A 257,403-nucleotide genomic window follows, 5' to 3' on the forward strand; every position below is an offset into this window, starting at 1 on the left:
AAAGTAACCAGTGCTCTACTCGTGGCATAGAGGCCAGGGGCAGGGGTGGGCCTCTGTGCTAAAGGAGAACAGTCACTTACTGCCACACCCCTCCTGTCACTCATTTAGTGATTCATTCCCTCCATTCATTGCCCATTCATTCAGGCATTCATTTGCTTCTTGACTTTGTTCGGCTATCAGTTTGGTCATCCACGTACTGATTCACTCATTCATTCAGTTAGACATTCATTCGTCTATCCATCAACCATCGATACCCCCCCACCCCACACGCCTATGCATCCATCCCTTTATTTGGTGGGTCAGCAATTAAATTAGACCGGCAACCAGCAGACACATACATACTCCTGTGTCCCAGGCACCGCCACTTGGCAGCAAGGAGGGCAGGGCACTAACATCCATCGCCAGGAGACTATGTGCCGGGCACGGTGCCAGCCTCTTAACATGCTTGATCTTCACATTAATTGCAGAGGCAAGTTCTAAGCTCCACACCCACGGAAGAGGAGAGTAGGTCTAGAGAGACCGGGTGACCCGTCTAGAGATAGTCAGCCCGTTGGCGTCAGAGCCAGGGTCCCACCCACGTCTTCCATGCTCTGCAGACTGGGCCTTTTCCATGCCTTTTTGTTCAATGTCACCATCACCCTTTACAGAGTGCGTTTACATTCCCTGGACACTCACCACAGCCCTGGCAGGTGCGTCACATTGCCCTATTGTGCGAATGAGCAACGTGTGGGTCAGAGAGTTTGAGTGGGATGCTGAAGACCACAAGTTGCTAAGGATGGAATCTGAACGTGAACTTGGGTCTTCCGATTGCAAAGGTTTTGTTCTTTCCACAGCACTGTGTGCTCCGGGAACTTGCCACGTAGGGCAGCAAGTCCTGAGTGGCTCTGGCCATTGTGCGAGTGGGTAAGCACCCTGGCTTCTGGGAGGGGAGCAGTGAACATGTCCTAGGGGCCAAGAAGGGTTTCTGGAGCAGGGAGAACCAAGCCAGGCCTTGAAGGACAGGTGCTTCCGTGGGGCAGAGGTACAGAGAGTCCGTTTAGGGGTTTGGCTAGAGCAGGAGACCTGTGCTGGGCGAGGGAAGGAGATGATGCTGGAACATAGTTAGGGCTTCTCTTGGGGAAAGACTCATCCGAGAGTCCAGAAAGCCTTTTCTAATCCACAGACCCGATCACGCCCCTTTCTTATTTAAAACCCTTTAATGCCCCCTCTTTTCCCTCAGGATAGAGCCTGTATCTGTGCCCTCTGCACCCATCCCTCTGTCTCTGCACCCGCCCTGCCCCCCAGCAGCCCTGCCCACGGGGCGGCCTACCGCTGACATGTTTGTATAGGTGCTCGGATGTGCTGGCTTCTCCCAGCAATGAGTCAGGGAGCAACTTTTGTTGTAAGGAACCGCATGGGCAGGCCCGCCACTCCCTGGCTGGCCTCCTGCATCCAAAACAAACAGTCTGGCGGGTGGCATGTGGGCACCAGAATGCAGCGGAGGAGGGCATTTCAGGATAACCAGGAGCGCTTCCAGAGGCAAGCCTGCGTGTCGCCCGGAAGTAAAGATGACGAGTCCACGCAGGAGGCTGGGGAGAGGAGGAGGCATGCGCCTCCTCTGCTGGCGGGGTGGACGCTGCCATGACAGCACCTACTATGCGCTAAGCCCCATCCTCACAGCCTCTGTGCAGAAGAGGGAGCCACTGGCCAATGGGGAAACCGAAGCTCAGAACACGGGAGTGAGGGGCTCACGGGCACGCGGCCCGCAAGCGGTGGGGTGGAGCCCAGGTCTGCGTGGCACCCGTATTATCCCCGCACAGCAGCGTCGCAGGTCAAAGCGTAGGTCTTGGCGATGTCATCGGTTCGTCCTTTGCAAAAACACCTTTCCTGAACCATGCCGATCATCTCTCTGTGGCAAGCAGCACGAACTGAGGAAGAGCAGTGGATCCGGAGATGGGGCTCTCTGCGCACTGCTGCCGGGTTGCCATACTGGATTGAGAGCCGTATTGAGGGCCCTATTTAATTAAATGACTTACGTGCAGGACAAGAGAGAGATCAGGCAAAAGGACCGTGCAGCAGGAAACGCAATGAACCCCACTAGCCCCCTCTGGCCAGTGCCCCATGCAGCTGCAAACGCCCCACTGGAAGGGCGGCAGTAATCAGGAGGAACCATGGCCATGGGACGGTGCTGCAGACGGAGCTCCGGACTCGGCCAGGACTCGGCGGCCCCCAGTCCCTCACGGCTGAGCCCATGGATGCCTGCCCGAGGGCTCCATTCTCCCGGGCAGCTGAGCTTGTCTCCTCAGGTGCGTGGGGCCGTGCATCCCGAGGGAGGCCTGGGGGCTTGGAATTAAGTCACCTGTAGCTGCCGCCAGCTGCACACCACGCTCAGGCCCAGTGTGCTCCACTGGACCACCTACTCTGCTGCCTTCGGGGCCTAGGCCCGTCCTAGCCCTGCAGCTGACCTAGTTTCTGCCAACCTCCCTTCCCAAAGCCAGGTCTGCCCCAAGAGTACCCCTCTCCCAGGCAGGGGTCCTACCTCCCAGAGAGAGGCTACTCTTCCTAGACTTTTCCTGTCTCCTGGGCACTGTGCTAGGGGCTGAAGCTGCAGAGAGAATTCCGATGCCCTTGAGGGAATCGTGGTCCCTGGGCAGGACACCCCTATCATTTCAAAATGGGGAGCAGTGGGGTCACAGAGGGGAAAGAACCATTTCTATCTGAAAGGTCAGAAAGATTGTCAGAGAGAATGAGTCTTGACTGGGGTCTCAATGCTTGCCTCTCAGCTGGGCAAGTTTTATTTCGGAGCGACTGGGAGTGGAAAGGAGCTGGAGGAGAAAGCCATTTTTTCTTGTTGCTGGGGAAGCAACAAGAAAAAAGAAACAGGGGAAATACCCAACACATCCATCAACAGAATAGATAAAGTGTGCTTTATTCATAAAATGAAATATTACACGGCAATAGAAAAGAACAGACTTACTACAACATGCAATGATAGATAAATCTCACGGATACAGGGTTGAACAAAAGCACTTAGACCCCACGGAGAACATAGCATGGTGTGCAATCATATATGTTCATGAGGTTCAAGAACAGGCAAGACTAACCTATGGTGATAGAAATCCGAATAGTGCTTACCGGAAGCTGGCATAGGAAGGCTTAGGGAGGCGTTAGAAATGTATCTTGAGCTGGGTGGTGGTGGTTACACGCTTTATCAAGCTTCATACTTAAGAGCTGTAGACTTTATGTCTTCGTCAGCTTGGGCTGCTGTAACAAAACACCACACAGTGGGTAGCTTAAGCAGAAACGCATTGCTCACAGTTCTGCAGGCTGGGAAGTCCGAGATCAAGCTGACTCAGTTCCTGGGAACTGTTTCTTGGTTTGCTGACAGCTGCCTCCTGGCCAAGTCTTCACCTCGTTTTGTGGGGGAGGGAGGAGAGTGAGCTCTCTGGTGTCTCTTGCAAGGACACTAATCCTACGGGATCAGGGACCCACCCTTCTGACCTCATTTAATCTTAATCACCTCCTTGAAGGCCCTTTCTCCAAACACAGTTACTTACATTGGTGGCGAGAGCTTCGACCAATATGAATTTCAGGAGGGACACAAACATTCGGTCCACGAGACTGTATTTCAGTTATACTTCAAAACAGAAAGAAAAATATATCGCTGCCACTTCCTCATTGCCAGAGATTCGAACTTAGTTGGTCTGGGGTGGGGTCTTGTCCTGATCATTTTTTTTTTGTTAAGTACTGCCAACGATTCCAACAGGCAGCGGGGCAACCTCCAGGGGCGCTCGAGACCCGGGGCTTGGAGCATTCCTTCTTAAGAAACGTTCCTCCCTGAGGTTCTAGGACTTGAACCTGGCGGGAGAAGCCGGCCGCCAGGCTTATCCTGGAATGCGCAGGCGGCGGTACCCGAGAAGGAAGTCAGCGCAAAGCTCCCTTTTATCTGAAGGAAGTCTTGCATGAAGTGCCGAGGCAGTAGGACTGTGCGGGCTTCCCGGGACCAGCGCCCCCCCACCCCCACCCCAGCCCGACACACCCCACGGCACACCTGCACTTGGCAGGGGGCCAGGCTTGGCATCCCTTTCAGCCTCTTGAAAGCCCCGCTGTGGAGGCAGGAAAGCTGTGATTCGCATAAGCCCGAGGTGGAGCTCAGGGAATAATTGTGAATGGAATCCATGCTGGAGACTTCTGGTTCTCACAGCTGCGGCAGGGGGTGGGGGTCACCACGGACTTCTGAGTATTGTTCAGGGCTGCCTGCCGCTTCCATTGTTGGACTCTGATTACAGCTTTTGTTTCAGCATAAAGTACCCAGTTATTAAATGCCAGCCAGGAACAAAGATGTATTTACATGCCAGGGGGGGCCAGTGAAGGCAAGCTATTTTTAGAACTGCCCCTGCTATTAGTCTGCTGGATGGGGGGTGGGGGGAGGGGTTTGTGTGTGGGGGGGGACACCCCTCCAGCTTTTAGGTGAAAGTGAATTTTTTCTAAAGGAGCCAGGGATGATTGAAAATAAAAAGCAATCGCAATCCTGTTCTGGTCTACCTAAGTCCATGTATTGATATTGATTTATTTGTACGGCCAAGAGAAGGCGGGGTTGGGTGTGTTACAGAACAGAAAGGGTCCGCCTACCCCACACTGGCAAAGCCAAACCCTGGACAGGAAGAACTGCGGTGGAGAAGCACGGGCTACTTTATCACCAATGGTGCCGCCCAGGGGAACGGGAGGCTGATGTCCAAACGCCTGAACTCCCCCTTGACGTGTAGGTTACAGAGACCCTGGGGCAAAACTGCAAGGCACTGTGGGTCTGAGGCTCGGGTCCGTTCTGGGGGCTCCTTGGTCAGAGGTGAGGTAAGGGTAATACATCATTTTAGGTCTCGAGGACAGTTCTGAGGTCTTTTCCAGAGCCCCTCCGTCCGGTCTCACGGGAAAGTCGCCAGGAGGGTCCTTTAGGGCTCAAGAGCTGAAACCTAACTTGGGTCGAGATGTTATCTTTAGCCTGCCAGAGGTCTGGACCGCGTGACCAGTAGTCAGGTCCGGGCTGTGGACTCCTGCTGCCTCGGGGGCTGCGGATCATCCAGGGGAAAGGCTAGGTCTCTGAGAGGTGAGAGAGACGACCCGTAGCACTAGGATTTAAAGTTAAATGTAACTGAAATGCTAAGGACCCTCGTTTTTTCCCAGTGCACTTGGGAAGATGAACTGCAGCTGCCCTGTATTAGTCAGGGATCTCCAGGGAAAAGGCTAGAGGAACATCTGTACAATACATAGATAGATACAGATAGATACGGGAGACTTATTACGGGAATTGTCTCATGCAGTTATGGAGACCCAGAGGTCCTTCCAGCTGCAGGTTGGAGCCCCAGGAAAGCTGGTGGTGAAACTCAGGCCGAGTCTCAAGGCCCGAGGAGCAGGCGTTCCAAAGCCCGAGGGCAGGAGAAGGTCTCCCAGCTCCAGCACAGAAGGATCCTCCCTGCCTCCTCCTTTGTGCTCTATTCAGGCCCTAAAAGGAGCAGAGGGTGCCCACCCACAGGGGGGAGGGGGATCTTCTTTTCGCAGTCTACCGATTCAAATGTTAATCTCGTCCAGAGACACCCTCACAGACACACACAGAAATGTTTTTCTGAGCTCTCTGGGCACCCCCTAGCCCATTAAGGGGACACATCAGAGGAGCCACCAGGTCCCCCTGATGCCGACATCTGGTCCTTCCTAGTCAGGCCCTCCTCCCCTCCTCGCCCAGCACCACGCCCTCATGGTCCTGCTCTCTCCTCCACAGTGAGTACTTCCATCCCACTCGCCCCGGATTGTGCATGGTGAGGGTTACGGCGGCCCGAGCGATTCTAGAACCTGCCCACTGCCCAGGTGAGGGACTCTCCGTGTGTCATCCACATTGGGCAGGTGAGCTCAGGAGCTGGGCTAAAGACTGGAATCGCTGCCATGGATGGAGCCATTAACGGGTGCCAGGCACTTGGCTGAGAGGTTTGCATGCACTGTTTCCTCCAAGACTCACGATAAGGCTATGAAGTAGGAATTATTATCAACTCCATTCTATAGAGAAGGAAACATGGAGGCTCAGAGAAAAGAGATAAAGAGTCCAAGGTCATGGCTCGTCAGAGCAGATGGACTTGGGCCCAGGCTCCTTGCTTTCCTTTTCTGGGCTGGGGCCCGCGGTGTCCACGGGCGCTGCTAGTGGAAGCGGTGACTTCTGTCTGTCTTCCTCTGGAGGCGGGGCACCGCAGCCCTGCCAAACACTCGAGGCGCTGGTTCTTGCTGTTGACTGTAAACAACCTCTTCTGACAAACAGCAAGATGGATGGGAGAAAACAGTGGCCTTTGACTCAAGGAGGCGCTTGGCTGGCATCACGCGGGCGAGCAGCTGGGGTCCGAGGAGGAATTCCCACAGACGGAGGAGCTCGTAAAGCCCCAGATGGACTCATTCCCAGGTCCCCTCCCAGCTTTGTCTGCAAAGAGCCCTTCATCCTCTAGAATGCTCCCCGCTTTGGTGTGGCAATTAGCAAACCAGCTGTGGGCCTGGACAAGCAACTTGGCTTCAGAAAAAATCTTCCTTTTCAAGTTTTCGGGCCGCACTGAAGCACCAGGCCACGGGGTGGACGGCAGCAGGCATTCCGTGCCCCACAACGTTAGGGTTTGCCGGCATCGCGGGTCTGCCTCGTGTGGTCAGGAGAGTTGCAGGGTGACCTCCGAGGGGTGTCTGCTGGGGCTGGAACCTCACTAGACCCCGGGGGTCACCGGGGTTGCTGTGGCCCCATAGGGGCTCCTGGGGCATCAGGCGACACGCAGCGTTAGGGCTGTTTCCTTGTTGCCTGATGGTCCTCTGCGGGAGATCCCTGGCTCTGCTCCCTAAAATTTTGGGGGGCAACCATGACCCCTGACCCCCATTATTTTTTTTTCCTCTGTGAGCCTGGAATTTGGGTCGGTTGCTGACCTGTTCGGAAACCCCGTGCTTGCCCCTCACTCGCTAAACCTGACAGGTGGACACTCCCTCATAGCTCCTCCCTGAAGGACTGGGCTCCAGCCTTGGGGCACAAGAACTGGTTCTAGAAGGACAGCCCAGTCACCTGATCTGTGTCTCGGGCGGTCACTCAATTGCAACCCACCTTCGGTCGGTCGTTACCAAGAATCATCCCGAGAATCATCCCTTTTCTCCTCGGCTGAGGGTGGGAGGGTGGGGGCGGGGTGGGGGGGCTGCCTTCTGACTGCTCAGCTATCAAACTAGCCCCACCCCCCCACTCCCTTCCCAGGTTTCGTTTGGACACCAAAAACTAGAAAAGGGCTGTTTTTAACAACCTGCCACCCAGTTTCTGGAGGGGACATAACAGGAAAAAAAGCTGAGTTCAGAGAGGACTCGGTTCACGTTTAATTCTTGCTCTATCTTGGTTCTGATTTCTAGTGAGCAGGGAAGGTGGGCCACCTGCAAGGCCGCCTTTTACTTAGAATTCATAACCTCGCTCAGATTGACCTGTGAACCCACTGAGTTCAGTTGTTATAAGGTGGGCTGACCACATCCTGTGATTTGCTAAGAGTTAACAGAAGGGCTGAGAGTTAAACTACCCCTCCCACCCCCTAGTCCCTAACTTTGACAATTGCCAGATCTGCCTTTCAGGGAGACCACGGGGATGAGCAGTGCAACCCCCGGGGGCTCACCTGCCTCAAGCTGCCCAGGGCTGGTCTAAGTGACCTGGAGGACCCTCTATGGACCTCCTCACGAACTTTTCTCATTATACCCTCATTATAATACTAAAATCTGCTCCCAGGGGCAGAGATTTTTCACCATTTCTGAATATGTGATGTACGACGTCTAGGCACGTTTGCTAACTTCGCAGGCGCAGGAATGGCTGCACTCACACACGCCGCGCTGAAGCTCACCTTGATGTGTCTGCATGGGTTTCCCCGAGTCAAGACCCATCCAGTCCTCTGCTCAGGGACCCAATGCTGAGTCATCCTCAGTGGGTTCCTTGCTTGCTGGCTCGCAATAAAGTTCCTTCCTATAAAATCATCTCAGAGTTGTATTTTGGCTGAGTGATTGCACCCGGTGTGTCCCAGGAGCGGGAATGGGGGTTACCTCTGGACTTGCTCCTTTCGTTGGTTTCCGATTCTGACCCTGTCCCTACAGGGGGCTGGTTGCATCCGCCCGTGAACAGGTATTTATTTCTGTTGTAGGCACTGAGAATAAAGTGACACGCAAAACAAATGAAATCCCCGTCCGTGTGGAGATTACACTTCAGTGAGGCACGCAGAAGATAAATAAGATAAGCATGTAATGTGCAAGACAGTGGTCACTGCTAAGGACAGAAAAATAAAGCAGGGAAGGGAGAGATGAAGTGTCTCTTCTGAGGGGAGGGGTGCTCAAATACTAAGAGGGGCAGCGAGGGCTCGATAACTTTCTGTGTGACTTTGGACTGGTCACATGACCTCTCCACATTTCACGTAGAAGGGGCTCAATACATATTTTTGAACGGAACTTCCAAAGTGCTTTACACACTCAAGGCATGACGATGGGATGGCAGTGATGTTTTAAAGGTAAGTGGCAGATTCTGGAATTCACATTCCTACTCTCCCTTTTCTTCAGAGGACGAGTATCCGTGGGGTGTTTCGGCATTCTTCAGTGCCGTCTGTGGGTCCTGAATGTTCTTGGTTGGCTCCCAGACTGTAATTTCAACAAGGGAATATTCCACATACTTAAAAAAAAAAAAACACTGAAAGCACTGTTATGTAATAAGCCTCTCCATCCAAAAAAGGCTGGAAGAAAGACAGAAAGAATATTATTGTTATTATTTTTGTCACTGCCTTTATTGGCTGATCCTGAGTCTTCCTCACAGAAGGGCGTTAATAGGTTCTGCTTCTGGTGCAACCTCCACGTAGCCCCGGGCTTACTTTGCTGTGCCTCTTTGGCAACTTGAGTCAAATCTCTGGCTTTCCTCATTGTCTGTAAATGTGGCTCTCAAAGTCAAACAACCTTTGGGGCTTGTTAGGCAAAGAGAGCAAAGGAATAATTTAAAAGCACTCAGTCACTAATGTCAAACGGTAATAACGATGAGGACTGAGCTTCCCAAGGGAATGAGAGGCTCTCAGCCTCTGGGGGCTGATCCCGAAGGGAGGGTTTTCAGATCAAATACAAGACACTATATTTGAATTTGAATTTCAGATAAGCGAAGATATTTTTTTTGTCAGTTTAAAGTATGTCCCAAATATCCTATCTAGAATTTTCTAGAATTCCTGAATTGGAGACCCCGTCCAGACCTTCAAGCTAGGGAAGGCAAGCTGAAATGTTTAGAGGGATCAGGCAAGTGACATCTGGATTTCTGGGGGAAGTTTTCCTACTTTTAAATGTTTTCCACACATTCAGTTAAAAAAAAAAAAACCCCGAAACCCACTGTGGACCAGAGAAAAGAGAGTCCTGGCCAGTTCATAAACTGCGATGAAGCCAAACACTTCCAGCCACGGGACAGAGGAGGGCGGGAGGCCTTGAGAAAAGGTTGTCGGCAAGGCTGCGCAGCTGAGATTTCTGAGATGAACAGAACAGCCATCTTGGAAATGCTGAAGATAAGCATTCTGAAAAAGCCAGGACAGGAGTCCCTGAAGCTTACAAGGTGTTTGCGCCTCCATCAGTTTACGAGACGCAGAACATTCTGTAAGGTGAGCGGTTGTGCTCGCTGAGGGCCAGTATAGCCACGTGTCACATGCTGCCTAAGGTCACACAGGTAAGTCTCCACAGGTGAGTCTAAGGCTGTCTTTCGCTTCAAATTGATTCCGATGAGATAATATCTAAGCTTCCTTTAGAATCCTAATACAGACAAACTCCAAGTCCGTTTTTCTGCCTCATAAACAGAATGGAGTCAGCAGGCCAGGCTGAGGGTTCAGACTTTAAACCCGGTTCGCAAATAAAGAAGGGGTTAAGTAGTGAGGAGTCCTGCCTTGTTACCAGGCTCATTGGCATTTAAACCGTTTTCTGTCCTAGCAGCTGTACAGTTTGTCCTACTACTGGACATTGGTTTGTCTCCTGTACAACTTCATATAGGAAGGATGTTCTGACGAGTGTTGATATAGATTTTGAAGAGGGAAGGATGTGACCTAAGGCGGTGCAGGAGAAGGAAAGGAAGGACACAAACAGAATAGTTACGGAGAGCCTGGTGCGTGCCATGAATTGTGAAAGGTATGGCATGTAATTCCCAGCTCTTTGCGCGTCTGAATAATTCTCATTTTTCAGGTTTCAGGCCAAATATCACTTCCTCGGAGTCTTCCCTGACTACAGTCACTTAAGAGCCCCTCCTCCCCATTATGTCTTTAACTCGCTCAGTTTCTTCACCGTATTAAAATCTGTAACTACCTTGCATAAAGACTAGCTCCCCCGACAGATCGCAGGCTCATGAAAGCATGACGATGTCTGGTCTTACTTTCAGATGGACGCCTAGTGCCCAGCACGGGACTTGGCACAGAGTAGTAGGTGCTCAACAGATATGTTAAATCTGAATAAATATTTATGCTCCATCCTTCTTGAAAGAATTCCAACTGACCCTCAAAGTTTATCTCATAGGCTCCTGTCCTATTGGGTAGGAGGTGGAGCTACAGTTCTAGGGAGAAATGATTAAGAGGGAAGAGTTGGCGCGCAGAGCTGTAAAAGCGTTTTTCTCCAGGCCACACCGCAGCCATTGAACTTATGCTTCCTGGACCGATCATGGGACAGCTTGCAAACAGATTATCTGCAAACGAACCAAGCCTATTTTTAAAGATCCCTGTGCCCCGAAGCTCTGAACGATGATGTCAGACAACCCTGAGTCCCACCCATTAGTTAAGCCGCGCGTCCTCGGAAACTACGAATCCCAGAATGCTCCGCATCGCAGGGGCCCAGAGCTCCGTGCGCGACCCGCCCGACGCGTCCGAAGCCTCCTCCCCGGGAACCAGGAAGACCTCGGATACCCGGCCCGCCACGCCGCCCGGGCCCGCGCGGTGCCTGCCGGGCCTTGTAGTCTCGCGAACTGGGAGCGGCGCCCGCTCCGGAATCTCGGCGGCCGTCTTGGGGCAGAGGCGGCGCGGGCACGCGTGCGCAGTGCGCAGGACAGCCGTCGTGGGCGCCGCACCGCCAGTTGGACGCCGGTGGGAGCCACGGTCGAGGTGGTGCGGTGGTTCCGGGCCGAGGGCCGTGGCGAAGTTCTGCGTGAGGAGCGCCGCCGCGCCGGGCGAGGTGGGCGGGGCCGGGCTCGGGGAGCGCCGCGCCGGCTGTGGCGAGCTGGGAGGCGGCCGCGCGTCCGCCGAGGGGCCGGCGGGCGCAGGTGAGTGCGGGGCGGCGGGCGGAGAGCGGCCGTCGGCGCGGGGTCCGGGGCTGTGCTCTCGAGGCCCCCTTCCACACGTGTGCGCCCCGCGCCGCCGCACCTGGGCGAGGCCGCGGGCCGGCTCACCTGCGCGCGCGGGCTCGGGGAACGGCGGGAGGGGGCGGTGTCCCCTTCCCGCGACTGCTTTATTGTTTTCCTGACCTCGGCCCGGCGTCCGGCCGAGGAGGGCGGGGAGGCCAGTGGCCGTGGCGGTCGCCGACGAGCCACTCGGTGGCTCTGCTGAAAAGTACAGGCGCGCCCTCCTCCCGGACTCCCAGCGCCGGCCAGCTGTCCGGGGATTCCCGGCGGGCGACGCCTGTCGGAGTGGCTCGCCTCCAGGGCTGTGCCCACGGGGGCTCTACTGCCTTGGGCAGGCGCCTGGTAACATTTTAACGCGCTTTCCCGGTCGGACTCGCCCTGAGTCGTAGAGTCGCCGTGTTAGTGGTTCCGCTTCGCACCTTGATGGTGCCGATGACCCGTGCGGCAGTAGAAAGTGACTTGCCCAAGGTCACGCAGGTAGCACCGGGGAGGCGCTCGGGACCCAGGGCTTCGGGCTGCGAGGCCAGCCGGTAGCCGCACGGCTTCGGGGCCGTGCTGGGTGGTTTGTGGTTGAGTTCCTGCGCTTTCGATGGACTGTCCTGGACAGAGCGCCAGGGGGGACGCGTTGTCACAACGAAAGCGTTGTCTCGGTGCCTGCAGCGTGTACAGCCTCGGGGGGAGGTCGAGGTGCGCTGCGCCCCGCAGCGGAGCGGAGCGGCCGCCGTCGGCTGCAGCAGGGGAGCCGTGGACCTCGACCGCGGGGTCCGAGGAGGGGCGAGGCCGGCGGCGCGCGCGCCCTCGTCCTCTGCGGGCTCCCCGCCCAGCCCTGCTTGGCCGGCCGGCTTCCTCCTCTCTGTGCGGCGCCTGGTCGCTGTCTGTTTTAACAAGATGTTCTTGGCCCTAATGAAGTCATTGCCCTTTGTGAATTCGTTTTCTAAGTAGAAAATCTTATTTCCTGTGTGTGTAATGAGTGGAACGAGCGGCGCTGTATGAGGTTTAAACCATTGTCTTTTATCTTCGAACTACTGCTGATCGGTCTGCTTCGTTCCCCGCCCCCCCCCCAGCTTACCTACTTTGTTAGTTGGTGCCCTTGAAACACTTCACAGCAACTTGGGGTAAGCTTCATGTGATTCAGGAAAAAAGTTTAAGGAGTCATTTTGTAAAACTGTTTTTCTTCACCACCTGAAGAACGTGAGCTGTTGTCTCAAAAATAGTAGGATTCTTTCGGATTAAAATGCATATTAACATTGCATACTCAAATTTTCATATTTACACATTCGTGGCAAAAATATTTCCCCAGACAGAATTTAATATTCCTTATCTTGGCGAAATCTTCCCCAGGGAAATTGCATTTTAGAATACTCACGTATTTAAACAAGTATATTTAAGCTGAGCAGAATGCGAGTTAATAGTTAATTTATTTTATAATGCTGTAAACCCTGCAGTGCCCGCATCAAGGGAGATGGCTGTGAGTTTGTCCTTTTCGGTAAGCAGTGGGTAGCACTTGAGGTTAAGATGTGATACATGTGTTGAAACTGCTTCATATCTCATTTATGTCTTGTTAATTAGTGTTTTTATTGTTGCTTTGAGAGGGAAGTAGGAGGTTTGCATCTTTTTATTTCCCAGCTTTAGCAATGTAGCAGAAAGGAAAGGCAGTGTGTGAGTGTGAGTTGGTCATAGACCAGGAGTGACAGTAAAACAGGATAAGTGTACAATTGTTAGGAAACGGCCGCGAGTCCGAAAGCCGGAAGGACCTCTTTGGAAGTGTTTAAGGACATTAAGAATAGCATTGGGTTATTTTGTTTGAGAGTCACCGTGGGCGGTACTCGTGTTGTTCATGTATGGGATATGATGATATGGAGGGGTTCTAGGAGAATACTTGGGAGAGAGAGAAACATTTCTATTTTTGCAGGGGCTTTTTCTCTAGAAACATTTAGTGCAGCTTTAAAAGGGTGACTTTTCCTTAAGCCTGAAAGTTCTTAAGAGTCACACTGCAAAACCCGCAGTTATTTTGTCTCCGTGGTAATTTGTAACCCAGAATGAAGTCTATGAAGTAATTTATTAGAATAATTGAAGACAGGCACTGCCATTGAAATATCGCTCGATGTTAAATAGTTATTCTTGTTCTTGTTTAAATAACTCTGTCATTCAAGAATGGGGAAGATAAATAGAGTTCTGAATAGAATGTGGTAATTATTCAAAGGTAACAATAGTTACACTCTGCTTTTATTAGATAGAAAATTTCAAGTGGTACAGCAGAACCGCCTCAGCTATGAGCTGAGGTAATACAAAAATGCTACTTTTTCCACATGTTGGAGCATTTTGCGATATTAAAATTTAATGTTACATTTCATGGTGATTCTCTCACTTCAGATCTGCAATGATACAGTAAAATGGCTTCAGTAGGAGATAAATACTAAAATTTAGTTTTAAATCTTTTGACCATTTGTAAGTACATAGCATTTGGAAATTATCGATCGGTATCAGAAATGAGTTCTTCAAGTAGAAACTTTGGTAGTTTTAGATGCTTGCCTGTAATGCTTAATTATTTTTAGAAACATAAAAATAGGGGGTGTTTTTATTTAAAACTCAAAATTCCTGTTGATAGTTGGTACAGCAATAGGACTCTTAATGCATAGCAAGTAATGTTAAACCATTTGAACTCTCAGTAATACTTTTTCCCTAGTAGCTCCTTTGTGGTAAAGAGTAGGTGAGCTTGTAACTCCTAGAAGATATTTCAGCAAACATGTTTGCCGTTTATTTGGGTAAACCTTTGATTAGTTGAATTGCTTTGGTTCAGGAAGATAGTATTTTGGGGATTTTATAGCGTAAGCTTTTTTTGAACTGGAATGTTTGTTGAATGTAAAAGAATATTAGTCATTTGGGATATTTTAAAATATTTAAATAAGCCTGAGAATCCTAAATATTTTAAAATTTCTAAGTCTTAATTTTTTTTTTCTACATGGAATCCTTATCAGACTTGTCAGTCTGATGGTTTTATTATCCAAAAGTTGTGGTTTTATCCCTTTATGTAACTTAGACTTTTATGAGTTTAACCATTGAACTCTGGATTCTGATTTCAGTTCACCCTCTTCTGGTGGAAAGGACACTCACAGGCACTTAGTGTTGGAAGCGACCTCAGAGACCTTCTAAAGTGGCGTCTCACCCGGGACAGTAAATCCCCCCGGGAATTCCCAGGTCAGGTGTTCCCTCGCCTTAGGAAGGGCGGTGATGCTGTTCCGTGTGCCATCAGGGTACTGAGCAGTCTGAGCTCGTTGGGAACAAACATAAAACAGTCTCTTCTTCAACATTCACCGCTTTTAAGTATGATTTGTAGGATGTTTCTCTTCCCCCTCTCTCTCTACCTCATGACATCATGGGTAAATGATAGCTTTTCTGCATTTACAGCTATTAAAAGCTCCAGTCTATTCTATTTCAGTTTAAACCTTCAATCTCCTCTTCAATTTGAAGCTCTTCTCCTCCCTCACCCCGTGTCAGGCCGCTGGCTGCTGGAAGCACTTGGAGTGGGGAGGGGTGCTGGCATGCCCCCAGGGGGCCTCTTTCTCTCCCTCTCCTGGGGTCTGCTTGGACGGGGACTGCCCAGAAGACAAAGTGAAAGGACAAGGGTTTCTCGGCCGGCAGCATTAAAGCTGTCTTTCGGTTTGCAGCGGCAAGCCACTGGTGGCCACCGATGGGCGTCCAGACTGGAGTCTGGGTGAGATTTGTGCAGGGAGGCCCCTTGCACAGAGCTCCTGGATGTGAAATTTGCTACCTGCACTCGCACCTCCTCGTCCCTGTCCTGTCATCTGCCCCCTGGGTCTCCTGTGAGTGTGGGGGCGAGGTGGGTTAGGGATCTTTTCTTTTGCAGCCCGATTTTATGGCACCAGCGGGATAGCTCAAGTCCAGCTACCTTCTGCAGCTTCTGCTTAACCCACTGGAAACTCATTTCCTTGTGACGCCGAATACCGGCCTGCAGGCCACCGAAGGTGGCCCCCTTTCTGTGCCCTGCCGCTTCGCAGGCAGGCATTGCACTGGAGACTGCGGTGCCTGTCTCCTTCTAGGCCCTTCTTCTCCTAGTGAGTGGTTCGCTTAGGTGTCCCCTGCCACTGTTTTCGGGTGACTACCCCTTCCTTTCCCTGTGCTCTCCCCGAAGACTTGGAAGACTTCTAATTTTCCCCTCTCTTTGTCAACTGCTTGTGTAGTGTGGAATGATGGGAAGGTGTTGGTTAGGGTGCCAGAGCCCTGAGGTGTCGGGGGTCCATGCTGGACTCCACGGATGTTCGAGCCTTGATGGCCGTACGTGCTCAGTGAGCTCTGTGTGTGCCAGCAGCTTGGGACGGTAAGGGTGGTCTCACTGGGCATTCGGTTAACGAGGAATAGTGAAGTCCCACGGGCCTCATGCAGTCTCACTGTGCAGACTTGAATTTTTCTTTTTTTTCTGTCTCTGATTTTTATTTTGTTTTTATTTCTTGGCTTACTTCCTGGTTCCTGACTGATGAAGTATTAACTGTGAACTGATTACTGATTGTGTTATCTAACTAGACCCATAGAGCATAAGTAATACGGAGGGATAAATATTGGGGAGGTTTTAATAATACAATTTTATCTATTCTTGCCTCATACTGACTTTATTGAATATATAAATCTAAACACTAGTAGAGTGAATGTTTTTTCCTTCTATCATCTAAACAAACTGGTCAGATAAATCTGCTAAATGATTTCTTGTCTGATGAAGAAAAACCAACTTTGCATTTGGGAAATTAAACATTCAGATTGGTTACAGTAATTATGGATTTCTTAATACTTCATTCAACAAATATTAGTTACTGAGTGACTCCCACTGTTTGAGCCACTGGAGAAACAACAGTAAATAGGAGGAAAAAAACAAAACCCTGCTCTCACGGAGTCTGCGTTCCGGTGTGAGGCGACATCAGACAGGTCAGTAAGTGAACGGTGCTGTTTGTTAGCGGTACGTGCACGGAGAACATGCTGGAGGAGATGCTGGGGGGGGTGGGGCGGCAGGACACTCGGGAGCACGTGCGATTTTAGAGGAGGCGTCAAGGGAAGGCTCTACTGAGAAGAGGACATTCGGGTTAAAAGGCCTTGAGTGGGGAGCTTGTGCGATGTGGCAAGGTGTCCACTGGCCAGAGGGCGAGGAAGGGGAGTGATTCGGGAAGGATGGGATGGGCGGGGGTCGGTGGGGTGGGGGTGGGAGGGGGTGAGGGGAGGCCTGTAGGTCTTTGGTGGTTACCCCGAGTGAGAAGGATTGTGTTGAAGCCGTGGTTTTAGCCTGGGCTGAGCACTGGAGTTGTCTGGGGAGTTTTAACAATGTGCTGATGCCTAGGGCTCATCTCCACAGTTTCTGATGCTCAGGGGGTTTGCGGGGGGAGTCCAGCCTAGGCTCCACGGTGTTCAGAAACTCCTAGGGAGTTCTAACAAGCAGCCAAAGTGGAGGTTTTGAGTGGAGTGACCTACATGCCAATACGGAAGACTCCCCTCGTCGGAATACTGGCGCTGCCACCTGCTAACTGTGTGACCCTGGACAAGACACTTATGACATCTTATGTATTTTCGTTTTCTCATCTGTCAAATTGTTGTTATAAGGATTAAACAGACTAATGTTTAGAATAGTGCTTGGCAAGTAATAATACGTGCAAGTAGTAAATGAAGTGATATTTAGAATAGTGCTTGGAAAGTAGTAATCTGGGTAAGTAATATGCACAGTCGTAATGTGAATCACCAGCTGAGTGCATATTTTAGTGGGGGTGCTCTGACTGCTGAGGACAGAATGAATTACGCAAGGGCAGAGGCGAGGAAGCCTGTGTGGTATTCCAGCCGAGAGTGGATGGTGGCTTGAACCAGAGTGGCGTCGGTGAGGTGGTGAGAGGTGGTGGGACTGTGGCTATGTTTTGGAAGCGGAGTCCACAGGATTTGCTAAAGGATCGGACGTGGAGTGGGAGAGAAAGGCTCAGTAAAGGTGACTCCCAGGATCTTTTGCCTGAACAGCTGGAAGAAGGGAGTGGCTATTGGCTGAGACGGGGAAGGCAGAAACAGGTCTCTGAGGGGTCTCTGGAGCTCAGTTTGTTAGTAAGAGAGGCCGGTTAGACCTGTAGGGAGATCTGTGGAACAGGTGGTTGTATCCAGGTCTGGAGTAGGCACCTGCCCCTTCAGTTCAGCAGAGCGTCCCGGTCTGGGGATAGCAGTTGGGAAGTCATTAGTATTTAGACTGTTGGAGTTAGCGAGCTCACCAAGACTGCGGATCTATAGATGGAAGAGGTCTGTGGACCCTTCCTTGGGATCCCCCAACATTCGGAGGTCTGGGAGGTGAACTGTTTCTGAGGGCGTCCTGTGTGCTCTAGAATAAAAGATGGTTGTAATTCTTTTATTTTTTTAACAGCGTAATTGGGATATAATTCATCCATTTAAAGTGTACAATTCAAAGTCTTTTAGTGTATTCAGAGTTGTGCAACTATTCCAACAATCAATTTTAGAATATTTTTGTCACTCTAAAAAGAAACCCTCCCATCTCTAGGCAACTCCTCATTCCTGAGCATGCCCTGAGCAACTACTAATCTGTTTTCTCTCTTTATGGGTTTGCCCGTTCTGGGTATTTCATATCAGTGGGGTCATGTCACATGTGGTCTATTTAGAGGGTAGTGGTATTCATTAGTACCCACCTCCCAGATTCGTTAGGTACTGAATCATTTGATAAATGTGGGAGCTATGAGTTCTCCATTGTAAAGATACATTTTCCTCTTTGTAATTAATTTAAAAATTGTGTGGGGTGATATTTGAGACTATGAATATTTTGTACTCTAATAGCCTGTTAGCTAGTGTTTCTTTTGTGTTCATTAAAGAGTCTTGCCCTGGCTGGTGTGGCTCAGTGGATTGAGAGCCAGGTTGAGGACTGAAAGGTCACCGGTTCGATTCCCAGTCATGGCACATGCCTGGGTCATGGGCCCGGTCCCAAGTCAGGTCCCAAGTTGGGAGCGCATGAGAGGCAACCACACATTGATGTTTTTCTCCCTCTGTTTTTCCTTTGCCCTCTAAAAATAAATAAAAAAATATTTTCAAAAATTGACACAGTAATTGAGGACAATCAATATTATACCACATGGGAGATAGCTGACACACTCAAAATATCCAAATCAATGAAGTTATTGGTTAAAATGAAAAATGTGTCTTTCATTTTATGGAAAAAACCATGTGGACTTTCTGGCCAACCCAATACCATTTTGTATTCTTACCAGAAATGTAAGAGTCCCCATTTCCTTTTCTTTCTTTTTCTTAAAGATTTTATTTATTTTTAGACAGAGGGGAGGGGAGAGAGGGAGAAACATCAATGTGTGGTTGCCTCTCACACGTCCCTCACTTGGGACCTGGCCCAGGACCCAGGCATGTGCCCTGAAGGGGAATCGAACCGGCGTTCCTTTGGTTTGCGGGCTGGCGCTCAATCCACTGAGCCACACCAGCAGGGGCAGAGTGCCCATTTTCTTATATTCTCACTGTTGTGGTCTGTTGTCAAACTTTAGAATTTTTATCAATCCGATAGGTGAGAAATACTATCTCTGTGTGGTACAGGTTTTTTTAAACTTTTCCATTATGAAGAATTGTGAACATCCACAAAAATAGAATTATATAACTACTGCACCTATCAGTCTGAACAACTATCAATCAACCCAGGCTGTGCCTGCTTCATCCATTACATCCTTCCAAATTATTCAGATATTTTATCTGTGTCTCAATAAATATCTCTAGTTTTTTATTGCTACTGGATCTTTAGTTTAAAAAAAATTTTAAAGATTTTATTTATTTTTTAGAGAGGGGAAGGGAGGGAGAAAGAGAGGGAGAGAAACATCAATGTGTGGTTGCCTCTCGAGTATCCCCCACTGGGGACCCAGCCCACAACCCAGGCGTGTGCCCTGACTGGGAATCGAACTGATGACCCTTTGGTTTGCAGGTTGTTGCTCAGTTCACTGAGCTACACCAGCCAGGGCTGCTACTGGATTTTTAAATGAACTTTTTGAAGTTGTTACATATAGTATGCTATATCCATTGAAAGCTTTCAGTTGAATTTTGACCATATTGTTGCATGTAGCACAAGTTCCTTTATACTATAGAGTGCTGTTCCATTGTCCAGACACACCACATTTTATTTGTGTACCTATTGATAAACATTTGGGTTGTTTGTAGTTTGGGGCCATTATGAATAAGACTGCTATAAGTATTTGTGAATTAGTCTTTGCATGCATGGATGCCTCCATTTCTCTTGAGTGAGCGCTGGAAATGGAATGGCTACATCATAGGGTGGCTGTAAGTTTGCTTTCACTGCCAGGACTTTCCCATAGTGGTTGTGCCACTTTACATTTCCAGCAGCAGCACATAAACTCTGGATGCACCCCATCTTTGGTAACGTTTAGTGTTGTCAGTCTGGTTAATTTTAGCCATTCTGATGAGTGTGTGTGGTATCTTTAAAAAAAATCAGGATTATTGAGGTATAATTGACATATAGTACATTTTACGTGTTTTAGTATACAGTTTGATAAGGTTTGACACACGCATTTAATTGTGTAAGCTCCACCACAATCAAGATATACAATCGTTAACATTACCAAAAAACTTCCCTCGTGTTCCTTATTTTTAAAAAAGATTGCATTTATTTATTTTTAGAGGAAGGGGAAGGGAGAGAGAAAGAGAGAGAGAGAAACATCAGTGAGAGAGAAACTCGATGTTTTCCCTGGTATGTGCCCCGACAGGGGCCGAACCTGAAGCCCAGGCGTGTGCCCTGACCGAGGATCGAACCTGCAGCCTTTCTCTTTGGTTCGCGCAGCAGCGCCCAGCTGAGCCACGAAGTTCAGGGCCCTTGTGTTCCCTGGTACTCAGCCCTTCTCCCTGTTCTAAGCCCTAGCCCTAGCAACTCTAACCTCTTTCATCGCTGACTTAAAAAAAATTGTATGCAGTGCAGTTTTCTCCCTTTTGCGTATGGGCCTGTGAGTTTTGATAAATGCACAGTCACGGATCCCACCACGGTCAAGATACAGAACACATGCATCACTCCAAAAATCACCCTTGGAAGTCAGCCCTTCCTCCCCCTGCTGATCTGTTTGTTATCTGTCCCGTTAGCCCTTGCGGGTCTGACTTCCTTCAGTTAGCAAAATACATGTGAGGTTTACCCACGCTGTGTGTATCAGTAGCGTGTTCCTTTACACTGCGAAGTAGTACTCCATTGTTGTGGGTGTACCGCAGTATTCATTTACCAGACGGAGAGACATTTGGGTTGTTTCTGCTTTGCCAGCTTTGAACAGTGGTGCCGTAAACATTTCCATACAGGTTTTTTGTCTGAACATCAGCTTTCCAGTCACGTGGATAAATACCTAGGAGTGGGTTGCTGGGTCACATCGTGAGGGTATGTTTAACTTGATAAGGGTCTGCCAAACTGTGTTCCTGAGTTGTGATACCATTTTGCATTCCCACCAGCCGTGTATGTGCGAGCGTTCATTTGTTCCACAGCCTTGTCAGCCTTTGGTATTTTCAGATTTCTGTTTTGTTCTGTTTTATTTTTGGTATTTTTTGTGCGTTTGTTTTAGCCATTCTAGGAGGTATGTAGTAGCATCTCATGGTTTTTCTTTGTGATACCTTCGTGAGTAATGGTGATCATCTTTTTATGTGCTTATTTACTGTATATATATTCTTCTTTGGAGGCTTGTCTTCATATTTTTGACCATTTTTCTATTTGGTTGGTTGTCTGATTATTGAATTAGAATAATTTTTTGCCTGTTCTTGGACATGAGTTATTCGATATATGTGTGCTGAATATTTTTCTCCCGTTCCGTGGCTTGTCTTTTGATTTCTTGATGGTTTCTTTCAAAGAGCAGTTCCTAATTTTAGTTAAGCCCAACATATATTAACCATTATATGGTTCAGGTTTTTTGTGTAGGATCTAAGAAATCCTTGTCTACTCCCCAAGGTCACAAAGACCTCCTTCTATATATATATATATATATATATATGGTAAATTTTTTACTATACTTTATCCTCTCTCTATATATATAGTAAAGCTTTGCTATTGTAGTTTTATATTAGGTTTCTGATCCGTTTTGAGTCACTTTATTTCCACATGGATAGCTAATTGTTCCAGCACCATTTGTCGAATGATTGTCCTTCTCCTGTGGGATTGCTTTGGCATCTTTGCTGAAAATCGGTTGACAGTATGTGTATGGTCTGTTTCTGGGTGCTGTTCTGTTCTGTGTTTCCACCAGCCTCACACTGTCTTTGGTCATGTAGCTTCAAGTTTTGAAACCAAGTAGTGCGAGTTTGTTCTTTGGGGAACAGAGTTGGCTTTTTTATGTCATTTTCATTTCCATACATATAATAGAATCACCTTGTCATTTTTCAAATAAAATATCCTGTTGGAGTTTTGATTGGTTGGATTGTAGGTTTACTTTATTCCTTTCCGCGTCTGGAAAATACTTCCTTGTGCGGATACACCACGTTTTTGTTCACCCATTCACCTATTCTTGGACATGCGGGCTGTTCTCACTTTTCGGCTGTTGTGAATAGTGCTGCTGTGTGCATTCACGTGGAAGTGTTTCGAGTTTCTGTTTTCAGTTCTTTCGGGTGTGTACCTACCAGTAGAAATTCTGAGTTGCATAATAATTCTGTGTTTAACTTTTGAAGAACTGCCGAACTGCTGTTCCACAGCTGTTGTGCCATTGCGCATTCCCGGCAGCGTTAGGGGGGTCCAGTCTCTCCACGTTGTTGCCAAAACTTATTTTCCTCTCTTTTAATTATCCTAGTGGGTGTGAAGGGGTCTCATTGTGGTGTTGATTTACATTTCCCTAATGACAAATCATATTGAGCATCTTTTTATGTTCTGGTTGGTCATTTGTATATCTTCTTTGGGAAAAATGTCTGCTTATTTTTTAACTTTTTTTGTTGTTCAGTTGTAACAGTTACATATCAGATACTAGACCTTTGTCAGATATATATTTTGCAATGTTTTCTACTATTTTATAGATTGTTGTTTTATTTTTTGATGACCTTTGATGCAAAATTTCAAATTTTTATGAAGTCCAATGTATCTTATTTTTTTGGTGGTTGGTTGTGCTTTTGCTCAGCCAACCACCAAATCTAAGAATTCATCTCCAAATCCAAGGTCATGAAGATAAACCCGTATATTTTCTTAAAGTCTCGTACTTTTAGCTCTTATACTGTTAACCCATTTTTAGTTACGTTTTGTATATGGTGCGAGGTAGGGACCCAGTTCCGTTCTTGAGCGTGTGGATATCCAGTTGTCCCGTCACCATTTGTGGACGGGGCTATTTTCCCATTGCATGATGTGGGCACTTAACTGAAAGTCAGTTGGCTCTAGATGTATAAGTTTATCTCTGGATTCTCAGTTCTGTTCCTTCGGTTTATGCCTTTAGTGTCATGCAGGTTGATAGTTTTTACCTGTAGATGTGTTGGTATCGTGTATTACTTTTTCTAGTTTTGGTAGTACTTTAGAAATTTTATAAAAGTTCGGGTTCTTTAAAGAAATTAACTTCTCTAAATGCTAGATTTATAACTCACACATACAAACTTAGTGGATAGTTTTGTTTAAAACTTTCTGTTAGGTTTCAGCGTTTCGCTGGCTGCATACAGAATGGTGATTTTTATATGTAGTATGTCAGGGTGTATGCTAATTGAACTTTCACTGCAGGTTCAACTTTCCTTGATCTTTTACATGAAGAGCTAGTTATATAAATGCAACCTGTCAAAAGGTGTTGCTGCTGGTCACACAAGCACAAGAATAGGGCAGTCTGAGCATTGGCACATTGACATCACATCAGGGAGGAACCATATATCTAATTTCCAGAGAAAAAATGACTTATAAGCACTGCTTTTTTACCCAGGTCATGGCTTTCAACTTTAATTAGTGCAATAAAATTTTCAGTACTTCTGAATCAGAATGTGATGTGCTTCTAAAGTCTCTTAATCCGTAACCCCTCTCTTTTCTTTTCCTTGTAGTAATTGACTTGCTGAAGAAACTGGGCTCTTTGTCCTGTTGTTTCCCACAGCTTGGCTTTTGCCCATTCAGTCACTCTGGTTCAGTTTAGTACGTTCCTCTGTGTTCTTTGTTTTCTGTAAATTGGTAGTTGAACATGGGGCGATCTAGATACTTGAGCAGACTCAGATGAAAACTTGTTTTTTGGTTATAATGTGTTCACTTCATTGGTGATGTTTGTATTTTCCATCAGGAGGCACATAGTACCTGCTTATCTCTTTTCATGCTGTTAGCTCACTTTGTTTTGATTCATTTTAGTTTTGAAGTTGAAAAGGTTTTAAAGGGGCAAGATGGTGTAGAGATGGAGATACAAACCTCAGAGTCCAAGCATCGGGCTCATACTTTGATTCATTACCTACGAGTTCTCTGATCTTGGAGAGTCACTGCCCCTCTCAGTGCTGAGATTCCTGTGTGGGAGAAGGGGGAGGGGGCCTGCTCATGGGGCCGTTCTTGAGAAAGTGCACGGAAAAGAGTCGCACAGAAGCCTAGCAGATGGAAAGGTAGCCAGTGAAAGTTGGCTACTGCTGTTGTCTTGTGAATTTAAAAAATATTCCAAAACACCTTGACAGGTAGATCATCTCAGTTTTTAAGTGAGGAAATCAAAGTTTGGATAGCTAATTTTTTGTTTCACTTGGGTTTGTTTAGGGAAAAAGTAAATTCTTCAAGCAAGGTAAATAGCTCTCTCTTTTCATCAATGCAAGCAGTTGCACTTAGTGACCGCTCATCAGCTTAATTTTCAAAGTGGTTTTACCCCCCCCCCCCGCCCCAGTGTGGACAAGCGGGCCCCTTGTTGAACAAGTCATACCGTAGCACATTTTATTCTTGAAGTCCACTAGGAATAATGACTGTTAATGTTTTTGTTTTACAGTGTAATGTTCAAGCTCAGAAATGCCTTATGTAGATCGTCAGAATCGCATTTGTGGTTTCCTAGACATTGAAGAAAATGAAAATAGTGGGAAATTTCTTCGAAGGTACTTCATCCTGGATACCAGAGAAGACAGTTTTGTGTGGTACATGGATAATCCACAGGTTTGTAAAATCCAGAGGGCTGCCTTCCTTCAAGAGCATACGCGGGTTTTAGTTGTTAAAGCAGTTGACACACTGCTGACGTTAGGAATTGTCTTCTGGGACTGTACGCATTTAGGTTTGTTCTGCTGGCGGCGCTTGCCCTGCCCCGCACCCCCACCTCCTGGTGTCCTGTTTGAATTCCATCGGATGAAACTAAATTTACTTGATAGAAATTTATGCATCGTGTATGCTTTTCCTCCCTTGGGAGAGAAGCACTGTCTCTGGCAGACAAATTTTAAATCGTTTAGATTTAAGATGGCATCTCTGAGATGGAGACTACTATTTTTTGGAAATAAGCTGCTTAAACTAGTTGACACCCTTCCACGAATGCAGTCCTTTTCATTTTGTAGTGTGAGACTTGGATGTCAGCCATTGTAATGCCACTCATGAGTCGAATCCACTGCGTTTCGTTGCCTTGCAAATCATGAGGGGTAATGTGGTAAACTAGAAGTGAGAGTCTTAGTTTTAAGATCTGTGAGAGACCTTGCGTTAGAGATAGTCTGTGGAGCAGTCTTGAATTCACCTGTGACTCTCCGCAAATTGAGATGGATCCTGTGAGGACGCATGCGCACAGCCCGGGATGCGTCCTTAGCAGACTTCTAGGTCGATCCGTCTAGTGGGCTTCTTGTGCAGGTGAGGCGCCTAAAGGCTGGGAAGAGCAGGGACTGGTAGTAGGTTACATTCTGTTGCACGGAGTGGGAACTGGGTCCCCTGACAACTAGTCTAGTGTTCTTTACTACCCTCTACTGATTTGATTTGATTTTTTAAAGGTTTTATTTATTTATTTTTAGACAGAGGGGAAGAGAGGGAGAAAGAGAAGGAGAGAAATATCAATATGTGGTTGCCTCTCGTGCGCCCCCAACTGGGAACCTGGTCTGCAACCCAGGCACGTGCCCTGATTGGGAATCGAACCGGCAACCCTTTGGTTCGCAGGCCGGCGCTCAGTCCACTGAGCCACACCAGCTAGGGCCCTATACCAATTTTAGATTAGCATGTAGAATGTAGAATGAACAAATATTCATATTCATGTAGAATGTGAGTTGTAGGAGACCTTGGTATCATATTATTTGAATGCTGACTTTGTATGAAACTATCATTTTTTTTGGCTGGAACTCTCTTTGTCCTTATTCTTGAGAGCTTACTGATAACCAGTTTCACCCTCTTATCTCTGGGTATAACCAGCTTTCTTGGGTGGTAGTAACCTGGCTATGCCGCTACATGATTGATATCTTTATTTGCTTGACCAGAGTCAGTGGGAGAAGGAACAGGTCAGCGGAAATCAAATGTTCATCCTTATCCACCCACCGCTTGTTTTAAATCAGATTTCTCCCTTTTCTAACCCCATCTTAATCTGTGGCACAAGCCCTTCCCAAACTCCTTTCCCAAAGGTGGAAAATAACTTAATACCCCTTGACTCCTTCTAATTACTGTTTACTACATTCCATACCTGGTCCTCCTCGCCCATGCAAGCCATTAGACTGTTCTGCCTGTTAACTTACAATATGGTTTCTCCTGAATTTTATTTAAAAATCCTTTATTGTTTTTCTGTCTTCATATATAACAAGTTCTCCTCCTCAGAATTCCTCCATTTATTAGTACTTTCCATTAGACGGAGCTAAAAGATGACAAGTGCAGATGGAATACGCTTGTTGCATGGAAGCAAACACACTTGGAGTGCAGGGGAAGGGTGTGATTGTAGCTAGCAGGGGGACTTCAGGTCTTCGTGGAGGTGGTAACTCCCGAGACTGACCTACAGCTGTGGATACAGTTTTGGTCAGGAGGTGGAGAAGTGGGTATTCCCGTGCTCAGAGAGCGGCGTGGGCGGGGAAGCCGAAGCAGGGAAGCCTGGGCCTGTCTGGGGAGTCACTTGGCCTTGGCTCTAGCGGGCGGGCGTCTGTCCAGTGTGCGCCAGCTCACCTGTCTTCCCGTGCGCTCCCTGGGAGCCGGGGTTCCGTGCTGTGCTGCTTAGCAGCGAGCTGGGTTTTTGGAATGGAGTGCAGAATTTTAAAACTGTCCTTTTACCCAGTTCGTTCTCAGTACTTTTATCTCTTCATTCCAACTGATAAGAATCTCACAATCTCAGTTCTGCCAACCATTGTATTAGCCCTCAATTACCAGCTTTGTGTCACTTTTAATGTATTAATAAAGACTTACATCTTTCATGAAGACTTTAGTAAAATGTCTTACTGAATGTTACATTGGATAGAACCTCATGAAATTGCCAGTGCACCAGTATTTTCATGTACTAAAATTGGCAATTGCATATGATTCAATCTAGTTGTTTATGTTTACAAAGCTGTAACATGGTATATTGATCAGCATAACCTTGATAATGAAAGTAAACCAGTTTGGCTCACCTGTCCTTAGGGAGCCATTCTTCCTGCTTTGTCTTCTTCATCGCTAACCATTGATTTAAAAAATCCATTCTGGTGTATTACTAGGGTTCAAGCAACATGTCTAGTCTGTTGACATTTCTTACAATTGTTTTATGTCTCTAAGTATTTTTCCCAGTGCTTTGAGGAACAAAATCTGGTCTTATTTATGGCTTTTTAAGCTCATGAAAAAGGAAATAAGTTTAGCTACAATGATAAAAATAGCTTTTTAGTTGTACAATCTGTTAAGGTGGAACAGAGTAGACTTCAGTTTTGTTAACCACGTTGTCACCTTGGCTTCAGACCGGTAAACACGCCAACTGAAACAGCTGGTTTGTAAAATGTGGTATTAAAAAATCTGATTCATCGACTTTTTGAATGTGTAGAAAATTATAAAATAAATTCATAATGTTGATATTAACTATATAATAATAACTTGTTTCTAGAACCTCCCTTCTGGATCATCTCGTGTTGGAGCCATTAAACTCACCTACATTTCAAAGGTAGTCTGTCTATATGTTGAATTATGTTTGTGTTTGAATTAAAATCTCTTAGAGCAGCAGGGCCAATAGAAGGAGCAAGTTTCCTTTCTGTGTCCTTTAATGATGATGATGGTCAGGTGCGTATCCTACTGAAAATAGTGCCTGATTACTATGTTGAGGATGTTCTTTGATAGAATTAGGAAGAATATGGAATTAACTTGCAGGATGTAACCCTGCAGGCGTTAAAATAGACTTTTGTGGTCAGGTATACAAACAGCAGGGGGGAGAAGTCTGTTCACTGTTGAGCTCTGTCCCTGGGAAGCGGAAGATATTTTTCTAAGTTTGTGTTATATTTATTTAAACTGTTTCCAGTTTTTAAGTCCATTACCTTAACTTTTTGTTTCTTTATGTCTTATTTTGAGGAAAATATGAACCATCTTTATGATGAATGATTTTCCCTCATTTCACTTTCGCTCAACTAATGTTTTTTTTGTTTGTTGACTTTTCTAGCATTTTTGCAGCACCATTTTCTTCTTAAAAATTTAGATTTGATATTTCAGGTAGTTCTTATCCTATGGGTTTTTTATGTTTCACACAAAGTAAAATGTTTGTTGATGACTTAGAATATGAGATGTGAAAAGTAGCAACATAGTATGATTAAGAAATACACATGTGCACAAATTGGAATATGTTCGCAAAGGTCTTCAACAGACCAATTTACAGTTATGTCTCTGTTTAAAAGATTTTTATAAATAAAATACTTTGTTATCAGTATAACAATAGAGCTGTTCATTCTCATTGATTTAAAAAAAGCCCTTGAACAATAACGATTAAAGGGAAACAATTTATGTTAAAGCCATACACTGTAAATTGATGAGACAAATATTGCTTAAGTTTACCTCAAGTGTTCCTGTAAGTTAAAACATTTAACAAACTCTTCGGGGTAGCTCGCAGCTTGAATTCTGCAGAGACCAGTATGGGGAAGCATGGGATTCCACGGTTAAGCCAGGTCCCGGCCCCCGTCTGCCTGACTGCCTGTGCTGTGCACGCACGGTGGCGCCCCGTGCCGCCAGCGTGTCCCCTCGGTGGAGCGGCATGGGAGGGTCTGTTGTTCCATTGAAACAGGCCGTTGACGGAGAGATTGCCCGTCTGCTTGTGTCTTTTTAAAAGTGGGAGCTCTTTACATTTATTTATTTTTTTTCAAGGCAAAGCGTGCTTTTATTTTTATTTTTTCATTTGTGTTGGCACTTAATTTATACTTGATTTTAATCAAAGATTGCTTTATGTTTTTTAATTTTAATTTTTTTTCCAGTCACAGTTCCCATTCAATGTTATGTTGTATTGGTTTCAGATGGAAAAATGGGAGCTCTTTTTAAAAATAAACTATTAACGAAGCAAGCAGGCTGGCTGGCCAGCTGCTGTCCCTTTCTCCATGGCTTCCCTTTTAGAATGTGACCTCTGCGTCGTTCTGTTAACTTTCATCTCTGTCCACAGCTCACGGAAGTTTGAATGGTACAGTTTGTACTCACTTTAGACATGCCACTTTTTCCCCCGGAATTTATTCCTGGAACAAATTTTAGGATGACTCAGAGCTGTGAATTTATAGTTGGGATCAGTCAGGAACCCTAGGCTTAGAATTCTTTTTGGAAGTACAAACAGATGCTACAGTTACGAGTTCTAACACTGGTCAGCAGCGTGGCCACAGTCGTGGATGGGCTTCCGAGAGAGCTGCTCTGCTTAAAGGGGCAGCAGCAAGCAGGTCAGTTCGTCGCGTCACCTTCTCAGAGGAACTGTGTGCTACATCTAGTAAACTGACCCGTTTGCCCAGGTGGTTCTAATGTTCAGGGGAGGGTCCGGTTGCGCTCTGACTTCCTCACTGCAGACCAGTGCCCTCTGGGTTACGCACTCTCTCCTTTGCCCACCGTCGTTTTCTCTCAAGTTCACAGCTAACTTACAAATACATAATTCAGGAAGAATGCATAGTTTTGTGGAGTATTCATTGAAGGTATTTTGAAAAATATGTGAAGCTAAAAATATTTATATGTGTGACATAAAACTTAATAGTTTACTTTCAACTTTTTCACGTGTCCTTTGGAAATAAACAAGATTGCTCAAAGAGAACATAGCAGTAGCAGTTGTTACAAACAGCTTACCGTCAGGACCCATACCCTGCATTTAATCTGCAGTTCTTCAGCTGCCTTTCGAGTTGAACTCTAGATCTGTGCGCTAGATGGGCATGTTGATTGGGAAAGCACAATGGGGAAGTTCGCACAGTGTTGCAGGCTGTCATGGTGGCGTATGAAGAAGTGAGTGATTCCTATCTCTCTCTTCTTAGGTTAGCGATGCAACTAAGCTGAGACCAAAGGCTGAGTTCTGTTTTGGTAAGTAGCCGTATTTCATATGTTAGTGATTTTAAGTTAGACTTACCTAATTACATATGTTGTAAAAGAGAGCAGTCGTCAGAAACCACACAGCACAACCTGAGGGCGAATGAATTTATTCTGAGGCAAAGTCCCTTGAAGCCTCCATCCAGGCGAGGAAATAAAACTCCCGCTCCCTCACCCACGAAGCCTTTTTCCTTGTCTTGTCCCGGTCGGAACCTCTGCCCTCTGCCATCGTGTAGTCATTGCCTAGGTTTTTACAGTGGTCACATCCAGCAAGGCTTGAGGACATTCCTTACTTTCCACCTTGTGTTATTCCATATTAGATACATAAATAATGAGAAGGACTCTGTTTTCAGCCTGTGGGTAGTGAGAAGTTTACAGTGTGGGGTAATTGAGCGACTATTGGATACATGTGCACTCTGCTTGGCACTAGGGCTGTGACAGTAATAAGAAGCAGTTCCTGCCCTTAAGACTGTCACAGGCTGGTTGTCTCACAGGCAGATACAATGCCAGGTGATTATTGCATTTATTATAGTCACACAAAGGGGAGCACAGTCTATGTAAGAAGTCCAGAGGGAGAGCCTCAAACCCTTACTGGGCATCTTGGGAGCCAGGGGAGCCTGCCTGAGGAGGAAACCCTCGAGCTGGCGGCCACCTTACCCTGGTCACCCTTTGCCATTGGGCAGAAAAGGGAGGTGGGACCCCAGGGACAGAGCTGTGCCGGGGACGGAGCAGGGTGTGCGGGGACCGAGCGCTCAGTGAGGCTGGAGGGACTGCTGGGGCACTAAGACGTAAACACGCCGGCAGAAGACAAGGCGCAGTATGTTGCTGACTAGAGGTTTTCTGTTTCTTCATGAAAGGTAGGAAATTAGAGAGCATCTAGAAAGTACACATCAGGTGAAAGAGGGCTTTTGGGTTTTTGTATGCATAGGAGGGTTTTGATGCAGGTTGATTAGTTAAGTGGCTTTCAGACGCCACCCTTAGGTACGGGCCTGAATTCGGGGGGTGGCCGTGAGGGAAAGAGGAAGGGAGAAAAGCGCAGGGAGGAAAAGCGTGGGGACTGGGTGGCGGGTATGTGGGAGTTGAGGGGACGAGAGAGACATTCAGGTGGGTTTGCTTCAAGTGAAGAACGGACTCCAGAAGAGTGATTGGTCGATAGGGCGAAATGTTTGTTAAGGGGTTTGGTGGTGGGAAGCAGCCGGATAGAAATGTTCTGGGGACCGTAATCAAGGACTGGGTGGGGCCTAAAGATGAAGAATGGAGAAATTTGGAATGTGTCAGAATTGTGGGTGATAGTGGAAGCTGGGAGAATTGATGCGCTCTCAGAGAGTATGTTAGTGGACATTAGTGATGGAAGGGACAGAAATTAGGAGTTGCCCACTGACGTCAAAAGGGAGTATGTTACATTAAAAGCACAGCTGCTTTCTGGGGTAGGGTTGATGTTAAAGATCTCTGTTCTCTTCTGCGTGAGAAGGGCAAGTTTGTCAGCAGACGGCATGTCAGGGACAGCGTCCACTAGGGTCTCATACACCGGCAATAAAACAGGGTACGGACGGGGTGTGTGTGATACAGCTGTGCAGAGAACCACTGTAGTGCTGTTGTCACTACTGCGGAACTAAAAAATGCCGTGTGTTTATTACAGGTGTGTAATTCAGTTACTAAATAGGAAAATACGCCAGAGCCTTGTGAATGCAGGCTACTGGGGGCAAGTCACGTCACAGAACTTTGTATTTTAGAATGTGTAATACACATGCTTTTGACAAGTTTTTTAAATGTGAAATCTGGGACTTACAGTTTGAAGGAATAGGAATCTACAGTAGTAGACTTGACATCAGTTATTGGGGTATTTAAAAGGAGTGATTTTACTTGGTATCAAAGATTAGTTATTTATTGGTCTGCCGGTGGTTTGTTAGTCTTTTGCTGCTAAGGAGGGGTAGAGATGATCATGAATTGCTTGCCTTTGGAGAGGGAGCACTGGCTTCTGAAATGGAACCACAGCTGCTATTCAAATGGGCAACACAAAGACTTGTCCATCACCGTTTCCTCTCAAATCCCCTAAAATAGTGGGAACAAGAAACACTCAGACTGTCTTCAGCGAAACTCGCGGACATCGATAACCCGCAGTGCATGAAGATGGACAGCGAAGGGTAGAAGAGGGCAGTGAAAAGCTAGCCTTGTTCAGTGTGCTGCGCCTCTCCGGTTCTAGGTGGACTTGGGTACTGGTTAATGTCTAGGGGAGCAGCAGCAAGGAGGGACCGAAAAAAGGGACTTAACCTCTGGTCCCCTACCTCCACCTGACTCAGGCTGGCAGCCGCCCTTCCCCCATCCCAGCAAGAAATGGCATCTGTATTGTCTCCAGAAATGGGACCATTGAGGCTCTGTGCTTGGGGCTCCTAGGCCCAGAGAAGGGGAGAGATGAGGCATGAAACTGAAAATAGGATTACACAGACGTCCACGCACTGCCCAGCTCCAGAGCGCTGGGCCGCCAGGTGTGGGTGGGACACCCTGGAGGAGAGAGCCACGGGCGCTGCCCCTGGACGTTCCCGCTGGGAGAGCTCGTTGTCCAGTGCAGCCCGCCAGTCAGCAGCACCGCACCTGTTCACGACCGCTTCCCGTGCCTTGTTTGTACATACGAACAGGTAGCCCGGGGTCGTGTGCCATCGGAGGAGGGAGAACCAGCCATCAAATAGAAAAGGAACGTGAGATGATGGAAAACTCGGGGAAAGTCAGGAAAACCTAAAAGTAGAACAAAGACAAATAGATGATAGGAGGGAAATAAAAAAAAATTAGAAGTTCAATTAAGGAAGTCCACTCTCTGACTACTAGGAAAAGAACAGAGGGAGCAGAGAATATGGACAAAGAAATGATGCAGTGAAATGCCTCGTAACCACGGGACCCAGACCTGACCACAGCAGCCGGTCCTAGGTTTTGAGGTGGCGGTGGTGTGCAGTCAAGCTAATACTTAGGCTTCAGGTTTCATCCTGACGATGTTCTCACTCGGATGGTAAAGACTTGAAATGGAATAAAGACGTGCTCGGTGAGAAGGTGGTGGAAGCACAAGCCTCTGGGATCATTGCACACGAAACCCTCACTTTAAAAGTGAAACAACTTCGAGGTCTCGTACAGTTGTTTCAGTTATTGTTCAGAGGTTTATTTCTTCCTTTCCCTGTGTCCTTCCCCTAACATGGCTAATATGACACTTTTTAGTAATTTGCTTTACATTTCTCATGATGCTTTCTTACTTGGAAATCTCTAGGTGATGATGGTGATGATGAAGATGATTTACTTTGTCCCAGGCACTGTACTAGTTTCTTTACATACATTACCTCCATTCCTCAAGGAAGGGATGGAGGCATTCCATTTCGTAGAGGAGAAAACAGGGGCTCGGGGAGATTAGATGATTGTACGAGATGATCCTGTTAGCAGGTGCGTGTGCTGGCCTGGTCTGACGGACTCTGGGCTCTGGTTTTCTGACCCCCATCGTACCACTGTGTTCCTTCCTGCCCTGGAATGATGTTCAGGGCACAGGAGTGTTTACTCAGACTGCAGGGTGGGCTGAGAGTGCTTTTAGAGGTGTATTTGCCTCTCTTCCCTTAAAAGAAGTTCTTATATGATGTTATTTATTCAAAAAGGTATGTATTAAGCACTTACTTTGTAGCAGGTATAGTACTTAGAGTTTCAAATTCTTTAGGTGTTCTCTGGAGATGCCCAAAACATTTTTTAAGAAATATTTTTAAAAAGATTGTATTTATTATTATTTTAGAGAGAGGGGAAGGGAGGGAGAAAAAAAGAGAGACACATCGGCTGGTTGCCTCTTGTGTGCTGGCCCGCCACCCAGGCACGTGCCCTGGCCTGGAATGGGGCCAGCACTCTGTCTACAGAGACGCCCCAGCCAGGGTGCAAACAGTTTTGAGAGGAGGACACTATCATGAGGAGAGCTCAACTTCAGCCTAAATTCGAAAAAGATCATGAAATGGTACTTCACTGATTGTTAGAGATTAAAAACACAAGCTAAATGCTGACATTGTCCTAGTGAGTTACTAATTTATTTTCATTTATATTTATGGCATTTATATTCCTCCCGTCTCTAGTAAGACATAAAAGACCTGATTTACAGTGTTTTAAATATTTTTAGTTTGGCCCTGACTGGTGTGGCTCAGTGGATTGAGCTCCGCTGGACTGTGAAGCAAAAGATCACCGGTTTGATTCCTAGTCAGGGCGCACGCCTGGGTTGCGGGCCAGGACCACAGGAGGGGGTGGGTGCTCGAGTAGCAACCACACATTGGTGCTTCTCTCCCTCTCTCTATCTCTCCCTCCCCCTCTCTAAAATAAATAAATCTTTAAAAACTTTTTTTTTTCAGTTTCTAAACCACTTGTTTTATAGCATTTCACAAGAAATGATTTGATTTCCTAAAACCCTCATCTTAATTCAAGTAAGCTCTGGTTTCGTGTCTTAATCTCAGTTCCAGTTTCAAAATCTTGTGCATTTGAGAAACAGCTTTTTCTTCGAGGGCTCTCATTGCCCCCTTCCTTTAGTCGTATCGAGCTGAGTGCTAGGGCACCATTTAAACTTCCGATGCAGACTTCCGAAAGTTATTCTTATATTTCAAATACTCTAGCCATAGCAATTCAGATGCCTTCGCTCCTAGAATAACGTTTGTTTTTTAAAAAATGCACATGACACATAATTAATGTAGACAACTCTATAGACAGGTGGTCTTTGTGTTAGTCACTAAAGGGGCATATATAAATTTAGTTGCATAAAAGTTCCAACTGTATTAAGATTTTAAATATAAAGCAAATATACAAGTGCTAGAGAGATACAGATGTTTATTTTTATAATTTTGGGGAGATTTTAAAAATGTGATACAAAAGCTAGAGTCATTAAAAGAAAAGGAAAAGGTTGATAGGAAATTACTGTTTGATAAAAGATACCACGAACAGTGAAAAGAAAAATGACACTCGATAAAGTACTTGGAATGAAACAGGAAAAGTTCGTATGAAAGCTCTTGCAAATTACTCAACAATAAATGACAACTCAGGAGAAATATTGGTGAGAAGAATACACAAAGCTCACAAGACAAATATATATGGCCAATAAGCATATAAAACTAACTTGTGTCAATCATCAATGAAATTTGAATTCATTTATTTTTTAAATTTAAAATGTTCATTTTAATTGAATTTACTGGGGTATAGAAATACACACCGTCTGTATATTGTAGTGCGTTCACCAGCCCAAGTCACGTCTTTGTTCATCACCGTTCATCCCCCTTTACCCTCGCCTGCCTTCCCGCCACACGGACTTCAAATTTAAATGAGGTTTAGTTATTCACTAATGAGGTAGTCAGAGAGTGCCCCAGGATCAAGGTCCTGGCAGGAGAACCCACCTCGCCAGGTATTGCAGACCCTGGGGGTTTGTTACAGGGTGTTGGTTACTCAACTGTGGGAAGACAGAAGGAGCACCGAAGGAATGCTGGAGTGAGTCCAGAGGAATCCACAAATTAGAAGTTGCTGGAAGCAGCTACCACCCCCAGGGTTGGAGAGAAGTAATGGGAGAGAAGTAGTTTCACTAGAACCTTTGGAGGAGTGGCCACTGTGGAGCCAGCGACTTGATGTCTGCTGGGCCTGCACGGCCGCTGTAGGGAGCAGCCTGTCCAGTTGTGGGCTGCTGCTGCTGCTGCTGCTGCTGCTCCTCCTCCTCCTTCTCCTCCTCCTCCTCTTCCTTGAGGGAGGTTGGCTGGAGCAGCAGTCTGCATAACTGGTAGGAGTGTAAAATAATTTCCTAATATCTGTGAAAATTTTTAATGTGAATTCTGTCTGATGCAAGTCTATATTAAGAAATTTATCCTATAGAAATGCTAGCCTAAGTATGGAGAAGTGTATGCATATGATATTTCATTGGGCCGTTTTATATAATTTCAAAAACTGGAAGTAGTCACTTAAGTGTCCATCGTTAGGGGATGGGCTGAATGTATTGTGGTATTTCTGTTTAATGAAAAATGTGGCCATTACAAAGGAGAGTTTACCTATGTTATTGGTAATAGCAGTATTATTATATATGGTTCTACATTTTGTCATATCTGAGAAATTTACAGTATTGGTTACAGTGGTTTTTCAACTGCTGTAAACATAAACTTAGAGGTAACAAGCGCAAAATTTTGTGTATTGTAGTTTATTTTTTTTCTCTCAACAGTTATGAACGCAGGGATGAGGAAATACTTCCTACAGGCTAATGATCAGCAAGACCTAGTGGAATGGGTCAATGTGTTGAACAAAGCTATAAAAATTACAGTAAGTATTTGTATTTTAACAATTTTAATGTCGATGTAACGTTTACATTTTGAAATACACGTACTGAAGAATAACTGAATTACTAATAGGTGCATATTCAAAGTTTATTTGAGAGAGAGGTGTTTATAATGTGAATAAATGCCTTTTTAAACCCATTCCGAATTACCATAGACTTTAGCCCCGGCTTCTAATAATGTTTCTAGGGGAGATGGCATGCGTGAGTTCTTCCACCTGGAGGATGTTTTCTCCTCCCGGAGGGAGGGGCTTCCTGCCGCCCACCCAGGGGGCGGGGGCAGCTTTCATTCCAGCCTTCGCCCGACTGGGGCTGCTGTTCGACTGGGGCTGCTGTTCGACTGGGGCTGCTGTTCGGCAGGCCAGGGCTGCTGTTCGGCAGGCCAGGGCTGGGCGTGAGGTGCGGGGTTAGGAGCGGACTGAAGAGCTGAGGCTCCCGGAGGCTTCTGCCCACGCGGCCCTTGGGGAGTCCGCCTGTCGGGGCTCTGAGCTTCCCGGCCCGCCCACCTTCTCCGCGCGCCTTCCAGAGCCGGCTGCTCTCCTGCTCCTTTTCTGGGCTGCAGCGTCCGCTCAGGCCTGGGCTTCCTGCTCTGGTTTTCTGATGGACAGTAATCCGGATTGATCATTTACAGTGCGCCGGCCTGGCGCTGAGGTTTTACCTGAATTAGGTGGAAACAGGCTCAGAAGGATTGGATAACTGTCACAGGCTTCGCAGCTGCCTGGTTGTGGGGCTGCGACCCAAACCCAGTCTGTGTGACCGCAGGTCCCACTGGGAAGCACGCCTCTCACTCTTTCCGAGGTAGCACCCTTCCCTTGCTCCTCCCTAAAGCGAAACCAGACTTCCAACGCAAGTTTACGGGAGTGTACGGCTGACGGTGAGCAAGGAAACAGGTTCTGACCCCTGGTTCTGCTTACTGGTGTTTCCCTCTTTACACACGGGCAGAGAAGCACACAGTAGGCCAACGTGGAAAGGGTGAGGGAGGAATTCCCGTGTGAGCCTGTGTGCTTTTACTGAAGTGCAGTTACTGGACTGACCCCAAACAACTTACTCTCAAGAAACATATGCTCGGAAAGTCAGCATATGTTGGATTCCATATTTACATCACAACACAGTGAAGAGTTAATGTAACTAAAGCTGTTGTCAGAGTTAAGCCGAAGTTTTTTGTCGTGCATGAGAACAGCTTGTTACCACATGACAGAAGACACCCACGCACCGCATCGGATCTGTACATGAAGCAGAAGTTATTTTAGGTTTGTGCACTTTCGAGAAAGCAATTTTTTAACTGATTCAGAGTACAGATTCTTAAAAAGTTTTCACTGACTTGAAAAAAATTTAAAATATCTTATTTATTTTTAGAGAGGGGGAGGGAGGGGGGAGGAGGAGAGAAACGTGCATGAGCGAGAGAAGCGCAGGTTGGCTTCTCGCCCGTGCCCCTGCCCCAGCCCCAGCCCCAGCGGGGGGCCCAGCTCCCCCGCCCAGGCCTGTGCCCTGGCCAGGAATCGAACCGGCAGCCTTCCGCTTTGCAGGATGATGCCCCACCAGCACAGGTTGTTTTTAACTCTTCTAATAAATATCCCCTACTTGGGAAATTTCCTTAGAAGGACTACATCTACTAAGTTTCCTGAATTAATTAACTTTTTACAGTTTGCAGTAATAAGCACAGGTTTCTTAGTGCTTTAAGAGAAAAAGTGGTGAATGGTTTCAGGCTTTTCATCTTTTGAGGTAACAGTAGTATAAGGCAGTGAAACCACGCCTGCGCCTGCCTTTGATATGTGCCCTCTGCCTAGAGAGTCACTTTTCTGATTCTCATTAATTAGTCAGCTGGTTCCCCCCCACCCTGTCCTAAAAATGTTTAATGGCTGAATTTAAACTAATTTTTATTAGAATGTTTAAGAAAGTTGCTACATTTGTGGGTATTTTGCTTATGTTTTTCTTAGGGGAAAAGATGATTATAATTTAGCTGATTTTTAATTATAAAATGCAATTCTGAGTTAATTCTTGGATTCTGAGGTTGGAATTATGCTACATTTAGCATTTTACTTTAAGGACACATTACAAGCAGTGGGCTTAACAGTATAGGCAAGGATGTTTAATATACTGTCATTTCTAGAAGGAAAAGGGAAAACCAGTATACATTTCAGGATACTTTTAGGAGGATAGGAAAGGTTTTTCTTAGAAAATTCTCATGATGGTTAAGCTCGCAGCTCCTTGAAGGAGGGAATGGCTTCTGGGGCCACCTTGAGGCAGCACCTGCCAGTGAGGCAGGCTCTCTCTGGGCGCACGTTCTCGCAGCGCTTGCTGTTTTCTGGTTTTGCCGGGATAACTTGGCCACGTTTTCTCAGTCGCAATACTTTGAATCGATGGTGCTGCTCATCAGAAAGCACTGTGGGCTTCCCTAGGGAATTGTTTCTGGGGGTGGAGTCCTTGCAGCCCTTCACGCTAAAGCATTTCTGTGACTCTCGTTAAGTAAAATCTGTCCGCGGTTGTGCTGCCTTTCAACAGCACTCCAGAGCGTGCAGCCTCTTAGAGACTCTTAGAGGGACTCGGGAGGCATCCCCCCTCAGGGTGCATTTCTCCTCCTTTCCTTTCCTTTCTCTCTTTTGTTTCTGCCAGTGACTGGCATTGTCCTGTAAATGCGGATGGGGGGGGCGGGCCGGGCTTGAGTGGGGGGTGGAGTTTCAGCATCACCCGAGAGACAAGTTCCTTGGGTCCATACATTACATGTATGTGGATTGGAATCCACTAGAGTCCCCCCAGACCAGGTGTGCCCCGTATTTTGCAGAAAGCTTCTTTGTAGAGCCTTGTCCCCAAACACCACTGTGTGCCTGGTTTCCCGGACCTGGTGGGAGCAGCATGGTACAAGAGAACAGTTTGGAGCAGTGTTTCTCAGAGTGTGGAAACACCGGCCTCAAAAATACCTGGTGTTTTTGCTTCAAGTGCACTTCTGTGGACTGCACTGTAGATTTACTGAATCAGAATTTCTGGGTGTGGAGCCGAGAACCTGAAGTTTTTCGTGATGTTCCTGGGTGATACGCCACACAGCGTAAAGCTGGAGAAACCGCAGGGCTTTGCCATCAGTGAACGGTTTGTGCGGGTCTTCGGATGCGGAGTGAACGGGCCCCCTGCCGCTGTGCCGGGACCTTGTGAGCAGAGCTGACTGTGTGGCAGGCAAGCGACTTGACTTTAAATTACGCGTGTTTCCACCTTCACTCCCGTGCTGGTCGGTAGTGCTTGGCACAGGGTTTCCGACAGACTGCGAGGTCCTCCGATGCCCTTTAAGTCATTGGCGAGAGATGAAGTGCCGTGCTCGGCATCATGATTGGTGCTGGGCACACTTTATTACGTTTTATTCAATCCTTAAACATTCATGGTTCAGAGGCGGACTACGTGAAACAGTCTACTGATAGAAATCGTAGTTAACCAAGGGCCTCACTCCCCGGTTAGGCCGTGTAAGAAAAATGTGTGTTAAACACTTGTGAGGCCTTGGGTTCCACTTCAGTGAGGTGTTTGTAGAGGAAATTCATGCACTAACAGTCACCGTTTCTTCTTGTGAGTGGTTTGTTACTGATGCAGGTGTTGGAATTCTTTTTGAAATTCCTGATACATTTTAGGTTGTTTTGAACATTTTGACTTTTAGTTTATAAGTATTCTATTCCTTTCTTCCTCCTTTTGGATTTATCTGTTGAGTCAGTCTTTTGACTACCAAGTATGTTTTCAGTAATAGACACTGCCATGAAGCTAGTGCGGCCCGTGTGCTGCCGTCCGTGTCCGCAGGGCCATGGCCGGGGCGTGAGCGGGACGGAGGGGAGGAAGGGTGACAGCACAGAGCTGCAGCGTGGCACCGAGGGCGCGACCCAGCAGGCGCCGGGGAGCGCTTGAGCGTGGAGGACAGCTCAGCCTAGCTTGCGTGCCAGGCGTTCCCTGCTGCCTTTGAACCTGTCGTTTTATCGCTGCAGCGAAGGTCTGTCCCTTGCATAGGGCTGGGTAGGAGGATGGAATGAGAAAATGCATGAAGTGGTACCTGCCCAAGTAAGCTCTGCTCTGTAAATTGCGCTGTATTATAAACACTATTGTAACTGAAAGTGGAGTATGAGAACTTCAATGGTTACATATACACTCTATCAATAATTTTTATATATGTTAGGCTTATGTAAATAGGCTTTTTAAACTGGAAATTCTGTGACACAAGAGGGTATCCTATGTACTACTGGTTGCAAAACCATTCATTTGACTGACTGTTTCAGGTACCAAAGCAGTCAGACTCGCAGCCTCATCCTGACAACCTGAGTCGCCAAGGAGAATGCGGGAAGAAGCAGGTGTCCTACAGGACTGACATCGTCGGCGGTGTGCCCATCATCACTCCAACTCAGGTAGCAGGCCCGCCCTCCCCTGCGCCGTGCTCTCGTTACTGCGGGGTGACTTCAGCGTTGCTGTCAAAATTAAAACAGGACGTCCTCTGAATGAATGCAGTACAGTAACACGAAAAACTTACATGTGTGTTTATTTCAAAAGTGTGTTGTAAAAAATTTAGAAATCACAGATAAACAACACTTTGTGTTTCGTGGTTTTCTCTGAGGCTTTCTTCTGTGTACTTTTACCCTCAGAAATGGAGATATCATTGAACCTTAAACAACACAGGTTTGAACTGCATGGGCCCGTCTGTACACCGATTTGTTTTCGGTAAATACCTGTACTGGCTTCCATCCCTGGTCGGGGGTCCTCCGACGCAGAGGGCTGCCTGCCTGCGCTGACTGCACCATTTCACGCAGGGCCTGAGCACCTGTGGGTGCTGGCACAGGCCGGGGAACCAGTGCCCTGCGGATATGAGGGACAACTAAGTTTTGGGGTGTCCCTAACCTCCATCTTGTTCAAAGGTCAGCTGTATTTTGTAAGCAGCTTTTTTCACTTACATCTCAAACATTTTTCAAGTCATCAAAAATTATTCTTCACCTTTTCCTTTTTAGAGAGTGGGGAAGGGAGGGAGAAAGAGAGGGAGAGAAACATCGATGTGAGAGAGAAGCACGTATCTGTTGCCTGCCATGCATGCGCAGCTCAGCTGGGAGCTAGACCTGCACCCCTGGCGTGTGCTGGGCCTGAATGGGGCTGGTGACCCTTCTCTTCGCTGAAGGATGCGACTGAGCCTCACCAGTCAGTGCTCCAGTGTCCGTTTTGATAATGTATTGTAGTTACAGAGTATCCCTGTTTGGGGGCACCGGTTTGAAGGGTGAAATAACTTTCTGTGAATCTATATAATTATTTCAAGATGCAAAGTTAAACCTCTACCCCCACCACCACACACATGCACACACACACACACACACACACACACACACACACCCCCCCGCAGGTGGCAGGGCTTCTGCAGAACAAGAGAAATACAAATCTGTGGTTTAATCAGTGATGGGAAGGTTAGGATCAAGTATCTCAAATTAATTAGAGGACTTTTTACTTGCAAATCTGTGCTCCTAACTTAAGTCAAGTTTAAGGTTTTTACTAGGAAACAACATGGCCTACAAGGATGACTTTTCTTCTTTAAATTTAAAAACTTTTTTCAGTTACGGTTTGCACTCAGCGCTATTTTCTGTTGGTTTCGGGTGCACAGCACAGCGGTCCGACAGCCACACACTCTGCAGAGTGCTCCCCGGAGGTGTCCGGTGCCCGCCTGGCCCCGAGCACGGCTGCCGCAGTCTCACCGACCCGTTTCCTGTGCCGCGCTACGAGTGTGCTTTGAAGCTAAACACACAGGAAAAGAATGCAGTTCTTTTTTGCTTCGTTGTAGAAAGAAGAAGTAAATGACTGTGGCGAAGGCATTGACAGAAACCATCTGAAGCGGTCGCAAAGCCATCTTCCTTACTTCACCCCGAAGCCCCCTGCAGATAGCGCAGTTATCAAAGCCGGCTACTGTGTGAAGCAAGGAGCCGTGGTGAGTAGCTCACCACAACATGTGCACGGAAGAAAGCGAGTTGCATCAGCAGACTCGGCATACGGATTGTTCACCTCGTGAGAGACCCAGAGGGAGAGGTCAGCACGCCGAGGAGGCAGGAGGCGGAATAAGGGTTATTCTGTGTTCTCACCTCAGGGCTGTTATTTTCTTGGTCTGTGAGCAGCTGGGTAAATGAAGGCTTATTACCACTGACCTTCAATTTTAAATGAGCTCTCCTAACAGTTTTATTTCTTTCCAAACACTTTTCTATTGATCTCCACACCCGCCTTGGGAGTGGCCGAAGGAAAGAGCAGGAAAGGGAGGGGCGAGGAGTGGGGTGTGGAGGTCAGCCCAGCACTCGATTTGACGTTGGGCTGACTTCAGTTGAAAGCTCTGTGACCTTGGGCTACTTAACCTCTCAGCCTCTCAGTTTCTTTTGAAGGAAAGCCATATTCTAAACCGTGCCGTCCAGAAGGGTTTCTGAACGGGGTAAACACTCGGCACAGCACCTGGTCCTCAGCGGGCGCTGTTACGGGTCAGCCAGACATTTTCACACGGCCGGGTCCAGGGTGGGAGCCATAGGAAGAGCCAAGTGCTTCTACCAGTATTCCTGAGGTGCCAAGGTGCCTTTTTAAAATGCGAGTCATTCTTTCTGGGTCAGCTACATCTTTAGAATTTTGTAAGGAAATAAACGTTCAAGTGTTCAAATAAACGAAGAGAATTCTGTAAGGGAAGAAATACTGCAAGCTTACCAACAGTTTCTTTTTTCTTCTCTCCCTCCTTCCTTCCCTCCCTCCTCCTCTTTTTCTTTATTTTTTTTTAAGATTTTATCTATATTTATTAGAGGGGAATGGAGGGAGAAAGAGAGGGAGAGAAACATTGACCAGGTTGCCTCTGGCACGCCCCCAGCTGGGGACCTGGCCCACAACCCAGGCATGGGTCCCAGCTGGAATCAAACCGAATCAAACCTGCGACCTTTTGGTCCATGGGGCCATTCCCAGTGCACTGACCCACACCAGCCAGGGCTACTGGCAGTCTCTTTGTTTTCACATCTCTTCTGATTAGCTTAGGTCAGCCAGGGGAAGGTTCTTTCAGTCCTCATGGTTTGACCTCCTGTTTTTGAGGGTTCTTTAGGTTGAGGGAGATGAAGGTGAGGGCTGAGGGTCTCTCACTGTCCCGTGTCTGCAGGTCGGTCAGCGTCCTCCAGCTGGGACTGGCTTGTGTGTTGGGGCTTTTAAGGAGGTGCTCCTTTCTTTCTTTCATTTTCTAAAAAGTTAATGTCAGAAAGACACGCCGATTTGTTGTTTCATTTATTTGTGCATTCACTGGTTGACTCTTGCGTGCACCCCAACTGGGGACGGAACCCTCAACCTTGGTGTGTTGGGAAGATGCTCGAACCAACCGAGTGCCCAGCCAGGGCCAGGAGATGCTCCTTTCTTTGAGTTTTACTCGTAAGTCCAGAACACCAGCCCTGCAGGGTACTGAAGTGCTTTCACAGAAGCTCACAATGAATAAATATTGTTTGCTCATTGACAAACAATATTTGTACAAAGTAGGCTCACTTTTTAAAATATTTATTGTTTTGCCACTAAGGATCAAGTGCTTATAGAAAGACTTGTGCGTTTTATGAGTACAGATGGAGAAACTTGATGTGGTTTAATAGCATTTCCTGTTCTTGCTCTTGAACTCTTGAGAACATTTATTTTATGGGGTTTAGGGGTGGAGAGAATGGGGAAGTGCTTTGCTTAAACTTTCAGAGCATTAAAAATGTGCCACCGTATTATAAAACCATATGGTAAAAGCTGAAAGCCAGCCACCAAGGTCGAATTAGCAGTTCAAGGCCCGAGTAGCAAGAGGAATGACGTTTCACATGTCTTCTCGTTATGGGAGGGTAGCGTGAGTTTCTCAGTGTTTGACATTTCCAGTTGTGGGTTCATTTCAGAATAATTAAATGGTTATTAACATTTGACATTCTTAGAAACAGAAGTCTTATGTCTGTGTTCATCTCTGGTAGATGAAAAACTGGAAGAGAAGATATTTTCAATTGGATGAAAACACAATAGGCTACTTCAAATCTGAACTGGTATGTTGCACAGTCATAAATGTTGCTTTTATATGCTTTTATATGTTACACTGTGGTGATTTTTATATACATATATATGATTTATTTCTCTGATTTTCTGTTTTTAAAGTAATTAAAATCTGGTTTTGAGAGGTACATATAATTCATTTTTTGTTGTGATGCTTTGGTTAATGGTATTTTTGTTAAATATACCTTAAATAAAAAGATCGTATTTTCCAAGACATTCCACCTTGAAAGAATTAAAAATATCTGAACCCCCTCCCCAACCCCACCCACAAATTTCCTTAAAGGGATGCTGGTGGAGGTGGAAAGAATTAAGTCCCTGAGAGCCCACATGTAGCCCTCTTTATTTCTGCCTTTCTTCTGTAGCCTCTCCTCACACTTTCCTTCCCTATCCGAGTCACTTTTAAGTTCCTTCATATGAGACATTTTGTTCTCTCTAAAGGTAGACATAGACTGACATTCCTTTTTCATTGGCTTGAGTAACATCCTTATTTAAAACATTCTTGTCCTGTCACCTGAGTTTTGCAATAGATTGTTGGATAAATTTTATGCAATTCTATATTTACACATCTGGCCTACCCCTTACTGTTTCACGGGACCTTTGGAGGGGAACGGCGTGTTTTATTTAAATGAAGGCCCAGGAACAGCGCTGTGGAACTGTCTGCACCCATGGCGGTGTCCTGCGTGAGCAGTGGCCAGGTGGCATTCTGGCTACGTGTGGTTGTTGGGAGCTGGAAATTTGGCTAGTGTGACGGAGGAACCTCACTTTATCTAATTTCAAAATCAAAACTGATTATATTTAATACTTATAAATTTACATTTATAGCTAGTGGTTGCTGTATTGGACAACAGAGCACTAGAGAGTAAGAAGAGACTGTTTTCAGATTCATTGCAGGTGTCTGTTCTTCTGGGAAGCTTCTGACTTTCATTAAGTGCTTCTCTTTACCCATTATGGTGCCTGATTCCCATGTCTGCCATCCTACTTCTCCCTCTGTTTTGTAGTTGGGTGCATGCTTGTCCTTACCAGGTAACGACGTGAGGTTCTTCAGGGCCGATTTTCTTTGTGCCCTTTTATGAACGCAGCTCCCAGCACTTGGGAGATAGTCAATCAGTAGGTGTTTTTGAATGGATGGAAGATGATGGAGCATAACAAGAATAGCCATTTTAGCACGGGAGCCTTTCTCACACTTCAGGTGCTAAGAGCCTCAGCTGGAAGTACTGGTTACTCGGTGCAGAAAACAGCGGCCTTGGTGTCTCGGAAGGCTGCAGATGTGCTTGGTTGACAGGTGGTTCATTGCTTTTTTTTTTAAGGTTTTATTTATGTAATTTTAGAGAGAAGGAGGGGAAGGAGGAAGAGAGGGAGAGAAACATTGATGCGTGAGAGATACATCAACTGGTTGTGTCTCACACGCCCCCAGCGGGGGGCCTGGCCCGCAGCCCAGGCAGGTGTCCTGACTGGGAATGAAGCCGGCGACCCTTAGGCTCACAGGCCGGCGCTCGGTCCACTGGGCCCCACCAGCCAGCGCTGATTCATGGCTTTTCATTAATGCCAGTGCCGTTGGGAAGAGTCACCCACGCAGCACACGTCCGTGGAGCTCTCGTGGCCCTGGTGCGCTGTCCAGGGAACTGGGAATCAAAAACACTCAGTGATAGATATTCTGGCCTTCACCAGTTCCGTCTTGCCAGAGAAAATGACATGTACCCCTGTCACAGTAATTTTAATGAGACAAGAACTATTAAATATATGCTAGATTTTGAAAACCTGAATATGGACATTATGCTATAAAATCTGAGACAAAGAATGCTGAACTGTCGTAGGATCTAGGGAAGTATGTGTATTTAGGAATATGTTAATTAGAAAGCACAGATAAAGCTGAAAACACTGTATATTTATAATGGTTGATCCTTATCAGTTACTAAGATGCACATTTCAACTTCTCTGAAACCCGAGGGTGTCTTAGAGTTGCAGGTGCGGGGCGTCGGGAAGCAGCGTGCTCCAGTTGCCATTGTCGGCATGTGCCCAGCACCCTGGGGGAGACCCAGAGGCACCAGCACTGCACCTCCAAAGGGGGGCCGGCAGCTGGGAGGAAAACCGCAGGGGCCCAGCGAGGTAGTCTTAAGAAGTGCTGCGTCATCAGCACTCCCTTCGGCCCAGAGATGGTACGGAGTGGACAGCGGTGATGCTGATGGCCCCTGGTCAAGAAGTGATTCAGAGGAGCTAGAATTCGGATGTGAGGTTTTAAAAAGCCTTAACCAGTTTATTTTGCTTATATATTTTTGAATATGCTAAAGAAGGATGATCTGTGATAAAAATTGATGTTTTAAAGTACAAAAGGGCTCTTTTCTAAAACCTTTTGAGATGGAAGAGCTGAAACACTAAGTGGATTGGATCGTTTCTCAGAGTTCATGATTATCAGCCCAGGGCTGGTTTTGTTTCTTCCCCTCCACCCACTCCTCCCTCCTGCTTTGAACAAATCCTGGACATTATCATTTCATCTGTAAATATTTTAATACGTATCTCTAAAGGATAAGGATTTAAGTTTCCTTTCAGTAAGTTTAAAAGATTTAAGTATACAACTGAAAACTGGAGAAAATATTTGTAGCATGTGTCAGAGATAAGACATCAATAACCCTAATGTACAAGGTCTGTCCGGAAAAAGTCCAGCCATTGTTAATGCAGTGAGAACGGTTTGTGGGGGACGTTGATGCGAGCTGGCAGCCAAGGAGGGTGGACTGGAGGGCGCATGTGTGAACAAGGATGCCTTCGCGGTACTGGTCAGTGGGGGCGGTAGATGCCACTGAGTGAGCATGAGTACTGTGTGTGGCTGTCGCATTCAAAATGACTGAGTGAGTAGGGCAATGAATCTGCATCAAGTTTTGTGTTAAGTTTGAACATTCCTCCGCGGAAACTATTCGGATGATTTAGAAGGATTTTGGGGATGTTGCAACGAGTGCAGCGCAAATAAAAGTGTGGCACAAACGCTTCAAAGATGGTCTAGGATGTGTTGAAAGTGATCCACATTCTGGAAGGCCTGCAAGAAGCAGAACCCCTGAGAATGTTGAACGTGCACGGGCTGCAGTCAGCAAAGATCAACAACTGACGGTGCAAGAACTGGAAGCTGATGTGGGGATTCCAGACACTACTGTGTCTGAGATTTTGACGCGGGATGTTTTCGTGAAATGTTTCGTGGCAAAATTCATTCTGCAGCTTCTGCTACCAGAGCAGAAGGAACGTCGTGCTGCAGTTGCTAATGGCTTGATTCAAGCCACTACCAGTGAACCAGATGTCCTCAAGAAGGTCATAACCAGAGATGAACGGTGGGTCTGTGGCTACGATCTGGCAATGAAGGCCCAGCCATCCCAGTGGAAGTTGCCTGGCTCTCCATACCTGAAGATGGCGTGACAGAGTCGCAGCAAGATCAGGGCTGCGTTAGCTGGTTTTGATTGGGAAGGCACTGTTCGTCGTAAGTGCACCCCTTCAGGCCAGACAGTTACTCAGGAGCACCACCGCCTCAGTGTTGTCTGTCAGCTGAGAGATGCGGTGTGTCGAAAACGGCCTTAGCTTTGTGCAGCCGGTGACTGGCAGGTCATCACGACAGCACGCCTGCTCATGCATCACATCTCACGCAGAGTATTTTGGCAAAACAGCGAATCACCCAGGTGACTCAGTCCCTCTATAGCCCAGATTTGGCGCCCTATAACTTCTGGCTTTTCCCAAAACTAAAATCACTTTTGAAAGGGAAAAGATTTCAGACCATCAATAAGATTCAAGAAAATACGATGTGGCAGTTGATGGCAAGTCCAACAAAGGACTTCGCAGAGTGTTTTGAACAGTGGAGGAGACGCTGGGGGAACTGTGTGAGGTCCCCAGGTGCCTTCTTTGAAGGGAGTGAGGCATCGTTGTCCTGCATACAATGTTCCCTGCATCTTGCAACTTCTTTAATAAATGTCTCTTTCTCATATTACATGGCTGGATACCTTCTGGATAGTCCTCAAATAAAGAATCTTAAAAATTGAGGACAGGGGTCCCTTCTTATCTTGTCCCCCCACCAAACCTAAACAATCCAGACCTACATTTTTTAGGCGAGGAGAACCAGTGTAGGCATCCGTGATAGCGGTGCGGGAGCAGAAGGGCCAGAGTAGCCAGTGTGTGTGGGCAGAACACACGGCGGCCGTGTGTTCTCGGCGGGTTAGCTCAGCCTGGAGTGGAGAGAGGAGGCATCCACTTTGGAGAGAGTGGTGGCAGAGATGGTAGAGTAGTTACATCTGCTTGCTGATGAAATAAGGAAATTAGTAAGGGTAATAGTGGTCAGTGTGTTCACTATTGAATGAGGGAGTGATAAATATAAAAAGGGAAAATTTTTATGTTAGATTGGAATTGGAAATGCTGATGGGAACTTCAGACATACAGATAGATGTGGAAATAAATACAGGAATAAATGTTTTTATGTGTTTACATGTATCTGTGTATTTAAGATATAGTCCCCAGCTCTGTGCACTGAAAAAACTACCTTCTTCACCTGAAGGAAACCTAGGCTCCCTGGAGGAATGGCAAGATTTCAGACCTGGGACGTGAGAAACAAGAATAAAGTAACCCTGGAATTTCTTACATCAGGAAGCAAGGAAGTGCTTGCAGAATTACAGGGACATGTTACAGGACCCAACATCCAACTGGAAAATACCCCCCTCACCAAATGTGGGGCCGTTTCAGCATTAAAATTAGTAATTATGGTATTAAACTGTTGCCCATTGAATAAAATAGGAATCCGTGTACACTCACGCGCCATGAATGAGTGAGTGACGGGACATACGTATGTCCGGTGATGGAGGAGAGATGGCGTAGTTTCAAAGTGCCTGAGTGCAAAGGGGCAGGTACCTTTATTTACAGTGAAGAAGCCTGGCGGACACCAGCCTAATCAGATGATCAAGTGAGGGACGTGAGCTTCATCCGTGATGAGAGGAGTTGGATTCTTTCGCCGCCCACCTGACAGCAAGGCTTGAGAAGAATGCAGCGTCACCTCTGCGGTATTCCTGAGTCTAATCGGGAGGGCGCATCAGGCACACCTACCCGCACAGGGGCAGGCGTTGTACCGAATGCCTGTCCTGCAATCTTCAGTGGGGTCCAGACTCCTGGAGCCAAGGACAGAATGGCCGAAGGAAAGAAGACGTAAGACAAGTAAATGCAGTCTGTGATTCTGGATTGTTTAGCCTTATTAAAAGACATTTGGTGACACTTCCTGGTTGTGGTGGTTGTATTGTGATAATGTAAGGGGATTTCTTTGTAGGAGACACACACTAAAATATTAGGGTAGTAGGAGCCAGGCCAGCAGCTCTGAAATGGTTTGGGGAACTGGGTTCTGTGTGCTGAGGTTTCGACCTTTGTCTAGGTTACGTTTATGGTTGGTTCAAAATTTAAAAAGAAAGTTTAGGGGAAAATATCTGGTCAAAAAATGAGCAAAAGAAACAGACAATTTATTTACAAAGAAATTGGTCCTTAAACATACAAAAAGATACTCTAACCACTTGTAATTAGAGAAGCATAAATTAAAAAAAAAACTTAACAGATACTTCACTTCTCATCTGTCACGAGAAAAGCATTGCTGAGCGAACAGACGGGCACATCCTCTCCCCGTTTGCGCAGAAGGGCCCCGTGGGGGAACAGCTGGTTTCGGAGCTGGGCAGGGAGCCCGCGAGCTGCGCCCGTTCTGAACGTCTGGTCCGGACAGACAGTAAGGAAGCGGCTCGGAGAAGTGACGGGGACGTGTCGAAAGGACACAGAAGCCCCCAGAAACTCAGTTTGAGCAAGAAAGTAGGTGGTGACAATGGATTACAGCTCATAGAGTTCAGCAAGTCATTAATAAATGGGGAAGGAAAAGCATTTTCTTAGAGTAAAATTCCAGCTGATACATGTAGATGAATTGATGGTGCTAGAAAAGTCCCTGTCTGGTAGCCACTGTGGTAATGGTGGTTTTAGGCAAGAATCCTCTGTATTCAGTAAATCTGGAGGGCGAAATTGTGGTGGGAAGCTGGGTACTACCGAGGCCCAAGTACTTCCGCACAAGGTGTTTAGTAATGGCCAGGGGAAAAGAGTAATGTTACAGTTGCTGGCCAGCATGACCTTAGCGAGGGAGCAGGGCTGACACCCTCGGGACGGGACAGACCACTGCCGCGCACCCTGCGAGTGGTGCTGCGCGCCGAGAAGAACACCCCGCACGTCGGCGGTTTCCTGCACAGACAGACGCGCAGCCTGGGTCTGAGCAGCGTTAACGTCGGAACCGGATGCCGGCCTGGCTTCTTAAACTGGCAAGGTCAAGGAGGACTGAAGAGCCATTCCACGGGAAAGGAGACGAAGACGTGGCGGCTGTTAATAAACAGGAGGTGTGATACCGGCCCGAAGCCCAGGCCAGAAAACACACGGGACATGTTTCTTTCGCTGTAAAGGACGCGGTGGGGGCGGCGCATGGGGTCTGAGCGCGGCGTGTGTTAGATAACAGCACGGCGTCGGCGGGGGGGCATCTGCTCTCCCGAGTGCACCGTGGTTGTGTAAGAGAACAACCCTTTTTTCGGGAAATACGTGCTGAAGTCTTCCAGCAGTAAAGGTGCGTCATATCTCCAGCGTGCCCTCAGACATTTCAGGAAAACCCGTGCGTGCCACATTCACGTGTGCACACACACACAACACGGTTTAGGGAATGTGAAATACTGACGTCTTGGCAAACGGTGCAAAGAACACGGACATTTTTACAGTTTGAACTTACTTAAAATGAACTGTTCTGTAAAACTTGAAAGAATTATGGTTTCAAAAAAGTGTTCAGCTGTGATTTACTGTTTTTCTTAGTGCTCATGAAATAATGGCGTGTCGATCTTACGGTGCGATATTCAGGGGGACACGGGGTGTAGTGTTTTAGGGACCGCACAGCGTAAACACGGCTCATCCCCGGTTTCCTCAGGGGATGTGTTGTAGGGCTTGGGAGGTTCAAGTGAGATGACACTTAAAATCCAGCAGATGCCCTGGCACCTAGTAAATGTTCGATAACTTGTGCTTGCTAAAATAACGTATTCATATGAACGTGTCATTCTTAAAATGACGCATTTAGCTCAGAGTAGCTGGGTATTCACCACTCTGGTGCCTTCTGTAGCAGAACAGCATTCCAAGGAGGAAGTGCCCCACTGCACAAGGTGCACAGGGCTGGTCGGCTCTGATGGCTCACGGCCGGGAGCAGGCTGCCTTGGTTCAGTCCGCAGTGTATATAAATAAGGTGGTAGTGATTGAGCTGTTCTGATGCTGGACGGTTCGAGAAGTACAATTTATGTCTTAGATTTGCTTTAGGAAAGAAGCGTGATTTTCACATAGCTCTCCAAGTAAGGCAGCTGACTCTGAGGACTAAACTGCATGTATCTGTTTGCTTCTTCCCCTCCAGGAAAAGGAACCTCTTCGTGTAATACCACTTAAAGAGGTTCACAAAGTTCAGGAATGTAAGCAAAGGTAAGCACTAGTCTGACTTGTGTATTCCTTGTGTGTTGCTAATACACAGTAGTGCTTTAGTTTGATCGATGTGTTTACTGATGGTATTTTTTTGCATTCTAGTGTTATTTTTAACTTATTATAGTTGGGATATGCTAGACCTTTTAAAACACTTGGATTGAAGTATTGAGACTTTTTTGTTTGAAAACTAAAAATTAGGAGACAATCCTTAAGCGTATTAATGGAAAGGAAAAGGCTATCAAATTAAACAAATCGGTATATTTGTGTTTTATAGTATTTCCAGGTTGGTGCAGAATAGAGTTTTGTAAGAAAACAGTAACTTGGTAGCATTTGAGCGAACTGATTTCTTCATGTTTAAAACTTTGGATTTTAAAGTAGTTTTATGAACCTTTTCTAAAATATATCTGTAACTATATAAAATAAGTAAAATTTAATGTAAAAATAAGTTGAAAAGGTGATAATTTGGTTTTCTCAAATCAGTATTTTATCTCTAATATTTACTTTCTGTTGATACACACTTGGTGTTGGGTAAAGGAGTGAAAGAGAAACTGTCAGACAGCTGCTATTGAAGTGTACTTGGGGATTCTTTTTTGTAACAGTGACATCATGATGAGGGACAACCTCTTTGAAATTGTAACGTCGTCCCGAACTTTCTACGTGCAGGTAAGATACTTCTTTGAAGATTATAGATCCTCTTAAGCAGTGAATAGTTTTAGAGGTAAAGTAAACTTGTAGCTTACGAGAATAAGCAAAATATATGGCAAATTCACCAAAAAATGTTATGTAAGATTAGTGGTAAGGTCCTGTGTTCAGCAAATAAGAGTTTTCTTTGCTGTGAGTTGGTCAAATAGAATTACGTAGTGTTTGGAGGAAGGGAAGTGCTACTTTAACCTAGAGGCTAAGTGTGTACTTTCAACTTGGGTTATTTGTGCACGTAGTTTGGAATTTTGATTATATCATTTTTGGTAATTTTATAAAAGGGGGGGCTCAAAATAATACCCATAATAAAAGTAGACAGTAGATCTTGGAGTTTCGTTAATGGTAGGTAAACATCCTGTACATACTTTTTACTTACCACATTAATTAGATTGGAAATTAAAAAAAAAATTTGTTTTTATTTTATAAGACTTAACATATGCTTACTGCACAAAATTTAGAAAACAAAGAAAAATATGGCCCTGGCTAGTGTGGCTCAGTGGATTGAACAACGGCCTGCAAACCAAAGGGTCGCTGGTTCGATTCCCAGTCAAAGCACATGCCTGGGTTGCTGGCCAGGTCCCCAGTAGGGGGTGTGGGAGAGGCAACCACACATTGATATGTTTCTCCCTTTCTTTCTCGAGTACTATTTCTAGAAAAATAGCATGTAAAATAATGTCATAATCATTTTTAACTGCACAATTACATAAATATTCTTGTGGCAAATTTAGATAATATAGCAGCAAATATAGATAGAAGAAAAGTGATTTCTATAATTTTTTTGAATCCATTGCCTTAGAATGACTTTGTTGTTAACAGTTTATGACCAAAATGCATCCGTTGGGTTTGTAGGTAAAGAGCTGATTTTGAGTCAACAGTGACTAAATGAGTCCTTTCTTTTGCCCAGGCCGACAGCCCCGAGGAGATGCACAGCTGGATTAAAGCTGTCTCTGGTGCCATTGTCGCGCAGCGGGGACCCGGCCGGTCGGCGTCTTCTGTACGTCTCCTGCGCTCTGGGGTGGCACTCCCTGGGGTTTCCCCGTCCTGTCCAGTTATTTTCCTTCCTCTCCCCCCGATCCTCCCGGTTTCTTTCTGTATGGAGATTTACTTGCATGGTAACTTTCATACCGACTGGACTTGCAAAAAAATAATGCATTTCTAATTTAATGCTTCCTTGTAGTGTTATGTATACATAACTTTCTGTGCATTGTATTGTCTTCAATGCACAAGCAGGGCAGCTAAAGAATGACCGTTTCCTTGCTTTGTTTTAGGAGTTCTTAACTTGTCAGGAGGCCTAGGTTTGGTGCAACTTGACCAGTTCTTTGCACAGTACGTGGCCTGTTCGTGCAAGACACCTTTAGGGGCAGCGTTGCACTCTTGTGAACGTCCCAGTTTCCTCTGCTTCCTGTAATTTCAGTCGAGGTGTTTTTTTGTTTGTTTGTTTTGTTTTATTTTTTTCTTTTTTGGCTTAATAGTGCCGTAAGACATTGAGCAGCTGGAACCTTAAATACATTTGACTGCTCTCAGTCAATAAATATTTTCCATTTCACGTTTCATTCTCATTTCCTAGTAGGTTAATTTTAAAGGCTGCTTTTGTTTGTAATCTTTTTAAAAAATATTTTATGTATTTATTTTTAGAGAAAGGGAGAAAGAGAGGGAGAGAAACATGGATGTACGAGAGATTCCTCCATCAGTTGCCTCTTGAACGCTCTCATGTGGGGACCTGGCCTGCAACCCAGGCACGTGCCCTGACTGGAATCAAACCAGCGACCTTTCAGTCTGCAGGCTGGCACTCAGTCCACTGAGCCACACCAGCCAGGGCTGTTTATAATCTTAATTATCATTGTAGTATGGCATAAAATTGAAACAGCTAAATATTTTGAGAAGTAGTAAGAAAAATGTTTTTAATTTTTAGTTGACCACGTTTGAGGACATTATAAGAATAAGATACGCCTTTAGAATACTTTGGTCACTGGTCTCTGATGTGCAAATACACGTTCTGCTGAGGGATGAAAAATGTGTAAGTGTCTGGAAGTGTAGCCCTTTGGCCTGCAGAACGGGGCCTGGTATGGAGCATGGTGGCCTTAACTATCCAGATTCCCTGGGAATGCTACATAATCTGTGCTTTCAGGGTTTTCCTGGTAATAATACTGTCTTTTAATAGTTTCCTACCGTTAGTAACTACAGATCAGTAAATACAGATCCATCTTTCTCGTTTCCAATGAAGTCACTCTCCTTATATTCTTTTCGGAGTGTCAAAGTCCATGTCCTAGGTGTTACTTCAGTAACTACCTGTGTTTTGTGTGACTTTTCAGCGGTCAGGTGTGAGACTCTCTGCAAAAACAGTGTCTGTTGGGAAGAGGACAAGCCGGAGAAGGGCGTCTGTGTTTCGTGCTTGTGGTGGGGGCCGGTCGGACTCTCTCGCTGTGACTGTCAGCACGCCTTTCTCTCTCCTCCCTCTCCCCAGGACAGGTCAACTCTAATCGTAGCTTTGCACTGTGTTCCAGATGCGGCAGGCCAGAAGGCTGTCGAACCCTTGTATACAGAGGTATACATCGAGAACTGGTGAATGCGGCACGTATGTGGGCTCTCACGCAAACGTGCCTTCTTACTAGAGGGCCCGGACTCACTCACTACTTACCACTCATCCTAGAAAGTTGAGTTAATCAAACTGCCTTCTGCAGTTACTGTAACCATGTCCACACTAACGCCAACTGTTGCACTGTAGTCATCAGGATGGAGACGTATTTCCAAAAAATAAGTGAATGATGAAAAATAGAACTTTACTAACTGAGAAAGTCATATTAAGCTATTCTCTAAAAGTTACTTTACTAATTGCCACAAGAGTTTCAACTTCTGTATTTTATGTATTTTGAAATTTTTTAATACTACACCGCTTGAAACACATCCTTGTTCTAATCTGTGCACACTGGTGCATGTAAGTGCATTGGATAAACTGCTGCAGTTTGCATGGCGTTTTAAATTGCAGTTGAAATTCAGCCGCCTAAATTTGTCACATTGGTAATTTGTAGCACTTTGTTTTCAAAACCACTGGTCTCATAAATGAACACAGTATACTGGGAACTATACAGGGATGCATTTGGAATGGTCATATTTAAAGTTATCCTCAGATTTGATAGTTAGAAGCATGTTGAAATTAATATTCAGAACTGGTAATTATTTCACCGTAGTAATGATAGCTGATTAAATTTGTGCCCTGTGTTCCCTTTACAGCCTTAAGCCGTATGAATGCATGGCATTCGAAACTAAACAAATACAGTGAAATGAAAAGCGAAGAGACTGTACTAGTGGTTGCAGAATTCAGGGAATGTATGCCATTTAAAATATGTGGGATAATTCCTAGTGTTGATTTAAATCAGCTTTTAAAGAAAACAAGAGCTAGTTGGCCCCTTGTAAGCACAGTGCAGCTGCAGTCCGGCCACTGTATTCCCTTTCAGGCTGACTGCGTCTCCAGAGTGTCAGAGCTGATTTCTCGGTGGGAATGGCTGTTGGCCATCGTCGCTTTAAACTCGCTCCTAGAAGTGCTTCGCTTTGGGAAGGGACTTGCACGCGTGTGCTGCATGGCTCGTGCTTCCGCTCCGTGTGTGTGCTCCGTTCCGTCTGTTTTTCAGAGAATAGAGTCTCGCGCTGAGTTACTAACCTTGTCGGCGTGCCCGGCCGAGCCTGACCGCCACCCCTCTTTGCAGGAGCATTCCGCCGGCCCCGAGTCCAGGCACGCCTGCCGCCCCGCCGGGGCCGGGGCCGCGGCCGCCCCCTCACATTCCGCAGCCTCTCGCAGCCACTCTCTGGTCTCAAGCTTTGCCGTGGAGAAGCGAGGATTTCACGAATCTCTTGCCAAGGTCAAGCCAGGGAACTTCAAGGTCCAGACTGTCTCTCCAAGAGAACCAGCTTCCAAAGTGACCGAACAAGCGCTGCCGACACCTCAAAGTGCAAACGGCCCTCAGGAAAAAGACGGCGGCCCGGTGGACTTGGATGACGCCAGCCTCCCCGTCAGCGACGTGTGAGGCGGGGGGGCGCGGGGAGCCCGGCCTGCCTCGTCCCCTCAGTGTCCTTTCCTGAGGTCTCGAGCCAAAGATGACAAAGGGGGACGCGCGTGCAGTGCGTTCGCTGCACCCCCCGGAGACGGAGACGGAGACGGAGACGCGCTCTTCCCAAGCTGGGAACCACGGATTTAGGCAGTGGCCAAACGAAAAGTAAGCAGCCTCTTCGGGAAAGAAAGGAGAGAAATCTAAGTGTCTTAGTATCAATTGTCTGAAGTGTGTGTTCTCATTTGGGTGATAAAAATGTTTGTGTGATGTTTTTTCCTAATCAATTTGACAATTTAAATGTTTATCAATTTAAAACATTAAAAGTGCTTATTATCTTGTCATTTTTAAAATGCTACTATGACTCCTATTAGATGGTTGATATTTACACATTCTTACTGGTTAATATTATTGAATGAAATATTACCAGTCTAAGACCCCTGAACTCATGATGTCTGTGGTGCTGTAAAATTTATACTACAGTGTGGACTATTTTATCCAAAAACCATTTTCGATGCCCCGGATCGCAGGGTGAGCGAGCGGTAAGCTTTGTGTGGAGGATATTATTGGACGTTGGTGAGGACTGTGGGTTGTACTGAGGTGGAGAAAAAGGGGAAATCAAGTTTTAAACAACTGTATTTTGGACATTTGTTTGAAAAAGCTTAAATATTGAAGACTTGCAGTGGTTATTGCTTTATTCAGTGAAAATTATTTGGTGTGAAGTTTCTGGGAAATCTGATTTTCTTACGGAAGTTTTGTACATAGTTCTTATTTCTATATTTGGATCGGTGAGGGACCTCAAGTTTGTATGTAAAGGCACACTTCCCTTCCTCCCTCGACTGTGGCCTCTACTTCTTGTCACTCACAGCCTGCATTCAAGTGCCTGTGTTCTTCCTTCTGTTAGATGTGCTCAGAAGTCCGCCAGGATGCATGGGTTTCAGCCTTGGGGTGGAGTTCATTTTCAGCAGGGGAGTTGAATGTGGGAGAGAAGGCCTCACTTGACGTTAGAATGCTGGCATTTCACTGCCTGTGCACATTTATGGTTTAAAACACAAATTTGAGTGCAGACTTAATCACAGGGAATCGTCAGTATAAGCACCCCTCTGAAAAAATCCTTCGTTTGAGATGTTGAGTGATCGACCAGTCTGAGCACTCGCCGTTGCTGTGGTGCGGTCTGAAACATTGGCTTTAAGAAAGTAGTCTTGGGTTCCATGTGCTGCTGTTTCTATGATGCTGTGCCATTGTTCTGTCCCGTGTTGTTTTGAATTCACGCATGTCATGTGTCTCCTTTCCCTTGCTGAGACGAGTTCCCGTCTGGAGCGAGAGAGAGCGGGTTTCCCGCGGCAGCGGTGGGGGGCCCCCCCCCCGCCCCCCCCGGAGGCCGCCCTCTCCACGCCGGGGCCTCCCGGCACCCGCGGCAGCCCTGGCGCGCGAGGGGCCCGCCGCTCCGCTCCTTCATTCGTAAGCTGGTGTGTCCGAAAGTTGTGCTTAGGGTTTCCTTCCTCGCAGCTGCATTTGAAAATGATAGGATGAAGAGATTTTAAGTAATTATCACTTTTTATTCATTATGATGGCTCTTGACGGTTCCTTTTTCATGCGCACGCCTGAGAAACCCTGTGCGGACGGTGCACGGCGTTCAGGAGCCCCCGCCGTTCTCCGGGGCACGGCTCCCCGGTGCGCGCCTGTGCCCGCGGCTCCCGGCCTTGGCGGGCCGCCGTACTTCATAGCGGCGAAGTACTGTCTCTCTTTGGGGACTCTTTATGGGACTACCCTTGTGTTCACTAGCATAGGAAAATATTCTTGTGATGTTGGGGGTCTTCTGATATTTATCTCAATACTTTTGTAATTCTACGAAAATTATTTAATTATTTTAAAATGTATGCTTTTCTTGTAAATATGTCACATCTGAATTGTCAAAAATTACTTTGAATACCTTAACGTTTGCTGCATTTTCCCCCCTGTACATATAACATGTTTTCTCTCAGATGGAAATACGTGTGTGCTTCCCATTGTTTACTTCTACATCTGTCGTCTTTACATGTCCGACTGGTTGAACACTGTAATGACTTGAGAATAAACTGCTCAAAATTAATTCTGCCGTATTTCTCATTTGCTTTGGTTGTGCTCTCGTGTGAACAGGTAAATAGAACTAGCACACATGTGTTTGGTTGATCGACTTGAATTTATCTACTTCAGGACAGACTATCTGGTTACCTTTGAAAGACACAGCTCGCCATGAAATCGCACATGGAAACAACAAATTTCCTGGCTGGCGTAGCTCAGTGGATTGAGTGTGGGCTTCGAACCAAAGTGTTGCAGGTTCTATTCCCAGTCAGGGCACATGCCTGGGTTGCAGGCCATGACCCCCAGCAACCGCACATTGATGTTTCTCTCTCTCTCTCTCTATCTTCCTCCCTTCCCTTTCTAAAAATATAAATAAAAAAAAGAAAGAAAAGCATATAATAAAACCTAAACTTCTGATTTTTGTTTTTAAAAAAAAGAAAACAACAAATCTCTTTGGCGAAAAAGAGCTTGTTTATTTTGCTTAATTAAAACGTGTGCTCAAAAGCGCCCTTAAACATGCTGCTGCGGAGCTAGTTGGAGTCACCCAGCTGCTCGCAGGGCCTGGTTGCGGGTGAGACTGGGCGCGGCGTGAGGCGGGCGTCGCGATGCCCGGGCGCTGCTGACGTGCGCGCGCGCAGGACGCCCCGTCCGGGGCCCCGGGCCGCTTCTCGCAAACCCGCGTCGGCCACAGGCGGCTCGTGTCTGCTGCGTACTCACGGCACCGGGTAGCGGCGGGCGTCTGTCTCGGTGATGTCTACCCACGGGTGCGGCTCAAGTTCCTTCCCCTGAAAAGTGTTCTAAGTGTTCTTACGCACACAAAAAGAGAGCGTCCTGAACTTCGTTGCTGGTGTGAAAAAGCAACACGGCTTTCCTTTTCTCAGCTTTCCTTTTCCTTCTAGTCGCTGTTCAGGAATTTCCCTTCAGTGGTGCTCCGACCCCTCATCCGAGTTCCGTCAGCAGTGGGCGAGGCAGGACGGCACAGCCCGTCTTCGGGAGGGTTTGCCCGGCCCCGCGGGGCGTGATGGAAGGGTCTGTGTTTTCTGGTGTGAACTCGCTGTGGTACACCGCTCCCAGATTATCGGTGGTTTTTTAATGTCTTTTGAAAACCGTATTTTTGCCAAGCCTCACCCAGGACGAGTACTGGGAGTACTGCTGAACTGGGGCCAGCATTTAAGTTTGGTGGGGAAAAGCCTCGTGTTCCCTGATGAGGACCTTTCGAGTGAACCGTCCCTTGCTGTGGCCCGGCCGTGGGGCAGCGGCGCCACCTTCTGGTGATGTCGCTGCTGAATGGAAAGTGAAGCCGTTTGGAGTCCAGTCCGTTTCACTTTGTGGTACTGAGACAATTAGAGAAGACATGCAAGTGACTTCTTCAATTAAGCTTTTTTTGGGGGGAGGTGAGTGCAGACTCAGTTCAGTGGTTTGAAGGGGAGCACGGGGCGCTCGTGCGCCCTGCGGTCGCTGACTCCTGACGAGGACCCCGAGGCCCCGGGAGGAGGTAACCGGGCCGTGGGCGCCGTCGCCAGCCCCAGCCCCAGACGTGTCGCGGGGCAGGATGGCTCTGTCATCTCAAGGGCCCCTCGCTGCTGTCCCGGCACAGCCCCATCCGCCTCCCGTCCCACAGGTTTGGAAGTAAACGGAGTCCCTGGCCCAGAATCTCACTCGGTTTAAACCCTTTTTGCTGCCGGAGTTCAGGCTCTTCACCAGCACGGTATCGCTGCCCCAGGGGAAGTCCTGCAAACTACTCTTTGTTTATACTGTCTCCAGGTTATTGAGTGGGATTTTCACTCAATCTGTTTTCAGCATTTTTCAGAATAATATTTCAAATGGTAGATTTCCTTACACATACACTTAAATTTAATGTCTGAAAATAGGTAATAGATGTTGTGAGCATAACCTCCCCAGGGGATTCTCAAGCTCTGACATTGGACGTTACGTAAATTAACAAGGCTGCCGACATAAGGGTTGTAAGCTGAAACAGCTTTAGGGTGCCCGGTGCTTGCAACGGAAATAGCGGTGACACTGGGTACAGTCGGCTGGCGTAGGGGAAGAGTGGGGTGTTTTTCCGCGTAAAGAAGCTTTTGACCTCTGGAAGCCTTGGGTCACCTCGGTGTCTTCAGCGCCATACACCAGGCAGTGCACGGGAAACCCGAGAAGGTGATGCAGACGCTGATGGGGAATTTGCAGAAGGAAATGCAGAGTGCGATCTGGGATGGAATCGAGCGTGGGAAACTCCACACCCGGGGGCTGAGACCTCGGTGCCTGATGGAGTGACTCAGCAGCACCTCGGTGGGGAGGGGGTGGCCCTTAGGAGGGAGGTCCCAGGAGACAGACAGACACAAGTAAAAACTAGGACACGACAGTACATTCGCAAAATGTCAATTTGGCATTTGAAGGGTCCAAATGGTCACACAGAAATTGAAATCGTTCCTTTGAAGGTCCATTGCTTCTTTCTCCCTCCCAGACTGGTGCTCACAGCAGCCACACTGGTTCTCTTCAGCAGTGTGGGGTTTGGGGGGTGGGGCGGGGGGAGTAGGCAGGGGCTGTATTTCCCTGATTTGGGAGTTTCCCACAGCAGAGCCGGTGTTGGCCTGGCGTGGGTGCCTTCATGCTGTGAACTGACTGAGTCTGTCCCTGTGGGGCCTTGTTTACTGGTATTAACAAAGAGGGGCCCTGGGCTCCCGTGACATCGGTGCTTTTGTGGCTCTCCATACACGTCACGCCCGTGGCATGGGTCTGTGTTCCCACTCATGTCATCCTTTCTGCTCTCCTGTTGCCCGTCTGTGTTTTGAAGGCGGACGCCTTCCTGCTGGACTAGGGACGGCCAGTGAGAGGAAGCGAAGTGTTGAGGACCACGGCACGTCTGCTGGCCTGGACGTGACCAGAGGGGGCGCCAACGGGGGTGGGGGGCTGCAGAGGCTGCAGGTAGGGCAGGGTGCGGGGGGAAGCCTGTGGTTGCAGCACGGAATGGGGTGCTTTGAGATGACGGACACCTAGGTAGAAGCGTCAGGTACTGAGAGGGGTCTGTGCTGGGGAGTTGCCGACACGAGAGATGCTGTTTGGAGCCGGGAGACTGGATGGGCACGATGAAGAAGGAAGGCCACAGCCCTGGCTGGCGTAGCTCAGTGGATTGAGCGCGGGCTTGCGAACCAAAGTATCGCAGGTTCGATTCCCAGCCAGGGCACATGCCTAGGTTGCAGGCCACAGTTCCCAGCAACCACACATTGATGTTTCCTTCTTTCCCTCTCTCTCTCTCTCTCCCTCCCTCCCTCCCTCTAAAAATAAATAAATAAAAAAAAAGAAAAAAGAAAAGAAAAGCAGTGGGGAAAACTTATTAAAAAAAAGTAGTTTTCAAGTACTTGTATTTTTACCGAGTGGTTTTTTTTTCTTAATGAAAAATGGTGGCTGAATTTTGTCAAATGGTTGCAGTATCTATGAGATCATCTTTTTCCCTCCGTAGGTTAGTTCATTTGGTGAACACAAATCCATTTTCTCATATTTAACTATCATCCCATTTCTGGAATAAGTGCCATTTGCTCAGGTCGCATTGCTTTTCAAATGTGCTACTCGATTCTGTTTGCCATTGTTTCATTTTTGCATAAAGGTGATGTGGGCCTGTATTTTTCTTTTCCGTGGGTCCTCGTTTTTGTATATGTTGTGGCCTTCTATTGTACCAGCTTCGCTGAAAGAACTGGGGAGGTACTTTTTTCTTTTCAGCTCTTCAGGAACACCTGGAAGAGAATTGAGGTTACTGCTCTTCAAGAGTTGGAGGGTTTTGCCTGGGACCCCATCTGGACATCTTTGGAAGGGGGTGCATCTGAGCAGTTCCTCCTCTGCTCTGTGAAAACCAACGTGCTTAGGTTGTCTATCTTCTCCGGAATCCGTTTGGATAAATTACATTCCTAGAAAAGGATCCATTCTGAGTTTTACCTGGAACGGGGCAGAGCAGAGCAAGAACGCACTTTGTCTCGAACACAGTATGGGAACGGAAGTGAGGACTTTGTTTCTATGCTGTGTTGTGGCCGCATTAGGTTTTGCCCGTGGCTCCAGACCCAACCGCGGACACCAGAATGGCGTGGTGGTGTTCAGCCACAGGGAGACCGTCCAAAGCATAAGGGTTTTAGACATTGCAGCTCGAGTGTGCAGCGTGTCCTTTATTTCTCAGAAACAACGTGTGATCCCTGGAGAGCAAGTCTGGGTTCCCCTTCCGAGAAACACCCGCTGTGAGCAGCGTGGAAACGTTGTAGCTTATCTTCGGGGCCCTGGCCTTTCCGGCTTCTCCCTCGGCACGGCTTGTGTACCCTACGCTCCGGCCCAGATGGACCATTCTCTGGTCCCGGCGTTCCCACTGCCTGTGTTCCCGCTGGCCCCTCTGCCCAAACGCCACTTGCCGGGGCGTCTTTGCTGTTTAATTTCACCCACCTGTCCAGTTCTCACCTAGGGGAAGTTTTCTCCTTGGGGTGTTGGAATTGCTTTCTCTCTTTCTCTCAGAACATGGTAGATGTTTTTAATGTATTGCTTTTAGAGAGAGAGAAACACTGATTTGTTGTTCCACTTACTCGTGCAATCATTGGTTGATCCTTGCACGTGCCCTGACCGGGGATCAAACCCGCAACCTCGGCGTATTGGGACGACGCTCTCACCAACCAGGCAGCCCGGCCTGGACTGAAATTGCTTTCTTAGCTTCCCCACAAGACAAGCCACGGTGACCCCCAAATACCTGGCTTCCTCTCCCTCTCGCGCCAACATTCAATTCAGTTCATTGGAACGGGGATCCAGTTGAAGCTTTTGCTTTTGAACCATAGGCTGACCAAATAGCTTTTCTTTCTCCACCGCGGTCCCTTTAAAAGCCAGCGACTTCCCAACTTGGAAAATGTCAGAGGATGGAAGCGGCCCAACCTAGCTCTCTGTTGATGAGATGGGCCGACGAGACATAAATAAGACAGGAAGCACAGTTCAAACGTCCTGGTGGTAGCGGCCACTCCGGGAAAGCGGGACACGGCGCCGTGGTCTCCGCAGTTGCTCACGGCTGTCCCCTGGGCCTCGGCCCCTTCCGTACCCGTGGGCGGGGTCCACGTGCAGCCCGAGCGGGGCCACGTACCAAACCTGTCGCGTCAGGGGCGGCCTGCGTGGCAGCCTCACAAACCCAGACCAGTAGCCACATAGGGTGACCGTGTAAATTCCCGCTAAAAGCCGGCCCGGCCCGAGGTCTGGCCCTCCCTGCACAGAGGTCAGTGTTTTCCTGCCTGAGCCTGTTTTCTTTGGTGCGTCTGAGAACATACCTCTGACAGGTCAGAGCGGTCTCCCCCGGACCCCTGCGGCACAGCCAGAACTCCTTGCCTTGTTCCCGAATACCAGCTCTCTGTGCTGTAAGTGTTGTTACCCATCCCCTGCCCACCCGTGTCGAGGAAGCGTGTTTCTCATGGTCTTACCTTTTTTTAAAAAATACATTTTTAAAGATTTTTAAAATTTATTTTTAGAGAAGGAAGGGAGGGAGAAAGAGAAACATCAGTGTGCAGTTGCTGGGGGCCTGGCCTGCAACCCAGGCATGTGCCCTGACTGGGAATCGAACCTGTGACCCTCTGGTTTGCAGGCCAGCGCTCAATCTGCTGAGCCACACCAGCCAGGGTTGGTTTTGCCTTGTTGTATCCAGTCCCAGAATTCTCCCTGCTTGGCTGTCCTTCTCCTGCCCCCGTGTCTAGCACCCACAGAGGTCCTGTAACCCGCCCCCTTACATGTCCCACTCTGATTCCAATGTATGAGACACTGCAAAACCGCCATTCTCCAGGGCTGCTTCCTGGCAGTTGTCAGTTTGGCTCAAAAAAACCTCAAACTCACCTTATTTTTATACATGACAGTCAAAAGAGGAGGCACCAGTCGGTTACATGAAATCCATTGGGAAAAGATTAGGGAGGCGGGAGGACGCAGAGTGGGGGCGGCGCAGTGGGGGGACCTCCGGGACTGGACAGAAGGTGGAATGGTGGACTCCTACTTCCTTTACACGGGTGGGTGCAGGCAGCAGCGCCGGCCGTCCCAGGTCAACAGTAACGAGGAGGGGCTGGGTGGGGGGGGGGGGCTCTGTGGGCACCTGTGCTTCCAGGGGCCTGGAGAAAGGAGACCTGACATTCCACCGGAATGTCATCCAGGTGCCGGAAGACAAGGCGCAGGCCAGCTAACGTAAACACTGACCTTTGTGAGCAGACATACATACCGGCCTGGGACAGGACTGCCTGCCGTGACCTGCTTTTCATTTCGGTCAGGAGCTTTTAATTTCGGACCATGAGGGTGTCAGGAGGGTTCGTGCCTGGCCCCTGCCCTCCACGCTCGGGTGGAAGGAAGCCCGCCACCTTTTTCAGCAAGAGGAGCTTCTCGGTATGAAACGTTCAGAGGCTTTTATCCTGTGGGTTGGGCCACAAGGGACACTGGGTAACCTTGGGACTGATGTCCTTAACAGCAGTTTTTGTAGAAAGTGGAAAATTCTTTTTTAAAAAAATTTTTAAAGATTTATTTTTAGAGAGAGAGAGGAAGGGAGGGAGAAAGGGAGAGGGCAGCAACGATGGGCTGCCTCTCCTACGTGCCTTGGCCAGCACCAAACCGGAAGCCCGGGCATGGGCCCTGACCGGGAATCGAACCGGGGACCCTTCGCTTTACAGAGTGATGTCCAACCCACTGAGCTGCACTGGTCAGGGGTGAAAATGAAAAATTCTTTACGTGGCTTTCTGTGTTCACCCTGAGAGCCCGGAACAGTCCGTTTAGGGTACTCCGGTGGGAGCGAGCGCTTCACACACCCTTTGCCTCTCTCTATTTGGTTTGGAAATTCCTCGTTGCCCTCTGTGACTCGGTATGACCTGTCGCCGCCTCCTGGAAGCCCTCCCTGACTTCCCCTACCAGCACTTTGGTCTCTACACTCCCAGGAAAGTTTTGTGTGTGTGTTTTTTTTTGTCAATATTGGTAATTTATAATTTTTGAGAAAATTTCTGCTCCTTCCCTGTTTCTCCTATCTCTTTACAGTCCTCACATTTAAAATTCCTGATTGTGACTCCCCCGAGGGAAGCCCCTGGCGGTTTTGTGCTGTCCTGAGAACAGGGGCTGCCCCCCCACCCCGGGGTCTCCGAAGGCCGGCCCTCCGCAGTCTGGCCCTAGGCTGCTGCCACTCGGGCCTCCCTGGGTTGGGGTCCACGCCAGCGGTGGCGTCTCGTCCTCCTGCTCAGGGTGACAGGCGGGCCCCCCCCCCCCACAAGAGGAGCTCGCACATGCTGGAAACCAGGTTCTGATTCTCGAACCGGCTGCATCCCAGCTCTAACGGAGCCTCTGTTGCTCCGGGACGGGCGCTGACCTACAGCAGAGCGTGGCTTGTGGTGGGTTCTTGCCCTGCGGAGTGAGGGTAGAGCAGGGGTTAATAAATGCCACACAGCGTGTTCGGTTGTGCTCGGCTGGGTCCCCCCCCCTCCCCCCCAAGTAGGAGACAGACTGTGCTTAGTTAAATTCAATCAACAGTTTTCAAGGGCCTCCCATGGACAAGCCATTTTGCTGGCCTTGTAGCTGCATAGAAACTTCGTTTCTTTATGACGACCTTTTCTTCTTTCTTTTGATTCAACCAGGCCTCACCCAGCACCCTGCCTCCCGCACCTCCCTCTCCCTTGCACGCCCACCTCCTGAAGCATCAAGCCCTCCGGACAGTGAGGTTCTGATCGGCATCAGACAGTCTCTGGAGCGCAGCCTCTGGCCTGGTGGCTGCAGAGAGAGCTCCCTCCAACCAGAGATAACAGCCCGGCCTCCGCTGCGTTTCAGCTCCAGGCCCCGCAAAGCTGCAAAACCAGATGCAGTGACCACCGCCTCTCCCCGACCCCCAGCCCCGACCTCTCAGTGGAGACCGTGACCCTGACCTCAAGGCTGACCCCCTTCGTCGTCATGATGGATGGCTTCCCCCCTGTGGAGCCCCTACCCTAGAAGCCACTGCTCGAGCATTAGCCCACCTGAGTCTCCGGGCGCGGGCCACTTCCTAAAAAATCAGCCCTTTTTCGGCTGCAAACTGCTGTGTGTGTTTCCCTGGGCTTTGATGCACACAGGCGGACGGACCCTTTGGTCCGGCGACACTCTCGGGGGTGGGGGAAACGAGGGAGGCGGACACGCCAAGGCTGCCTCTGTTGCAGGCAGACACGAGCCCGTGTGATGACACTGGCTGAGCTGTGGCGCGGTAACACAGCCTCGGCGGTTCACACCCAGGAGGCCCGTTGGCCAGTGACGCCCCGAGTCCGTGTGCGCCGGCCTCGGCCGTGCGCCTCTCCCTGGAACGTGCAGCCTCCACGTGACAACGGGGGACACACCTCACATTGCCGCTTCTCCAGCCCGAGTGGCGCCCTCGTCAAAGCTCAGCACATATCTCCGGTGTGAAAGGTTTTCTTGTGGGTTCAGAGGAGGACACACAGGAAATGTTAATTCAGAAATCCTGCGTTGCGCTTGAGATAGACACATGCCCTCCCCCCCCCCCACACACACACACACACTTCCTTTGGTGTCTCCTTGCTGTCAGACGTGCCGTGTTCGTGCGGCGTGCCCAGCCCTGCACCGGGGCCTGGGCTAGGTTGGCAAGGTGGGCACCAGCCCTCAGGGAGTGGACCTTCGGGGTCCTGTTCCTCCTCGGGGCACCAGGACTCGCAGGTGGGGGGCGAAGGGGTGGTGGGAGGTTCGGGGAGCTCAGGCTTTGTCCGTCCAGGTGTGAGTCTGACGCTCACCTCCCGAAGCAGTCAGGAGCAGACAGCACAGTGTCACACGCTGTGTTTCCTGCTTCGTGTTTAAGCATCCCCCCGGGTCCTCCAATCGCAAACCCGGGCAGCTGGGCACCAGTGAAGGCTGCCCCAACTCCTTTCCAACGGTCACAGGGGTTGGGCTCCGCCCCGAAGCTGAGCACTCCGGCCCCTTCTCCCTCCCTCCTGTCCAGCCGCAGGTCCTGGTGACGGGAAGGCCGGTACCAGTGCAAGAGCCCAGCTTTCAGGCTGATCTGGAAAAGTGATGGTTATTCTTTTTTTTAAGGACTGGCAAGTTCCTTTGACTACTGGGTGCCAGTCACTGGCCTAGGCTTGTGTGCCCAGAAACTGCACCCAAGAAGTGTAGGGGCGTGGGCAGAGAGAGACAGTGTCTGCAGTGCGAGGTGACAGGGCCCTGTCCAATGGAGGATGGGGAAGCGGCCGTGGCCGCGGGCCCAGTGGAAAAGTACCTGGGCGTGTGATTCATCGGGGATAATGCTCAGCTGGTGCCTCGCCATTGTCGCCCTGGAGCACCGACCGCCGGAGGCCTCATCCAACGTGGAACCGGTTTAAGGGGAGAAAGTAAATGAAAATCAAGATAAAAGTACATTCACTTCGGTGCTGCCCCTGGCTTCTGCGGCCAGCTTCTGCCCCACTCAGCCCCCGGGAGACCCGTGCCCGCGTGTGGCTGGCGGGGTCCGCTGGGGTCCGGCGCCACAGGCAAGTCAGGCTCCGGCTTGCAGGCAGCGCCCAGCCCCTGGGCCGGCAGAGGGGAGGCCCCTCTGAGCACGGGTCGGCTGGTGAAGCCGGGGCTGTGAGTGAGACGGACGGAGTTCCCAGTGCCCCTGAACCCCGGCTCTCCTAGGGGTCACCCTGGCGGTAGGAGAACTGATGGTTTCCGCTGCGGTCCCGCGCAGTGGCCCGTCTGGGGGGCTCCGCCCTGCTGCTCCTCGGAGCCGCGGGGCCCTCTGACCCCAGGGAGGCTCACTCACAGCTCCTAGAGGGTTTCTTTTTCCCCTTAAAGCAGCCTTTTGGGGCTATAACCAAATGTCATGCCGTTCCCTCTGTAAAAGTGCACCATTGGATGGTTTTTCGTGTACTCACTGAAAGGAGTGAGGGGCCACCATCGGCACGACCCACTTCAAGATGCTTTCCTCACCTCCAAAAGAACCCCCACCCTTTGGGGGTGCCCTCTCCACTCCCTCCCCTCCCGGCGCTCAGCAGCCACAGCCTGCCGTCTCCCCGTCCCCCTCCCCCCATCCTTGACGCGTCACGGGGATGGAACCATGTCACACGTGTGCGGTCTTCGTGTCCAGCGTCTTCCACCGAGGGAGGTGTTCCCCAGGGCCCCCCGCCGCTGCTGAGGCACGTGTCGGTATTTCCCCCTTTTGATGGCTGGACGGTAGATACTCCCTGGTACCGACACAGCGCGTCGGCCGCCCTCCCTTTGGGGTTATTTCTGCCTTTGGCTACAATGAATAACGCTGCTTGGGACCCGGGAGCAAGTTCCCGTGTGGGTATATGCTTCTGTGTCTCTCGGGTGTATACATAGGGGTGGAATTGCTGGGTCACGGGGTCACTGTTGGATTATTTGAGAAATGGCCAGTGTGTTTTTCAGAGCAGGAGGGTCCCCCTTTCCTCGGCACCCTTGCCATCTCTGCTCATCACCCAATCTTGTGCTTCCAGCCGGTCGGGTGGGCGTGAAGGGGCATCTCGCTGTGGTTTGATCTGTTGATGACTGACCGACTGATGAACGACACTGAGCATCTCTTCGTGTCCTTGCTGGCTCCTCTGAGTTGGTAGCATATTTACTTTTTCCTTTTAAGAAAGTTTCTTTTTTTCCGAATTTCAAAATCATTGTAGGTTTAGAGGAGGGTGGCAAAGCCAGTACAACTCACTCACTCACCTTCACCCAGACACCCCAGATGCCAGCCGCGCTTGCTCACTCTCCTCCGTCTCTGAAACGTTTCACGGGAAGTTGAGACTCGAAGGCCTTTTACTTCTAAATACGTTTTGTATTTTCTTTAAAAAAAAAGAGAGAGAAAAAGCACCAACATTCTCTTAGGCGACCACAGAACATGGTCAAAATCGGAAAATCAGCATGGACTCAATACTATAATTTAGTGAATTTAACCAAGTCTTGCCAAATCTCTGGGCATCAGCATTTTAAAAATGCTCACAGATTATTATGGTCTGCAGGCAAATAGAGGCAGACTCAGAGAGAGGGCAGGGGAGAAAGAGAGAGAGAGAGAGAGCAGGCTGACAGCTCTGGGGCGGGGCAGGGGGGTTGAGCAGAAAAGAAAACCGAGGAACTCAGGGACCCAGAACAGCAGTGGGGTGATTCCGGGGAGGGACGGAGGGAGGGGGCAGGCGGAAGAAGGTGAAAGGGGATAAGTGGCGATGGGGGGAAAAAGCTCACAGGTGGTTCTAATGGACATTCGGTATCTCTGTCGCCTCTTCGGGCAGAGGAGGACAGTGACAAGAGAATGCCTTCCCTGAGGTCATTGGCAAAGAGAGCAGTTTCCGGAGGGCCCCCACCCCTGGGGCACCTTGGTGGGCAGAACTTAAGACTCCTCTGGGTGCCTGGACCAGGTGGCAGCCACCTTGGCAAGGGGACAGCACCTTCGTCATCGCATCAGGCCCCCTGCACATGAGCACGTGGCACATTGTCCATCCAGGAAGGACCACGGCTGAGGAGGAGGAGGAGGGGAAAGGCCAGGCTCCCGGTTGCCTGGGACCCCGGAGTCCGTCCTGCTTAGTGGGACACGTGCCGTTCCTCTCTGCCCAAGGAGAGCCTGCGCTTGGCACCGGAGTGGGGAGGAGAGGGAGCTGGTTCCAGGCAGAAGGACACACTGTTTCTTTGTTACACTCCCTGCTGGCAGCTGCCAAAATCCGCGCTGAACTCCATCCAGCGGGCCCTCTCTCTCCCGCCGGCTAGCACCTGCCTCCAGACTCCGCTGCCTTCTGCAGGCCCGTCCCTCCCACCAGCTTCCCCTCCGTCCTGGCGGTCTTTCCAGCCCGCAGATCTGACCTCTCCACCTCTCTCTCCTGGTGGAAACCCTAGCGGACTGCACGCACGCCCCTCCCCAGTCAGTAAATCCCAGCAGTGGTGTTCCCGCCCTTGCCGGCCACGGCCCCCAGCCCCCACGCCCCCCAAGGGGGACTCGCTCTGGGACTCACTCTGCAGAAGTCTCTGCTGAGTCTCGCCCCGCCCCCACGATACCTCCCAGAGTGTGTTTATGGAATTATCTGGGTGAGCAATGCAGGAATGGGACGAGAAGGGGGACCCACACAGACTTAGTGCCTTGGTACGCAAAGTGGGGTCGCCAGACCAGCAGCAGCCTCGGCACCTGAAACCTGTTAGAACTGTGAGTGCACGGGCCCTGCCTCGGGCCTATTGCATCGGAGAGTGGGGAGTGGAGCTCTGCCAGCCCTCCTGGTGCTTGGGCTGCACGGTCAGGTTCAAGACACACCGGCCTCGGAGCTCCAGCCAGAGGGAGGTCCCTGCAGGACCCGGGGGAACTCAGCCCCACTCTGGTTCAAGAAATTCAAGGCAGATACTCTCTGTAGCCAGTGAGTCAAGAATGCCAACACGTATCTCCAATGTGCCGGGGATGTGCCAGACAAAGAAAGCGGGGACGTGCCCGGGCGGGAGGTGGGACTGGGTGAGGGGACCCCAAAGGTCCTGTGGAAGGCCATCAGGGTGGCCCCTAGAGCTCTGGGCTGGGTTTGGGGTTCCACAGAACGGAAGCGGGCTCCTCAGCCGTCGGTGACTCTGGGTCCAGGCCTGAGGAAACGCGTACCATTCAGCTGTATCAGGACATTCTCACAGATTTGCATTTCACAGTGTTCCCATCAGTCCAGGGGTTAGCAAAGTAACACTTGGCAGCACGTGTAAGAAAGTAACAGTGCAAGTCTGTAGAGGAAGGATCTGGACCTTCTCGGTCAAGTTGGTTTAAAACGTTGATATCCAAGCACCTTAGAGATCCCGTGGCCCAATAGCCTGAGCAAAAGCCTTTTCCTCCTTGTAGAACTTCGGTCCTTCCTGCGTGCTTTAGCGCCCGTATAATTAGACAATGGGATGACTCAAAGGTTTAAAATCCTCCCTGTCTGTTATAAAACATGTCTTTTATACGCATATTTAAAATCCCGAGCCCTGGCTGGCAGAGCTCAGTGGATTGAGCGTGGGCTGCGAACCAAAACATCGCAGGTTCGATTCCCAGTCAGGGTACATGCCTGGGTTGCAGGCCACGGCCCCCAGCAACCGCACATTCATGTTTCTCTCTCTTTCTCTCTTTTTGTCCCCTCCTTCCCTCTCTAAAAATAAATAAATAAAATCTTAAAAAAAAAATCCTGGCTCATCATTTCGAAGTCAGATGATCCTGCCACCAGGCAGCGTGTTCTGACTGTGACCTTGTGTGGCCTCCCTGCTCCTACCCCTGCCCTCCCACTCCCGGGCTGCCACCCTCCCCCCCCCCACGATGTTCCCTGCTGTCGCAGAACATCGATACGCTGTCATTCCGTCCTTGTCGGTGGCTGCCTGCGGCTCTGTTCGAGCTGTGTCTCATATTTGGTCTTGAGAGCAGAAAGGTTTGCTCACGTGGCAGGCAATTCTGATTTCCTAAAGCAAATGTCTCGGAAGGAGCCAGTGAAAGCACACATAGACCACTGGCTTTCTGCAGCTGACCGGAGGGGCAGGTCGGCCTGAACGACCGGAAGGCTGGAGGCACAGCTCCCGGAAGATGGAAGGGAAATAGCAGCAGGCCTGGGACCGGTCTTTAGGGGTCCCTCTCTAATGAATGGACGTGCACGTTTTGTGATTTTGATGTTAGAAATGCTAGTGTTTCTAAAGTGCTTCAGAAGATCTCCAAAATATTCAACCCCCTTGCCATTTGCACTATTTTTGGAGGAGGGGTTTGCATGGAAGGGGTCACGCTGGAATGAGTCAACTGTGACCAAGCTGTTGGAATTTCTTTTTTTTTGTTACTTCTTATCCTATGGGGTTACATGAACTGCATCTTCAGTCAATTCAAAGTGCTCCTCACGCTAAAATCTAATAAGGTACCTCTACTTAAAAATGGGTATGTCACTGAATGCAGTTTTCCCCCCAAACCACCATCCCTCTGCACATTATGATTCTGTCAAAGCACTTCCCCATCGGAAGCCGGCCGGTGCGTCTCGTCAGCACCAAAGCCCAGCGTCCTCAGGGGGACAGCCAGAGCCCTTCCCCACCTGGCTGCCCCCTCCAGCGGCCTCTCCTGCGGCCACCGAGGGCAGCTTAAATTCCCCCAGCGGGTGGACACTGGGGGCCAGGTTAGGGAGTGCAGATGTCACTTCACTGCAGCTGAGCGGTCCTGACAATCACTGGGTAGAGGGGTGACACGTGGTAGAGACAGTTCACACCCTCACTAGGCTGGTCCTGTGGATCAGGCAAGGCCGTGGGTGCCCCCACCCATTCTGGGTCCTTCGAGCATCTGGGAGGACCTTTCTCCTCCTGGGCGGTGAGTGTGGTCGTGGTTGCTCTGTTCCAGCTCAGGAGCCTCCTCGCTTAATCAAGGCAGCCATAGGGTGTCATTGTTCACTATTCACGAACAGACTTGACCTTGTTCAGAATCAAAGCTTCAATGCTGGCTACCGGGGCCGCAGAGAGGAGGGCAGGGAACTCGCTGGTGTGGTTTCTGAACCGCCCCGTTTTCTCCAGAAAAATCCTCTCTAGGAATCGGTGCCAAGACCTGGTGAGCGAAAAATGAGTTTTCACGAAGGATCAAAAAATTGCATCTTTTAGAAAGAAACCATCTTTATAAATGGCATCAGAAGGGGAAGACGGGGAGAGAGAGGGAACACCCCTTTCAGATCAAAGGCACCGCTTGTAGACGTGGGGATGTTGGGAGCGGAAGATCAATGACAGGCTGCGACACCAGGTTCCTGCTGGCGTGTTCTGTGCGTGCGCTCGCACGGACACAGGCAGGCGCACACGCAACACTCTCTGGTGCGGGCCGGTCAGGGCCCTGGCCACTCTTCTAGTGGGACTCCAACGTCTCTGACTCGGAGTCAAAGGACTTGTTGGGTCCCCTCTGTCAGGTCGCTCCTCTCGGTGGCCTGTGTTGCTGTCAGAGCGGCGGGGTGAGTGGCCCTTGAGCCTGGGAGAGGGTCAGGAGGTGACCCTGGTCTCTCTAGGACCTTGGCATTGAGGATGCTGTTTCTCCGGCCTGCGGGGCCTTCACTCCACCTTCCACTGGCTCCTGCTGACGACACCGCCGGTGTCCTCCCCTTCCCTGGGCGAAGAGCCACGTGGCCGCCGTGGTTGGCACGTACGGGCCACGCCCGTTACACACACCACCCCTGGGATGTGAATGAACTGTCTCTGGATGGTTCCAGCGCCTCGAACGCCCTTCTGAGGGCTGGTCCTCGCTCCCGGCAGACTTGCTGTCGCGCCGTTTTCTGGGGGAAGGCCCCTGAGGTTCTTAAACGACGTGCCCAAGGTCACGGAATTAAGGGCCGGAAGTTAGATTTGGAATCCAAGCCCACCAGACGGACGACGTGGCTCCTGCCTGCCTCGCTGGGGCACGCCAACCCAGCCTGGAGCGGGGGAAGGACTGTTTGGGAGGAGGGCGGAGCTTGGGCAGGGCATGGGGACTTCAAACCGGGGCTGTGTGTCAGCAAATGCAAGTTATTCCACGCGGGTGGAGTCCCGTGTGCAAGATGAGAGGGCGGGGTGAGGGGGCGTTGGGGGCTCAGTGGGACCCTCAGGGACTCAGTCACAGACTAGGAGCTTGGAGACCCACCCAGCAGCCAGTGGGGAAGCTTCGGTCACGCTTTGCTTTTAACTAGCAGGATCGCTGCGCAGGCTGGGGGTGGAGGAGGGGGACACGCAGGCAGAGAACTTTTGGGAGGTGTCCTGGCTCCATCCTCCCTAGTGCGTGGGGCTGGGGAAGTCACTTGTCCTTCCTGCCCTCGGTCTCCTCACCTGTAAGAGTGCAGGACAAAAAGAATTTTTCACCAATTCTTTCACCGCCACACTTCCGCTTATTTTATCTGTCTCGGCTGGACTGCCCACCCCGCCCCGCCCCACCCCACCCGGCCACCCTCTGTTGAGTCATCACAGCTAGCCAGCTTATCGGCAGAGGAGTCCAGCCCCCTCTCCCTGTCCAGCCCTGAGTAACTTCTGGGGCAAGGCCTCCCTTCCCGCCAGCCGGAGGTCTGGCTTTGGGAAATACTGCCCTGGGGGCTGGGGGCCGCAGCATCTTTCTCCCGCCCCAGGTCGCTGGACCTCCAGCCTTCCAGCTCTTGGTCCCAGAGCCCCTGGGCACTCGTGTGGGTCACATTTGGGAGGTGCATTGAGGGGGCGGTTATAAGTACTTGAAATTATACTTGAAATTGAAAGCGACTGAATCTTTGTTGGGAAGGGCGTGCCCAAGGGGAGGACGGGGGAAGAACAGTGCAAAATTCCCTAAGCCTTTCTCGCCGCCGCCCACCGCCCCCCCCGGCCTACTGTACCCCAAGGTCCACACTCCCTGGCCCTCTGCCCCTGGGCACCTCTGTGTGCTGGCCCCTGCCCGGCAGGGTGTGTGCGAGCCGCCCTCCTCCGGGGGCCGAGGGACCCAGCTCGGCCCCTCTGCTCCAGGACGCCCGGAGGCTGCACCCTTGGGCCTGGCGAAGCCTGGGGACCCACCTCCGGGCCGCCCACCCCTGCCCCACTCTGTGACTCCCGTCTGTCCCAAAGGATGCACCCAATACGCAAGTGGAAGAGCAAAGGAGGGCCGTTTTATTTGAAACCAAGAATGTGTAGGGAGAACCGTGCACGTGGTGAAGAGGGTACAGTGCCAGCCCCTCTCCCACCCGAGTCTCCCACTCCCCTGGGCCCTCACGGGCTTCTCCCAGGTCCCTCCCCAGCGAGTCTGTGCGGTGCAAGCATGCATCCCACCCGCAGCTTTAAAAGGCATCGGGCGCACGTTATTATACTCCAATCACTTCGTTTTTTGTCACCTGAGTGGGTCTGGACACAGGCACTCTGCCAGCCCCACGGGCGTCGTATTCTTTGTGTGGCTGCCCAGGGCCCACGGTCACAGTCGCGAGATCTGGGCCAGTGGGTGAGTTCCAGAGGTGCTCGCCAGCGGTGCCTCCCCCGCGCAGCGCCCCCTCCGCTCCCCACCACTCCACCCCTCTCCCCGCAGCCAGAGCAGGTCCCCAGCTCAGCAATCTGCGGGAACTTTTTCAGGGGACTCTTGCACAAGGCAGAGTCTCCTTTTAGTTTTAAGGTGGCAAGCCGTGCTGAGCAACCCCACAAGAGGCGAATTAGTGGTACCCGTAGACTGGGAAACGGAGCCCCGCGGAAGTGGCCCCGCCCCGCCCCGCCCCGGCCCACGAGCCCAGGCGTGCCTGCCTGGCCCCTGCCGCAGGCAGTCTCAGGTCCAGCTGCCCGCCCTCCTGCCCGCCCTCCGGCCGGCCCCCCTCCCGGGCGCGGTGCCCGTCCCCAAAGCGGCTCGTCACCGCTGCGAGGCCAATGGGCTGGGCTGCACGGCCGCGCGCACTCGCACCGCGTCCCCAGTCCCTCCCGCGCTCTCCCCGGAGCAGCTCTCCATATCTGCAGCCGCCTCCCGGCCCGCTGCCGCCGCCGCCGCCGCTACCGCCGTCCGAGCCACCATGCAGCCCGCGCATGCCTCGTCCCTCCCGCGGCAGCGGCTGCTGTGGCTGCTGCTGTTCGCGGCACACGTCTCCGCGCAGCAGCTCCGGTCCAGCCGCGCCTCGCCAGCAGTCCCCGCCGGCTGCCCGGAGCGCTGTGACCCGGCTCGCTGCCCAGCGCCGCCAGGACCCTGCGAGGGTGGCCGCGTCCGCGACGCGTGCGGCTGCTGCGAGGTGTGCGGTGCGCCCGAGGGCGCCGAGTGCGGCCTGCAGGAGGGCCCCTGCGGAGAGGGGCTACAGTGCGTGGTGCCCTTCGGGGTTCCCGCCTCGGCCACCGTGCGGCGGCGCGCGCAGGCCGGGCTCTGCGTGTGCGCCAGCAGCGAGCCGGTGTGTGGCAGCGACTCCAACACTTACGCCAACCTGTGCCAGCTGCGCGCCGCCAGCCGCCGCTCCGAGAGTCTGCGCCAGCCGCCGGTCATCGTCCTGCAGCGAGGCGCCTGCGGCCAAGGTACCTGCGGGCGGTGCTCCCCACCCTGCCCCCGGGGGAGCCCAGCTCCGGGCAACTTCCAGGTCTCCCCATCCAGGCCCCAAACTGCCCCTCGCGGGACAGACGGGCAAACCGAGGGGCAGGAAAATGTTGCGGGTGTTCAGGCACCCACTCGCGGGGGGAGAACGGCCCGGACCCGGGGCCGTGTGCTGCGGACTCCCCGGAGCCAAGCTTTGCACCTAGCCTGGGGTCGGTTCGCACCCGGTGGGCGCCCAGCCCGCTGTCCTGCAGTCAGGGAGACAGGGCGTCCCACCTGGTGGCGGGCTGCTGGGTGCCCTGAGGGGAACCCCACAACACTGGAGTTGGGGGACAGATATAGGAATGGGAGCATACGGGAGGAGGGAAGTTCGGGACTGGGGATGGATGGTAAGTGCCTTGTGCCAAGCAAGCTGGAGTCGTGGGGACCACAGGGACTCATTTCTGTCGCTTTCCGTTCTGCAATAGTTCTCTGCACCCGACTCCCCGCACCCCTCTAAAATGACCCACACCATTCACTTTATTATGGGCCCCGCCGGGGACAACTTGGTTTAACTTTCTTTCTGAAAGGAACCGTGCTGCCCGCCCGGCACCCAAGCCTCCCCAGACGCCCTCCAGGGCCAGGCACGGGCTTCTCACTGCAGACGCCGCCGCCGCCGCCGCGCGGCTGCCAGCCTTGCTTCTCCGTGTTTTGAGCCAATCCTACAAAAATGAAAGTGGCTCTTTTTGAATAAGCTGAACGGGCTTTTGGGTCCCAGCTGAAGAGGTGGCGGTGTGAGAGGGATTCGGGATGAGGAAGGATTGTATCCCTTCTCTCTTTTCTGCATCAACAAGCCGAGGCTCTGGTGGTGGGGGTGCGGAGGGCGGAGAAACCTTCAGAGACCTTCCAGAAGGACGCCTCTCCGCTCCAGGCGGAGGGGCCATGTGGGTAAACAATGTAGAGTTCATCCGCGGCCAGTCCAGCCTCGCAGGGACGGGCCAGCGGGGCTTGGCAGTGGCCCTGGCCGCAGCCACCCTCTGTCTCCCCACCGTGGGCAGTGTGCATGGGGGTGGGGGGGAGGGCAGCCCAGCAGAGGGGCTGGTCTGGATTTTCTTTGTGGGAATGCGACTAACGGGGACCTGGCACAGTTTGGTTCACAGCGAAGGGAAGGTGCCAGGGAGTGCAGGAAAACTTGGAGAGTGTGGGAGCCTGGTGCCCCCCCCCCCCAACTCGGGGAAACCGCCCGGGGCGGGGAGGAGAGCTCCCCGCAGAGGAGTGCGTGACCGTGACCGCAGAGCCTGGTCTGCGATGAGAACGAGAACGCACCCCTATTGGTGCCCGCTCCGTGCTCCAGCCCTAGTGCCGGAGGCGCCCCTCGCGAGACCTCACTCCGTCTCCGCAGCTGCACGAGGAGGGAGCCTCTGCTGACATTCCCATTTTGCAGGCAGAGGAACTGAGGTTGCATTCGGTGCTCAAGGCCACGAGCCAGAGTCTGAACCCAGACAGCCTGCTCCCAGCGCAGTACTCAGCCCCAGAGCTGGGGGGAGAGGTCAGGCGGGATGAAGGACGTTTCCAGAAGGCCAGAGTGGGGTGCATCCTGAGGGGAACCTTGTTTGGGAAGCGGTGAATTGACCGGTGCCTCCGGGACAGGCGGGGAGGGAGTCAGGGGCGAAGCAGCTGCCGCCTGGGGTCCTGAGTGACTGGCACCTGATGTACTGCCGGTGAGGTGAGTCCCTTCGCGACGCTGGAGTTGGCAGCCGGTCACGGTCACTGTGTGGAGGGACACGGGTCCTCTGCCTGGGTCAGGCCCTCAGCAGGCTCCCAGGAGAGCCGGCCAGCGGACTGCCCCGGAAGGATGCGTGTGGCCGTGAGAGGAGGGGGAGACCGAGAGGGTGCAGTGCTCGTCCTTCCCCCTTTCTTTCTGCAAATATTTGTTGAGTTCCGCAGTGTGTCTGGTGCTTTTTGTCTGTCTGTCTGTCCGCCTGCCCGCCCGCCCGGAGGAGGCACCAGATGGGCATGTGGATGGATGATGAATGGGTGAATGGATGAAGAAACAAGAAGGGCCTGAACTACGAGGCAGCTATCGGCTCTTCCTTTAATGGGAGGCTTTGCTTTCTCCACCCCCCTCTCGCCCTCCCCCGCTCTAGCCCTGTGCCCTTGACCCTGCGGAGGGGCCTCTGAGGATAGGAGCCTGGGAGCCAAGACTTCATTCAGTTGCAGCCCTGCCCACCTGCAGGTCACTTGATGTCATTGTTGAATGAGGTGACTTGGCCGCCTGCTCTGGCTGAGAGGGTTGGCAGGCACAGCGCAGTTTTAGCGGGGAGTTGGGGGGGGGTGGCGGTGGGGCAGAGGGGGCCTGTGGGAGGCCTGGAGCTGGAGGAGCCCTGCCAGGAAGTGAGGGAGGAGCCTCGGGCCAGGCGGCAGGCCCACGGTTTCCAAGATGCTAAGGAGAAGCAGAGAGGAAGGACAAGGGAGGGAGGAAGTGTCCCGGGGCCAGAGGTCCCCGGGCCAGCGAGCAGCGTCTTGGAGGCAGGGTGGGTCTTTGGAGGGTGGAGTGTGGCGTCCTTCCAAAAAAAGGAGCTCGTTGGTCTGTGAGCTGTTTAACAGAGACTCCAGGGGACATCCCTGATCACGGTCCTGGAGTCGAAGGCGAGTCACCTGTTTCAGAAACCCACACTGCCGCCGCCCGGGTTTGGACGGGAAAGTGTCCTGCTGTACTAGAGGACAAAGGTCTGTCCGCGTCCGCCGTCGGCAGTGTGGGTCAGTTTAAAGCGAAAGCTCTGCACGGGTCAGGGGATTACAGAAAAGGAAGGAATTGTAATGAACAATAGTATAATAAAATAATACGGGCTAACATAGGTGTGGTGCCCGTTCTGTGTCCGGGACCTCTGAGCCCATCTGACCCTCCTGGCCGTCCTGTGAGGGGCAGGGTAGCCCCCCTGTGTCACCGCTGGGAGACAGAGGCCGGGGAGGCACCTCATCCAGGACTTGAACCCGCACATCTGGTCCAGAGCCCATTCATTACCAACCCCATGCCATACACTGATGCACAGACGGAGGTTCTAAGCCAACCCCAGCTAAGCCTCAGCTAACAGCTGGAATAGACTGCTCCAGGCAGCCATGGCCTTGAGATGAAACAGGAGACACATACCAGCTCTTGGGCCGCAGGCACGGGAACTGGAGGACAGGCCAGCTCCCCGCCCCCCCCGCCCCCGCCACCCCCCTGGGTTGCCCTCAGCTAGCGCTTGCTGAAGAAACGCAAGAGAACAAGGGGCTGTAATAAAGACGCATCTGAAGCAGAGCCCCGGGCCCTGGGCTGCTGGCGGGGAGATCATTCCCGGACCTCGCCGAAGCCAGCCTGGGTGTGCAGCGTTGCGCACTCTGCCGCGAACGGACATGAAGCCGGGAAAGAGGCCCGAAAAAGACTCCCAAACGCCAGGCGCCAAGTCCATCTGTCCCCCTGGTGCACGCTCCAGGAGAACCGCCCCCGACCACAAACAGCAGCCCACATGAGCCCAAGGGTCTCCACGCACGGGGCACCCCCGGGCTGGCCTCACTGGCGCCGATGAGGGGAGGCCTCCGCAGGCGGAGGCTGGCCGGGCGCTGCAGGGGAAGAACCACAAGCTTCGATGTGTCTAAGGCATAGCTCACCTGGGCTGGTTATCTTCTTTTTTTTTTTTCAGTCCCCAGCTGAGGATATGTTTATTATTGGTTTGAGAGAGAGAGAGAGAGAAAGGGAGAGAGAGAGAAACATCAATCGGTTGCCTCCCGTTTGCGCCCCGACCAGGGATCGAACTCACAACCCTGTGGTGCCCAGGGTTGACTCTCCAACCAACTGAGCCACCTGGCTAGGGCGGTTGGTTATCTCCTTTTACTCTGTGTTGGTTTTGCTAGAGAGTTAAAATGTCAAGGTTTTATAACATGAGCAAGTTAACAGCGAAAGCCAAGCATTTGAGTAACTTCATTCCATCCGGAGAGCTGTAAATGGGTTGCATCAGAACCTAAAATAGCTGCTTTCGGTAAGCGGCGGTGGCGGGGACCGGGAGCGGACTGTGGTCGGAGGCCCGGCAGCCCCGGGACTGCGGGGCCGGGTCCTGAGTCCACGTGGGGCGGCGCGGCCCTGGACGCGGCACCGTGCCTTGGAGCGAGCGATCAGAGTTTCCATGAGCTTACGTTTGAAGTGAATAAATAGCTCTGCTCAGGCTTCATGTGAAGGAGAGATCAAACTTGGCAGCGGTTGCGGGTTCCTTGGAAGGCCAGCTGGGGTGGAGGGACCGGCGGGCGGGCGGGCAGCTGGCTCGGGCCCTTCCTCGGCCGTTACCTGACCAGGTGACCGGCCGCCGACCTCTCGGGGCCTCCGCTGTGTTGGGGTTGGACCAGATGATCTCCGAGGGCCCTTCTGGCCGGACTGGGCTGTGATTCATGTAAGGAAACCGGTCTCTGGAGAATTGTGGTCACCTCATCCCTGTTTTAAAGGCCAGGCTGGCTTCTTTGGGAGCTCATTTCTTTTTTTAAAATTATTGATGGTTAAAGCCAAGGTTGCCCTTGATTGCATGTGGCCCGTCTTGGGCCTGGTGGCCCTGTGCTTTGTTCAGCTTTGTGCCGGCTGCTGCGAGGCTCTGGGTGGCCACAGCGGGGACAAGCCCACCCCCAGGAGATGAGCTCCAGGGGAGCCCGGAGCCCCTTGCGGCTTCCTAGGGCCCAGGAGGCTGGGCTGCGGGGGTCCGTGGGAAGAGGTCCCTCCCCATCCATGACATGTCTCCTCCCCACCCTCCCTGCCATTAAGAAAGAAAACCAAAGAGAAAGAGAGACGCATAGCCATTCCAATCGCTTGTCCAAAAGGCCGCCTGCGGTGGCAGAGAGCGGATGCTGCCGGCTGACGTGTGTCTGACAGGCACCGGCCAGGACAGCGCGCAGCAGAACAGACGTGAGCGGCAGCGAAGAGGCCCGTCTGTGGCTGCCGAGGGGCGCCGAGTTCGGCTGTGGGGATCAGTGACGTGAGGTGCCTCTAGAGCACTTATTGAACACCTGCTGTGTACTCAGACGTGTCCGGGTCTGGGGAATCAGTCAGGGGTGAGGAAGGCTGGGCGGCCCTCACTCGAGTCTGTAGTCGGTCATGCAACAGCCAAGGGCTGGGCTCCTGGCGCCGGAGCAGCCCTTCCTGACTGTGTGGCCCGATCTCCCCGAGTCTCGGTGTCCTCATCGGTAGGAGAGCGATACAATGAATAGCACGTCCCATCCACACCCCGGAGGGTCGCTGGAGGAAGGAAGCACCTGATCCCACGACGGGCAGAGAACTGTGCCGGGACGCAGCCAGCAGACTTGGCAGGGCATCCTTACCCTCCTCATCCTCGAGCAGTCGTTCCCACCGGGAGGCTCTCCGTGGAGGAAGAGCTGTGATGGGTTTGTCTCCCTGGGGATAAGGCGGGCAGGCCGGTTATGGGGGGCGGGGAGGAGGCAGGGGGTGTGCCCTGGAGCCTGGCTTGCAATTTGTCACTGAGTAAGTTAGAAAAGGTTCTCCGGGCAGGGGATCCCGAGATGACCCTGCTGTCACCTTTGGGACCCCGCAGGCGTTGCCTGTCTCAGGTGGGAAGTGTGTGCCTTCTCCTGGACGAAGACTTCTTGCGTGTCTAGGATGCCTGGGACGGTACAAATGTCACCTCACGAACCCTCCCTGGACTTGGCCATGCTCAAGAGATGGCAGTTGCTCGGAAGCCCCGAGACCCGAGTGAATGGTGCTGGGTTTGGTTTCCACGCTTCGGAAATTCCTCGCGGGGAAAGATGGGTCACGTGTCCGGGAAACCGAAAATGGTGCGGGAGTCCCGGCTGCTCAATTAGCATGGGTTCCCAGGACAGAGCGTCAGATACGCCTGTTTCATCACGATAACTTCGCATTCTGCGACCGCCGCTGGTCCCTCACCAGCAGACAGCCCTGGCTCCCGAGGGACCTGCTGCTGTCGGACGGCCCAGTGTTGTGGCTGGCGTTCCGATCGTTTGCAAATTCGAAGAAGCTCCGTCTTCGTGAGTCAGAGCCTTGTGCAATGTTTTCAGGCCTCGGGAAACTTTTAACAGTTCATTGTGCAATCAGATCTTGAGAAGAACGTAGGCCCGCCTTGCGCGGTGAGCTGTTCTGTTTTGTTTTCTTCTCCTTTCCAGACAGATTTGGGTGCATCGTCCAGCAGTCGAGTCAGCATGTACCCCGCGCCCAGGAGAGCCCTCTCTTTGGTGCCAGCATTCCGAGTGGCGGTCACCGCCTGGTGGGGATGGCTGGAGCGGGGGGTGTTCTAGCAGTTGAGGTTGCCCAGGCAGATGGCTGCCAACTGGATACAGAGGAGGGAGGACTCAGCGTTTAGCAGTCACAGCTGCCTCTCTCTGGCACAGGCTGAGCTAGCCCAGGGTGGGGGCGGGTGCAGGGGACAGCCTTGGACGGAACAGTGCCTGAAGGGCTGGGTGCTGACCCCGTAACAACACTGCCTTGCTCTTCCCTCACCGTGACTCCGGGAGGCGGGGCATTATCCCGGTCTCCCAGCGGGGGACAGGGAAGACGTGAATGAATCCTCCAAGGCGCCCAGCGAGAGGAGGCAGAGCCAGGACTGAACCCAAGTCTGTCCTCCTCTCCACCTGCTCCCGAGGCTGCTTGGACTCCAGTGTTACTTGGAGGCATGCGGTTTAATCTCCAAATAGTTGGGGGCTTTCCAGCTACCTCTCTGTGGCTGATTTCGAGGGCAGTCCCCTTGTGGTCTGAGAGCATTCTTTGTAGGGTGCCTGTCCTTCGGCATTTGTTAGGGCGTGTTCTGTGGTGCGGAGGGTGGTCGCTCTTGGAGAATGTTCCCCGTGAACAGCCGAACCTTCTGCCGTTGTTGGGTGGAGTGTTCTGTTACATCTCTTAGGTCCGGTGCGCTCACAGCGCTGTTCGAGTCAACGGCAGCCTCCCTGGTTTTCTGCCGGTGTGTCTGTCATTTCCCGGGGGGTGGGGGGGCAGTGTTGGGGTCTCCCGAGTCCATAAAGAAGCCCCGAACTGCTGGCTCCATTCAAGTCCATGGTGTTAGGAAACCTGGGTCCTGCCCCGATTGGACCTTTGGATGAGTGACGGACTCCCTCCAGCCTTCGTTTCCTCGTCTGCGACATGGGAGAGCAATGGTGCTGCCCCGGAGGCCTCAGAAGGACCCTGTGAGCGTCAGCTGGGTCAGCCGGGGGCATTGCTGTCGTGAGGAGTGGGACCTCCAGCCGGCAATCCCAGACTCCTCCAGGACTCCTGGCGGAACCCGCACCACCAATCAGTGGAGCCAAGGATGGAAAAGCAGGAGGCTTCCTGGGCACCAGGACGTGGGTCTCTTCTGGGCGTGTTCCCTGGTCCCACTGAGACATGGTAGCTTGGCCAAGGTGACGGAATTGTCCTCGAGCACTGACCCTCTGTTTTAGGGACGCCGAAGGCAGAGGTCGCCACCCCGAGCTCCCAGAGCAGACGCTGTGGTTTGAAACGGCAGAACCCCCACCGTCGTATCGTAGAGCTCGCACAGCTGTCTGCGCGTGCCGCCTGCTGGGGGCCTGGGGCTGGGGGCCGGGGGCCTGCCTTCTGAGTTTCTCCGCTGTGTCTCGATGGAACATTTGCTGGTCAAGAAAGGGCCTGAGTTGAGGTTGCTTGGAGCCTAGCTTGACGTTTCTCCATCAGTTTGACCCCGAGAAGAGCAGCCCGGTGCGGTTGGTTCACTGGAGCAGCCCAGGCGAAGTCTGATAGCAGCACAGAAGGCGGGGCGGAAGGGCGGCCCTTGAGACCATGCGGAAAGGGCCCTCTCTGTGCGGCTGCGTGAGACCCTCATCTGTCATCTGTCCCCGCGGGGTCCCTCACCGGCCAGCCACACAGCCCTCCGTCCTCTGGAACCTCTCCCTGCGCTCTCGCCTTCCACAGCCGCCTCTGACCACACTGACTCTCCGTTTTCAGGTCTTCCGGCATCGTCTGGGCAGGGACACCACCTTCCCTGCGGGGACACTGGTGGCTGGCCAAAGCCACCAACTAACTGGCTTGTGGAAAGCACAGAGTCCTGGAGGGTGGGACCTGGGTGTGGAAGGTCCTTGCAGGTGCTACAGCCCAACCTGTCACTTTGCAGATGGAGAAACTGGGGCGCTCAAAGGCCGAGGCCAGGGCCCGCCCACAGGACTTTCCCATGAAGCCGAGAAACAGTGGGTGCTTTTACTTAGTCTCCTGCTCTAAAATGATGCTCAAGAAAACTCCCCCCGCCCCCGCCCCCCCGGTGATCTCCATGGGCTGGAAAAGACCTGAAAGCTGTCCATATAAAGACTGATTTCTCCTCTCAAGAACGCTAAGCACATATTAATGCCCTTGAGCCGTAATTGCAGGGCTGTTGCCGAGGGGAAAATCAAGTCATCATACATCAGGGCTCAGATGCCTCAGTGTCTTTCCGGCTGCGGTTAGAGTCTCTCTGGGCGGAGTGCACTGTTTTTCCTCTTGGCATACATGCTCTTGTAAGTCATTTCTCTCACCCTCGCTTAGACACCCGGGGGAAATGCATCAGCACATTCGCTCACACATTGTCCTGCATCAGCTCTTTCAGGTTATAAACAGAGTCTAATTATGGCATCAAAAATAAAGAGAAGCCCTGGCCGGTGTGGTTCGGTGGATTGAGTGCTGGCCTGCGAAACAAAAGGTCGCCGGTTCAGTTCCCAGTCGGACCACGTGCCTGGGTTGCAGGCCAGGTCCCCAGCTGGAGGCAGGTGAGAGTCAACCAATTGATGTATTTCTTGCACATCAATGGTTCTCTCCCTAAAAATAGATAAATAAAATACTTTTAAAAAGTAGAGAGAGGAAGAAAGGTCTGCGATCCCACCGACCGCCAGGCAGCCGCATCCTTTCTGTCCTCAGCGTCACACCAGCATCCGGCGGACTCTCGCCCTCTTCCCGGCCGCCTGCGCCCCGGCCGCCGCCGCAGGCGATGCTGGGAGGAACGTGCTCGCGTCCGTGGTCGGCTCTGTGTCTACGCTTATTCCCTCGGCTCAGGTGCAAGCGCAACGACCGGTGGAAGGACACGGATTTTTTACGGCTCTTGGCGTAGTTTGCCAAATTGCTTTCCGTGAGTTTTGTATCCATGCTCATCACCATCAGCTATGGAATGATCACCTTCTTGAGTCACCAAAAGCTGGAGAGGCCAAAGAGAACTCCCCCCACCCCCACAAAGAAATCCTTCCGGATAGGCAGAGCAGGGTGGTAGCAGACCAGTCCTCCCGCTGGGTCGGTGAACTGCCTGGTCTGTCTGTACGTGGACCTTCATTCTCAGGGTGATCTTGGGGGATGAGCAGCCTGGGGCTGGAAAGAGTACTTCTGCATTTTGGTTTTCCCTGGGGATGGAGCGGTGGTCACAGGCTGTCTCACCTGGAAGGGGTCGTGTGGCTGGTGAGGAGCTGGACAAGCGAGGGGCTGTGAGGGCCCGAGGTCACAGGTGAGGGGGGGACAGAGAACGGAGTTTCTGGACGCCCGGCCCAGGGCTCTCTGCCTCCCGGACGCCAGCTCTGTCCTGGGTGCAGGCGGGGGCGTGACTGTTTCTGTTTGTTTGGAAAAGCGAAGCATGTGTTTACTCATGTTTTGTACACACGGGCAGAAAGATAGCACACGCCACACATAGCAAATCCAGTTTCCTAATAACCGCATGACAAAAGTGAAGAGAAACAAGGGACATTAATGTTTTCTCTTTTTGGTTCGGTATTATTGAGCTATAATTCACATACTGTAAAATGCACCCTTTTCAAGAAACCTACCATACCTCCTCCTCCCCGCCCAGCCCCTGCCCAGCCCTGGGCAACCGTTAATCTGCTGTTGTCCCAGCTGGATTTCCCTGTCTCCAGACATTCCAGGTAAAGGGCGTCACGTGGTGCGTGGCCCTGTGTCACTGCCTCGCTCACTGGGCACGGTGTCTTTAAGGCGCATCCGTGCTCTAGCCACGCCGGTACTTCAGCCCCTGCCTGACCGAGGAGCATTATGCTCTGTGATACAAGGAGGCCGGACTTGTGTCCGATCTCCTCTCCCGGGTGGGGGATGCTGACCCCAGCCCCAAAGTCACGTTGAAACTCTCCACTGCTGGAGGCGGCTGTGGCTCATTCTAGGGGGCGACAGTGGCGCAGGGGACTCGGGAAGCCTGCCTCGAAAACTGGAATCCTCTGTCCTGATGGGAGCCACGTGCGGTGAGGGGAAGATCGGGAAGTCACGTCTCAGATTCATGAGGCCACACGGCCTTTCGGGGGGCTGGGAAGGATGTTGGAAGTGGTCTGGCCGACCCCCGTCTTACCGATGAGGTGACTGAGGCCCACAGAGGGGAAGAAGGGGCCTGTCTCGAGTCTCAGGGCCCCCTTCTTCTTCCTTCTTCCTCGAGACAGACGCTGTCTGGCTCGTCTTGTTTTACCAGGGTGGCGCATTCTCCTCCGCACCGCTCCGCCCAGTGCTCATCAGCAGGTGGGTGCAGGGTTCTTCTGGATGTGAAGCGGCTGGCGTCACCGTCGCATCACTCCATACCACACCCCTCCACCGCTTCGTCCCTTCCCCCACGCCCCAGGCTGTCCCTCTGCCCCCAGGGGGCCGCGGGAGGGTGACGGATGCCGGCTGCCGGCTGAGGAGTGTGTTCCAGGCCCCTTAATAAGCCCACCCTTCGCTCCCCAGCCCGCTGCTCGTGGCTGAAACACTCGGGAGCCGGGACTGCCTTGGCCTCTCCAGACACAACAGCCAGGAGCCGTCGCGCGCAGCGGGAGGAGAACCCAGCTGAGCAGTCTGGGGAGGTCAAGACTGGAGCCAGACGCTTATCGAGAAGAAAGTTAGTAACGGAGCAGTCAGCCGTTTCCCTGAAGATAATAATAGACACATGCTGGGCATTCAGGAGACTTCTGAAAACAAACAAACAAACAAAAAAAAACCCCAAACTCCCCAAAACCATGGGGTGTAATTGATTGGAAACTTCTCTCTCTGGGCCACAAACTAGGTCGGCAAAGACGGTCACAGGCAACCATACCGACCAAACCCGAGCCCTCAGCTCTGGCCGGGGACACTGAGACGTGATGATCAGCGACAGGCACCTTGAAGCCCAGACACGCGGCTCTGGAAAAAGCACCTGGGCCCGTGGAGTGGGAGCTGCTGTAGGACTGGTCCTTGCTCGTGACCGGCTGGTGGTGCCTCCAGGGCTTGGCCGCCGCCAGCTGGCCCGGCGCCCCCAAATGCTTGTTGCTCATCGGGTGAGATTGTCTTGGGCTTGTTTGGGTCTGTCTTTCTGCCTCTTCACGTCACCTGCCCCGGCCTCTTTCAGCGCCATCTGCTGCAGCCTTGGCCCCGGCCCGCGCAAGCAGTTCCTCGCTTGCTTTGGACCCAGCGAGGTGGGGACCGCTGTGCCGGCTGCGGTCTGGCGTTGGGAGAGCTTTTCCCACTCCGAGCGTCTGGGAGACTGCGCCGGAAAGAGAGGGGCTGCCAGCGTGGGCAAGTGCCAGTGTGGGCTGGAAATCCAGGCCAGGCTCCCGGCTCCACCTCCTCTTCCTCCTCTATTCATGAGGAGGAAACAAACAGGTCACACGTGACGCCCCTGAATTGTCTGTCTTTGTTTCTGTGCAAGAGGCAGGGAGTATTGTCGTCCCATTCAATTCGGAGCGTTAAAAAAAAATAGTAACAGTTGCAACTTGTGAATTCAGTTTAGTCGAACAAACAAGAATTGACCCGGGAGTCCTTGGCTGTGGGAAGTTCGACACCAAAACTGTGTCTTCTCTGCTTCTTCCTGAGATGTGCCCTGGACCCTCAGGTTCCCTTTAGACCTCGTCTGCTGCCAGGGCCCCGGGCAGGGGGATGCCTCTGTCCTTCCTGTGCCTTTTCTCGGCAGGGTTCCGAGAGCCCTAGTGGCACAGACCCCTCTGTGCCCGGGCCCCCGATGGCCTAGCATTTGCAGCCGCGTCACTGATTAGAATGGGGGTCTGGGTTTCTGGAATGGGCAAAGTCTCGCTTCTGGGTCTGTGGCCTCCACGCGCCAGACCAGCCCTGGGCCAGCCTCTGGGCTGGAGCCGTGGCTGACAAGTGTCCTTGGAATTGGATGGAGTGGTACAGACAGAATGCAGTCAGTCACTCGAACTGCAAACATGGGGAAAGTGAGTCTGGCAGGAAGTCCTTGCTGCATTCGGGGGTGGGGGCGGTTATGCTCCCCCCACAACTGCTCTTGCAAACAGGAGGCCCCACCTCCTTTGCACTTCAGGCCTTATCTCCCACTAGGAACCTGTTTACATTGACTGCTCTCCTGACGCCCAGAGAGAAAGTTGACCGAGTTCCCCCCCGGACGGACGAGGGGGAAGCCGAGTCTCTGCCCTTCTGGCTCCTGTAAATGCGGCCTGTCTGCTCCTCTTCTCCCCGCTCGGCTGCTCCAGCCCTCTCCCCCCCGCCTTCCTCTCACGGCCACTCTCAAGTTCATCCTTCAGCCTCACAAAGAGACCTTTTCTTCGTGAACAATCATCCCCCTTGCCCTCCCTGAATGCGGACCAGCACCGCTCCGGCTGCACGGTGTCAAGTTAGTTAACCGCCTGCCTCCTGGTCCGTTCTCGACAACGCTCCTGCACCCCTGGGACAGTCGTCCCCTCGGGCCTCAGGTGCTGGCGCTTGGCCGGAGTTTCGGAGCCCGGACCCCAGCTCTGGCATCAGAAGCTCTGATGTGGCGGCGGCGTGGTGGGGCTCCATCCTTCACCCGAAGCTCAGGATTCCAGGTGGTCCCTGTGCGCTATCCCAGTGGCTGGTCAGGGCGGGCTCTCCGTGGCCTTGGCCTTGGCCTTGGCCTAGCCTTAAGCATCTCCTGCTCTCTGCTGCGCTTTGTCTCCCTGTTGCTGCACCCCCACCCCATCAGGAGTGTGGGGACCTTTCGTTTAGGGCAGGACGGTGCTGGGAAGTGTGGGGGGGTGCACTGGAGGGGTGAGCCCTGGATCCGGCCCTGACGGCGGCCACTTGCCGGGCCCCTCTGCAAAGGTGTCGCACTGTGAGTGGAACAGACGAGTGAGGCCGCGCCCCCAGGTGCGTGCAGGGGAGGTGCGTGGAGGGTAACTTCCTCCTGGGGTCCCCTCCCAGTTTGGACTTGGATCTGCTTACCCAGCAAGCCGCCTCTTTGGAGCTACTTTGATCTAGCCATGCCAGGGACAGCGAGGTGACCGCCAGACGCGGCCCCCAGACCATGTGAAGGTGGTGAAGAGGGCAGCCTCCAGCATACACCCCCACGGCCACAAATGCTGGGATGTCTCCGAGTTGGGGGCCTGAGTCTAGACGGATACTTGGGGGCTGAGGCTCTGAAGACTGGATCCCCCTGTGGGGGATTGCTGCTTGGGGTGCTGGGGCTGTGGGAGGGTGATGACGACAGCTGAGGAGTGGGTGCCAGACCCCTTGAACAACTGGGCCATCCCCAAGGACTGTTTAACATTTTTATGACACCCCACTGGGAGTTGCTTCCTTATTCATAGCTTCGGGGCCAGTGGGGAGCCTGGTTGGCTGGGTGTCTGCTGGTGGCCAGGGGAAGCGTCCCAGGGCCTTGGGGTGGGGCTTTGAGGCCAGAGCGGGGTGGATCCAAGCTGGTATCTCAGGGGTAAGTACTTCTCTGGGTCCTTCATGGCCAGGAGGGGTCTCCTGACCCTTCAAGGGAAAAGGGGCCTGTGTTTCCAGCCTCTGTACAATGGACATCTTATGTGCCCATGCCTCTGAGAGAACTTCATTTCTTTTGTCGCCTGTGCCCAGGCCAGGCCAGGCCACCTCAGGAGGAGCAGGGCTGGACTGGACGTGCCAGGGAGACTAAGGACAGTGTGGGGTGGGAGCTGTCCCTTCCGGAGCTGCCACCGTCCCTTGGCGAGCAGACTCTGGCCGCATCCAGCGGTCTCGTTGGCCGAGGTCCTCCCGTTTTCCCCTTCCGCAGAGTGCTTCCAGTTGTCGGAACTGGGTTGCGCTCTGGTGTATAATTCTTAAAGTACCTATACCTTTGCTGGCATTGACAGTTGGAGAAATGGGGTGGAAAGTCTCAGGTGACTTTCTCCTTTTCTCCGTGAGAGTGGGGAGGGACCTCGGTTGAGCCTCCACGTTGCGAAGTCGAGGAGTCTGCGGCACGAGGAGCTGGCCTCCCCGTGTGCGCCTCGCCCCGTGTCACGGAAGGTGGGCGCCTGCCTCCCTGTGCAGGGGACGCTCTGCTAGCCCCTGGGGGCTGCCGTGTGCTCCCGGGCTCGGCCAGATTCTGGCGGCTTTGCCATCAGCTCCTGACCAGGTGTGATGCTTCTCCATACTTCTCTTGTACTTTGGGTTTTAGATCGAACGCAGTTGGAATGCAGGCAGGGCCGGTGTCTTGGGTGTGCCACCCATGGGCGATCCCGCTGGGGCCCTACGCTTGGTTCTCTGCTAGGACCATCTTGGAATTCTTAGTTGCTTTGAAATGAGGGGTTGCCACATTCTCGTCTTGCGCTGGGCTGTGCAGATTCCCCAGCCGGTCCTGAATGTGGGACAGTGCATTAGAATGCCACTGATTCCATCGGTCTGCTCTGGGAGCTGATTTGAATTTTGGGAACATGCTGTTCCCTGCGAATAAAGGAGGATTCATTTCTTTTCCCTCGAATACACAGCGTTCTGTTTTCCAAACGAGCTCTGCTCCTCAGCTCTGGTGAGAAACTGGATTGTGTGATTGTTGTTGCTGGAAGCGAGGGCTGGGTTGTCAGTCCTGGGTCCTGGCCCTGCGTTCTCCGGCCCGGAAGTGGGGAGCTGTTCACAACCTCGGGGGCTGCTGGGGGCTGGAGGTCGGGGGGTAGAGGGCTGGGACCTGGAAGGGGGGGCCACAGATGCAGGGCAGAGAGCCCCAGCTGGGCAGCCAGAGGGATGGGGCCGGCCCCCCGCTGCCACCTCTGCCTCTCGCCGGCATGAAGGCTGTCTTTCTGTCCACGGGGGCCGCGGGGCGGGGGGGACGGTGGGGGGTGGGGGACGGGGACGACCCCACCCTGGGGGCTTGCGGGAATCATTAGAGATAACGTTCATTCAGTGCCTTGCCTGCTGCAGGACACTTGGCAGCTGCTCCGCAAATGAGAATTCTTATTCTTCCTGCTGGTGCGATAACAGGCCGGAAGAAAGCGGCTGTGCGACTGCCAGGGGTGGCGGAGCGGGGCATTTTGGGGTGTTTTGGAGGCCTGGTGAGAGGGTGGTCAGTGTGGAGAGTGTGGGCTGAGTCCTGGGAGGGACAGGTGGGGAATCAGAGCCCCGAGGTGCACTTACCAAGTAATCAGATCCCCACCACTTAGCATTTGTGTCCCCACAACACAGTTCACAACAGTCATTTGAAAAATAGGCCCTGGCTGGCGTAGCTCAGTGGATTGAGCACGGGCTGCGAACCAAAGTGTCGCAGGTTCGATTCCCAGTCAGGGCACATGCCTGGGTTGCAGGCCATGGCCCCCAGCAACCACACATTGATGTTTCTCTCTCTCTCTTTCTCCCTCCCTTCCCTCTCTGAAAATAAATAATCTTAAAAAAATAATTGTTAATATATTTTAACTTCACTATTTGATGGCCGCAGTGACTTACAAACGGGACATGTGCTGTCAGTGCCGCCCAGCCCCTTGGGTCTTGGGGTCGCATTGGACACAGTCCCCCCCACCCCCACTTCAACACTGGTGTCGGGCCGCACTTGCTCTGTTTCGCAGTGGCCACCAGAAATCCAAGTTCACAAAGATGCGGAATCCTCGAAAGGACCGAAAAGAGATCTGACTTTGAAACTGAGCCGGTTCTCAAGGCGTCTGAGATGTCAAGTATCACCCCCTGTATCTCCCCAGGGCATCTGAAACATCCTGCAAGCTTGCTGGGGCACCCTGGGGTGCCTCGAGGCCGAGTTTGAGGACCAAGGCATCGGGACCACCAAGACAGGCTTCTCTCTGCTTGCCGCCTCTCGTCTGATCTGCACCTGATGTTTTTGCCCCAGAGGCGGGAGAAGCAAGCACACGCTCTGATGTGTGTGAAGCATACACCCCATGTTGTGCTAAATCTTCGATTCACGTCGGTTCCTTGTGATTTTCCGTGTTCACGTTTCTTCAATGAGGCCACGTGTGTCCAGCACTTACCGTAGGGCCTGGCGCTCTTCAGCAAACCCTTGCGAATGGAAGTGTCCATGGATCTGATTTTGATAATAATTGTGGGAACTTATCAACACTGTGTGTGTGTGTGTGTGTGTGTGTGTGTGTGTGTTTCTTTCCTCCTGTAAGGACGTTGCTGAGCATCGTTAAGAAGTATCTTCTGTGCAACTCCAGGGACGCTGGGTTCCAAGGAAGCTCGTGGCGTTGTGTGCTGGGCTAGTGGTTTATTAAGAGGAAAAGCGAATCATTTATTATCTTTGGATGGAATCCTGCCAACTTAAAAACTCATAAAATTATAGGACATGTTGGCTACTCTTAATGGGTCATTTGTTGTGTTTAAAACCAGCAATGATAAATATTTATTAGGTAAGTGGAAAGCTCTGTCGAAATACCGTGACTCATTATTTTATTAATCCTAGTTATTCAGACTTTCTCTGTTTAAAATAAAAATCACGTAGTATGTTATTCGGTTTTCTCTTTCTGAGAATTGTTTTGGATATCATAGGGTCTTTGCTTTCCACGTACATTTTAGAAATACCTAATTGATTTCTGTAAAAACTGCTGGCGTTTTCATTGGGAGTATATTGAATCTGTAGATCAGTTTTGGAAGAATTGGTAACTTCACAAGAGGGAGGCTCCTGACCCATGAGTGTGGTATCTCTCCCATTATTGAGGTCTTCCTTAGTTTATTTCAGCAGTGTTTTGTAGGTTTCAGTGTTCCAGATCTTGCACATATTTTGACAACTATTTCCCTAAATAGTTAATATTCTTGATGCTATTATAACTATTTTTAAAACTTCAGTTTTCAACCTTTTTATTGCTAATACATAGAAGAGCAGTTGATCGTGTATATTGACCTGTTTTCCTGTGGCATTGATAAACCCGTTTATCCTAGGTAGCACATTTATATGATGCTTCGAAGCTTTTTCTGTAGGGGCCCTTATGCTAGTGGCAAATAAAGCCAGTTTTATATTCTTCTTTCTAATTTCTATGCCTTTATTTTTTTTGTAGCCTAATTATCCCGTCTAAGACTTATAAGAATGTTCAATAGAAGCGGTAGGAGTGGACGTGCTTGCTGGGTTTCTGTTTCTAGGGGGGAAGTGATCAGTCTGTCACCGTGCAGCACGACATTAGTGTTAGGTCTTTACTGGTCTCTGTTATCCAGCTGAGAAAATTTCCTTTTATTTCTAGTCTGCAGACTGTTTATTAATCATGCATGGGTGCCCAATTTTGTCAGATTTTTTTTGCATCTACTGAGATGATTGTTTGGATTTTCTTTTTTAGTACAGGATGGGACAAAAGTAGGTTTGTAGTTGTTCATATGGAAAATAACATAATTAATAAATAGTAATACAAAAATAAATGGTGTTTTGTGTACTCACAACTGTAAACCTATGTTTGCCGTAACCTGTATGTTAATATTGTGAATTACATTGTTTGGTTTTCAAATATTAAACCAACTTTATTTATCTTTTCCTGAGATAAACCCTACCTGGTCATGATTATTTGTTTTTATTATATTGCTGAGTTCTGTTTGCTAAAACACTTAAGGATATTTGGTTTATGTTTATGGTGGACATTAGTCCACAGTTTTCTGATGCCTTTTGTCTGGTTTTGTATTAGGGTAATGCTGAATTCCTCTGAGTTGGGCAGTGTCCCCCCCCTTCTATTTCTGGGAAGAGTTTGTGAACTGTTAGCATTGTTTTTTCTTAAACGTTTGGTAGAATTCACCGATGAAGCCATACGGGCCTGACATTTTCTTTGTGGGAAGTTTTTTAACTGCAAATACAATTTATTTGATAGATACCGGATCGTTCGGGATAAACGTGTCTTCTTGAGCGAGCCGTGGTAAATTATGTCTGTGAAAGACGTCTGTCCATTTCGTCCCAGCGGTGGAATTTGTGCGCACACGGTTGTTCATGACACCCCCTCATCTGACTGCCAGTGTCTGCGGGATCTGTAGGGGCGCTCCCTCTTTGAGTCCCAACGTGGGTCTTTGTTTTCTTTTCTTTCTTTTTTTTCATTAGTCAGGAATGTAGCAAATACCTTCCTTGTATGTCTCTGAATTCTGAGTTGCCAGCTTTCTGTCAACGGCAGGCCACTCCTGACCGCCAGCCGACCCCAGCCTTCTGCACACTCACGGAGCTGCAGGGAGGGCCCGGCCTGGGCCCTGCTCGAGGCTCCCCGTCCGCGTCACCTCTGCCACATCCGTTCTGGCCTCCGTGAACCATCCCCTCACTCCCTCGAGGGAGTTCCAGTTGCCTTCTTCTGGGGCAGGCAGGTTGCCCCCTGGGAGTCTCAAAATGCACTTGAGCTTCAGTCCAGACTGCTCTGCTGAGCCGCCTCCGTGTCTTCCTTCGGCAGGGGCTGCGGGGTGCTCCTGTAAGCTGGGGAGCAGAGGTACCTGTCCAACCAGGAAAACCGCTACCACCCGCTTCCCCTTGGTCCCTGCCTCTGTGTGGCTGGCCGCGATGGCCCTGGTGGCAGGAGCCTGCAGGGTCTGCATGCATTTGCCAAGGTGGGGGGTGGATTCTCTAGACACCTTTACCTCTCCCTCGCTTTACCTCTCGCGTCTCTGCTGCACCACGGAGGCATGTGGTGCTCACACCTGTCCACAGCTGCCTACGGAGCAGCACTTTGACCCACTCTTTAAAACAAGATTTTTTTTTTAAACTGCATGGCATGACTTGGCCAAACTCTTCATAGAAAGTAGCTCATAAAATCAGCCTCCAAGATACACTGAGGGAGGTGTTATCATCCCGTTTTATGTGGAGCATTAGGTGACCTACCTAAGGTCACACAGCAGGTAAGGACTGTGTTCTGAGACCAGAGCTTGTGCTCTGACCCGCTCTCCCTGGGCTGAGTGGCCCGGATGCCCCAGCCCTCCATCCTCCTGCGTCACACAGAGCCAGCCTTGGGACCGTCCCTGGGAATTCTTCCCCTCGGCTGACCCCTCTGGAGGGAGGACGGTGGACCGGCAGGAGAGAGCAGGGCCGTGGGGTCAGCCAGGGTTTCTGAAGACCCTGAGACAGCAGCGGCTTCCTCCCTAGTGTGAGGGACGGGCGGGCGTTCAAGGTCCCGGGGCAGCACTCCCACGCCGATCCGGGCCGCTCTCCGAGACACTTGCCTTCCTCATTCTGAAGTGGCACCGGGAGAAGAAAAGCGCTTCCTCTCTGGTTTGACGGGCTGCCCATCTGCGAACCATTAGCTGGTGCTCCCTGCGTCCGGCCGCTTCTGTTCCGCTTGGCGTTCCCATTGACACCAGCTCGCCGCGTGACGGAACGGAGGTCACGGGTCGCTTTTCCGTCTGAGCTGCACGACTGAGGCTTGTCAGGCAGCTTTTCTGGGTGGTCCGGGCTCCCACGGCCACGCCTGTTTGTTCATCTGCACAACCTGGAGGGTCCTGTGCCCAGTGCCCGACTCCTCGAGCTGTTGCCTTGCTGCGGCACGTTGGGGCAGGAGGGAGGGGGCGGGCCCGGATCCCAGAGTGTTGCAGCTGCAGTAGGCCGCCCGGCTCCTTCTGGGGGCACTTGGCCCCATTTCACAGATGGGCAAGTGGAGGCCACCCAGCAGACGGAGGGTGGAACCCGGGCCTCCTAGGGTCCAGGCTGCTGCCCTCTCTGCTCTCCCAAGCGACAGACCCTGGGGCCACTTTCTCTCGTCTGTGTGAGAAAGCAGCTAGTTCTCATTTGGGCTGGAAAAACCCATGTGTAGGCTCGCTCCCGATGTGGGCAAATTCCCCCGTGCTTATTCGGAAGTCAGACAGAGGAAGTGACTCCATGGCCCCGAGTGGCAGGGTTCTCACGACTGTCCTTCCCACGAGGGTCTCAGGTCTGCGCTTCCCCAGGGGTCGCTGGTCTGGCTGGATTGCTCCTGCCTTGGCCTGTCCTGGGAAGCGGAGCTGAGGAAACCCAGAGGGCTTGCCTGTAGCTGTGTCTGGAACGTTCCCCAGGTCCTGGGGTGGGAAGGAGTGTTTCCCTCCCTCGTTTGTGTCCCCCACTGGAGAGGTCGGGGAGACGCACCAGTTAGCCACAGCTGCCTGGGGAGCTGGGGGGATGACAGAGACACGGGAGCCAGCACTGAATTTAAAACTGGTGCATTTGCTCAGGTCCTCCCATTCTTGATACCCTCTTCTAAGAAAGCTGAGTGTCTGTGGAGAAGTCATGAAAGTCTGTGAGCCTCAGTTTCCCTAAATATAACATGGGAGCGACGTCCGATTTTCCAGTTCCGCAGGAAGAAGGGAAAAATTAGAATAAGGTAGCGTGTGAAAGGGCTGGAAACAAAACCGATAAAATCGTGCTGCCGTGACTTCGTTGAATCGGTTGATCCTGCCCAGCAGGGGCAGAGATTTCTCTGCACCCTGGAAGAGCACGCTCTGCAGGAAAAGCAGATGGCGGCCCTCCCAGAAAGCAGCCCCGAGCCCAGTGGCCAGGCCAGAGAGCGGCCCTTCGTGCACCGGGGTCTCCCTCTGCTGTGGGACGCTCGGGAGGGGCAGGCTGGTCCGCGGGAGGTCCCCGGGCCGGTGCTACTGAGTTGGGTCAGTGAGGCCCCTGGTGGGGACGCACAGCCACGGCAGGGACTGAGGAAGCCATCTCCGCGGACGGGGAGCCCGTGGCAATGCAGTCCTGGGAGCCACGGAGCATGTGAAAATGTCCCCGTTGTCACTGACGGCCTGGGTCGGGGGTGGCTGCACCCTGGAGGGTAGGCAGGCAGGCATGTGTGTGGGTACATGAGTGTGCATACATGGCTGTAGGTGTGGGAATGTGTGTGTTTATTAGTGCGTGTGAGTATAGGTGTGTGTGCACGAGTGTGTGAGCATAACAGTATGTATGTGCGGGTGAGTGCGTCTGTATGTTCGAGTAGGTATATACATGTGTGCATGTGTTTCTATGTGTGTGCGAGTGTGTGGGGGTGTGCCGGGGACACACAGGCCCTTTGCTAAGTGAGGGGCAGTTTTGCAGGCCAGCGGTGTGGCTTTGGCCTCCAGGCTCGCGCTGCGCGAGCTGCGTGCGACGGCGGGTGGGGGGTGAGGGGCAGAGACGGCTGCTTCTCAGGCCATCCCGTCTCTTTTCCTTCTACCTCCTACCCCTCCCGAGTCAAGGCACAATGTGCTAAAACTGAATTACTCCCCAAATGGAACAAAGAGACGAAAATACAAGTCCCAGTGTAAAGTTCTCAGTGGTGACAAGCCCGGCGTTCCTCTGAAATTGCTGTAAAGGTTTCCGGAAGCTTCCTGCCGGGTTCTGTGCGGGGCCACGCGGGGTTGAGAGCGGCGGCGGAGTCCCGGGTCCCAGGGGCGAGCTCTGTGCAGTGTGGGGTGGGGCGGGGCGGGCCGTGCTGGGCGGGCTGAGGGGACAGGAGGGAAAGCCCGTGGCTCTCAGCCTCTCTCACCAGCCTCGAACCCCTCCAGCCCGTTGGAGCAGAGAGACTGGCTGAGGAACACCAGCAGGGGGCAGGGGTTTGGGGCCAGAGTGAGGTGCTCAGGTTGCGCTTCCAGGGCCACACCGCCTCCGCCACCCCCCCCCCCCCCAGCCAGCAAGACGGGTGTCCTGGGACCCTGTGTCTCCCTCCGGGAGCTCGTTTCTGCATCAGATGCCCTGGGCGTGTGCATCTGCGGGTCGGCCTTGCTGGGAGCCCCGCCCTTCAGCGTGTGTTGGCTTCGTCTGGAAGTAGCTTCACGCGTGCCCACCGCGTGCAGGTGCCGCACTCTGGTGCACATTTCTGTACAGAAACGTGTGCTCCCTCGGCGTCTCTCTGTCTTCCCTCCCCAGCGGTTTCAAGGCCCCTGCCCCTGTGCCCTTTGGCCCGGGAAGTCCGGGGTCGGGACGAGTGGTTAAGGTGCTCAGAACACCGCTCTGGGGACGCACCGTGGCCTCCCCTGGCCTTGTGGTCGCGGTGGGAGCTGTGCCTTTGAATACTTTTTCATGTTGTCTTTGAAACCTGTGACATCCGGTGGCTATTGCGTCCGGAACAGCCTCCGCTGCTGGGGGAGCCGGGGGGGGGGGGGCGACACTTGGCGAAGGGGGTGCCATGGCGAGGCGGCCCTGGGGTGGCCCGCGTGGAATAACTGGTGGAGGGTCCAGGTATCTGCCGGCGCCTCCGGCCCAACGCCGTCCCGGCGCAGCTGCCGGAGGAAGCACTCCAGGCCAAGCGGCCATCCCCGACGGACACTGCTGTCCTCTCGGGGTGGGCGTGTCCTCCCCAGCCGGCAGGACTCGAGCCACGGAGCCCGGGTCTGGGGTCTTGTCCTCACTCCCCTCCAGGTTCTCCCAAAAACCTCGGACACCCCCCCCCCCCACCCCGGCCCACCCCGTCCGTCCTCCAGGCGGCTAAGGGTCTTCTCTGTGCTTCCGTTCCCAGGGCAGGACGACCCCCACAGCTTGCGCCATAAGTACAACTTCATCGCCGACGTGGTGGAGAAGATCGCGCCCGCCGTGGTTCACATCGAATTGTTCCGCAAGTAAAGACCGGGGTGGGGGTTTCTTCCTTTTTCTGCCGCGTCGGAAGCTTCCAGCAATACGTGCTGCCCGGGGCAAGCCGTCGGGGCTCCTTCTGGGCCCCTTCACAGGGTCAGAGTCACTGAATGTACCCCCAGCGGGGGGGGAGAGGGTTTCTCCTGGAAGATGTGCTCCCGTTTGACTGTGGAAATCTGCATTCCTGACCCAGAGGTTTGGAGCGCCTCTGGCCCTGAAGAGGTTCCCGTAGCGTATTCTCTAAGTGGAATTCCCTTCGATGCGTATAAAAGTCGGCCTAACGTTCCCTCTTAGAACGTTAAAAGGAGCCCCAGATGTATCGCGACGACGGCTGGGCGTGGGTCTCCGCTGGGGACCCCCTTCCGCAGCGCGGGGAAGAGTGCGTTTCCAGGTGCTTCGGGTTTGACCGGCTGCCCTTCTGCTTCCAGGCTTCCTTTCACCAAGAGGGAGGTGCCGGTGGCCAGCGGGTCCGGGTTCATCGTGTCTGAAGATGGGCTGATTGTGACCAACGCCCACGTGGTGACCAACAAGCACCGGGTCAAAGTCGAGCTGAGGAACGGCGCCACTTACGAGGCCAAAATCAAGGACGTGGACGAGAAGGCGGACATCGCCCTCATCAAAATTGACCACGAGGTACGTGTGTTTGTCCGCCACCTGCGGAACTGAGTTCTCGGGCCCGCAGGCTGAAGCTTGCAAAGCCCGGAGAGGCCTCCTCTCCTCTGGGGACAGCAGTGACCCTGGACTGAACCAGGCAGATCTGGGCCAAAGGACGGCAAGAGGAGATGCTGGCTGTTGCCTGGGGTGGGGGAGGGGCAGGGGCTCCTGGAGGCTCCTATAACAAATAAGCAAGCTGTGAGACCAGAGAGTTTTGGAAATAGTGTTGTGCATATTTATAAAGCAAAACCACGGTGTACAGAGGAATTGTAGCTAAGCAGTGGAAATTGAGTCTCCCTTCCATTCTGAGGCAACCGTTGTTGCAAATTCGTGCGTTCTAGGTTTGAGGACAAACCGGGTCTCCCAAATTAGGTTTTTGCAGGGTACTTTCCTCTGTTTTTAAAACAACACTCCATACTTAGGAAAGTTTGGGGAACCTTGAATTCGAACAAAGCAAGTGGGTTTCTTCCTTATAGAACTTCCCGGAGCTTTTGGTATGCTAATGTGCATATGACTGTTTTGCAAAAGGCATACCCACCAAATTGGAATGATCTGAATATGGGATCTTTTGGTTTCCCTCCCTTCCCACAACTGAAGCACGGTGAGCTCCATTTGGGAAATGCTGTGTTCAGACATGGTTTGCTCTCTACTCAAATATCATCCTTGAAGTCCCTTTTGCTCTGTGGGTTTGTTTAGCGAAATCTTCGTGCCTGACATGAAACCCGGCTCTTCCTAGGCACCAGAAATTCCCGCTCGTCGGAGGGTTGGTTGATTGCGGAGGTCTGGCGTGCTGTGTGGCATGCGCCCAGTGAGATGCGCTTTCTGGTTTCTTCCCACCCTCGGCCTTTTCCCGACTTGGTCAGGAAGGAGGAGCCCAGGGGGCGGCTGGAATCTCGCTGCTGGCCAGGGGAAGATGGCAGATGGAGAGCCCGGAGGGTCTTCTTTTCCAGCTCTTGGCGTAGCTACCTGGATGTGGGTGGGCGGTGAAGCCCCGCCAGGGTGGTCCCGCACAGGCCGTGTCTGACGGCTCTCTTCCTCGGGGCAGAAACGGCTCTGCCCCCCGGTGTAGCGAACTGGCCCCTAGCAAGGTGGCGATCGTCTGTTATTTCTGTTGGGTCACTGTGGACTTGCCGGTAACAACGAACCTCTCAAAGCGTGCTTATTGGTCACCGTATAATCCTGGTAACGTCTATTGGATAAGCTCTAATGCCCTTGTTTGTAACTTCCACCTCACCTCCTCCGCCAGGCAGGCCTATTCTCCCCATTTGGCAGAGGAAGAAACCGAGGCTCAGGAAGCTGCCCGAGGCCACGCCGCCGGGCTGTGGTGGAGCCACACAGCCTTCTAGGTCAGCCAGGCTGCCGCTCCGCAGTCGCCCAAGGCCACAGCCGCCCGTGCGATGGCTACGGCCGGACTTTAAACCAACCACAAGACGGCTGGTCGTCCCCATTTAGGGACACTGCTAGGAAGGTGTCCAGGATGTGGTAGTCTCACCGGATGGAGGCGGGCCAGAATAGCACATCCTGGGGCCCCACACCAGGACCAGGACGCGTCAGCTCCACCGAGCCCTTGGGAGGCAGCCAGCCATCGGGGAGGGCTGGGCCGGGCCTGGCGCTGGCCTGGGTGCTGCGTGAGCTGCCCTCACTGAGGGGTTGCGCACAGGTGGAGTGTGTGGGTGTGGCCCGCAAGGCTGCTCTGGTGGGGGCAGGGTGGGGCTTCTTCTCAGATTTGGAGCCCAGGTGTAGTGCGAGCAGGTGTCACCCCTGGCAGGCCCCGGCAGGGTAGGAGCAGTCTCAGCCGTCCGCTTTGCGTAGTGGCTCCTCCGACCCGGCTCCCGCTGGCTGCCCTGGGGGTCTTGCTCTTCCGCCCCCAGCCTGCGACTTGAGATGTGTTTCCAGCCGGAGAAAAAGGGGCTTGACAGTTGAAAGGTGAACGAAGGTGGCTTTTTGAGATGGAATCGAAATGAAAGGGTATGAAATTGCAGACACCCACACTAGAGACTGGCTTCCACGAACTGAACAGCCTTTTTTTTTTCCCCGCTGGTAGTAGTCGGAAGTGGGGAGAAGGCAGACGCCTCTTCCAGCTCCTGCCTTCGCCTTCCGTGGCTGATGGGATGATTTAAGAAGGAGGGCGTGTGCAGACTGGCCTGGAATGAGGCCTCCCTCCCCTTGGCGCGTACTCGGGGTAACAGTGTGCGGGTCGTGGACGGGGCGGGGGCCTGCCTGGCGTGAGTCGCTCTCGGGAGTGACAGGAGAGAGGAAACGGGGCAGGAAAACCCAGAGGAGGCAGCACAGAACCAACCAAAGTTGGGCTTGAGGGTTGAACGTGATTCCAACCGGTGCTTGCCAGGTGGGGCCACGGCCCAGCCTCCCAGAGCCATTGCTAAGGGCCCAGGGAAGCGGCGAGACCACAGCCCTGCCCCCGACAGGGCCCAAGGGCTACGTTGTTGGCTCCTCATCTGGGCATGTTTCTTCCCTCCAGCATCGTGATTTCGCTTGAAGGGATCCCCGTTACTAGAAGGGGCGTTCGCCCCACGTTCAGTGACTGGAAAGGACCGTGGGCATCTGTTGTCATTGACACTTGGCCAGCGGCTGCCCTTCGGGAGCAGTGGCCAGCATTTCCTTTGGGGTCTGCTTCTCCCCTCACTGGCGGGACCATCAGTCACGGTGCCCATGAGCAGCCAGCTGACCAGGCAGACCCTCCCCGGCGGGTGGCCGCTGGTTGTCACCCACACGAACACCACGTGGGTGCAAGCCGGTGCAGCTCCCGCGGCCGAGATCCCCGGCACTGTCTGAGTGCCGGCCCTTTCTGCACCCGACTTGCCTCGTTTTTCTTCCATTCTTGGAGTTCCCTTCGCATCTCCAGTAAACCCCCCTGGGCTCGAGGCTGCCAGAGACATTCTGGGCCTGTGACCAAACAGCGCTTCTCCTGGCTTCTCCTTGCCGGGGAGACACATGCGCGCCGGCTCTCCCCGCTGAGCCTTCAGCGGGGAGAACTTCTGGACGCAGCCAGCGGGCCCCTCTTGCCTGGCCAGCCTCCCGCTGCGGAGTCAGGGGAGGGGGTGGCCCCCGGAGGCTTCCCCGGAGGAGCCATCCTAGGGTCTGGAAGGGTTTGGGACTCTGTTTCCTCAGCCCCCTGGAAGGGTTTGGGACTCTGTTTCCTCAGCCCCGGCGGTGGGAAAGCCTGCTGCAGGGGGGTGGCGGGGGGAGGGGCGCACTGTGCACACAAACATTTTAATGGGAAGCAGCTTTGAGGGCAAACTAGTTCAGCTTCAGATACAAACTGTTTCCAAATGTGCTCAGCATGACACTGGCCGCGTCTGCAGAACATTTTCACTCCGTTTCCAAAGGCAAGCATTTTGTCTGTGCGGTTCCCCCGCCCCCGTGTAGTTGAGAGAGAGATACAGGCGGGGTGGGGGTGGGCGGGGGGAGGAGACCTCTTGGCTCGCTTGAGGGCAGAGTATGAGGCAGAAACACTGGGAACGTCCCGAAGAAGAAGGTGAGAGGGGAAAGGGGCTCGTGTCGCAGCTGTGTCCCCAGCTGTGCTGATCGGCAAACACACAGGAGAAGAGCACCCCCTCCCCCACCAACCAGTGATTGCAACACTGAGGTCCTGTCCTGTCTGTCTGTACACAACCTTCGACACATTCCCCACAGCTCTCACAGAGGGCGCTTGACCCCTCCCTACAGGTCTGGCCTCACAGGGTGCCCCCCTTGGCCCCCTCCCTCCACGCCTCACCCACCCTGCTTAGCCGCCCCCTCCTCTGTCGCCTCCCCACCTCCCCGTCACTCTGGGGACGTATAACCCCTGAGACACTCGCCTGTCACTGTTTAATCCCTCCTCACCTCCTTATCATAATTACAGTTGACTTATTTATGTGTTGATTTAAGTTCGTCTCCGCTGCTAGAGCGAGGGACACGCTTGTCAGGTGGTAGGTGGCCCCAGGAGGTACTGTCCCAAGTGTGAATGCCAGCGCCCTCTGCTCGGAAGGAAGCAAGCCCCCCTCCCCAACCCAGTGCTCCACTCTGTGGGTGCAGGGGGCAGGGGGGCTGCAGGGAGAAGGCGCCTGGCTGGTGAGTGAGGGAGCTGCTCTCTGATTGATTTTCAGATGAGATGATGGGGCACCAGCCAGGTTGCAGAAGGGCCCCCCACACCACCCCCACCCCACCTCCCGCCTCCCACCCCTCTCTCCCTCCTGACTCCAGCCAGCCCTCCTCGCTCCCCAGGGCTGCCTGGGGTTTGGACGACAGCCGGCAGAGCCGGGGCTCCAGCAGCTTGTGGTCTTCGCTAACTCAGGGAGCTGGCGAGGTGCTGAGGCTTCCTGTGGGCGCTTTTCCCTGACGCCAGCAGCTGGGGGAATATTTGGAAGCAGCCTTGTTGAGGCTTAGGAGGGGGGGTGTTTTTTTTCCCTCAACCCCAGACTGGTGTCTGTCCCTGGCCCCCTTTTGGGCCAGGTACCACCTACAGACCTGTTTGAAGTGGCTGAAAAGTGAGACCTGGGGGGGCCGGGGCGGCTTTGTTTCCAGAGGGTCCTTTTACTGCTGAGCTGGCTGCGGGGGCGGCTCTGTGTGCCCGGTGCCTTTCACCTAAAACACCCCTCACCCCCCCACCCCCAGGGGCAGAGGAGCAGGCTCTGGTCTCCTCTGGGCCTCTCAGAATGTGGCTCTTTGTGGGGGGGCGGGATTTGCCCTGAGTTCTCTGAGCGGGGAGGGTCCAGGCGTCCCCCAGGCGTGTCCTGGGGGGACGGTGCTGAGACAGAGAGTGGCCTGACTCAGGCCAGCCCTGCAGCCGGCTCCCCTCAGACAACCTGGTTGTGAGAAGGCGCTGACTAAGCGCCAGCTCATCCAGAAGCGCATCAGGTAACAGAGGGCCTGCTCGGGACTGGCTGCCCGTCTCCCGGCCCGGCTCCCCTCGGGAAGAGCGTACGAGCCCCACCCGCCGGCCCCAGCCACCCTCTCGTCGTGTTTTTCCACCTTGTTCCCACTCCTCCCCCCTCCCTCTGTGCTGATCTCGGGGTGTCTCTCTGTCCTTTCTCTCCCCAGACTTACAGAGCTGCCGTTGCATTGGCTAAAGGTGCCACAGACCCTGTGGCTGCCCCCAGGCTCCCATTACCGTATTGATTTTTACCATTTGTAGGGGGCGGGAATCTATAATTCATCAGGCAGCGGGGACCCAGCTGGGGGAGGGGAGGCTGCTCCGCTCCGGTCCAGGGGCAGAGCAGGACGCCCCGGCTTCCCGCTGTCCCGATGGCATTCCCTGTGGAATGCGAAAACGCGTCGGTTCCCCAGACCGGCCAGGCCAGGCCCTTGTGTGTGTTCTCTGGCCCTGGTTCAGGAACTCGGTTGATTGAAGGAAATTCTTTGGCGCTGTTTTTCTCTTAATATGGTAATGCCTTTTTTCACTCGGGCACTCTCTCTTCAGGAATTGCATTAACGCTGTTATTTATGGTCCTGGTAAAAGCAGTGGCCAGGTTGGTGGCTCTGCATTTATAGGTGGCCCATGGGGAATGTGCGTTCTGTCCTCTTCACGGAGGGGGACGTGCACTGGTGCCGCTGGACAGTTTGGTGAGTGGGGAACGGTGTGTTAAGAGTCCAGGGCTGGCCATCTGCGGCTTGCAGCCCAAATCCTGTCCTCTATCCGTTTGTGTTAATAAAGTTTTATTGAAACACAGGCACATCCATTCCTTTAGGTAGAGTCTATGGCTGCTCTCACCCTGTAACAGGGAAGGTGAATAGTTGGGATGGAGACCACATTTATTTATTTTTTTGGCCTTTCACAGAACAATTTGCCAGCCCCCCTGGGAGACCCTTAACACCCTGTCCCGGAGCTGCTGAGGGTGCCGAGATGTAAATATGCTCCCGAGACCCAAGTGAGGCGACGCCTTAGGTGACCAGAGAGGCTAGTGCCATTTGCCCTGTCTCTCGGGGGCATGGCGCACCTCGGCTGCGGCTGCTGCGTTGGTTTTGCTGGGTTACGCAGAGAGAGGCCTTCGTCTTGCCCGTGTGCGTCTGTAACAACATAAATTTAAAGATGCCCTGCAAATTATTGTCCAATTTTATTTTAATTTTGTTTTATTCTTATGGATTCTATTACAGTTGTCCCAGTTTTTCTCCCTTCGCCCTCCTCCATTCTGCACCACCCCCGCTCCCACGGCCCACCCCACCCCGTTGTCCAGGTCCCTGGGCCACTCGTACACGTTCTCTGTCTGGTCCCTTCCCCTTCTTTCCACCCTCCCCCCCACCCCCTTCCTCCGGCAGCTGTCAGTCCGTCCCCCGCACCCATGTTTCCGGTTCCGTTTCGCTCCTTAGCTTCTTTTGTGGATTATATTCCTCCGGTTTTAAATCATAATGATCTTCTGAGGTCTGGTCTGCTCATTCTTTCCCTTGCCCTTTATTCATTCACAGATTCTGTCAGTATTAATCGAACCTCTCTTTTGGCTGAACAGGGCGTTAAGCGCTGAGGATGTATCAGCCACAGGGACGCGCCGTTCAGATCACCGTCTGGGGTGGGAAGCAGGCGAGTTGGAATACACGCGATGAGTGCAGAGAAGGAGGGAACAGGACGAGAGGTCGGAGGCACGGGGTGGGGGGCTGGGAAGAGACCCCTGACAGCTAGGGTAGGTGGTGACAGTGCGCTGACTGGAAGGAAGAGAGAGCAAGCCCGGCGAGGGGAAGAGTGGGGGATGTACATCCTTAGCCGGCCTTTTCTGCCCGGCCTGGAAGACCCGGACCTTGACCGAGGGCAAACCTGTTTCCCAGCGAGCCCGTGGGAGCCTTCCAGAGCACAAGCCGTGTGCCCGTGCGGCTGGTCCGAGTGCTGTCTGCCCTCCTCACTGGTCCTGCGTCTTCGGGGTTCCCGGTCACAGCCCGGGGAGCTCCCGGGTCTTACCCAGTCTGTCTCCGGAGAGTCCACAGTGCCGAGGGTTCCTCACGAACCGACCGTCCACCTTTGTTCACGGCAGGGTAGATCCCGGTTCCCAGAACCGTGGCAAGGAAGAAATAAGACTTTCAGGTGAACTGAGGACTGAGTTTCCTAGTGAAAGCGCTCGTTAACAAGTTACTTTTGTTAATTGAGGCTCCAGAATCTGATCAGGAGAGCACATGACTCATAGTGTTTTCCTCTTTGCTTTGGCTACCAGGCTGCTCATAGAAACCTTCGGCCCTGTGGTGAGAATGTTCTCTATGGCCCCATTTTATGTCATGAATGTATATCAATTAACTTCTTTTACTATGCCCCGTGCCGTGGACCATTCAAATTATTTTTATCTAGCGGAGGTTGTATGTATGTGTAAGATTTTTAGAAATAAAGTAGAAAGGAGCTAGATATCCTGGTGAGCCTCTTGGCGTGCGGCCCAAGCTCCAAGTGGCCACAGGCAGCGAGGAGCCAGTGCGCCTCCAGCCCAGCAGACTCGGCGCAGCTGGGGCATGGCGGGCGCTGAGCCAAACAGAGAGAGACCGCAGCCCTTCCTGGCGGGGCTCTGGTCGGTGTAAGCCATCCCCCTTTGCTCCCCTGAATGCTGGGCCAGCAACCTTGTGGACAGCTGGAAACCAGCCTGCCCCCAGAGCATACCCAGGCTGAAACCCCCGGTGCGGCTGGCCCCCGATTCTTGGCTCACCCCACGTTTAAAATCCTGATGGAGCTTTCAAGACCTGATTTGTTGACTCTTTCATTATTCACGTTCGTTGACTCTTATAAATATTTATTGGCCGAACACGGTTGTAGCAGCAGCAGCAGCCAGGATGACGTCAGAGGGTGGAAGTGGGCATCACAGGGGCTGACGTAGGGGGGAGACAGACGTTAGACTTGATGGAGACAATGTTTTGTCGCCTGTGGGTGCCCCAGAACATGCACACGCACTGGCCATGGTGCTCTGACCTTCAGCTGTTGACATTTGGCGGTTTGAGGAGCAGGACTCAGGGAGCGTCAGCGAGGCCCACACGCCTTGCTGCGGCTCAGAGGAGACTGAATGTCGTGGCGTCCGTACACAGGAGGGGACGGCTGTTTCGATTTTTTCACTTGCTCTTTCTCTCCTCCTTTTTCATTTTTGCATAACCCTCCTCTGTTCTTTTTCTCTTCCTTTCTCCAGCCAGCTCCCTAGTCCTCCGTTCTCTCCCACCTGAACCCCTCCCACACCTGTCACTGTCCCCTTCTCCTACCTCTGGTCTGCCACCGTAACATGTCAACTGAGAAGACGGATGGTGGTGATTTGGTCCCTCCCCCCATCCGGTCTCTGCGTGGCCACAGTGCAGGTCCTTCCTGCCTTGTCCTCTCGGCTCCCTGGTCTCGCCCACGGCTCACCTGCTCCGTGGAGCCCCCCTCCCTGGGTCGTGACCTTGCCCTTGTTATCACTGATGACTTCCACCCTCTCTCATCTGGATCCCAAGCATCGAACTCTTGGCCCACAACCTCCTCCCCTGGCAAGGAGGCTTTGTGGATATGTGACGCGGGTACCCCCGGGCCCTGTGCTCAGAAGGGCCCCCTGGTTGAATGTTCTGGGGTCACTGTCTTAATTTGTGCCTTGTCACTGAAGTCTCGTGAGACCATGGAGTGTGTGCTGGGGGACGGAAGCCTCGGCTCATGCCTTTCTCCTCCTGCCTCCTTCCCACCTCCCCGGGGTGGGTTCTTGGCCTCCAGCTCCCTGGCCGCTGAGAGCCCCTGGCCCCAAACAGCAATCACTGTTAGTGCGTCCTGGTGAGGAAGGAAGTTGTAATGCCCTCGAGGTTGTCTGTCCCTTGTGGGTTGGGGCCTTTGGGCTGGGGAGATGTCCGGCTTGTCCTCCCCACCCCCGGCCGGCCGTGCAGGGGTCTGTGCAATAGCTGTGGGTCAGAGCCCTGGGTCCTGGGCCCCTCGGTCTGCACCCACTCTGTGAGCATCTGTGCCCCAGGGAGTGCGACGCGACATAGCAAATAAAAAAAAAATCAGGACAGCTTAAGAGAGAGAGAGGCGTGGAAGGAAAGGAAAAAACTTTGTATTTTAGTGCCTCTGCTGGCACTTCAGTGCCTTTATTGGCATCTGTGTTTTTATTTTGCCCTGAGCCCTGCAAATTCTGTAGCTGCTCCTGCCCTCAGTAGCTCAGCGCCAGCAAACCTCCGCCTCGCCTGGGTCCACAGTCCACGGCTCTGCTCACCCTGCCAGCCCTCCCGGGCTCGCTTCCTCCCTTACCGGGCTGGTCACTGGCTCGCAGACCAGTCCTAGGTGCCGACACCCGCCTTGACTCCTCTGCGGCCTAGTGTGCTTCTCCTTAGCAGACTGGCAAGTTCAACGGCAGTGCCCCTTGCTGGGCATGGGGGACGTGCTATTTTCCCCATCGCATATTTTTTCAAGAAAATGAAAGGTTACCATAACTGTTTCCAGAAGGCGCATTGAATCACTCTGTTGAGTCACAGCCAGTTGCTGCACCATTAGCCTTTGAAGCAGACCCTCAACACCCAGGACCAGCTTGGAAGCGAGCGTGCTGGGCAGCTGGCGGCGGAGGCTGTGGCTTCTGCAGATTCAGCAACAAAAATATTTTTGTAATGGGAGCGCTTTCTACTTTTCAAAGAAGAGAAAGAGGCGGTGGACTTGCCTCGTTAGGTTAAAAAGAAAGTTGCCAATTTTTCCTTTAGCTCCAGTGGTTTGTTTTATTGCTCTTGTCTTGGGGCCTGAGGGGCGCAAGGTCGCAATGAAATGAGCACTCAGGAGCTGGCAGGCCAAGCCCCGAGTGGCCAGAAGCTGGAACGGGGGCGGGCCCCGCTGAGGCAGCATCTGGAGTGTTCCAGGAAGCTGTAGGCGTCCTCAGGGGTCATCTGACCCTGTGCGGGAGTCGTGCGAAAGATTTACTAGGGACTCCCGTGCCTGTTTTGATCTTGCCCGTTGAACTGCTGTCTGCTAATAGGCTTTTTGGGAAGTCAACCAGGTCTTCCGGAGAGAACCCTAACTGTCAGAGTGGGGGGTGGCCTTTGGCACCCCCGGGCTCCACTCCCGTATTCCAGAAGCGGTGACACCAAGACCCACAGAAGTCCACGAGGCCCAAGGTCACGGGGTGAGTGAGTGTAGGACTGAGACCCAATCCAGATGCCTGCTGCCTGGGATGGCGTGCTCCCGGGACACGCGTGTCCCGGTGCCGTCATGCGTGTGTGTGCCCTCGTTTCCTGTCTCCATTCTGCACCACCCTCGGTGGTTCCCAAGAGGAAGCGGAAGCAAGCCATGGGCCTGGGGGCTGTGACTCAGCTGAGCCCAGCTTTCCTTCCCGGGGCGGGGGGTGGTTCCAGCCGCTGCGATTCAAGGCAGCAGGAGCCGCGGCCACACATAGAGCCCCGGAGGCAGGGCTGCGTGCCGGCTTGCCTCCACGCCCAGGCCCGGGCTTGTCAGAGGGCACCTGAGGCTCCCGCCGGCGGAAGAAGAGCATGGCCCCGGGGCTGCAGGAGCTCAGCTTCCTGTGGCAGGCCTTGCCTCAAGTCCCCCATCGCCCTACCGTGTGACGTCTCTGCTCCCCGTCCCCTGCCCCTGTGGCCCAGGCCCGGCACAGAGCAGCTCTTTCTTGCTGGCCAGCTGTGCTCTGAGTGTCTGGGCCAGTGGGCAGAGTGGGCCGGAGACAAGAACACCCGGAACGGGAGCACAGAGGACTCCAGTCCTGGTAATGCCACCGCCCAGCTGTGGGGCCCTCAGTCCCCTGGGGAGGGGGATGGGCACGGGGCTTGTCCCATCTGTCTCCTTGTGAAGGCCGAGGGAATGACAGAGCCCGGGGCACGCAGAGTGTGCGTGCGTGGCCTGGGTTCGCCTGTGGCTCTGCTGGGACCGCTTGTGCCCTGCTGACCGCCACTGGAAATCGGAGGCCACCACTTTCTTTGGAAGCAGACTTCTCCTCTTGCCCCCAGCCCCCCAAAAACCCGCATGAAAGCATACTTACTAGAGCCCTTTCTACACATCGTTAGGTGTTAGGGTCATCCCTCTACAAAGAACCAGTTCCCCCCAAGTTTGTTTTAGGTTCACTCCTGTCCCACCCATTTCTAAAGCAGGCAGACCCTGAGCCAGCTATGGCCGCCACGGGGCCAGGTCCCCTTGCCAGTGGGCGGATGGGGGCAGCCTCGTGCCTTGTGGCTGGCCAGTGACCCACGGGGAGGAAGGTGCTGGGCCCTCCTGGACCCTCTGCCCTTCTGAAGAGACACACAAGGTGAAGAGATCTTTCCTTCCCCTGGGCATTGCCACGTCTTTCCGTGATGCCTGGCATGGTGATGGCCGTCTCGTGACCATGAGAGCAGGCCAGTCAGACAGAAGGAAGGAGCCTTCTCTTCTGTTGTCCTTGAGCCTTTGGAGTGACTGGCCCTGGCACCACCCTGCCCTTGAAACTCCCTCGTGGTTACCCCCAAGTCATTTTGGTTGTTGATCTCTAGTTAGCCCTTTTGGAAGATTCTGGGCTGAGCTGACCTTGGAAATGGAGACTTGGACGTTGTCTCTTTCTACTGCCGTGCACCCTGGTGGCTTGCGCGGCTCTCTGCCCAGGAGACAGCGAGCCTGGGAGGCACGGGCCGGTTTCTCTGGTCTTGGTGTTCACCGAGCCAGGTGCTTCGGGGACGCTGGGTGAGAAAGTTCCCTTTGGGGTTGGCAGTGCCCCCAGGAAGACCACCACCGGCCGGGTCCTCGTTTGTTGTAATCTCAGTGAACGCCAAGAGCCTTCTTTAGTCTGACCAGCCACCAGCCTCCTCCAAGTTTTAGCATTACATCGGCCACACAGTTCTCATCCTGCCTGCAGCTAGTGTTCAGGGGTTTAACACCGACCCGGTGAGTCTGGAGTCCGCGCCCGGGACTTCTGACACCCTCCCCAGGCTCTTTCTCCATCAGCGGGGGCGGCAGTCGGCTGACAACTCAGGTACGAGGAGGGGGGGCTCGTGTTTTCTTAGTAAGCCTCGTTGGCTCTGTCGTGAGGGTGTCGTTCAGCAGCAGCGAGGACTCCCAGAGTGCAGGGTGCAGGGGGTGGGGGTGTGCACTTCAGCCCAGAGGACCCTCTCCTCTGCTGCCTCCCAGGCTCCCCGCTCTCACGGGCACGAGGGTGGCCTGGAGGACTGGGCTGTCCCTCGTCCTAGAAGGACTTGGGCCAGTCCCGAGCTGCGGGCTTTCTGGGTGGGGCCTGGGGGCTCCAACGTAGCTCTGACGCAGAGCCCGGAAGCTTGGCCTTGGCCACGTCGTCGGAGCTTTCCCAGCTCCCTGCTCTGATGGGCTTGGGCTTGCGTTTTCATCCCCCCAGGGGCTGGAGCAGTGGGCGTGGGGAGAGGGGCCCGGGGCCTCCTTCTCCCAGCGCCCCCTGCTCTTTTCAGCTGTTGGGTGGAGTAGGACGGTCTGCCTTCCGCTTCAGAGGCTTGCGGCGAGGCTCCGGAGAGATGGCAGCGAGGCTTGGGAAGCGGCTGTCGGGAGGGGGACTGGCACCTCCAAGGGGGCTGGTGGCCAGGGCTGCGCCAGAAGAGCTCAGGCGGCGCCTGCAGCCGGGAGCCTGGGGGCGCTTTGATGCGGGCGGTGCAGGCACCTGCCTGCAGACCGCCTGCAGACGGTCTCACCGGGAATGAGTGGCAGCGTTTCACGTGGGCAGGTCAAGGCCCGGCGTGGCTTTGTGCTTCTGGCGGTACCTGCATTTCATCTGCCCGCGTTCCCCCGTGGAGCGTGTGTCTGTCTAGACAGCTGGGGAGTCAAATGCTCAATTGCTGCGCAGGAACTCGGCCAGCCGACCTACAGCTGCATTGAGCAGACAGGCCCGAGGTGAGGATGGGGGCGCAGAGTGAGCCCCGCTTGGCTCTGGGACAGGTGGGGATCCCCAGAGCTGGCCCCCAGAAGGCACTCCGGCTGCACGCAGAGCCATGAACCTGGCCAGGACACGTCTCTGTCCTGTGTCACTCCTTCTCGAAGGCTCCTACTTTGAACCCTTAGAACTCTGGGTCGGCACATCCTAGGAGAGCAGGCCTCAGAGCTGGGGAGCCTGCCTGCTCGTTCAGCCAACCGCTCATTGGCTGCGAGAAGTCGCTCCTCCGAGCCTCAGTTTACACGTCTGTGAAATGGGGGGAAGTGTGCTCCATGCCCCCAGGTGGTCATGGGAGTGCTTTGTCATCTGGGCGGCCAACGGTTCGTTCCCTCATCTCGACTCAGGCTTCCTGTCACGCGCCTTCCCTTGTTCCGTGTCTACTTGCTTTTTCTCGCGATTGTCCTTCGTCGTGGGTGAAACGTTTAGGTGAATAAGAACTCGCACGAGGTGAGGCCTGGCGCTGCCCACTGGCACAGCTTCGGCTGACCGGCCCTTGCGACCTGACTTCCTCCTCTGCGCTCAGTGGAGATGGGTTTTCAGGAGTCTCTGGGCTGCGTGGCTGATGTCCACTCGTCCACCTCCGCGTGGTGGCCTGAGTATGGGTGACTTCGCTGCACTGGGGCCACGCTCGTCCACGGGGTTCCCTGGGCACCCCCGGAGGCCTGGCCCTGCCCGGCCCGCGTGGCCGAGCAGCATGCGGGCCCTCGCTGCTCTGCCCAGGCGGGGGTCTCTCCCTGTGTCCTCACTGGGCACACGCTCCGCCTCAAGCGTTTGCCTCCTCTCCCGTCTCTGGGCCTGAGCTCAGACTTGCAGAAGGAGAGTTCCAGAGGGCCCTGGCTCTGGCTGCTCTGCCTTCTAAACACCCTGAGACCTGGGGGCCCGGGTCTGGCTGCCTGCCCAGGGCGTGGGGGTGGGGGGCGGTGTGGAGGGGAGTGGCAAGTAACTTTCTGATGTGGTTCCCAGCTTGTGGCTGAGCTGATGTGGGCCAAGCCCACCGTTCTGTATTTGAACTTGATCGCGTGCACCGAAGTAGGTGAAAAGCCACGGTTATCTCGGGCAGCCAGGCAGACCGAGGTCCAGGGGCCTTCATCGTGGTGTCCCCTCGCTTAGCCCTCAAGCCCAGCCCTGAAGGCTGTTCCCAGGCCCTGAAGGAGCAGTAGTGTGTCCCCAGGGGGCCCCCCCATGGCTGACGCCGACTCCTTCCCGCCCACCCTCTGCCCAGCGACTGTTGGATGAGGTCATTCCTGGCAGGGGCGGCTGGCGCGGGCCCAGGGTAAACAGGCTGTGCTGAGCTCGCTGGTGTGCCTGGATGCCGGCGAGCTGGGGGGGTTGGGTGTGGGGCTGCAGGCCTGCCCCCCTCCAGAGCAGCACCGTGCTCCCTGGCCTCAGGCGACCCCGAGGTCAAAGAGTCACTGTCAGCGCAGACCCGTGGCACCAGCCTTCTCCTGTGGGGAGTGCTGGGTGACCCGGACTAGCTTACAGGACCTCGGTGGGTGAGGTTTCTGCCACTTCGCCTACACAGACCCTGATGCTAATGACGACAACCGACATTTGCGGGACGCTTACGGGGCCACTTATGTGCCGCTTAGAGCGAGCCAGGCATTACTCAGAGAGCCGTTCGGATCTTAAGTCGCCGAATTCTCACGACTAACCGATGAGATGGTTGTGCGACATGATCCCCATTTTCCAGATGGGGACACTGAGGACCCAGGGTCAGAAGTGCAGGCCGGGGTCTGGTCGGGTAGCCCAGCCAGGGGGCCTCTCAGGGTGTGCCGACGGAGGGGCATCCCTGCTCCCGCCTCTCTCTCATAAAGGCACCTTCAGGGGCTAGATCCTTCCTTCAGCGTTCCTTTCTCCTCCATGACCTTGCTGGTCCGGCAGCCTCCTGAGCAGCCCCTCCCTCGTTGGGGTGGGGAGGGCGTCTTGGTGGCAGGGTGCTGCTGTGTGTGGTGGCTGAGAGTCTGGGGCCAGGGTCACAGCCCTGGGTTTAAGTCCCTTCGCTATCTCAAGTCGTCCAGTTGCTTGGAGCCTCAGTCTCTTCATCTGTTAAATGGGCCCGCTGTCGCCCCACCTCGTCACCTGGTGTCTTCTCCATCCCTGGCGGAGGACATGCTGGAGCTTCTCCGGTTTCCTCCCACCCAACCTCCGACCCTCCTGACCCCCTCACCCCTTTCTATTTGGAGGTGGACAAATAGGGGGCCCTTGCATTGCAGTTCGCGTGAGGCCCGGGCCAGAGCGCTACCTCCCGGGCCTGGTCCACACTGTGGAGGGCAGCTGCTTGTTTTGACTCAGAGAACAAAGGCAAAAAGAGCTGCCTGGCTCTAGGGAGGCAGGGAGGCAGGGAGGAAGGGAGGAAGGGAGGGCCTCAGGCCGCCCCAATGGAGGCCGGGCTGTCTTCAGCCTGGTGACTCGAGCTGCCTCTACTTTGTCCCACTTTGGTTTGAACTCCACCTTGTCGGGGGCTCCGACTCTGCCCGGCCTTCACGGGGCATCCAGGGTCGGGCTCGCTGGGCTGATCTACCTGCCGGAGCCAGGAGCAGAGCTGGTTTGGAGGCACTTCTCAGACCAGGAGAGCGCCCACCTCGTGGGTCCTGGCGTCTGGGGTCCTGGATGCCCTGCTGCCCCACCCCCATCTCTGCCGCTCGCCGGGAGGGCCACGGACTCGGCACAGGATGCACCAGTCTGAGTCGGCGCAGCCCTGGCCCTCGGTGCTCTGACTGCCCAGGACTCGGGAGGCCACGCCTGTGGTAAGGGCGGCCAGCTCCAGCCTGCCCCTTCCTCCCAGCGGCCCGTGGGCTCAGCATCCTCCCTGGGCCTTGGGCCCCAGGGTGACCCCAGGCAGCCTTGACCCAAATCTACAGCGTGCCTCCCTCTGTCTCCTGGTCTCAGGGGGTCAGAGTAAGACTGACCCCCTGTGCTTGCTGGTAGCTTCGAGACCTGCCGAGCTCCTAAGGTGGCCCTCGGTAACCTTCCCATGTTTTCCGGGGCGCGTGGCTCCAGAGCTCCTATGGCTCACGGCGATGGGTGGGTGGTTGCGGGTGGGCAGGGCTGTAGGACCGACCCAGGTGGCCGCAAGGCCTGGCGTGCCCGAGTGCCACCATGGCTCAGCGTGCACGGCCCCGGTGCGAGCACCCGTCCTGCTGACCACGCACCGTGACGCCGACCTTATGGTTCCAGGGGAAGCTGCCCGTGCTGCTGCTCGGCCGCTCCTCGGAGCTGCGGCCGGGGGAGTTCGTGGTCGCCATTGGGAGCCCGTTCTCCCTTCAGAACACGGTCACCACCGGCATCGTCAGCACCACCCAGCGCGGCGGCAAGGAGCTGGGGCTCCGGAACTCGGACATGGACTACATCCAGACGGACGCCATCATCAACGTGAGCCCGGCCGCGGCTGCCTGCTGGGGTCCCTCGGGTGTCGGGAAAGTCGGGCTTGGGGACTGGGGCTGGGGTCCGACCCTCAGGGTGCTGCTGGGAGTTCCCTTCGAGGCCCTAGGCAGGTGGGGCTGCGGGCTGGTCCTCCGCCCCTCCGCCATGCCCGGGGACCGCTGTGAAGGCGACTTCGGATTTGCCAGGGTCTGCAGCCTGCGGGAGCTCCCCTCCCCTGGGGGCCGCGGGCCCTCGGGGGCGCCGCTGTGGCAACTGGGTGGCCGGAGGGATGCTCACCCTGGCAGGGACCCTGCAGTGCCAGCAGGGGGTTGCTGCACCTTGGGGCGCCCCCTGAGCCCACTACCCGATGCCTGACCAGGCCAGGGGTTGCTTGCTCCACACGATCTCAGAGGCGGAATCTGTTTTTTTTAAATTTGTTTATTTTTAGAGAGGGAAGGGATAGGGGAGAGAGAGAGAGGGAGAGAGAAACATCAATGTGCGGTTGCTGGGGGTCATGGCCTGCAACCCAGGCATGTGCCCTGGCTGGGAATAGAACCTGCGACGCTTTGGTTCACAGCCCGCGCTCAATCCATGAGCTACGCCAGCCAGGGCGGAATCTCTTTAAAATCGCACTTTCCCACTTCAGTTATCTCCCAGTAGGGTTGACGTCCGTGAAAAGCAATGTTTTCTCTCCCCCCCCCCACCCCCCATCCGTCTGAAATAAATAAGAAACACAGCGTTCCGTGCACTCGCTGCCTCTGGTAGGTTTTGTTCCCAGGCTTTCTGGTGGTCCGCATGGAGTAATGGAAAGACGACAAGCCACGCGGACTCCCAGCCCCCGCAGCAACGCAGGGGTCGCCCAGATGAGGGGGGCTGGGCCGGCTGAAGTGCCGGCGCGCGGCCGCGGTGGGCCGCCGGGCTGCTTCCGAGAGAAAGTTGTGTTGGGCATTTTAGGGAGTTCATAGTTGGCCTCTGAGCTTTGGAGGGAAAAAAAAAATCCACGTACGGCATATCTAAAACCTTCTGAAAATGGTTAAGGTCCCTTTTCTCCCAGCACCATGTTCGGGTGATGGGCACAAACCACAGGAAAGAGCGGGCACCCAGGAACCTGCCCGGCGGGGTAGGAGACTGGAGTGTGGGAGGGTTCAAACTCTAACCTTTGCATTTTTGCTTAATTTCAGTATGGAAACTCGGGAGGCCCACTCGTAAACCTGGTAAGGCCCTTTCTAAAAATCTGTGCATATGCTATTTTGGGGGGGCTTTTTTATTTGCTTGCTTTTCAGACATGAATTTGCCCAGCATATTCATTCTTTTCAAGTGAAACCTGTGAATGTCCTGTGTCCTTGTGAATGACCCTCCCTATCCTTCTGGGCAGAGCAAGGGACGCTGGAGCCGGGGGTTGTAAGTTATGCCAGGGGACACGCTTGTGTTTCCAAGCCGTGAGTCAACGTGGTGGAATGCGGGTCCCCCGCCGGAGAATCCGAAGGAGCAGGCCTTCATTTTGGAGGTGTCAGCAGTTCTGGGCCGTCCCAGAAAGATGTCTCCTTCTGACGAGGCCCCGGGCCAGCGGAGGAGCCGTCTTGGCTTGCCCGCGGTCTTTGTCTTGGCCGGGAGCCCTCCCTTCAGGCCTGGCTGGGATGAGGCGTCACCCCACTGTCACAGATGTCACTGAAGCCTCAGGAGCAGACTGTCAGGGCCAGGGCACAGCGAAAAGTCTCAGTTCTCATCTACGAGGGGTGCGACCGAGGCCACCTTTAGCAAGGCCCGGGGTGGCCACGCCCCCTCCGGAGTCCCTTGGGGCTGGGGACGCCTTCTCGGTGCTACAGGAAGTGTGCAAGGAGTGGTTTACACTCTCTTGGCCGGCTTCCCTTTCAAGCTCGCGTCGAACAAACCGTTTACTGAGCGAGTTCGGAATAATGGTGGCATGGCGTGAGGTGGGGCGAGCCTGCTCTTCCCGGAGTGTTTCCGACTGAGTAGCGTTGACTAAACTGGGTTTATCTGGAAGCAAAGCACGCCCCTGCAGACTGGCTTCTCCCAGGACTGCAAGGCCGTCCCAGACAAGCAGAGGAAATGAGGCCATCGTGCACCCCCGGTGCCCGCCCGCCTGCCTGCCTCTGCCCCTGGGCTGCCGTCTGGAACTGCCTCTCTGGGAATGGAGCAGGCCATCCTGGTCCTCCCCAGAGCCGCAGACGGATCCTGAGGTCAGGGAAAGGGGAAAGGCAGGAGGTGTGGAGGGCTCCGAGGTTTTTGGGGACCCTTCCCCGTGAAAAATCAGACAGACGCGTGTCGTGAAACTCTCTGGCCGAGGCAGTTTTTGCTGCACGGTGGCCCCTGAGGACAAGCCCCGAGAGGGTGTGGGTGTGCCCTTGCTGAGCGTGACATACGCTGCCTCAGTGATACCCGTCCCCTGGGGCCCCGCGACCCCTCCCGCCCCCCCCCCCCCACTGCACCACTCAAAGACTTCCTCGTCCATACAAACCCTCCGTCCTCGCTCCGTGGGCATCTGCAGGTGAACCCCTGTGGGCTCAGGAGGCCGCTTCTGTCTTGCCTTGCAGGACGGGGAGGTGATCGGCATCAACACTCTGAAAGTGACGGCCGGGATCTCCTTCGCCATCCCGTCGGATAAGATCAAAAAGTTCCTCACGGAGTCACACGACCGACAGGCCAAAGGTAAGGGGAGGCCCCCACGGCCGGTGGGAGGGGCAGCGGAGGCTTGGCCGCTCCTCCGGGGCGTGGGGTGGGGGAAGGACGCGCCTGAAGACCCCCCGAGACTTTCCGCCAGGAAGGGCAAGGGCTGCACCTGGCGGAGCCCTGGCGTCAGGACGCAGAGATTTTCCATCTTTGGCCTGAGATCGTGGGCGTTTCACATGGGTCCTGGGTCCCAGGCGCACTCCCGGGCGGTCCCTAAACCTCGATTCCCCATCCACTGGTGTCCTTCCGTTCCCACACCCTCTCGGGAGGGGTCCCCAGTCCCGTGTGACTGAGGAGAAAGCTGAGATGTGGGGAGGTCATTCCACGAGGGTTTATGGGCCCATCTGCTCGGGTCAGGCTGGGGGTCCCTTGCAGGGGTGGTGTTTACCTTCTACCTGGGGGGGCGGTGGGGAGGCTGCCAGTGAACAAACAGGTAAGAGGGGTTCAGAGAGCAGCAGGTGCTTCCCAGAACACGGAGCAGGGTGGCAGCTAGGGAGCCGGGGGAGGGACAGCCAGTGCAGACCGTGTGGCTGCAAACCCCTTCTAAGCTGAGGCCTGAAGGCGAGGGGGCCGGCGGGTAGGGATGTGGGGGGAGAGCGTCCCGACGGGGACCGGGGCTTCCGCCCTGGGCGCTGTGCAGTGAGCCCAGGGCCCGAGAGCAGGCCTGGCGGCTGGATGCGGTGAATGCGGGGGTGTGGAGTGAGGTCAGCCCCTGCCACTGCTGGCCGGGCCGAGGGGCACGTTAGTGGCAGGACGGACAGCGACGCTGTCCTCAGCAGATCTGCTCGATGTCTTTGAGGGGTCGCTCTCAGGGCTGGGAGGTGACTCGGCTGGAGGGGCGGGTGGCATTGGGAGACCAGGCAAGAGGCTGACCCAGTCCCCCAGGCCAGGGCGGAGGGGCGGGGCCACGCCTGGGTTTGTAGGAAGGCGGGAGCCCCTCTCGGGTGTCAGGGTGGCGCCGGGAGGAATCGGGGACCACGCCTAGGTTTTCAGCCATTAACTGAAGGGACAGGACTTTCCAAGGTCCCACAGCCACATCTGAACTGCAGTCTCAGTCTGTTTGCCCATGACCCTGACCTTCTCCACTGCAAACTGGGGGTTGGACCTCATGGGTCCTGGTGTCCCCAGCACAGCCACCAACCGGGCCACCCTCGGTTGTCCTTTCGTTGTCCCACCAGGCAAAGCCATCACTAAGAAGAAGTATATCGGCATCCGAATGATGTCGCTCTCATCCAGGTGGGTAGCAGGATGTGTGTGTGTCTGTGTCTGAAGTGTAAGTGAACCTGAACTTCAGAAGGTGCTGGCTGGTACCCCTGAAGGAGAAACTCTGTGCTGCCTTACCATCTCTCTGTTTTTGGATAAAACTGTGTCACAGTGGGAAAGAGAGGAGGGGTCGTTACCCTTGACCTCTTGCTTTGCCTTTGAGTTTGTTTTTATGTTCTGAAAAGGTCTTTCCTTGCAGAACATTCTGCCCCCGTCTTTGAAGGCCGGTCCAAACAGCAGGTGGTGTTGGTCCCCCTCCCTCAGGCCTTGCTTTTGCCACTCGCTGTGTTGAAACCCACATTCCGGGAGTGCCCCGGGCACCGCCCTCCGCGCCAGCGCACCCCACCCCACCCCGCCGGTCGTGGCTCTGCCGCCTGTGGGCCGAGGCTGCAGGAATGCCGGGCCTGGCCGGCAGGTTGATGGGCTTGTTTTTCTGAGCTGGTGGAGGTTGCGGCATGTGGCTGCCAGGCCCAGAACACGCTGGTGTTTTTCACCCTTGATGAGGAAATCTGATGTAATCACACGAGTGCTGGTAACTAAGGGCGCGGTCAAAATTGTTGTAGGTAAACTCAGCAAAGGGCAGAGCTTGTTCATATAGACATTACTGCATTATTAGTGTAACTAATTAACTATGAATTAATTGTGAACCCGTATGAGAGGCTAGATGCATATTACGAATGCTGGTACCTTTCCCAGCCAAGACTAAAACGGACCGCAGTTCTGGCCTTGAACTATGGGAGACAGAGGTGTCAGCCTGGGGTCCGGCCTCCGGGGCTGTCGTCGGAGCCCGGCCAGGTCCTGGTTTGTGACCTTGAGACTGACGTGGCCTCGGAATGCCTCTGTTCCCTGCTGTCCAGGGTGGGGATCACATTGTAGTGGAGCATTTGGGTGTGTGACGGGGACCTGGTGGTTTATTGTGTGTCCGGGCTGGGGTCAGTGGGTGGTGACAGTGAGCACAGCCACAGTGACACTAGCCGCCGCTCATCACCTGCTTGCTCTGCGCCAGGCCCTGGTGCTGCAGGTGGATGATTCCATCGAATCCTCCCAACACCCCGCGTCATAGAGCCAGGCCAGGATCCCTTCTTTGCATTTGGGAAAACTAAGGCACAGAGAGGTCAAGCTACTGCCCAAGGTCACACAGAAAGTGGCAGAGCTGAGGCTCCAGACCAGCCAACTGCTATCCAGTGCTGACTCCTTGAGTGGTAGCTACCATCCGTTAAAGAACAAAATTAATAATAATAATGGTGAAACACTTCTCTCGCTGTTACCGGATACATCTCTGAGTCTCATGGACAGGCAGTTTAAAGCAGAGTCAGGACCCCCGGAGGAGTTCTGCCTCAGACTCAGGGACAGGAGGAGAAGCCAGTGGGAGCCGGGCCCCCGCCTCGGAAGGCCTGTTGGTGCTTAACGTTAACACGGGGGCTCTTTCTCCTGAGCAGCAAAGCCAAGGAGCTGAAGGACCGCCACCGAGACTTCCCGGACGTGCTTTCGGGGGCATATATCATCGAAGTGATTCCCGACACCCCTGCCGAAGCGTGAGTTGGAGTTCCTTTCCCTCTTCCGAATACCTTGTAGTCCCTGGGGGTTGTGGGAGGGCTCATGCTCTTTTCGCGTCAGCTCAGGGGACTGTGAGGATCCGGGACAAAAACGGTTGGATGCCCTTGGTCAGTCCTGCCGGTTGGGCCTTCCCACCTGGTTCCGCGTAGGACTCCCCAGCAAAAGGGAGCTTCCAAAGTCCTCAGTTCACGTGGGGTCATCCAGGTGGAAGGGGCTATGGACGCGCAATGAGTCTGCCCGACTGGCCTGGCTGGGGAAGAGGGTCTGAGGAGCAGGGCCCCCGAGACCCCCGGCAGCGTCCTGCTCCGGGCTTCGGGATGCACCTCCTCCTCCTCTAGCCGCGTCTGATACAGGTCCGGCCATGCCTGTCCGTAGCTCTGGGAGAATAGCCAAGTGCCGGCAGCGAAGTAAGATGGGAAGAAGGAGCGCAGCCTACAGTCAGGGTCTGTCGCCCGCCCTGACCTAACGCCCGGAGGAGAGCGGCCGGCCGGGGCCAGCGCGCTTCCCTGGGGGCCGGGGTGGGCGGGCTGCCCGCTTTCGTCCCGCCCGTAGCTTAAGGATAGGTTTTGCACTTTAAATGCTTGAAAACGCTTTAAATAAGAGTAGTATTTTATGACGCATGAGCATTATGTGAAACTCCAACCTCAGTGTCCGCATGTGAAGATTCATTGGAACACGGCCCTACCCAATACAGGAACTGGGGTCGACGGCGGCTCTGGGGTATGACAGCAGAAGTGAGTGGTCGTGACAGAAGACAGTCAGGCCCGCAGAGACTAGGATGTTCCTGCCTGGCCCTGTGCAGAACTAGTTAGCCGGCCCCTGTGTAAGACCATTAAGGACCGAGACAGCTTATTTGATGCTGTCATACATAAGGGCCACAGTTACAGCAGCAATAAGGCAAAAGAAGTGTCCCACGAGAGAACCATTCCCCCCACCCCTGTAGGAACGGCTCTGTGGGTTGTGACACCCATTACAAGAGAGTTGGCCTGGGCCGTGGCACCTGGCAGGTGGCATATGGCGCACCTGTGCCTCCTTTGCGGCCAGGCTGCCATGGGTCACATGCGTGCTGGCAGCATTTCTGCAGTGGACGTGACAGACAGTTTGGCCTAAAGATCTCAAGAGGAAATGACGCAGCCCTTCAGGGGTTTACGTCAGATACGTTCACCACCCCCCCACCCTCCCCGTTCGTCCTGGGCTTCTCGGTCCTAGACTGCGCCTCTGCCAACGCCGAGTTGGTCACCTTTGGTGGCAGGCTCGACGGGAGGAAGGGAAACGTTACCGTGGTTTTCCCCTTGTGTTGCAGCGGCGGGCTCAAGGAAAACGATGTCATCATCAGCATCAACGGACAGTCGGTGGTCTCCGCCAACGACGTCAGCGACGTGATCAGAAAGGAAAGCACGCTGAACATGGTGGTCCGCCGGGGCAACGAAGACGTGATACTCACGGTGACCCCTGAGGAAATCGACCCATAGGCCGAGGCATGAGCTGGACTTCATGTTTCCTTCAGAGGCTCTTCCGTGGACGACGCGCGGGGCCTCTGGGCTGGTGGCGCGGGACACCCAAGACTCCGACCGCCACGTTGCTCGTTCCGCAGCAACACCCCGGCCAACAGACTTCTCCCTGATACTGTGCAGGCAAAACCCATGTCCCTTGTAGGTCCGCAGGCAGAGACTCGCCCTCCTGTATCCATGTACGCAGTGTGCTTTTTCTTGCCAGCTCGGACTGTTCCTGCTTAGACAGCCAACATCCGTCTCCTTTATAACTGAGTCATCATCCCAGCCCCAGGAAGGCCATTGATGGAACGCATAGATAAGAGGAAAGCCCCGTGGGAGCCGCGGCGGCCCTGGGCTCAGGCGTGCTTTCCGCTGAGTCAGCACCCGGAGGAGCAGACGCCGAGACCGCAGGAGGGCGGACGCTGGCTTCCACGGGAGCCAAAGTTGCCTCTCTGGGCCACTCTGCAGAACGGGGAGCACAATGACTTTGAGTTTGAGCTATTAAACTACTTCTTCATACTTGTCTTTCTGGTGTGTTTCCTTTCCTTTCCTTTCCTCCGAACAGCTGGCTGCAGTTCCCGGGAGGCGCCGGTCGGGTCAGTGGGCTCCTCGTGAAACCGCGTTGTCCACACAGCGTTGAGCTTGGAGTCTTCTTAGCCGTTACTTCAGAGTCACCCTTGGGGCTTTCTGGTGTCACGAACATCCACGCCCGGCTGCCCTGGCTTTGGGAACCTGGACTTGAGGGCAGCCGCACTTGCGTCGGGAGCTTTTCAAACTAAGAGGAGGCAGTCAACCTCATACATGGTCCCGTCAGTCATCACAGGGTTTCTGGGCCCCTCCTCTGCGCCGTGCTCGGGACTCAGAGTACAGGCGAGAACGCAGAGCAGGACGGACCCAGCCCCTCTCTCCCCAGAGTTCAGTCAAGAAGCCAGGTCATTTTTTTTTTGAAAGGGAGACACTGCAGGAGACTGGGGTGCGACGTGAAACTGTCGTAAGGCCCCAGAAAGCACAGGCTGAAGCCGAGGCCACCTGTCCTGGGCTCTGGAATAAAAACTAGACCGTAAGCCTCGGGGGGGTGGAGAGCACGGCGGCCCTGGAAGTGGCCCGGAGCAAGCACAGCCTCGGGCAGCTGCAGGCACCTCTGTCTCTGCGGAGGCTTCCAGGGGCTTGGGGAGCTGGGCCCGAGAAGGCTGTTGCAAAACGTTAGCTTGGAAGTCTGCACAGGCCTGAGCCCCGTGGGAGCGCTCACCAGAGAGGCAGGGGCGTGTTTACACCAAGAGCAGAGGGTCAACGGCCCTTTTGGGGGGCTTGGACTGGATGGGGGTTCAGTTCTCCAGACGGAGAGCTCAGGCCTTCCTGGACCGAGAGAACACTAGGCCCGCTGAAATCAGCTCAGAACAGGAGAGGCCGTGGCAGGCCCACGGCCCAAGTGAAACGCAGGAACAGTCCAGTTCAGCACCGGCCTCGTCGGTGTTGACGCGAGGCCGCTGAGCAGCTGTGTCCGGCGCGTCCCTCTTCCGTCCGCCCCGATGACCTCACAGGGGCCGGAAGGAGCTGGTAAGTCCTCTCCCTGCCGGCGTTCCCGCCCTGTGCATTGAAAGGGGTGATGACTCAGAGGGCTCAGCGCGGGGCCTGTGGCTCCAGACCCTCCCGCTCAGCCGCGTGGCCCGTGGGCCTCTCCCCTGGGTGGTCCCCGGGGCTGAGGTGCAGCCGCCGGCGGGGAGGACGCGCTGGGTGGCGCTGGGGTCAGAGCCAGCCCCGGCCTGCACCCATCTCTCCCCAGCCTGTCACACCAGGGAGGTCACAGATGGTCCCTCTGGAAGAAATCGGCCTGGCCTGAGGCCTCTGTCAACACTCAGCAGCCTGTCCCTGAGCCCCAGCCGTGCTGGGTGGGGTCAGGGACGCGCCCGCATGTGCAGTGACATCCGAGGCCACAGACGTGGCAGCCTGGCACACTCCTGGTTTGGTCCCAAGGCCACCCCACCCCTCGGGGTCCAGGGCCCGGTGGGGGCTGTACCACCCTGCGGGGCTGCTCCCCCAGCACCCCCCACTCATCCTTGCGGTTTCGCCGACCTCCCAGGACGTACGTTTCTTCTTCGTCTTCCGCTTTTTGAAAAACAGGTTTTAGAGAGAGGAGCAGGGAGGGAGAAAAGAAGGAGGGACCGGTTGGTGAGTTGGCACCCATTCGCACCCCGCCCAAGGACCGAGCCTGCAGCCCAGGCGCGCGCCCTGACTGGGAGTAACACCAGCGACCTTTGGCTTTGTGGGACGACACCCAACCCACTGAGCCCCACGGGCAGGCCCGCTTCTTCTTGCTTTGGGCTGTGGCGGAGGTTTTTGTGACATGGATAAGCCCTGAACCTGGGAGGCAGAGCTGATTGGAAAGAGCATGGACTTCAGCGCTACTACCTGTATCTTCCTGGCTGTGCGACCTTTGAGCCAGTTACTCAACCTCTCTTTGCTTGTTTTCCATCTGCAAAATGGGGATAATCATCGCACCTACGTCCCGTGGCTGTTGTGGGGATTGAATGAATCAATACGTGGCACCTGGTACGCGCTCACATAACTGGCCGTGTATGTGCTAGGAACCAATGTCTTTGAGCCTCCGTTTCCCCTGGTGTGAAACGGGGACACTAACCATGTCCGCCTGCCCTGGAGTGGTGAGTGTTCACCACGATGGCACCGGGCCACTAGGTACATACAGCTGCTGCTGTTTTGGTGATTAGCCTGCCATTGTTCTGGTCTGTAATGACAATCACAGAAGCTAACGTCTGCTGGTTGTTAGCTTGCTATGTGACAGACGTCAGCCTGAACATGTTGCTTTTGTTAGCGGGTTCAATTCTTCAGCTCCGCCCTTAGGTGGATGCTAAATTTATCCCTACCACAGGCGAGGAAAAGGATGCTCAGAAATTCAGCATCTTGCTCAAGTCCCGGAGCTAATAAGCCGGGGGCTGCATCTTGAGCCCGGGGCTGTGACGTGAGCCCGGGAGGTCTGAGCCCATGGCCTCCGTGTGGTGCCACCCACACACCTTTACCTTCACGGGACCCAGACTCTGCCGGGCCCGTCCATCTCTGCACTAGCCTGGGTCCACCTCCCCTTCTGGGAGGTGGTCAGGAGGCCCCAGCTCAGTGTACGGTTCTTCCTGGTCCTTTCGGGGCCCCAAACAGCCCCACTGCCTGGTGGCTCAGCAGCTGCCCCTCCCCCCCCCCCGTCTCCTTCCCGCTCACCCTTGCCTCTCCCAATCTCCGTTCTTTCGGCTCCGGGCCTCTGTGTCCAGCTTTTGCAAAACTTCCAGGGTTGTCAGTCTCAGGGGTTGGGTTTCCCCAGCACATTTGTGTTACCCCATCTGCGGGTCCCCATCTGGCCCTGCGGGCTGCTGGTCCGGATGCCCTGGCCGGGAGGGAGGCCCCGCATCCGGTGTGAGCCCCGGGCTCCCTGGGCCTGGCAGCTCTGCACAGGGTCCTCCTCTCTCCTGGCTCCACGTCTCCCTCTGAGAATCTGGAAGAATGCCCGAGTCTGGGGGCGACGAAGAGCATGTGTGTTTATCAGGACTTGCATGGTGCTTCCCCCCCGCCGGGCTAATACTTCAGTGAGCCCTGAGCCTCGGGCAGTGGTGAGGAGGGGGCCAGGCCCATTTTGGCAAATGCCACAGAAGCTGGGGCCAGCCTCGCTGAGGTTGTGTGGAAGGGAACTATGTCTGGGCACACGGACCAGCCCAGCCAGGTTCAAGGTTACTGTGGAGGCTGCCGTCTCCCCTGAAGGCAGTGATCGGTGAGGTCAGAAGCATGACAGCATCGGAGTGGCTTTGCGCCAGGACGGCAAATAGGTTTCTCCCGTGGCCTGCCAGTGCTGATCGATTGGCAGGGACTGGGCTGAGCGGGTTGTGTGACCTCACTCGCAGCCGTGTGGGGGATGAGACTGGCAACCAGGCAGGCTGGAGGGAGTGGACCTGTCCTTCCCTCTGGGCCGCCTCCCCCTCTCCCCACCGACTGCCTGGACTGTGTGGGGATCTCCTGCATGCCGTGGTGCCTTCTTCGGCCCTCTCCTGCAGCCATCATGCCACAGGCCACTCCCCAGCTCTCCTCCTGCAGGGACCCCGTGTACCTCTAAAGAACTGTCACTAGAATCAGCTCATGACATGTGACTGTTGGCCGCCTGGATCTGAGCGGACCATCAGGATGCTCATCGGAGAGCCGTCCCTGGTTGGAAACAAGTGTCGTGGGTTATATTTCTGAGCACCCACGCAGCCTCAGCCCCCGGGTGCGCTTAGCCACAGCTCACAGAGGGGACCCTGACAGCCAGGCAGGAAGCCAGTGTTGGGGTCAAACACGGCCCGCATGTCGGAAGCACACACCGGAAGGGCCTCGGCTTTTGCGCGGTGCCGACGGGGCCCCGGCCACATCGGTGTCCTGGGGCCCAGCCGCACTGACTCACCGCTGTCTGAGCTGGCTCCCGCCCGGAGGGGGGCCGCGGCCCCCTGGGGCTCCCATCAACTTCAGGGTGGAGCACACACCCTGCAGAGGCCTTCCTGCCACCAGGCGGTGGTTTCATTTAGAACTTCAAACAGCAACGGCCTAGTGTCATGCCTGCCAAGAATCAGCCAAGATCAAAATGAAGCGAACACTGACAAAATGCATTTTTCAGTTAAAAGAGTGCAAAGTGGTTCAGATCCTTTACAGAGGAGCTTTCTGTGAAATGCATCTCGGTGGGCCAGGCGAGTTTTGTCTTTCGCCGCAGCTCTGCCTCCTCAGCCACCCGCACGGGAGGACCCCCATTCTACAGACGAGACTATGGAGGCACAGCCTGAGTCACCCAGTGGGGCGGGGCAGGTGGTGGGGCAGGTGTCGCCGGTGCATTGGGACCCAGGTGTCCGGCTTCAGAGTCCTCTCTCTTGGCTGCTGGGCCGCCATCCCCTTCAGCTGGTGGTTCCAGAGACAGTTGTCCCTGGAGACCCCCATCTCCACCTTGGTATCGCTTCCCGCTGGCCCACCTGTGAAGCAGTGAAGAAGAGCTGGCCCCGCACACATTTGGTGGCTGGTGTGTGAGGATGACTTTGCAGGACGGGAGCGCTCACCCTCTGCTTCATGAGTGTCACCCGCCCTGCCCCCACGGAGGGTCATTAACTCGGTGGGCAGGGACCCAGGGCTGGAGGGACGCCCGTCTCGGATTCATCACAGAGCGCCCCGCTCCGCTCCCTGCCAGGTGCCTGTCTGTCTTTGTGCCCTTCCTGCCGCACGCTGTCTGCTGAGTCATTGAACTGGAATGCAGAGTCTGAAGCGACACCCAGGGTAAAAAATGTGCTTCATCTGGAAGGCCCTGCCTCCATACGGGGCAGAAAAAACGCACCCTGGAAACCTGGGATCACTCCCATGGGATTCCAGCTTCACCAGAAACCCCAGCGGCCGAGAACGCTAGGCTGGCTTTCCAAACCATTTCCTGGTTTATTCCCCCGTTGGACCCCTCCTCAATCCGCTGCACCGACGTTTAGTGACCGTGTGCGGACGGCTCTGCGGTGTCCACGCAAGTCAATCAAAGAGAACGCGGGGGCGGGGGGGGGGGTGTCTCGGGAGAGTGTTCCCTCCAGAAACGGCCGCTGAGCTCGGGGGCTGGTCAGATCAGTGTCTGCCGTTCATCTTGCCCACATGCTGTGCCCGTGACCTTTTATCCGGCGCTGGTGTTGTGTCCACACTGTGTGGACACAAGTGAGACACAGACCCACTCCAAGCAGGGCCCGGGAGCCCGCACGCCGTCGGGCACGCCCACTGAGCACCCCGCCCGGGAGATGAGATCTGCTTCCCTCCCATTGGGGGCCGTCTCCCGCCCAGCAGGGAATTCTGGGAACTGACGTAGCGAGTCCGTCTTGTCCCAGGTGGCAACTTGCCGGGATGTTTATTTACAGCCATTACTCCCCTCCCCCTGCCCCCCTGTGCCCCCAGCCCCTGTGCTCCGGGACCCTCGAGTCACTGTCTCAGGTTCCGATGGGAGTCACTCACTCCTTCCAGGGACACGGAGCAAGCGATTCACCTGCCCTGGACCTCGTGAGCCCTTCAGAATAACACCTTGGGAGCAATGCCCAAGTTCAGGTCGTGAAGAGAAGCCCCTTTTTGTTGCCATCTAGAGCGCGTATTGTAAGTAACGCCAGGGCGGAGTTCATCGGGAAACGCGCTTCTCTGCTGCCATCTAGTGTGCGTCTTTGGAACAACACCTGAGGGGAGGTCGGGGGTGCACGCTCCTCTCTGAGGCCACAGAGCGTGCAACCCGTGAACGAGTATTACCTTAGTGCGTGCCGTCGTGCAAACAGTCTGCGGCCGCTTAGGTGCACCTTGGAAGTAACGCTTGAGTGTGGGTCACAAGAAAACGTTTCTCTGCTGCCATCCCAGGTGCTACCAACCGGTAAACAACGATGGATTCTGTGGCTATGGCGCACCCCCATCCCCCACCGAGGCTGCAGGGGCCGACCCTTGGGGGTCCTGGTCTAAAACAGTGGATTCGGAATACGTACTCATCGAACCCACTGAGGAGAATTCGGGGCCGCCCCTCCCTGCTCACACCGCCCACTCGTGGAGAGCACCCTCGGGCTCCCGTGTCCACCTGCAGACACGCGTGTGCGGTTTCACCAGATCGTCCCCGCACTGCTCACCCCAGCCTGACTTCCCCACCGACACCGCCCCACAACCTCTTACCCTACTACACGTTTCTGTCTCTGAAATGAGACCACAGAGTATTCTGTAAGGGTGGCAGGCTAAGACCGTACCAGAACTCCCTGCTGTTCGACTTGGATTTTGAAATATGTCCAGCTCATTGCTATGGTGTATACAGCTGGCATCAACATCTCTGTAACCAAGTCTGAATTATTCCCGTGGGGTGGAAGGGGAATCGCTGGCCAGAGGGACGCATATGGTCATGTCCTTCTGAGTGGCTGTGTCCGTGTTCTGCCCCGAGGTGTCCAGAGAGCTGGCCTTTCCCCCACACGGCTGCGCACCACAACCGTCGAGGGCACCTTCGGAAGCAGTGACGCCCAGGCCCGGGCTCAGAACCTCTGAGGTTCTGGTTCGGAGGCTCTGGGGTGTGACCAGGTTCTGCAGTTCTGAAAGGCTCCCCACGAGATTTCGATATGCAGCCAGTGTGAAAGGGGAACGTGGTGTTGCATTGTTGTCATTGTAACGCTCCTCTGAAACTGTCCCAGACAGCCTGGGGATGGACTGGGGTGGGGGAGGAGGGAGGGAACGGGCAGAGGGAGCTCTGGCTGGGGTTCGAGCTGCTGAGCAGTTGTCTGAGTGAGCGAGAAGCAGAGCCGCTCTGAGATTGGCCTCAGCTGGCTGGGAGGCGGCCAGGCACCCGGTCTGAGGGACATGCTCCGCCCGTTGCTGTGGCCGATGGTCCGGACGAGGCTCAAGGCAGCGGCTTTGAAGCAGATGGGCGCTTCCCCTCTCGTTTCTTCCCTGTGCCCCAGTGCCTGGTCCTGTGGAAGGGAGAGACACCCACCCCTGCTGGTGGTCCCCACCCCTGGCCGCCTCAAAATCACCTCTAGTGCATTCACTCTTTATGTCAACTTTCGTGATTAATAACACCGCCAGGAAAACACCCCCCTGAGAGCTGTCACTGCACAGAGTGGCACAGTGCGTTGGCCTCTGTGATGTTACTTGTGACAAGTTCTCACAGGGGCTCTAAAGCACAGCAAAGCCCGGGAACCACGCGTCTGGCCTGAGGGTTTCATTTACAGACCTGCGGAGGGTCACACCCGGGCCTTGAGTGTGTAGGACCTTAGGCTGGTTTGCTCCGGCTTTTCCCTGCTGCACTTTCCTACCCACGCTGCTCGAAAAATCCGACGCTTGCTCCATGTGTGATGAGAACAATGACATCTCTGGTTTCATTCTGGCAAAACTCAGCAACCCAAGTGTCACATGAGAAGAGTTTTTTCTTCAGTGTGTCTCTCCCCAAAGGCCTTCTGTTCCTGCAACAAGTCACCAGCCCCTGGTCCTCGTGCAGCCACGCCACCTGAGAACCCGCCGGGCGCCTGTGCAGGCAGGAGGCAGGCAGCCAGTGGCCGGCGGGGGAGCCAGGCCTCGTGTCCTGGTGCTCGGGTTACCGCCACACCTGGCCCCGGCCTCCTCGTGTGCCGGGCCCAGGTGCTCCCCGTATGCCTTCCCCACGGTGCTTCCTCGTGGGAGAAAGGAATGGGGGGAGTCCTGAGAGCAGCAGGCCTTTCTTTAGGTTGTTGATTTATTTAACACTTAAAGTGCATTAATTGTATGTGGTATGAAAATCGGAAGAGGCCAAGGCCAAGACAGAGAAGTGGATGGAGCCTTTGGCAGGCGTGGGGCTGTTGGGAGCCGCCAGTGTTGGTAAGAGTCCGTATGGTGATGGGCGATACGTGAGGAGCTGAACAAATGCTGTACTTTGCTGTGTGTACCGAGCACCCACATTTTTAGTGCAATCTTTCAGAAAAAAATCTTTCGGTTTAATTTAATTCCACTTTTCATTTATTTATATTTCGTATTATCGTATTCCAGGGTAATATATTTTTTCAAGATTTTATTTATTTATTTCCAGACAGAGGGAAGGGTGGGAGAGAGGGAGAGAAACACCAAGATGTGGTTGCCTCTCATGCGCCCCCTACTGGGGACCTAGCCTGCAACCCAGGTATGTGCCCTGACTGGGAATCGAACCGGCGACCCTTTGGTTTGCAGGTTGGTACTCGATTCACTAAGTCACACCAGCCAGGGCCCTAGGATAATATTTTGCATATAGATATCATTATTGCTTTGTAGAGTTACACTTTTAATGCATAAGCATAAATAAAAGAATTAAAAACATTTATGTAGACACGGAATTAGTACTACCCACGTATAATGCCCATCCTTAATTTTCCCTAAAATATTTGGGCAAAAAAATGTGCGCATTGTACACAGCAAAACCTGGTAAGTGCAGAATTACCATAATCTCTAATAAACACACAAAAACTTAAACCCATATCATTGGCCTCAGACTTGCCAAACGGCTTAGCTGTGGCCGTAGCACCGTGTGCCTGGTGATAACTCCCCGTTTCCTTCCAACCTTCTCCAGTTATTTGTGAAGAGGGAAGAACGGGAACAGGAACATCAGAGTGACTCCGTGACCGTGCCCCCTGTAGGGCACGCCGGGCGACAGAGCGAGGGAGCCCACTGCTGGCCCTGGTGCGGGGTGGGGGTGGGGTGGGGTGGGGAGAGCGGCTGCTCACCGGGCCGAGGGCTCGGTGCTGCCGGAGCACGCAGGCTTCTCGGGGAGAGGGGGCAGGTAGACTTCTGCAGGGGGCCCTGGTTCCTGCCTTCCTTCCTCCCGAACGCCCCACGTGACTCCCGTGTTTGCCTCTGGGCGGTGGGACTCACGTGTGTCTTGCTCTCGGGTGGCCCAGGGGTCCTGTGTCCTGCTGCGTTCAGGCGGCCGCCCCCCACCGCCGGAGCTCCCTCCTGCCCCTGCCCTGGCCCTGCCCCCACCCACGGTGGGCACTTCCGTCTTCATTTCCCTGCTCAGGGGAGAGGAGCAGGACATGCCCGCGCTGCTGGGACGAGAGACTCACCAGGTCCAGGAGCTCGGCCTGTAGGACGCCCTGCAGATCGGCGGTGACCGTGTGAGGAAAGGGGGCTCCTCAGGCTCCCAGCGACCCGCCCTGGGGCTTCCTTGGGAAGCTGCAGGCCGTCAGCTCCAAGGTGGAGGCTCGGAGCACCACCGCCACTGTGGTGCTGGACCGGCCCCCGGATGCCCGGCCTGCAGAGAAGGAGAGCCAGGTGGAGGAGGACTGGGGCCCATCTGCTGGGACTCAGCTGATGATGTCTCCGCAGACATCTACTCCTCGGAGCTGCCCAGCCCCGACGCGCCCGTGAACCCCTTGGGCCTCCTGTGTGTGTCGCCGCCTTCCTGGGACGCCTTCCTGCAGCAAGAAACCGCACCGAGGACGCCTCTCTGCCAGTTCTTGCTCCCGCTTGTTCTGCCCGAATCGGAGGGCCTCTCCCACACCCACGCCTCCCTGCCGTGGGCCATGCGGGGCATCCTGTGGGCGTGGCCGGCATAGTCCGAGGGGCGCAGGCAGCCTGTGGGGGGACAGCATGGTCCTGCCCCAGGTGCCCGCCTCTGCTCTCCTGCGCATGGGGGTCAGAGGCGACTCCAGGTTCCGGCTGCTCAGTAAGACCCAGGAAGAAACGGAGGATGAGGAGATAAACCTCATCAATGCCCTGAGCCCAGGGGACTCAGGGTTGGCGACAGAAGGACCCGCCGCATCACCACCCATTCCTCTAGCTACTCCTGGAACAGATCCGGAGATGCCACAGCCTGTTTGACAAGCGACGGGCCTCCACCCCCCCACCCCCCGGGAAGAAGACCCGCCCGGGGCACCCACTTTGGCCAGGAAGCCTCCCCATCCCGAATGAGGCGGCTCCCCGTGAGAGGCAGTCTCCGTAGGCGGAGCAAAGTCAGGGAGGCCCACCCACCGGCTGTCATTGGGCCCCAACTCCATTCTCCACGTCAGCCCTACTGACTTGGAAGCATCCCAACCCCTCGAATGGGGGGGATACTCAGAGACCGGCAGGCTTATGGCCTCCCTTCTAGCCGCTCTCCCTCCAAACTGGGGGGATGTGCAGCTTCTCCTTCACATCTCGTCCACTGCAGACGAGAGGCGGCTGGTGAGGAGCGGGGCTCATGAAAGGGCCCGGCGGCCCCACCAAGAGAATTCCAGTGGGACCCTCAGCCCAGCTGGGGCAACTCCCTTGATGGAGCCGAACGGGAACATCACGGAAAGTGCGTCCTGGAAGGCCTTAGGAAAGGGGTGCCCCCCTGGAAAGGGGTGCCCCCCACAAAGAGTCTGATTATGATGCTGGCTATTCAACCAAGACCAGACGAGGACCCTCCTGAACTTTGGGAGAGGATCTCCTGGGCCCAGAGGAAGCAGAGAAGGTGCAGACAGCGAACGTGGCTTTTGTTGGCGGAGTGCTCCCCACCCCCCTCCCATGACACTCCAGGGTCCGGCAGAAGCCACGCCTGCTGGAGTGTGGTTGGTAGGGTAATAACATGGGTGCAATAACTTAGCTTTAATTAGAACATTTAATGTCACCTAAAATGCCACAGGGGTGTTCAAGTGTGATATTGTTATTTTACAGAACCACATGCTTAGGAGATGGTACTTGTGCCGGACCCTGTCCAAGGAAATGGCAAGAGGTCAGATGGGGCACTGCGGAATGGGGACCATGTTAATAATGTGTTTTTACTAGGACATCACCCACTTCCTCTAGTTTTGTACTTTGAGGCAATAGGTTTTTCTTACTGGACTCTTAATTTCTCTCTGTTGTTTGAACAGAATCGTTATGATTAATAAGCAAATGCCGGTACGTTCTTGTTAACTGCAGTCTCTGTTTCCTTCCGTTTCTCACCCTTGAGGCTCAGTCCCAGTGCTGACACCGCTGTGTGTCAGAGCCCCAGCTGGCCTTCCGGGCAGGGAGGCCAACGTTGACCTCGGGGGTTCCTGGTGCCTGGACTGGGCGGTCTGGTCCAGAATAAAGCCAGGAGAAGAAAGTGGGGCCCGATACAGTCTCCACACCGTCCGGCTGAGAGGCAGACACACTGTTCTCCAGGCTGGGGTGGGGGAAGCTCCTGGTAGGCCTCGTGCAGGGGAGGTGACAGGGTTAGGCCCCTAATGTTGAAAGATCACTCGAGGTCATGGTGTGGCGGTTGGACTGGACGAATCGGGGACAGGAAGCAGAGAGAGCCGTGAGAAGACTGGTGGGGGGCAGTGCCGGCCAGAGCTGGGGGGGACTCTGAGTTTGCAGAGGAGCAGGGGTGTGGGGAGCAGAGAGAGGCTGTGGTCAGGGCTGCCCCAAGGAGGAAGCCAGACAGGCGCAGGTGTGAGTGCCCAGGGGAGTGTGGCTGGTCGGACACCGAGAGGAGAGAGGGCTCATCTGCCGAAAGGGGGCTATTGCTAAACTCGTGGTTTATTCAGCCTGTGGAAGGCGAGAAAGGGCAAAGAAGGGAGGAGGGAGGGAGAGTGAGGCCGATCACACGTTGCGCAGGAGCTAAAAGCCCCACCTCAGCGAACCCTCACAGGCGCCCCGAGAGGGAGCCGGTTATCTGCATTGGACAGAAGGGGAAACTGAGCTTCCATTTATTTGCCTGAAATCGCTCAGTGGGTGGGTGGTGGAGCCAGAAGCGCTACTCTGCTGCCATCTAGTGTGCAACTAGTGAATAACATCTGTCTTGAAAAGTTAACTCTGCTGTTACCTAGTCTGCACACCTGTTTGTCACAAGGAAGGAAGGAGGGCGGGAAGGAAGGAAGGAAGGAAGGAACGAACGAAGGAAGGAACAGAGGGAGGGAGGGAGGAAGGAAGGAAGGAAGGGAGGGAGGGAGGAAGGAAGGAAGGAAGGAAAGAAGGAAGGAACAGAGGGAGGGAGGGAGGGAGGATGGAAGGAAGGAAGGAAGGAAAGAAGGAAGGAAGGAAGGGAGGGAGGGAGGAAGGAAGGAGGGAAGGAAGGAAGGAAGGAACAGAGGGAGGGAGGGAGGGAAGGAGAAAGGGAGGGAGGAAGGAAACCTCTGCTGCCGTGCAATGTTCACCTTGGGAATAACATTCAAGTGCAGGCCATGAAGGTAACCTTTTTGGTTACCACCTAGTGTGGTCATTATAAACAATGCCACGGTGAAGCTCATCAGCAAACACACTTCCCCGCTGCCGTCTAATCCGCATCATTCACGAAAGGTCTCCTCTGACGCCCTACCCTGTGCAACCAGTGAGCACCGCCTCACGCTCAGGGTACGAGCACGTCACCAGACGGCCACTCGCTGATGCAGCCTGGTGTCCCTCACTGAAACAACACTCCAGCGCACCTCACGATGGAAGTTTCTCACTCCCATCGCCAGTGCAACCACTGAGTAAAAACGGATTCTGCTACCACCTAGCATGCATCTTGAAAATCCCCCTCCCTACCGGGGGGGGCAGGGGTCCCCCTGTGGCTGGCCAGGGGCCAACCCTCGTTGGGTCCGCACCTGCTCCCTACATGTGGGTCCCCCCGTGTCTTACATGGGGCCAACAGCTGGGGGGTCTGAACCTCCATGCAGGGGACCGCTTGCTCCGATAACCCTAGCTGGGTTTCCTTGTCAGCTGGATAACTGGCTACACGTGGAACCCTGGGCCCCGCCTCAACTTCCCAACCTGCTGGTCAACCACGGCTCCTAGGCAACCGTCACCATGTCCACTGGAGACCCCTCCCTACCATGGGGTGAGGGTCCCCCCGAGGCTTGCCAGGGACTAATCCTTGGGGGAGGTACACACCCCATCCCTACAGACAGGGCTGCTGTCTCCCCGAGGCTTACCTCTATTTCCATGGCCCCTGCCACCCGCCCTCCCCCACGCTCCGGTCACCCCCTGCTGTCTCAGGCTCCTCTGTGAGCCACTCACCCTTTCCAGAGATTCACCTGCCCCGGACCTGGGGAGGCCTTATGACTTGAGGGGGTGTGGCGTGCAGGGCAGTCCCTCTGGCACGCATTGGCGGCTCCGTGTCACAGTGGCCCCGTTCGTGTTACCTTTATAGTCCTTTGTTGGGGGCTGGGTTTGGAAGGCCTTTCGGATTTTAAAGGTGGGGGCTCCAACTCGGCTCCAAACTCCTGGTCCAGAAGGAGAAGGGGATGGCTGAACTGCTCCCTCCGAGAAGACGAGAGGAGCTGGCCAGTCGCTGGGCACCCCCGAGAGGCAGGGCAACAAGCCCGGGAAAGCTGAGGTGCGTAGCATCACAGGAAGCTGGCGGGAAATCCCTGATGGTGGGAAGAGCCGAGGGAGGGGCCTATACTTGAAGCTCTTGCTCTTGGTGGCCCCCAAACTTGAGTAAAGATTTGCTGGTGAAACTTCAGGCCAATGCTTGACCGAGAGGAGCAAGCGGGTGAGGTGGTCAGGCCATGGTGAGTCCAGCGCAGCTCGGTGGGCGCAGGAAGTGGGAGTTACAAGCATGGGGGTGGGGGGGGGGACTGCGCCGATGCCCTCGTAGGTGGGGCGGGGGTCTTTTATATTTAAATACTGGACACCTGGGCCACTATGAAGCTGGAGGAGCTGAGGATGCACAGGCTCCCGACACCTGGTTTCTCGGCTCCGGTCACCCCTGCTTTCCGATTTTCCCCTGGTGTCCCGACGTCACCTCTGTGGCGCCTCCGGAGGACGCTGGGTGTGTCTCCATGGCCTTGTTGTGCTTGTGGTCCGACTCCCTCCCCGAGCTGGGGTTCCGCACGCAGAGAGGGAGGATGCGGCTTCCCACACTCTTCCTGGTTGGGGCCCAACGCCAGCCTTGCCGGCCCTGCACATCTAGGGGGCAGCTGCCAAGCCCGGCCGAGTCTGCAGCCCACCTCTGGGGTCAGCAGCGACAGCCCTCTCAGACTTGTTTTGCTCACACACCCAGGCCGGCGCTCCAGAAGCAAACCTCGTCTGAGGAAACCCGAGGAGGGAGCGTTTCCCTGGCCCTGGACGAGGACAATAGCCAGCCCCTGGGGCACAGCCCTCGCGGGTGGCTGCTGCCCAGCTGCTGGGTTGCCATGGACACGGTTTCCTGATTGGAGCCAAGGGCATTTCCTTTGGCTTGACCACAGCCACCTTTTCTTTTGATTCTGGATGGATATAGTCAAGCCACTTGGCAGGAGACTGTGGCCACTGGAGGTGGAACTTGTAACTTCTGGGAAGGATAAGGGCACCATAAGATGTTTTCTTGGCCACACTTAGGATGCCACACTTTTTTTCACTGACTGTTTCTCTTCTGTGGCAGCCTTGCAGCCTGGAGGGGCATGGTCTGTAAAGAGCAGTTAAGGTGGACGCTGTCTCTGATGGTTCCAAAGTCCTCTGTCCATGTCCTTCATACTGTCATAGGGCATGCTCACCGCGCGCCAGGCACTTTATGTGCGTTATCTTACTGACCCCTCCTATAACCCTGTGCAACAAATATGAGTTATATTAATCTACAGAGAAGGACGCTGAGGCTTCTGGTTTGCGTGACTCTAAAACTTAAGCTCGTACTAACTTGGCCTATCCTTCCTGCCTCTGCTGGAAAGACTTTTCTTCTAGAAAGCCAACCCCTACCACTCCCACGTGAGGGGCTCCCCCTCCCCCAACCGTGTTTCCGTGTTTCTGAGATTCCCAGACGTGTGCTTGCCTGAGGTAGGCTGAACACTCCTAACTCTCCTCCCCCACCCAGGGCCCATCCTCACCCCGATCCCCAGATAGGTCACGTTCTGCAGGTGTGGTCAAATTCAGCCTGTTGCGGTGTGGAGATTATTCTGGGCTATTCGGGTGGGCCAGTGTAATCACAGGGGTCCTCGAGAGAGAGGGGCAGGAGGGTCAGGAGGAGAGAAAGGAGACATGACTTCAGGAGCCAAGGTTGGACCGATGCAGGAAGGGCCTTGGGCCAAGGTTATGGCAGCCTCAAGCAACTAGGAGAGAGAAGGAAGCAGATGCTCTCTCAGAGCCTTCAGGAGGAACATAGCTGTGCCCACACCTCCTTGGTTTTAGTCTTTAAGACCCATGTTGTACTTCTGTCCAGGAGAACTGGAAGGTAACAAATTTGTTGTTATTTGAAACTACTCCGTTTGTGGGCATTTGGAACAGGAGCGATACGAAACGAACGCACCCTGGGTTGCGGGCTCTTCCCAGCACTGCACCCACCTGCCCAGCTGGGCTCGCTGACGTCGTCCTGGTGCTGCATTCCGAGCGCTCTCTCCATTTCTGAGTGTGCTGCCCCGTGGGAAGCAGGGCCGAGAGGAATAAAACAGATCTCTGCCCTCGAGAAAGCTACAGCTAAGATATTTGTGTTTTCAGGGGTCCCAGCTCAAAGTCCTGCCCCAAAGTGCTGCGTAGTAATTAGGTAGCGAGGAGAGTCCCTGTCCTACAAAGAAAAAAATACGATAATCCAGAGGAAAATGCAAATACACTTAGTAAGGTTTCATAAAGGAAACTAGAAATAGGGGTCCTCAGATTTTTAAGTGAACGACAGTAAAGATGAACATTTCTCGAAGTGATCTAGCTCTCCATGAGGAAGGAGGAGAAGTGGAGGCAGCTGGGCCGGGGAGGCGGAAGGGGAGAGGAGGCTGGAGGGAGGGAGGGAGGGAGGAGGCGTAGACTGGAGAGGCCGAGGGGCTGGGCGGGTCTGGACTGAAAAGGGGCTCCGGGAAGTCTCTCTGACCACACCTGCTCTCTGACTTCTCACCGACTATCCCCGCCTTTTAATCGCTAACTAAACAAATTAGCCCCTTTTCCCAGGGTTAAAAAAGGACCTTTATCTGAGCCCTCCCCTCTGCAAAGAACTGTGAGCAATTCTGTCCCCTACGGGGGGCGGGGGGGGGGGGTCAGCCGCAGGACATTGCTGATTGGCATCCTGCCCGCGGAGGGGATGGCCTGGTACCCAGATACGTCAGTTGCGTTTCTTTAACGTGCGAGTTTCGAAGGTCACCTGTGTCAGAATTCCCCAAGCACGTATTAGCGCTCCTGAACCCCTCCCAGACCCCCTGACTGTGATGCTACCTCACATTTGAGGCCATTGGCAAGTTTTCTGTTTATTGGACAAAAGTTTTTCAAAATATGAACAGTCTTAGTCGCTTTATGAACTACATAGCATGAAGCGTGGGTCCTTGGAACACCTGAGTTGGACAGACAGATTCTTGGGATTGAGTTTCCCTTCAGATTTCTGCAGAGTAGCAGTTACGTGAGTATTTTATGGTACCTCTAGCATGTGTCAGTTTTGCTAAATAAAAATATATCATTCCACCTGTTCAATAACCCACATCAGGTCAGTGTACGACTCGATGGTACAGTATGTGTCTCCTAGGAGGCTGATGGTTAAAAAACAGAGGATGGTGGACTTCGCCTGGAAAGCTGCTGGGAATCAGAGTTGTCGATAGTAATGAAGCCACTCTTAACACAAGCCATTTTCCCATAACCCAAGCTCTTGATAACCCGAAGTGAAGGTCAGTGATTGTGTTGTTTTGTAACATAATGGAGCAATGAACATTAATCTTTCTGGCAGATTTATTTTTTGTGCTGGAGGTTACTGGCATTTTCTGAGCTGTACAGAAATACTGCAAATGATTAACCACAGTGTAAAGATGGACACGCCGGATCTGCTCCCGCATCGGATGCTAGGAGGCTGCTACTGCTTCTCACGTTCATTTTCACGCAAAGGAAACCAGCGCATCCTCTGGGTCAGGCAGCTCCGGGGGAGCGGGGCTCCTGGAGCACTTAGCCACGGGCTTGTGGTGAAGATCTGAGTTGTTCATGAGAAAGCGGATGGAAGACAGTGTGTGGTTGATGTCTTCAAACTGACCTTGGAAGGGAAGCCTGAGTTTCGGTGTTATGTCTTCCGAGATCTCAGAGCCATGCTCTGAGTGGTGCTCAAGACTACAACTCCACTCTATTTTCAAAATCAGTGTTTCGAATACACTTCTTGGAAGACCGAGTCTATAAAACGGATAATGAGAGAGGGCATTCACATTATGGCCGAGGGTTGGCAGCAGGTGCCAGGGGGAGGTAGACAGGGCTCTGGGGGCAGAGAGTGGCTCACTCAGCCACTTGGCGACTAGCTCTGTGCCAAGGGGCAGTTTTCTTGACTTGACTTCATCTCCAAAACAGGACAATACATTCTACCTCCTGGAATCGTTGTGGGTTCTGAGAACCTGCATACAACATGCCTGTCCTGGTGGTGTCAGTCCTCATGAAACGGCGGCGACAGGGGTGATCTGCGTCACTGTTCCTCTTTCATCTGACCCTTTAAAACAAGGAGTTGTGCCCATTTTTTAGCATTGATTACATAAAATGTATCCTGTGTCTTTATTTTTTTTTTCCAGGAAGGATCTGTGAAACGTTTCCGTCGTCATTGTGGCCACCTCCCCTTCCACAGCTGCCTGGGGCTGTTACCTTGTAAGTGGTAAGTGCTACCCTACATTATGCTTGACTTGAGTTGAATTATAAGCTTTGGCAGAGCCATTTGACAGAGGGTGGGAACTTGTGTTTTTCACCCTTGAGTGGACCATAATTAAACAGCTAAACCTGAAAAAAGTCAACAGAGACTATTATGTTCATCTGTTTACCTGTAATTAAGTGCACAATGCCTCTTTTGACGTGCGCACTGGGGCATCAGAGCTCCTCGCTGTGTGAGACCTTGGGAATCTGTCTGGGTTTCCTTTTTTTATTTTTTAAGTATGTTTTACTGATTATGCTATTCCAGTTGTCCCATTTTGTCCCCTCTCCTTTCTCCCTCTCTGCCCTGTACCTCCTTCCCTCCAGCATTCCCCACACACCCTTAGTTCATGTCCATGGGTCGTGCATGTAAGTTCTTCGGCTTCTTCATTTCCGATACTGTTCTTAACCTCCTCCTGTCTATTGTGTGTCTGCCCATTATGTTTCTTATTCCCTGTAACTTCCCCCCCATTCTCCATACCCCCCACTCCCCGCTGATAACCCTCCATGTGATCTCCATTTCTGTGACTCTGTTCCTGTTCTCGTTGTTTGCTTAGTTTTTGTGTTTTAGGTTCAGTTATTGATAGTTGTGAGTTTGCTGTCATTTTATTGTTCATATTTTTGATCTTCTTTTTCTTGGATAAGTCTCTTCAACATTCCATATAATAAGGGCTTGGTGAGGATGAGCTCCATTAACTTGATCTTATCTGGGAAGCACTTTATCTGCCCTTCCATTCCAAATGATAACTTTGCTGGATAGAGTAAACTTGGATGTAGGTCCTTACCTTTCATGACTTCAAATACTTCTTTCCAGCCCCTTCTAGCCTGCAAAGTTTTTTCTGAGAAATCAGCTGATAGTCTTATGGGGACTCCTCTGTAGGTAACTGTCTCCTTTTCTCTTGCTGCTTTTCAGATTCTCTCCTTTAATCTTGGGTACTGTAGTTATGATGTGCCTTGGTATGTGCTTCCTCGGGTCCACCTTCTTTGGGACTCTGAGCTTCCTGGTCTTCCTGGAAGTCTATTTCCTTTGCCAGATTGGGGAAGTTCTCCATTATTTTTTCTAATAAGTTTTCCATTTCTTTCTCTTCCTCTTCTCTCTCTGGCACCCTTATCATTCAGATGTTAGAATGTTTAGAGTTGTCCTAGAGGTTCCTCATACTCTCCTTATTTTTTTGAATTCTTGTTTCTTCCTTCTGTTCTGGTTGAATGTTTATTTCTTACTTCTGCTCTGAATTGTTGATTTGAGTCCCAGTTTCCTTCCCTTCACTATTGGTCCCTTCCCTTCACTGTTTTATTTCACTTTGTATAGCCTTCACTTCTTCATTTATTTTGTATCCGTACTCAGTCATTTCTGTGAGCATCTTGATTACCAGTGTTTTGAACTCAGTATCTGATTGGCTATCTTTTCATTGCTTAATTGTTTTTCTGGAGCTTTGATCTGTTCTTTCATTTGGGCCATATTTCTTTGTCTTGGCATACCTGTTACATTATAAGGGGTGGAGCCTTAGGTATTCCCCAGGGTGGGGCAACCCACTTGACTACGTTATGGTGCTGTCTGTGGGGGAAGAGTCTGAGAGAGAACAATGCTGGTTGCTTGGCTCTCGCCCTGCTTTCGGTTACTTCCCTTGCTAACCACAAGCAAATTGGGCCCTTTCAGGTGTCGATTCTGGGTTGGGTGGGTTTATGTATGTTCTATGACCCCCTGGGTCCCTCTAACAGACTCTCCTATGAGGCTAGGAGTTTCTCCCATTGCCACAACCCCCACAGGTTTTTACAGCCATAGGTTTTGCAGCTTTATTTTCCCACACTGGAACCCTGGGTTGCGTGGTCTCTCTAGCCCCCTAGTTATTGCTCCTAGTTTATCCGCACACAAATGTGGGACCACCTGGTCCATGAGCTGCCTCCTGGCTGTGAGTCCTCTCCTCTCCAGCTGCCCATCTCCACCCCTCCTACTGGTCTTGATGAGTGTTTCTTCTATAACTCCTTGGTTTTCAGACTTCCATACAGTTTGATTTTCTGGCAGTTCTGTTTTGTTTTTTTCTTAATTTGTTGTAGTCCTTCTTCGGGTTGTGCAAGGAAGCAAAGTTTTTCTACCTATGCCTCCATCTTGGCCATAAGTCCACTCCTTTTTTTCTTTTTTGCAATTGGATTTTTCCATAGACATCATTGGGGGCTTCTGGTACCAGGCTCTAGACTTGATTTTAACAGCAAAGAGGACGATAGTTCAAGGCTCTCTATAACCATAGTGCTCTTTGGTTCCCATAGGTGATGGCAAGTGTTCCTGACCATGGGGAGAGCAGAGAGAAGGTAGTGGTCAAGCATGCAGGCCTGAAACCCCTTAGAATAGGGATAGTATCCAACGCTCACACTTATTATTTGTGATAATAGGCTACTTACTTAACATTCCCAGCCTGTTTCCTCATCTGTAAAGTGGGTAGTATTAGTTCTAGTGTTAAAACCAGTGGGAAGGCAGATGAGACCCTACAGCTGAGGTGCTTGGCACAATGCATGGATCCTAATAACGCTTATTGTCACCTGGACTCCTGAGCAGGTGGGCACCCTCATGTGGGTGCCCATGGTGGTGGAGCATAAACTCACGGCTCTGCTTCCTGCGCTTGGGCCTCTGCTCATACTGGCTGGCTGGGTGAGGACATCAGCCTCTAAAGCTTGATTCTTCTGTGAGCTGCATGAAAATCATGAACTCTATACCTAGGAAAATGCATGCCTGCCCTTCATGTTAAGAGTTCATGGGGCCTGTAAGCCCTCTGTCCATGGGACCAGGATTAGGATCAGCTGTCTGAAAGGAGGTTAATATTGTGCTAAAGGGATTCTGGAGCACTTGCAGTGCACCATGGCTGACGTTTGGCAGGATGCACAATGGCACTGGCAGTTACTACTTCTCACCAGCCCTTTACTCTTTCGAATTGGAGTTTCCAGTGGGCCGACCCCAGTCTTGTCCCCTGAATCACAAATCTGGCCACGGTCAGAATGTGGATCATCAGTGGAGGGGAGCATCTCTTGGCTGTCTCCTTCAGGGAAACGTCAGGATGCTCAGATGAGAATACCCATCATAATGAGAATCGTCTTTATGCCCTTTAACTCAAGTGAGATTTTCGGTTGTCAAGTGCACACAAGCTAGCTCAGCAAACCCCTTAAAGGGAAGGATGTGGCAAATCCTGAATCATTTCCATTGTCATTTTCTGGTGGTGGTTGGTTACATCCAAATAAGTGAGTTCGGTGATGTAAGTGCACGAAGAGTGAATCAGGGGAGAAACGTGGGTTCAGTTCCCCTTTACTTGTATGTTTGCTTTTTAATCATCTCTTCTCTAGTCTGCAGGCCCCAAAAGGCCAGGGCTTTTGATCCTTGCTCAGCACACAGTGCCTGGAACACAGTAGGTGCAATAAGTATTTGTGGACTAAATGATGGCCACTGATTCTGCTGTTTCATGGCGGAAACTCTACCATCAACTGGTGGGAATGCTTCCATGGGCCTGTTTGCAGGACCTAAGGCCCATGAAATGATTTCAACATCTCTATTTTGCTGTAGAAAAATGTGTTGAGGGAAAACCTGTAAGTTGATATAGAGCATCAAGCCATCCAGTGTGTCTTCCCCAAAGTCCTTCCCCAAAAGTTAAACTAGCAAGGCTGATGCAGTTAATGCTGACAAAACATTTTCTTTATGGTCACATGGTCAACTTTGCCTCACGAGCATTTGCTGAACCCATGATTAATTTGTTGGTGATTTCTTGGCCAAGAGCACAATGTCTAACTGTAGGATTGTTTTTTTAAGCTTCTTGGTCATTTTTCATGAAAACTTTGATAGTTATTTTGATTATGAATATATTTTTATATGTGCAAGAGATTCAACATGATGCCGAGGTCCATCCAGTCAAAGGGAAAGTCCCATCATAGATTTCTGTTGTCACTCTCCCAGGCGAAACCTCTTTGTGTCTTGCTGTTAAGTGAGTCAGACTTTTATGGGGGTGATGACTTGCAGATATGGCTGCTAGGTGGGGAGATGACCCACATGGCAGTGCTCCAGCCAGTGTGAAACTGTCTGAATCTCAGAGTGAGAAGGATGACTCTCATCTGTCCTCTTGCACTTCCTCTGCTCAGTCAGGGCATCTCAGTTTGGTGCTAAGTTCCAAGGTTCATCCTTTTAACAAGGGTAGAGCTCTGCTCAGGTTCTGATGCATGTTAACCCAATCGAGGTTGTGAAAAGTGGAGAGTGTTGTTATGAGCACATACCCCGCCTCCAGGAGCTCACAGTTTAGCTGAGGAGATAAGAGGTGAACATGTAACAAAGGGATGATGTCAGGAGGTGTGTCTGAAGCAGCAGATTAGTGGGCAGATCTTTTCTCATGCTCCACCAAAGGTGACAGTTGGAGGTGGGTCTTGGTGGACAGAGCAGGCTGCAGAGGGAGAGCTGGGCTGGTGCATGAAAGTGAGAAGAGCTGAAGAAGGTTAAGGCCATGGTGGGGACATGGGTTGGCTGGGAGAAGAATGTTTTGCACAGGTAGGTAGATAGGATGGGGATGGTGGAAGGCCTTCAGTGTCAAACTTGGAAGTCAGTCCTGTAGACAATGGGCATTGAAGGCTTCTAGAACATTTGCCTGATGGCAGCTGGAAACAGATCCAAAGGCTAAAGCATCGCTTCAAAGCCCAAAGAAGATAAAGCAAAGAGGTGGATATCACAGGCCTCTACATTCATGAGGAATGGCTGCAGAGACAAGCAGAGCCCCTTCTACACCCTCAACAGCACTGGCTCTCCTTCGTCAGGTGCTCACATGTGCAGCCCAGCCCCTGGCTCCTGCTTGCTTCTGATGCCCCAATGGCTCACACTTGCCTCTCCCACTTGCTGCTTCATTTGCAGTTCTCAAGTGTGTCTGTGCTTCTTCGCATCCTTGCACCTTCACGGCCCTGCGTGTGTTCATCCCCCTGCACCAAGAGCCCTCCCCAAGCGCCATCCCCACCCTGCTCCCTTCCTACCTGCTCCTCTTTCATGACTTGGTTCAAGTGTCACCTCTGTGACTGATGCTGTTGCTCTGTGCCACTCCCTCCAGCACTGGCCTCTCCCAGTGCCCACAGAGCCTCCTTGGTTACCTTGTCACACAGTAGGATTATGACCTGATTGGTCAGTCTCCTCAGTGTTTCTTAAGCTCTTCGAGGGCAGGACTTCATTTCACTCAGTTTGAATCCAAATCAATGCCTAACCCAGGACCTGACATGGGGCATGCAGATTAACTATCCATGTTTTTCCATGCAGAAACTGAGTGAAGCTAAAGCACAATGTTATGAAGGAAACTCCCAGGGTGAAAGGACAGTGAGACCCTAGAACCGTGGTTCTCTAGCATGAGTCTGAGGAACCTCGATGTGTTATGAACTCTTTTCAAAGGGGGTCGGTTGAGTTGATAAACACAACACATCTTTGTTAGTATAAGAAACATATGTGTTGCTATGGAGGTGCTGATCCTAGGCACAATGAAGTAAGCAGGGCCTTTGGAGTGAGGTCCTTTTTTTCTTCCTCTTACTTCAAGGAAGCGTTAAGAGGTTTCGTGTCCAGTGGAGTGAGAACACAGGAGTGGATGTGAGTGTGGAAGGGAATACAGTCAGGGCAAAAAAAATCCTGATCAGACAGCAGTGTGGGATAAAAGACAGTTAAGTGACTATCACAGCAACTGTGGATGCTTTTACGGGCAGCACGACAATTCTGTTGTCAAGTTCAGTGTTGTTTGGAGTCTTTTATTCTTCAAGTTCTTGCCAAAATTCTGGATGTAGACTGCTATCCCAGGGGGGGTTCCTGCGTGGTGACTAGGTCGCCAGGCTATAACCACTAGGCAGTAGGTCTTAGGGCAGAGACCATGGGAAGTAGTAGTGGCCTTCCTGTTCCCTAAGCTTGATGCCACTTAATTTTTTTTTTTTATCCTGGCTGGTGTGGCTCAGTGGATTGAGCACCGGCCTGTGAACCTAAGGATCACTGGTTCTACTCCAAGTCAGGTCACGTACCTGGATTGCAGACCAGGTTCCCAGTAGGGGACGAGCAAGAGGCAACCACACTTGATGTTTCTCTTTCTCTCTTTCCTCCTCCTTTCCCCTCTCTCTAAAAATAAATAAATAAAATATTTGAAATAGAATAAAATAAAGCCTCATTCTTAAAAAACAAAAACATTTATACCCTGGCTGGGTAGCTCAGTTGGTTAGAGCGTCATCCTGATTTGCCAAAGTTGTGGGTTCAACCTGGGGTCAGGCCACATAAAAGACTCAAGCAATGAGTGCATAACTAAGTGGAACAACAAATCTGTTTCTCTCTCTCTCTCCCCACCCCTCTCTTTCTTCCCCTTCGTCTGTCTCTCTAAAATCAATAAAGAAAAATTTTAAGCCCATTTACATTATGAAAAATCAAGGGCTGCTGTGCTCTTGTTTTGATGAGATTATCATCTTTGGCAAGTGTCATAGATGTGTACTTTGTCCTTGGTTATTTCATCATTTCCCAGCATGCTCTTCATGGGTAAATGATTTTCAGGCTAAGAGAAAATACAGTGGGAATCAGGGCCTCTTCTGGTTTTCCCTGAAATTGCACTAGTGGTTGGATTGTAATCGGGGTTTGGCAACCAACAGCTCCCTTTCGTGCCCAGTGCTTCTGCGTTTCTAACAGTCAGTGCCTGCTGGATCGGGTTCTGAGAAAGACCTGCCAGAATCCCTCCCAGTTGCAGTTTTATTACTTTCTCCCTACAATGGTAGCAGATTTTGCTTGCCATGCTTCAACATTATTTTGGTATTACAGATATAACCCAATTTTGGTGGAGTGTTTGTATTGTTATTATGAAGTCTTCCTCTCCACCCCTGCTAATGATTTTTAGTGTAAGTTATATTTTACTATAAATGAATATCACCATACAAATTCTGATTGGATACTTACACGACTTTTATAGATAAGACATAGCTTGATTCTTAAAAAATACAAATGGATCATCTGTTTCTTTTACAAAGTGAGCATTAACATACTTACATTTATTGTGATTTCATATACATTTGAACTCATTTTATTTTATTTTGTCTAATGATTTTTAAAAGATTTTTATTTATTTATTTTTATTTTTAGAGAGGGAAGGGAGGGAGAAAGAGAGAGAGACAGAGAGAGAGAGAAACATCAATGTGTGGTTGCTGGGGGCCGTGGCCTGCAACCCAGGCATGTGCCCTGGCTGGGAATCAAACCTGCGACACTTTGGTTCGCAGCCCGCACTCAATCCACTGAGCTATGCCAGCCAAGGCTGAACTCATTTTAAACATTTCTTGTATTTTGTGCTCACCATCCTTTTAGTTTGCATTTTTCTTCTCCCATCCTGATGACATTTCCTTTTCCTCCTTTGCTGACATGAAAGCTAGAAATTGTACATTTCTTATTTTAATTCTTACCCTTAAATTTCTAAGCTTTGTACTTTAAGTTTTTATAGAAAAATACAGTTATTTAGTATTTAGAGTCTACCATCTTAGTATAACAGCTATTAGCATTTGCATAACTTTTATTCAGTGTAACATGTGTTCAGGCAGTTACATTATCATAGCTTTCTCCACCCACACCAACCTACTAATAGTTTATTGTGAGTGTCTATTGTTTTGAGTATTTTGTCTTCAATTCTTTTGATAATAGGTTTCTGTTTGCTTCTGGAAACTGCTTCATCCATTTGAATGGGGTTTGCCATGTTCTTAGAGGCCCCAGCAACTAGTCGTAGCTGATTGGCTCACGTGTGAGCACTGGACCTAAGTTAGGCCAATCAGAGTCCTTCCCTGATATTTTTGAATAGAAAAAGTAGGGCTTGTCCTGTCTAGTCACAGATGTTGTGATGGCTTGTGTGTGGCACCATCAGTGTCAGCACTAACTCTGCAACCCACAGTGGATGAGAAAGAAGGGACAAAAAACTCTCCAAAAGGCAAATAGTGGAAAGGGACCTGGCTGTTCGGAAGGTGGGGACAAGAATCAGTGCAAGAGTGTGAGCAAGCAGAAGGGCCGGCCCTCATGGTCAGGTGGAACATGTTGCATTTAGGGAGGAAACTTCCTTTATGTGTGAAGTATGAGTGGTTTCCACTTTTCTGTGAAGATCTTTTAAAAAGAGAACTTCCTGAATTGTAATCATTATCTTCCAAGGAATAGTGGTGTTAGCAGTGCAAAGGCACCAGATGTTGGACCTGGGTTCAATGACCTTAGTCATCAACCTCAGTTCTTGAGTTGGGCTGAGGAAGAATTCAGAGCTAAGAAATGTGGGTACAAACTGAAGTTTCTTTAGAAGGCTACAAAGGTGGAAGAAGTGTACAGGGGCAAAAGAAGGGCCCTTGGAGTTTAGGAGAAAGAGAGGCAAAGAAAATGCAGCTGGGGAAGGTGAGGGGGCAGGCACAGGTGTGCTCCAGAGAGAAAGCCACTGTGTCCTTCACCTTTAGGGCTTTTATCTGGAGGTCTCAGGGGAGAATCTCAATGGAATATGCATCAGCTTTCCAGGTGTGTCCTTTCACAGTCATGAGTGATCTCCAATGAGAGGTCAGCACCAGGCTAGGGGGTCATTCATCATCACAGCTGGTCCTGAAGTCAGCCATGGCTCACCCTACCTGATCTTGCTGCTTTTCTGGGCCTGGAATACAAACACAACTGAGGCCTAGATGTTATCTCTAGTTCTACCAAGACTCTGCCTCCAATAGACCCCAAGGCTTTGTTCTTGAGATGATCTGATGCAGGTCACAACTTCATGGTCTGAGGGCTGAATGCTTAAGGGAGTGATCATGCCAGGGCTTGTCTGGGAGACTTTGAGGCTATTCTCCAGCCCCCATTTCTCCTCTAAGGGGGTCTACTGCATGACTAGTGACATGCCACGGGAGGAAAGGTCACATGCCAGGGGGCAAGGTGCTACAGTACTTGTTTCCCAGTTCTGTCTGTTGTTAGCTCTCAGGGCTTTTTGTCCTGGTGACCTTCTGTATCTGGCCTGTCATCCCCACTCTGCTCATGCCTTTCTAACTGCCCACTCTATCAGTGGGACTCAGTGTGGTCAAGAAAAGTGTGTACACACAGCGATATGCCACCATGTGGAGAAATACAGAGGAAGAATCTTCGGGACAGAGAGATAAAGCCAGAGGGAGATAGGACAAAAGTTTATGAAATCAGGAAGAGGTGAAAAGAGCAGACAGTTATCCTTTGAAGCTCCTGGATGAGGTCCATTTAGAACAAGGAAAGAACCATGAAATATGTTAGGTGGTAGGAGGTAAGTTCATATAACATGTCAACCTGAGCAATGATGCTGTCTACAATATCATATTGAAAATTAATTTTGAAAGGTACTGAATGACAACCTGATTGAATATCTGGTTTCCACCTGAACCTCTTGCCATCGGCTGTGTGTATTTGTGCACACACACGTGCACATGAACACATGCACATGTGTTTATTTCATGCAGGGGGTGCACCCCAGCCAGGTGAAAGGTGGTGAAGCAAGACCCTGGGCCAGTCCAGGCCCTTCCTGTTCTGCTGCCTCGAGGAAAACATAGTGAGCGTCGACCCAGCAGTGCAGGGACAAAGGGACAGGGATGTTTTTCTTTCCTTATTTTGCACAGTGTTGATCAACTGCGATTCTCACTTCCCAGGAGAAAGGGTGACTAAGACTAGTGGAACCTGATTTTTGACTGTGCTTCAAGATGGTCCTCCACCAGCTGGGGGTGGTTCAGAGACATTCTAATCCAAACACTGAGGGGTGGGTCAGTTGGCTTCTTGGTGAGTCCCTTCTTTTCCAAAAATCCCCAGATGTTACACCCACATTGTTCTGTGATGAACACGGTGTGGCTGGCCAGCCCCCGCCAAATGCCCTAACAGAGGGCACCTATGTGCACACCCTGAACCTATGAGTGTCAGCTCACAAGCTCATGATGACAGGTGACTGCAGCACTCAGAACTTTGTCCTGAGGCAAAGGAAAGCAGAGTGGGGTGTAGGAGTCTATGAAAGGGACGCCTGTGGAAGGATTCCTGCCCCAGGGACATGCCAACAGGAGAGTCATCAGGATGGGGACAGGCAGGTACCAGTGGAGCAGGCACATCCCAGGTCTGGCAGCCAGGCCAGGGAGTAGAAGCCCAAGGGTCCTCATCTGACTGCTGAGATGGGGCTGCCCAGACCTGGAGTGACCTGGTGAGAGGGCCTGGGGCAAGCCAGGGGAGCAGGAGGCTAGGGGCCCTGCTGCTTTGGCTCCGGAGAGCATGCAGAAAAGAAAGAGGGAGGCCAGCCAATCAGGGAGGGGCTGGAAGAGATGGAGGACCTGCAGCAAAGAAATACAGGCTGTGGGTGCCGACTTGGCAAGGTGACAGCTGAGGTGATGGTGGGACATGGGCAATCTCTGTTGGCAGCAAGAACAGGAAGCTGCCCCCTGATTCCTCAGTGACCTCTGCCACAGTCACTGCCACACAAAGAACATAAAGATAGTCTGCCCCTTGTGTCTGGGCTTCTGGGGCGACAGCTGGGGGAGTGTGGTGGGTACTCATTAATAGAGAGTTTGCTCAGTCCTTCTTCTGGAACACTCACTCATGTGCCCCTGCCCTACAGTGCACTGTGTGTCCTCACCTCCATGTCACACATGTCCTCCAGGGAACCGGCAGGGGGACAAGCACCTTTCAGCCCCCTGGCCAGCAGAGTGACCAGTGGGAGGCAGGAGGGGCTGGACCTACTCCTTTGAATTTGAGCCAGTGGTGTGACCTCCCTGAAGCTCTCCTTCCTCATCTGTGAGAAGGGGGAAGGGGAAGGCTGGGGGGTGTGGCTGTTCGTTGAGGGCCTTGCTAGACCTGGGGTCCCGTGACTTAAGGGAACCTTAATGCAGGTGCAGCACCTTCCTTGCAGGGTGGTGCAGGGGCCATGCCTTCCACTGGGCCCGAGACTGGGTGCCCCTGCTCTCCCCTTCTAGCCCAACCAGTGTGCCTCTCTTGCTTCCACTTCCAGGCTAAAATGGAAAGGAAAGTTTAAAGAAACTAGAAAATTAAAAAAAAGGAAACTAAACCTCTGAGCATCTCAGTGTTTAAGAAGCCTGCTTTACCCTGAAATCACCAGGAAATGATTTTGCAGTATACAAGAGGTGTTTTGATGGATTCCTTTAAACGGCCAGTCCCCCCAGTTGCTGTACAGATACGGTCCCAGTCACACAAGTTTACTCATGAAGTTTCAAGAGCAGTTGTGTTGTGCAAAGAAAAGCAGTGTATGAAGATTCCTGCTGGCACCACGTCCTTTGGGAAGAGGTGCGAACAAGTGAAGGATGGGAAACCATTCATGTCGTTATTTTGTGAATTACTGGAAGTTGTATTTGTCCTGTAAAAGTTTGCTTGTATAATCGATCCATTGAACAAACACAGTCCATGGTGTGATGAAAACACAAATGGATTTTTTTCTTTGCTCCTTAAAAATGTAGTCACTTGGGTTGCCAGGAAGAGTGCTTGGGCTGGACCTTGTTCAGAAATAGTGTTATGGTCACTTCAGATTCCAAACCAGAGTTTGGGAGCTGCCTGCCTGGGGCCAGTGAAGGCCTGGGCACCCGGCTTGGGGGCTTGGACTCTCGGGTCACCCATGACTGTGGAAGTCAGCTCACCTGGGCAGGGAGCAGGTCAAGCCAGATCTGCGTCTACAGAGCTACAGCGATGGGTGGGTGGGGAGGACCAGGGTTAACACAGTGTCAGCCAAGCACGGGGAGGATGAGGAGTACGGAACTTGCGTGGGCTGAGGGGGGACTTGAGACCACCTAGGGAGGGCCTGGGACCAGGTACCATCCTCGGAGGCCGGAGACTCTCTCAGGAATGGTGGTGTTGACCTTCTCAACGTTGGTGAATGAGAGTGGCCATGGCAGCGTTGAACTGGATTAGGACAAACGAAGGTGGAGGTTCTCCCATCCGAATGTCCTGGGGCTTGTGTTACTACTGCATGCGATGAAGATACAAAAGGAGTATCCTTAAAAACATTAATTTGAAAAGGATATTTTACCAAAAAATGAAATAAAAGGCAGTTTATCCTGTTGTATTTGGCCCTTTTTAGTATAATATTTCCATGATAAAATAAAAAGAACCTGGAAGTTAAATTTCGATCATTCGTAGCAGCAATCTGCTAAGACTGTTTCAGGTCAAAGCACAAATGAAGCGCAAATGATAGCTCATAACCCGGATTAGAGCTTTTTGTTTGTTTGTTTGTTTTAAGATTTTATTTATTTATTTTTAGAGAGGGAAGGGAGAGAGAAAGAGAGAGAGAGAGACATCAGTGTGTGGTTGCTAGGGGCTGTAGCCTGCAACCCAGGCATGTGCCCTGACTGGGAATCGAACCTGCGACACTTTGGTTCGCAGCCCGCGCTCAATCCACTGAGCTAAGCCAGTCAGGGCGCTTTTTTGGCTTTAACTCACTGTGGCTGCTGTTCTGTCCGTACATTAGAGTTTTCTAAATGGCTGTGATTGGACACTGACCAGACCTGGGGACTTCACTCCCAGAAACACCACAGGCCCCGCCGAAGCCACACAGGGGTCTCAGCAAGGCGAGTCCGGGCACAGGCTGGGCATTGCTCTCCTTTCGTTTTTACCTTTTAAATGCAGGTAGTTACGCACACAGAACTGAAAACGACCAGTGGTTTTCTAGTTATAAAAATGCATGTGCTGTGCAGGGAGGTTTGAACTCGGACGTATCTGGGCACTGCCCAGAACCACTTCATCAGGCTTTCCCTGTTATCGACCTAGCTCTTATCTGTTCCCCAGAACCGGGCTTATAAAGGTCGTTGGTTTCACTATTTCACCAAGGTCTCTTTTCTTAACTGTCTGCCAGGGGCCCCGGTGCCTGTCTCTGGCGTCACTGCTGATACAGAGGTCCTCAAGGGGCCAGGTGTTCCCTTCGGCTATCTTCCGACACGTGACATCTTTCTGTCTAGCCGGACTGTCAGTTGCTTTGGGCAGGAATCACTTTAGTCTTCCAAGCAGCTTTCCAGACCTCTGGGCAGTTGAAGCAGATGCATTGCCAGGCCTACCTTGGAGAAAGCAGTTTCTTGCCTCTCCAGTCTCTCGCAGAGCCCTCCTTACCCTGGTGGGGGTGGGGGGGTGGGGGGGGTACGGCACAGGGCCAGGGAAGCAAGGCGGCTTCTGGTTCAACCAGGAAGCCAACTTGGAAAAAACTGGCTCTCTTATCTACCCTTATCTGGTACCAGGTTTTACAGCTTGCTACTGAGAAGGCGGTGGTTCCCAAGGTGTTGCAGGTGCCGAACCAATGGAAATCCATCAGGAATGGGTGGGAAGGCTTTTGGGAGGTCAGGAGACTGGGGTCCACATGTGGGAAGCTTGGGGAAGATTTATAACTTTTAGGGGCTCAATTTTCTTCCCTGGGAAAAAGGGGGCATCAGTTAGGTGAGCTCTAGGTTCCCTTTCTCCATTGGGAAGATCTGCTAGAAAGCAATCCTTTCTAATAAATCTGTTCGGTTGATTCTAACGTGCATGTTTTTCGGTTCCCTTTCTGAGGTGGGAATCGCCTCCCAGTGGAGGCCCCCTGGAGTGGACGGTTTCTTCCCTCCTCCCCTCTCCACGTGGTCACAGGTTCCGTGGCGAGACTTGCGCGTAACTCATGGCACGCGGCGACCAGGGACATTCTGGGTGGTTGGCGTCGGGGATGCAGCCTTTCTCCCCCTGTTGGGTGTGATGCCTCCCCCTTCTCCCTGCTTTCTGAGGGGAGAAGAGACAGAAGCTGTACAGAGGAATTCTCGAGAGAATTTTTAGCCCGGGCAGGGCTTAGAAAACACCGCCCAGGGCTGCCGGCAGTGAGGAGGAGGGGGAGGAGGGGGAGGAGGAGGAGAGGGAGGAAGGGGCAGGGGCTCCCGATGCGGGGCTTCCTGTAGGTGACTGAGGTTCTTGCCCGTGTGTGTACGTAGAAGAGTGAAAAGCTCCTGGGAATTTGGGGTGCTAGAAAACAGGATAGGGTGGGTGGTATTTAGTAAGTCAAAGTCAAAATTCCTGCCAGCCACACAGACCACCAGAGGATGTTAGGTGCCACCAGAAAAGAGGGGCTGATGTTGGCAGGGAGGAGGAGGATGCAGGAGCAGAGCCAACCCCCTTACCCTCCTCTTCCTCATGCCCATGGCACCTCAGGGATGTGGGAATGTGCCGTGAAGGCCACTGTCTGTCACCCCGATAATCCCTCCAGGAGGTTGTTGGGGAGACTTTTTTTTCAGGCCTTGGGAGCAAAAAAAAAAGTAAAGCCTCTAAGAACAGCAGGTGGGTTAACCCTTATACGAACCTTGTTTCACTTTTTGCTTTGGCTGCTAGGAAGCTTGGAGCCACAGTTCGACTGGATCACTGGTAACTAAGTCCTCTCATGGGGAAACTCACGGTGTTCCTCAGTGCTGTGCTGTCATTTACCCTGGCTTTGTGTGCCCAGCCTTAGCTTTCCAGTTACACGGCCTCACTTAGCGTTTCTTTCTTGGCTGTGTTGCATCGCGTGGGGTTTTCAAAACTGCACCCAATTGCTTTGGAGAAGACAGGATGTAAACAAAGGATGAGATAAACATCACACCTCAACAGAGAATCTCAGCGAGGATGAGCGGTGAGCATCATCGGGGGCTTTTACAGGGTCTGAGTCGTGGGCTTGTGCACAGCCCTCCCCGCTCTCCTCACTTACTCACTGTGATCTTGGACGGAAGCCCCTCCCCTCCAAGAGCCTCAGTTGTCTCTTCACCTGTGAAGCAGGGGTAGCAATGGCTGTTTGCCACAGCCAAACCTCACCTGGGGTGTGTGTGTGTCACTCCGTTGTCAGGTAGACACAGGGAGAGAGCGTGCGAAGCTGAGAGTGAGAGTTTTTGTGTTATGTCCTCACGTGTGGGTTGCAACCTGGCCGGGTGTGCAGGGCTGGGGGGTAGAAGCTGTGGTCCCTGATTTCACAAGGAGGACGCATGACGGTCATGCACAAAATACCTCGAACTCACACCAGTCTGGCACTCGAGCTCGAAGGAGACCTGGGGGCGGGGCGGGATGGTGAGTGGGGTAACACCCGAGCAGCACCGGCCATCATCAGAGAGGAGTGGCTTCATGGAGGGAGGGTAGACAGAGAAGGGAAGAACTTGGAATAAGTCTCTTCGGGTTAAAGGAGTTAGGGGTTAGGGGTCAAGTCCTCCTGTGCCCCGGCACTTTGGCAGGAGGAAATGAGTGGAGGCTGGCACGTTTCCCAGTCTGGGGCCCCTTTGCAGGGCCCAAGCCTCTGAGGTCTCCGGAGTGACCCCAAGGAGGCGAGGTGGGCATGGCTGCTCCACCCTGACCTTGGGTAGGAGAGGCTCCTCCAGGGGCTGGCTCTCCCAGCCTGGGGCCCCCTCTCCCTGCTGAGCCGGACCCCTGGGTGCTTATCTCTCAGCCTGATGACAAGCACCCTGCAAAGCTGTGAAAATAATGTTCATGCCATTCCAGGCACCCAAATGGTCGGTCGGGAATCTCCTAGGGGGCCCATGTGCACGCACAAGTGCACGCACACGCTGGCTCCCTGGGCCTCATGTTGTAACAAGGAAGGAGGAAGTGTGAAGAAAGTGTTTCTCACTGAAGGAACTGGTGTGAGTGTCAGTGGCAGCTCTGTGAGGCCACAGTGGTTTCCTCCTCCTCAGGTCCTGCATAAGGAGCTCATTATGGCCACACTGTTCCTGAGCCCCGGTGACCCTGGGAACACCTTGTTGTCTTTGGTTTGGCTGAGGCTGTAGGCTTGTCACTGCTCTGTATGCATTTAAGACCCTTCCTGTGTTCCGGTTTCCTTGGACTGAGAGTGTTTGTTGTGGTTTTCAACATCACCTGTCAAGGCCACGGCAAAGACTCACTAGGGGGTTGTTGAGGAACAAAGCAGAGGATTTGAATCACTTCAGGAAACCCAGTGTGAACCAGGTCTCCAGACTGGGAGGGTCACGGTGACAGCTTCCAGCTCCCTAGGGCCACACCTGCCACCTGAGCTCGCTTTGGACTCCAGCAGGCTCTTCAGTAGCTGGGCAACACGATCCTCCATTTTGTCTTTCTTTTTTTTTTTAAGAAAAGCTTTCCTTAAAGGGTGATGCGTTTCTCCAAGTGGGTTTCTCCACTTGGCCCATGTTGCCTGTAGCTCTGAGCCACCGCTCCCATCCTCAGAGTCAAAATGCAGCCTGGGCAGAGTTGGCCTCTCCAAGGTGGCACAGGAGGTGGCTTGGACCTGGAGACCCGATGGGGACCTTCCTGGGCTTCTGCTAGAAGCTGAGTTCTCCTCATGCTTTTCCTCCAGTTTGGGGCACAGTGGAGAGTGAAGGTCCTCAGCACTGGGGGTGCTTGTACTGGGTCAGAACTGGGTCATCTATCACTGGTTTCCACACGGGGCCCATGCTGCTTCCTCTGTGCTCAGGTTTTCTCTCCTGCTCTTCTGTTGTTTCAGGGCCTTGAAAGACCCATGGTCTGTGTTGAAGGAAGAAGAGCAAGGTTGGTGGTCAGACTTCCAGACCCCGAGGAAAAAGGGGCTGTGATGCCCCTGAGCACAAGCAGTGAGGCCAGGCAGGCCAGCCAGGGTGGAGGCTGGAGGGCAGGGGTAATGGCCTTCAGGGAAGGTGACCCATGACACCATCCCACCAGAACCCCGGGGAAGGGGAAGGATGTGTCAGAGTCAAGCCCAGGGGTAAGAAGTAAGACACAGGACTGTCCCAGGACAACTGGACACGTGGTCCCTCCTCAGCGGATCTGCTGCAGAGCTTGGTCTTTGCATGGAGCGCAGGAGGCTTGCCCCTGGAGGCTCTTGGTAGGTAGAGAGTGGATCCACTTTGTGTTTTTTAAAGCTCGCTCCAGCTCTGTGTGGACTGAAGATTGAGGGGGGCAAAGGAGTCATGAGACCAGGCTGGCATGGGTGGGGGGCTGGCCCTGGGCCCGCGCAGTGAGGGAAGAAGGGCCTCCCATGGGCTGAGGCCCCAGCCCGGCTTTGCTGGACGTTCATTCTCACATTGGTGTCAGCCGCTGGCCCCCAGTCACTGGCCACGGACAGCACACGAGGGTGGAAGTGCGTCTGTCTGTGGCAAAAAGAGACAAAGGACCCCTGCTCGGGAAGGACTGTCCTTGAATCTTATCTTCTGTCACCCCACCTCTTGTGGTTGACGTGGCCATTAGTTCATGAAGTGAAGGTGATGAAAACTGGACTTTAAAAACATCTTTATTTTCACCAAATTAAAGATGGCAGCCTGTGTTAGTGCCCCACATAGAACTGGTTTGAAAAACCAGTGGGTCTGTAAAATCAGATGTTTGGAAACAACAGGTCCTCCTCCTGCCCGAAGGACAGTGCCCAGCATGCAGCTCAGGATACCCTTTGGGGAGACACTGACCTATCGTCTTGTTACAGAACAACAAGGGGGACCTAGAGGCGATATGCTATTACCAGAAAGGAATCCCCCAGGTTCGTTATGTCCACTGCCAGAGGAAAGACATCTCTCAATGCCAGAGATTCGTGAAAAGGAAAGGAAATGTTTATTTAATGTATACAAACTTAAAGGAGTGACCTAATGTCTTCATCAAAATCCCAGAGTCCCTTAAAACACCCACAAACACACACGGTCCTTCTGATAGGGGACTCAAATCTTGGAAAATTTTAGCTTAAGGTAAATAGCCATAAATCTAGCAAATAATGTGTAGGTTAAGCTTTTTGTTTCAGAAACTACAGATAAGGCCCATCTGGTGCCTGAGGGGAAAAAAAAACCTGGCCTTCCGGGGTGCTGGCTAAAGATACCGCCTGGAGACATCCCTACCAGGCGACTACCCCTCCCCTTGGAATTTCAAAGGCTTTCGCTGACACCTTGTTTGACCTCCCCCAACCCCTTTATAAAAGATCTGGCTGGGAAAGAAAGAGCAAGATGGTTTGTTAGGGTATGAACCCGCCATCTTCTTGGATCGCCGGCCATCTGAATAAAGCGCCTATAAAAGATTCAATCACTGTCATTGCTTATTGGATTTGGTAGTGACAGGCAGCCCGAACGCCAGTGTCTTTTCCGGTTACACTTCCTTCCCCACTTTGTCCAGTCCGGGGTACTGTATCTCAGGGAAAGAAATAGAAGTCCGTGGTTCAGGCAGTCCCCACTTCTTCCCAGTAATCTGTCTCAGCTGGTAGGCCTCCCTTGGTTGCCATGTGGTTCTCCTTCCTCAATGGCTGCAAGGGGCCGGGGAGTCGCCACTCTGCCAAAGCCCAGTGGCGGTTCTCTGCTAAAGCTGCATGGTGATTCTCTCTTGCAGGGCTGCGGATCTCCACTCAGCTAAAGACCGAGTGGTTCTCTCTCCCTGCACAATGGCTGTGGTCCTCTCTGCATTGCCACAGGAGTCTCCACTCTGCCAGCACTCTCAAAGACTTCCAGCTTCACTGGGCTGGCATCATGAGTCAGGGCAGGCATGGCCCCATGTCATGGAGCCAATCTTCTTCAAGCTCTCACATAGGCGCTGTAACTAGGGGGACCTGCCTCCCAGTTACATCTTGGGGAGAAGTTACTTCCATCCACCTGGCTCAGAGCATGGCCATAGCTATTTAACATATCTATGCAACCAGGTAAAGGTTGTAGATATGTTAAATGACCACGCCAGAGGTTAGCTGCAAAGCTGCTGCTGTACAAAACAGCTCTCAATGGCCCTGCTGCTTGTGTCCCTTCCCCCAACCCACACCTGTGGTTGGGGTGGTGGTGAGGACATTCTAATATGTCCTGAACACCTTGAGCTCTGGACCCCATTCCAAATCCCTATTTGGGGTCCCCCCTCTTGGCTGCACCCTGTTACAGTCTGCCCTTTGGACCCTGAGACTTCTGACGTAACTCAGCCCCAGTCTCTTGCTTTAGCAAGAAGACCACCAAAGGCCGCCCTTTTGACCCAACGTGAATCAACCCTGAATGACTATGAGATGAACCGGCCTGGCTCTGGCCCAAGTCCCGCCATGCTCTGGTTTGGAGGTGGCCTGTTTAACAGTCTCCTGTGTCTCTTACCTGCCAGAGGCCCCAGGTCTGGGATTTGGGAGGGCACTTGTGACGACAAGCACTCGGAGGTGTCCAGGACAGCTCTTTATGAAGAGACTTCCCAAGAAAGGACAAGGACACGCTTCAAAATCCTGATACGTTGCTTTTGGACACCACTCAGCTTCCCTGTTCTCATTCTCTGCTCCCCAAACAAACTATTGGTATACAATTTGATCTCTCAAGCAGACCAATTCTAGGGCCAAAGTATACTCCTATTGTAAATGAATAAACCTCCTGGCTTACCAATTGGTGTCCGGTGAGTATAAACGGTGTCACTGGATTTCTTAAAGCTGACCCCTCCGAGTGAATTGAACTTGAAAAGGCTAACACTCCATCATGCTGCCATCCCTGGCAAGGCCCTGCAGGAAACACATGTGGCCACCCTGCCCCAGGCCCCCAGCCTCAGGTTTCCTTCACTTTGTCCGGGGCCTCCCCTCTCAGGGGTTTCCTGCTCAGCCACACCAACCTCCTGGGAGAGGCGGTGCGCTGGGCTTCCCCAACCTTGTGTGCCTTACTGGGAAAGAGCTGTAACTGCACTGGGGAGGATGGTGGTTTTTGTTGAAGGAGAAGCAGCTCCCGGGCATCTGAGGGTGAGGAGCAGGGGGCCTGCAGAGCATCACCTTTAGCATGTGGTCCGCACCCAAAAATGTGGGAGTTGGCTCTGGGTGGACAGGCCGGGTCCTCTTCCTCCAGATCTGTTCACACCTATTCTGTCAAATAAATATTTCCTGAGCACCTACTATGTGCTGAGCATTGTTCTAGGTTCTGGGGATACAGCAGAGAGCAAACAGATGCAAACCCCTGCCTCTTGGAGCTTGCGTTTTAGTGGGAGCAGACAGGCAAAAGAACGAGGAAGTCGGAGGTGCGAGGCCAGATGGGGAGATGTGCTGTGGAGAATGTGGGCCAGGAAGGGCCCATGGGTGCGGGGGAGGCGTGGTCAGGAAAGGCTGCACAGAGGACAGGATGTGTCAGAAAAATCTAAGGAGGGGAGGGAGTGAGCCTGCAGATTTCTGGGGGAAAATTCTTCTGGGCAGAAAAAACCCCAGCAAGTGCAAAGGCCCCGAGGGTGGACTGTTGCTAGAGTGAGCTCAGGGGGAGACAGCCCATGGGGGGCGGTGGTGGGGGGCCTGGTAAGCCTCAGTGAGGCCCTCAGCACTAGTGTGAGCAAGAGGAGAGGTGGTCGGGCTTCTGGCTCTCCAGGGTCGTGACAGGACTCTGCCTCTGATAGGTCTGTGCCGTTGGCATCTGCCGTTGGCTGAGTCCTGATGAAGGGCAGCTCTCTGCGCCCTCCTGCTCTCTCCTCTTCTGATGGCAGGCAGTGTCTGCTGGGAATGCTGCCTGGACACAGGCCAGCTCTGCATGTCCCTTCCCCTCTCTGGACATGAGGGTCCCCAGCCCAAGGCCACATGTTAGAGACCCTGGGACACAGGGCTGGAGCTTGCTCTCCACACCCACCTTCAACTGCCAAGAGCACCGGCTCTGCTGGTGACTCTGTGATCACCAGGGAGCAGGGGGACAAGGATGTGACTCCGCTTTGGCCTTAAATCATAGAGGGGGTGGGGGTCCTTATGATGTTGTTTTTCAAATTAATTAATTGTATTTTTAAAGTATATTTATTATGCTATTATGGTTGTCCCATTTTTTCCTCCCCTTTTTTCCCCTCCACCCTGCACCCCCTCCACAAGCATTTCTCCCCTCTTACTTCATGTCCATGGGCCGTACTTCTAAGTTCTTTGGCTTCTCCATTTCCCTTACTATTCTTAACCCCTCCCTGTCTATTTTGTACCTACAAATTGTGCTTCTTATTCCCTGAACGTTTTCCCCATTTCCCCCCTCCCCCTTCCTGCTGATATCCCTCCATGTGATCTCCATTTCTGTGACTCCGTTCCTGTTCTAGTTGTTTGCTTAGTTTGTTTTTGTTTTTGTGTTTTAGGTTCAGTTATTGATAGTTGTGAGTTTGTTGTCACTTTACTGTTCAGATTTTTTATCTTCTTTTTCTTTTTCTTATTTTAATTGTTGTTCAAGTACAGTTTTCTGCCCTTTACCCCCATCCCAGCCCACCCCCCAGCCCTCCCCACCTCCCTCCCATCTCCAACCCCGCCCTTGTTATTGTCCATGTGTCCTTTATACTAGTTCCTTCAAACCCCCTCTTCCCCTGAAATTTCCTCCCCTCTACCCCCGGGTCACTGTCAGCCTGTTCTCAATTTCAGTGTCTTTGGTTATATTTTGCTTGTTTGTCTGATCTTCCTTTTCTTAGATAGGTCCCTTTAATATTTCATATAAGGGCTTGGTGATAATGAACTCCTTTAACTTGACCTTATCTGGGAAGCACTTTTTCCACTCTTCCATTCTAAATGATAGCTTTGCTGGATAGAGGAATCTTGGATGTAGGTCCCTGCCTTTCATGATTTCAAATACTTCTTTCTAGCCCCTTCTTGCCTGTAACGTTTCTTCTGAGAAATCAGCAGATAGTCTTAATGGGAACTCCTTTGTACTTAATGGTCTCCTTTTCTCTTGCTGCTTTTAAGATCCTCCTCTTATCTTTAATCTTGGATAATGTAATTATGACATGTCTTGGTGTGTGCTTCCTTGGGTCCAACTTCTTTGGGACTCTCTGGGCTTTTGGAAGTCTATTTCCTTTGCCAGATTGGGGAAGTTCTCCTTCATTATTTGTTCAAATAAGTTTTCAATTGCTTGCTCTTCCTCTTCTCCTTCTAGTACTCCTATAATTTGGAAGTTGTAACATTAAAATTGTCTGGATGTTCCTAAGCCTCTCTTTATTTTCTTGAATTCTTGTCTCTTCTTTCTGTTCTGGTTGAATATTTATTTCTTCCTTTTACTCCAAATTGTTGATTTAAGTCCTGGTTTCCTTCCCTTCACTGTCGATTCCCTGTATATTTTTCTATATTTCACTTTGCATAGCCTACACTTTTCCTCTACTTTGTGAGCATACTCAACCATTTTTATGATTGAGCATCTTGATTACCAGTGTTTTGAACTCTGCATCTGATCGGTTGGCTCTTTCTTAGTCACTTAATTATTTTTCTGGAGCTTTACTCTGTTCTTTCATTTGGGCCATATTTTTTTTTATCTTTGTGCACCTGTTACATAGTAAGGATCAGAACCTTAGGTATTCACTAGAGCAGGGCAACCCATGTTGCTGCGTTGTGGCACTTGATGTAGAGGATCAGTCCGAGGGGGAACAATGCCACCTGCTCAATTCTTGACAGGCTTTCAGCCACTTCCTCCACTACCCAGGAGCAAATTGCTCCCCTCTGGTGCTGATACTCGAGTGGGTGGGTTTATGTACCTTCTAGGACCCTGTGGCTCCCTCCAACAAACTCTTCTGTGAGGCTGGGAGTTTCTTCTGCCGCTGCAACCCCCACAGATTTTTGCCACCAGAGGTTTTGAGGTTTTGCTTTCCTATGCTGGAACCCTGGGTTGCGTGGTCTGTCTCACTCCCCAGTTATTCCTCCCAGTTTATCTGCACGCAAATGTGGGACCACCTGGCCTGCCAGCCACCAACTTGCTGCACTGCTCTCAACCCCGGCTGCCCATCTCCAACCCTCCTACCAGTCTAGATGAATATTTCTTCTTTAGCTCCTTGGTTGCTGGACTTCCATGCAGTTCAATTTTCTAGCAGTTCTGGCTGATTTTTATTTTTAAAATTGTTGTTGTCCTTCTTTTGGTTGTGTGAAGAGACAAAGTGTATCTACCCACAGCTTCATCTTGGCCAGGACTCAAATTTATTTCTTCATAATGGACACAACTTCAAAGTCCAGACCCCATGTGAGAACTCAGCTTTTCAGCTTTTGGTGAGTCAGGAGGCTTCCAGCCCCTCTGGTGGTTGTTTCCTGTTGTTGCTAATGGCAGTTTCTGTTGTCAATGGAGCCCAGTCGCTCTGTTCTTCCACCTAGACATGCTGTTGACACAGATGCTTCTAGCCCAAGGCAGGGAAGAGGTGGGCCTTCTGGGAGGGAGCTGATGCTGCTAGAGGGGTGGGTCCCCCCAGAACTCCCATCTCCACACCAGAGGAAGACCTCTTTCGTAAACCACCTTGGGACAGGTTGGGCTCAGGTGGCCCGTGGCCCCATCGTGTTCTTCCTTCACATCTAAGACGTCCCTGCTCCAGTGACATCACCTGTTTCCCACCTGGAGCACATCCCTAGGCAGCTTTGAAATGACAGGTGGATTCCCTCCACTTCCTTCTCTTTGGTGTCTTCTGAAAAAAATCTCAAAGGCCCTTGTTGTCTTAGAATCTGTACTGCTAACCACAGGGAGAAGGTCAGGCTGACCAAAAAGACAAAAATGAGGAAGTCATGCAGGTGGGGGAATGGCACATAACTCTTCAGCCAGGATGTTCCTGGTCTGAGCTGAGCTATCAAAGGGGCTGCCTCCATGGTCCCCTGGCAGAGTCCCTCTGTGCCTCTGTTCTCACTGTCCTGGAGAGTCATTCCTGTTTCTCATCCAGTCTTCCCATGCTTGGTTGCAAATGACTCCTGTTTACGTTCCAGGACTCGGCGTAAGGAGTTGCCTTCTCTGAAGTATTGACCCTGCCATCAGATTTGGGTGTTTTTCTGTCTGTTCCCACAGTAACTTGTATTAATACTTACTACCCCCTGTTATAGTTGTCACCATGCAGGTCTGTCTCTCAGCCCAGGCAGTGGTTTCTGTAGGGGAGAGGACACAGTGTACCCTTCTCCACCACACAGATATTTAGTATTCCTATAGCACTTCTCTATGTTGTGCTCAAGGCAGACATGACTAATCTATCACAGCTCTCTGTTTCTGATGATCCCAGACCTGGCTCCATAATCACTCTCAGGCCGGCATTCCAGGAACCAATCATCGCCCAGGAGGAATGCATCACATTGTCTGGTCTGGGGCATTCCCTGGCACATGTGTATCTTGTCACCTGACACTTACCAACTGTTGGACTGACAGGAGAAGAGTGAAAAACAATGAGCCCATCCTGGAAAAGTGCCCATTCTCATCAAGGGGGGAGGGGGAATTGGGAACTAGAGGAAGAGCTGTAGGATTAGAAAAGAAATCCAAGGGTGAATGCATTTCATCTGGATGAAACCAAATGTAGGTGTTCTGTCCTAAACCTGATTGGGGCCTGATTGAAGCCTGGGCTCATGGTATCCTTCCAGAAAGAAGCACTAGGAGACTGAATTCTCAGCTCATGGTAAGGAAGCCCAGGTGGCACCTGATAGCCTCAGGACCTCACAACATCGCTCATCCAGGCTAGCACAGCAGAAGCAGGTCCTGCAGAGCCATATGCTCCTAACCAAGAGTCACCAACCACCGAAGGCATTTTGATAAAAATAAATGACAGGCAACCTTCTTGGTAGATGGTAGGGGCTTCACTAGAGTCCAGTGGTCAAGACTGGGGTCTCAAAGGGCAAAGTGATAAGTACAAAACAAAACCAAAGAGAGGGATTGTGTGCAAGGCAGGGAGAGATCAGGGCTGGTGTTGTGGGTCTGCCATGCTCCAAGCCTTCTGCAGTGTGAATGCCAAGAGCAAGATATTAAACCCTGTGAAGTGGGTGGAGGTGGTTGAGTCTGAGGCCCCATGTGTCTCAGCTCCTGGGCTATGGAATTAGGGTGGCATCCAGGAGTTGTGGCTCAGGGTAGCATGGGCCCACAGACTCCATGGTCTCATCCCACTGCCTTCTACTCAGTAGCTGTGTCTGCACGAAGGCCACCTTTCTTTATCCAAGGCTGGGGGCCAAGGAGAGGGTGCTCTGCCAGGACAACTGAGCCCAAAGAGAGGCTTCCCCCTTGGCACCAGGTCCTGTATTTGCCCAGCAGCCCACATCCTGCTCTGACCCAACCCTTGGGGCCAACTTCCCACCAGTGAATTCAGATTCTCCAGGAGTAAAATGAAACCTATATTCAGGGAGCATTTGAGAACCTTGGAGGCTCACCTAGAAGGAAGTTGGAAATTGTCTAAAGAATGTCAGTGCTTTTGCAGTTGGAGAGTTGCCAGGTTATTCATACAGCAAATCAATAACACACCTAAATTGTTCCCACAGATTAGCTGTTGACTGTTAGCAAGGTCCCTCTCTTCCTTACTATTGATTTATGGCAGCGATAGGAATAGGAGACACACCTCCTTTCAGCTAGGAATCTATAAATACCAAGGGGTTTTTATTCAAAGTGAGAAGAACCCAGCAAAATGGGGATCTCCAGAGTCATCCTTCAAATGTGCCTATTTGGTCAAGTTCTATCTTCAGGTATTATATGTAATTGCTATATTTTTTAATTTCACTCCTGCCACTCCAAGTCATGGCAAATTATATCTGCTTCTTTCTGGGTGCTAGACTTTCGTTTTTGAGGGGATTTTTATATCAAGGAGGAGGCAGTTCTTTGCTGATAGTTGTCGTTGCAAGTATGTAAAAGAATGGCTCTTTCCGCTCTGTTTCGGGCTGCAAAGTGCAATGGCTGTGGTGGGACAAGGCCATCACTAAGTCAGTGTTTTCAGTGAGTCACTCAGTTCAACAATCCACCCACCGACTGGTCTTAGAAAATTCCTGAGGTGAATGTGTAGTATTAGGAGGCCCTGAAAGTTTGCCATAAGTTTGGGTCCTGTGGAAACAAACAGGCAGGAAAGACGGACCCTGTCAATATTCGTTATGTGACTTCTTTCTGCAGGAGATTCTGGCTTCATAATTTTCTGAGCAAAAGTGGATCCAGAGCACAGACAAGATCACCAAAGTTCTGAGTGTGTCTGTTGCTCCCTGCTGTGGATAAGTGACTTGAACTTGGTAGCTCAGCATATCTTTGTGTTCTTAGAGTGTCAAGGTGTAAAATGTACGTGAAAGAGTCATGGGCAAATCATGGGGACCGTTAGTGTCATTTTGTGGAGAAACTCAGTGAACTGGGCGATTAGCCATCTTACCTGTTATCTCTCTCCCTGCCTCTCGGTCTCAGTTACTCTCTCATCTACTTGGCATCCTTGTCTCTCCCTCCTTCCTTTCCTCTCTTTTTCTCTCTTTCCCTCTGTTTCTTCCTTCTGTTTTCCTTTGCTTTCCTCCTTCTTTCTGTCCTCCCTCCCTCCCTCCCTTCATTCATTTTTACCAACTTTCTTCTCTTCCACTATCCACACTTCTTGATATCCCTTTTTGCTATATTCATGAATTTCAGAAAACAGGGCAAAGCTTCCTAGTTTTCAGATAACTTCTGGAACTCTCCCTCCCACCCTAGTTTTCTGAAGGTGATGCTCTGAAGATGAAGGTTCATTGGGGGAATTGCCTTCATGAAAGCAGGACCCAAACCCAGTCCTTGGGGGCCCTGGTGATGGGGAGCCGGCTGCACGGTGTGATGTGTGTGCAGCACATGGTGACACCAGCAGGCCGGCTGGAGGACGTCACCTTCCCTCTTGTCCAGGGGACCTTAGTGGGTGCTGGCTCTGGGCAGTCTGGGGCTGGAGGTGGTGTTTCCATGAAAATATTTGAAACCGGAGGCAGTGTTCTTAGCTCTACATTTATTAGTACCAAGTTCATCCCTGGATTTGCACTGAGTCTGGGAAGGGACACGGGATGTATGTCAGGCCCTAAAGGACAGGGAGAGGGTTGCCCCGTCCTCATCCACGAAGGGGCGTAAGGCAGCAGTGCTCTTGAATGGAGGCAGCCTGTGGTTTTACCGTGAAGTTTTGTGTGCTGTGCACACAGACACGCACTCATGTGCACACGCGTGTTTGTGTTTGCAGTCCAGAGGTGGACTTAACCCTCTGCAGTGCACTCACCTTGCACCAGGCACCCAGATAGACAATACACCCATATTCTCTTGTCTAAAGTCTGCTAACAACCCCAAACTTAGGTCTCTTTATTTCCACATCGCAGAAGAGGAAACTGAGGCTCAGAAGGGCTATGTGGCTTGTCCCAGGTCAGTAGCTGGTGAGCAGCCGGGCCAGCATTCCAACCTGGAGAAGGTCCACTGGCATTTGGGTAGCAGTTTCAGCCCATTAACTCTTGCTGTTCTTTGCAGAGAGCCTCAGAGATGAACTGTAGCCATTAGCTCAGCACTGGGCCCTGGGCAGGGTGGGGCGGGGGGCCCTGGGCTAGACGGCCCACAGCACAGGCCCTGCACTGTGGTCTCTGCTCAGACTCTAGAGAACAGTGAGTGCATCAGATGTGGGCCGGGCGGAGGGGCCCCGGGAGCCCCACTGCTCCTCGCCATGCCTTTGCTCTGCCGTTCACCAGCTGCGGGGCCTCAGCAAGCCTCAGTGTGCTCATCTGTAAACGGTGTTGTGTCCCAACCTCACAGGGACAGGAGGTCACCCCTGCAGTGCAGTGTCCGGCTCACTGACACTGCCTAGGAACCGTCCAGTGTTAGCCTCCTGGGCATTTCCCGAAGTTTTATCTTCACACAACTCCCCACTTGCAAGGTGGCATCTTGGACTGGACTCTAGGACAGAAAGAGAAAATACTGGTGAAATAGAAATGAAACCCTGGAGTTTAGTTGACCGGAAGGTGCCAACGTTGGTGCGGTCGTCGGGGCGAAGGCATCACGGCCAGGCGAGACGCTGACACTAGGGATGCTGGGGAAGCTGAGGGGGTGTGGGGGTGCCACATTGGCTCTGCACCCTTTCCCTAGCTCTGTGGAGCTGCCCCCAAAACACTTTTAGCTTCCACCAGTCCCATTTCGTCAAGGTCAATGTTTTGCAAAATGAGAAAGTAGTAATTGCTCACCAACGAATTCCTATCAAATTGTTAATCCTGCACGTCCCCTCACCACATTTTTTCAAGGGTTTAGGGTTTGGAGTTTGGTGGTCACTGATGCCTTCAAGAGAAGGGGAAAGTCTAACGCAGGGGCACTGTGAGGATGTCTTTAATGTGCATGACGTCAGGTCGCAGGAGGCACTTCTTCACCTGCCGGGAGACGGCAGAGAAGCTTCCTTTAGTGTCTGCAGTCTTCTCCTTACGAGGCTGTTTTCAAGGGGCAGCTTATTCACAGTGTCTCTCCTTCCCCCGGGCTCCTGTCAGCCCACCCATGTCTTCCCTCCTGCCGGCTCGCCCTGCTTGGCCTTCCTGGCACAGGCCAGGAAAGCACGTGTGCCTCTGCTAGACTCCGGGGTTCTTCTCCCTCAGAGCCTCTAGCGCCCTGACCTCTGACCGCTTCCCTGGGCCCCTGAGCACAGGAGCAAATTTCCGAAGGTGGCATCGCGCTGGAGTCTAGCATCCAGGAGGTGCTCGGTGAGCGGTTGCTGGATGAATTGTTCCTTACTGCTCCTCTGAAATCGCTGGTCCGTGTCCTTACATTTGCTTCAGGGCAGCAGTTTCCAAACGCTAGTGCGCATCTCCCCCCCCGCCCACCCCCCGTATCTGGGGTGTGATTGAAGTGCACGTGGTTGGGCACTGCCTCCAGCCGCGGGGTGAGGGGGGTGGCTGAGAACTTACGTTTTTGACAAGTTCCGGGGCCTGGCTGATGCTACTGCTTCATGGAACCCACTTCGAGAACCATTGCCCTAATATCTCTTTTCTTTTTTTTTTTTTTTAAGATTTTATTTATTTATTTTTAGAGAGGGAAGGGAGGGAGAAAGAGAGAGAGAGAGAAACATGAATGTGCGGTTGCTGGGGGTCATGGCCTGCAACGCAGGCATGTGCCCTGACTGGGAATCGAACCTGCGACACTTTGGTTTGCAGCCCGCGCTCAGTCCACTGAGCTACGCCAGCCAGGGCAGAACTCTTTTCTAATGGGACTGGGACAGCCAGTGGGTTGGTTACTCAAAAAATGTTGTCTCAGATAGGATACATACACATTTTAAATATTTCGTTTTAGCTGAAAACACACAAATGTGCTTGGATTCGCCCACTCCTGGCTGGAGGGGCCTCCCCTGCAGGGTCCGCACTGGATTCCCAGTCTGGCTGCCGGAGTCTCCGAGCTCCAGAGCACGCAGCCTTACTCGCCCTGGCCGGTCCCTCCTTTCCCCCCAACCTTCAGCCGGGCGCCTCGTGTGTGCAGTCAGAGATCAGCCCCTAGTCGCTGAGGGAATTAACAATGTGATAGGCCCAGCCTTGGGTTGCAGGTTCGATCCCTGGTCAGGGCGTGTACAGGAAGACGCTGATTGATATATCTCTCACACATCGATCTCTCTCTCTCTAAAATCAATAAACACATCCTTGGGTGAGGATTAGAATAAATAATCAAACATAACATGACAGGCCCCACTAACGATCCAAGGGTCCCCCCACCCCTGCACCGACCAGCCAGGGGTCAGATTTAATGCTTGCTTTTAGAGGCGTTCTCATGTGCCCTCCTTTGCTTTGTAGTTTTTGTAACACCGACAAGAGAAGACAGCTCGGAAACCACTTTTGGAAAGACACACGTGTCAACTGGTAACTCTACACTCGGGGCCTGTGTGGTTGTGGGAGCCAGGGCCACCCACCGGGACTCGGGGTGGGGGACTGCTGCAGAGAGTCCTGCCGGGTCTGAGACGTAGGACAGGATGGACGTCCTCTGACGGGGTCCACCTGGGCCTGCAGCCTCGTCCTCTAGGCGTCCCACGCTGACCGGAGCACAGCCCGGGTCTCCGTGCTAGCTAGCCTCTGCCTAGCTACACCTTTTCCCCCTCCGATCTCTGCCCCCCTCCCCACCACACTGCCCCACGGGGTGTCCAGCAGGGGTTCTAGCTGGTCAACGGGGAAGCAGAGGCAGGTGGGGACAGTCGCACCCATCTAGGGCTCTCTGGTATAATCACTTATTTTTTCTCTTCCTTTCTAGTTTTCTTTACACGTCTTTGGGAAGCGTCGAATGCCTCTGCTTCAGCCGATGCGTCAAGTGGTAACTTCTCAACAGTTCCTCTCTGGTTATACCCCTGCCAGCCTGTGCAGAAGTGCAGGCCACAATTTGGACCACATCGTCCACATGTTACAAAAATAGGTCGCAGGAGGCAGAACAGTGGAATGGTTAAGAGAAGCTGCCTCTCCCTGTCACTTAGCAATCAGGTGGCCTTGGTTCACCTCCCTGAGCTGCAGTGTCCCCACAGGCCTGTTTTGGGGATAAGCTGAGGTCATACACATAAAACTCTTGCACATGATATGAGGTTCCCATGTTAGGGGAACCTCAAAATCACCTGCCATGATTAAGCTTTAAAAATCAACACCCTTGGCTGTGTGTGAGGGAGAAGAGAGGCTGCAGTGAGGAATTTTGAGGGGCAGGGACATAGGCATCTTAGAAGCTCCCACGTTGGCCCCGGAATATCGCTCTGATTGCCAAGTGGGGAGCAGTCCCGCCACGGTGCCCACGCTGGGCACGCCCCCCGGACGGGGGCAGGGGTGTGCCACGGGCACAGCTAGCTGTTCAGGATCGGAACTGGACTTGAGAGCTTAGGCCAGAGGCGTCAATGGGTCCCGAAAGTGACTTTGCTACAAAGGTGCCCCCCAAACACAAGGCTGGCCAAACTCCACTGAAGACGCAGGAAAGTTTAGCTTGTTACGTCGAGACCCTAAAACATGCTGAGGAATCGGGTTTCATTGCTCTGTCTTTTCTGAATCCCCAGTCACTGCAAAGGGCTCTCCACCTCACACGGGGGCCTGACACCTTGTCCCTCGGAACGGACAGACAGGGCCGTCTCTGTGCCTCCCTCTGGACTGGGCCTGGAGACTGGTGGAAGGAGGTGGCCATTGTCAGGGCGCAGGGGTGGCTGTGCCAGGTTGCACATTGCTTAATGCTGTCATGCCCGGTGCCCCAGGGACCTGGGGACAGGGGGCTCTAGATGTCGGTGTTCTTCAAGGCAGCGTTAAAATTTCTCGGGGTATGACGAGACGGACCAGGATATCTGAAATCAAGACACTTACCGTTTGAGGGGGCCTCTGAGGGGCTGTTCCCACTGCTGACTCGACTGCATTTCAGACTGGAAGGTGCAGTCCGCTGCCTGGGGACCCTGGAACCCTGAACCCCAGTGTGTTCTGCCTCCTCCTGCCCAGCCCTGCTCTCTGAGCGCAGATAACCTCCCGAGCCTGTCAACTGTAGCATTAGGGGGCCTGGCAGAGAGACATGTCCTTTATTACATCCAACATAACTGCACATCCCATATCCAACACATTGTCATTTAGTATTGCAGACCCCCAAACACTTGAGCACGAACACGGGACACACAAACCCAAGGTTGAAACCACAGCGCCCCCTGGTGGAACTGGAGGTGAAGCTCAAGCCAATGTCTGTAGATCATCTATAAAAGGCAGAACCTCCTTTCTAAGAAGCAATTGGTTTCTTTCTAGGTCAGTGGACCGCCCGGACTACAGACTATGGTAAGACCCTTTTCTAAATAAACCTTGTATTCCCAGGGTATTGCTCACTGCCTGGGTCCGCCAGTTCCGCTGCTGCGGCCGGTGGCTAGTTGAGGCTGATGTCGTCTTAGACACAGCCAGTGCCTGCCAGCCCTTTAGAATGTGGGGGTGGGGAGGGAGAGGTCACGGAGTGCCCGAGACCTTAGGCGTGTCCCACCTGTCATTTTTCCTCCTTCACTCTGCCTCTCGGTCACTCATTGCAGGAGATTGCCTTTAGTTTGATGTCGGCAGAGATGGGGGTGGGGGTCAGTGTCTGCTGTCGCAGTTAATGAAGCTATCTTGAAGACAGCTAACAGGTACCAGGAGCTTGCTGTGTACTCTGCACAAAATTGTCTTCATACACCCTCTCAGGTACTATATAGAAAAGCATTTGGAATACTGCCTGGCACATAGTACGTGCCCAAGTAATACACACAGTAAGTCCTGTTATCACGAAAGCATTCTAACAACACTTGAGGGGGTATGTAGTACCATTACCTCCACTTTGCAGATGGGTAAAACAGGGTGTCATTAGGTAACTTGTCCATAGTTACATGTTTAAGGTCATGGGGTGGGTAAGTGGCTAGGCAGAGGTTTGAGTCCAGGACAGACGCCTTTGCTTCTGCCCATGATTCTTACTAAATGCGTCCTTCTCTCTTCATTCTCTTCAGTGAGCATGTGTACCCTTTGCATCAAATCTGATGGGTCAGGGTCCATGCTGCGCTCGTTTGGGACAGCTGACCCTGCCATTGAGTTCCTGGCTCTGTTGAGGCCAGTCCCCACCCTTTTGGAGCATGCCCCGATGGTCTGGAAGTGGCCGGGGTGGGGGGACTGCTTGAGGGGCCGTTTCCTGGTGACTGATGCCCAGCAAGGGGCTAGCTGAGGCTGGGAGACTGACAGCTCCTTTGCAGGAACCCTTCAAAGGAGTGACCAGAAAGGGGCAGCAAGAAGGGTGGGGAGGCCCACGGTGCACCCTGGGAATTCCCTAGACACAGCCTCGTTGGCCTCTCCTTATCCCTTCCCTGACCCCTCCCCTTAACAGCAACCACAGCAACCACCTGCCCCTACCTTCCACCCCGTTCCAACCTCTCTGGTCACTCCCGGACCACAAAACTCTCCTAGCCTCGCACTAAGCATTGACAAGCCACACCCAGCACTAGGCTCCTGCAGTTGGGATGCTGGGCTGGATCTCTTGGGACTCGTGCCTGCTTCCCTTGTACAGTCTGTGTCAGGGTTAGCAGGTCCATGTCAGGCAGGAACGGGGCACCTACAAACTCCCACCCAACCTCATCTTTATGGTGAGATTCATCTTTACGGTGTGAATCTCTAAGGCCCTCACAGAAGGCTTGAAAGGTATCTGGAGGCCCACTCTTGGACAGATGCCACTTTGGACTTGACCCACATGGGAGTAGAATACACTGAGGAATTCTGAGCAGTGACCTGAACCTGGCTGTACATTGTCGGGATAAGACCTGAGGCAGCCTGGGTGAGTCAGATGACTCTCATTAGCACAGGGGTGAGCACAGAGTGGGCACCCCGTAAATCCCAGTTGAATTGATGAATGTGCATGGCTTGGAGAAAGGAGGGGAGCTGCAGGGAGGTCCACTGGGGGTCTGCTGGAGGAGGCCAGGCTCCCCAGAAGGAAGATCTAACCTAGCACAAAGGTGGGGGGGTTAACAGAAAAAATGACCTTGGCCATGAGTTGAATATAAGAGGTGAAGAAAGGGAGGAGTCAAGTATGACACCCACACTTCCAGCACAGTTGTTGTGGAGCATGGCGACCCCTTCGACTCAGGTGGAGGAGGGACACTGTGTTGAGTCTGGGGGTGCGGTGGGGTACCCAGGAGGCCACTGAAATGTCGGCAGGGGTGTCCAACCCACAGCCACAGTCCATACGTGGCCAAGGATGGCTATAAATGCAGCCCAACACAAAATTGTAAATTTACTTAAAGCCGTATTTTGCTCATCAGTTTTTGTTAGTGTCTGTGTATTTAATGTGCGGCCCAAGACAACTCCTCTTCTTCCAGTGTGGCCCAGAGACGCTGAAAGGTTGGACACCCATGGTAGAGTCTGGGGCTGGGGTCATCAGGTGGATCAGCGCTGGGGAGCTGGATTTGGGGCTCTCACTGCAAAGCTCCTCAGGGGTTTGAGACCGAACTTGGGGGAGCAGCACTGTCAGGTTCCCAAAGAGGAGAAGAATCGATGAAGGAGAAGGGGCCGTGCTCCGTGAAGGAGAGAGAGGAGGACACGGAGGGCTGGGTGGTGACAGCCAGTGAGGCTGAGAGTGAGCGCAGTTGTTCCCCATTGTGTCCACGCAGGTTTGCCTGTGCGACTGGTGAATGGAAGTGACCGGTGTCAGGGCCGGGTGGAGCTCCTGTACCAAGGCTCCTGGGGGACCGTGTGTGACGACAACTGGGACATCCAGGACGCGGAGGTCGTCTGTCGGCAGCTTGGCTGTGGCCAAGCGGTGTCGGCCCCAGGGGAGGCCTTCTTTGGCCAGGGCTCCGGGAACATCCTCTTGGGCACGGTGGACTGCTCAGGACGGGAGTCCTCCCTGTCCAGCTGCCCCAACGGTGGCTGGAACCGCCACGAATGTAGACACAGGGAAGACGCGGGAGTCGTGTGCTCAGGTAGTGCAGACATCGCCTTGCACTGTCACCTGTGCTAGTGTGGGGACAGCGGCTCCTGTGGTCCCCAGCATCATGGTGCATACTGGGATGCTTTCCCGCTTACCTGCTCTACTCTAAGTCATGTCTTCTCTGATGTTAGAGGGCAGGTATTGGGTTCCCTTTTCACAGCTAAAGAAATGGGGGCTCAGAGAGGGCAAGTGACTTGGCTGAAGTCCTAAAGCTGGGAGGTGGTGGGGGTGGGTTTCAATCTCAGCCCCTCCAGAGCTGGCTGATGCAATCACCCCATGGGCTCATTCCGATGGGCAGCGTCATGACTGTCTCTGTCCCACAATGAGCAAACACCTTCTCAAGTGGCCTTTTCTCCTCCCTTTCAAGGTGGGGGACAAGGAATCAAACCGAGGAGTCAGTAATCTGTTCTCTTTACTGAGGATTAAGTGACAAGCAAAGACATTTACACCTTCAGTGGAAAAGGAAAGCTGTCTCTTGTCTGAGCTAGCAAACACCAGTCACCTGCTCACAGAGTGCTGGGAACTGTTAACCCCAAAGAGCCCTCTTTGGAGACTGCCCACCATGTGTCCCCCAGAGGCGAGCTTCTAGTAAACTGTCATCTTTAGAGCAACCTCTGGCATTTGCTATGTGGCCTGGTGTGTGCACATGCCACCACACACAGGATGTGACCCCGATGATCCGACCACATCATGAGAATGGCTTCCCCGGGAGAGTGTGGTCCCTGGAGTGGTCACTCTGGGGAGGGTTTTTTCACCATGTGGGGATGCATCATGAGAAATGGCCTTTCTTCCAGTTGGGGCCACCTTCTGAGGAATCTCTCAGTGATGGTGGATATTTGTCATTTGAGGGTGTGTGGGAGCTGCAGAAACAGGCAGTTGGTGTTTGATGTCCAGCCTTGTGGCCATGGGGATGTTAATCAACTGGGGGATTTTGTGGTTGCAGACTGTGGGAGCTCAGGAGGGGAGGGATGGTGACCGGGGCAAGGGATGTCCCTAGTGGATTCCCAGCATTGAAAGGAGGCTGGAAAAGGGGCAGAGAGAAGAGTTCTGCTTCACAAGGAGGAATCACAGCCATTTAGCAGTGGGCAGGCTTCTTGATCTCTGCCTCCAGCACCTGTTTCAGGGCTGAGGCAGTGGAAGGCCAGCCCTCCTCAAATGAGGGCTAGCATCAAATGACCTCTTGTTCTCTCCACTCTGTAGCTTCTGTGCTTTCCACTGAGGGACCCCAGACGACGACTGTAGAAGGTAATGTTTGTTACATGGGATCCCTATGGGTTCTTTACCCCACTGCACCCTGATCCAGGGGAGGGACAGAAGGTGTGAGAGATGGGGGTGTTCAGCTCCCAAGGGGATCCTCTGAATAAGGCCTCAGGCCTGAATGGGTATCCTTTGAGTGGACCATATGCATGAGATGCAGGAGGAATCAACCTGCCAGGTGTCCCCAAGGAGCTCCAAGGTGGAGCTAGGTGTCCTGTCTTCAGGGGTCCTGTTGTCCACGCTCAGTGCCCACTCCTGTGGTCCTTGCCAAGCTTGCTGCCTCCTGGCCAGGCTGACGTGCTGGGTTTCTGGCTGCAGGGTCTGGAGAGGCAGCTTGCTGAGCAGCGTCCTTGCCTGTGCCCTCTCCTGAGCCCATACCAGGGCACCTCGGTTCATCTCAGTATAGAAGGAGCATGGTCCTTTACCCTGTGGACAGCAGAGGTCCCATGCATCCCTCTGCAGGGCCTCTAGGGGGAGCGCTGGGAGGTGCACTCCATGGAGCCTGAGGTCCTGGCAGCCTGGGCCTTGAGAAGGAAAGTCACTGCCCGTTTTCCATGGGAAACTTTGACCCTAGAAACTCTGACCGAAGCCCCAGTCAGGACCCAGCATGGATCAGCTGGGAATCCTACTGGCACATGCATCAGGCATTTCTGTCCCTAAGGCCCGTGGAGCGAGGTCTGACTTTTCCTTCTCTTTCTGTTCCCTCTGATTAAGGACATAGACATCACTAGAGCTGAGGATGAGACTGGCTGTGTCCTAAGTTAGCCACAACTCTGCCCAAAATTCTTATATGCAGCAGCTGTAACAGAAGAGCCCCTTCACTCTATAATGATTTCTCCTGAGAATGCTGCAGTGTATTAGGAATACCAGCCAAGACTGACAAGCCCTTTGGTACCACATGCCTAGCCAGGAGGGCCTATGAGGGGCTGGAGGGGTTTGGCCATCTGCCTATGTCACAGGACAGTGGACAGGACTCATCTAGAGCTGTCAGAGCCTGCAGAGAGGGTGGGGCTGGGGGTGGGGGAGTCACACTTCTTCTACCTCCAAAAAGACCGCACGTAGCAGCCCCACAGATGACAATTCAGACAAAAAACAAGGGCTCTGGTGGCAGTGGGTTAACAGCAGCTCTCAGGTCACCTTCTCTCCAGGTCCCAGCACCAAGTAGGCTCTTGCTGGGGCCTTGCACAAGCACCAGGGCTCCTAGAAACAATTTGAAAATCAAAGGCTTAAAGCTAGAATCTTACTTAATGGATGAACATTAGAAGCATTTATTTTAAAGTACAAACCAAACAAGTATACCCTTCAACACCCTGCAATGATTCAACATTGTATTAAAGAAGCTAGCCAATGCAACAAGATAAGCAGGCACCCAAGAGGTTATGTCACCTGCTCTGGGTGAAAAAAGGAGCTTGTTCCATACAGGACCCCGGCGTTCTATCAGAATTGTCCCCAGGGTGTTGGAAGGGATCGGGGCACCATGTTCTTACTCAGAGTCCACCTCCATGATGGCAGTCCGGTCCTCCTGGGGCGAAGCCCTGAGGCGAACCCCTTTGACAGATGTGGGGGTGCATAGGAAGCTCTGTTCTCTGCTTAGCACGGTGCTTGTGGCTCTGCCAGAACGTGACGCTGCGGAACGGACCCGGGAGCACAGAGCTCCTTGTGAACTCCACAACGGGTGGGACGGGGCAGGCTCAGGTGTAAGATAGCAGGAGGCCAATGAATAAACGCTGGTGAGCTAGAAAGGCCCTTGGGGAGAGCTTTGGGGACAGTGGCACCAGCAAGGAGAAAGTATGGAACCTGCTACCGAGATCTGCCGTCATCACATCTCCGGGCGAGATCACTGGCTTCTCCAGTAACCCAGTCCTTAGGGTCCTCCTCTGCTAATTCCAGGGCTGTCTGTGAAGGCTGTGGTGCCCTGTCTCAGCCATGACACTGGTCCTGACAAACAGAAGGTGACCCCTATTGGTGACCCCTAACTGTGACCTTTCTCTCTGTTGTCACTTGTAGACACATGGTCAACCACTTCCACACCCTGGGCACCAGGAAGCACAGACTCAGGTACGTATTCCTGTCACCCCTGCCCCAGGGGCTCTGCCTCTGCTCGTGATTCAAGGGTGGGATGGACTGTGATGGAAAGAGGTTGCAAGTGGGAGGTTGATATCTTTGTCTCTGTGGAGGGGCTGCAAAGAAACAGTGTGTGTGGACAGGTCCTACGTGTGACATAGTGACATGGAATTCCAACTCTAGCGAGATCCTGGGCAGAGTTGCAGCAGAGACCCCCTTCCATGAATGGGTGTGCATGTTCTAGGCCCGGCTAGTCATTCCCGCTGACACAGGACTGCGAGGCCAGGCCAGCAGCTGCTGTCCTGAGAAGAGGGGGTGAAAGTGCAGGGGCTCCCCCCATCAGGAACCCTTTCCATCATTTCTGGGCCTCTGCCTGTGGTTCCCTGGGAGTGTCGGGGAGCCCGAGGGTGCCAACCACAGAGAACAGCCCCCAGAACCGTGGAGCTCTGCTCGGGAGGCCCCATGTGGGGTCCTCGAGGCAGTCTTGTCACCTCCCTCGGTGCCCTCAAGGAGGCTCCTGCACCTGTGCACAGCCTTTCCCAGGTGCTGAGGGCGTGGAAGCCTGTACCTGAGATGGGCTGTCTGTGCCCCTCTCCTGTGCTGAAGGGGAACCTGTGCACGTGTCCAAAGCCGACTGTGTCCCTGGGTCGGTGGGCCATGAGGGTGTCCCAAGGATCTGGGACCGGCCTCAGGCCTGGTGACTCAACAGTGTGATGAAAGAGGCGTTCTTGTGTCTTGCCTAGGGTTCCGGACAGAAGGCGGTTTGGACGTGAGGCTGGTGAACGGCGGTGAACGGTGTCAGGGCCGGGTGGAGGTTCTCTACCGAGGCTCCTGGGGGACCGTGTGTGATGACGACTGGGACATCAATGACGCCAACGTCGTGTGCAGGCAGCTGGGCTGTGGCTGGGCTATGTCTGCTCCGGGAAGTGCCCGGTTCGGTCAGGGCTCGGGGCCCATTGTCCTGGACAATGTGCGCTGCTCAGGGCACGAGTCCTACCTGTGGAGCTGCCCGCACCAAGGCTGGAACTCCCACAACTGCAACCATGGGGAGGACGCTGGTGTCATCTGCTCAGGTGGGTCTTACTCGGGGTGGGTCTCCCTTTCATCTGGTGATATTGCTCAGAGCTGATGAGATTCCCACTCCAGTGACCCTGCCTGAGCCTCGGAGTGTCCTCCCTGTTCCTGGACCTTATTTTAGGACAGCAGGCACCCAAGGGGTTATGTCACCTGCCCTGAGTGAGAAAGGACCTTGGTCCAAATGGGACCCCGGCATTGGCTGGGGATCGCCCTCAGGTTGTTGCAGGGGACTGTGGCACCGAGTTCTTGCTCAGGGTCCAGCTTTCTGATGGCAGAGCAGGGCGCCTTTTCCTCCTTCCTCCATAACACGATCTCATGTCCCGAGTCTGGTCCTCCTGGGGCAAAACTCTTAGGCAGAGCTCTTTGTCAGTCATGGGGGTGGGTAGCAGGCACCCTGTTCTCTGGTTAGCACAGTGCTTGGGTCTCTGCCCAGAATGTGATGCTGAGAACAAAACACTCCAGCACAGAGCTTCTTGTGAGCAACAGAACAGGTGGCAGAGGGTGGGGTGAGGTGTGAGATACCAGGAGGCCACAGAATCATTGGGGTGAGCTAGGGAAGGCCTTGGGGACGGTAACACAATGCAAGAAGAAAGATTGGACATTGTTATAGAGGGCCGCCTTCATCACATCTCGAGACGAGGTAATTGGGCTCTCCACTAACTCAGTCCTTAGCGCCCTTCTCTGCTAATTCCCTGGGTGTCCCAAGGCTATGGTGGCCTGCTTCAGCCCTCTCACTGGCTCTGACAAACAAAAAGGTCATTCCTCAGGCAAGTGAGACAGGTGGTGGGCAAGAGAGAGTTTCAGGCAGCTAGCTGTAGTGTCCTCAGCCGGGGCACGTGTGAGAGGCCTCTGCTCAGTGGGTACAAGAAGAGGTTCACGAACCCCAGGTCTGGGTGGGCGAATTGTGCGTTTTGAGTCTAACATTTGCCTTCTCGTGTTCACAGCCACTCAGTCCCATTCGACGGCATGGCCTGGTGAGTTGTCAGCAACCTTCCTCATTCAGGTCTTCTCTTTCTGCACCTCCATGCTTCTCCTCCACTCTGTGGGCCAACCAGTGCCCTGTCAACATGCCCATGTTCACAGCCTCTCTCTGTCCTCCATCACTGAGATCCCTACAGTGTTACAGCAGGATTGGTGGCATTTGCAGGACTGCGTGTATTTTCGATGCATTGGTATTCTCTCCGAACACTTGGTTGCTGTCCCTAAAGATGGCCGCCAGTGTTCAGAGACATGGCCTCCAGTGGCATGACATTGACCCTGTCACGTCCCGGCTGATGCACTTTTTGTGGGCACTGGACCGTCCAGACCACTGGGGGCCTCCTGTGGGCACATTAGACTTTGGTCTTCTCTCCTGTCTTCACACTTTGAACACACTGGGATTCAGAATGGTCACACCTGCCTCCCTATGGGGCAGGCCCGGTGGCCACGGGGTGGGGGAGAATTATGGGACCCTGATTTGCCATGTACTTGGACACTTGTTTGGCTCTTGCTTATAAATGTATGTCTCTGACCCCTGGGATCCAAACTATAGAGCCAGGTTGGCCCCTAAGAAATACCAATGAGCACATGACTCAGGGCTGGGAGAGGGCAAAGCTTCTTCAGTTTACAAGAGAACAGGGCAGGCTTAGGGATTTAGAGGAATCAGTGGGAATTCTAACAGGGCCTCGGATCCAAGAAACCATGCTGAAAAATAGCCCTGAGCACATGAAGTTAGGCAGGGGCAGTTTACACATGGGGAATTGTCATATGGCCCCACACAATTTTGAAAGGGTCAGTATTAGTGAGCCCTAACTGTGACCTTTCCCTCTGTTGTCACTTGTAGACACATGGCCAAGCACTGCCACACCCTGGGCACCAGGAAGCACAGACTCAGGTATCTATTCCTGTCACCCCCTGCCCCAGGGGCTCTGCCTCTGCTCGTGATTCAAGGGTGGGATGGACTGTGATGGAAAGAGGTTGCATGTGGGTGGCTGATCTCTTTGTCTCAGTGGAGGGGCTAGCAAAGAAATAGTGTGTGTGGATAGCTTTCACAAGTGACCTAGTGGCACAGAATCCGACCTCTAGCGAGATCCCGGGTAGGGGCATAGCAGAGACCCACTTCCATGAATGAGTGTGCATGCTGTGGCCTACCTGGTGTGTCCCGCTGACACAGGGGTGTCAACTCAAGCCTCCAGTTGCTGCCCCGAGCAGAGGTGGTGAAAGTGCAGGAGCACCCCCCGACAGGAACACATCCCATCACTCCTGGGGCTGTGCCTGTGGTCAGTGATGAGAAACCTGAGGGTGCCGACCATGGAGAACATCCCCCAGAACCGTGGAGCTCTGCTCGGGTAGCCCCAGTGGGGTCCTGTAGGTAGCCCTGTCACAGCCTCAGTGCCCTCGTGGAGGCCTGTGTACATGGGAAGATTCTTTACCTGGCATAATAGGCTCTCTGTTCCTTTCCTGTGCTGAAGGTGATTCTGTGCATGTGTCCAAAGCTGACTGTGTCCCTGGGTCGTTATGCATTGAGGGTGTCCCAAGGGTCTGGGACCTGCCTCAGGCCTGGTAGCTCCAGAGAGTGATGGAGGAGGTGTTCCTGTGCTTTCCCTAGGGTTGGGAACAGAAGGTGGTTTGGACCTGAGGCTGGTGAACGGCGGTGACCGGTGTCAAGGCCGGGTGGAGGTTCTCTACCGAGGCTCCTGGGGGACCGTGTGTGACGACGACTGGGACCTCAATGATGCCAACGTGGTGTGCAGGCAGCTGGGCTGTGGCTGGGCCAGGTCAGCTCCGGGAAGTGCCCGGTTTGGTCAGGGCTCGGGACCCATTGTCCTGGACGATGTGCGCTGCTCAGGCCACGAGTCCTACCTGTGGAGCTGCCCGCACCGAGGCTGGAACTCGCACAACTGCAACCACGGGGAGGACGCTGGTGTGATCTGCTCAGGTGGGCCTCACACAGGATGGTTCATCCTTTCATCAGGTGATATTGCTCAGAGCTGATGAGATTCCCACTCCAGGGCCCCTGCCTGAGCCTGAGAGCCTCAGGGATTCAGGCACCCAAGAGGTTATGTCACCTGCCCTGAGTGAGAAAGGACCTTGGTCTGAATGGGACCCAGGCATTGGCTGGGGATTGCCCTCAGGTTGTTGCAGGGGACTATGGCACCGAGTTCTTGCTCGGGGTCCAGCTTTCTGATGGGAGAGCAGGGAGCCTTTTCCTCCTTCCTCCATAACACGATCTCACGTCCCGAGTCCGGTCCTCCTGGGGTAACGCTCTTAGACAGATGTCTGTGTCGGAGGTGAGGGTTGGTAGCAAGCACCCTGTTCTCTGCTTAGCACAGTGCCTGGGTCTCTGCCCAGAATGTGATGCTGAGGAAAAAACACACCAGCACAGAGCTTCTTGTGAGCAACAGAACAGGTGGCAGAGGGTGGGGTGAGGTGTGAGATATCAGGAGGCCACATAATCATTGGGGTGAGCTAGGGAAGGCCTTGGGGACGGTAACACAATGCAAGGAGAAAGATTGGACATTGTTATAGAGGGCCGCCTTCATCACGTTGTGAGATGAGGTAATTGGCCTCTGCACTAACCCAGTCCTTAACGCCCTCCTCTGCTAATTCCCTGGGTGTCCCAAGGCTATGGTGGCCTGCTTCAGCCCTGACACTGGCTCTGAGAAACAGAAAGGTCATTCCTCAGGCAAGTGAGGCAGGGAGTGGGAAAGACAGAGAGTTTCGGGCAGGTAGTGGTAGTGTCCATAACCAGGGCACAGGTGGGGGCATCTGCTCAGCGGGTGCAAGAAGAGGTTCACGAACCCCAGGTCTGGGTGGGCGGGATTGTGCGTTCCGCGTCTAATATCTTCCTTCCCGTGTTCACAGCCGCTCAGTCCCATTCGACGGCATGGCCTGGTGAGTTGTCAGCAACCTTCCTCATTTAGGTCTTCTCTTTCTGCAAATCCACGTCTCTCCTCCACTCTGTGGGCCAACCCGTGCCCTGTCAACATGCCCAAGTGCACAGCCTCTCTCTGTGATCCATCACCTAGATCCCTGCAGTGCTACAGCAGGATTGGTGGCATTTGCAGGACTGTGTGTATTTTCGATGCATTCGTATTCTCTCTGAACACTTGGTTGCTGTCCCTAAAGATGGCCTCCAGTGTTCAGAGACATGGCCTCCAGTGGTGTGACATTGACCCTGTCACATCCCGGCTGATGCACTTTTTGTGGGCACTGGACCATCCAGACCACTGGGGTCCTCCTGTGGGCACATTAGACTTTGGTCTTCTCTCCTGACTTCATACCTTCAACACACTGGCATTCAGCAGGGTCACACCTGCCTCCCTATGAGGCAGGCACACTCCCATGGGGTGCTGGAGAATTATGGGACCCTGATTTGCCATGTACTTGGACACTTGTTTGGCTCTTGCTTATAAATGTATGTCTCTGACCCCTGGGATCCAAACTATAGAGCCAGGTTGGCCCCTGAGAACTACCAATGAGCACAAGACTCAGGGCTGGGAGAGGGCAAAGCTTTTTCAGTTTACACGAGAACAGGGCAGGCTTAGGGATTTAGAGGAATCAGGGGGAATTCTAAGAGGGCCTCGGACCCCAGAAACAATGCTGAAAAATAGCCCTGAGCACATGAAGTTAGGCAGGGGCATTCTACACATGTGGAATTGTCCTATGCCCCCACACAATTTGAAAGGGTCAGTATTAGTGAGCCCTAACTGTGACCTTTCCCTCTGTTGTCACTTGTAGACACATGGCCAAGCACTGCCACACCCTGGGCACCAGGAAGCACAGACTCAGGTATCTATTCCTGTCACCCCTGCCCCAGGGGCTCTGCCTCTGCTCGTGATTCAAGGGTGGGATGGACTGTGATGGAAAGAGGTTGCATGTGGGTGGCTGATCTCTTTGTCTCAATGGAGGGGCTAGCAAAGAAATAGTGTGTGTGGATAGCTTTCACAAGTGACCTAGTGGCACAGAATCCGACCTCTAGCAAGATCCCGGTTGGGGACATAGCAGAGACCCACTTCCATGAATGAGTGTGCATGCTGTGGCCTACCTGGTGTGTCCCGCTGACACAGGGGTGTCAACTCAAGCCTCCCGTTGCTGCCCCGAGAAGAGGTGGTGAAAGTGCAGGAGCACCCCCCGACAGGAACACGTCCCATCACTCCTGGGGCTGTGCCTGTGGTCAGTGATGGGAAACCTGAGGGTGCCAACCATGGAGAACAGCCCCCCAGAACCGTGCAGCTCTGCTCGGGTAGCCCCGGTGGGGTCCTGTAGGTAGCCCTGTCACAGCCTCAGTGCACTCCTGGAGGCCTGTGTACATGGGAGGATTCTTTCCCTGGCATAATAGGCTATCTGTACCTTTCCTGTGCTGAAGGTGATTCTGTGCATGTGTCCAAAGCTGACTGTGTCCCTGGGTCGTTATGTATTGAGGGTGTCCCAAGGGTCTGGAACCTGCCTCAGGCCTGGTGGCTCCAGAGAGTGATGGAGGAGGTGTTCTTGTGCCTTCCCTAGGGTTCGGGACAGAAGGCGCTTTGGACCTGAGGCTGGTGAACGGCGGTGAACGGTGTCAAGGCCGGGTGGAGGTTCTCTACCGAGGCTCCTGGGGGGACCGTGTGTGACGACGACTGGGACCTCAATGATGCCAACGTGGTGTGCAGGCAGCTGGGCTGTGGCTGGGCCACGTCAGCTCCGGGAAGTGCCCGGTTCGGTCAGGGCTCGGGGCCCATTGTCCTGGACGACGTGCGCTGCTCAGGGTATGAGTCCTACCTGTGGAGTTGCCCTCACCGAGGCTGGAACTCGCACAACTGCAACCACGGGGAGGACGCTGGTGTGATCTGCTCAGGTGGGTCTTACTCGGGGGTGGGTCTCCCTTTCCTTGGGTGATATTGCTCATAGCTGTTGAGATTCCCAGTCCGGAGCCCCTGCCTGAGCCTTGGAGTATCCTCCCTGTTCCTGGACCTTATTTTAGGGCAGCAGGCACCCAAGAGGTTATGTCACCTGCCCTGAGTGAGAAAGGACCTTGGTCTGAATGGGACCCCGGCATTCTCTGGGGATTGCCCTCAGGTTTTCGCATGGGACTGTGGCACCAAGTTCTTGCTCAGGGTCCACCTCCCTGATGGCAGAGTCGGGAGGCTTTTGGTTCTGCCTCTGTACCCTGAGCTCATGTCCCACATCCGATTCTCCTGGGGGCGAAGGGCTTAGTCAGAGCTCTTTGTCAGACGTGGATGTGGGTAGCAGGCCCTGTTCCGTGATGAACACAGTGCTTGGGGCTCTGCCAGAATGTGATGCTGAGGAGCAGACCTGGGAGCTCAGAGCTTCATGTGAACTACAGAGTGGGGAGCTGGGGGTGGGGTGAGGTGTGAGACAGCAGGAAGCCAAGGAATAGACTCAGGTGAGCCAGGGAGGGTCGTGGGGCTGGTGGCACGATGCAAGGAGAGAGACTGAAAGTTGCTCTAGATGGGACGCCGCCATCACATCCCCCACGCGGGACAATTGGCTTCTACAGTAACCCAGTCCTTAGGGTCCTCCTCTGTTAATTCCTAGGGTGTTGGCCAAGGATATGGTGGCCTGCTTCAGCCCTGACACTGACTCTGACAAACAAAAGGTCATTCCTCGGGCAGAGTGTGGCAGGCGATGGCATAGGCAGAGAATTTTGGGCAGCTAGCTGTAGTGTCCTCAGCCTGGGCACGTGTGGGGCATCTGTCTACTCAGCGGGTGCAAGAAGAGGTTCACAAACTCCAGGTCTGGGTGGGACAAATGTGTGTTCCGCGTCTAACATTTTCCTCCTCGTGTTCACAGCCGCTCAGTCCCATTCGACGGCATGGCCTGGTGAGTTGTCAACAACCTCCTCATTTCGGTCTTCTCTTTCTGTACCTCTACGCCTGTACTCCACTCTGAGGGCCCACCAGTGCCCTGTGAACATGCCCATGTGCACAGGTCTTTGTCTCCGTCACTGAGGTCCCTACAGTGCTACATCAGGATTGGTGGCATTTGCAGGACAGTGTGTGTTTTCATGCATTTGTATTCTCTCCAAACACTTAGTTGCTGTCCCTAAAGATGGCCGCCAGTGTTCAGAGACATGGCCTCCAGTGGTGTGATGTTGACCCTGTCAGATCTCGGCTGATGCACTTTTTTGTGGGTACTGGACCGTCCAGACCACTGGGGGCCTGCTGATGGCACATTAGAATTTGGTCGTGTCTCCTGACTTCATACCTTCAACATACTGGCATTCAGCATGGTCACACCTGCCTCCCTATGGGGCAGGCACAGTCCCATGGGGTGGTGGAGAACTATGGGACAATGATTTGCCATGTAGTTGGATACTTGTTTGGCTCTTGCTTATAAAACTATGTTTCTCACCCTTGGGATCCAAACTATACAGCCAGGTTCACCCCTGAAAACTACCAATGAGCACATGACTCAGGGCTGGGAGAGGGCAAAGCTGTTTCAGTTTACAAGAGAAGAGGGCAGGCTTAGGGATTCAGGGGAATTTGCGGGATATCTAACAGGACCTTGGACCCCAGAAATCATGCTGAAAAATAGTCCTGAGCACATGAAGTTAGGAAGCGGCAGTCTACACATGGGGAATTGTCCTATGCCCCCACAAAATTTGGGAAGGGTCAGTATTGGTGACTCCTAACTGTGACCTTTCCCTCTGTTGTCACTTGTAGACACATGGCCAAGAACTTCCATGCCCTGGACACCAGGAAGCACAGACTCAGGTACATATCCTGTCACCCCTGCCCCAGGGGCTCTGCCTCCGCTCCTGGTTCAAGGGTGGGGTGGACTGTGATGGAAAGAGGTTGCAGGTGGGTGGCTGATCTCTTTGTCTCAATGGAGGGGCTAGCAAAGAAATAATGTGTGTGGATAGCTTTCACAAGTGACCTAGTGGCACAGAATCCGACCTCTAGCGAGATCCCGGGTGGGGGCATAGCAGAGACCCACTTCCATGAATGAGTGTGCGTGCTGTGGCCTACCTGGTGTGTCCCGCTGACACAGGGGTGTCAACTCAAGCCTCCCGTTGCTGCCCCGAGCAGAGGTGGTGAAAGTGCAGGAGCACCCCCCGACAGGAACACGTCCCATCACTCCTGGGGCTGTGCCTGTGGTCAGTGATGGGAAACCTAAGGGTGCCGACCATGGAGAACAGCCCCCAGAACCGTGGAGCTCTGCTCGGGAGGCCCCGGTGGGGTCCTGTAGGTAGCCCTGTCACAGTCTTAGTGCCCTCTTGGAGGCCTGTGTACGTGGGAGGATGCTTTCCCTGGCATAATAGGCTCTCTGCTCCTTTCCTGTGCTGAAGGTGATTCTGTGCATGTGTCCAAAGCTGACTGTGTCCCTGGGTCGTTATGTATTGACGGTGTCCCAAGGGTCTGGGATCTGCCTCAGGCTTGCTGGCTCCAGAGAGTGAAGAAGGAGGTGTTCTTTTGCCTTCCCTAGGGTTTGGGACAGAAGGTGGTTTGGACCTGAGGCTGGTGAACGGCGGTGAACGGTGTCAGGGCCGGGTGGAGGTTCTCTACCGAGGCTCCTGGGGGACCGTGTGTGATGACGACTGGGACCTCAATGACGCCAACGTGGTGTGCAGGCAGCTGGGCTGTGGCTCGGCCACGTCAGCTCCAGGAAGTGCCCGGTTCGGTCAGGGCTCGGGTCCCATTGTCCTGGACGACGTGCGATGCTCAGGGTATGAGTCCTACCTGTGGAGCTGCCCGCACCGAGGCTGGAACTCGCACAATTGCAACCACGGGGAGGACGCTGGCGTCATCTGCTCAGGTGGGTCTCACATAGTGTGGGTCTTCCTTTCCTTGGTTGACATTGCTCAGAGCTGTTGAGATTCCCAGTCCGGGTCCCTGCCTGAGCCTCAGAGGATCCTCCCTGGTCCTGGACCTTATTTTAGGGCAGCAGGCACCCAAGAGGTTATGTCACCTGCCCTGAGTGAGAAAGGAGCTTGGTCTGAATGGGACCCAGGCATTCTCTGGGGATTGCCCGCAGGTTGTGACAGGGACTGCGGCATCATGTTCTTGCTCAGGGTCTTGCTTCCTGAAGGCAGAGTGAGTTGGCTTTTCGTTCTGACTCTCTACCACGAGCTCGCGTCCCACATAAGATCCTCCTGGGGCGAAGCTCTTACGCAGAGCCCGTTGTCGGATAAGGATGTGGGTAGCAAGGACTGTTCCCTGATCAACCCAGTGCTTCGGGCTCTGCCAGAATGTGACGCTGAGGAGCAGACCTGGGAGCTCAGAGCTTCATGTGAACTACAGAGTGGGGAGCTGTGGGTGGGGTGAGGTGTGAGACAGCAGGAAGCCAAGGAATAGACTCAGGTGAGCCAGGGAGGGTCGTGGGGCTGGTGGCACAATGCAAGGAGAGAGACTGAAAGTTGCTCTAGATGGACGCCGCCATCACATACCCATGCGAGACAATAGGCTTCTACAGTAACCCAGTCCTTAGGGTCCTCCTCTGTTAATTCCTAGGGTGTTGGCCAAGGATATGGTGGCCTGCTTCAGCCCTGACACTGACTCTGACAAACAAAAGGTCATTCCTCGGGCACAGTGTGGCAGGCGATGGCATAGTCAGAGAGTTTTGGACAGCTAGCTGTAGTGTCCTCAGCCTGGGCACGTGTGGGGCGTCTGTCTACTCAGCGGGTGCAAGAAGAGGTTCACAAACTCCAGGTCTGGGTGGGACAAATGTGTGTTCCACGTCTAACATTTTCCTCCTCGTGTTCACAGCCGCTCAGTCCCATTCGACGGCATGGCCTGGTGAGTTGTCAACAACCTCCTCATTTCGGTCTTCTCTTTCTGCACCTCTATGCCTGTACTCCACTCTGAGGGCCAACCAGTGCCCTGTGAACATGCCCATGTGCACAGGTCTTTGTCCTCCGTCACTGAGATCCCTACAGTTCTACATCAGGATTGGTGGCATTTGCAGGACTGTGTGTATTTTTGATGCATTCGTATTCTCTCCAAACACTTGGTTGCTGTCCCTAAAGATGGCTGCCAGTGTTCAGAGACATGGCCTCCAGTGGTGTGATGTTGACCCTGTCAGATCTCGGTTGATGCACTTTTTGTGGGTACTGGACCGTCCAGACCATTGGGGGCCTGCTGATGGCACATTAGAATTTGGTCGTGACTCCTGGCTTCATACCTTCAACACACTGGCATTCAGCATGGTCACACCTGCCTCCCTATGGGGCAGGCACAGTCCCATGGGGTGGTGGAGAACTATGGGACAATGATTTGCCATGTAGTTGGATACTTGTTTGGCTCTTGCTTATAAAACTATGTTTCTCACCCTTGGGATCCAAACTATACAGCCAGGTTCACCCCTGAAAACTACCAATGAGCACATGACTCAGGGCTGGGAGAGGGCAAAGCTGTTTCAGTTTACAAGAGAAGAGGGCAGGCTTAGGGATTCAGGGGAATTTATGGGATATCTAACAGGACCTTGGACCCCAGAAATCATGCTGAAAAATAGTCCTGAGCACATGAAGTTAGGAAGCGGCAGTCTACACATGGGGAATTGTCCTATGCCCCCACAAAATTTGGGAAGGGTCAGTATTGGTGACTCCTAACTGTGACCTTTCCCTCTGTTGTCACTTGTAGACACATGGCCAAGAACTTCCATGCCCTGGACACCAGGAAGCACAGACTCAGGTACATATCCTGTCACCCCTCCCCCAGGGCCTCTGCCTCTGCTCCTGGTTCAAGGGTGGGGTGGACTGTGATGGAAAGAGGTTGCCGGAGGGTGGCTGATCTCTTTGTCTCTATGGAGGGGCTAGTAAAGAAATAGTGTGTGTGGATAGCTTTCACAAGTGACCTAGTGGCACAGAATCCGACCTCTAGCGAGATCCCGGGTAGGGGCATAGCAGAGACCCACTTCCATGAATGAGTGTGCATGCTGTGGCCTACCTGGTGTGTCCCGCTGACACAGGGGTGTCAACTCAAGCCTCCCGTTGCTGCCCCGAGCAGAGGTGGTGAAAGTGCAGGAGCACCCCCCGACAGGAACACATCCCATCACTCCTGGGGCTGTGCCTGTGGTCAGTGATGAGAAACCTGAGGGTGCCGACCATGGAGAACATCCCCCAGAACCGTGGAGCTCTGCTCGGGTAGCCCCAGTGGGGTCCTGTAGGTAGCCCTGTCACAGCCTCAGTGCCCTCTTGGAGGCCTGTGTACATGGGAAGATTCTTTACCTGGCATAATAGGCTCTCTGTTCCTTTCCTGTGCTGAAGGTGATTCTGTGCATGTGTCCAAAGCTGACTGTGTCCCTGGGTCGTTATGCATTGAGGGTGTCCCAAGGGTCTGGGACCTGCCTCAGGCCTGGTAGCTCCAGAGAGTGATGGAGGAGGTGTTCCTGTGCTTTCCCTAGGGTTGGGAACAGAAGGTGGTTTGGACCTGAGGCTGGTGAACGGCGGTGACCGGTGTCAAGGCCGGGTGGAGGTTCTCTACCGAGGCTCCTGGGGGACCGTGTGTGACGACGACTGGGACCTCCATGACGCCAACGTGGTGTGCAGGCAGCTGGGCTGTGGCTGGGCCACGTCAGCTCCGGGAATTGCCCGGTTTGGTCAGGGCTCGGGACCCATTGTCCTGGACGATGTGCGCTGCTCAGGCCACGAGTCCTACCTGTGGAGCTGCCCGCACCGAGGCTGGAACTCGCACAACTGCAACCACGGGGAGGACGCTGGTGTGATCTGCTCAGGTGGGCCTCACACAGGATGGTTCATCCTTTCATCAGGTGATATTGCTCAGAGCTGATGAGATTCCCACTCCAGGGCCCCTGCCTGAGCCTGAGAGCCTCAGGGATTCAGGCACCCAAGAGGTTATGTCACCTGCCCTGAGTGAGAAAGGACCTTGGTCTGAATGGGACCCAGGCATTGGCTGGGGATTGCCCTCAGGTTGTTGCAGGGGACTATGGCACCGAGTTCTTGCTCGGGGTCCAGCTTTCTGATGGGAGAGCAGGGAGCCTTTTCCTCCTTCCTCCATAACACGATCTCACGTCCCGAGTCCGGTCCTCCTGGGGTAACGCTCTTAGACAGATGTCTGTGTCGGAGGTGAGGGTTGGTAGCAAGCACCCTGTTCTCTGCTTAGCACAGTGCCTGGGTCTCTGCCCAGAATGTGATGCTGAGGAAAAAACACACCAGCACAGAGCTTCTTGTGAGCAACAGAACAGGTGGCAGAGGGTGGGGTGAGGTGTGAGATATCAGGAGGCCACATAATCATTGGGGTGAGCTAGGGAAGGCCTTGGGGACGGTAACACAATGCAAGGAGAAAGATTGGACATTGTTATAGAGGGCCGCCTTCATCACGTTGTGAGATGAGGTAATTGGCCTCTGCACTAACCCAGTCCTTAACGCCCTCCTCTGCTAATTCCCTGGGTGTCCCAAGGCTATGGTGGCCTGCTTCAGCCCTGACACTGGCTCTGAGAAACAGAAAGGTCATTCCTCAGGCAAGTGAGGCAGGGAGTGGGAAAGACAGAGAGTTTCGGGCAGGTAGTGGTAGTGTCCATAACCAGGGCACAGGTGGGGCATCTGCTCAGCGGGTGCAAGAAGAGGTTCACGAACCCCAGGTCTGGGTGGGCGAATTGTGCGTTCTGCGTCTAATATCTTCCTTCCCGTGTTCACAGCCGCTCAGTCCCATTCGACGGCATGGCCTGGTGAGTTGTCAGCAACCTTCCTCATTTAGGTCTTCTCTTTCTGCAAATCCACGTCTCTCCTCCACTCTGTGGGCCAACCAGTGCCCTGTCAACATGCCCAAGTGCACAGCCTCTCTCTGTGATCCATCACCTAGATCCCTGCAGTGCTACAGCAGGATTGGTGGCATTTGCAGGACTGTGTGTATTTTCGATGCATTCGTATTCTCTCTGAACACTTGGTTGCTGTCCCTAAAGATGGCCTCCAGTGTTCAGAGACATGGCCTCCAGTGGTGTGACATTGACCCTGTCACATCCCGGCTGATGCACTTTTTGTGGGCACTGGACCATCCAGACCACTGGGGTCCTCCTGTGGGCACATTAGACTTTGGTCTTCTCTCCTGACTTCATACCTTCAACACACTGGCATTCAGCAGGGTCACACCTGCCTCCCTATGAGGCAGGCACACTCCCATGGGGTGCTGGAGAATTATGGGACCCTGATTTGCCATGTACTTGGACACTTGTTTGGCTCTTGCTTATAAATGTATGTCTCTGACCCCTGGGATCCAAACTATAGAGCCAGGTTGGCCCCTGAGAACTACCAATGAGCACAAGACTCAGGGCTGGGAGAGGGCAAAGCTTTTTCAGTTTACACGAGAACAGGGCAGGCTTAGGGATTTAGAGGAATCAGGGGGAATTCTAAGAGGGCCTCGGACCCCAGAAGCAATGCTGAAAAATAGCCCTGAGTACATGAAGTTAGGCAGGGGCATTCTACACATGTGGAATTGTCCTATGCCCCCACACAATTTTGAAAGGGTCAGTATTAGTGAGCCCTAACTGTGACCTTTCCCTCTGTTGTCACTTGTAGACACATGGCCAAGCACTGCCACACCCTGGGCACCAGGAAGCACAGACTCAGGTATCTATTCCTGTCACCCCTGCCCCCAGGGGCTCTGCCTCTGCTCGTGATTCAAGGGTGGGATGGACTGTGATGGAAAGAGGTTGCATGTGGGTGGCTGATCTCTTTGTCTCAATGGAGGGGCTAGCAAAGAAATAGTGTGTGTGGATAGCTTTCACAAGTGACCTAGTGGCACAGAATCCGACCTCTAGCAAGATCCCGGTTGGGGACATAGCAGAGACCCACTTCCATGAATGAGTGTGCATGCTGTGGCCTACCTGGTGTGTCCCGCTGACACAGGGGTGTCAACTCAAGCCTCCCGTTGCTGCCCCGAGAAGAGGTGGTGAAAGTGCAGGAGCACCCCCCGACAGGAACACGTCCCATCACTCCTGGGGGCTGTGCCTGTGGTCAGTGATGGGAAACCTGAGGGTGCCAACCATGGAGAACAGCCCCCCAGAACCGTGCAGCTCTGCTCGGGTAGCCCCGGTGGGGTCCTGTAGGTAGCCCTGTCACAGCCTCAGTGCACTCCTGGAGGCCTGTGTACATGGGAGGATTCTTTCCCTGGCATAATAGGCTATCTGTACCTTTCCTGTGCTGAAGGTGATTCTGTGCATGTGTCCAAAGCTGACTGTGTCCCTGGGTCGTTATGTATTGAGGGTGTCCCAAGGGTCTGGAACCTGTCTCAGGCCTGGTGGCTCCAGAGAGTGATGGAGGAGGTGTTCTTGTGCCTTCCCTAGGGTTCGGGACAGAAGGCGCTTTGGACCTGAGGCTGGTGAACGGCGGTGAACGGTGTCAAGGCCGGGTGGAGGTTCTCTACCGAGGCTCCTGGGGGGACCGTGTGTGACGACGACTGGGACCTCAATGATGCCAACGTGGTGTGCAGGCAGCTGGGCTGTGGCTGGGCCACGTCAGCTCCGGGAAGTGCCCGGTTCGGTCAGGGCTCGGGGCCCATTGTCCTGGACGACGTGCGCTGCTCAGGGTACGAGTCCTACCTGTGGAGTTGCCCTCACCGAGGCTGGAACTCGCACAACTGCAACCACGGGGAGGACGCTGGTGTGATCTGCTCAGGTGGGTCTTACTCGGGGGTGGGTCTCCCTTTCCTTGGGTGATATTGCTCATAGCTGTTGAGATTCCCAGTCCGGAGCCCCTGCCTGAGCCTTGGAGTATCCTCCCTGTTCCTGGACCTTATTTTAGGGCAGCAGGCACCCAAGAGGTTATGTCACCTGCCCTGAGTGAGAAAGGACCTTGGTCTGAATGGGACCCCGGCATTCTCTGGGGATTGCCCTCAGGTTTTCGCATGGGACTGTGGCACCAAGTTCTTGCTCAGGGTCCACCTCCCTGATGGCAGAGTCGGGAGGCTTTTGGTTCTGCCTCTGTACCCTGAGCTCATGTCCCACATCCGATTCTCCTGGGGCGAAGGGCTTAGTCAGAGCTCTTTGTCAGACGTGGATGTGGGTAGCAGGCCCTGTTCCGTGATGAACACAGTGCTTGGGGCTCTGCCAGAATGTGATGCTGAGGAGCAGACCTGGGAGCTCAGAGCTTCATGTGAACTACAGAGTGGGGGAGCTGGGGGGTGGGGGTGAGGTGTGAGACAGCAGGAAGCCAAGGAATAGACTCAGGTGAGCCAGGGAGGGTCGTGGGGCTGGTGGCACGATGCAAGGAGAGAGACTGAAAGTTGCTCTAGATGGACGCCGCCATCACATCCCCACGCAGGACAATTGGCTTCTACAGTAACCCAGTCCTTAGGGTCCTCCTCTGTTAATTCCTAGGGTGTTGGCCAAGGATATGGTGGCCTGCTTCAGCCCTGACACTGACTCTGACAAACAAAAGGTCATTCCTCGGGCAGAGTGTGGCAGGCGATGGCATAGGCAGAGAATTTTGGGCAGCTAGCTGTAGTGTCCTCAGCCTGGGCACGTGTGGGGCATCTGTCTACTCAGCGGGTGCAAGAAGAGGTTCACAAACTCCAGGTCTGGGTGGGACAAATGTGTGTTCCACGTCTAACATTTTCCTCCTCGTGTTCACAGCCGCTCAGTCCCATTCGACGGCATGGCCTGGTGAGTTGTCAACAACCTCCTCATTTCGGTCTTCTCTTTCTGTACCTCTACGCCTGTACTCCACTCTGAGGGCCCACCAGTGCCCTGTGAACATGCCCATGTGCACAGGTCTTTGTCTCCGTCACTGAGGTCCCTACAGTGCTACATCAGGATTGGTGGCATTTGCAGGACAGTGTGTGTTTTCATGCATTTGTATTCTCTCCAAACACTTAGTTGCTGTCCCTAAAGATGGCCGCCAGTGTTCAGAGACATGGCCTCCAGTGGTGTGATGTTGACCCTGTCAGATCTCGGCTGATGCACTTTTTGTGGGTACTAGACCGTCCAGACCACTGGGGGCCTGCTGATGGCACATTAGAATTTGGTCGTGTCTCCTGACTTCATACCTTCAACATACTGGCATTCAGCATGGTCACACCTGCCTCCCTATGGGGCAGGCACAGTCCCATGGGGTGGTGGAGAACTATGGGACAATGATTTGCCATGTAGTTGGATACTTGTTTGGCTCTTGCTTATAAAACTATGTTTCTCACCCTTGGGATCCAAACTATACAGCCAGGTTCACCCCTGAAAACTACCAATGAGCACATGACTCAGGGCTGGGAGAGGGCAAAGCTTTTTCAGTTTACAAGAGAAGAGGGCAGGTTTAGGGATTCAGGGGAATTTGCGGGATATCTAAGAGGACCTTGGACCCCAGAAATCATGCTGAAAAATAGTCCTGAGCACATGAAGTTAGGAAGCGGCAGTCTACACATGGGGAATTGTCCTATGCCCCCACAAAATTTGGGAAGGGTCAGTATTGGTGACTCCTAACTGTGACCTTTCCCTCTGTTGTCACTTGTAGACACATGGCCAAGAACTTCCATGCCCTGGACACCAGGAAGCACAGACTCAGGTACATATCCTGTCACCCCTGCCCCAGGGGCTCTGCCTCTGCTCCTGGTTCAAGGGTGGGGTGGACTGTGATGGAAAGAGGTTGCAGGTGGGTGGCTGATCTCTTTGTCTCTATGGAGGGGCTAGCAAAGAAATAATGTGTGTGGATAGCTTTCACAAGTGACATAGAGGCATAGAATCCGACCTCTCGCGAGATCCCGGGTCGGGGCATAGCAGAGACCCACTTCCATGAATGAGTGTGCGTGCTGTGGCCTACCTGGTGTGTCCCGCTGACACAGGGGTGTCAACTCAAGCCTCCCGTTGCTGCCCCGAGCAGAGGTGGTGAAAGTGCAGGAGCACCCCCCGACAGGAACACGTCCCATCACTCCTGGGGCTGTGCCTGTGGTCACATGGGAGTGATGGGAAACCTGAGGGTGCTGACCATGGAGAGCAGCCTCCCGAACCGTGGAGCTCTGCTCGGGAGGCCCCGGTGGGGTCCTGTAGGTAGCCCTGTCACAGCCTCAGTGCCCTCTGGGAGGCCTGTGTACATGGGAGGATTCTTTCCCTGGCATAATATGCTGTCTGCTCCTTTCTTGTGCTGAAGGTGATTCTGTGCATGTGTCCAAAGCTGACTGTGTCCCTGGGTCGTTATGCATTGAGGGTGTCCCAAGGGTCTGGGATCTGCCTCAGGCCTGCTGGCTGCAGAGAGTGAAGAAGGAGGTGTTCTTTTGCCTTCCCTAGGGTTTGGGACAGAAGGCGCTTTGGACCTGAGGCTGGTGAACGGCGGTGACCGGTGTCAGGGCCGGGTGGAGGTTCTCTACCGAGGCTCCTGGGGGACCGTGTGTGACGACGACTGGGACCTCAATGATGCCAACGTGGTGTGCAGGCAGCTGGGCTGTGGCTGGGCCACGTCAGCTCCGGGAAGTGCCCGGTTCGGTCAGGGCTCGGGTCCCATTGTCCTGGATGATGTGCGCTGCTCAGGGTACGAGTCCTACCTGTGGAGCTGCCCGCACCGAGGCTGGAACTCGCACAACTGCAACCACGGGGAGGACGCTGGTGTGATCTGCTCAGGTGGGCCTCACACAGGGTGGGTCATCTTTTGATCAGGTGATATGGCTCAGAGCTGATGAGATTCCCACTCCAGGGCCCCTGCCTGAGCCTCAGAGCCTCAGGGCTGCAGGCACCCAAGAGGTTATGTCACCTGCCCTGAGTGAGAAAGGACCTTGGTCCAAATGGGACCCCGGCATTGGCTGGGGATTGCCCTCAGGTTGTTGCAGGGGACTGTGGCACCGAGTTCTTGCTCAGGGTCCAGCTTTCTGATGGGAGAGCAGGGAGCCTTTTCCTCCTTCCTCCGTAACACGATCTCACGTCTCGAGTCCGGTCCTCCTGGGGCAAAGCTCTTAGACAGAGCTCTATGTCCGAGGTGAGGGTCGGTAGCAAGCACCCTGTTCTCTGGTTAGCACAGTGCTTGGGTCTCTGCCCAGAATGTGATGCGGAGGAAAAAACACGCCAGCACAGAGCTTCTTGTGGGCAACAGAACAGGTGGCAGAGGGTGGGGTGAGGTGTGAGAAATCAGGAGGCTACAGAACCATTGCGGTCAGCTAGGGAAGGCCTTGGGGACGGTAACACAATGCAAGGAGAAAGATTGGACATTGTTATAGAGGGCCGCCTTCATCACGTTGTGAGATGAGGTAATTGGCCTCTGCACTAACCCAGTCCTTAACGCCCTCCTCTGCTAATTCCCTGGGTGTCCCAAGGCTATGGTGGCCTGCTTCAGCCCTGACACTGGCTCTGAGAAACAGAAAGGTCATTCCTCAGGCAAGTGAGGCAGGGAGTGGGAAAGACAGAGAGTTTCGGGCAGGTAGTGGTAGTGTCCATAACCAGGGCACAGGTGGGGCATCTGCTCAGCGGGTGCAAGAAGAGGTTCACGAACCCCAGGTCTGGGTGGGCGAATTGTGCGTTCTGCGTCTAATATCTTCCTTCCCGTGTTCACAGCCGCTCAGTCCCATTCGACGGCATGGCCTGGTGAGTTGTCAGCAACCTTCCTCATTTAGGTCTTCTCTTTCTGCAAATCCACGTCTCTCCTCCACTCTGTGGGCCAACCAGTGCCCTGTCAACATGCCCAAGTGCACAGCCTCTCTCTGTGATCCATCACCTAGATCCCTGCAGTGCTACAGCAGGATTGGTGGCATTTGCAGGACTGTGTGTATTTTCGATGCATTCGTATTCTCTCTGAACACTTGGTTGCTGTCCCTAAAGATGGCCTCCAGTGTTCAGAGACATGGCCTCCAGTGGTGTGACATTGACCCTGTCACATCCCGGCTGATGCACTTTTTGTGGGCACTGGACCATCCAGACCACTGGGGGTCCTCCTGTGGGCACATTAGACTTTGGTCTTCTCTCCTGACTTCATACCTTCAACACACTGGCATTCAGCAGGGTCACACCTGCCTCCCTATGAGGCAGGCACACTCCCATGGGGTGCTGGAGAATTATGGGACCCTGATTTGCCATGTACTTGGACACTTGTTTGGCTCTTGCTTATAAATGTATGTCTCTGACCCCTGGGATCCAAACTATAGAGCCAGGTTGGCCCCCTGAGAACTACCAATGAGCACAAGACTCAGGGCTGGGAGAGGGCAAAGCTTTTTCAGTTTACACGAGAACAGGGCAGGCTTAGGGATTTAGAGGAATCAGGGGGAATTCTAAGAGGGCCTCGGACCCCAGAAGCAATGCTGAAAAATAGCCCTGAGTACATGAAGTTAGGCAGGGGCATTCTACACATGTGGAATTGTCCTATGCCCCCACACAATTTTGAAAGGGTCAGTATTAGTGAGCCCTAACTGTGACCTTTCCCTCTGTTGTCACTTGTAGACACATGGCCAAGCACTGCCACACCCTGGGCACCAGGAAGCACAGACTCAGGTATCTATTCCTGTCACCCCTGCCCCAGGGGCTCTGCCTCTGCTCGTGATTCAAGGGTGGGATGGACTGTGATGGAAAGAGGTTGCATGTGGGTGGCTGATCTCTTTGTCTCAATGGAGGGGCTAGCAAAGAAATAGTGTGTGTGGATAGCTTTCACAAGTGACCTAGTGGCACAGAATCCGACCTCTAGCAAGATCCCGGTTGGGGACATAGCAGAGACCCACTTCCATGAATGAGTGTGCATGCTGTGGCCTACCTGGTGTGTCCCGCTGACACAGGGGGTGTCAACTCAAGCCTCCCGTTGCTGCCCCGAGAAGAGGTGGTGAAAGTGCAGGAGCACCCCCCGACAGGAACACGTCCCATCACTCCTGGGGCTGTGCCTGTGGTCAGTGATGGGAAACCTGAGGGTGCCAACCATGGAGAACAGCCCCCAGAACCGTGCAGCTCTGCTCGGGTAGCCCCGGTGGGGTCCTGTAGGTAGCCCTGTCACAGCCTCAGTGCACTCCTGGAGGCCTGTGTACATGGGAGGATTCTTTCCCTGGCATAATAGGCTATCTGTACCTTTCCTGTGCTGAAGGTGATTCTGTGCATGTGTCCAAAGCTGACTGTGTCCCTGGGTCGTTATGTATTGAGGGTGTCCCAAGGGTCTGGAACCTGTCTCAGGCCTGGTGGCTCCAGAGAGTGATGGAGGAGGTGTTCTTGTGCCTTCCCTAGGGTTCGGGACAGAAGGCGCTTTGGACCTGAGGCTGGTGAACGGCGGTGAACGGTGTCAAGGCCGGGTGGAGGTTCTCTACCGAGGCTCCTGGGGGACCGTGTGTGACGACGACTGGGACCTCAATGATGCCAACGTGGTGTGCAGGCAGCTGGGCTGTGGCTGGGCCACGTCAGCTCCGGGAAGTGCCCGGTTCGGTCAGGGCTCGGGGCCCATTGTCCTGGACGACGTGCGCTGCTCAGGGTACGAGTCCTACCTGTGGAGTTGCCCTCACCGAGGCTGGAACTCGCACAACTGCAACCACGGGGAGGACGCTGGTGTGATCTGCTCAGGTGGGTCTTACTCGGGGTGGGTCTCCCTTTCCTTGGGTGATATTGCTCATAGCTGTTGAGATTCCCAGTCCGGAGCCCCTGCCTGAGCCTTGGAGTATCCTCCCTGTTCCTGGACCTTATTTTAGGGCAGCAGGCACCCAAGAGGTTATGTCACCTGCCCTGAGTGAGAAAGGACCTTGGTCTGAATGGGACCCCGGCATTCTCTGGGGATTGCCCTCAGGTTTTCGCATGGGACTGTGGCACCAAGTTCTTGCTCAGGGTCCACCTCCCTGATGGCAGAGTCGGGAGGCTTTTGGTTCTGCCTCTGTACCCTGAGCTCATGTCCCACATCCGATTCTCCTGGGGCGAAGGGCTTAGTCAGAGCTCTTTGTCAGACGTGGATGTGGGTAGCAGGCCCTGTTCCGTGATGAACACAGTGCTTGGGGCTCTGCCAGAATGTGATGCTGAGGAGCAGACCTGGGAGCTCAGAGCTTCATGTGAACTACAGAGTGGGGAGCTGGGGGTGGGGTGAGGTGTGAGACAGCAGGAAGCCAAGGAATAGACTCAGGTGAGCCAGGGAGGGTCGTGGGGCTGGTGGCACGATGCAAGGAGAGAGACTGAAAGTTGCTCTAGATGGACGCCGCCATCACATCCCCACGCAGGACAATTGGCTTCTACAGTAACCCAGTCCTTAGGGTCCTCCTCTGTTAATTCCTAGGGTGTTGGCCAAGGATATGGTGGCCTGCTTCAGCCCTGACACTGACTCTGACAAACAAAAGGTCATTCCTCGGGCAGAGTGTGGCAGGCGATGGCATAGGCAGAGAATTTTGGGCAGCTAGCTGTAGTGTCCTCAGCCTGGGCACGTGTGGGGCATCTGTCTACTCAGCGGGTGCAAGAAGAGGTTCACAAACTCCAGGTCTGGGTGGGACAAATGTGTGTTCCACGTCTAACATTTTCCTCCTCGTGTTCACAGCCGCTCAGTCCCATTCGACGGCATGGCCTGGTGAGTTGTCAACAACCTCCTCATTTCGGTCTTCTCTTTCTGTACCTCTACGCCTGTACTCCACTCTGAGGGCCCACCAGTGCCCTGTGAACATGCCCATGTGCACAGGTCTTTGTCTCCGTCACTGAGGTCCCTACAGTGCTACATCAGGATTGGTGGCATTTGCAGGACAGTGTGTGTTTTCATGCATTTGTATTCTCTCCAAACACTTAGTTGCTGTCCCTAAAGATGGCCGCCAGTGTTCAGAGACATGGCCTCCAGTGGTGTGATGTTGACCCTGTCAGATCTCGGCTGATGCACTTTTTGTGGGTACTAGACCGTCCAGACCACTGGGGGCCTGCTGATGGCACATTAGAATTTGGTCGTGTCTCCTGACTTCATACCTTCAACATACTGGCATTCAGCATGGTCACACCTGCCTCCCTATGGGGCAGGCACAGTCCCATGGGGTGGTGGAGAACTATGGGACAATGATTTGCCATGTAGTTGGATACTTGTTTGGCTCTTGCTTATAAAACTATGTTTCTCACCCTTGGGATCCAAACTATACAGCCAGGTTCACCCCTGAAAACTACCAATGAGCACATGACTCAGGGCTGGGAGAGGGCAAAGCTTTTTCAGTTTACAAGAGAAGAGGGCAGGTTTAGGGATTCAGGGGAATTTGCGGGATATCTAAGAGGACCTTGGACCCCAGAAATCATGCTGAAAAATAGTCCTGAGCACATGAAGTTAGGAAGCGGCAGTCTACACATGGGGAATTGTCCTATGCCCCCACAAAATTTGGGAAGGGTCAGTATTGGTGACTCCTAACTGTGACCTTTCCCTCTGTTGTCACTTGTAGACACATGGCCAAGAACTTCCATGCCCTGGACACCAGGAAGCACAGACTCAGGTACATATCCTGTCACCCCTGCCCCAGGGGCTCTGCCTCTGCTCCTGGTTCAAGGGTGGGGTGGACTGTGATGGAAAGAGGTTGCAGGTGGGTGGCTGATCTCTTTGTCTCTATGGAGGGGCTAGCAAAGAAATAATGTGTGTGGATAGCTTTCACAAGTGACATAGAGGCATAGAATCCGACCTCTCGCGAGATCCCGGGTCGGGGCATAGCAGAGACCCACTTCCATGAATGAGTGTGCGTGCTGTGGCCTACCTGGTGTGTCCCGCTGACACAGGGGGTGTCAACTCAAGCCTCCCGTTGCTGCCCCGAGCAGAGGTGGTGAAAGTGCAGGAGCACCCCCCGACAGGAACACGTCCCCATCACTCCTGGGGCTGTGCCTGTGGTCACATGGGAGTGATGGGAAACCTGAGGGTGCTGACCATGGAGAGCAGCCTCCCGAACCGTGGAGCTCTGCTCGGGAGGCCCCCGGTGGGGTCCTGTAGGTAGCCCTGTCACAGCCTCAGTGCCCTCTGGGAGGCCTGTGTACATGGGAGGATTCTTTCCCTGGCATAATATGCTGTCTGCTCCTTTCTTGTGCTGAAGGTGATTCTGTGCATGTGTCCAAAGCTGACTGTGTCCCTGGGTCGTTATGCATTGAGGGTGTCCCAAGGGTCTGGGATCTGCCTCAGGCCTGCTGGCTGCAGAGAGTGAAGAAGGAGGTGTTCTTTTGCCTTCCCTAGGGTTTGGGACAGAAGGCGCTTTGGACCTGAGGCTGGTGAACGGCGGTGACCGGTGTCAGGGCCGGGTGGAGGTTCTCTACCGAGGCTCCTGGGGGACCGTGTGTGACGACGACTGGGACCTCAATGATGCCAACGTGGTGTGCAGGCAGCTGGGCTGTGGCTGGGCCACGTCAGCTCCGGGAAGTGCCCGGTTCGGTCAGGGCTCGGGTCCCATTGTCCTGGATGATGTGCGCTGCTCAGGGGTACGAGTCCTACCTGTGGAGCTGCCCGCACCGAGGCTGGAACTCGCACAACTGCAACCACGGGGAGGACGCTGGTGTGATCTGCTCAGGTGGGCCTCACACAGGGTGGGTCATCTTTTGATCAGGTGATATGGCTCAGAGCTGATGAGATTCCCACTCCAGGGCCCCTGCCTGAGCCTCAGAGCCTCAGGGCTGCAGGCACCCAAGAGGTTATGTCACCTGCCCTGAGTGAGAAAGGACCTTGGTCCAAATGGGACCCCGGCATTGGCTGGGGATTGCCCTCAGGTTGTTGCAGGGGACTGTGGCACCGAGTTCTTGCTCAGGGTCCAGCTTTCTGATGGGAGAGCAGGGAGCCTTTTCCTCCTTCCTCCGTAACACGATCTCACGTCTCGAGTCCGGTCCTCCTGGGGCAAAGCTCTTAGACAGAGCTCTATGTCCGAGGTGAGGGTCGGTAGCAAGCACCCTGTTCTCTGGTTAGCACAGTGCTTGGGTCTCTGCCCAGAATGTGATGCGGAGGAAAAAACACGCCAGCACAGAGCTTCTTGTGGGCAACAGAACAGGTGGCAGAGGGTGGGGTGAGGTGTGAGAAATCAGGAGGCTACAGAACCATTGCGGTCAGCTAGGGAAGGCCTTGGGGACGGTAACACAATGCAAGGAGAAAGATTGGACATTGTTATAGAGGGCCACCATCATCATATCTCGAGACGAGGGAATTGGCCTCTCCACTAACCCAGTCCTTAGGGTCCTCCTCTGCTAATTTCCTGGGTGTCCCAAGGCTATGGTGGCCTGCTTCAGCCCTGATACTGGCTCTGAGAAACAGAAAGGTCATTCCTCGGGCACAGTGAGGCGGCTGGTGGGAAAGTCAGAGAGTTTTGGGCAGATAGCTGTAGTTTCCTCAGCCGGGGCACGTGTGAGAGGCCTCTGCTCAGCGGGTGCAAGAAGAAGTTCACAAACCCTGCATCTGGGTGGGCCAATTACGTGTTCTGAGTCTGACATTTTCCTTGTCTTCTTCACAGCCGCTGAGTCCCTTTCAACACCGTGGCCAGGTGAGTTGTCAGCGACCTCCTCATTTAGGCCTTCTCTTTCTGTACCTCCACGCCTCTCCTCTTCACTCCGGGAGAACCCCTGCCCTGTGACCATGGCCAGGCTCACAGCCTCTCTCTGTCCTCCATCACTGACGTGCCCTCAGTGCTGCGGCAGGATTCGTGGCCTTTCCAGGACTGCGTGTATTTTTGATGCATTTGCGTTCTCCCCGAACACCTGGTTGCTGTCCCTAAAGGTGGCCGCCAGTGTTCAGAGGCATGGCCTCCAGTGGCGTGACGCTGACCCTGTCACTTCCCGGCTGATGCACTTTTTGTGGGGCCTGGACCGTCCAGACCACTGGGGGCCTGCTGACGGCACATCAGACTTCGGTCTTGTCTCCTGTCTTCACACCTTCCACACACCGGGGTTGCGCGTGCTCACACGTCCCTCATGATGGGGCAGGCCCGGTGTCCACGGGGTGGTGGAGAACTACGGGACGATGACTTGCCATGTAGTTGGACACTTGTTTGGCTCCTGCTTATAAGTGCATGTGTCCGATGCTTGGGATCCAAGGTCTAGATTGAGGTCCGCCTCTGAGAACTATCAATGAGCACAAGACTCAGGGCTGGGAGAGGGCAAAGCATTTTCAGTTGCTAAGAGAACACGGCAGGCTTCGGGATTTAGAGGAATCAGTGGGGTTTCCGACAGGGCCTTGGACGCCACTAACCTTGCTGGCAAATAGGCTTGTGCACATTAAGGTAGGAAGCGGCAGGATGTACATGGGCAATTGTCCTGGTGCCCCCACAAATCTTGAAAAGGGTCGGTATTGGTGAGCCCTAACTCTGACCTTTCCCTCTGTTGTCATTTGTAGGCACATGGCCAAACACTGCCCCGGCCTCAGCTCCAGGAGGCACAGACTCAGGTATCTATTCCTGCCACCCCCTGCCCCAGGGGCCCTGCCTCTGCTGCTTATTCAAGGGTGGGAAGGAACGTGATGGAGAGAGGTTGCACGTGGGCAGCTGATGTCTTTGTCTCTGTGGAGGGGCTGCGAAGGAAAAGCATGTGTGGAAAGGTTTTTGATGTGGCATAGTGGCAGGGGATCCCATCTCTAGCGAGATCTGGGACAGAGTCGCAGCAGAGACCCCCTTCCATGAATGGGTGTGCATGTTCTAGGCCGGGCTAGGCAGTCCCTCTGAGACAGGGCTGGGAGCTCAGACCTCCAGCTGCTGTCCGGAGAAGAGGGGGTGAAAGTGCAGGGGTGCCCCCCATCAGGAACCCTTTCCATCATTCCTGGGCCTCTGCCTGTGGTTCCCCAGGAGTGTTGGGGAGCCCGAGGGTGCTGACCATGGAGAACAGCCCCCAGATCCATGGAGCTCTGCTCAGGAGGCCCCATGTGGGGTCCTGGAGGCAGTCTTGTCACCTCCCTCGGTGCCCTCAAGGAGGTTCCCGTACCCTGGGCGCAGCCTTTCCCTGGTGCTGAGGGCGTGGAAACCTGTACCTGAGATGGGCTGTCTGTGCCCCTTTCCTGTGGTGAAGGGGAACCTGTGCACGTGTCCAAAGCCGACTATGTCCCTGGGTCGGTGGGCCACGAGGGTGTCCCAGGGGTCTGAGACCTGCCTCAGGCCTGCTGGCTCAACAGAGTGACGGAGGAAGTGTTCCTGGGCCTTCCCTAGGGAATGGGACAGAAGGCGGTTTGGACCTGAGGCTGGTGAACGGCGGTGACCGGTGTCAGGGCCGGGTGGAGGTTCTCTACCGAGGCTCCTGGGGGACCGTGTGTGACGACGACTGGGACCTCAATGATGCCAACGTGGTGTGCAGGCAGCTGGGCTGTGGCTGGGCCACATCTGCTCCAGGAAGTGCCCGGTTCGGTCAGGGCTCGGGGCCCATTCTCCTGGACGACGTGCGCTGCTCAGGGTACGAGTCCTACCTGTGGAGCTGCCCGCACCGAGGCTGGAACTCGCACAACTGCAACCATGGGGAGGACGCTGGCGTCATCTGCTCAGGTGAGCCTGACACATTTTGGGTTTTTATCTTAGTGTGGAATTTTCTTTGACCTTTGTTCTTATGTCTCTTTTGCCAAAGTTAGAGGGCTTCCTCCTGTCATTACGTCTTCCTTAGCCCTGCTACTAGGTGCGTAGTAATCTCTGTCATGGTGTCATGTATGGAGAGCTGAATTATTGTCCACCCTGAAAATGTGAATCAATCCTTTTTTCTCTAGCTGGTCTTGTCACAAAATGACATGAGGTATCAATAGTCTGGAAATAGTCTGGAAATGGGGCATATGGGCTAGTATTTCAGTAATCTTTTTGTGACTGGTGTAGGCTTGTGTTTCACGGGTCCTTGAGTATAAGTTTCCTCAGGGAATGTCGATGCTTTCTGTGTATACCAGGTGTGCATTGCCAAGGGCAGTGACCCCTGCAAGGGGTGGCAGGATACGTCTTGGAATTTGTTGCCTAGGTCGGGCCTGAAACATTGCCTGTTGTGTGCATCCCTGAGCTAGACTCACTCTTCCCTGTCAGTGAACTGCTACTAGTTGCTTGGTGGACATTTTGCTTGTGTTCACTCAGTTACTCGGTCTGTACACAGAGTGAATCCCCCTGACATCGGACATGATTGCACAGGCTGTTCCTGCTTTCTGACCAGGGTATCCTTCCAGGGTCAGAGGGCAAAAGCCCCATCTCTCCCCAGCCCCTGTGGCAGGGGACAGGTATGCCTGAGCCTTTGATCTTCTCAGTTTCTTCCTGCTGTGCCACCTTCTGTGCCACATGTCTGATCTGACCCTCTCTCCCTCACAGCTGCCGGGTACCAGTCCACAGTCACACCAGGTGAGTCCCTCTGGCCCTGACCGCTGTCTTGCTAACCCCCTGAGCAGCCCCCCACCAGTAGCTCCAGGAGGGGCCTGTGGAGCTTTCTGCCTTCCAGTCCTTTCCCTGATACTCCAGAGTGTTAAATAGGGTTAGTGGAGCCCATGACACACTGATCCACCAGTCTGGCTCAGCGGGATGAGTGCATTTGGGCTGCAGTGGGTACCCATAGCTGGTGACAGAGGAGGCTGTGCCCTGGTGTCATTTCTGCTTGAAAGCTGTGTCTGGGCCAAATGTTATGTGTGATGAGAGAACATAGCTCTTTGATGGCAGAGACTCTCTACAGAGCTTCCAATGATGCTTTCACCAGAGAGCACTATGTCGGGAAAGCTTTGTTGGGAATTGCTCTTATAGATTGTACCACTTGGTTACCATTGTGAAGGCCATTCAAGGCCATGGTTTTGGCTCAGTGCAAGCTATCAGAAAAGGCCACCTTCTCTCCAATCCACAGAGCTTCCCCACCCCCACTGTCCCTGACCCCAGATCACTAGACTCAACCTTGATTCTACGCCTTTCTTCCTAAACCTGTTTTGTTTCCTCTCCAGATTGGTGGTACACGAGTCCTTCCTACGGTGAGCATCATTTGGACCTGGCCAAAGCCTCGCACTCAGCACTGTAGTCAACGTGCTCAAATCTTGGGTTAAAACACTTGCCCACTAATCACCTCATCCAATGTGGTGGGGTCCCTCTACCTTCTACCTAACAGAGTATGGGATATATTAGCAAGGTGTTTTGGTTTGCAAGTGACAGGAACCCAGCTCAAACTCCCTGGAGCTAGAAAGGAACTCCATGGCTCAGATATCTAGGACATTTAGTGGTAACTCTAGCTTCAGGTATAGCTGGATCCAGAAGTTCCACGGTTGTCCCATGTACTTTCCTTACCTCTACCTTCTTATGTGCATGGCCTTCACTACCAGCTTGCTTACTACACATGATGGGCATTTGCCAGCCCCAACTGTACATCCCACCAAGCGATAGATTTTGTTTGTAACTCAGCTGCCAAGTCCTAGGAGGACTCTGAGCAGCTTGCTTGACACTAGGTGCCTTGTCACAAAGTATTTCCATTCATGCTGATGGCCAAATAGGGTCTCATGCCCACCTTCCACTTCCCCAGGGGAGAGGGGGAGGATGTGGCACTAGGTCTTCCTTGAACCTCATGGGGAGTGGTGTGGGTTGTTGTTTCTTCTGTTTAATAGGAAGGAGGGTTTCTACTGCGATAAGTATCAGGGCAAGTTTTGGGTGCTTAGTGGAGAACGAGCCTCCAGAACTATCCTCAACCCCAGCAGAATGGTGTCCCCTTGTGCAGGATGGGTCATCTGAAGATGGAGTCTCCAAAGTGAGGTCCTACGGCAGTAACAGCTGGGAAGCTGTCACTGGTGGTTTCCTGAGGCAGGTGCCCAGATTGATCCCAGTGGTCACTGCTAGGGCAGCTGCTGGCTTCCCTGCTTCTCCCCTTGCATCCCAAGGCCGGGTTCAGCCATTGAATTGCTGGGCACTGTGGAGCCCAATCAGAGAACATGTGTCTCAGCTCACACTGAAGGTTCCATAAAAAAGCCCCTTGAGGATAAAGGGTGACACACAGGTTTCGGTCAAGTCCTAGTACTGAAAGACAAAAACCTGAACCCAAAGTCTTGGCCACGAAAGACTTCTGAACCTCACCCACACCATAGAACCTCTTCCTTCAGGAGATACAGGAGAATGTGAATGTTTATGTCTCCTTCTAGGACCCAGTTCCAGTTTGGCCCTGAGGCTGGTGAATGGAAGTGATCAGTGTCAAGGTCGGGTGGAGGTTCTCTACCAAGGCTCCTGGGGGACCGTGTGTGACGACGACTGGGACCTCAACGATGCCAACGTGGTGTGCAGGCAGCTGGGCTGTGGCTGGGCCACATGGGCCCCTGGAAATGCCCAGTTCGGTCAGGGCTCGGGGCCTATTGTCCTTGACAATGTGCGCTGCTCAGGGCACGAGTCCTACCTGTGGAATTGTCCCCACAATGGCTGGAACGTACACAACTGTGGACATTACGAGGATGCAGGTGTCATCTGCTCAGGTGGGCCTCCCAGACATTGGGTTTCTGTTTTTTTTTTTTAATTTTATTTTAATCATTGTTCAAGTACATTTTTCTGTCCTTTACTCCCATTCCATCCCACCCACCCGTCCCTCTCCATCTACCTCCCATTTCAACCCCCCCCTAGTTTTTGTCCAAGTGTCCTTTATACTTGTTCCTGTAAACCCTTCCCATTCTCCCCTGAATTTCCCTCCCCTCTCCCCTCTGGTCACTGTCAGCCTGTCCTCTATTTCAGTGTCTTTGACTATATTTTGCTTGATTCTTTGTTTTGTTGCTTAGGTTCCTGTTAAAGGTGAGATCATATGGTATTTGTCTTTCACTGTCTGGCTTATTTCGCTCAGCATAATGCTCTCCAGCTCCATCCATGCTATCACAAAGGGTAGGAGCTCCTTCTTTCTTTCTTTCTGCTGCATATAATTCCATTGTGTAAATGTACCAGTTTTTTGATCCATTCATTTACTGATGGGCATCTAGGTTGCTTCCAGCACTTGGCTATTGTAAATTGTGCTGCTATGAACATTGGGATGCATAGGTTCTTTTGGATTGGTGTTTCAGGGTTCTTAGGATATAGTTTCAGCAGTGGAATTTCTGGGTCAAAAGGCAGATCCATTTTTAGTTTTCTGAGGAAGTTCCATACTACTTTCCATAGTGGCTGTACCAGTCTGCAGTCCCACCAACAGTGCACTAGGGTCCCCTTTTTTCCACAACCTCTCCAACACTTGTTGTTTGTTGCTTTGTTTAAGATGGCCATTCTGACCAGTGTAAAGTGGTATCTCATTGTGGTTTTAATTTGCATCTTTCTGAGAGCTAGCAATATTGAACATCTTTTCATGTGTCTCTGGATCCTCTGTATGTCCTCCTTGGAGAATTGTTTGTTCAAGTCCCTTGCCCATTTTTTAATTGGGCTGCTTGTCTTCTTAGAGTGGAGTCGTGTAAGTTCTTTATATATTTTGGAGATTAAACCCTTGTCTCAGGTATCATTGGCAAATATGTTTTCCCATTCAGTCGGTTCTCTTTTTATTTTAATAATGTTTTCTTTAGCCATGCAGAAGCTTTTTATTTTGATGAGATCCCATTTGTTTATTCTTTCCTTTATGTCCCTTGCTCTAGGGGACATGTCAGTAAAAAAGTTTCTGCGTGAAATATCTGAGATTTTCCTACCTACGTTCTCCTCTAGGACTTTAATGGTGTCACAGTTTATATTTAAGTTTTATCCACCTTGAATTTATTTTTGTGTAAGGTGTAAGTTGGTGTTCGAGTTTCATTTTTTTTTGCACGTAGCTGTCCAGTTCTCCCAACACCATTTGTTGAAGAGGATATTTTTACTCCATTTTATGTTGCTGCCTCTTTTGTCAAATATTAATTGACATAAAGAGTTGGGTTTATTTCTGGGCTCTCTGTTCTGTTCCATTGTTCCATGTACCTGTTTTTACGCCAGTACCAGGCTGTTTTGATTACAGTGGCCTTGTAATATAGTTTAGTATCAGGTATTGTCGTCCCTTCTACTTTACTCTTCTTTTTCTAAATTGCAGCAGCTATTCAGGGTCATTTATGGTTCCATATAAATTTTTGAAGTGTTTGTTCTATGTCTGTGAAATAAGCCATTGGTACTTTAATAGGTATTGCATTGAATGTGTAAATTGCTTTGGGTAGAATGGACATTTTGATGATGTTAATTCTTCCAATCCATGAACACGATATATGTTTCCATTTGTTTGTGTCTTCTTTGATTTCTTTCTTCAGTGTTATGTAGTTTTCTGAATACAGGTCTTTTACCTCTTTGGTTAGGTTTATTCCTAGGTATTTTTTTTTTTTTTTGCTATATCAAATGGGATTTTTTTCTTGATGTCTGCTTCTGCTGTTTCATTGTTTGTATATGGAAATGCCTTTGATTTTTGGATATTGACTTTGTATTCTGCTGTTTTGCCAAATTCATTTATTAGGTAGAGCAGTTTTTTGGCTGAGTCTATAGGATTCTCTATGTACAATATCATGTCATCTGCAAACAATGACAGTTTTGTTTCCTCCTTTCCGATTTGGATGCCTTTTATTTCTTTTTCTTGTCTGATCGCTATGACTAAAACTTCCAGTACTATATTGAATAGAAGTGGTGAAAGTGGACAGCCTTGTCTTGTTCCTGATCTTAGTGGAAAAGATTTTAGTTTTTGCCCATTGAGTATGATGTTGGCTGTAGGTCTTTCATATGTGGCCTTTATTATGTTGAGGAATGCTCCCTCTATTCCCACTTTGCTGAGTGTTTTTATCATAAATGGGTGCTGCACCTTATCAAATGCTTCTCCTGCCTCTATTGATATGATCATGTGATTGCTTTTGTTTATGTGGTGTATTACATTTACTGATTTGTGAATATTGTACCATTCTTGCATCCCTGGGATGAATCCCACTTGGTCATGGTGTATGATCTTTTTAATGTATTATTGGATGTGGTTTGCCAATATTTTGTTGAGGATTTTAGCGATTGGCCTGAAGTTTTCTTTCTTCGTTGTGTCTTTATTTGGTTTGGGGATTAAGATGATGCTGGCCTTATAAAAAGAGTTTGGGAGTCCTTCCATCTTTTTGTTTTTTTTGGAAAAGTCTGTGAAGGATAGGGGTTAGCTCTTCCTTAAATGCTTTGTAGAATTCTCCTGTGAAACCATCTAGTCCCAGGCTTTTGTGTGTCAGGAGTTTTTTGATTACTGCTTCAATTTCATTTGCTGTTATTGGTCTGTTCAGGCTTTCTGCTTCTTTTTAATTGAGTTTCGGAAGATTATATTTTTCTAGAAATTTGTCCATTTCACCTAGGTTTTCAAATTTCTAGGCATACAGTTCTTTGTAGTAATTTCTTACAGTCCTTTGTGTTTCTGTGGTATCAGTTGTAATCTCTTCTCTTTCATTTCTGATTCTGTTTATTTGGGTCTTCTCTCTTTTTTTCTTGATGAGTCTGCTTAAAGGCTTGTCAATTTTGTTTATCTTTTCAGTGAACTAGCTCCTGGATTCATTGATCCTTAGAATTGTGCTTTTAGTCTCTATGTCATTTAATTCTGCTCTGATCTTGGTTGTTTCCTGCCTTCTACTTGCTCAAGGCTGTCTGTGTTGTTGTTCCTCGAGTTCTTGTAGATGTAGGGTTAGGTTGTTTGTTTGAAATGTTTCTATCTTTTTTAGGTAGGCCTGTATCGCTATAAACTTCCCTCTCAGAACTGCCTTTGCTGTGTCCCAGAGTTTTTATGTTGTTGTGAGTTCATTTTCATTTGTTTCCAGAAACTTCTTGATTTCTTCCCTAATTTCATTCTTGACCCATTCATTGTTTAATAGCATGCCATTTAATCTCCATGATTTTGAGTGTTTTGGATTTTTTCCTTGGGGTTGGTTTCTAGTTTCAGTCCCTTGTGATCAGAGAAAATGTTTGGTATGATTTCAACTTTCTTGAATTTGTTGAGCTTGTTTTTTGTCCTATCATGTGGTCTATCTTTGAAACTGTTCCATGTGCATTTGAAAAGAATGTGTATTTAGCTTCTTCGGGGTGTAGGGCTCTCTCTACATATCATTTAAGTCCATTTCCTCTAGGGAATTGTTCAATGCCACAATATCTTTGTTGATATTTTGTTTGGAAGAGCTGTCCATTTTTGACAGTGGGGTGTTAAAATCCCCCACTATAATTGTGTTGCTGTCAATATCTTTATTGAAGTCCTCTAAGACTTTCTTTATGTATTTGGGTGCTCCTGTGTTGGGTGCAATATATGTTTACAATGTTTATGTCTTCTTGGTGGATTCTTCCCTTGAGTATTATGAAGTGGCCTTCTGGGTGTCTCTTTATGGCCCTTTTTTTGAAGTCTATTTTGTCTGATATGAGTATTGCTACCCCAGCTTTTTTTCCTGTCCGTTTGCTTGGAAAATTTGTTTCCAACCCTTCACTTTCAGCCTGTATAGGTCTTTTATCCTGAGGTGGGTCTCTAGTAGCAGCATATGTGTGGGTCATGCTTTCTTATCCATTCAGCTATTCTATGTCTTTTGATTGGAGCATTTACTCCATTTACATTTGAGGTTATTATTGATAGGTACTTATTCATTGCATTTGCGTGCCTGTGTTCCTCTCTCTCTCTCTTTTCCTTCCTTTCCTTAGAGCAGTCCCTTTGGTATCTCTTGCAGAGCTGGTTTGGTGGAGGTGTATTCTTTTACACTTCTTGGGTTTCTGTTTTCATACGGTTCCCTTCAAGCACGTGTTCTTCTTTGCACTGGGCTGCCCACCCTGGATTTCCCTGGTAGACGGGCAGTTTCCCTGAGAACCTCATCAATAGATGACCTTGATTTTATGGGTGGCTACAGCGTGATCCCTAGATGGACCCCTGGAGCAGACAAGGGTTTAATGTACAAATTTCCCCAACAACTGTTTTGGGGGAGATGAACCCCTAAGGTTTACCTTTACGACTCAGCTCTCCTTGAGAGCCTGCGGAAGCATTCCTTAGTGTCATGAAGGGCACAGGCCTCAGGCATCAGCACCTGTGTCTTGGGATCCTGAGGGCATGTTCCAACACATCCTGGGCAGTGAGACTGACCGAGTTTCCTTCTCTTTCTTGCAGCTTCACAAAGCAATCAGACTACCCCAGGTGAGTCACTACAGCCCAGCCTTCTTCTCTGGACCTCCACCCTCTTGTGTTTTCAGAAGCAGGAAAAGAACAGGCTCCTTACAGGGAGTGATTTCCCTCTGAGGACTCTGGGCTTTGTCACAATGACCAGCTGAGTCTCCAGGACCATGGCTGTCACAGAGTTCAGCCTGGAGAGTCCCTCGGATCCCTGCCATCACTGGCCGCCTGTGCTCATTGGGAGAGAGGGGCGGTGGAAGAGGTTTTGGCCCTCTGGTCCTTCCAGGTGCCATTCACTGTCCTAGTCAGCCTGTGGAAAGTCGTGACCATTTCAAAAACACAGCCAAGTAAAACCCTGATGCATGCTCATCCGAATGAAAGAATTCATTCACGTGGAGAGCACAGCCCCCAAAGTGCCCTTTGTGTCATAATGGCAATGTTCAGTGCCAGATATGTTGGGCAGTGCTGGTGTGTGGCTCTTCTTGGCCATCCAGTGGGCAGTGGAGTGAGTGGTCAAGGCTCCGAGACATCCTGCAACAAGGAAGAGGATTTCACTTCTTCTTTTAATGGCAGGCCATTGGATTTAAACATTTCCAGTAAAATCCTAAAATCACTTCCTTGTCTTTCTAGGTTGGTGGCAGCCAACCTCGGCAACCACTGAGGGTAAGTCTCAGGCTTCTCCACCTCACGTGTAGGCTTGGCTGCCCTTGGTGCAGATGCTGGCGGGTGCACAGCCTCTCTCACCCTGCACACCCCTACCCCCAGGCTAGCCCCACTGCACATTATACCCTGCTTGCCCTTTCGTGCACACAGCCAGCATCTCGCTGGCATACATGCAACTTCACACTGCCCCTGCTAGCTAGATCACGTTTGCTCCGTCTCCTTCCAAGTAAATGAGATAATTGATTCTTCAGAGAATAGAAACAAAGGGTTTGATTTCTTGGAGTGTCACCAACGCTGTGGGAGGAAGAAGGGAGATGACAAATGGATAATTTCACAAATAATCATGCTTTTACCTGCAAGTGTTATGTGATGACATGGATACAGCTCTGGAACTTTTTATTGTCCTTAAGAAATTGCTCTCACCGTCTTTTTAAATGCCTGTACCATATTCCATAGCACAGCTGTGTCCACAAACTATTTAACTAGTCCTCAGGTGCTGGGCATTTTGGTAATTTATATTTCTTCATTATTATAAATGATTCTGTGATGAAGAATACCTTTATAAATAAATGTGGGCAGGCCTCATTTTGTCCTTTAGAATGGGGATAGATTTACTGGACTGAAGTTAACATAGTGTCTGGTGTCTAGAATATACTTTAGGAACACAAAATCTTATGGTAATTATCTTAAGGTCTTAGCTGTGCATGTGGCCGCATGGCCATCAAAAAAAGGTTGTAAAATTACACAGTACTGAAATAGAGAAAGTGACCTCCTCCCTCAGGTAGAATGCAGTATTAAATATGTATTTCAGAATTAATGACATAATTACAGCTGTGACAGGTGTTTCAGGGGGAAAGATCACTGCGCAAAGGGCCTATCAGCAGGGGCCTCACTTGATCCAGGGGTTAGCGGAAGTTCTGTATGAAGCCGAGGATTACGAGAAAAGCAGACTCATTTGCTGACACTGGGTCTGGAGCCAAAGCTTTGGCTCCCATCTGCCCACTGTGTTAGGATTCACTCTGTTCCATTCACTCTATCCCAGCCACTCCCTCAGACCATGAGCTCCCTGAGGGTGTGGCCTGTAGCCAGCATCTCCATGTGGCCCCAGGGTCAGCACATTTCTGGCACAGAGCAAGCAAGCTCTCCAAGACTGTGTCAAGGATGCCAGGAAACTCATCATTATCTTTTCTCTTTGTCAACAGCTCCTTCCCACATTGTCACCAGTCCAACCTGTAAGTGTTGAGCTCCCTGATGAATCCCCTCTCCCTTCACCCTCAGGGGCAGTGGCACTGGAGAGAGATGATGGGAATCATGAGGAGAGGGCTTTCCTAAGTGTAGTGACCCAGGAAGGGTTTCCCGCTGACCCTGGGTGGACAGGCCAGGTCTAGGCCACCTCCTGTTGGCATTCTGTGCAGCAATTTTGTGCTCTCGGGGCCACAGAATTTCTATTTTGTCGCAGCAGCAAATTATTCCTGTGGAGGCTTCCTGTCCCAGCCATCAGGACGCTTCTCCAGCCCTTTCTATCCCGGGAACTACCCGAACAACGCCCGGTGTGTGTGGGATATCGAGGTCCAGAATAATGACTACGTGACCGTTGTCTTCAGAGACGTGCAGTGAGTGTGTGGGTGTGGAGCGGGATACATGGATACACAGACACTTTAGAAGTGAACAGACGGGACCTAGAACTTTATCAAAGAGGCTTCCCATTGACATTTTCTCCAGTGGGTTCAATTTGTGACTCAGCATGAAGACAGCCCAGGAAAGTGGGGCCAGGACAAGGGCCTTAGTTTCAAGTCTCAGTTTGGTCACAAATTTGCTGTGTGTCTGGAGGAGATCCCTTAACTTTCCTTAGCCTCTGTCAGAAAAGAGAAATAAAATACCTGCTCACCCTTCCACCATTCCCTGGTTATTGGAAATGTCACAAGAGAAATACACACATGAAGGTACTTGGAAAACATTATCCAGGGGAGGGACTCTGTTGGGAGCAATACTAATAAATAATAATGCAAAGGACCCAATTAACAAACACACCAGCTGTTCTCTTCTCTGCGCTCCCTCTTTTATTGGGAGCAGGTCCCAGGGCTCAGGTAGAAGTGGAAAAAACATTCTGTTAGACAGAAGAGACATCATCAAAGCACATTAACGTGTGACTGGCCTGGGGTGGGGAGTGGCCATGCAAGGGGCACAAGTGCTTTGAGTGTCCTGGAGAGAAGGCACCACAACTTCTTCCCTCTGAGTCACCACTAAGCAAGATTGTTTTCTCTTTCGATTTCTCATTTGCAGTGGCTTTGGGGGGATGTCCCTGCCTTGGAAATTAATGTGAGGTCTTACAGAAGATAGATGATTATGATTGACTTGTCATTATAATTCATGTGGATTTCGGGGACTTCATTTAAAGCTCATGAAGTCCCATGGAGGGAGGCCCACCAGGGCTGGTTCTTCAGGCAGCATCTTGACAGCAATGGCCACAGCATTTACTCTATGAAGCACTTTCCATGAGCTATTCCATCTGAGCCTCACAGGGGCTCTGTGCACGGATAGGATGATCCCCTTGTAGGCAAGAACCCAACCTTCAGGGAGGGAATTTGACTTGTCCAACCCTGTGCTCACTCAGTAACTCATTTCCATCACCATGAATTCGTGGATATTCATTTCATTCTAGGGGAAACCAGGCTCTTTTTGTGGAAGAAAGTGTAAGGCAGGGTGGGAGTCTTTCCTGCTATGATTCAAAGGGCTGTCGAGAGAGGGGATGGACATGTCAAATGTGTGACCCCAAAAAGCAGGAAGGACTAAGACCCATGTATGCAGACCATGGGGAGAGGAACCTCTGCTTTCTTCAAGAGAATCTGTTATTTTCAGTTATTAAATTTTGTTCAGAGTTTCTGACCTAGGGGTGACCCCACACCCACACCTGACCTCCTGCCTCCACTCCTGGTGGGAGGTGAAGCCAAAGCCATGTGTCCTGTCTCCACAGGCTCGAGGGGAACTGTAACTACGATTACATCGAAGTGTTCGATGGCCCCTACCACAGCTCCCCTGTCATGGCCCGGCTTTGTCACGGGGCAAGGGACGCCTTCACTTCATCATCCAACTTCATGTCCATCCGCTTTGTCAGCGATGGCAGCGTCACCAGGAGGGGGTTCCAGGCTGACTACTACTCTAGTCCCTCCAACCACAGCACCAGTAAGTCCCCAGGCTTGTCTGGGTTGGGGCACCCTCCAGAGCCCTCTCCTCCTCATCCTTTCTGTGGTGGTGGGACCGGAACCAGGAGCAGCCCTGGCAGGTCACTGAGGCTTGATCTGGTGCTGAAGTGGAATAGGAGCAGTGGGTCTTGGGACTCTAGCTGCCCAGAAATGAGGTCAAGGGTGAGAACTGACCAATATGCTGTGTACTGACATTACTAATGTGGTCAGCAGAGACGGAGTAGAATGTGCAAGATGATGCCTTCAGCATATAGTGAGACATCCGTGCCGAGGGCAGAAGTGAGCCCTGGCTTGAGGCCTTGTGACCATTCCAGAGCATGGGACACTGTGACATGTCCTGAGACCTGGCACATTTGGCTGCTGTCTGAAAGTCACTGGTCACTCAGCCACTTCCAGCAGAGGCTCATGGTCACCATTCCAGCTGTTAAATGGACTCATTTACAGGCTGGCCAGGGACTGGGCCAGGTGATGGACAAGCGCTCATTTTCAACCCGCATTTTAAGCTTTGAACCTGCTCCATAGCTGCAGGACCTTATCTCACAGCATCCCCACAACTCACCTGGAGCGTTACTTTACTTTCTAGATAATGGTACCTTGGCCAAACATTTCACTCCTTTCACATCCTGCCCTCGGTTCTTCACCTGAGGAGTCCCCAGTGCCTGAGTCCACACAGGGCTCTCCTGAGAATGAGACTCACTGGAGCCACAGGACCCCTCAGGGGGTGGTGGTGGGAGTGTATCCTCATGTGGACTGTCTTTGTCAGCCACCTCGGTCCCAGCAACTCTGTATGGGGGGAGCTTAAGAGGGACTTTCTGGGGCTGGGGGGCTGGCTAACTTCATTATCTGCCCTTGGTTGCCAGAGCTGCTTTGTCTGTCGAATGAAATGCAAGTCAATGTGAGCAGGCGCTACCTGGAATCCCTGGGCTATTCTGCCAGTGACCTTGTCATTCCCAGCTGGAACGGAGTCTACCAGTGTAGGCCCCATATAACATCAAGCCAGGTGACCTTCACAATTCCCCACTCAGGCTGTGGCACCACCCAGCAGGTAAGCCTGGGCCTTCCCACTCTACCTCCTGCTGAGAAAGCTTTCTTACTGGAATATGTGCACTGTGTTGCTAGAATTCTGGGGAGCCAGGTGACATGATTATGTCTGTGTAACCAGAACGTTATCAGGGTGAGCATATAAATCTGTTCCTTGCCACATCCAAAGAGAAAGAAGGAGGATGGGGTGAGGGCAGCAGGCAGTGTTTCCAGCACTTTCCAGCACCGAGAGGGCCCAGCTGGCCACCACTCATGCCAGCAGCTTCAAGAGTTGGAAGCTTATACAGTTTGTGGTTGGGGTGGGTGAGAGGGGCGGGAGCCTCATTAAGTGAAAGAATGCAAACATAACTTACTCCTTCCTCGGTGATAACATATCAGGTTGCCTTACATTCTAGGGTTTGCATTTAGGCTGCTATGGTGCTCCTCCTTGCCAAAGCACCCACAGCTTGTGGGAACTTGTACCTGGCTAGAAGTTTGCTTCTGACCATCCCAGTATTGGGGAAAGGAAGAGTTTCCCCTGGTCTCCTCCTGGCCATGATTCTCTTGGGCTCAACTTACTCAGAGCCAGATGATCATGACCTTGGAACTTCCAGGGGGCCTTGTTCACCTGCGTCCTCTTGGCCATTTGGGCCATTAGAGAAGCTACTCTTGGTCCCATCCTACTCCACCACAGTGCTTTTGCTTGACTTCCAACCCCTGTCCCTGTCATCCCTTCCAGGGGTATTTATTGATGCTACTGATGCTGTGATTGAACATGCCAAGCCCTGGGGAAAGAAAGCATCCTTTGCTTGAGATGCTCACAGACCACCTGGTGCAAGGTTCTCATCCCCAGAAAACTCACTCTCACTAGGTGGTAGGCACATCAAATGGTGCAATATTCTTATGAATTTGGTGCTTGATGTGGTGCAGGAAGTGAGAAAGCAGGCTGTGACAGAGTACTCTGCCTCGCCACGTCCACCTGACTGTCCATCTGAGCTCTGGGGAGGACCCTTTGCTCCAGCGGCCAGAGACCTGCTGCAACAATAACTCTGATCTGTCACTTTCAGCCCTGGTAGCTTCAGATGCCACACTGCAATAGCCACTGACCCAGATCCAGCCACCGATCCAGACAGTGCAGTGCAAACTACTGCAGGCAGCCCCTCTCCTAAGTACATGCCTGCCTCCCCTGATTTCTCCCACCAACAGGGACAATGAAAAAGAACAAGCCAGAATGGTCCTTAGCCCTGGAGTCCACACTCAGCTTAGTCATACCACAGGGCAAGGGATCACCAGGACACATCCATCTCCCAATGAGGAGCAGCTCCCAGGGGGCCTCAACACCTGGTCCCCACGGTGGTCCCCTGTAAGTGGGAGAGAAGAGGGGATTGTGAAAGGAGGGTCCTACAAGTTAAGCAGCATGCCCATCCCAGATAATGCTGGCCCTGGCAGTAGGCCTGTGCCATCTCTGGTTCTGGGAGGCTTCTTGAAGCCTGTAGAGTGGCTTCCCTCTCATTCCAAACAGAACCAGCAATGAGAGTCTCTTAGCAGGAGACATGGGCCTGACTCTGCTCCCCTGCCTGCCTCTCCCAGGTTGACAGTGACACCATCACCTATTCCAACGTCATCAGGGCAGCTGCTTCAAGAGGCATCATCAAGAGGACCAAGGACATCCACATTCACGTCAGCTGCAAAATGCTCCAGAGTACTTGGGTGGACACAATGTACATCATTAACAACAGCATTGACATCCAGGAAGTGCAGTATGGCAATTATGACGTGAACATTTCCTTTTATACATCCCCTTCATTCTTACATCCTGTCACCAGCGGCCAGTACTATGTGGACTTGAACCAGAGTTTGTACCTTCAGGCTGAAATCCTTCATGCCAACACCTCTTTGGCTTTGTTCGTGGATACCTGTGTGGCATCTCCAAATCCCAATGACTTTACATCTTTGACTTACTATCTAATCCGGAGTGGGTAAGGAATGTTTTCACGAGGGGGACTTCAACCTATCACTGATCACCCAAACACAAGTAGCCCAAGGCTTCTGAATGCAGAATTTGGCCCTAAGAGCTCAAGCTTAACCAGTCAGGTTGTCCCATCTGAGTAACGTACAGTGAGGTGGGAGTGTGATGAATTGAATGACTCACCAGTGGTCACCAAGCAGGTTGGTTGTAAACTACCTTTTGGCTGCAGGTCACTGAACTCAAGGCAAGCCTTAGTATTAGAAGGACGTGGGTGTAGTGAGGAAGTATTCATTTTGAATCAGATGGAGACTGAGATGCCAGCTCTGCCACGTGACCATCCATAGCACTCTGGGAGGGCAGGTGCACTTCTCTGAGCCAGTTTTTTCACCCATCAAATGAGCATAGTGGTGCACACATCACAGGCTGCTGGGAGGATTAAAGGAGAAAGAGTAGGTGGGCATTTGGGAAACAAAATGCACAGTAGGTGGTCCACAATGAATATAGCACTGAAGGCCCAGAATGTTGACCTACATCAATTGGGCATAGAGGTGCTCAGAGTCCAGGGTTCCCACCAAGGTCAAAGATGCAGAGGCAAGGCCAGTGGTGTCCAGGCCAGGGCCTTGATGCCTGGGCTGGGCTGTCTTATAGAGTCTTGTCTTCCTATGTACAGGACTCTTGAGAGCTCACAGGGACACTGGGGTGTGCAGCTGAAATGACTCGTCTTTCGTCTCTGCCCATTGGTGTCTACATCGTTTCTGGGCTCATAATTTGACCTTGGCACCTCAGTAACAATTGCCTCACACAGAAGTGGTACTGACAGGGGAAGGCGATCTGCTAGGACTCAGGGCCAGGAGGTTAAATTTCACTCCTCCTTGAGACTCTAAGAACAGCATCTCTTTCTGGGCACAATTTTCATTAAGTGTCGACTTGGTAAATGGGGGTTGAGATTTGTCTAGCAGCTACACAGTGGTTCAATTCACAACAGCCTCCTTGGCAGCCAAGATGGGGAAGAAGTTTCCCTAGATGCTCTTTTTACAAATGGTCACCAGGTGACCTTTGAAGTTCTGTCCAATGATTGCGATTAATGCCAGGTAGTTAGTGATTTGGGTCCTCTCCATTAAAGGCACCTTTTGGGTCAAACTCTGGCATGTACATGTATATAAGGCAATGCAATTTTATGGGAAGGGAGGATGTGCATATGGGGATACATGATTCCCAGCTGTATCTGGAGCTCAGGGACTCATGGGCTACACCTGGGAATCAAACAAATCACCCACCTGGATGTCCATTAGACTATCTTTGAGCTTCAGACACCTGCAGGGTCCCCAGACCATGCTGGGGTGGGTCAGGTGACACAGCCTTGGAGAGGGGAAGGCACCAAAGACACCCATGGGTAGCCAGGTGTCACCTTGCCTGACCCTGAGACATGGAGAGGGAAGGAAATGCCATCTTCCCTCCTGTCCTCTTCCTGGGCCCTGTCACTTCCTGTCTCACCTGGGTAACCTGGGACCACTGAGCACACAGTCACTGTGCAATATGGGGCCAGCTTGTCAATGTGGACACCTGGACTGGCCCGCTGCTCTAAGATGCTGCTGAGGTGCACGAACTCCAGGATTTTCCTGCACAGCCAGGAGTGAATGTGGGAACCACGCATTCCAAAGCAGGCAATGGGGTGCCACAGGAGGTGTGCCCTGAAGTCAGGTGTTGAGTTCCACACCCAGTGGGTCCAAGTCACGATGGATGAGGCCCTGGTGAGCGTGAACAGGTTCCTTTTCTCTTCTTCCAGGTGTGTGAAGGACGAGACCTACCAATCCTACACTCAGCCATCGCCGCACATCGTCCGCTTCAAATTCAGCTCCTTCCACATCCTGGACCGCTTCCCCTCTGTGTACCTGCGGTGTAAGATGGTGGTGTGCAGGGCCTACGACTACTCCTCCCGCTGCCACAGAGGCTGCGTGATGAGGTCAAAGAGGGACGTGGGCTCCTACCAGGAGAAGGTGGATGTCACCCTGGGACCCATCCAGCTGCGGCCCCTGCACACTGAGGAGAGGACCCTGGGTAGGTGACCACCCTCCCAACCCAGTGCCCACGGGGGCCCAGGCCCATGACCCACAGGGACTCAGGGTGTTGCAGTCGGTGTTGTGTTCCACCGAGAACTGGGCATCTACTGTGAGTGTGGCATGCTGTGCTGTGCCGTGCCCAGTGAGACAGAGTTCCGCTGCACCTGCCTCCTGCCTTCTCCCAAGGGCTCCTGGTCTAATAGGGACCAACACGTGGAGTCTGGTCAATGGAGATCTGACCTGGGATGCAAACCCACCTGGCACCTCTGACCTCTGGGTTCTGACTCCTCATCTGTAAGACCAAACTGTTCAGACTTACCTGTTGGGACAGATGAGAGAGTTGCCTAAAATAATGTTAGGTAAAGTGTCGTGGCCTCTGCCTGTTACAGCCACTGAGCGTGATGAATGGTGGCTTTTGTTCAAGTTGTTATTGCCACCGGTATTAACAACTGTAATGAGAACATTACTACTGATGACATTGACGAGAACAACCTGGAGTACCAGGAACAGGAAGCCAGGGTGTGAGAAGGCCACGGGGTACAGGCAAGACAGATGTTTTCTGACAGCTCCCAGGGGCTGACACTGGCCAAGCCATTTCATTGTCCTCACCTGGAGTGGGGACCACGTGTGCTGATCTGTTGTGAGTGTGGATGTGGAAGTGTCTGCAGAGTGAGTCCCAGGGTTTCAGGTGCAGGCCAAGGCCAGGTCAGGTCACCAGAGGTGGTGGCTCCAGGGACAGGGGCAGTGTTGGGGTAGCAGTAGTCTTCACAAGCCATCCCCTGGGTGACACGGCTCCACCCCCTGGAGCATCTTTAACAGCTCTCTCTCCTCGTGGCCCGTATTCAGGCCATCCCATGTTGGGCTGATTCTAGTCTCTTTCCTTACTTATTCATTCATACCATGCATATTTGCTGAAGGCCTACTATGTGCCAGGAGACAAATAACTAAAAACAGAAACAGGTAAAAAGCCTCACCCCTAAAATGCTTACCATTCCAGACGGAGAGGACAGTGCAGGGTACCTCTAAGGGGAGTCAGAGCTGTGGGGAGGGTGTCAGGGTAGGGAGATGGGTGTGATGGGATGACAAGGACCCTGCTCACTCCTCTCCTCTCCCTTCTCTTCCAGGGGCACCACAATAGGGGGGGTCTGGATACTGCTTGCCCCTACAAATGGTGGCTCTGCGACGTGATATCAGAGGAATGAAGGCTCAGGACAATACTCAGACCTGGGCCCCAAGAGCACAGACAAACAAGCCAGAAACATGTGCCTTGAGCATGGCACCCAACAGCACCCCAACTCTGTTTACTATGGCCCAGGCTTATGGTGGATGGGGGTGGGAAAAGTCAGGGGCAGCTTTTCCTAAAACCGGTCTCAGTGCTGGGTCTGAATGTCGGGCCAGCAGCTGCTGCATCTAAAACCCTGCGTGTGACTGTGTGCCAAACGCTCACAGGTGCAGAGCTCCCTCTAGAGAATTACTGTTCTGACCTTTTAGAAACTCACTTCTTAGCCCTGTAGTGTGTGTACATCTTAACCTCTCAATTTATAGGAGAAGCCGAATAAAGAATTGATTTCAAGCAAGTATCAGTTTGGTCATTGTTTGTAGTGACTCACCTAAGCACTAGATACCTTCAAACGAAGCTAAGTAGGGTGGGCTGTCCAAAGAAATGATCGACGTCACCGGCCTCTGCCCTTTGCTTTCCAGAACCTTCCTGAGAATGGATAAGTAAGTTGTCTTCCTTTGTCCATGGCATGTTTGGTTCTGCCCAAAGCAGGGAATGCTTTTGTTTTGGTCAACAGAATGGGACACCATGGTGGTGTGGCAGTTCGAAGTCTGGGCTTCAAAGGAACTTGCAAAGTTCCACTTACTCTCTTGGGTCCTGCAATGGCCCTGTGAACACCCTTGGGCTAACCTGCTGGAGGGAGGAAACCTGGCCCAGTCACTCCCATGGACCCAGCTGTTGGTTGTCAACCCCCAGGAGGAGCCACCTACCTGAAGCCAGTTGATTGCTGACACATGAGGGTCTCCCAGCTGAGCTCAGCCTAAATTGCTGACCCACAGAATTACAAGCTAAATTAATGATTATTGTTTTAAACAACTAAATTTTGGGGTGCCGTGGGAGAAGATGAAGAGGAGGAGCCTACATCCTGGAAGGTAGGTGGGAGCCAAGAGCCAGGAGCTGCCTGAAATCGGGAAGCCTTAGCAGGTAGATCATACCTTGAGGACACCCAGCGTTCGGGTCCCAGAAGACAGGGAGGAAAGGCACCCAGGCAGGCAGAGTGGCAAGAAAAACAAGGATCATGACGCTTAGTTCGCCATAGGCAATCAATCAATAAACCTTCAATAATGGTGAGATGCTGGTTTTCCCGTGTACTCTCTCCAGACACTCTCTCCTTCCAGGCAGTTGGCCTTTGTCGCCTCACTGGGGTGGATGCCTCGTGACAGGCAGGCCTGGTTCATCAGCAGTAGGTCTCCCGGGAATTCAGCCACGGGAAAAAGATTGCGGTTCGTTAAGCCGGTGATGGACCGTTCCACTTTCTTTGTGGGAAAGAATGGTTTCAGGTCTGAGGGCTGGTATGTTAAACATTTTTTGTTTTTTTCTGCCTTGAAAATTACATTCATTTTTATTTCTTGTCTCTTTGAGGTTTTTCTCTCTCTCTCCTCTTGCATGTCGTCATCGTAGTCATTGTCGTCATCATCCTCACCCTCATCTTCCCAGACGTTGTCTCTGGTCATTGGGCCCAGGGCCCCTGAGGACAGAACTGAGGAGTTCCTCGCCCTTAGAATGGAGGGTAGCTGCGGGTTACTTCTCAGGGCTCGAGCGAACTGCATGCGCTCCTTGTGCTTGCTGATGTCATGCCGCTCTCGTCGTGGCACTTTCAGCTCTTCTGGGGGCACGACCACCCTGGCCTTCCATACTGCTTCTGCAGGCCAGCAGGTGGAACAGGCTGAGGATTGTCGTTTTTTATATTCCACCACCTGTTTGTAGTCTGAAGACAGCAACTGGAGTTTCTTGAGCATCTTCCGTTCCTCCTCTTGCTTATAAGTCAGAAACTTTCTTGATGCTATGGTGTGAACCCCACCTAGACGCTGACAATGAGACGGGGGTTATTAGAGTGTCCCCAGGACAGGAGCAGGGGGTGTCCACAGGAAGAATTAGCTAGTGGCACCTTCTCCCCTCATTGCTGAGTGTGTCTGAGTCCCTGTGTAGTGGGCAAGAGGGTGAGTCTTTGGGTCAGGCAAGCCTGGGGTCCACTCCTGACTCTGCTTGGGTACTATGAACTTGAAAGAACTTCACTGACCCACAGAACCACTGTTTGCCTCTGGAAAACATCATCTACCAGAGCCACTAGTGCAAAGTAAGGGCTCAAGAAACGGTATCTCTGCCATTTGTTATCACTTACAGTTGTATTCCTATTTGGGACATTGAAAGAAGAGAGTATTTTACTATGCAAGTGTAAAAGCCACTAGCAGACTCAGCCGACTTGAGTCCTGTTTGGGAGACTTACATCTCTACTGCTGGTTGTTTGGGAACCTCTGGCTCCCCCTAGAGCAGGGGTGTCCTACTCAAGGCTCATGGATCACTATAAATTTATAAAATTGTAATTTACTTAAAACATTATGAGATTTTTTTTGTGATTACATGTTGCAATGTATTTAGTATGTGGCCCGAGACAGCTCTTCTTCTTCCATGTGGGCCAGAGACACCAAAAGGTTGGACACCCCTGACCTAGGGTAACAACCTGCCTTCAGCAGGGCCTCACTCTGTATAAACATCAGGACACTTACTAGGATCTCTTTCTCCAAAGGGGAGTATTTCCCGAGGGCCATGCGTGGGTCTGATTGGCAGAATTGGATCCATGGCCTGGAAGGCAAAGAGACAGGTGCATGAGAATTCTGGAGAGGGTCTTCCTAGGTCCTTGTTTGGGAATGGGAGCTCTTACAAAGAGCAATTCTCCATTAATTAGGCCAAGGCCACAGTGACCCAGGTATCTGCAGCCTCAGGGTGGGTTCTTCCACTTGGCCTTGGTCTGAGATGCATGGGAAGGAATGGACAGGAAACACAGCTACACTCACCCCAAAAGTGAAGCAGAACATCGATCTCCTTGGCAACACAGGTGATCTTTACCCTGAAGAGAATCACCCATGTTCAGTGTTCTGGCTGGTATTCCATTCTTGCTTGGCTTCCCCTCTGCAGCCTTCCTTTCTTGGGCCCCTGGATCTCCAGGCCTCTGTTTTCCAGTCTTCTGACAGCCATTCTCCCACTCTCTGATCATACTCTGGCAATAGGCTAGGATGGGAGGTGTCAATGACTGGAGTTAATCTTTCTCAGACAGTTTCATGGGAAATGAAGGGGCAGTCACTACCCCTTCTTGCATCATAACTGGTCCACTTGGGAGCTATTGTGAGGTCTGAGTTCAGGCATCAAGGTATGCCCTAGGGTCAAGTTGGTGTGTAGAGGAAGAGAGTTGCCACAGAGATGATCTGACCATGTCATTGTTACTTGCAAGCCATGAAAGACCACTTGGTTCTTTTGGGATGCAGGCTCAGTCAGCTCAAATCTCTCTCTCTGGTATGGCATCACCTCTCCAGTCTTAGTTTCTCATGGTCCATTCTGGGCCACTATCCATGCTTCTTGAAATGATCTTCTAGGCTGCCGTTTCTACTTCCCTCATGTCTCAGATACCTCTCTCCTTTTTGGCAACTTGCTTGTCTTTCAGAACCCAGATACTCCCCTGAGCAGTGAGCCTGAGCTTTGATGGTTCCAGTCTGGTCTTGCCCATAAGGTTACATTTGGGGCTGAAGGGAGGGAGGATTAGGGAGAGCAGGCAGTGCCTCCCATGCCAGGACCCCAGGGTTAACAGGAGGAAGTGAGTCCCAGAGAGAGGACTTGGGTGAGGTCCAAGCATGAGATCTGGCTCTCTTATGCTTGGTGAGTCCCTCTGCTCTTGACCTTGGAAGATCTGGGCTTAAACTGATCACCTTACTGAGCAAGTGACCTCTCCACTAACTCCTGAAGGACAAGTCAGGCAGGCAGGAGGCATGGGCCTTCCACACACAGGACACAGCAAAGGGGGAGAGTCTGGGAGAGCCTGGTGTGCTCCGGACACTGGAAGCAGCTTGGGTTTGCTGGAGAAATGGGGTAGGGGACATGGTGGGGGAAGAAGCCAGGAAAAGGACAGGCAAAGATTGGAAGAGCCTGAGGCCACACTGAAGAGTTGACTCTTTTCCCCTGGGGGCATGAGGCTGGCCTAATACCTCCCCTTGAATGAGGTGGCATGCTCAGCAGTTTAATTTTTAAAAACTGCTGAGCATTTTATGGTGATCTCATTTTATTGAGATCACCATAAAATTCACCTGTTTTAGACATGCACTTCAATGATTTTTAGTAAATTTACCAAGCCATGCAACTGCCTCCACTAATCAATTGTGGACCATTTCCATCCCCCCAAAAGATCCCTTATGCCTCTTTACAGTTAACCTGCTGACAACTGCCTGTCTTACAGTCTACTTTCTGTCTCTACCGATTTGCCTTCAAATGTCTTCATATTAAAATGAAAAGGCAGAAAACTGTACTTGAACAACAATAAAATTCAGAAGTATTTCATTAAAAATAAAAAATTAAAAAAGAAAAGAAAGAAAACGATCCTTTCCTTTCTAGCTTTAAATTACCCCTTCCTCCTTGGCTTTCTGCTGTGGGGTCAGTTGGGTATTGTGTTGTCCCTCTTTCACTGCTGGAGGTACCACACTAGGTCCATGCCTAAGACACCTGCCCTCTTCCCTTGAAACCGGAAGTACATGCCTGAGCTTGTAGCTGGACTAATGCCTGAGTTCACTGGGCTTAATGGCTTCCCTGGAGAGTCAGGGGAAAGATCTGCCTAACTTCCCATAGGGCTATCACACAGGTGACTGAGCTGTTCTGAGATTCCATGGGATTATGGTGGGGCTGTGTGGCCTGTGGTCTCCCTTATACTATTGTAACATCCTCCTGTATTAGTCTAGCATGGAGACAGTGCTAGGCAAACGCAGCTGTGGTTCTGCTGGTTCCACTACAACCAGACAAGGCAGAAGACAAGGGGAGGGGCAGCCTTCCTGTGTTTGGAATGCTCCTGCCCGCCTGTCAGTCCTTGTGAAATCTAGATGCAAATAAAACAGGAGAAAAGACCCTTCCACCTGGAGCCACTCCAAGTTAAGATTGTAGGGTTGAAGGGTTACTCTCCCTCCCATGATAGGCAGATACCTGCCTCCATTCTTGACTTGCTGTGCCCCTTGCCCAAGGGCATATTTAATTCAGCTTTGTCTCCTATCAGGGTTGCTACCTGCCCCACCTGAGAAGTGAACCACTGAAAAGAGAATGTGGAGGGTGAGAAATTGGCCCTCTGGGAGGTGCACTCCACCTAGCCGACCAGACAAAGGTTTACGGGGGTCTGTCCACCTGCAGAGAACTAAAGACAAAGGGCTGGAAAGGAGTTGCTCAAGTCCATGTGGGCTGGTGGCAAATCTGAGTCCCTGGAGCAAGGAGGAGCTGTCAATAAGAGAGGCCACGCCTGGCGTATTCACGCCTGACATATTCAGTGACAGGTTGAGACTGGCATTTGACTGGTATGTGAACAAACTTATCACTCTCTGCCCTGACTGCCCATCTCCACCCCTCCTATTTGGTCTGGATGAATATTTCTTCTTTAACTCCTAGGTTGTCAGACTTCCATACGGTTCAATTGTCTGTCACTTCTGGTTGTTTTTTTAAATTTGTTGCTGCCCTCTTTTGGTTGTTTAAGGAGGCACAGTGTATCTACCTATGCCTCCACCTTGGCGGAAAGAAAAAAAGTGTAATTAAAAAAAAAAGAGGTAGCATTGGTTGGTTAATCACATTATATAAGGGTCAGGTGTAGGACATTATAATTCAATATCCATATACGCTATTATGTGCTAATTTTCAATGTAAAAAATTGTACTGGTTCAGAGTCCTGGCACTCAGATGTGAGAAGTGCAAATGCTTTGCTACAACAGGCTTAAGGTGCAGGCAGGGGTGGTCCAGCAGGTCTGGGATATTAGACAATGAAGGTAGGACAAGGCTTAGCTCCTCTCTATGCAAATACTGCTGTCATCTCTTTGGGCCGAGTCCAGTGCAAATGATTCTCCATTGTCTTTTCAGTGGTCATGATTTAGGATGCAACGTAGGTCAGTGTTAAATGCTATTTAGGTTGAAATTCAAGATGAAGTCTTTCTGATTCTGTGGTTGCATTGTCCGTCTTTCCTTCCTTTTACTTTCTCAGTCTAAGTCACATGTAGTTTGGATCACAGTCCTTTCAGGCAGAATATGGGGTGTTCCTCTGAGGACTTTCCCTCTGGGGACTTCCTCTGCATGGTTGTTAAATACCCCATGGCTCTAACGTTCACTCAGAGCTTTCTTGCCTTTCTCCTGTAGTCATTTAGGCAAGTGGCCTCTTGCTGTGCTTTGCTGTGTGCAGATGAGGTTTGCTTGAGAAGGGGTGCAATTTAGAAGAGACTAACTGAAACCTAACTACACTTGTAACTATAGACCATGGCTTTAAGATATCCTAAGTTTAGGCAACTAGCATGATGATTAAGCGTGGAAAAATAATAAAAGAAACATACGTTAGATGTAAAAGCCACCACAACATGACCATGGCATTCTTCTCCTTTAGGAAGTTACTATCTATGATTTATTTTTAAAACAAGTTTCTCCATGAATGATATACTTATCTTAACTATGACGTCATGTGGCAATTATTGGAGGGAAACATTCCACTATTCTAAAAGATACGGAAGCAGGAAAGAATGTTTGCTCTCCAAGTGGGTGGTGGTCTCCATACTTTCACAACTTATCCCATTGGTTTTTGTTTTGTAAACTGTAGCAAATTCCTTTCCAAATTTGAAAAGGTCAGTTACAGTTTCAAGGACATTGGTTTTAGGCACATTAAAGCAATGTGAGATGTTTTAAGTGTCCGGGGAAAATATAGAGTGACTTTACCTGGCTGTGGCTTCTAGCCAGACTTGGAGTAGTTCACACACCAGGTCTTGTCCAGGTTCTAAAGTTCAGAGACAGTAGCTGCAGTCACCACCTTCCATGGCTCCTGGGAACATCGTACCGTGGACAAGGAGTAAGAAGGCTGTTGTTCTGCAAGTTCAGTTGATCCGATCCTGCAAATGCTTCCCAGAGAATTTCTACAACTCTGAGCCATCTTTTAAATTCTGGGCTTTGGAATAAAATCTAGCATGAGTATTGTAAAATGATATGGAGCATGACAGAGTAGACAGAGGTCAGTTCAAGCCAAAGTAAATTGTCACAGGGACACTTGGGCTACAGAGTTTTGTTTTATTCTACCAAGACTTGATACATTATGCTTCAGAATCAATCACTTTTATCATTCTTAAGACCTATACCTATTCCTCCCTAATGTTTAAGTAAGATATAGCATTCCAGGAAGTAAGAATAAAAGATTATCTGTTTTACAGACCAAATCCAAAGACAAAAGATAGCTTTTAAAAAGGGTGATTAACTTGAAGTGCAGATAAGAGAAAAAAGCAATTTCTGTCCTCAAACTAGGTACTTGGCACACCAGAAGTGGACACTCACCTTTGCTGGTAATGACCTAAGACCCTTAATAAGTCAGCGCCCTGGATACAGCGACAGTGACCCATGCAAATGAAAGAGAAGGAAGAGAAGAAGCTCAGGTGTCTTCATTTTGAGAAGAAATGTATCGCTCCTCAGTGAAGGGGTTCATCATGGGTTCAAGTGTCAGCTCTACCACTTCTGATGTGTGGAAGCTCTGATGATGAGGTCAAAGTGAGAAGGTAGCGAAGAAATGATGGGAAAACTGTATTAGAATTAATTTACAAGGAGAGAGAAATGCTGCGAAGAGAGAACCTACTCCTCCCCACAACACACACACACACGCACACACACACACACAGAAGTCACAAATACAAGCGATTTTGCATTTAGAGAGTCTTTGCTTCCAGGAAGGCCCCTGTGTCAATCCGCGGGGAGGACCCACAGCAGCTGCCAGAGGCTGGTTCCCCTCCTCCTCCTTCTCAGGAGGTCCGTTGAAGGGAGTTTGACAAAGGAACCTCTGTACTGAGGGCAAGTTTCGCTGATTTGAGCAAGGTCACAGTATGGAAAGTTAGAAAAAGCAAAACAAAACAAAAAACCACCAATCTCAATATGATCAGAGCTTAGATTCCCCAGGAAATGGTGTGGCGACTGAACGATGCAAATCGGGCTGATAAGGAGATTAAAATTGAATATAAATGGTGGAAACTCGCCCAGGAAAACACTGAGAGGCAAGGGTTTAGCTGTGCCCAGTGCCACTACCCTCCAATGGCAGGTCTGGTCTGAATCAAGGACCACCACCAAGGTCAACAATGAAAACAACTCATATTGACTGGACATTCATTGGTAAAGAATGTCCAGTCAATATGAGCCATTATTGTTAGCCTTGTTAACCTATTGTTAAGGTGTGTGTAGCTATGAGCTACATTTAAATATGCATATATATTTCAAATGATGCAAAAGTTCTAGGAGGCATCTGCTTCTGAAACACACCAGACAGAGAGTTTTAGTCTGCTGCCCTGGTCAGCTGGGTGATATTTGAAATACCGACGTCCTGATACAGGGCCACCACAGAGATGACCAATCTGGTCTCTGTGTTTGCATTTTATGTTGGGGAGCTCTGGGCTCAGGAAGGGAGGTGGCGTTCCAAAGGGTTGTATGGGGTACTGGGGGGCTCATTACCCACCAGTAAGATAGATCTGCCATCTTTTTACAATGGCACAATGACAGTGGTCTAGGCTGGTGAACACCAGCCCTGCTGGTAGGTGTCAATCCTGAGTCACCACGGGCTCTTCAGGAAACTTCACCAGGTGTCCCCATTATCTTGGGGGAGGAGTCTTCCAAACCTTTCATGAAATGCAGGGAGTACCCTCCTCCTCCCCTCTCCTCTCCTCTGCAGTGATCTCTTCCTGCCTGGAAATGCAATGTGTCCTCTGCCTGGAAGCATCTCCGCTGCTTTCCCCTGGGTTTTCAAATGCCTGTATGAACTGCCGGTCTTTTCCACAAACTGAGTTTATTTAAGGACTCAAGCTTCTGTCCAGGCCATGAGAGGACGGCGTGCACCGCTGGTCTCTGTCTGCAGGTCAGGCTTGTGAGGATCATGAGAATTATCATCTGAGGCCACTGTTGACTTAGGTGCTTCTTCAGACGCACCCACAACCGTGGTTTTCAGAAAACATGCCTGGCCCGTTCGCCATGGGAACATTTCTGTGCTTGGCCAGTCTGATTCCAAAGCCCTCACAAGTTAGGAGTTTAAAATATTTAGTCAGAGATATTCCTAGCATGAGCTGTTGGGTGGTTTATGTGACCAAGGAAATACTGTTATATGAAAACTCCAGGATGGTTTCCCAGAAGAGGGGCCTGGCCTGCCCCTCCCATGCCCCGCCCTCCCAGGGAGCAGTCTTTCATCAGGCGGAACTTTGTCTTCCAGGAGCTGCCCCTGTGGGGTGGGGCCACCTGCCAGCCTTGTCTCTCAACAATCCCATCATATGTGTGCTAGGAAGCCAGGAATAACATGTTTTCTTGATGACACAGGTTTCAATTTTGTTTTTATTGTGCCTGACAAAATACAGTTATTCCGTGGTTCCTTAATTATGGTATTTTAATAAAATAAATTAATTGAAAAAAGTCATGCTTTTATCACTAGAGGATTAAATGTTTAACTTTTATTGTTTTTTAATTAACAGATGCCATGCTATCCCATTATATAGTTGGTCTGGGAAGCAGGGTAACATCTGTTTCACAGGCCACGTGTTCTGCAAGGGTCTGGTTAAGCGCTGGGTTGGTGGAGTCAGGTGGCAATGACCACCACATGTACCATAGCATCTGCCCGAGTTACAGACCTGAAGTTGAGGATAATCCCAGAAATTACAATAAATGCATAACACAACTTAGGGAAACAGAGGACCCACTTGTCTCGTGCGTCTTTTTAAGGACACAGAGACACAGAACAGCCAGCCTGAGTTCTCACCATACGGCTTCAATCTCTCACTATACAGCTTTAACTTCTCACCAGCTGACCTTGGGCATGAGAGTCCGTCTCTCCATGTCTCAGATTCCCTGTCTGTGAAATGGACATACGGCTTACTGTTCTAACTCCCAAAAGTATTAAAAGAATTAAAATGAAATAACAAATGTGAAACACTCGGTGATAATTAAGTTCTAGGCAAATATCAGGAGTTGTCTATTGTTTTACTTTACCCCTCTTATTTAGGCTTCATTTAACTAAACTGCAGAGTCTGCCGAAGGCAGAATGGGGGTTCCAAAGAGAGACTGAGTCATAGAAAAGCAAACCGAGGATTCACTTTTGGCCTGTAAATATTGCACCAGCTTTGGTTACTTTTGCCTGTGGAACGCCCTCTCTCCCTTTATGCCCACCTGCTTCCTGCCTTGGCTGAATTTGACTGTATCTCTGGTCAATGGCAGTGAGACCATTAGAAAAGCCCAAAAACTCTATTAGGAGGACATCTATTGAGAAAGAATAAACTTGCTTGTGAAATTTACAGATCTCTTAGAGACACTTAATTTTACCGAATCCTCCCAAGAACCTTCTAGATTGAGCATTATCTCACCTCAGGTGGTCTTATCTCACCTTTTCAGATGAGGAAACCAAGGCTCAGAGGAGCTAAGTGCATTGCCCAAAATCACAGGGGAAGAATCAAGACCCAGGTGCTCTGAGCTGAAGTCATAGCCCTCAGCCCTCCTACCCATGATCCAACTCGTCCATCATGAGCAGACGTGGACCTGGCTGACCTTGGGTGTCCTACACACAGGAGAAGCCCAGAGGCCATCCCTGCAGGACACGGTGACTGACACATTGGATTCACCCAGCTTGCAGAGCGGTCTCAATGAGAGAATAGATTGAGTATTCCTTTGGAAAAATCCTTCTTTCCAAACCCTTTTCACAATCCAGAGCTCGCTGAGTCTATGAACACTTCTTTCCATTCCACTAGTTCATTCAGCCATGTAGAGTTAGACACACGCTCCAGAAGGGGTGTTGGCTTTCAGAAGACTGTTGCATCCTAAGGCTCAGAGCAGAGGAGAAGTCTCTGAAGTCATGCGATCATTTGTTGCTATAAGTCAATTTTCTGAGTAGAGATAAAATACCTGTTAGGGCAGCAGTAATTTGAAGAGCATCAGGTATAAATGAGTGCTTCCACATTCAATTCCACAAATATTTAAATACAAGGCATCATACTAAGTAAGCAATACCATAAGTAGGACCAGAAATGATATAAAGAGAAGTCCTTCCCGCAAAGAGATTACAAGCTAATAGGAAAAACAGGACAAAAAGTACTATGAACTACAATTAAGGCAGAATGTATTAAGGCTTATAAGAGAAGTAGCAAGTGGGTGCTGTGGGAATTAGAGAATGTATTTCAGGAATAAGGGAAAACTTCTAGAAAGGAGGAGAGGCAGGCATGGACACTGAGAGATGAGTGGATTTCGGCAGCTTCTTCCTCTGGGCACTGCCATATGCCAAAGGAAACGATGCCTTTGGTGAAATCCTGGGCTCCTGGGACCATGGGGTCCCACCCGCCCAGCCAGGGGCCAGCCCACGATTTGTCTCATCTGCTCTCTGATCGCACCTTGCGACTCTTCAATGGAATGGTTCTGGGCGGTGGAATCACCTCTCCCCCATAGCAAATGCACACAAAATGCCGAAGCAAGGGAACTGACCCCCCTCCAAGTGCCAGGCAATCCAAGCCCGAAAAGAGCATCAGGTTGCAGGGCCCGCCCCACATGGGAGCCTGGAGGGGATATAAAGCTGACACCGAGGATTCTGCAGTAGCTGGAAGCCTTCCCAACATGGGCTGCCCAGCCCTCCTCCTCGGGCTGCTGCTCTTCCCTGTGGTCACTCCACATGAAGCAGGTACCGCAGCCGATGCCCCTGGGCCGTTTTGCTCACGCCTGGTTCCAAGCTTGAGAGGGAAAGTGTGGGTATCTCCACAGCCCACCCGCCACTGGGGGGAAGCTTAACACGCAATCCCGACAGGTAGAGCTTTTCTACCCATTGACTGAGATGCTGCTGGCATGGTCCCTGAAGGCGTCACCGCGATGGATGTGGGGGAGTTGGGTCAAGTATTTTCTGTAAGATTCACTTTTTGTGAACAAGACACTAGCCCATTCATTGCTCTTTAAGCAAGACTCTGTTTTTAGGGTTCTGGAGAGATGGATAAAGAAGGAACGCTTGGATGCAGGATAATTAGGGGTTTTGAGAATGTTCTTCGGCCTGTATATTGGTATGTAGCAGTGGAGGTGTTGAATGGCTGTCAGGATTTCCTTCTTTTGTTGCTGACTGGAGTTGAACAAGGTACCATAATAGAATATGTTAGCCTGAAGTAATTGATATGACGTAAAATTACTTGGACTTGATTCATGAAGACTTCTAATCTGAAAATCCATACCTTTCTTTTTTAAAAAATCAGTTTGATATTCTTAGTCTTAATCTGTACTGTACCTCTAGTCCTCTTAAGGAAATTTTAATTTAATTTAGAACTACACTAATTTAAACTAAGTTCAATAATTTGAACCACATAAGTTCAATTATTTTTACCATTATTTTGCGACTTTGTAGACAAATATTGAAGTCCTTTGTTACTTAGTTTTCCTAGTTACACTAATAAACAGAAATGTGGAAATACTCTTGAACAATAAATAACTTGAATATAATGTTTATTCACTATAAAGGAAAAGCTAACTCAACACCCACAGAATAATGTTTGATTGTAAATTTTACACTCAAATTCTTTTTTTGTTCTTCAAGTAATTGAATAGATATGTTTATGCCAGTTACCTACTCAAACATATTTGTTAAAATATACTGAGGTGTTAAGAAGGATTTAAGTGGTTTCTTGAATCCTTTGGGATCTGGGGCCTGGTTTTTCATTTATATGTCCAATGATGTGTGAGTCTGGAAATACGGCTTTAGGGCTACAAAAGTCTGCATAATTCAAGCCCTAACTCCATATTTTCTGACCATGTGCATTTGGGCAAGTTTTTAATTTCTCCATTGGTGTTTCCTCTTCCATATAAAGGAGATAATTCACTGGACTGTTGGGGAGTTTTAATGAAATGCTGTTAAATTACTTGGAAGAATAATCTACAAACTAGATTACTAGAAAATGCTAAATCAATGTTAACTGTTATTATATATGCTATCAATTCTAAACTGTGTATCTGAAAAGAGGAAAACACAGATGGTCAGATTCAGATTACAATATTTACCATAATGCATCCATTCCCCAAGGAACCAAGGTATTTTCCTCTTTCAGTATTTCGGTAATAGGTTTCAAGCAATAGATTTAATATTTTTAGTGTATCTAGCAGGAAAAGAGTTCTTTTTTTCCCAGCATATCAGTGCTATGCAAGTAGGTACTCTGAAGAGTTATGAACTATACCAAGTGGAAAATGGACAGGGCTTTCTGAAGCATTACATTTTTCAAATTTTTGAGGGAATTCAAAATTCAAGTTCATCATATTGGTTCCAATGTGGCAAAGATGATGCTGGTTTCAACAGTGCTGAGAGTAGCAAGGCGTACCTTGGAAATGCAGTTATATGCTTGGTTAATAGTGACCCCCGGAACAAACTGGATGAACCTCAGTGAGCTCTGCCCCAGGACCTCATCTGAAGTGCATTGCTGCTCTTGGGAAGAAGAACTGGACTGTGATTTAATCTGTTTGGAATCAGATGTCCAAAGGGTTTAGGATAGATGTGGGGAGGAAGATGGGAAAATAATCTTTAGTTTGGGACAAGTGACTTTAATGATTTCTGGGAACTACAAAAAAGCCACCCTAAAATCCAGCAATTCTAAGACTATGCCTCGCTCACCACTCTATAATATGTTGGAAACAGCAGACAATAGAACCCTGGGCACAAAGATCAGCCTCACTTCTGGTCCCACCCCCTCCTCCCATCACACTGAGAAATCAGATCTCAGTGGCAAAACCAGCCAGAACGTGGGCTGTTATTATGCTAAACTGGGTATTTTGATAATCCAGTTACAATATCCAGCTCTTTTCTTCCTCTGCTATATCCTGCTTTCCGTGAAATTTGCAAACTTAATGCCAATACTCGCCACATTGAGGGCACAGGGTGCTGACCTCAGGGACCCACGTCCTAGCACAGATGGTGACATAGCAGAGGGAGGGCACTGCACGGATAGTCTGAACAAGTGAGTGAAAGACAATGACCAAGACTATCACACCACTGATGTCTGCTTACTGGATCCTCCCAAAATAAACACAGCAGGATTCCAGGGGTGGTTCCCCTGAGTGGCTTAAACCTAAGGATGTTTAAGGAGCCCAGTGGGTCTTACAGACACGACTGGCAAGGATCAGCTGTCACCAGGGCCACTTTCTCAAGGACTGTCTGGCTTCTCCTTTATCTGTGCCCCTTCTCCAGTGCTTTTGTCCACACTTGCACTGTCCCCTCCCTGTCCCCCGGGATGTGTATTTCAGTCTACCAGTCACAGAAGAGTGTTCTTGAGCTTCCAGGGGCGTGTGGATTTGTGATATGATATGCCCTCAGGGTGTTTGTAGGCTCCTCCTGCTGATTGCACAAGAGTCTTAAAGACAATGGGGCCAGTGAGCCCTCCCGGGGACAGCCACCAGGAATACAACCGCGGGTCAGTGCCAGTCTCCCTCCTATCAAAAGGGATTTGGGGCCCGCAGACCACTGCTGCTTGGTTGGTACTAATGCGATTCACAGCCAACGTGTTGTGAGGACAAAGGGCAACTTGTTGACCACTGGAAAAGGAAGGACTATTTCTGGAAATGTGATTGCTCCCTGGTGTAAAAGTTATCTGATCGACACAATCCAAGTTAAATAGCGAAAAGAGTCTCTAAGAACCACCTTGCAATCAAGTTACAGTCTCTTCAGCTGTGGTCCTGCACCTGCTCTGCTTCCGGGGTCCGACACTGACCACACCCCCTGTCCTTCCCGCATGCCCACAGACCCCTCCGTGCACTCAGTCCCCAGCCCCCATCCCTGGGGCCGCCCTGGTCAGGATGGGAGCCCATGGTGTCAGATCGCAGCTGGGCCCACACGGCGTCCTGCAGTCGCGTTGACCCCCGGTCAGACTTCCAGCGGACATCACACCGTCTTATGCAGCTTGCAAGGCTGACAGCTCTGAGGGCCAACCTCCCGCCACACACACACACATGCACACACACACTCACACATGTATACATTCTCACATACATATGCAAACACACACACTCAGGACCAACTTGTTCCACCTGTCCTTTCCTCCTTGTTCCCAGCCCAAAGGAAGTCCTGTCTGTCCTTGTCCCCTGTCCCCAATGTCATCCCCTCTCTCACTAGGCTATCCATTATCTCCTCACTCATAAACCGCTCCTTTTTTTTCACTGAGGAAGACTCTGCCCCCATCCCTCTCTGTCTACTTGACTTCTTCCTGCTCTTCTTCCAAGACTCAGGTCCATCATCACTTCTTAGAAAGGGTATCCTGGAACCCCCACCCCATTATGCACTCCTAAACCATTTTGAATACCTCCCCCTTGCTCCTTAGCACCTAGCAGAGTTGTAAATGTAATCTTAGCTTTGGGTAAATGTGACTGCTGCCTCCAGCTTCCTCAAACTAGACTCCGGACTCGGTGACAGCAAAGACCAGGTGAGTTCTGTGAACACGGTGCTATCTAGTGTCCCCGTCGCGTGCGCTGTAAGTACTTGTTACACAGTTAAACAAATGGCTTGATGCAGAATATGTTCCTTCTCCTAACAGGCAATATTTTTGTGTCTTTGAAAGGCTGGCCACAATTGCAGCTAGTGAATGGGTCAAGCCAATGTTCCGGACGAGTGGAAGTTTTCTACCACGGCCAGCGGGGCAGGGTGTGTGATGACCAATGGGACATGAAGGACGCTGAAGTGGTGTGCCGGCAGCTGAACTGTGGGCATGCTCTCGCCGCCCCTGTGGGGGCCCGGTTTGGTGGAGGCGAAGGCCACTTTCTGCTGGCTGATGTGGACTGCACAGGAGAAGAGAGTTTTCTGGGGCAGTGTCCTCACGCCGGCTGGCCCCTCCATAACTGCAGTACTGGAGAAGGTGCCAGCGTCGTCTGCTCAGGTAACGGTCCCCTCCCCCTCCAGGGCTGCACATCTTACCCCGCTGGCACCTCCCCAGATCTCATCAGTGATGCTCTCACCGATGATGTCATCGTAGACCACCTCTGACCACCTTTCTGAGCCAAAAGTAAGGAGGCCTCAGTCACTTGAGAGCTTCGGCTGGAGCTCAGGAATTTTCTAGTGGCAGGATGTCGACATGGGTTTTGTACAGAGAAAAACAGTGGGAGATATTCACAATGACCGGTACAAACACGTCAGTCAACAGTGGCGTTGACCACTCAGCGTGAGCACTGAGCACTGAGCGTGCTCGACCTTTCTTAAAGGGTGCTGCGGGGAACTAAGACACAAAGTTTTTCCCACTGAAACTCTGCAGCCTGAAGAAGGTAAAGAAATGAGGCATTTATACATTGAAATAGCACTGACTTCTTGTTTTTCCTCTTGATCGTGAGTCCAGGCCATGTATTGCTAATTACAAATCTTTGGCCAATTAGTAATTATCATGATCGGGGACCGAGATTTCTGAGCCTCATCACTGCTGATGTTGAGGCCACATGACCCTTTGTGGCGGAGGCTGTCCTGTGCACTGTGGGTGGTTTAGCCTTTCCCTAACCTCCACCCACTGAATAACAACCAAAAATGTCTTCGGACATTGTCAAATGTCCCTTGGTGGGGGGCAGGGGCAGGTGGTAAATTGACTCCTACTGAGAACCTCTGGTCTAGATATACAAATGAATTTCCACCAAACACACAACTAATATTCAGCATACTGGCAGTGATAAAAATATATGTGTGCCAATGGGAAATAATGGAAGTAATTTCATGGGTCTAGAGCAGTGAACTTGGTCCCTTGCTAAAAATTCCAATTGCATCCAACCAGGAAGACCTATCTGTGTGACACTAATGTGATTAATACATTTTTAAAGTCAATTCAAACAGCTCAAATACTGGGGGTGGGGGGAATGGTGTCGTGTCTGTGTTCATTTGTTTACATTTAGTTTTGTTTTTCTCTTTTTCCCTTGGATTTGGCTTTATTTTGTTGGGGTTTGGGTTTAGAATGCCATCAGAGCCGTTTATTCTGTAAAGCCACGAGGGCCCACCTGTTCTGTGTATGTGTGATGAGTGTTTGCCTCCTGGTTGGAGGTGCTACGGAGTCTGCAGGTAGAACACAGCGCAGCCGCAGCTGAGTGGGACACGTGTTATTAGGCACGTTTGCATGCTGGATGGGTAATGAAGAGTCATCTGAACTGAGGGTGGGGAGTCAACATGTCTATTTCTGGGAGTCATATTCTTTCATTGTAAAATGTGTTTTAAATGGAAGCATTCCTAGAAAAAAAAATGGCCCTGTTCTGAAGTGATTTTTCCTTCCCCACATATTAGCAGAGATGGAGTATTTAAAGCCTGCTTTGGGTAAGTTTCTGCTTTTGTTTTTATCAGCCTGACATTTCTCCCTCTCTGATCCACCTGGGCAGGTAATACGCGAATCATGAAGGAAACATGGCATAAGTACTGGGAGGGGTCATGTTGCCACCTTTGGACAATTATTGTCATTTCCACATCCCCGGGCCTTTAAGATGACCCCACCGCTAATGGAAAATGCTGGGGGGCCACGTCCTTCCACTGGAGTGGCTTTATTTTCGTTTCAATCGTGGGGGTCTTCAGTTATTCTCTAGCACAGTCACTTTTTCTGGCGGAATTGCTGTTAAAAGCACTATTCCTATCACCATGTTAAGGAAAAGTCTGGGTGAATTATTCGTGTAGCTTCAGCAACTGTTTGGCGTATTCTTTCCCACTCGGGGGGCTCGCTATGGCTGGTGCGGGGGAAGGAACCCCCTGACATCTTAGCAGCCACTGGAGTCTCATCCCCTCTGCCTGCAGAGAATGCTGAGGAGCCGCTGCCGATGCCCCAAGGTAGGGAGTTTTTCATGTTGAATTTGTCCTTTTTGGGTGCACGTTTTCCTTTTAGTTTAAAACCAAAACTTTGTTGGCCTTGCGGAAACACATGCGCATGGGGAGACCATTGCACGTATTTTGTTCATGAACTATTAATGTGCACCGGCAAACTGGCAAGTCCTAAGACTAGTAAACCCAGTGGGATAAAGGAAGGACATTGTGTTTGGCAGCAGCAGGTCTGGGTTTAAGTCCCATCTGTCACTTATTTAGTGTGACCTTGAGCAAGTCCCTTGCTCTGTGTTTTAAAGAGGGGGTAAAACACCTACCTCACAGAGCTCCATTTGGATTAAATGAGATGGTATACATGCAATGATAACAAGAGCCACCTTTCCCTGAGTGTGAATGATATTCCAGGCTCTATTCTAACACCTTTACCTGCATCGTTAGCAAGGCACACAACTGCTAGTCTGTTAGACAGTAAGATACCTTGCTTGGCTTTTATGCAGAGCTGACATTAAAATGGACATATTGTCCCCATTCAGTTCATTGCTCAATCCAGAAGTCCTTGGAGCTTCCCTTGCCCTCTCGCCACACAGCCAACACATTAGAAAATCCTCTGGCTATGCTTCCAAAATATATGCTGAACCCATTGGCCTCTCCCAAGTCCACTGTTACTGCGACCGTCTAAGGCCCCACCATCTTTCATCCTGGTCATGGCTACAATTTTCTAAATTGTCTTCTACCCCCGCCTGTCCACCTCCGGTACACACATAATGTAGTCTTGTCCCAGAAACTAGAACAGGCTGGTAAACTGTAAATCATACCATTTTCCTGTACTTAAAACCCTGCAAAGACTTTCTATCCTGTTTGGAAGAGCACCCCAATCTGTTACCGTGACCCGTGAGACCCTGCAAGATCTTACCCTTGTCCGTGTTTCTGACCACTGAGGCAACACCTCCTCTAGCACAGTGCCCCCCGCTGGCTTTTTCCCTGTGCCTGAAAACTGACAAGGTAGTTCCCGACTTAGAACCTTGGTGCTGGCTCTTTCCTCTGCCTGGTGTCTCTTCTGGATTTCCCCTCAGCTGACTTCTTGTAATCGGGTCTTAGCTAACATGCCATTCCTTCAGAGAGCATTCACCTGAATACACAATCCAGAATACACTTTCTCTGTTGTGTCCTCTTTAATCAACCTGCTGTGTATCTCCTCATAGGACTTACAGCACCTGAGGCGGTCTTTATATTTTTATTTTGTTCATGGACCCATCATGGGTCCTTCCTGCCCATCTTCCCAGAATGTAAGTTCTGTGATAGCAGGAACTTTGGCAAGTTTATGTCAGAGCCGAGGACAGGGCCTAGTACATAATAGGTTCTAAGTAAACACCAGATTAAAACATATATAGACGCATGCTAGTATTCTGCCTCTCCTACAAAACTGCTGGCATGGCCATCAAAATGCCCAGTGATCCTCTAACAAAGGCAATGAGTTCCTGATACTGTTCATCAGGCAGTGAGAATTCCATTGTGTGCCATAATTTTCATCTCCCTTCAAATCCCAGGAACTTCGGGGCTCCATTGAATGATCAGGTCTAAAAAATGAGCTAAGAGTTTTCTTGATTGGTTGGTTGATGGGTTAGTTGGTTGTTTTTCTCCTTATTTCTCTTTCGTCCATATGATGGTTAATCATGTACTTCGATTTTTTCTAGTCTTCCTATGCAGATATGTATACATTGCACTTGACATCAGTCACTTGACATCTGTAGCAGGATATATATATATAAATGTTCTCCAAGGGCCCAGGAGGGATGTAGGATGCCACTGGGTCTTGAGAGGGGCATGAGGTGTGGAGGAGCTCAGATGTGGGCATGCCATGGTCATCCTGCTTCAGGCCCAGTTGGGAGCCCCTGCCCAGCACAGGCAGGTGGTGCTGAGCTCCAGTGGAGACTGCCTTGCACTCGGTATGAGGCATTCTGAAGAGCTAGTGTCACATGTTAAAGCTATAACCTCTAGGTCTCCTCAAAGCAATCACATCAGCAGATACTTCTGCCTGCCTATTGTGTCCAAGGGACTGTATTTCTCCTGGATTTCACCGTATTTTGCATTTCATATGTTTGGCCTGTCATGTTAAAGGTTTGTTGAAAATCAATAAGTAGGTAAGGTAAACATTATTCAATTTAATTAAATAAACACATTTCTATTTTTATTGTACCAGTAGGTGATGGAAACTCAGCAACCATATTATCAGGTAAGAGAGTATTTTTGTGCTGTTTTTCCCTGGGATATTTCTAATTGCCCATCCAAATACAGAAAAGAAGTAAATAAAAGAGTTGCTGTTGAGTTCTTTCTCCTCAGTGACTCTTGCAGTTGAGTTCGTATGGGGCTAATTTTCAGGGTATTGACCCCCAATAGATTCTCTAAATTCTAAAACAAACAAACAAAAAACAATGCCATTGTTTTGACTAAATACTGAAAACCATTTTGACCACAGTGGCTTTGTGGTTTTCAACTGTCATTGTGGTCTTCATGTGTCATTGTGGCCAGCTGCTCTGAGAGTATTCAAACCTTTTCCACTTTTACAAACAATATATTACAACTTTCTCCAGAAGAAACATCATTTGGTCACATGTAATGTTTGCTTATGTCTGAGTTTCCCATGCTTTTGTAACAAATCGTCACCAATTTAGTGGCTTAAATGACCCAGGTTCATTATTTGCCGTTCTTGAGTCAGAAGTCCAAAGTGAGTCTCCCTGAAACACGGCGTCATCAGAGCCACGTTCACCCTGGAGGAGGCAGAGGAGGGTCTGCTCCCCTGTCTTTTCCAGTTTCTAGAGGCCGCCTGCATTCCTTGGCTCGTGGCCTCCTTCCTCCGTCTTCAAAGCCAGCAGAGCAGTGTTTTCAAATTTCTCTCTGACTCTTCCACCTTTCATTTCCACTTTTAAGAATGCTTGTGATTATGCTGGGCCCACCCAGGTAATCCAGGATAATGTCCCTATCTTAAAGCAGCTGATTAGCACCTTAATTCCACCTGCAGACTTAATTCCCCTTTGCCAGGTAACCTGGCCTATTCACGAGTTCTAGGGATTAGGGTGTGAGCATCTTTGGAGGTGGGGAAAGTATTCTGCCTCCCACACTTACTTACCAGTAACAATTCTTCTGTAGTTGCTTCTGCTCAGTGGCACCGAAATGGACACACCATTCAAGACATACATTGAAATATGGTGATCCAGGTCAATACAGAGATAAGCAGAGGTGGTCTACCACTGTCATTTCTTCTGCCAGTGTTCCTGATGGATATTACAAGTAACTCCCATGGTTGGATATGGAGTGGAGTCAGGTCTGGGGACAGGAGAGAACACGGGATACTGTGGATCCATGGAGAGGTTTCATGCTGGAGCAATACCTGCAAGAGAGACATGTCAGCAATAAAACAGGCTGAGCAATGAAACAGCAGAACAAGTGAATAAAAGTACCAGGGGAGTCCTGATGGCCCAGGCCAGTAAGCCAACACTTAGGGAAAATGTTGAGACTCCAAACACATAATTCTTATCACAAAATCCCAAATACCTGCCCTTGGACATAGAGTTTGGGAGAGAGAGACGGTGGGGATGACTGAGCTGAGGAGGACTGAAGGTCGGTGGCTAAGGGGTGACTTAGCATTTCTATCGCCTGCATAGCGGTCACTTCAGAGTTGAGGCAAAACTACATCTTGTGGAATCACAGGGAGCCCTGGCTGCTCACACCTCACTCACATCACCGTGAGCACCCACTGTAATGAGGCTTTCTCTATTACAGTTCTGCCTGCTGCCATCTCAACTCACCTTCCTCCTACAACGGTGGTGCCTTCCACTTCGCCAGGTAGGACCCATCCCCGCCCACCCTTCCCACGGTTCCCGAATTTATCCCAGCTCCTGAGTCACACTGTCATGACGGTGGTTCTGCCCACCGCTAGGTAAGTCGAATGTGCCACCGGAGACGGCATGTTTGGAGAAGGAGAAGAGGGCCCTGCGGTGTCTGGGTTTCAGGCTGTCCAGCTGCACTCTGTGTTTGATTATTGATAATCTTGTGGTCAAAGAACATCGTAACATAAGACTCCTCATTTCACACATTTTCACAAATATAGAGTAAGTGCAAAAGAGGCGTCTTTGGTTCTGTGTGTGTGTGTGTTAGGGTGAGAGATTACTGTAAGGGTCACCTCATAGTTTTTGAATCTAGGAAATAAACTGGAGCACTTGGCCTAATAGCTGGGAAGTGTCCAACTGGAGAGACTTGATTATTTTCCTGTATCAGTGAGTCCCACAAACAGGGGGTACCTCTCCCTGGTCATGTTGAGCTGCGGTCACCATTACGGGCCATTTCATTTTGTCATCATGTTGGTCGATGCTGCCTCCATTCCTCCATCATCTATAACTGCTGGTATATCTATCATACCATCATATAATTCATATTCTGACAATACTGATGACCGTGTTTAGTGAGCCCTAGACCTGCCCTGTCCATGTGGCTGACAAGGACCTGAAATGTGGCCCGGCAGGTCTGACACCTGGTGTGTGTGTCACATACACACTGGATCTTTCAAAGACTTGTACGATGAAAAGAAAGTAAAATTACTCTCATTGACATTTATTATACCGATTATGTGTTGAAATTATAATGTTTTGGCTATGTTGGATTAAATAAGATGTATTATTCGCATTAATGTCACCCATTTCTTTTCACTTTTTAAAATGTGGTACCAGAAAATCTAAACTTACAAATGTAGCTTGTGCTTTCTTTCTGCTGGACAGAATTGCCTTGCACCATGTCAATCTCTGTGTTGACTGCCTTGTGAGGGTTTCTTATCTCCTCCTCCTCCTTCCAACAGCCAGATGGGGGAACTTCTATAATCCCCATTTCCTGAAAGGGAAACTCATGTTCAAGTAAGTTAAATGTTCTCCTCAAGGTCAGTGGATTAATAACACAAACACACACACACAACACTCTGATGTCAGAGCCCTACAGCTTAATCCCTGGACTATTTTAACTCTCTAAACCACATTTAAAACCTATGAACTACTAAAATGAATGACTAGGCATGTGGTATATTGAGAAACTCTGAGCATCCAGCTGAGACAAGGGAAGCTCAGGGTAAAAAGGTGGGCTACTCTCTGAGCCAGGCCTGCATTTGTTTCCTTGCTCCTGCACTGACTGTTCCCAAATCCACATGCACGTTGCCGATAGGACACCCACCAGCCCCAGCCCCAGGCATCCAGTCTGATCCTCCCCATCCGAGGCTGGCAGCTCCTAGACCCCTGTGGCTCTTTATCTGTCCTCACCTGTAACTTCTGTTCCTCTCCTGTGCAGTGGAGGCGGGGGGGGTGGTTGTTCATGTTCCTCTAATGACATTGTTAGTCTGTGGAGCAGAGTCCATATCTTACTCGTCTTTGACATTGCCCCTGACCATGTACGTGCACACACACACAGTTTCAACAACCACGTCTGCTCTTTGGTGGGTATTAGTGACAGTTAAATTATAAAGAAGTAAATGCTTGAATACATGAACACCACTCAGCTGATCCCAGATTGCATATCTGTGTTCATTTCCAAATATTAGCAAAAGAGAGAGCAAGCACATCAAATTCTCAGGTCTCATATCCAAGTGACTAAGGATTCTTTTGAAACCTGGGTGGCGTTTCCCACTTACTTGACAGGACAAGGCTCAGAGGCAGCTGCTGGACTGCTGGGTTTGGAGCCACACTCTCCTACCTCCCTCATCAGGTTTATTCACCCCTTCATGCTTCAGTTTCCTTACCTGAAAAATAGGGATAATAACAGCATATTTTTTAATTTATTTATTGATTTTAGACAGAGGGAGAAAACATCAATTGAAAAATATCAATGTGAGGGAGAAACATCAATTGGTTGTCTCTTGCATGCACCCCAACTGAGACTGAATCCAAGCCAGGCATGTGCCCTAACCAGAATTGAACCAGTGACCTTTCAGTTTGTGGGACGATGCCCAACCAGCCGAGCCACACCAGCCAGGGCAAAAGCTGCATATTTCCAGGAGTTGTGAGGTGTCAATCAGTGAGTTAATAAAGCTACCAACTGACTTAGCAAAGAGCCTGGTGCATAGTCAGGCAGAATGAGCACTGGTGTCTTCTCAGCCTTGTGGTGTGTCCTGTGGAATGGCGTTCTTCAAGGGCTCTGCTCCTGACTGCTGAGCTGTGGGGACAGGGTCCGGCATTTCTGGTCTTTGCTGATAGCCATGGCTATTATGTCACAATTCCTCCCCCCAGAACCTGGCTATCACCAACTTGCTGTCTGTCTCTGTGGACTGACCTATTCAGGATACTTCATATACATGGTGTCATATAGTATGTGGCCCCTGGGTCTCACATAATGTTTTCAAGACTGCTGGTTCCTTTAAAACTCTCTCTGCTGAATGAGTTTGCATGAAATTAATTGAATTCTTCTCCTAGGAATGTGAAGCAGATGAAAAAAGTCTTTCTCTTTCCATTCAGGACTCAGTATCAGAGGTCATTTTCCTTGTATTGTTGTTTTCCCAGCAGCACTCTCAACTTCCTCCATCCCAGAAGATATGACCCACCCAACCACATCTTCAGGTAGGTCAAGGAGCTATGAGCTCAAACAACAAAAAAATGGGCATGATGGGTTGTATATGCCATTTCCAGCACGTTAAGACCACAGGGAGGATGAGCTGAAGCTCAGGGCCAAAGAAAATTCACTAATCAGGGCTCTTGGGACGATGCGATGATCCATGTTACCTCCAACACTAATTTTAATCCCCATGTGGACAAGAGTTTCATGTGCCTGCCTGCATTTCTAGCACCTATCACAGTATCATAGGCACCTGATACAAGTTGACTGAATCAATAAAATGTGTAGGTGGTGCATGTGTGGACAGGCTGTTTGACCCCTCTTGGGACAACATTGGTCTTGGCTAAGAACAGTCCTGCTAGTCGATGCACAGTGGAGGCAAGTCTGCTCAAGAGACACGGACTTCACTCTGAAAGACGCCAGCAGCCCTTATTCTTCTAATAGCCCTCCTTAGAAAGAACTATTAGCATTTCCCACATGAGCAAATTAGTGAAGCCAGTCCTTCTAACAACATTTTTATTTTTTAGCCTTGGCAGATAATGAAAAGTTACCAACCATCTTATCAGGTAGAGCCATGCTTCTGTCACTGGTCCTATAGATTCATACTTTACCACCCAGATGGGAGGTGTAAGCAGATGGATCCCGTTGCTGGGTTATATAGCATCCTCCAGGGGTTATCCAAGATAATCAGCATCCTTATGGATACAATGATTTTTGAAACCTTTACCCAATTCTTCAATGGCTTATTTTACTGCTGCTGAGCACCCTTATGCAGAACCTGGAGTTAATGTAGTTGTAAACGAGGTAAGGCATTTGTGGACAGCAGGATGACATTTAGGAGCTTTCTATCAGCCACCTGAACTTGACTCCAAACTCATCAGAAAGCAGGTTGTTCTTTATGAACTTGTGGCCAGTCCAGGTGTTTTGGTAAGGTATGGAATAGCTGGTGGCCTTCACCAGCTACTGACTGAGTCCTTCTCTGATGTGTCCTTGTCTGTCTCAGGAAGAGAAATTTTGGCCCTAACCACCATTTCCATGTTGTTGTAGTGCTACCTCTGGTTGAGGCACCACCATCGAGTCATAGAGCCAAAGTCCCTTGGCCCAACACATCAGGTCAGCTGTCTTCCTCTCAGGACATGCGTCTGTGCTGGTGAACCCCAGGGGAGGAGACTGGGGAGCTGGCAGTCAGAGGCCTCAGAGGTGCATGGGGACCACAGTGAGAGGACATAGCCCCAGGACCTGGCCTAGTAGCTGAGCTTCCCACGCGGCTGGTACCTGAACATCCCGCTTTCCTGCTGTTCCACAGAAACATTTTAAATGTTTCTCAGACAATACAGAGAATAAGAAAGCCAATAACCATGTCCCCTTTACCAACTTGTGACTCTTGCTCACATTTTGTTATACTGATTTTTCAGTCTTATCAAGAAATAAAACATTATAGATACATATGAAGTTCCCCCCAAATTACCCATTTCCACTCTCCATTCTCTCCTTCCTCAGACACAAACACTCTATTAAATTTTGTGTATATCTTTATAGTTCATTTTTAATGTTTTTATAAATATGAATTATGTGATCTCTATGTTATTTTGTGTTTTTCTTTGACACAAATGATATCAGTCTCTGTATAACATTCAGTCCCTTTTATTCATTTTTCTTTATTTTTCTCTTATTTAAAAAAATTTTATTGTATTTTTACATTACTATATATCCCCCTTATAACCCCTCCCCTCTGCACTCACTATACAGTTGTCCATGTCCATGAGTAATTTTTCCATTTTGCTCAAACTCTCCTCAATGTTATGTTTGTGAGATTCATGCATGTTGACGTGTATATAAAGATATATAGAGAGATTTTACTGCTTTTAACAGCTATAGTGTTAAATATTTTAAATAAACCACTTAATTTACACATTTCCCCACTGATGGAAATACATATCCTTACTTTTTCATGTCCTGCTGATGTCAAGCCCCACTCACCAATACACGAGAAATCCATACTCTACACTCTAATCAGCTTTGTTGAGTGACTAATGGCACGTCACACAATGGTGGAGTCATTAGGCAGTGTTTTTTAGCATGTGCTCATAAATGTGGAGTAATCAAAAATTTCCCCCTAATTTGTAAGATAGGCAAATAGGATGAGGGTAATAGGCAAATTTCAAAAACGTACCTTTATTTTTATTTTTTGTTTTTGCAGAAGCCTGGCCTACAATGAGGCTCATAAGCGGTACTGGAAGGTGCTCTGGACGGGTGGAAATTTTCTACCAGGGCACCTGGGGGTCAGTGTGTGGTGACGGCTGGGGTCTGAAAGAGGCGCAGGTATTGTGCAGGCAGCTTGGGTGCGGCCAGGCAGTTTCTGCCCCACCAGGATCCCACTTCGGCCCTGGCTTTGGGAAGATTCTCCTGGACAATGTGCACTGCAGTGGGGAGGAGAGCCACCTGGCTCTGTGTGCCCATGACACCTGGTTCACTCACACCTGTGGCCACGAAGAAGATGCTGGAGCCATCTGCTCAGGTGAGGCACCTTTTACACTCTAAGCAACTCATGGACAGAATGGGCTATTCCAGAAAATGGGAAATGAGCCAGCAGCCTCCCCCCGGGAGGAGCAACGGTTTCCTCTGTCCATTCTCACAGGCTCTCTTTCAGCAGCCCTCATCCCTAAGAGTAACAGTGATTTGGGCTATTTGTTTTCTCTTTTTTTAAATTTTTTATTGATGTTTGAATACAATTGGGCTATTTCTATGTCCCATTCTACTCCTAGTTCTGTCTGGCTGATATTTATTCTGTGTGGTAGAAATGGAATGAAAACAACCCTGTTAAATGAAGCTCTAGGCAGTTTACAGAGGCTGGTTTGATTGGTCCATTTAACTTGAGGCCTAAAAGGCTTTCCCAGTCTCTGTGTCAGCCAACCCACCATAACAGATGGAGCTCAGAATGCAGATCTGTGGTGTTGACCTTGGTTGGTCTCCTGTGCTCAGGCTCTCCTGCTAATCCTGGCCCGAATGGCCCCTCTTCTGGGCAGCTGCCAAGGGTAAATCCCAGGTACCATTTAGGGTGTGGCTTGGAGGAGAGCTCAACATTGAAGAGTAACATCAGCAAAGGGGAGTTTGGGAATTGGCTAGCAGTACACAATCAGCTAGGTGCAGGAAACTTCCTGAGTCAGAACTAAATTACGGGGGAGGTGCTGGCCAGACAGGGCTCTTCTGGGAACATTGAAGGACTGTAATTAATAGTCATTGACTTTAGAGTATATCAATGGTTTTCTATCACTATGCCCATCAATCATCACAAATCCCAAATTTGACAGAAAATTGCCATTCATTTTCCAGAGAGATTAGATCAGAAAATTATCTGTCTGGAGTCTGTGAGGCTTGAATTTTTTTAACAGGCAATGAAACAACATCAGTTGAAAAATTATAGTTATGTGATTTTAGTGTGACTTTGCCAGTAGGAAACAGCATGGGGCTATTTAAATCCTTTCTTTTATATCCTAAAGCAGTGGTTTTTTTACCTTTACTTTTCATCAGAATTACCCTGATAATTTATTAAAAATATATACTGTTGGGCCTCACCTGGAGTTTCTGATTCAGTAGGCCTAGAGTAGGGTGTGAGAATTTGCATTTCCAAGTCCAAGATGCTTATACTGTGGTCTGAGAACCACACTCTGAGAAATGCTGCCATAAAGAAGAAATCTTATTCTCTTTTCTTTATTCTCATAAGCAGAAGCAGAATTATCATCATTGCCATCTTTGCCATTGTCAGCACCGTCATCATCTTCATCATCATCACCTTTATCATTATCATTGTCATCCTCATTGCCATCATTATCATCACCACTTTCATCATCACCATCATCTTCATCATCACCATTATCACCATTGTCATCATCACCAACACCATCACCACCACCACTGTCATCATCAATATCACCATTGTTAACTTCACCACCATTGTTGTCATCATCTAAATCACCATTGTCATCATCATCATCATCATCATCACCATTAACTGCATCATCATTGTCATCATCACCACTGTCATCATCATCATCATTGTCATTACTATCATCACTATCATCATCATCACCATTGTCAACTGCATCACCATTGTCACCATCACCACCATTGTCATCATCATCATCATCACCATTGTCATCATCACCATCACCACTGTCTTCATCAAAAACATTATCCTTGTTAACTTTATCACCATTGTCATCATCAGCATCATCACTATCATCCACATCACCATTGTCATCATCACCAATGTCATCAGCAACGTCACCATTGTCATCATCATCACCACTGTCATCATCAACATCACCACTGTTATCATCATCATCATCATCATTATCACCACTATCATCACCATTGTTAACTTCATCATCATTGGCATCATCATCATCATTGTCATCATCACCATCACCACTGTCGTCATCATCATCATTATCCTTGTTAACTTCATCACCACTGTCATCATCATCATCATTGTCATTACCATCATCACTATCATCATCATCACCATTGTCAACTGCATCACCATTGTCACCATCACCACCATTGTCATCATCATCACCACTGTCATCATCATCATCATCACCACTGTCTTCATCAAAAACATTATCCTTGTTAACTTTATCACCATTGTCATCATCAACATCATCACTATCATCCACATCACCATTATCATCATCACCAATGTCATCAGCAACGTCACCATTGTCATCATCATCACCACTGTCATCATCACCATCACCACTGTTATCATCATCATCATCATCATTATCACCACTATCATCACCATTGTTAACTTCATCATCATTGGCATCATCATCATCATTGCCATCATCATCATCACCACTGTCATCTAAATCACCATTGTCATCATCATCATCATCAACATTGTCATTATCATCACCACTGTCATCATCAGCATCACCATTGTTATCATCATCATCAACATCATCACCACTATCATCACCATTGCTAACTTCATCACCATTGGCATCACCATCATCATTGCTGTCATCATCATCACCACTGTCATCATCTAAACCACCATTGTCATCATCATCATCAACATTGTCATTATCATCACCACTATCATCATCACCACTGCTAACTTCATCACCATTGGTATCATCATCACCACTGTCATCAACATCTCCATTGTCATCATCATCATCATTCTCATCATCCTCATCACCACTGTCTTCATCAAAAACATTATCCTTGTCAACCTTATCACCATTGTCATCATCATCAACATCATCACTATCATCAATACCACCATTATCATTATCTTCATTGTCATTATCATCATCATCACCACTACCATTGTCATCATCATCACCATCATCACCATCAACATCATCAACATCATCATTGCCTTTATCAACACCATCACCACCACTGTCATCATCATCATTACCATTATTAACTTCATCACCATTATCATCATCAACTACATCATTGTCATTATCAACATCATCACCACCACCACCATCATCATCATCATTGACTTCATCACCACTGTCATCATCATCATCACCATTGTTATCTTCATCATCACTGTCATCATCATCACCATTATCAGCAGCAGCACCACCTTTGTCATCATCATCATCACCATTGTTATCATCATTACCACTGTCATCATCAATATCACCATTGTTAACTTTATCAACATTGTCATCATCATCTAAACCACCATTGTCTTCTTTATCATCAGCATTGTCACTATCATCACCATCATCATCACCATTGTTAACTTCATCAGCATTGTCATCATCACCATCACCCCTGTCATTATCAACATCACCATTATCGTCATCATCAACATCATCATCATTGTCATCATTAACACCATTGTCAATTTCATCACCATTGTCAGCAGCAGCATTGTCATTAACATCATCACTATTATCATCATCACCACCACCATTATCATCATCATCACCACTGTCATCCTCACCACTGTCATCATCCTCACCACCATTATCATCATCATCACCACTGTCATCCTCACCACTGTCATCATCCTCACCACCATTATCATCATCACCACCACCATTCTCATCATCATCAGTGCCATCATTATTAACCTCACTGTTACCAGCATCGGCACAATTATCAGCAAAAACTGGTAAGTTAAACTTTGTATTTGTGAATCACTTCCCTGGCTATTTTAGTTTATGTATTTTATGGTTAAGGCTCCAAACATTCTAATCCATTCTTTACATGACTCAAAGCTACCTTTTTAAAATTATTTTTTAATTTTATTGTTGTTGTGTGCATTTTCCCCACACCACAGCCATCACCACCTCCCTCCCCTGATTCCACCCCCCTTGGTTTTGTCCATGTGTCCTTTATAGTTGTTCCTGAAAACCTTTCCCCCCTGTCCCCCATAACCCCCTCCTACCTCCCCTCTGGTTACTGTCAGATAGTTCTTAATTTTAACATCTCTGGTTATATTTAGCTTGTTTGTTTATTTTTGTTGATCAGAGTTATCTTTTTTTTAAGTCAGGCTTAGTTGAGATGTAATTTGTCTCCAGTAAAAATCACCATGTAATTCAAAGAATTTTGATAAATGGTTACAGTTGTGTAACCATCACCACCATCATTCTGTAGAATATTTCCATTACCCTAAGAGTTCTTTGTGCCCTTTATAGTCAATTCTCTCTCCTGGCCCGCCAGATTGTGGCAACCACCAATACGATTTCTGTCTCTATAACAGGGTTTGCCTTCTCCAGAATGTTATTTATTGCAATCAGACAATGTGCAGCATTTTATATTGAGCTTCCTTACTTACATAATGCTTTTGAGACTATCCCATGTAGGTCCATTTATCAACCAATCATTCTTTTTTTATTTGAATAGTATTCCACTGTGTGGATGTACAAAAACTTGTTTATCCATTGATGGACATTGAGTTTATTTCCAATTTTGACTATTATGAATAAAGTTGCTATAAGCATTCACATACAGGTTAAATTATTTTTCAGAGTGGTTGTGCCATTTTGCATTCCAGCCAGCAAAGTATGAGAGTTATGGTTGCTCTACATCCTTATCTACATTTCAAATTTTCTGTTTTTTGATTGGCTATTACAGTCTGTCTACCACAGTGAGATAGTGATATCTCTATGTGGTTTTAATTTACCTTTCCCTAATGACTACTGATATGGAGAACTGTTTCATGTACTTATTTGCGTCTCTTCTTAGGTGAAGTTGTGTTCAAATCTTTTATCCTTTTTTAAAAACTAGGTTGTCTTTTTATTATTGTGTTATTATATTAGATAGTTCTTCATCTGCATTTGAATATTTTCTCAGATATGTGCTTTATAATTTTTTCTCTGCCTATTATGACCTGTCCTTTCATTTTCTTAACTGTGTTTTTTAAAAAGCAGAAATTGTTGAATTTTAATGAAGTTGAATTTACCAAGTTTTTTTCTTTAATGAATTGTGCTTTTTTATTTTATCTAAGAACACTTCACTTAACTAAATGTCTCTCAGACTTTCTCCTCAAAGTTTTAAAGTTGTAGGTATTTTGTTTAGGTCTGTGATCCATTTTAGTTGACTTCTTAATATGGTTTAAAGGTATAGCTCAAAGGATATTTTTTCTGTACAGGTGCCTGATCATCTTAATGCCTTGTGTTAGAATTCTCATATCTCTATTGAAATACCCTGGCACTTTGTTACAAATTAAATAACCAGAAATACATGCTTCTATTTCTAAACTCCCTCTTTTTATTTCCACTGATTTATATGACTTTTCTTATGGCCATTGTCTTGATTACTGTAGCTTTAGAGTGAGTCTTGAAATCAGGTAGTGTGAGCACTCAAACTTCGTTCTTTTTTATTTTTTCCACAAAAAAAATGTCTACTGGGAATTTTAATTTAGGTTTTGTTGAGTATACATATATAAATTTAAAGAAAATTGACATCTTTTTTAGCACATAACAAATATTTTTATTTTTGACAATTTATTCATTTTTATTATATTTCTTCCATTACCATTTATTCCTCATACCCTTTTCCACCTTCATCCCCCCAAAAATGTGATTCCATGCCTCACTTTTTAAAAACCAAAGATGCAATAATTACATTGTACAGTGTATACTTTTCTAGCTCATAATTTCATCTGTTTATTACAGTTAAGCCATACTAAAAAATCATAAAAGTCAGGTAAAAATACTTTTTCCTCTAAAAAATGCAACATATTCCTAACAACTAAATAGATATTGTTCAAGAACAGAAATGCTCTTACCTCAATAATACTGGTGTTTTTGATCCATCAATACAATATATCTCTTTATTTACTTAAGTCTTTAATTTATCACATCAATATTCTGCACCTTTTGTGTGCAAATTTTGCATGTATTTATTAGATTTATTCGTAAAAACTTCATGGTTTTTTGATGCAGACACTGGCCCGCAGTGTCTGTGTCATTATGGATGAAATGAGACATTCACACGGACTACTGATTCCAGTGAAGGAAAAGGGAGAGCATGGCTTTTCTCTCAAGGGGAGCAAAAGCTGCGGCCTCCACCATGCCAGGCCTTTATTAGGTTTCTCAGCACATACATGATGGGCCTCATTTACTATGCACAGGTTCGCTTTGGGTGGTTACCTTTTACAGAAAACAAAGGAGCCAATGCTGCTAATCACATCACAGAAGAGGGATATTTGCAAATGAAAAGGCAAAAGTTGTTGAACCAGTTACACTCATCCTTGGAAGGTTTAACATGGATTTTAGGAAGTTACTTTGCAATAAATGTCCTCAATTCAGGGTGAGAGAGTTTTTTAGCAAGAGCAAGACTCAAAGTGGCCTAGGCACATTGCAGGTCTGATTCCCCATGGGAGAACCTATCCGTAGGCATGGGTCCTGTGCATCTCCCAGTGGGAGCTGGGCCCATGCCACGCAGAATGGTCTCCTACAGTTTTTGATGCTGTTGTAAATGATATTTAAAATCTTTTCTATATCAGTATTTATTTTTGTGGCTAGTGAGTTAATTTCTTCACCCCAAAATAATAAAGCAGTTATTGAATTGGAGAATAATATTTGAATTTATGCACTTAATTTGTAAACCTCTTTCCTATCCATCTGACCTGATCCATAGTTTTGCAGATCAGAAAACTGACCTTCATATGTATGTGGCAGAATACGAATTAGATATCAAGATTGAACAATCATGTCTTTTGGCTGGAAGTGCACTAAGCCCTTCAGAAGTTTTTTAGATTATATTTCACATTCAATAAATATTTCTTGAGTGCGTACAGCATTATCAATTTGTAGCCATTGCTTTTATTTCCTGTAGGTTTCCTCAAACATGATGTTCTTAAGTTAGTTTCCTATTTTTTTAAGATTTATTTCTTTGTTTAAATATATTTTATTGATTATGCTATTACAGCTGCCCTATTTTCCCCTCCTTTATTCACCTCCTCCCTGCTCTCCCACCCACATTACCCCCTTAGTTCATTTCCATGCGCTGTACATGTAAGCTGTAGGTTTCTACATTTCCTCTACTATTCTTAACCTCCCCCTGTCTGTTTTGTACCTACTATTTATGCTTCTTATTCTCTGTACCTTTTCCCCCCATTCTCCATCTCTTCCCCACTTATAACCCTCCATGTGATCTTCATTTCTGATTCTGTTCCTGTTCTATTTGCTTAGTTTGTTTTTATTTTTGTTTTTGTTTTTTATTTTTTGTTTTTGTTTTTTTAGGTTCAGTTGTTGATAGTTATGAGTTCGTTGTCATGGTATGGTTCATGGTTTTGATCTCCTTCTTTTCCTTAGATAAGTCATTTTAACATTTTGGTGATGATGAACTCCTTGAATTTTTATCTCATCTGGGAAGCACATTATCTGCCCTTCCATTCTAAATAATAGCTTTGTTGAATAGAGTAAGCTTGGATGTAGGTCCTTGCCTTTCATGGCTTGGAATACTTCTTTCCAGGCCCTTCTTGCCTGTAAGGTCCCTTCAGAGAAATCAGCTGATGGTCTTATAGGGACTCCTTTGTAGGCAAAGGCCTCCTTTGTAGGTCTCCTTTTCTCTTGCTGCTTTTAAGATTCTCTCCTTATCTTTAATCTTGGGAAATATAATTATGATGTGCCTTGGCATATGCTTCCTTAGTTCCAACTTCTTTGGGACTCTCTGAGCTTCCTGGACTTCCTGTAAGTCTATTTCCTTTGCCAGATCAGGGAAGTTTTCCTTCACTATGTTTACAAATAAGTTTTCACCTTCTTGCTCTTCCTCTTCTCCTTCTGGCACCCCTATGATTCTGATGTTGGAACCTTTAA

The 257,403-nt window shown here is 51.6% G+C and overlaps 4 protein-coding genes across 10 annotated transcripts; 3 read left to right on the top strand and 1 right to left on the bottom strand.

The window, feature by feature from the left end:
- The first annotated feature begins 10,957 nt into the window (after window positions 1-10,957).
- Window positions 10,958-58,332, top strand: PLEKHA1 (pleckstrin homology domain containing A1). Of its 7 annotated transcripts, none has more exons than XM_045854167.1 (13): window positions 10,958-11,178; window positions 24,259-24,419; window positions 27,277-27,333; window positions 29,648-29,693; window positions 35,893-35,990; window positions 40,248-40,373; window positions 41,783-41,926; window positions 43,941-44,009; window positions 51,434-51,498; window positions 52,098-52,161; window positions 53,102-53,191; window positions 54,662-54,742; window positions 55,902-58,332. In XM_045854167.1, the coding sequence occupies exons 2-13, from the start codon at window positions 24,279-24,281 to the stop codon at window positions 56,217-56,219; spliced, it is 1,299 nt and encodes a 432-aa protein (XP_045710123.1). In that variant the 5' UTR covers window positions 10,958-11,178; window positions 24,259-24,278; the 3' UTR covers window positions 56,220-58,332. The 7 variants fall into 7 exon arrangements, with proteins under 7 accessions (XP_045710123.1, XP_045710127.1, XP_045710122.1 ...); XM_045854171.1 differs by having other exon boundaries at window positions 10,959-11,266; window positions 54,702-54,772; XM_045854166.1 differs by having other exon boundaries at window positions 10,960-11,266.
- A 17,223-nt stretch (window positions 58,333-75,555) lies between these two features.
- On the top strand, window positions 75,556-123,057 carry HTRA1 (HtrA serine peptidase 1). Its single transcript, XM_045854598.1, has 9 exons — window positions 75,556-76,178; window positions 98,638-98,737; window positions 99,179-99,383; window positions 115,349-115,543; window positions 116,716-116,748; window positions 118,090-118,204; window positions 119,404-119,461; window positions 120,928-121,023; window positions 122,349-123,057. The coding sequence occupies exons 1-9, from the start codon at window positions 75,692-75,694 to the stop codon at window positions 122,515-122,517; spliced, it is 1,458 nt and encodes a 485-aa protein (XP_045710554.1). The 5' UTR covers window positions 75,556-75,691; the 3' UTR covers window positions 122,518-123,057.
- Window positions 123,058-165,660: 42,603 nt separating this feature from the next.
- On the top strand, window positions 165,661-223,036 carry DMBT1 (deleted in malignant brain tumors 1). The gene is given in 50 exon segments (XM_045854000.1): window positions 165,661-165,725; window positions 169,764-169,829; window positions 170,215-170,274; window positions 171,714-171,743; window positions 174,080-174,391; window positions 175,600-175,644; window positions 177,664-177,714; window positions 178,464-178,793; window positions 179,742-179,771; window positions 180,620-180,670; window positions 181,385-181,714; window positions 182,641-182,670; window positions 183,517-183,567; window positions 184,282-184,373; window positions 184,375-184,612; window positions 185,569-185,598; window positions 186,441-186,491; window positions 187,204-187,533; window positions 188,484-188,513; window positions 189,357-189,407; window positions 190,120-190,449; window positions 191,374-191,403; window positions 192,251-192,301; window positions 193,018-193,109; window positions 193,111-193,348; window positions 194,305-194,334; window positions 195,176-195,226; window positions 195,946-196,275; window positions 197,200-197,229; window positions 198,079-198,129; window positions 198,844-199,173; window positions 200,126-200,155; window positions 200,997-201,047; window positions 201,770-202,008; window positions 202,010-202,100; window positions 203,028-203,057; window positions 203,906-203,956; window positions 204,708-205,037; window positions 205,830-205,859; window positions 206,444-206,470; window positions 207,623-207,946; window positions 212,542-212,568; window positions 213,175-213,207; window positions 214,410-214,439; window positions 214,667-214,820; window positions 216,182-216,390; window positions 217,271-217,455; window positions 219,021-219,409; window positions 221,186-221,457; window positions 222,584-223,036. Coding segments are annotated over 50 exon segments (6,345 nt in total). The 5' UTR covers window positions 165,661-165,667; the 3' UTR covers window positions 222,598-223,036.
- A 760-nt stretch (window positions 223,037-223,796) lies between these two features.
- CUNH10orf120 (chromosome unknown C10orf120 homolog) lies at window positions 223,797-233,244 on the bottom strand. The gene is made up of 3 exons (XM_045854527.1): window positions 233,126-233,244; window positions 225,246-225,321; window positions 223,797-224,546 (listed from the first exon to the last, which is right to left on the bottom strand). Exons 1-3 carry the CDS (start codon window positions 233,242-233,244, stop codon window positions 223,797-223,799), a joined length of 945 nt encoding a protein of 314 aa, XP_045710483.1.
- Between the last annotated feature and the right edge of the window lie 24,159 nt (window positions 233,245-257,403).

This window comes from Phyllostomus hastatus, unplaced genomic scaffold, assembly GCF_019186645.2.
Source record: "Phyllostomus hastatus isolate PE091 unplaced genomic scaffold, TTU_PhHast_1.1 phas_scaffold_1066, whole genome shotgun sequence".
Taxonomy (NCBI): Eukaryota; Metazoa; Chordata; class Mammalia; order Chiroptera; family Phyllostomidae; genus Phyllostomus; species Phyllostomus hastatus.

What these genes read in the sequence shown, in the direction of transcription:
- PLEKHA1 (XM_045854167.1), top strand. Translation starts at nt 24,279, where the DNA reads ATGCCTTATGTAGATCGTCAGAATCGCATTTGTGGTTTCCTAGACATT. An exon ending in AAAGGCTGAGTTCTGTTTTG is followed by an intron (nt 29,694 to 35,892) that starts GTAAGTAGCCGT and finishes TTCTCTCAACAG; the next exon opens with TTATGAACGCAGGGATGAGG. An exon ending in GTTCAGGAATGTAAGCAAAG is followed by an intron (nt 51,499 to 52,097) that starts GTAAGCACTAGT and finishes TTTTTGTAACAG; the next exon opens with TGACATCATGATGAGGGACA.
- HTRA1 (XM_045854598.1), top strand. Translation starts at nt 75,692, where the DNA reads ATGCAGCCCGCGCATGCCTCGTCCCTCCCGCGGCAGCGGCTGCTGTGG. An exon ending in ACACGACCGACAGGCCAAAG is followed by an intron (nt 118,205 to 119,403) that starts GTAAGGGGAGGC and finishes TTGTCCCACCAG; the next exon opens with GCAAAGCCATCACTAAGAAG. An exon ending in ATGATGTCGCTCTCATCCAG is followed by an intron (nt 119,462 to 120,927) that starts GTGGGTAGCAGG and finishes TCTCCTGAGCAG; the next exon opens with CAAAGCCAAGGAGCTGAAGG.
- CUNH10orf120 (XM_045854527.1), bottom strand. Translation starts at nt 233,244, where the DNA reads ATGGGTAGGAGGGCTGAGGGCTATGACTTCAGCTCAGAGCACCTGGGT. An exon ending in TGGTTTCCTCATCTGAAAAG is followed by an intron (nt 225,322 to 233,125) that starts GTGAGATAAGAC and finishes TTTGCCTTCCAG; the next exon opens with GCCATGGATCCAATTCTGCC. An exon ending in CTTTGGAGAAAGAGATCCTA is followed by an intron (nt 224,547 to 225,245) that starts GTAAGTGTCCTG and finishes TCTCATTGTCAG; the next exon opens with CGTCTAGGTGGGGTTCACAC.